Genomic DNA, 288,358 nt, shown 5'->3' on the forward strand with positions numbered 1-288,358 from the left:
AAACAAAAAACAAAAAAAAAAACAATTATCCAGGCACATGCCTATAGTCCCAGCTACTTGGTAGGCTGAAGCAGAAGGATTGCTTGAGCCCAGTAGCTCAAGACTGCAGTGAGCTATAATCACGCCACTGTACTTCAAGCTGGGTGACAGAGGGGAGATCTCATCTCTTGAAAAAGACAAAAAAAAAAAAAAAAGAAATACGTTTCATAAGGTTATCATTGACATAGTGACTCCTTTAATGAATCTGAGCTAAGTACATTGAAAATCTTTTGGAAATGATTCACCATTCTAGATGCCATTAAGAATGCCCATAATTCATGGAAGAAAGTCAAATATCAATATGAACAGGTGTTTGAAAAAGCTGATTCCAGCTCTCACGGATAACTTTGAGGGATTCATGACTTGAGTAGAGGAAGTAACTGCAGATGTGGAGGAAAGAATAAGAGAATTAGAATTAGAAGTGGAGCCTGAAGATGCAACTGAATTGCTGCAAAAACTGGAATGGATGAGGAGTTGCTACTCATATATGAGTGAAAAAAGTGATTTCTTGAGAAGGAAACTACTTCTAGGGAAGATGTTGTGAACATGGTTGAAAAGACAACATAGGATTTACAGTGTTACATAAACTTAGTTGATAAAGCAGTGGCAGAGTTTAAGATTGACTTCAATTTTGAAAGAAGTTCTACTATGAGTAAAATGCTATCAAACACCATCACAGGCTGCAGGGAAATCTTTCATGAAAGCAAGAGTGAATCAATGCAACAAACTTTACTGTTGTCTTATTTTAAGAAATGTCACAGTCACCCCAACCTTCAGCAACCACCATCCTGATCATTTAGCAGCCATCAACATTGAGATAAAACCCTCCACCAGCATAGACTATGATTTGCTGAAAGCTCAAATAATCATTAGCATTTTTTACCCAGGAAGAATTTTTTAAATTAAGGGATGTACACTGCCTTTTAAGAAAAAATACTGTTGCATACTTAATAGACTCGAGTGTTGTGTAAACATAACTTTTAAATGCACTGGGAAGCCAAAAAGTTTTGTGACTCACTTTATTGTGATATTCTTTTTGTTGTTGTTGTTGTTGTTGTTGCTTTTTGCTGTGATCTGGAACTGAACCCAGAATATCTTCAAGGTATGCCTGTATTTTTATCTTATTATTATTTAAACCTTTAAAACAATTTTTTATTGACAAATGGGATCTAATTAAACTAAAGAGCTACTTCACAGCAAATGAAACTATCATAAACAGGCAAGCTACAGAATGGGAGGAAATTTTTGCAATCTACCCATCTGACAAAGGTCTAATATCCAGAATCTGCAAGGAATTTAAACAAATTTACAAGAAAAAAACAACCCCATAAAAATTGGGTGAAGGATATGAACAGACACTTCTCAAAAGAAGACATTTGTGCAGCCAACAAACATATGAAAAAAAGCTCATCATCACTGGTCATTAGAGAAATGCAAATCAAAACTGCAATGAGATACCATCTCATGCCAGTTAGAATGACAATTATTAAAAAGTCAGGAAACAACAGATGCTGGAGAGGATGTGGAGAAATAGGAACACTTTTACAGTGTTGGTGGGAGTGTAAATTAGTTCAGCCATTGTGGAAGACAGTGTGGCTATTCCTCAAGGATCTAGAATAAAGAATACCATTTGACCCAGCAATCCCATTACTGGGTGTATACCGAAAGGATTATAAATAATTTAACTATAAAGACACATGCACACATATGTTTATTGCAGCACTATTTAAAATAGCAAAGACTTGGAACCAACCCAAATGCCCATCAATGATAGACTGGATAAAGGAAATGTAGCATGTATACACCATGGAATACTATGCAGCCATAAAAAAGAATGAATTCATGTCCTTTGCAGGGACATGGATGAAGCTGGAAGCCATCATTCTCAGCAAACTAACACAGGAACAGAAAACCAAACACCGCATGTTCTCACTCATAATTGGGAGCCGAACAATGAGAACACATGGACACAAGGAGGGGAACATCACACACCAGGGCCTGTCAGGGGGTTAGGGGAAAGGAGAGGGAGAGCATTAGGACAAATACCTAATTCATTTGAGGCTTAAAATCTAGGTGATGGGTTGATAGGTGCAGCAGACCACCATGGCACATGTATACCTATGTGACAAACCTGCATGTTCTGCACATGTATCCCAGAAAGTAAAGTAAAATTCAAAAAAATATTAGTAGTTGCCATAAGGTTTAAAATATAACTCTTTAATCATAGTCTAGCTTAAAATAATATTATAATACTTTGCTTGTAGTGTAATAAACTTACAACAGTATACTACCGACTTCTCCCTTCCATTATTCATGCTAGTATTATCAGATATTTCACTTTTACATACACTGCATACCCAGAATAGATTGCCACTATTTTTGCTTTAAACCAACCATTATCTCTTAGTGATTAAAATAGTGAAAAATAATTTTTATATTAAAATTTAATTTTACTATTTTCAGAACTCCTCTTCTATATAGATCCAAGTTTCTATGTGGTGTTAAGACCATTCTATCTGAAAGACATTCTTTAACACTTTTTTTGTAAGGCAGTTATCATGGGAATTAATTCAGTTTTTGTTTGTCTGAAAAAGTCATTATTTATCCTTTGTTTTGGGAAAATATTTTGCTGGGTAAAAAATTCTGGATTAACCGAGTTTTTTTTTTTCTCCCTGCCAATTTAAAGATGTTACTCTACTGTCTCCTGGCTTGTATAGTTTCAAATGAGAAATCTATTGTAATTCTTAATCTTCAAGTTTTTCTTCTCTCTTTCTTCTCCTGAGATACCTATTATGTAGGTACTAGACTATTTGACATTGTCCTGCAGCTCTCAGATGTTCTTTTAAAAAATTTTATTATTTTTTAACTCATATCTCTTACTTTGAGTAATTTCTACTAACATATTGCCAAATTTGTGAATCCTTTTCTTGTCTATGTCTAGTCTACTGATAATCCTGTCAAAGGCAATCATCATCTTTGTTACCTTGGTTTTTCCTGTGATTTTTAGTTGATGAGTCAATCTAGTCTGAAGTTGAGCTGGGGTTGGGTTATGATGTTGCTCTGATTACCCTCAGTGCACCACCAGTTTCAAATTCCTTTCATATTACCTCGTGCTTAGAGTAGGGTTTCTCTCAATGTTCTAACCACTTTCAACCTCAGCTTTAGTTTTTTTTTTTTTTTTTTTTTTTCCAAGATGGAGTTTTGCTCTTGTTGCCCAGGCTGGAGTGCAATGGCATGATCTCGGCTCACTGCAACCTTCACCACCCGGGTTCAGGTGATTCTCCTGCCTCAACCTCCCGAGTAGCTGGGATTACAGGCACCCACCATCACGCCCAGCTAATTTTTTGTATTTTTAGTAGAGACTGGGTTTTACCATGTTGGCCAGGGCTGGTCTTGAACTCTTGACCTCAGGTGATCTGCCAGCCTCGGCCTCCCAAAGTGCTGGGATTACAGGCTTGAGCCACTGCGCCCAGCCCCTGAGCCACCACGTCCAGCCCCTGCTTTAGGCTTTCTTGAGACACTGTGCCCCTGCAAGGGTCTTTCTCTATGCTTTGCCGGGGCCGTGGTGGCACACTGTTGTGACATGTTATTTGACATTTGCTAACCTGATGTTTGAGTGATAGAGGGAAGTTTTCTCTTGTGCTGGTTCATCCTCTCTCTTAGGTGGGGCCTATGTCTCTGGGTCTTGGGTATAGGGCTTTTTCAGTGATCCTACGACTCTCCAACAAAAGGATATTTCTAATGATCTGGGTAGAGGGTGAGTTTCTGCTCTTCCCCCGGTGATGAAAAATTTCTTTTCTCTGGCATCTGATCAGCTGCAATAGATTTTAACTGTGCCATTGGAGCAATAGAGTTTTCTGTGCTTCCCCCCAAAGATGGAAGGTCTTTTTCCTGTAGGAAAGATATGAGGGAAGGATCACGACCAAGTGTCATGTGTTTTCCACATTGGTTGCTGCGCTCCACCCACTGCCAGCTTGGTATCAAAGAGAAAGTGTTTTTAAGCTCCTGCCCTGTTCTCCATCTTTCTCAAGGGTGCACCGTGTAGTCTATGGAGAAGAACATGTGCACAAACACAAACTCCTCTTGCATCTGCAGCCCACGTGGGTTCTATACACCCAGGAAGCCACCCTTGTCTTTTAATAATTCAATCAAAAATGTATCTGAATTTTTTTATTCACTTTTGTGACAACTCATTCCTCCCTCACTCTGCCCCAGGTAAACCAGTGCCCAGGTAAGTCAGTGCCCAGGTAAACCAGTACTCACATCCCCACTTCTCCTTGGAGGTGCCTGTCTTTCTTCAGATTTTTGGCTAATTAGTTTCCTTGTGTTATCAATTCTCTGATGAGGTCAAGAAAAATTATGATTTTGAAGATTATCTGGCTTTTTGTTATTGTTAAGGTGGAAGCAACATTCTAGCTTTCTACACTCTGACTAGAGCCAGGAAGTATTTCTGATCTAACTAAATATGCAATATTATTATTTATTTTCCTATCTATGCCTACTTATTATTTTTAAAAGTGTGAGAGAGTTCTTAGTAGGCACATGTGATGGTTAATTTTAGGTGTCAACTTGACTGAGTTAAGAGATACCCAGATAGCTGATGAAACATTAATTTTGAGTGTGTTGATGACAGCATTTCTGGAGATCGGCATTTCAATCAGTGGACTTAGTGAGCAAAACCCACACTCATTCAGTGTGGGCAGGAACCATGCAATCAGCTGAGGCCCTAGAAAGAACTAAAAGGTAGAGGAAAAGCAAATTCTCATTCATTCTCTCTTGTGAAACTGTGGCACCATTCTTCTCTTGCTCTTGAACATCAGAACTCCACAATCTCTGGCCTTTGGTCTCCAGAACTTGCATCAGCGGCCCCCAGTTTCTCAGGCCTTTACCTTTGACATAGTGTTACACCGTTGGCTTTCCTGGTCCCGAGTCTATTTAAAGTAGATGGGGAGAGGAAATGCAACACCTTGGCCAAAGAATCTAGACAAACTTTATGACAATCCCTCTACCTTCACGCAATATATTATGAAAATGGAAAACCAAATTTGAGAAAACTGATAATTACCTGAACAAAATCATGCAGTCAGGGGAATTAAAATGCACTTGGAGAATAGTAAGTAGGCCGCAAATAAGTACGTCTCTGCATCCAGGAACGTTAGAAACAAGGCCAGAGAAACAGACACATTAGACCATGTTGTGCAGTTGCTGATCAGATGTGAAAGTCTCCTATCAGCTAAAGGACTCAAATTGAGAGGCAATAAGAAAACAATAAAAATTCTGTGAAGGAGAGTGACATAGAGAAAGTGATCCTTTCAGAAAATGTGTCCAGTGGTCAGTTGGCAACAGATGGAAGGTTAGAGAATCCAGAAATAGGGAAATGGAATAATAAATTAGTATAATAGTCTAGGAGTAAAAGGGTCAAGGCCTGCATTGCAATGCTAGCAATGCAACTAGGAGGAAACGGGAACAACTTGGGAGACATTGTAGACAATTCCTAAGACTGGTTGACTGATTTGATAAGAGTGGTGGAGGGAAAGAGAAATCAAATGCACGAGGCTTCATGCTGGTATCATAGGGGCCCAATTTTCTCACTAGTATCTTCAATTCTTCCTTTTCCAAGACTTTTCTCCTTTCTGCTTTTAAATTTGCCCATGCTTAAATTAGCATAAATGTTTGGAAAAGGTAAAAAAACATTTATCCTCACAATGTTTTTGAGGTAAACCATCTCTGAAATAAGAACTTGTTTTCCAGCCAAAACTCAATTTGTATTCAAACTGTTGTTTAAACACTCTGTCCAAACATGACAGATGTTGGAATCAATTGGTTTGCAAGTCTTATTTTTTTCCCTCAGCTTCAATAAACAAAATCTTCTTATTTTCCATCAAATACATTTACTAAATCTTCAAAATGCATATAGACCTCTATAAAGTTAATTGAAAATCAAATTCTTGGCCTTGAAAAACTAAAAAGAAAGGTAACATGGACATAACTTTTTCGACATGCTTTAAAAGATATGAGTATATTTTTTAAAAGCCTAAAGACATAACAATAAAAGAATTTTCTTTTGTAGTTACCTCTCTAAATTTTTTACTAACTTTTTTCCTAAGGTTCCAAAGAAATTGTAGAATAATTTTCGTAATAAGATTTTGTATTTGCTATAGGTAATACTGAATAAGTCAAATGAGTTTGAGGCTGTTTCTATATATTACCATGAACAATAAATATTTATTGACACTCTCCTTGATGAAGATAATGAGAATAACAACAGGCTAAATTTAATCAATACAAAAGGAATTGAGAAGTAAAACTCAGCCCTAAGGCCCCCTGGCTCGTTTCTACCTATTTACTCATCTATAAACTAGGACTTATAATAGAATCTAGCTTTTAGGATTGTGGGAATTAAATGAAATAATATGTGTAAAGTACATAGTATGGTTCCTTGTACATAGTAAATATTCAATAAACATTGCCTAATATGATTATGTTATTAATCTGTTTCGTTTATTATCTACTTATATTTTATTAATTATCCTTCTATGTTTACTTATTAGGATCTTAATATTTTAATTTAAATGTAGTGTTCTTTGTGTACTAAAATATTAATGCTTGATTATATTTGTAGCAAATTCATTTCTAACTTTTTTGTCTTTCAAAAAATTTGATAGGCATTTGATAATATTGCATTTCTTCTTTTATTTTATTTTATTTTTTTTGAGATGGAGTCTCCCCTGTCGCCCAGGCTGGAGTGCAGTGGCGCATCTCGGCTCACTGTAAGCTTCGCCTCCCAAGTTCACGCCATTCTCCTGCCTCAGCCGCCTGAGTAGCTGGGACTACAGGCACCCGCCACCACACCCGGCTAATTTTTTGTATTTTTCTAGTAGAGATGGGGTTTCACCGTGTTAGCCAGGATGGTCTCGATCTCCTGACCTCGTGATCCGCCTGCCTGGGCCTCCCAAAGCGCTGGGATTACAGGTGTGAGCCACCGCACCCGGCCCTCTGAAGCATTTCTTCTTGAGATTTACCATTGCTTTTAAAGGTAGAAAATTTTTCTGTTCCAGAAATACATACAAGATGTTTATTTGAGCTTCTTCCCTCTTCCTTCTTCCTTCGTCGTCGTCTTCTTCTTCTTCTGTAGCTGGACATTTTACGTTTAACTCTTTGGTACAGATGGAATTGCAGGATGGGGTTGTGAAGTGGGGCTCAAATTTAATTTTCTAGCAAACATTGCTTGAAATAAAAGTCTCACATGTGGGATAACTCTTTCTGTCATTATTGGTTTATATTATATGTTCAGTCTGGCTCATTAACCTTATGTAAGATCCAGCTGCTCAAACCCCTACTACAAAATTCTAGGTTCTGCCTCCTGCTCTCCATTCTGATACTGCTCCCTCTGGTCTGAGCACTTGGTTGAATCCACTGCTTCATGCTTAAATTTCCTTCTCTCCCTACAACAAGCACTTTGGTTTACCTTTAGTTACATCTTGAGCATCTGACTTCACTTGGCTTCTATTGGCCAATCTGCCCTACATCACATGTTTTGGTACCCAAATCTGGTGCCCTAGGAAAGGGATCAGATAACTACCATGTTTATTACTACTTTGGCAACCTTTGACAGATGCTGAATTTTACTTCTGTTTTCCTCTACGCTATGAACCCTTCAAACTCACAGCTATATTTGATAGTTAATTTAAGTTAATTTATTTAATCTAAGTTTGCAAAGGTCCTCAAAGCCGAAGCAATGATCCGCTCACCTCTCTAAATTCTAGCTCTTAAATAATGTCTTATTATGTCATGTTAGATTTTTCAGTGGTTTTATGAAAGCATTTTGTATTTTATCTCATAATTTTAGTTGTTTTCAGCCTTACCTTAGCAGATATAGACTTGCCCTGCATTACATCTTTTCAAATACACGTGTTTTGATTCCCTATTTAAATTATGTTTCTTCATTACAGAATTATCCTAGGTACGTAGCACAGTGCTTAACCCACAGTAGACCCTCAAATAATATTTGATAATACAGACATGTGCCACATTAACAACATGTTGGTCAACAATGGACAACCTATAAGAAAGTGGTCCCATAAGATTATAATAACACATTTTTACTGTACCTTTTCTATTTTTAGATATACAAATACTAACTGCTGTGTTACAATTGCCCACTATATTCAGTGCGGTAACATGCTGTGCAGGTCTGTCGCCTAGGAGAAATAAGCTATACCATATAGCCTAGGTGTGTAGTAGACTATACCATCTAGGTTTGTAAAAGTACACTCTATGATATTCATATAATGATAAAATTGCCTAACAAGGTATTTCTCAGAATGTATCCCCATCATTAAATGATGCATGCCTGTAATTATAGAGATAGCAATGATAATGTCAGCCAATCAGAAAGCTTCGGATTGCAAAAATGGCCAAGTAACTCCAAAAACTCTAAAACATTGACTCTTAAATATGAGATTTCTTACCATAAAATACTTTGAAATAATTATAATTGGAACATGTTTGTAACAAGAGAGAATCTAGATTCTGTCTAGAACATGCCTCTGTTTATTTGATTACAAAATATTCATAAGGTACATGAGGAAGAAGTATGTATAAACACGGAAGTCAGGGAGAGGGAGGAAACACCATCATCGGTATGATTTTTCTGTTCTCCAGCAAAAGCTTGGGAACAAATTTGTTCTGCATCCTTGATTTTAGTAACTGTATGGAGAACTCCCTGATGTTTCAAGCGTTTGTAAAACCATGTCATCATTTGGATTTACCACATTTCTGTGTCCTCTGCTAAACCACAAGTCTGCTAAATCAAAGACAGTTGATTTGTTCATGACTGTATTCCTAGTACCAAGTGCACTGTTTAGTACATAATAGGTACCAAATAAATTTTTACTGAATGAATGAGAAGATGCAATATGTTCAGAGGCATAAGACACGGCTCTGTCTTGCAGAATTTAAAATTTTCATACATTTTGTCATTTGTTGCTGGCAAGAACCTTATGAGACAGCTTTGTCACCATAATTTGCGAGGACCACTATCTTTTTTTTTTTATAAAGGAATTGAGACCCATAGAATATATGAAACTTACCCAGAGTCACATTGTTTTTTAGTGGTAAAACCAATATTTCTCTGAATTCAATGTTTAATATTCTTCCTTTATGCCACAGTGCCTACGAGTGAAACACAGTGACAAAACAAAACAGAAAATTACATTTAAAATATCCAGGATGACTATAAATGATCTAGAAATTCAAAGAATAAAAACAGTGAAAATTAAATACAATAGGCTCATGGAGGAGTTAGACTTTAGGTTAACTCCTCAAGACTGTAAGTAAAGAGTAGAACAGAGGTTATCTCAGGGAAAAGAATTTCAGAACCCTCATCAGGATTTTTTAAAGTCAATTTATGTTCTTGTTTTTTTCTAATGGTAATGGTTGATTAGCACTATAAATATTCTGGAGGTAAGAAATAGTTCTCTCACAAGCCACATAACATAGCATGGGTATTATAGTGGCATGTGAGCCATGAGATTGGTACAGTCTTGACTTTTGCCTCAAAAGACTATACCAAAAAATAATTAAATGGGAAATGTTCGGGGTATTCACACAATACTTTACTAATCTAAATGATAATATTCAGCATCTGAGTCCGTGTTATGCCTAATGACGACTGCAGAGAAAAGCATGAAGAGACAGTAACAAGTTCAGATTCCTGCAAAAAGCTAGCATGGAAATTTCACCACTTGATGAGAAGAGGGATTGTTCAGTGCAAAATTGGCAATGACCTCTATGATGATTTCAAATGACTGGGCTCTGTAGATTCAGATAAAATGTCGACAAGATACCCTATTAGTTAAGCATTTCTTTTTTTTTTCAAAGCAATGCTTACTGGCATTATGCTGATTTAAGAAACCCCATTCTGACTGTTAATGAAAACTTAATGGAGCTGACATAAGTAAGATGATCTTAAGCTCTCCTCACTCTCTAAATTGCCTTTTTTGTTGCCTTCTGGAAAATTGCTGGGTCATTGAACACTGATGTCATTCCACGGTATGAAAGGAAAACTGATGAACAACACTGGGAAGGTGAAGTATATTCAGAATACACCCAGGCAGGTCCTAGGGTCATATAAAAAAATGAAGAAGTAGGAGCTAGGGTATCGGAGAGAGGGTCTAGAAATCAGTAATTTAGAAGTAATCCAGGCAGACCTGATTTTGCTTCCCAACTCTACCCGTTAATAGCTTTGTTAACTTGGGGGAGTTACTTAAGTTTTCTCAGCTTCAGTTTCTTTATCACTAAGACAGATTATATAAAAATAGTATCTACTGCAAATGCTTATGTGAAGATTAAAAGAGAAAAATCAGGTAAAATATTTAGCATTGTGCTTGACACATAGCTTTCTACTATCATCATCATTTTTCTTGACATTAACAGGAACAAGATAGAGGTACAGCAATTAAGATATTTGAAAGAAAAAAGAAAAATAATGAAGTGTAGCAGCTCAAGACAGACAAGAGTCAGAAATCCAACACAGCAGCAGGTCCTAGAGCCACAAGTCATTGAAAGAGAATTTTAGAGATCATCCAGTAAAATATCTCTGTTTTACAGATGAGCAACTCCACGCTAAGAGATGTCTCAATGGCAAAACTATTTTTGAAAACATTTTGGTGTTTTTTAATAAAGTTAAACGTGGACTTACCATGTTTACATGGGCAACCTAGTCATTCCCTTCTTAAGTATTCACCCAAGAGAAATAAAAACTTACATCCACACAAAGAATTGCATACAAATGTTCACGGCTGCTTTATTTGTAACAGCCTAAACTGAAAACAATCGAATGTCCATCAACAGGAGAATGGATAACTAAATTTCATATAATTGAATATATTCAGCAATAAAAAAGAATGAACGAGTGGTGCACACAACATGGATGTATCTTAAAAGCATTATGCTCAGCAGAAGAAACAGTATAAAGAGTATATACTGTCTGATTCAACTTATATGAAGTTCTAAAGAATGCAAGCTGTAGAGACTCAAAGCATAACAGTAGCTGCCTGGGTCCCAAGGGGATGAGGTGGCAAGAGTTTGTGAGGGAGCACAAGAGAACTTTTGGAGATGATGAAAAGATTTTATATCTTTTATGAAATGTTTTACTTCTTAGTTGTGCTGATGGTTACACAGCGCATAGATTGGTCAAAACTCTTTAAAATTGTACAGTTTAGTTGGGTATATTTTATTGTATATAAATGATACCACAACAAAGTCATTTTGTCTTGATCAGGTTGATCATATTCAAATAAGTTGATTTTAAAGACAGAACTACTTGATGCCTTATCCTTTTCTAGGGCAGAACTAGGATTCAAAGCCAGATCTTTGTTAACTAGTTAGCTAGTTAGCTAAATTCACAATTAGCTAGTGCTCACTAAGCTGAGCTTTGCTGAGTAATTAGTAAAGCATTCTATTCTTCTTGCTCTTATTCTGAGAGGTAGCCTGGTGAAGTGGAATAAATCTTGGCTTTGGAGTCACAAGGATGTGTCTTGGTGACATGGCTTCCCCTCTTACTAGCTGTGTGGCTTTGGCCACTTTGTTTAGACCTATCTGATCTACCTTTCGCTCATCTCTCAATTTGGCATAAAACTCCTATTTATAAGGTTTCTATAAAGATAAAATGATACAATACAAAAAGTAACCAGAAAACGGTAGGCTAAGCACTTGATAAATTGTAGCTATAAATACTATTAATTTCTTTAGCCACAGACCCAGAGCTGTGTCATAGATAAACCTTGACTTGTGAGCTGGTGAGACAATCCCTCAGGGTGCATTTAACCATTAGTGCAACAAATATTACTCAGTATCTATGATGGGCCAGGCAGTGTTTTAGACTCTTGGACTTTGGTAGAGAACAAAAGAGCTACATTCTAGTAGGAGGAGACTGAAATGGATAAGCCAATACATGCATAATATGGCAGGTGACAACCTACGCCAAGAAGAAACATTAACAGAGTAAGAGGAAAAGAAAATGATTAGGGATTATAGGAAGTTGCCATTTGACAAAAGCTGCTTAGAAGCAGCTGATCTACTAACGTTATATTCAAACAGAAACCTGAAAAAAAAAGAGAGAACTGGAAAAAAACAGAGAAGGGGCTATGCAGAGAAATAGTTGGGTGGAAAATATTCCAGGTAGGGGGAAGAGCAGTGAAAAGGCCCTGTTGCCGAAGTCTGCTCGGCACATTTTGGGATATGCAGGAAGCCTGGGGAGCTATGTGCATGGTTTTCAAGATTTAGAACAGTGCCAGTCATTTGCGCAGGGTATGATGACATACATAATTTACCGACTGTTCACAATGTTGAATTCCACCTCTCCTGTATTTGAAACTGAATTTTCCACTTAGAAGCAAATCTTCCTACAAAATTCCTATTGCTATTGTCTTGCATAGCTAATGGCTTTGGTACCAGGAGAAAGTAGTTACCTTTCTTTGTACACTTTGTAAATAGTAAACATTTATTAAAATACAATTAAAATAAGTAGATAGTAGTCCAAATAAGCTTCCTCTTTGCTTTACAGAGATGTAAATCTGCACACTCAGTGTGATGGGAAGCAGCTGAACTCTAAGGTGCCATTTGTCATTGACATGGGAAATAATGTTTTCCATTCTCATTATGGACCCAGGAGCAGGAAAGAAGCTGAATGTGGGGATGGAAAATGTAAGTGCTCAAACCCACCACTTCTCATTCTAATTTTCTCCTGTTCCTTCAGGATGAAAAGCACAAAATCAAAAAGCACTAAAGCACAGAAATAGTCCTTACATTATTTTAGCCACTATATGCTAATCTAGGTCCACAAAATAGGGTGCACTGAAACTAGGAGAGGAGAAGGCTAACCCATCCAAGCAAAGGTCAGCCGTGAACACTTAACTGCCTTTAACAAGTGACTGTGTGCCTTCAACACAGTCTAGATGGCAGCCAATGGCTTCTCTCACCACAGCTTGTCCCAGTTCATCTGAGTTTTACTTCTAGGAGAAATCTACAGAGGAAGACAAAAAGTAGAGATACTTTGTTATCTCTGGTACCGGCACAATTCGCTTGAACTTTTCAATATTCTGGCCACATACTGAGGCACAATAGAGTTCAACCCTAAAAAGCCCCAGGGGTCATTCCTGGGGAGCACTAATCTAAACCCAGTCATATAATGGCTCAATGTGGTTAAGAAGTGCAAGCAGGGTGTTAACTGGCACACCACAAAAATCATGAGAAACAAATGTGATGTCAGTGATAAATATGGGTAGAACTAGGATCTATCTGCAAAATAATGAAGATGTGCTTGGCAAAGGAAGAAGGCAGTCTCCTTCGTTCTCAGGGAGAGGATATTTTGGTGAGTTAATTAGTTCATTCTTGCCCTGAAATAAAGAAATACCCGAGACTGGGTAACTTATAAAGAAAATAAGTTTAGGTTGGGAGCGGTGGCTCACGCCTGTAATCCCAGCACTTTGGGAGGCCGAGGTGGGCGGATCATGAGGTCAGGAGATCGAGACCATTCTGGCTAACACAGTGAAACCCCGTCTCTACTAAAAATACAAAAAAATGTGCCAGGCGTAGTGGTGGGCGCCTGTCGTCCCAGCTACTTGGGAGGCTGAGGCAGGAGAATGGTGTGAACCTGGGAGGCGGAGCTTGCAGTGAGCTGAGATCGCATCACTTCACTCTAGCCTGGGCAAGAGCAAGACTCTGTCTCAAAAAAAAAAAAAGAAAGAAAGAAAATAAGTTTAATTGGCTCACAGTTCTTCAGGCTGTACAGGAAACATAGTGGCATCAGTTTCTGAGGAGGCCTCAGGAAACTTACCATCATGGCGGAAGGTGAAGGGCAAGCAGGGACATCTTACAAGGCCAGAGCAGGAGCAAGAGAAAGAGGGTACAGTTGCTACACGCTTTTAAACAGCCAGATCTCCCGAGAATTCACTATTGCAATGACAGCACTAAGGGGAATGGTGTTAAGCCGTGAGAAACCACCTCCATGATGCAATCACCTCCCATGAGGCCCCACCTCCAACAATGGTGATTGCAATTAAACATGAGATATGGGCAGGAACACAGATCCAAATCATGTCATTCTGTCCCTGGACCCTCCAAAATCTCATGTTCTTCTCACATTGCAAGATACAATCATGCCTTCCCAGTAATCCCCCAGTCTGAACTCATTTCAGCATCAACTCACAAGTCCAAAGTCCAAAATCCAAAGTCTCATCTGAAACAAGGCTAGTTCCTTCCACCTATGAGCCTGTAAATATAGAAAAACAAGTTAGTTACTTCCAAGATACAATGGGGGCACAGGCATTGGGTAAATATTCCCATTCCAAAAGAGACAAATCAGCCAAAAGAAAGTAGCTACAGGCACCATACAAGTCTGAGACTCAGTAGGGGAGTCATTAAGTCTCAAAGCTCCAAAATAGTCTCCTTTGACTCCATGTCTCACGTCCGCAGCACTCTGAGGCAAGGCCTTGGGTAGCTCCACCCTGGTGGCTTTGCAGGGGTCCCTTCCCATGGCTGCTCCCATAGGCTAGTGTTGAGTGTCTGCAGCTTTTCCAGGCACAGAGTGCAAGCTGCCAGTGGATCTACCATTCTATGATCTGGAGGACGGTAGCCCTTTTCTCACAGCTCCACTAAGCAGTGCCCCAGTGGGAACTCTATGTGGCTCCAACCCCACATTTCCCCTTTACACTACCTTAGTAGAGGTCTTCCACAAGGTCTCTGCCCCTGCAGCAGGCTTCTGCCTGGACATCCATGCTCTTCCACACAACCTCAGAAATCTAGGCAGAGGTTCCCAAGCCTCAACTCTTGTACTCTGCACATCCACAGGCTTAACACCATGTAGAAGCTGCCAAGACTTAGGGCTTGCACCCTCTGAAGCAGTGGCTTGTGCTTTACCTGGGTTCCTTTTAGCCACAACTGGAGCTGGATTGACTAGGATGCAGGGACCCTGGACCTAGCTCATGAAACCATTCTTCTCTCCTAGGCCTGTGGACCTGTGATGGGAGGGGTTGCCATGAAGGTCTCTGAGATGCCTTCAAATGTTTCTCCCCATTGTCTTGGCCATCAGCACTTGGCTCCTTTTTACTTATGCAAATTTTTGCCACCTGCTTTAATTTCCCCCCTGAATGAGCTTTTCTTTACTACCACATGGCCAGGCTGCAAGTTTTTCAACCTTTTATGCTCTGCTTCCCTTTTAAACATAACTTGCAGTTTTAGGTTATTTTTTTGCTCACATATATGAGCATAGGCAGTTAAAAACAGCCAGGTCACATCTTGAATGGTTTGCTGTTTAGAAATTTCTTCCACTAGATACCCTAAATCATCATTCTCAAGTTCAAAGTTCCACAAATCTGTAGGGCATGGGCATAATGCCGCCAAGTTCTTCACTGAAGCATAATAAAAGAGCCCTTTTCTCCAGTACCGAATAAGTTCCTCATTTCTGTCTGAGACTTCCTTAGCCTGGACTTCATTGTCCATATTACTATAATTTTGGTCAAAACCATTCAACAAGTCTCTAAGAAGTTCCAAATTTTCTCTCATCTTTCTGTCTTCTTCTGAGACCTCCAAACTCTTCCAACCTCTGCCCATTATCCAGTTCCAAAGTCACTTCCACATTTTCAGTGCCCCACCACTTGGTACCAATTTTCTGGATTAGTCCATTCTCACACTGCTATAAAGAACTATCTGAGACTGAGTAATTTATAAAGAAAAGGGATTTAATTGGCTCACAGTTCTGCAGGCTATATAGAAAGCATAGTGGCATCAGCTTCCGGGGATGCCTCAGGGAACTTATAATCATGGCAGAAGGTAAAGGGGGCATGAGGCACGTCTTACACGGCCAGAGCGGGAGCAAGAGAGCAGGGGAGGAGGTGCCACATACTCTTAAACAACCAGATCTCACGAGAGCTCACTATTGTGACAACATAATCAAAAGGAATGGTGTTAACCCATGAGAAACCATGCCCATGATCCAATCATCTCCTACCAGGCTCCACCTCCAACACTGAGGATTACTAATTGAACATGAGATTTGGACAGGGACACAGATCCTAACCACATTAGTGAGGACCCTTCTAAAAGGCTGACAAAGCTCTTTCTCAATTCTATCTCTATGTACCTCCAAGTAGCTTCTTGTGACCGATCGCATTCACTTTGGATAATCTGTACCTGAGCTCTGCTTTTATTAGTACAGGTGGTGAAAGTCAATTGTATTAACAAATATTCCAAGGAAAAAATAACTGAGAGAGAATTCAGTGAGGGACCTGGTTTTTCTGTGGGAGGATTCTGAGTGTTTAGTCAATTCAGCCCACTAGCCTGAACTAAATATTAAATAAACAGATTGTAGTTTATTTGATGACTGCTGGACCACAAAAGCACTGAGTGGAAATCCAAATTCAGTTTTAGACAAACCTGGAGATAAGGTACTGCACAGTTTCCTGAAGTTGATAGAATGTCACGTGTAACTGCCCCACACGTGGGCCAACCAGTAGTGACCACTGTGCTTCTCATACCTGTGGATAAAGGTCTAATAGAAGCTGCTGCTGAATCTACATTAATCAATATATAAAGTTATTAATACCCAGAAAAATTAGAGGAAATAGAAGTATTATAAAGTGTTATCTAAGTTCAACAATATTGCCTCTATTTAAAAACAGAAGATATAGAAATTTTGTATTTTAAAACTTTAACTGAATATTAAAAATGTATGTTCATAATAACACTGATGAATAACAATAGATACTGTGTTTTATATTTTTATAAGTTATCCACATATCATTTATCAAAAATAGCCCATATTTGTCAGCACTTTACTGATTTAAAGTGTTGTCAGAAAAGTTCAGTCATTTAGTGCTCATGAAATCTTGAAAGATAGGTATTATTACCATCTCAGCCATTTTCCTGAGGAAACCAAGATGCCATGATGGTTCATTATTTTCTCTTATTCCTACAGGCAAGTGTTAATGGCAGCACCAAGATTCACACAAAAGGTCTTTGATTCCCAAATCCTTTGAAACTTTCCAATTCTGCCTTTTTCTGTAAAACCTCAAAACATAATTTTACACAAATGAAACTGATGATTGAAGAGTCTCCCCATATGCAAAGCATATTTCATTCATTCATATTTCATTTCATTCATTATCATAGATAATTCATTATCTATGATAATGAATGCAATTGTCTTATTTTGTATGTATGAGCGAGTGAGAAAGAGACAGACAGATAGAGAGAGAGAAACACACAGAGAAGCCATTTAAAGGAGAAAAGAATGACCTTATTTCATTCTTCATGCCTTTCTCTGCAATGCCTCCTGCCCTGTCCACTTTTTTAAAACCACTTTTCTGTCTTAAAACTACCCATTGCCCTTGCCAAACACCAAAGCTAATTAGTTAGCACTTTCTGAAATCCATAAAATGGTAGTCCTTGACATAAATAGTTTTTGCTGATAACTACTTTGATAAACAGGTTTCTGGTGTTAAAATAGTGCTTTATCTTGGTTTACCCAAGCACAGATAATTATGCAGACTTAATGTTTTTTATAATTTAAAATATTTTAAGGTATATCATATGCATAGGACAAAGTGTCAGAGTATCTTGCTGTTACTTACATACGCAGTAAGTTAAAACATGTAGTGCATATAGTGCAAAGATGGCAAGGAGTTTAAATTTCAAGCCTACTCCAACTAAGTGGTAGTTGCTACCTGTAGCACCATGTTGTAAACTACTCTGAGGCCAAGACCAGGGCCAATGACAGGGAGTCCAGAGATGGATTAGCAATGCCTGTCATGGCTTCAGGAGTGGGGAGTGGCACTTACTTCCCATCCTAAAGTTATTATATCTTGCCGGACTTAGAAATAAAATATTAAAATGTCTTTCATTAAAAGGCAAGTTCATAATTTACATGTCAGTCTATAAAGAGAATCACATACTTATTTCTAACTCCCTGAGTTAGATTTCTTGGATGGGAAGTGAGGGTTTTAATCAATGGCATGTTGGGTAATTTTAGAGCCTGAGACAGCCTAGTCTGACATCTGACTGGGTGTGTTTCAGTGTTTCAGTATGTGGGCAGTAAAGCAGAGATATTGGGAACAGAAAAAGGAAAGGAAAAAAGTGTACTTCAAGGCTGGCCAAGATATTCAAAAGTTTGCTAAACGCTGAGAATATCTGACCTGGGTTTTGTCACATCAAAGTTCAATACATCTGGCCAGACCAAGTGTATAGTGTCACTTCTCCACTCCCACCTCCATCCCTGCCGTCTCTCTCAAATTCACTTGTGGCCCTGTTTGAAGACAGGAGAATTCAGCCTAAAGTTCTTGCGTTAATATTGAAATGCAGAAAAGCTTACTTAATTAAACAAAAACTGCAAATAACTTTTATTATTTTCCTACTGTCATTTCATTAGGTCCATTCAATTTTGGTCTACTTTTCTGAAACTGCCTACATTTGCGGAGTTAATCTTTAGCATTCTTATTGGTTTGGACAGAGTTGGTTATTTGTTTGTAGTATCTTAACACCTAGAAGACAAACAACATAAATGAAAAGCTGAACGAATATCAACCCCTGCCACCCACACACCTCCACTGTATAGATAAAGAAGCTGTGGCACATCAGGTTAAAGCAACTTGTCCCAGATCCCACTGTTAGCAAAAGGTAAGCAGAGATGTAAGCCCAGACAATCTAACGGCAGAGCCTGAGCTCTGAACACTCCGCTTACTATGCTGCCTCTCTAAATAGGGGATAGAGTATTGCCCTTATAAAGTTAAGCTATGAAATCAGCACAGAAATTTGCAAAACCTCCCCAAGGAGGCAACATGACCATCTGGCCAGAGTAGACCTTCCCTGTAAACTCATTAGAGTTATTAATGTGATAATCTTAAAAGGGTAGTTGGTCAACCGTGGAACACAGAAAGATGAGAGTCCCAGAGACAAAGACTAACAGTGCATGTGCAGTGCTAATCAGGGGAGAGAAGCCTTTGGTTACCAGGCAAAAACATTAGGACAGGCTTCGCTGGTACCCCTATAGTGGAGAAAAGAGCCTCTAGTTATTTTGGTTGAGGTGTATTTCTTTAGATCAACCAACTCTCTTTACTCTAATTTGTGCTTACCAGGTGAATGTCTGATTAGTTTGCCTATAGGAAGGCTCTGGGCATTCAAGTATTTTGGTAACGTACTAATGTAGGATTCTCTGAATAAAGTATGGACTTTAATTAACGTTAAGTGTCAGTATTGGTTCATTGATTGTAACAAATGTGCCACCCTAAAGTAAGATGTTAATAATAGGGGGAGCCGGGTGTGAAGTATGTGGGAATTCTCTGTACCATCTTTAATTTTTCTGTAAATCAGACTGTTGTAAAAAATAAAGGCCATTACATAATAATAATAAAGTAGGATTCTGCTTACCAGTCTGTTTGTTTGTTTAGTGTGCTATTTCCCTGAACATTCACTCTACTTTCAGGAAACACAGCGTCAGAAGTGGAGGGCCAGCATATAACAGAACCCGATAAAGTAAAGGCTGTGTCATAAGGGCTATAACATTGTCAGCTGGTCAACCTTCCCTGGTGAAATGCCTTCACTTTCATAAGCTACCTTTGTAACTTTAATATTGGCTCAAGAAAGGGCCAAGGCAGGCAGGTGCAAGATCCCTGATGCTTCATCTTGCGGTTAAACTGGAGCATTGTAAATCCTTAATCAATTCATCCTAAAATTAGGAGTGATGAGGCTGAGCTTACATATGGGTACTTGTGACTTGAAAAGTTAGTTGTAGAACAAGAGGAAAAATTGAAAACAGGGGAAACCTAGTCCCTAGTAACCCGGTGGTATTGGACAAGTCATTTACTGCTCTGAGCCTAAATTTTTTCATATAAAGAATTGTAGATTACTTAATTCACTCATCTATAGAGCCTTTATAAGGATCAAAATCCATATGAAATTCTTTTCTAAAGTGTATGTAACTACACAAACCTGAGTGTTGCTACGATAGATCTTGAGTATAGTGACAGCTCTCTTGTACGCAGTACTTACCACAGCCGTGTGCTGTTCCAAGCATATTTTGTATATTAACTCATTTCATGCTCACAATAATCCTGTAGCAAATTCTGTGATGTGTCACCCCAAAACTGACCACAGGATCAAGACCCTTATTTCCCCAGCTATTGAAGACAGTGTTGGCGAATGACCACTCAGAGCTGAGTTGCTTTCCAGAAGTTGTTTTCAGCCAAAGGAACTGCCTCATTCAAGGTTATGAGCCCTCGCTGCTGGTGGTCCACTTCCAATGCCTAGTTTTTGTGGGTGAGAGAGGGCAAAGCCTCAGCTTCCTTGCCTTATTATGAGACTGCTCTCTAAAGGGCCATCCAGCTCCCCAACTTCCATGGTGGGCTGAGGCCTCTGTTGCACCTGCATCTATTCCCTATCCTGCTCCTCTCCCCCGTTACAGTGCTGTTCCTCAGAAGCTTCCCCAGTGAGCCATCTACACACAATGGTCTGTCTCAGAGCCTGCTTTTGGGAGCATTGAACATAAGATGGATGCTATGGAGTACTGTCATTTCCTTTTTAAAAAACTTTCATTTTAAGGCCGGGGGCGGTGGCTCATGCTTGTAATTCCAGCACTTTGGGAAGCCGAGGTGGGTGGATCACCTGAGGTCAGGAGTTTGAGACTAGCCTGGCCAACATGGTGAAACCCCATCTCTACTAAAAATATAAAAATTAGCCAGGTGTGGTGGCAGGCGCCTGTAATCCCAGATACTTAGGAGGCTGAGGCAGGGAAATCGCTTGAACCTGGGAGGCAGAGGTTGCAGTGAGCCAAGATTATACCACTGCACTCCAGCCTGGGCCACAGAATGACACTCTGTCTCAAAACAACAACAACAACAAACTTTTCTTTTAGAATCAGGGGTACATGTGTCAGTTGTTAGAAAGGTATATTGCATGATACTGAGGTTTGGAGTACAAATGAATCCATCACCCAGGTAGGGAGCATAGTGCCCAAAGAATAGTTTTTCAACCCTTGGACCCCTCCTCTACTTCCCCGTCTAGTAATCTCCATTGTCTATTGTTATTATCTTTATGTTCATGCATATTCAGTTTTTAACTCTCACTTGTAAGTGAGAACATGTGATATTTGATTTTCTGTTTCTGTATTAGTTTTCTCAGGATAATGGCCTCCAGCTGTATCCATGTTGCTGCAAAGGACATGATTTTGTTCTTTTTTATGGCTGCATAGTATTCCGTGGTGAATATGTAGCACGTTTTCTTTATTCATTCCAGAGTTGATGGACACTTGGGTTAATTCCATGTCTTTGATATTGTGAATAGTGCTGCAGTGAACATACAAGTGCATCTGTCTTTTTGGTAGAACAATTTATTTTCCTTTGTATTATCCTGATTGTCAAGAGGTATAGTAACTTACCTGAGTTCATGTGGCTAGTAAACTGCAGAGCCAAGATCTGAGAGCAGGCTATCTAAAAAATGTTTTTACTGTGACATTTGGCACAGGCATCTCTCTCAGTGAATAGACTGTGTCAGATGTGTTGTTTGATTAATGTCTGTGCTAGAAGCAGAACCCAAGGACATGGGTATTGGTTGCAGCCACAACTCCAATGGAAGAGAAAAGCTACTCTGGAAAAACAGTGAGATAAATTTGAATATGAATATTTGGGGGTTAATCCAGGATGGAGGAGATGAGAAGAGAGAGTGAAGGGATATGTGGGGCAATTTAACTGAGGGAGTGCTGTGGGCTGTGTGATGTGTTTCTCCCTGTGACATGCCTTCCTGCAAATGCCTTCAGTAAAATCTACCCAACGTGGGAAAAGTTAGACATTGTATTTATTTGTTAGGGCTGCCATAGCAAAGTACCACAAACTGAATGGCTTCAATAACAGAAATGTATTGCCACAGTTCTGGAGGTTAGAAGTTCAAGATCAAAGTGTTGGCAGGGTGGGGTCCTTCTGAGGGTGGTGAAGGAAGGATGTGTTCCATGCCTGTCTTTTAGCATCTGATGGCTTCCCTGTATTCCTTGCTGTATAAACGCATCACTGATCTCTGCTTCATCTTCCCGTGGCGTTCTCCCTGTGTCTGTGTTCATATTTCCTCTTTGTATAAAGGCAACAGTCATACTGGTTTAGAGGCCCACATTATCCCAGTATGACCTCATCTTAACTATTTATATCTGCAACAACCCTGTTTCCAAATAGGGTCACATTCTGAGGTACTAGGGGTTAGGACCTCACCATTGAAATTTTTGTGGCACATAATCTAATTCATAATCAATGTAGATTAGATTTCTTGTGCAAATGTGTAAAAGGATTGTGTTCTACATCTGACTGAATGTGGTAACAAACAGAGACAACTTACCTACCATGAGAAGAGGACAGTAAGATTATGAGTCCTGGGAGATATGTAGAGGGGTCTACAGCTCTCTCAAGTTGAGAAATTGGAATTAGAAGCAAGCCTACACGTGTCTCAAGCAGTGACAGACTGCTATGATTTGAATGTTTGTCCCCTCCAAAACTCGTGTCGGAAACTTAATCCCCAATGCAACAGTGTTGGGAGGTAGGGCATAATGGAAGTTATGTCATGAGGGCTCTGCCCTAGTGAATAAATTCATTCTGTAATAAAAATGGCTTTTAGGAGTGGGTTCACCCGCTTCTGCTCTTCTGCCATGCAAAGAACAGCATTCCTCCCCCACCCACACACACATATGCACGCGCACACACACGCACACACACATGCACGTGCATACACACACACACACGCACGCACACACACACGCGCACACACACAGGATGCAGCATTCAAAGCGTCATCATGGTGGCCGGGTGTAGTGGCACACGCCTGTAATCCCAGCACTTTGGGAGGCTCAGGCAGGTGGATCACTTGAGCTCAGGAGTTTGAGACCAGCCTGGCCAACATGGTGAAACCCCGTCTCTACAAAAAAATAACAAACATTAGCCAGACATGGTGGCACCCGTGTGTTGTCCCAATTACTCAGGAGGCTGAGGCAGGAGAATCACTTGAGCTTGGGAGGTGAAGGCTGCAGTGAGCCCAGATCACACCACTGCACTCCAGCCTGGATGACAGAGTGAGACCTTGTCTCAAAAAAAAAAAAAAAAAATTTACTATCATGGAAATGAAGACCGAGCCCTTATCAGACATCCAACCTGCTGGCACCCTAATCATTTGAGACTTGCCAGCCTCCAGAACTATGAGAAATAAACGTCTGTTCTTTATAAATTACCCAACCTCCGATATTGTGTCATAATAGCACAAAACAAACTGAGATAAAGACCTAGCTAAAATCTGGATGATAATGGCTTAAAATGAAGTAAATTCAAGGGTTACTATCAATTGCCTCTCTAATATGACCTTAAGACCTTATAGAACCAACTCTATCCTTTTAACCTCCCCAAAAGATCATCTACTCTTGTAAATCTTGAGGTCCATTAAAAGGAATTACTTCTCCTATTTCTTTTACGTGCTTTGATATGTCTAATACACAAGGAAATAGCTTACTGGAGATTGATTATTAGATTACTAGATTTCTGTAAGAGAGGTCATAGTACCTAGACCACTTGTGAAAATATACAATTTTTTATGATGCAGCACTGCTATGGCAAGACAAATACAGATAATTTTTCTTGATATCTGACTTAAAGAGAGGCTGAGAGTACAAGTAAAATGGTGCTGTACAGTATAGAAATTTTCTACTCAAATTACCTGAGCTAAATCCACCTCTGGCATTTACTAGCTGTGTGACTTTGGGCAATTTATTTGATGTTTCTGTGACTTCGTTCCCTTGTCTGTTAAATGGGGATAATAATAATAGACCCCATCTCAATGGGCTGTTATGAGAATTAAAGAACTTAAGGGAGTAAGACACTTAGAATGCTGGCTTTCATGTAGTAAGCTCTTGATCAGTGGCAGCTATTATAATATTGTCAAAATAGCAACTATCTTTCACACCACCAAAATGTTTTGCCACTGGCGCAGTTATAAGATAGGCTCAAAATAAGCACAACTCTTAAAATTAAGTAGACCAGAGGAAATGTTCTGCTTGCAGACTTATTTTGACTGTGGGATGAAATTTAAATCACTGATCAGGTGCCAGACAATATTCACCAAATACTTAGGCCATTTTACATATTTCAGATAAAAATTGCCCAAGCCCAGTCTCTATATCATCAGCCAAGGCAACTGTATACTTATAAATAAAACTTCTTGGCTCAAGCCTCTGATGATAATAATTTAATTATATGTTTAGTCCATTAACATCATCAGACAAAAATTCTGATTGCTTAAGAATATAAATTATATGAAAAGCTGGCTCTCTGGAAACAAAACAAAACAAACAAACAAAAAAGAATATAAATACCAAGCCAACATTCAATTCCAGAGTAACCATTATCTTTCTCTCATTTTAAAAATGTTTTGATGGAATGATTTATTTTCTTTGGCTATAAACCCAGTAATGGGATTGCTGGGTCAAATGGTAGCTCTGCTTTAAGCACTTTGAGAAGACTCCAAACTGATTTCCATAATGGCTGAACTAACTTACATTCCCACCAACAGTGTATGAGCATCCCCTTTTCTCTGCAGCCTCGCCAGCATCTGTTGTTTTTTGACTTTTTAATAATAGCATTCTGACTGGTGTGAGATGGTACCTCAATGCAGTTTGATTTGCATTTCTCTGATGATTAGTAATGATTGGCTTTTTTTCATATATTCATGGGCTGCTTGTATGTCTTCTTTTGATAAATGTCTGTTCATGACATTTGCCCATTGTTTAATGGGGTTAATTTGTTTTTTGCTTGTTGATTTGTGTAAGTTCCCTATAGATTCTATGTATTAGTCCTTTGTCAGATGCATAGTTTGTGAATATCTTCTCCCACTCTATAGGTTGTCTGTTTACTCTGCTGATAGTTTATTTTGCTGTGCAGAAGCTCTTTAGTTTAACTAAGTCCCACTTGTCAATTTTTGTTTTTGTTGCAATTGCTTTTGAGAACTTAGCCAAAAATTATTTGCCAAGGCCAATATCAAGAAGAGTATTTCCTAAGTTGTCTTCTAGGATTTTTATATTTTGAGATCTTATGTTTAAATCTTTGGTCCATTTGAGTTAAATTTTGTACATGATAAAAGGTAGGGGTTCAGCTTCAATCTTCTGCATAGGGCTAGCCAATACCCCAGAACCATTTATTGATTAACGAGTCCTTTCCCCATTGTTTTTGTTGGTCTTGTCAAAGACAAATCGTTATAGGTGTGTGGCTTTATTTCTGAGTTTCCTATTCTGTTCTATTGGTCTGTACGTCTGTTTTTGTACCAGTACCATGCTGTTTTGATTACTGTATGTTCACTGCTGTGCTATTCACAATAGCAAAAACATGGAATCAACCCAGGTTCCCATCAATGGCAGACTGAATAAATAAAAGGTGGTACATATACACCAAGGAATACTCTGCAGCCAAAAAATTGAAATCATGCCCTTTGCTGCAACATGGATGCAACTGGAGGCCATAATCCTAAGCAAATTAACGAAGAGACAGAAAGCCGAATATTGCATGTTCTCACTTATAAGTGGGAGCCAAACAATGAGCACACATGAACACAAATATGAGAATAGACACCATGGACTTCTGAGGGAGTAGGAAAAAAGGAAAAAAGGGTGGAAAACTACCTGTTGGGTACTCAGCATCACACAAAATTCCCACGTAACAAACCTTTACATGTATCGCCTGTATCTAAAATAAAAGTAAAAATTAAAAATACATATATCTTGGGGGAGAAAATAATGACACCTCATAGACAATAACTGTTATGAGAAGAATTGGGATACATTTAAAAATTACAATGCTAGATTGAGTTTAAACAAGATTATAAATGACAGAGATCTGATTTATTCACCAAGTTTGACTATTAAAGAAAACCCCAACATGATGGGGCTCCTATCTCAGCAAAACCTGCCCATTATCTCAGCTTTATAAATCCCATCACATAGAAGACAGCAGAGGTTCTGCATCTGCAAAATGAGAAAATAAAAATATGTTTTTCAGGGCACCATTGAAGAATCAAAGAGAGATAATTTATATAAAAGCAACCTGAGAACTATAAAATGTATATGTCATAGCTATTATTATACTTATAAAGGGAGTTATGAGTTCTCAATAAGTACTAGATACTATTATGTGAAAACAAAATATAGTACAATGTTCGAAAGAAGTTATATTTGTGTACCACTTAAGAGTTTACAGGACATTTTTATATTTATTATATGTGTTCACTCTTATACCATCTTTGAAGGAAGGCAGGCAGCCATAGTTACATTTGTTTACCAAGAATAACTCTGAAGCTCAAGATAACATACATGGCAAAGCCAAGACTAAAGCATTCATTTTCTTTTGTGATCTCAGATCATGGCTCTTTTATGCTTCTTTTAAAAAAAGGGATATACATGTGTGTTACCTTGAGCTTTAATCTCTAAACTTAACTTCACTGGCCATATCTTTCTTTTATCAGTAAAGTAAAAATAGCATGAGCTAGCTCCCCTCCTTTTTAAGTGAAAAGCATCTCAGAAATATGGAAGAAGCAGCAAAGCCTGTGCCAGTCCCAAGACATCTCACCTACTATCTTCCAGGGAGAACTCAAACTAGAACCATTTATTTCAGATAAAGCTTTGCATCCAGAAGGCCATCATACCACTTAGCCATGCTGCAAAACAAAGCCTCCCAAAACTAAGTGGCTTCAAAAGTTTATTATTGCTCACAAGCTTATGGCTCAGCTGAGCAGTTCTGGCCTCATCTGAGCTCACTTGTGCATCGGTGGTCAGCTGTGGGTTGAGTAAGCAGCTCTGTTGCTCTTGGTTGGACTTCCACACATATTTGTAGATGGCTAGGTGTAGGCTGCTCTAAGTTGGCCTCCTCTGGGATGGTAGGTCACTTGTGAACGTTCATCCTCCAGGAGGCTACCCCAGGCTTGTTCTTATGGCAGCAGCAGGATCCTGAGAGAAGTAACAAAAGTGGGTATGGCCTCTTCAGACCGGGGTGTAGAGCTGGCATGTCGTTCCTTCCACTGCATTCTCTTGGTAAAAGCAAATCACAGACCATTCCAGAGTCAAGGGCTGGGGAAAGAAATTCCACTTTTTGATATGATAAGCTGCAAAATCACATAGAAAAGGGAATGGATGGATATGGGGAGAATTGGAGAATTCGGTCATTGTTGCAAACATTCTATTGTAGCCATTATTATACCATGGAAGGGGGAACCCTAATATCAGCACACATGTTACACATTTGCAGGGATTAGTTGTCATCTTCAGCATGTTACTCAAGCAAGGAATTTGATAATAAATTATAATAATGTATTTCTAATGCGTCTTCGTATTCCCAGCACCTAGCATAGCATCAGACAAATTCTAAGTATTCCACAAGAAATAATAATGACAAAAGAAATGGGAGTGGAAAAATTACTGTACTAGAAACCAGGGAATCAGCTGTAGCACAATTCACACAGGACAAATCCCCTGTGCAACTTTGGAAGGAAGTGATTTTGCCTCCCCAGGATTTCAAGACACAGAGTTAAACTGGGCATTCTCTAAGTCCTTTCTTTTCTTTTTAACTTTCAAAATATTAAGGCTGTAAGAACTCTAGAAATTTTGTAGATCCAACCAGTCATTAGCTACATGGGGAGACAGACTAGGAAAGCTAATCCTCTGGCTTAAAAGCACAGGTGGGTCATGTCAGAGATTAGAACTCAGAGCTCATGACCCCCAGCCCAGTACCCCATGCACTACTCTAACACATTGTTATTCAGAGCGTATTCCATGAGCCAGTAGCATCTGCATCCCTTGGGAGCTTCATAGAAATGCAGAATCTCTCAGCCTATCCCAGGCCTACTAAATCAGAATCTGGATTTTTTTACAAGGCTCTCAGGTAATTAATATGTGTATTAAAGTTGGAGAATCTCTACGTTTCCTAGTAAATGCTTAAGGGCTGAAAAACTAAAATAATGTATTTTGTTAGGGGAATATTCCTTTGCATATCTTAATACCAAAAGCTTTTTTTCTATGCCCCTCTCACTAATTCATTTAACAAATATCCCCTGAGTGCTTACTCTGTAGGAGGTGTTGTACAAACATAAAGGGAAGGCTCTTGCCCTCCTGGAGCTCATGCATCACAGGGGAGTCAAAGCTCCTTCCTCTTTTCCTGCATCCTCCTTTCTCCCTCCATGCCCTCCTTTTGCCCTTTACCTTCCCAACCTCGTCTCACTTCCCACTGTAATAATTCCTGAGTAGGATCTCATTTCTGAAGTCGTTGGTTTAAGAGCAAAGCATTTTATTCATTTGAAATTCCAGTTTCAGAATAGTGATTTAAAATGTTGGAAAAATTTGACTTGGCTCACTTCCAAGCAGCTTATATTATAATATCAGCATGACCCTAAAACCATGTATAAAGAAGACTAAAGCACTCAGAACACTTTGGGGGGAATTCTCTATGAATACACTACGGGTTAGTCATACACTTTAGTTTTAATTTTTTTCTAATGCAGTCTTTTCTCTGGGAAGATACAGGTTTGGAAAGCTGAGATACTGGAACAAAACGACAAACAGATTTTTTTTCCTGAAATATTTAGCTGGCACATCTGCATGTATAATAAAACATTTATTTTCTTATTGAGAAGGAAGGAAAAATGTTAAATATCAACAGATTATTTTCATTCAAGAAGCTTGTATGAAACACAGACAAACAGAAATCTAGTAAGTTAACGTTTTTTAAAATTCAAATAATGCCAGATACAAAGTTAACTATTTTCTGATGAGTAATGCAGGATGGAGTCTTTGCAATAAACAGCTGGACCACAAGTCATGGTGATGTGATGCTGCTCAATTTCACTGAGGCTTAGATGCCTGGCATTTTAACTTCCACTGTTTGAAAGTATTACACCTTTCTTTTTTCGCACTCCCTCACAGTTCTAAAAAGCTCTGAACTCATTTCATTCTTCTTTTCTTCCCTTGTCTTCTCTCTCTTCAAAGATATTTCATGATGATTCTGCTTTTCAAAATCAAGACTGCTTGAACTTTAGCTGAGAGTAATGAAATATCAATCTTTTGCACAATGGCAACTACATCCCTTTTCTACTCTCTTGGGATAGTCAGAATAGCAACTGCCCAGCGTGAACAATAGGACTACTTCTCAGTTCTGAGAGATTGGCTGTTGCTGAACAGCAGTGCATAGAAATAATCCTTGGCAATCCCATGGGTGACATTTCTCATTCCTTATCACCCATGCTGCACACAGCCGGAACTTGATAAGACACCCAGAAAGAAGATAATGGCTGCTATCAAGCTGTCTAGGTAGAAATAATAATAATAATCTGTTTATGGAAGAGCAGCTGTCCTATTGTTTTGCATTTCATGAAATCTCAGAGTCAGAACCCTCTCTTCCATGCCAGCCCCATCCCCATTCCTCATGCCAATCCAATCACTTTGGGCTTTTAATGATGGGCATTTTATTCCCTGATCTTTTGATACAATAGACAAGGATGCATGTAAATCTCCCATAATCATATCCAGTCACAGGATGTGCTTAAAGCACTAGAGAAGAGGCGTTGTATTGGAAGATTTGAAAGCTGGGAGGACTTTGTAATGAATATAGGCAAGCCTGGTATTCCTTTTCAAAATACGCACAAAGCCCAGAATTACTGCAAAGGAATAGTTCAGTTATCATTCCAGTTTGAAAGCTTAACCTCCCCCCAGGGTTAAAGTAGGTAGGTCTCAATTTCTCAAAGTGGAGCCCCAAAGAATTGTGATACTGTGGTTGCCAACAAGCCAGGTCACAGTTATGTTCACTGCTTTTTATGTGTACTGAACAGAATAGCCAAAGGCTTAGGAGCAGCCTGGCAGTAATGTCATTGTTCTCGTTTCTTTTGAGCCAGATTGCTCTCCTGGCTAGGGAAATATGCGGTCACTTTATTTACCGGTGTTCAGATCAACCATTCCCTTCATCACTGTCACCTTCACAGAGGGCAGTCTGTGGATGTTACTTTCTGTCTTTATCTGTCCACCTATCTCTGGAGAAAAAAATTAGGCAGCCATGCCCTTCAGGGTGAATCAAACAATTGAAAAGAAGCAAATATGTCAGTTTCTTTTTGCCTCCATCCAATACTTAACCACAGCCAAACTTGCATTTTCATTTCTAGAGAGGGTAGACACCTTCATTCCTAAAACAGTTATCCCACAAGGGTCCCACCATTGCAGAGAGCAGCAGGCCAGTGTTGTCTGTTTCTCTTTCCTGAGGCTTCCTAGAAGTCATCACAACCTCCAATTTACCCAGGCTGAGCTCACTTTCTCCCTGTGTCTCCTTTGAGTTAGGGATGGAAATAGCTAAAGGAGAACAAAGAGGAAAAATATATGGGCTTGGTCAGTGGAGAAACAGCCTTGAAGAACTTCCCACTAACTAGTTCCAGATGTCTCTTTGCACCTGAACAAGTCTACGTCTCGTCCTACAAAACAAAGTCACACCCAGCTGAAATCTCTCTCTCCCTCCTTCCCCCTCTCTCTCTCTTTCTCTCTCTCTCTCTCCTCTCCAGCCTCCACCTTTTCTCTCTCTGCTGCGTGAATATCCCACACCCCAGAGGCATAGCTCAAGCACCACTTGCCCTATGAGGCCTTCCTCTAGCCTCTCCCACCTTCTCCCACCCCGCAAGAGAATGAGTTAATCGTGGTATTTTGTACATAGCTGTATATAGCCTTTTATGTTCTGCATCATATGCCTTTCTTGCCAACCAGATTGTGAATTCCAAGAAAGCAGGTAAATGCCTTTGTATCATGTTATTCATCTTTGGGAAGGCAATTTAACAAAGTGATTAACGGAATGGGTTTTGCATCAAAGAGATCTGAATGTGAATCCTAGCTCTGACATTAACTAGCTGCATGCCCTTGAGTTTTCCGGAACTCGGTTTACTAATGTATAAAATGGGGCTATTTCATAAAGTTTTTTAAGTGACTAAATGCATTAAGGTATATGTATATGAAATATTTAGCATAATGTTGATATGCAATATGTTCTTGATAAATGGTAGCTATTATTATAATTAATTATAATTAACTTGGTATTCTCAGCCTCTCATAATAAATTGTCAATAAATACATATTGAAGGATAAGATAAAAGAACAAATGAAATACACATACGGTATATACATATGCATATATACACATACTGTATATACATACACATACATACACATGACAGTGCATATACATAATCATCCTTCCGTGACAATTGCATTGCTCTCTGCTTATCTGAGCTCTCAAAATGCAATTGGTAGACCTGCAGAGGGTATATGAGAGAAGGGAAGAAACTGATCACAAAAGAGTTTGCAGGGAATGTTCTTGGTAGCAGTTGTACTGTAAGCAATGACCTCACAAAGCACATAGGTTTCCCTCTGTGAGTGCCAAATTTGCCAGCCTCCTTCTGACACCTGGACAAAAACACAAAAACATCATCCAACCCTTGGATGATGATGTTGATAATGATGATAACGATGACGATGATAGCTAACATTTACTGACCAACTTCTATGTGTCAATCCCTCTCTACTCTCCCACTATAGCCATGGGTTAGGTAACATTGTTTTAATTTTACAAATAATGCAAATGTGACCTCAAGAAATTAAGAAATTATTTTAGTTTGTTCTGAAAATAGGTGGATGTTTCAGGACCCAAACCACCACACGAAGGTAGCAAGAGCAGCGTGCTTCTCATCCATGACCAGGCAGGCTAGCAAAGGGAAAAGCAGAGGTGATCAGGTCTATGTCCGCTTGCTGGAATTAGTCATGGCAGAATTCAGGAAGCAAGTAGACGTGGCCTTTGACTTGCACTTCCTTCTCCCAGTAGTCTTTTTTTTTGCACAAGTCATTATAAATCGCCTGGTCTCACACCATGAATGACTGTAAAATCCTGGAAATGTCTGGATTCAGACTTGGCATTTTCCCCTCTAAGACACCAAAGGGGTTAATGTCTGGCCAGTAATCAAAGTCTGGCAGCTTCTACTCCACACATAATGGGCATTGTTGTTCTTGAGAGTTTGTCTGTTTTTTCTGGCAGGCTTTACTGTTTGGAACCAATTCTAAAACAGAAAAGGAAAGAGTCAATCTGCATTTTTTATGCACACATGCAACAAAACATAAGGCTGGTCATAGAACTGTTGTTTTGCTAGATTTCCAGGAAAGTTGTTGGCTTACTATTGAGAGAAGATGACTTATTGACTTAAAATACATCTACCTCAAAAGGGAATTCATTTATGTATGTAAGTGAGACACACATAATATCCTAAGGTGCTGCCTTCTCTTAGATATGAAGCAACACATTACAACTGTATTCGCTGATAAGTGAACTGTGGCTGGCCCATCCATCTGCATATAAAATCCATTTGTGTGACGTTATTAATGTGCATGCTCATCAACCTTCCCAGGTCACTTGCAATCTCAGGACATGTTTGTCACTCCCACCTGATGGGACCCCAGATGTTTCCATCTGAAGCCATGTGAATATGTCTTACTAAGTCACCAATACAACAAAATCCCATTACAAAACACCCGACTCTATTCCAGTGGAAAAGGCCAGGTTTTCTTTTTCTTAAATTTCCAATCAGTCACAAATCAACACTTTTGTATAAATCAAAATCATGCACTTAGATGTTAAAATAATGCACTTAGATGTCAGTAGCATTCTTAAATTGTTATATAAGTTTCAAATAATTATTCATAGTTTCTGTACTCACCTGGTCATGAACCAATAACAAGCAGTTTGCAGATCAAACTCATCCATGGGCCACACTTTGCTAGACCACTTTCTAGATGAAGGTTTCCGAAATTTTTCTGTCAAGGATGAGAGGGCAAATATTTTAGGATTTGCAAGGCATGACTCAATTCTGTTGTTGTAATGTAAAAACAGCCAGAGACAATAAGAAAAGTAATACACTGTGTTCAATAAAACTTTATTTATAAAAGCAGACCACAGGAGAGATTTGGCCCACTAGCTATAGTTCACCAACCCTTGGATGATGATGTTGATGATGATGATGACGATTATAGCTAACATTTACTGACCAACTTCTATGTGTCAGTCCCTCTCTATTCTCCCATTATAGCCCTGGGTAAGGTAACATTGTTTTAATTTTACAAATAATGAAAATGTGACATCAAGAAATTAAGAAATTATTTAGTTTATTCTGAAAATAGGTGGATGTTTCAGGACCCAAACCACCGTCCCTAGGCTCACACTATACCACATATATAATGAGTGAGACAACTTTTTCACAATTAATAAAAAAATTTAAAAATATTAGTATAATCTTGGTCATCTTCTTCCCTTTATCTCCCCACCCATCATCCACCTCAACAGTACTAAGGTCTTAGTGAACAATCATTCCAAAGAGTCTGTATATAGAGCAAGAGCCAGGCATGAATACAGTCTAAAACAAACACACTCATTCAAACACACATTTATTCATTCAATAAATACGTATTGGGTGCTTACTCTATATCAGGCATGAATCCAAGCAATGAGGCTACAGTAGTGAACAAAACACACAAGATCCTGTCCTTAAATAGCTTACATTCTAGTATGGGGAAGTAGACAATAAGCAAATAAATATATTATGTTGGGTATTAGGATTCAGGGTTCAAAGAAAAATAAAGCAGAGTAAATAAGAGAATAGAGAGTGACAAGGTGCTTTTTTTTAATCTAACTCTTTTATTATCTCTTCTTCACCAACTAAGATATGTACACTCCCAGCAGAGCTGTACTTTCAAATGTATCTACTAGGTATAAGCACATATTTATAAGATGTTTTTGTACCATATTTGTACCAGTTATTTTCCCCATAATTGTATAGAAAAAGACACTGAGGAAGAAACTATTTCATTAATTCATGTTGCAAATATTTATTGAGCACCTACGCTGGGCCAGGTGATATTTTTAAAACAGGGAATCCAACAGTGAGCAAAATGGACGAAGATGCTTGCTCTCATGGACTTCCATCATGGCCAGGAGAGTGGGAAAATAAACAAAAAACATAATAAACACATGTTAGAAGGTGATATGTAAAATGGAGAAAAGAAACGCACAGCAAGATAAGGAGATCCGGAGTATAGAGGAGAAACAAACAGGTTAAAATTTAAAATAGTTGAACAACTTTCCCTTGATCAGGTAGTATGCAATTAAAATAACCCCCATTTGAAAATCAAGCCCTGGTTTTTAGTTCATTCATTCCTACAGTCGGTGTGTCATCAACTAAAAGAAAACACAGGATGTTTTGTGTTGAATGTTCTATTTAAGTCCATAGAAAGAAATGTTATTCTTTCTAAGTCATTTTTGCCCTTCCCTTTCCCTTGCTTCAGAGAAAAATATTAGGGAGCTGGCAGCTGAAACAATGTAGGGATGGGAGAGGGGAAAGGAAGGAAAAACTAAAGGCCAACATTCACGCCGGGTGACTGTTTTAATAAGGATATAGCTGTGGTCCAGCCCTCCCGGATCCCAGGACAGCCTTGCTAAGAAGCCCACAAAAGCAGTGAGACAGACAGTGAGCATTTTCCATTAAGTGTGGCTGGCATTCACTTTTTTCAAAACGTAATGAGATGTTAATATAGATTTGAATTTTAATCAGATTTAATATGGGAACAGAGTATTTTTCTGCAAATGTGAAATTTTTCTAGGCTTTTAGGAAAATGTCATCCATATAAAGGCTAACTACTGTTTTACATATAAAACTGCCATTCTTCATTGGTTTTTCAGGAAAGAAAAAATATGATGATACAACGAAATATTATTGCAAAGATTTCTTACTTCTTGTGAACATTATTGGTTTCTGAGGGTATTTTAAAAATCAAACTAAGAAGAATGCTTGTAAGCTTAAGGCAAGGATTACAGAATTTCAGTTAATAAATCATGAAAACAGACATAACAAATCTATTTCTTGATAATAATAGTAATAATTTAAGAGCTCTCAACAAATTCTTTAAAATATCATGTAGACTTAGTGCTAGAAATGCCAATAGCAGTAGTTCTGCCTCAAACCAAAAGGGGTTCAAAGTCAGGACTGCACGTCCAGAAAAAATATACTTAGTAACTACCACTCTCTGCTGCCAGCAATATCAATACTATTATCTCAGATGTATTGTGTTAACAGCTACTGTATATCAGGCATTTTTCTAAATCCTTTTACAGACTGTAAAATAAATACTTTAGCAAACCCTTACCATAGCCATGTGAGAGAGATACTGTTCCCATTTAACAGATGACAACATTGGCTTAGAAGTATGACATAACTACCCAAGGGCATACAACAACTAACACTGGAATCTAATCCACATGTGTCTGATTCTGAAAGCAGCACCTTGGCCCATATTTTCTCCCTTCTTTTTTTTCCTCTGCATTACTTTTTCCCCATAAACTCTTCCAAAAATATGTACTTATTTTACAATTTTTAAAAAATTTTTGCAGTATAATTTTTACATATTTACTACATCTAGTTGATTCACCAATCAATGTATTCTGTAAACCTCAGGAAAGAAGTCCTCTGGGTTGTTACGGGGCAGGCTGGATCCTGGGAGTCGCTATTATCTCTCTCAGATAAATTAAGCTGTTTTCTACGTGACTAGTTTATCTAACAATTCGTTGGTCAGACATCAGATAGGAACTCTTCCGCATCCTCAATCCACTTCCTACCCATCCCCAACCCCAACAATTCTCTAAAGACCACTAAAAATCAAAAAGACAACATCAGAATTAGCATTTGGTGGAAATTAGGAGACTAGCGACAGAATTCCCTAAAACTCCTTTTTTCAAATCTGACTTTTGTATTCCTTAGAGAAAACAAAGGCAAAACCCCTTAAAATTGTGTTTGGGGGATGGACCTTTCCTGCAAGCTTGATATTTTCCATCTGTGCATATATTGGATGTCTAAGCACGTGTTTATAACACATAATCCCATTATTAAATATACAGAATAATAAGAAAATATATTGGAGAGAGGGAAAACTACTTACTCAAAGGATTTTTTTACATTAAAATAGAAATTTCTACTGCATTCTTTTGCAAAATAAATTGCTAGGAACTGTGAGATGCCCGTTTTTCTTTCTAACTCAGACCAGACAGGCAGACTGAGAAACTAAGCAACCTATGGCAAAGGCAGAAGAAAGGTGTGCAATGAGGGAATGGGGTAGCCCAGCCGGTATTCTAATGGGCTCTCCTCAAAACCATTGGCCGAAAGTGTCTTAAATGGATTTCCATTTATAAAAATTAAATGTACCCGTTTTTAAACTCACATATATAACCTATAGAAAGATCTGCCTAGGTAGTAAACTTGAATACGTGTATCAATGAATGAGAACATTGGTCTATGGATGTCAAGTCTGGCATGAATCAGAAGCACTTAGAGTGGCTTTTAACTTAGGTAATTTGGGCACCACAGCTGACAATCCTGATTTAGTGGATCTGGGAGGAATTCAGGCATGGGCATCTTAACAAGTCCTTCCCAATCCACCCACATCCAACCACCATGTACATATATACACGTGATTCTGAAACACACCTAATTCTAGGCTATTTAATGGAAAATGGTGGATAGTTCCTCTATGTTGAGGGAGACAAGGAAGATATTCCACAGGACACCCTGGAGGAAAGGAATCATTCGTGACTTGTCCAAGATGGTAACTAAAAGGCATATGCAGTCTTTATAAGGAGAAACTGATGTCCACAGCTCCTTAACTAATGCATTTGGTTTATAGGGTGCATTTTATTTAAAAGGCTACTGAAACTCATCTCTTGAAACTCTCCCTCATTTACATAACCTTAGCCCTATTCTTACACTACCTAGCCCATTCTCTTTATTTCCATTATTGCAGTTTCTGATACATAATTTCAGATGAAGATCGATAGATGCTTCTAAGGGAAAAAATGAAAAATGTTAGCTCTTCTCAATGCTCATTAAATTCATATGCACTATCTTGGTCAGCTGGGGCTGCCATAACAAAATACCATAGACTGGGTGGCTTGAACAACAGACATTCATTTCTCATGGTTCTCGAGGCTGAGAAATCCAAGATCAAGATACTGGCCAATTTGGTTCCTCAGTGAGGGCTCTCTTCCTGTCTTGCGGACAGTCATCTTCCCACTGTATCTTCACATAGTCGGAGGTCTGGAGGCAGGGCACAGGAGAGACAGAAAGAGAGAAAAGGAGAGAGCAAGCACTCTGATGTTTTTTTCCTCTTCTTATAAGGACACTAATTCCGTCATGAGAGCTCCACCCTCAAGGCTCCTAAATCTAATTACCTAAAGGCTTGCATATCCAAATACCATTACACTGGGAATTAGGGCTTCAACATATAAATTTCAGAAGGACACAAACAGTCCATAACATGTACAAGGGTAAACATTATATTCTTCAGAGAAGAGGCCATAAGCACCAGCCTACACATTGATATGCCAGGGCCATTGTTCCCCCTCAAATGAGTCATTCCCAGTGAGAATGTTAACTTATTTATAAGAATGTGAATCAATCTTATTTGCAAAAGAAAAATGCCAATGTCAGTTTCCACTATATCAAGAATCAAGTATTTGTAGAAACAGAATGCTAACAAAGAATAAAATTCAAAAATCCAGCACCCAAGTTATTAACTTGGTGACAGTTGCTTAGTTAGTGACATCAACTGTTCAAAGGGAAGCAGGGAAAAATGACTAAAGTTATTCAACCATCTCTTAAATCTGTAATTCTGTCTATGAATTAGCCACTCTACTTCATGCTTCATTGCATATTTTTTGGAGATAGCTAATCTTTCTGATTTAATTTATTTCTCTGAGTTTAGATACTCTTCAGAACATATTTTATAGAAGTACTATAAAGGCTAGTAAACTTAAAAGATGTTTCCATTTATACATGCCAAGGGTAGAACAGTTTTCTTCTCCCCCTATATTTCCATTAGTTAATACTTTTAAAAGCCAGTGAAATAGCATATATTCTGTCATTTTATTATCTGCGTGCTCCCCTCCAGCCATCATGGGAAAGATTTTAAGCACAGACATGCTATCAGATCTTTACTCCTGGAAATAAGGAGTTTCTGCAGTGAATAACAGTTACATTCTAATTATATTAATTCAGGCTGCAATTTCTTTGAAATATAAAGGACCTGCTGTCAGGGTGGTGTGGACAATGGAGGCTGAACACGTCAATGACATGACAAATTCCTCGAGCAGAGTGCCAGATGTATTGTTGCCCAGGATTCTTTTTTGAGAGCAAATTCAGTAAGCACTATCAGTGTCAACTCTGGAGTAAGGAATTGGTTCATTTGTTATCTTTCCAAGTTGCAGGTACATCTGCCAGAAGAGTCTGCCAACAGATGAATTGGTAATTAAAATCATTTCCGTGGTTATAGGGAGTGATTCCGAAATCGTTTTGCTTTTATTTCTTTCTTTTCCTGTGTAGAGGAAAAAATACTTTGGTGAATATTGATATGAATTTACCATGGGCAATACTAGAATTATGTGCTTCATGAGTGCCTAACTATCCACATTCGTACATGATCACCTTTGCTGGGATTTTTCGTTTAAGCTTTTCTTATAGAATTTTAAATTTCCATTCTTTGCCAGTTCTGTATGTTAGAATAATACTTCATCTTATAAGTTCTTTGCAGATATAACAATACCTAATATAAGTCAAATACACTTAATAATACCACTCAATTTAACAAAAGGTATATTGTATCCCTTCCCTATTCAAGCTACTATGCTAAAATAAATAATAAATGATGTTGATAAATTTAAAATGTTGATAATTCAATTAAAATTAAAAATACATTATATAATATGAAGCAAGTGCTAGTGTAGTACCTGCTCATAGTAGTTACCTAACAAATATCATTTTTGCTCTTCTTTTTTGGCCAGAAAGATACTGCTTTGCCATCCACATATCTATACCACATCATCATCATCATCACAACAATGAAAACAAAATAAACTAACATTTATTGACCATTTCCTATGAGCAACCTAAGCATTTTATATGTATTCATTCATTTTATCCTTACAAAACTCTGCTTTGTATCCTTGTTGTACTATTGAGGAGGATCAGCCAAAGAGAAGTAACTTGCCCACACTGACACCACTAGGAAGTATCAGACCTGGAGATTTTACCCAAGTAGTCTGAATCTCAAGCACTCAAGCTTAACTACTTTCCAATAATGTCACATAAGACCATATACAATAATTTTCCCAAATTGTGCAGTAGCCCATTAATTGACTTATCTTTTATTACTCATTTGCTTACTCTTTTTTTCTTTCCTTCCTCTTTTCTTTCTCTCCTTCCTTCTTGTTCTTGTGTGTGTGTGTGTATATATATAAAGAACCATATATATATTATATACATAGATAATATATATGTAGAGAGAGAGAGAGAGCTGCTTCTCTTTTTTAGCAACAAAGCAAGGTTTTCTACCATGCTCAGAGACTCAGAGGAGTCTTTATGAGAACTACTAAATAGAAAATACTGTTCTAAAATTAAATTTTTAATTGTCTTATGGATTACTTTATTTAAAACTAGACAACAAAGTAGGTTTATAAATGTTGGTAACCTATGAGTTTACCATTAAGTTATTAGGATATGATGTGTGTATACATATATGGATATATGTATGTATGTACACATACATATATAGCTATATATATACACATATAAAAGAGCATTGGAACACTTCAAATATGTTTAAATATGTGAGGTCTTAGTGATCTTAACAGAAAAAACAATTCATGTTTACTTTAGAGGAGAGAACCAACTCATTATTCTGCAAACTGGTAGATGAGATAAAGAACAAAACATTTATCCTGGGTTTTGTTACTTTAGATACAAGTAGGGAATGGGGAGAGGGAGAAGTTTCTCCTCACAGAAATACCCTAGTCAATAAATGAAGAATGAATTGTTAGTGGATACATGTTATTTTATATTTGTCAAAACCTATAGAATGTATAACACCAAGAGTGAACCCAAAGAAAGGATGGACTTTGGGTGATAATAATGTGTCAGTGTACATCCATCAATTGTAAACAGCTTACCACTCTAGTGAGGAATATCAATAATGAAGGAAGCTATGCATGGGTGGGAGCTGGGGGTGTATGGGAATTTTGCATACTTTCCACTCAACTTTGCTGCAAACCTAAAACTGCTCTAAAAAATAAAGTCAATTTCTTAAAATCATAAAATTAAGATATCACCACTTTGCAATAGCTAAAGAATTGATTAATCCAGGCAAAAATCCTCAATAGTTGTTAACATTTCACACATACACATTTCCACTTATGGAAATATATACCACTATTTGTGAAGTAATCTTGCCAAAACCATGGAAGCAGAATCTAATCTCTAGCCGTAACTGTGAATTTAAAAGAAGTACCTTGTACAAGATGATGAATATGTTTGAGAACACATTAGGGATGGAATCAAGAAAATTCAAATTATTAGAAAATCTTCAGTTAAAACAATCTCATTTCTCCAGTGAGACCAAGAAAAAGGAAAAAAAAGGGACCAAGAAAAAAAAAGTAGAGATGAAGATAGAGCCTACAGGTTAAAAGAAACCCTAGAAATATAGCAAATAATAATAAATTATGAATCTTGTTTAGATCTGGATTTGATTGTTAAAAAAATAGATGGTAAGATAATTGGAGATATGTGTATACTGACTGAATATTTGATATTAGAAATTATTGTAATATTTTTAGGTGTAATAACGGTATTTTATTTTAAAGAATCCCTGTCTCTTAGAGACCCAAACTGAAAGACATATGGATAAAAAGAAATTAATGCTTGGAGCTTTGTCTCAAAATAATGGGAAAAAGACCCAACTACATGCTGCATGCAAGAAACTCATCTCACTTGTAAAGGGTTACACAGTTTGAAAGTGAATGAATAGAAAAAGATATTGCAAGTAAATGGAAACCAAAAGGGAGCAGGAGTAGCTATATTTACATCAGACAAAATAGACTTCAAGTCAAAAGCTGTAAAAAGAGACAAGCAAGAACATTACATAATAATAAAAGAATTAATTCAGCAAGACAATAAAACAATTGTAAATATATATGCACCCCACAGTGGAGCACCCAGACATATAAAGAAAATATTATTAGACCTGAACAAAGAAATCCCAGTACAATAGTTGGGGACTTCAACAATCCATTTAGCATTGGGCAGATCATCTAGACAGAAAATCAACAAAAAAAATCAGATTTAAATTGCACCATAAACCAGATGGACCTGACAGACACTTACAAAATGTTATCATCCAACAGCTACAGAATACGCATTCTTTTCATCAGCACATGGTATTCTCCTGTAGTCCCTATATATTAAGACTCAAAACAAGTCTCAAAAAATTTTTTAAAAATTAAATTATACCAAGTATCTTATCTGACCATAATAGAATGCAACTAGAAATCAGTAACAAGAGGAACACTTGAAACTATACGAATGCATGGAAATTAAACAACCTACTCTTAACTAATGGATGAAGGAAGAAATTAAAAATAAAATTAGAAAATTCCTTGAAACAAAAGAAAATCGAAATACAACATCCCAAAAACTTATGCAACACAGCAAAAGCAGTATTAAGTTTATAACAATAAATACCTACCTCAAAAAATTAGAAACATTTCAAATAAACAACCTAATGATGCATCTCAAGAAACTAGAAAAGCAAGGACAAGTCAAACCTAAAATTAGTAGAAGGAAATTATAAAGATCAGAACGGAAACTAATAAAATTGAGACTAAGAAAACACGATTTTAAAAATCAACCACAAAAAAAGTTGGCTTTTCAAAAAGGTAAACAAAAGTCTCCCATCAACAACAACAACAAAAACTCTAGGACTGGATGACTCCACCACTGAATTCTGCCAAAGTTTTACAGAAGAAGTAATACCAATTCTCTCAAACTTCTCAAAAAAAATTGATGCAAAGGGAGTTCTTTCTTACTCATTTCATGAGACCAGCACAACCCTAATACCAAAACCAGACAGGAACACATACACAAAATGAAAATTACAAGCCAATATCCCTGATGAACAGAGACATAAAAATCTTCAACAAAATACTGGTAAACAGAATCCAATAACAGATAAAAAAGATAATATACCATGATCAAATGGGATTAATCCCAGAAATGCAAGAATGGTTCAACATATGCAAATTAATAAAAGTGATACATCCTATCAACAGAATGAAGGACAAAAACCATATGATCATTGCAATAGATGCAGAAAAAACATTTGAAAAAACTCAACACCCCTTCATATAAAAATTCTCAATAATTAAGTATAGAAGGAAGGTACCTCCAAACAATAAAGACCACATGTGACAAACTCACAGCTAACATCATATTGAATGGGGAATAGCTGAAAGTAAGAACTGGAACAGGACAAGGAGGCCCATTTTCACTACTCTTTTGTGATATGGTACTGTAAATCCTAGCCAGAATAATTAGGGAAGAGAAAGAAATAAAGGGAATCCAAATTAGAAAGAAGGAATTCAAATTGTCCCTGTTTTCACAGGACGTGATCTTATATATAGAAAAACCTAGACTCTACCAAAAAACTCTTAGAACTGATACACAAATTCAGTAAAGTTACAGGATACAAAATCAATATGTGAAAATCAGTAGCATTTCTATACACAAACAATGAATTAGAAATCAAGAAGGCAATCCCATCTACAATAGTTACAAAATAAAATAAAATACTTATGAATAAATTTAACCAAGGAGGTGAAAACTCTGTACAAGGAAAACTGCAACACGCTAATGAAAGAAATTGAAGAGAATACAAACAAATTGAAAAACATCCCACGCTCATAGATCAGAAGAATTAATATTGTTGAAATGACCAAACTACTCAAAGCAATCTACATATTTAACACAATTCCTATCAAAATACCAATAACATTCTTCGTGAAAATAGAAAAACCAATCCCAAATATTGTATGGAACCACACAAGACCTCAACCAAAACAATCATGAGGAAAAAAAAGAAAAAAAAAAAAAAAGCAGGAGACATCACACTACCAGGCTTTAAAATATACAATATATTACAAAGCTGTAGTAACTAAAACAACATGATAATCACATACATAGACCAGTGGAGCAGAATAGAGAACTCCAAAATTAATCCATATATCTACAGTCAATTGATTCCTGACAAAGGTGTCAAGGACATACATTGGGGAAAGGACAGTCACTTCCACAAATGGTGATGGGAAAACCAGGTACCCATATACAAGATAATGAAGTTAGACCCCCACATATCATCCTATACAAAAAACAACTCAAAATGGATCAAAGAGCTAAATGTAAGACCTGAAATTATAAAACTACTAGAAGAAGACATAGGAGAAGCACTTCAAGATATTGTTCTGGGAAAATAATTTTTTTTTTTTTGGTAGAGATGAGGTTTCACCATGTTGCCCAAGCTGGCCTCAAACTCCTGGGCTCAAGTGCTGGAATTACAGACATGAACCACTGTGCCCAGCCTGGAAAAGATTTTATAAATAAGACCTCAAAAGCACACACAACAAAAGCAAAAACTAAATGGGATTGTAACTAAAAAGCTTCTGAATAGCAAAGTAAATAATCAATAGAGTGAAAAGATAACCCACAGAATAGTAGAAAATATTTGAAAACTACTCATCCAAAGGGTATTAATATCTAGAATATACAAGGATCTCAAACATCTCAACAGCAAAATAAAAAATCTGATTTTAAAATGGACAAATGATCTGAACAGACATTTCTCAAAAGAAGACACATAAATGGCCAAAAAATACATGAAAAAATGCCCAACATTGCTAACCACTAGGGAAATGCAAATCAAAACCACTATGATGTATCATCTCACCCCAATTAAGATGGCTATTATCAAAAAGACAAGAAATAACAAATGCTGGTGAAGCTGCAAAACTGAGGAAACTCTTATACACTGTTGGTGGGAATGTAAACTAGTACAGCCACTATAGAGAAATGCATGAAATTTCCTGAAAAATCTACAAATAGAACTATCATTTGATCCAGCTATCCCCCTACTGGGCAATTATCCAAAGGAAAGAAAATCAGTGTATCAAAGAGACATCTGCACCCCCAGCAGCACCATTCTCAATAGCCAAGATATGGAATCAATTTAAGCGTCTAACAACAGATGAATGGATGAAGAGAATGTGGTAGGCTGGGCTCAGTGGCTCAAGCCTATAATCCTAACACTTTGGGAGACTGAGGTGGAAGGATTACATGAGGCGAGGATTTCAAAACTAGCCTAGGCAGCATGGAAAGACCCCATCTGCACAGAAGGAAAAAAAAATTAGCCAGTCATGATGGTCCAGCATACTGTAGTCCCAGCTACTCAAGAGGCTGAGGAAGGAGGATTGCTTGAATCCAGAAGTTGGAGGCTTCAGAAAGCCATGATCATACCACTGCACTCCAGCAGTAATAGGGAAAGACCCTGTCTCAAAAAGTAAAAGAAAAGAAAGGAAATGTGGTATATATACATAATGGAATACTATTCAGCCTTTAAAAAGAATGAACTCTTTTTATTCATGGCAACATGGATGAAACTGAAAGACATTATTTTAAATGAAATTAGCCAGGAACAGGAAGTTAAACATCACATGTTCTCACTCAAATGTGAAAGCTAAAAAAAAGTTGATCTCATAGAAGTAAAAAGTAGAATAGAGGATGATAGAGGCTGGGAAAAGAAAGGGGAAGAAGGAGGATAGGGAGAAATTTGTTAAAAGACAGTACAGCTAAGTAGACAGAATAAGTTCTAGTGTTCTGTGGCACTGTAGGATGCCAATTGCCAACAATAACGTATTATATAGTTTTAAATACCTAGAACAAAGGCATTGAAGGTTTCCAGTGAAATGAAATGATAAATGTTTGAGATGATGAACATGCTAATTACTCCTGATAGGATCACTATACATTACACGTATCACAGCACCACTATGTACCCCACACATTATTATGTGCCAGTTTTTAAAATGTTTAAATAAAAAGTAAAAATAAATAAAAAATAATGGGGGGAGTAGATGGTGATTGACAAAATTGACCCTGAATTAGTGAAATAAGTGTGGAAGTTCACTATTTCATCTTCTCTTATATATATTTGAAATCTTTTCCAATAAATGTTTATATATAACTTCGCAATTTACTTAACCTACCAAAGCCTGTTTTCTCATTTATTAAACAGAAATAACGATATCTACAGCAGAGATAATATCTCCTTATAGATTTTTCTGAAATTTTAAATAGTATATTTAAATCACATGGCACACAGTGGCTGTTAGATAATTTGTGGGGACTCAGTTTGACCCACTTATTGCTGAATTGACTGGTCTGAAGTTAGGGAGTTTTTGCACTATTCCTACAGCATAGCAATGCTGGGAGGGTGAGCAAGGGACAAAGAGAACCAATGTCCATAGGAGTCACTCTTTCGGGCACCACAAAGATGCTGGTGGGAGATTTTGGCTTTTTTGGTTTTGTTTTGTTTTTTTTAAATTCAATCTTCAAATGAGTTACTATTTTTGGATTTGTGAGCCCTGGAATATGCTGGTGCTGGTAGACACGATGGTTTGGCTAAGTGTTTATTCCGTCCCAGGCAACTCCAGGGGCAGGTAGAGAAGGTGCAAATATATCTTATCTTCCAAAGCCATTTACCCTGGCTCCACCCTCACTTCCACAGGCAGTTTTCTTTTATGAAATACCAAAAATATCAGATTATCTTCAAAACTAAATAATTCTAAACCTCCCAGTTTCCCCAACTCATTCCAGTTCTCCCTGATGATTTTCTTTTTTGCTTTGCATTCCTGTACTACTTAGCCTTACCCTTGTTCGCAAAAGACCAAAGTGTAAAGCAAAACAATTAAAGAGTGAAGTACAGAGGCCCCAAGGCCGGAAAAGATTAGATTGCTTAGAGGCACAGTCTGCTCTCAGAGATGATAAGCCTTGAGTAGTTCTTCTGGTTAGTTTTTCAATGGCTGAGTTTTTTTGGCTCTCTGGGTACTGCTGGAGACTTCAGTTTGTTAAGAGCTAACCCTGGACTCTCTCCAGTTCCTGCCTGCATGCCAATTCATCTTATTTCTAATAAAGCCAATTCTTATTTTTCTAACTTGTTTCCAATTCTCAAATGTAGCTCCAAAGAAAACAGAAAGTAATTAAAATGTCAACACTTCCCTGAAAAAGAACATAAACTCTCTTTGGATTTTCTTCCCAATGGAAATGTTACTTTTCTCCAACGTGCCTGGCCCCCGTGCGTGGCAACCAGCTGTCACCCGCAGCAGACCCATCAGGCAATGCACATAAATCCCCTCTGTTCATTACTCTTGTTTGCATTTCTTCTTCTTCCTTACCATTTTCCAAATGGAGAGATCCTATAAATGAAGTACTTATGCCTGTCTCTTATAATGGACTAATATCTACGCCAATGTAATATATCCAAATTGTATGCAATATGAAATAAGCTCCAGCAGCAATAAGCTATTTAATCTAATGTGGAAAAAGCAATGTGGAGCCTAACAGCTTATCATTTAGTGCAGTGCAATAAATTAACTAAGCACCATTTTGCATAATAAGTGATGATTATTCCTTTTACCTTCATTTGGATTGGTTTGGATGGATTATGACTGTCTTCAGAGTTAATCGGGTTTACGTGAAACAACTTCTTTTTTAAATGTATTCCATTAAAGAATGAAATAAGGAAGAGCAAACATGTGCCATCATTTTGCGATTGGTGTTTTTGAGGTTAGTCTTTCAGAAGAAAATTCCCCATTAACAGGCAAACGTGTAACTATTGTCCCAGAACTCTTTAATTGGAAAGAAGCCAATATTTGTCTCCCATCTCACCCTTTTTCTACTTTTCCCTGTAGATTCCTGCCATTCCCTTGACTCGATTTTTCAAAGCACTTTTAGTAAAACACTTGGTTTCTTCTTTCCAATATCTCTCCAACCCTGGCCTCTCTCCTCCCCACACCCAATTACTTAGCTCTTTGGGGCACATATCAGACTGACCAGCACCACTGGTCAGTAAGTGCAGCCGTTCTATCTAGTGTTACAGCCAGACTTCCCACCAAAGGTCTCCAAAATGCATCAATAAGTATCAAAACACATGTCAACAGCAATGGCTGCAGCAAATCATCATAACTAGCATTTTAGAGAGCTGAACATGATGCAAGCACCTTAAAGAGGCATCTTAGAGTAACTCCATAAGGTAAACATCATCATCATCATCCCTATTTTACAAGTGGAAATTGTGTCTGATCAAGATTAAATATTTTGCCAAATTTGCATGGCAAATGAGGGCTTGATTCTGAATAACATCAAAATCTGTGTAACATGTTATATTATCTGCTGGGGGTAAAAAATAAAATATGTTAGCCAAAAAGTGTCTCTCTGTTTCCGCATTACTGTCCAGGGAAAAACAATTCAAAACAGGTGCCCTACTTGCAGTGAGGCCAAACCTTCATAATCACTTAGATGAGACTATTTTTACAGTACTTAGGATACATGTGGGGTCTGCCACCTCTGCCCTTTATAGAGATTTGCATTCCTTTTCTGGATTTATAAACTGCTTGAGGTTAGGACATGTATTTTCTACATAATAGGACATCAGTGTGGTATAATGTCTGAGTCAGAAAATCCTAGGTTTTTGGGTTTTCTTGTTTGTTTGCTTTAGAGACAGGGTCTCACTCTGTCCCTCAGGCTGGAGTGCAGTGGCACAATCAGTTCACTGCAGCTTTGACATCCTGGGGTCAAGCAATCCTCCCACCTCAGCCTCCTGAGTAGCTGGGACTACATGGATGCACCACCGCACACAGCTAATTTTCTAATTTTTTTGTAGAGTCAAGATCTAACTATGTTGCCCAGGCTGGTCTCAAACTTCTGGGATCAAGTAATCCACCCACCTTGGCCTCCCAAATTCCTGAGATTACAGGCATGAGCCACTGCACCTGACTGAAAACCCCAGGTTTTAATTTTGACTCTATTTACCACTAACTATAGCAAGCTCTAGTCTGCTTAAAATAAAAGTAGATAAATATACTTCATAGAGCTGTTAAAGAGAGTAAATGAAATAACATAAACATATAGCACAGGTGATAAAATCAATAAATTCTAGTTCTCTCTCTCTCTCCATACTCATTCCACCTCTAATATCTAAGCATCAGTTTTCCACACGTGGAAATATTCCATGGAAGTGTCAAGGACACTAAAGTGTGAATGAAAGCCTGACTGAAACTCTTTCCTCGCAATATTTTCTCTTAACAATAATTCATTGCCACATATTTACCCATCTCACCAAAATGATATTTTTAAAAAGTGATTTTAATTCTGCAACTTTTAATTCTACAACAATTCATAAAGTGAATAAAGGTAACTGTCATTCATAATCTAATATCCCTTTTCTTCTAACTTCTCCTTCTCTATTGCTTCATTTCTCTTCTCCAAGTTGTGGCAGTAAGTGCCACTGATTATCTAAGGAAGCTTTGGATCAAGGTCAAGGACATCTAATTGTAAACTTTTATATCCTCACTCTTCTGACATGAAACTTTCCTTTAACTTTAGGAGAAAAAAAAAAGAGCTAAGAAGAATAGCAAAAGAAAATCTGAAGTCTTTCAAAACTTTAAGGAGAAATTCAAGAAGAGGCCAAATTGTGATGTCATACACTCACACGAAAAATTATATGGCAAATTTTATTTAACATTATAAATGGCTTCAAGTTTTAAAGATGCATAAGGGGAAACATTATTCTTTGGACATATTTACACATTATTGGGTTCTGAATTAAATGGTTCATAACAAAAAAATTATGGACAGTCTTCTTCAATGAATGACAAGTTGTTTCATCTTTGGTTTATGACATCTTTTCCTTTAGAGAACTCGAACTGTTTAATATTTTTTTGAGTTAAAGGAAGAACATTATTTGATGGAATTTGAGTTGATAAAATGACAGATCAGAGAGATTAAGTAAAATATACAGAGCCACACAGCAAATTATTGTCCAATATTTTAAAATTTTGAATTGAGTGGGAAAGCTTTAAAAAGAAAAAAAAAAAGATAATATGCTGAGTAGAGCAGCTTACTTGAGAATTAAAATTTTGTTCTTGAGTCTCCCTCTCAAGGCCCTAAGGAATGCACAACCTAATTGAATGTGGGAGGCAGTGGGGGCATATATGAGATGAAACTTTGCCTAGAAATCTGGGAAGGGGAAGAAAAGTGATACTTAAGGTTGAGCCTTCCAGAATGAGTTGGACTTCCCAAGATCAACACTGTGAATTAAGAGTGATGGGTTGGGAAGGAGAAGGCATTCCAGGCAGATGGCAGGCTGTGCTTGGCATGAAAACATAACAAAACCTGTTATGTTGTGAACAATGAAGGGGCTAGAAGCTAGATCATGATTAGGGTTGCCTTTTGGAAGGATGAACATGACAAAATAAAGGGTAGAGCTAAAATTGGGACTAAAGAGACCAGCTAAGGAGCTCTTATCATTGTCAAGGGTGTTGGCAGGGGTGGGGGGGTCCACTCTGTAACACTTATTTAATTGAGTTGAGCAATGTGGATCACCCATCAAAGCTGGTCCTCATGCTGCACATCCTACTCTTCTCACATATAAATCACATTGCGTCTCAGCAAATTACAAAGAATGTCATGTATCTCTGGGATGGCTCTAAATGACAAATTTGTTCAAGCCATGGTTGAAAAGAAAGAAAGCTGAGGACAGGATCCTGGAGGACACGGGTCAATAAACTGCTGAAAGAGCAGAGAAATCCATGAAGGCTCCCTGGAGGAAGAAGGAAATCCCAGAGAGCTAAAAGGTGTAAGCCACCAGAGAAGTCAATCAGACGCAGGGAAAGGAAGAGCATGGGAGGAGGCCAAGTGAGAAAGGGCAGACCCACAGAACAAAGCCTGTAAAAGCAGAGTTTCAGGGCCATTGATGGCTCCTGACAGAACCATTTTTATGGAATAAGAGTACAGTGATCCTATATTACAAGTAAATTGAGTCAGGGGTAGAAATGGCTGGTATGGAGCATTTTTTTTTTTTTTTTTTTTTTTTTTTGGAGACCGAGTTTCACTCTTGTGGCCCAGGCTGGAGTGCAATGGCGTGATCTTGGCTCACCACAACCTCTGCCTTCTTCTGCCTCAGCCTCCCGAGTAGCTAGGATTACAGGCATGCACCACCACGCCCGGGTAATTTTTTGTATTTTTAGTAGAGATGGGGTTTCTCCATGTTGGTCCAGCTGGTCTCGAACTCCGGACCTCAGGTGATCTGCCCGCCTCAGCCTGCCAAAGTGCTGGAATTACAGGTGTGAGCCACCACGCCCCACCTGGAGCATCTTTTAAAGAAGTTTAGCTATGACAGGAAGGAAAGAGAGTGGCTATAGCCAGAGGGGCATGTGGAATGAAGGTGGGGACTTTTTTCATTTCTTTTTTTAAATGGTAGAGAGATTTGGGCATTTTTAACAATAGTAATGAAGATAGAAAAAGAATATAACCTGGGAATATTATGACCAGCAGAAACACAGATGTAAGAAATTAATGCTTTGGGTGGGGAGGGATACGGTTATCTGTGAGTTAAGAAAGGAGAATTTCATCAAAAGGAAGAAAGACAACCCTGGTTTCTGATGATCATATGTAAAATGGCACAGTGGAAACAACACTTTAGACTAGGAGTCTCCAGCCTCCAGTCCCAGTCTGTGGCCTGTTAGGAACCAGGCCACGCAGCAGGAGATGAGCAGCAGGTGAGCACAGGAAGCTCTGTTTGTATTTACAGCTGCTTTAAATTGCCACATTACCGCCTGAGCTCCTCCTCCTTTCAGTTCAGTAGCAGCATTAGATTCTAATAGGAGTGTGAACCCTATTGTGAGCTGCGCATGCGAGGGGTCTAGGTTGCGTGCTCCTTATGAGACGCGCTCCTTATGAGACGCACTCCTTATGAGAATCTAACGCCTGAGGATCTATCATTGTTTCCCATTACCTCCAGATGGGACTGTCTAGTTGCAGGAAAGCAAGGTGCCAGGGCTCCCACTGATTCTACATTATGGTAAGTTGTATAATTATTAATATTTTGTTATATATTACAATGTAATAATAATAGAAATAAAGTGCACAATAAATGTAATGTAATGTGCTTGAATCATCCCAAAACCATCTCCCACCCCGGTCCAGGGAAAAACTATCTCCCATGAAACGGGTCCCTGGTGCCAAAAAGGTTGGGGGCTGCTGCTTTAGACCCTAAAGAGTCACTCACATTCAAAGTCAAATCGCAGCCTTATCTCTAACTAGCAGCGTCCGCCTTGACCAACACTTGACCTCTCTAAAACTCAGATTTTTCATCCACGAATAGTGATAAATACACCTGCCTTAATGAATGATGGGAGGATTTCAATTTCGATGATTCCCTGCTGACATCTATTCTCTTCCCAGCTTGACTTTTCCCCCTAGCACCTATAACTTTCTAACATACTCAGTATTTTAGTGATTTATCTCGGTTATTATCTCTCTCTCCTAACAGAATGCAAACCAAACAAGAGTAAGAATGTTTTCCTATTTTGTTCACTGCTATATCCTCAGCATTACAGTGCTTAGCACCTGGTAGGTTATCAATTTTTAAAAAGTGAAATAAATAGATTAATGATTAGGATACTACAGAGCAGTTTCTCGACTTTGACACCACTGACATTTGGACCCAGATAATTAATTTGCTTGAGGGGGTAGGGGCTGTCCTGTACCCCGTGAGATGTTTAGCAACATCCCTGGCCTCTAACCACTAGAGGCCAATGGCACCCCACCCCCAGCGGTGATGAGCAAAATTGTGCACAGACGTTGCCAAACGTTCATGGAGGGGCAAAATCATTTGGACTTGAGAGCCTCTGCAGTGGGATAAGTGCTAAAGATGGTAGCTTTTAATATTATTTTAGTAAGGGAAGAAATGCAAAATCAAAGTAACACTTGATCATCAAATTCTCCCACAACCTGCTTAATTTGAGGTGGAGAAAAATACCGCTGCTGTGATGGTGTTGGCTTCACAGTAAACTGACATTTTACTTATTATTTTACCAAGAAACATGTTTAGAAGAAAATAGCTCCATAAATCAAAAAAGTGTCTCCTAAGCTTCTTGTGTGTTAATCGAATGTGAGAGATTTTCTTTTTTGTCACCTCTCTGAACAAACAATAATAGCAAAAGTAATCATTCCTATCCATACAGTCTTATAACATCAAAGCTAATAATGTATGGTAGATAATTCATCGGCCAACACTTTAAAAATACTAACATCTTAGCCCCTAAATTCTAATTAATGAAGTATTATAAGGTGCCAGAAGACACAGCTGCAGTCTTCCTTTTTAGGATTATCTTTCCCTTCAAATTTTCTGTTTTTACCAGTCCATTCCTTTGCTTTAATTGTCTTGTATTAAGATGGCTAATATTGATCTTTCAGAAACATGAGGATCTCATAAAATGGAGACTCTTCCAAAAATTGCTTTGGAGAGCATGGAAAAAAATACCAGCAATGACTTGGCTCCAGCTTCTCCCCTCAAATACAGACACCACTAACTAGGGAGTAGTCATTCGATCAACAGAGAGTTCATGGTTAGGACAACCATGGTTAGGACTGGGTTTGCCTGAAACATTCCCAGTTCACGCCAGCTGTCCCACTACACTAATTAATAGCAGCCCATTTTATTCTCAAAAATGTCTGGATTTGGACATTAAAAGTATATGGTCACCTTTTTCAGAGTTCATTAGCGTTTGACTGTCCACACAAAAGAGAGGTGAGCAGAGAGGGATTTGGTGCCAACTGGCTTTTTGCTTTCTCGTCTCTGAGCCTCGGGCACATCTCAGACTTTTCTCAGCACTCTATGGCAGACCTAGCTACAAGGATAGTCCTTTCTGTAGCACAAACTCAAAGGTAAACTATCTACAAGTCAATAAATGAATCAGTCTTCCACCTAGCTTGTTGATCAATATATCATTTCTCCTCCACTTTCAAAAAAAGTGAAATGGAAATTAGGTTATCATGTGACAGAGTCTGGCTTGCCTTGGCCTTCCAGAAGGCATTTGGATTCAGAGAGGCCAAGTAGTGTGAGATTTGCTTCTGGACGAGGCTGGCCTCTGATTGCTGCGCCTGCTGAAAAGGCCTTCCAGACTGCAAGGTGCTAACCAGAAGAACCCCCTGATAAAAGCCTCCTTGCCCCATAGCCTCATACTCCTCAAAGTAGAGTAGAGATGATATTTAAAGGCAGCCAACTGACCAAGAATATCCAGCCTTTTTATGAGTAAGATAAGCCTTTCTCTTTCAGGACCAAGAACACAGCTCAGGAGATTATACAAGAATCAGGAGTTAGCAACACAGCTGTATGCCAGCTCAGATCAGGAGTCCAGGGGGTCAGCAGTAGAAAAGGGCTCTTATTCCAAAGCTAGGCTGAGGAGGAGAGAGACCAAGAACTCTAAATAGCTGAAAGGTAGTAACCTGAGATTAGACAATCCTTACTCCTTGAGCCGCATACCTTTCATTATTCAGCAGTCCCATCTGTAATATAGCTAATATATTATTTATGATGTGATGATTTTACTGGGATTTAGCAGTCCCAACTAAGTAATATAATAACATTAGCTACTATTTATTAAGCACCAAATGTGTACATTATCTAATTTAATCTTTATAATAACTTTGCAGGCAAAGTGCATGATACATGGTTTTACCACATACAGGTAACATGGATAACAGGGTGCTAGAAATAGTTCATGCTCTATAAACAATAATAATAGCTACTGTTATTGTATTACTCAATTGTCACCATGTGTCTCTTAAATACCAGAATGTTTGGTAGTCCCTCTCATCTTAGTACCTTCACACGTGGTTTCTTAGAACACACTCCAACCTCAAATTCCCATTTATTTATCCCTCGGCTCTCAGCATAGATGTGATTTCTCGCAGGGAATCCTCCTTGAACCTCCAAATTGAAATGAAAGTCCCCTCCTAAAACATTCAGTCTCTATTTCCTGCTGTCAAAGGCCTCATTTTACTTGGTTATAGTTGTCAGTTTCTTTATCTGTAACTCCTCCTAAATTACAACCCCTTTGAAGTTAGGAACTGTGTCTCATTCCTCGTTCCCCATTTTTCCCCTTAGTAACACACACACAACACCTGATACATAGCAGGTACTCAAGAAACATTCGTTGGATGATGACATGAATAAATGACCCATTTCACTCTGGTGGTGGGAACTGTGGAGGCGAATGGCATGATTAATGACACCTTACAATTAATAAGTACACACTTCCTCAGAAGACATGTAACAGAGAGCACACACTATTTCCATCGCCCTGTTATTTACATTACCTGTATGTGGTAAAACCATGTACCATGCACTTTGCCTGCAAAGTTATTATAAAGATTAAATTAGGTAATGCACATATTTGGTGTTTAATAAATGGTAGTTAACATTATTACACGACTTAAGCCTCACTACAATCCTGTGATGTAAGTATTGTTATCTGCCTTTTACTATATGAGGAAACTGAGCCTTAGAGAGGCTAAAGTGATTTCATAGAAAATGGCAAAGTCAAGATTCTAAATGATAACTGCCTGACTCTAAAACCCAAGCCTTTTCCCTATAGCAGCCCGACTCGATGCAAAATGAACGGAAGAATGAAAGAAGGCAGGAAGGTATAAAGGCAGGAAGGAAAAAAGGAAAGAAAGAGGGAGGGCGGAAAAGAGGGAGGAATAAAAGGAAGGAGGAAATAAAACAGGAAGAAAGAAAGGAAGATCGTGATTTTTTTTTCAACTGTACCCAACTCTAATCCTTGCAAAATTCTTCAAACAAGTATCATTGTCTTGATTTTCGTATAGCATTCATGCTTCAACTGTTACAGGTGTGATTTGCAAGAAACCATTATGAAGACAATTGACTGCTCATTGTGGCCTAAGCCTGTAATACCAGCAGTTTGGGAGGCCAAGGCAAGAGGATCACTTGAGCCCAGGAGTTCAAGACCAGCTGGGGCAACATAGTGAAATCCTGCCTCTACAAAAAATACACATAAATTAGCCAGGTGTGGTGGCATGCACCTGTAGTCCCAGCTACCCAGGAGGCTGAGGTGGAAGGATCACCTGAGCTAGGGAGGTGAAGGCTGCAGTGAGCCGTGATCGCGTCACTGCACTCCAGCCTGGACGACAAAGTGAGACCCTGTCTCAAAAAATAAAAATAATCAAAGCCTCCCATCTAAACGAGCAGCCACATTATTTGGCCACGATACCTCAGCTTGTAGCAACAAAAGCTCTGTCCACACTGTCCCTTCTTGCCAGTATGGCCTCAAGTTGGCACATCAAGCATCCATGAGTTTTGTCCTGATTCTGGCCTTGCTCTGGATTGTTGATGTGAGTCCTTGTGCAGGATGATGAGTCAGGATGCTTGATCAAGGACTTCAGCAAAATGAGGTTAAGGATCAATATGGAGAGTCATAAAAGTTTGCAAGGAGGTGGTGAAGGTAGCATCCCAAATTAGCTGCTTGAGCCTGGTTTACAAACAACCTTTGTCTACAGATAACAAATAGCAAAACTTCTCCTGCAAAAATAGCTAAGAAAGTGCTTCCTCATCAGTGGTATGATTCAGATAACAGAAAGACTGCACATGAGTCACACATGTTCTTTATGGAAATTTTCTTGGATGATTTCAAGATGATACATGTCATCAGATGTAGAACCATCCCAGTCAGTCTACTCAACCAAATTTCCTTTCCTTTTTTATAATTCCAACTCTTGTTTTAGATTCAGGGGATACATGTGCAGATTTGTTGCCTGGGAATATTGTGTGATGCTGAGGTTTGGAGCACAATTGATCTCATCACCCAGGTAGTCAGCATAGTACCCAAAGGTAGTTTTTCAACTCCTGCCCACCTTCTTCCCTTCTTGTAGCTCCCAGTGTCCATTGTTGCCATCTTTATGTCCATAAGTACCTAATGTTTAGCTCTCACTTATAAGTGAGAATATGTGGTATTTGGTTTTCTGTTTCTGTGTTCATTAGCTTAGGATGACAGCCTCCAGCTGCATCTAAGTTGCTGCAAATGGCATGATTTTGTTTCTTTTTTATGGCTGCATAGTATTCCATGGTATATATGTGCCACATTTTCTTTATTCAATTCACTGTTGATGGGCACCTAGGTTGATTCCATGTCTTTGCTATTGTGAACAGTGCTGTGATGAACATATGGGTGCCTATGTCTTTTAGGTACAACTATTAATTTTCATTTGGATATGCATCTAGCAATGGATTACTGGGTTGAATGGCAGTTCTATTTTAAGTTCTTTGAGAAATCTCCAAACTGCTTTCCACAGTGGCTGAACTAATTTACATTCCCACTAACAGTGTATAAGTACTCCCTTTTTTCCACAGCCTCGCCAGCATCTGCTGTTTTTTGATTTTTTAGTAATAGCCATTCTGACTGGTGTGAGATGTTGTCTCATTGTGGTTTTAATTTGCATTTCTCTGATAATGAGTGTTGTTGAGCATTTTTTCATGTCTGTTGGCCACTTGTATGTCTTTTTTGAAAAGTGTCCATGTCTTTTGCCCATTTTGATAGGGCTATTTAATTTTTGCATATTGAGTTATATAAATTCCTTATAGATTCTGGATATTACACTTTAGTCAGATATGTAGTTTACAAATATTTTCTCTCATTCTGTAGGTTGCCTGTTAACTCTGTTTATAGTTTCTTCTGCTGTGCAAAAGTTATTTAGTTTAATTAGGTCCCACTTGCCAATTTTTGTTTTTGTTGCAATTGCTTTTGAGGACTTAGTCATGAATTCTTCCCCAAGGCCAATACCCATAATGGTGTTTCCTGGATTTGCTTCTATAATTCTTTTCTTATTTTATTTATTTAATTATTTATTTGAGATGGAGTCTTGCTCTGTCGCCCAGGCTGGGGTGCAGTGGTGTGATCTCGGCTCACTGCAAGCTCTGCCTCCCGGGTTCACTCCATTCTCCTGCCTCAGCCTCCCAAGTAGCTGGGACTACAGGCACGTGCCACCACGTCCAGCTAATTTTTAGAGACAGGGTTTCACTGTGTTAGCCACGATGGTCTTGATCTCCTGACCTCATGATCCACCCACCTCAGCCTCCCAAAGTGCTGGGATTACAGGCGTAAGTCACCATGCCTGGCCTAGAATTCTTATAGTTTGAGGTCTTATATTTTAATCTTTAACCTATCTTCAGTTAATTTTTGTATATGGTAAAAGATATGGGTCCAGTTTCATTATTTTCCACATGACTAGACAGCTATTCCAACACTATTTAATAAGGAGTCCTTTCCCCATTGTTTGTTTTTGTCAACTTTGTCAAAGATCAGATAGCTGTAGGTGTGTGGCTTTATTTCTATCAGTTTCATTGTTCTATGTGTCTGTTTTTATTCCAGTAACATGCTGTTTGGGTTACTGTGGCTTTTAGCATAGTTTGAAGCCAGATAATGTGATGCCTCTATTACCCCAGCTTTGTTTTGGTTTTTGTTGTTGTTGTTTGTTGTTTGTTTGTTTTGCCTAGGATTGCTTTGGCTTTTTGGTTCCATATGAATTTCAGAATAGTTTTTTCTAAGTCTGAAAAATTACATTGGTAGATGATAAGAATAGCACTGAATCTGTAGGTTACTTTAGGCAGTGTGTCTATCTTAATGACGCTGGTTCTTCCAATCCATGAGCATGGAATGTTTTTTCATTTGTATGTGTCACTTATAATTTCTTTCAACAGTGTTTTATAGTTCTCCTTATAGGGATCTTTCACCTCCTTGGTTAGATGTATTCCTAAGCATATGTTTAGCTATTGTAAATGGGATTGTGTTCTTGATTTGGCTCTCAGCCTGAATGTTATTGGTGTTTAGAAATGCTACTGATTTTGTACACTGATTTTGTTTCCTAAAACTTTTTTTAAACATTTTATTATTATACTTTAAGTTTTAGGGTACATGTGCACAATGTGCAGGTTTGTTACGTATGTATACATGTGCCATGTTGATGTGCTGCACCCATTAACTGGTCATTTAGCATTAGGTATATCTCCTAATGCTATCCCTCCCCTCTCCCCCCACCCCAAAACAGTCCCCAGTGTGTGATGTTCCCCTTCCTGTGTCCATGTGTTCTCACTGTTCAATTCCCACCTATGAGTGAGAACATGCGGTGTTTGGTTTTTTGTCCTTGCAATAGTTTGTGAGAATGATGGTTTCCAGCTTCATCCATGTCCCTACAAAGGACATGAACTCATCATTTTTTATGGCTGCATAGTATTCCATGGTGTATATGTGCCACATTTTCTTAATCCAGTCTATCATTGTTAGACATTTGGGTTGGTTCCAAGTCTTTGCTATTGTGAATAGTGCAGCAATAAACATACGTGTGTGTGTGTCTTTATAGCAGCATGATTTATAGTCCTTTGGGTATATACCCAGTAATGGGATAGCTGGGTCAAATGGTATTTCTAGTTCTAGATCCCTGAGGAATCGCCACACTGACTTCCACAATGGTTGAACTAGTTTACAGTCCCACCAACAGTGTAAAAGTGTTCCAATTTCTCCACATCCTCTCCAGCACCTGTTGTTTCCTGACGTTTTAATGATGGCCATTCTAACTGGTGTGAGATGGTATCTCATTGTGGTTTTGATTTGCATTTCTCTGATGGCCAGTGATGATGAGCATTTTTGCATGTGTTTTTTGGCTGCATAAATGTCTTCTTTTGAGAAGTGTCTGTTCATATCCTTCGCCCACTTTTTGATGGGGTTGTTTGGTTTTTTTTTGTAAATTTGTTTGAGTTCATTGTAGATTCTGGGTATTAGCCCTTTGTCAGATGAGTAGGTTGCAAAAATTTTCTCCCATTCTGTAGGTTGCCTGTTCACTCTGATGGTAGTTTCTTTTGCTGTGCAGAAGATCTTTAGTTTAATTAGATCCCATTTGTCAATTTTGGCTTTTATTGCCATTGCTTTTGGTGTTTTAGGCATGAAGTCCTTGCCCATGCCTATGTCCTGAATGGTATTGCCTAGGTTTTCTTCTAGGGTTTTTATGGTTTTAGGTCTAACATGTAAGTCTTTAATCCATCTTGAATTAATTTTTGTATAAGGTGTAAGGAAGGGATCCAGTTTCAGCTTTCTACATATGGCTAGGCAGTTTTCCCAGCCCCATTTATTAAATAGGGAATCCTTTCCCCATTGCTTGTTTTTGTCAGGTTTGTCAAAGATCAGATAGTTGTAGATATGTGGCATTATTTCTGAGGGCTCTGTTCTGTTCCATTGGTCTATATCTCTGTTTTGGTACAAGTACTATGCTGTTTTGGTTACTGTAGCCTTGTAGTATAGTTTGAAGTCAGGTAGCGTGATGCCTCCAGCTTTGTTCTTTCGGCTTAGGATTGACTTGGCGATGCGCTCTTTTTTGGTTCCATATGAATTTTAAAGTAGTTTTTTCCAATTCTGTGAAGAAAGTAATTGGTAGCTTGATGGGGATGGCATTGAATCTATAAATTACCTTGGGCAGTATGGCCATTTTCACCATATTGATTCTTCCAACCCATGAGCATGGAATGTTCTTCCATTTGTTTGTATCCTCTTTTATTTCATTGAGCAGTGGTTTGTAGCTCTCCTTGAAGAGGTCCTTCACATCCCTTGTAAGTTGGATTCCTAGGTATTTTATTCTCTTTGAAGCAATTGCGAATGGGAGTTCACTCATGATTTGGCTCTCTGTTTGTCTGTTATTGGTGTATAAGAGTGCTTGTGATTTTTGCACATTGATTTTGTATCCTGAGACTTTGCTGAATTTGCTTATCAGCTTAAGGAGATTTTGGGCTGAGACAATGGGGTTTTCTAGATATACAATCATGTCATCTGCAAACAGGGACAATTTGACTTCCTCTTTTCCTAATTGAATGCCCTTTATTTCCTTCTCCTGCCTGATTGCCCTGGCCAGAACTTCCAACATTATGTTGAACAGGAGTGGTGAGAGAGGGCATCCCTCTCTTGTGCCAGTTTTCAAAGGAAATGATTCCAGTTTTTGTCCATTCAGTATGATATTGGCTGTGGGTTTGTCATAGATAGCTCTTATTATTTTGAGATACGTCCCATCAATACCTAATTTATTGAGAGTTTTTAGCATAAAGGGTTGTTGAATTTTGCCAAAGGCCTTTTCTGCATCTATTGAGATAATCATGTGGTTTTTGTCTTTGGTTCTGTTTATATGCTGGATTACGTTTATTGATTTTCGTATGTTGAACCAGCCTTGCATCCCAGGGATGAAGCCCACTTGATCATGGTGGATAAGCTTTTTGATGTGCTGCTGGATTCGGGTTGCCAGTATTTTACTGAGGATTTTTGCATCAATGTTCATCAAGGATATTAGTCTAAAATTCTCTTTTTTTGTTGTGTGTCTGCCAGGCTTTGGTATCAGGATGATGCTGGCCTCATAAAATGAGTTAGGGAGAATTCCCTCTTTTTCTATTGATTGGAATAGTTTCAGAAGGAATGGTACCAGCTGAAGTTGTTTTCCATTTCCAGGAGCCCTTTAGCAGAGTCTTCAGGGTTCTTTAAGTGTAGAATCATATTGTTAGCAAAGAGAGTTTGACCTTTTCTTTTCCTATTTAGAAGCCTTTTATTTCTTCCTCTTGCTTGATTGCTCTGGATAGGACTTCTAGTACTATGTTGAATAGGAATGTTGAGAGTAGGCATCCTTATCTTGTTCCAGTTCTCAAGGGGAACGCTTCCAGCTTTTGCCCATCCAATATGAAGTGCACTGTGGGTTTTTCATAAATGGCTCTTATTATTTTGAGGTATGTTCCCTTGATGCCTGGTTTCTTGAGAGTTTTTATCATGAAAGAGTATTGGATTTTATTAAAGGCTGTCTCTTTACCTATTGAGATGATCATATGGTTTTGGTTTCTAATTCTGTTTATATGGTAAATCATGTTTAATGATTTGTGTATGTTGAACCAACCTTGCATCCCAGCAATAAAGCCTACCTGATCATGGTCAATTAACTTTTTGGTGTGCAGCTGGATTCAGTTTGCTGTATTTTGTAGAGGACTTTGTGTCTGTGTTCATCAGGATATAGGCCTGTAGTTTTCTTTATTTGTTGTATCTTTGCCAGGTTTTGGTATCAGAGTGATGCTAGCTTTGTAGAATGAGTTAGGGAGGAGTCTCTCCTCCTTGATTTTTTGGAAAAGTTTCAGTGTAATTGGTATGCACTCTTCTTTGTACATCTGGTAGAATTTGGCTTGACTGCATTTGGTCTGGAGCTTTTTGTTGGTTGGTAGGTATTTTATTACTGGTTCAATTCCAGAACTTGATATTGGTCTGTGCAAGGTCTTGATTTTTTTCCTGATTCAATCCTGGGAGGTTGTATGTTTCCAGGAATTTACCCATTTCATCTAGATTTTCTATTTCCCTCTAAACTATTATAAACACCTTCTTCTTTTGTATTTCTGTGGGGTAGATTCAACCAAATGTCTTTCTTCATTGAACACATACCAGATGCAGTGCTCTATGCTAAACTCTAGGGTTAAATTGTGAACTAAGCAGAAATAATCCCTGCTTCATGGGACCTATTACAGGAATATATAGGGGAGTATGAACTATTATATTCATCTTGGAGAAAAAGTCAATTAAAAATCTTTATTATATAGTGTACTGATTTTGGTAAAGAGGTCTAATTGAAATTTTAGTTATAATAACCAAAAAGTTGCCAATAATCCCCAAGAAGATAAAGCTTGCTAGGTTGATGAAGAAAAAATATTTCTAAATATAGGCTGTGTCCTGTAAGACAGAATACTTTCTCATGCATTTCTTTCCAAGAAGAAAATGTGGTAACAAATCATTCTGACACTTATTGTTACTAAATAATATCTAGGATCAGCAAAGTAAGAATACTTACTTCATTGAAGAGAATTATGAAACTTCAGGGCTGGGAAGCAGTTTTGAAATGGAATGTCATTCTCTTTCCTTTTACAGATGAGGAAACCAAGATTTTGAGAAGGCAAATGGCTTTCTTAGCATCACACAAGTAGGAACGTGAGAGTTAGAAGGGGAACTCAAGTTTTCTAATTCAGTGCTCTTTCCTCCAAACCAAGCTGCAATGAGACCCTTTACTTTTTTTATGAGTACTAATTTACCAAAGAGGTAGTGATTTGCTTGTAAACTCTCTCTTTCACACACATACACACACACACACACACAAGAATAAAATAATATGCTTTAGGCAACATATCAACTATATAGTAATCTAGCTTTCCATTACAAGTGTTATATGACAAACAAAAAAAAATCTGTTCTTCATTAATTGAACCTCTAGAAATGGCTTTTACACAAAGCACAGTTGATTACTTAAGTTACTTCACTGTGTACTTGTGGGATTGTTTGATTTTACCCAGAAAACAGTTTAGCTTTTAAACATAAATACCGAAGTTTAACAGACCAGAACTCTTTCAAGGACTCATGATAAATATTATATTACTGTATTTGTTCTTTGGCAAGAAATGTTTTTATCCAATTCAGGTACTCTCCATACTGTGGTTATTAAAGATTTATCAGAGCAACTTAATTTATTTTATATACTCACATAGTATAAGCTCAGCTATAGTTAATTAAGAAAAAAAGAGGAGAAAAATAAATTTTAAGTGTAAATTTCTTCAAAAGTACAGCAGATATTTAATATGTATTATCCACATTCTAGAGCTGAGAATATTTTTAGATGTCTTGAAATTTGGCATCAGCTTAACTTGAATCATCTGGCTTGAGGCAGGAACAGGAGTGACAGATGCTGAAAAACCTACTCCACCTACCAGTGAGGTACACTTCTGTGGTCGATGGCTAGTGCTAGCCAGTTGTGAGATATTAAGGCATTTAATTTTAAGGGATTTCTTTTCCTAGGCCTAAGTTTTCTCATGTAAACAATGAAAAACATGGAATAACTTGCCTGGTAAATCTCTTGCAGCAGCAGAATTCTCTGTGCCTTTTAGTTCTCATTTTTATTATTTACCCCAGAATCTAGATAAGACTCAACATATGTTCCAAGGACAGAGACATCTGTCATGACTATAATATGCACAGCAAAAGAGGCCCCAAATAACGTCCAAAAGTACACATAAATCACACCTGTATCAGAACATGAGTCGTGATTAAGAGAAAAATGGTCTAGCTGAGAACCCAAAAGTCAGATATACAGACTTCAAGTTGTTAAAAACATTAAATATGTAAATATTTCTTTTTATTTATTTTTTTACAAAATACTGTTGTCTATATAGTGATCAGATTTCCTGAATTTACATAAACAATGACATTGCAACTATGAATATGTTTCCTTACAGGGTGTGAAAGAAGAGGCATCATTCCTTCAATCTAAAAGGATTACATCAATTCAGGTAAACCATATTTTATTATATGCATTTATTACACACAATGCGATAATACTAACTCTACCCTTAACTCTAATGTGGGAAATCCCTGAAATAAAATGTCGTAAGTTAACTTATATTCTTAGGCTTTACATTTTAACTTCAGAGATGGAATTCATGGTGGAAGCAATAATTGTTGCCCATAAATGAGAACAATTTACCTGAATGAGTATGAAAACACCTCTTTTAAAATCATATACTTTATAGAAAACATAACTTTCTAATAAAGTGCTAATTTTTCTTCGTACTGATTAAAGTATTGAACAACAAGTTTCATAATGCAGTTCCAGAAAATGGAGTGACTGCCAATTAAAAATGTGGGAAGAGAAAGTCTCCATCTCCCTGAAGGAACATACAGAGTCCTTTTAAGATAAGTACATTTAAAGAAAATTGTTATGCACAACACTAACTTCATTGTAGGTTTTTGGCTCTCTTTCATATGACTATGTCTCTGCAGATGCCTTTAGTACCAGTGGGGAATCTATACTTGAAATGCATTCTTCGCCACTTGGCAGAGTATTCACAGTAAATGAATATCAGAGCTAGGATTTTGTTGTTGGTTTTTTATCTGTGGCTGGCTAAAAAGACAGACTTTTACCTACAAGTTGGATTATACTAAACAAAAAGAAGGATAAGCGATTTTCTTTTAAGGCAAAATCAAAGGAAAGAAGGAAGACCAAATCAAATTTTCGTTTTGAAACAATAAACAATAGCAGACAAGTTGGTTAGCAGGGACACTACGTTTAAATATTTGTGTGTGTTTGCATGTGGGGGGCGTGTGTGTCTCAAAATAGGAGCAGAATGGCAGACTGAACACGTGTTCTTTCCCACCCCAATTACCCTGATATGATCAAATAAATAAATACATTCATAACAGCACTAGAAAACAAGAAAGGGTGGTGTCAACATCAAAGATGTTGAGATATTTATAAAAGATATAGAGCAGATAGGATTGAATTCTTCATACAAAGAAGACCAGAAAAAAAACCCATAGGAGAGAGAGAGTGCAGAGATGAGAGTGCTTATGGGAGCTTCAGGCAGCCTTAGGAGGTCAAGGAGCAATTGTCACAGTGATTAACTGGGGCAGTGCATTTAGAGGGACTAGGCTGGTCAGCCAGCCCCCCTACCTCCTGACTAAGCTGAGCAAAAGAGAGCAGCAATTGCCCTCAGGCTAAAACAGATGAGCATGGGCTCTGAGACCAAAGAGATGGGACAATTCATTGTCACAGGTAGCTAGTGATACCCTTGAGACCAGCTGAAACCTCCTCCTAGCAGAATGCCCTGTCCTGTCCCCACAATCACTACAGATAAGCTCCTATAATCTGAATCAATTTCTACTAAAATGTGAACAAGTTATTCAAATATGTACGCCAACAAAACTAAGATTCCAAGTTAAAGAAAAATGTGGGATATAAGAAAGCATGATAAGAAAAAAAAATAAAATATATTGTTAAGTTTAAATCTTTTTTCTTTAATTTCAGCTTTTATTTTAGATATGAGGACGGGAGCTACATGCGTAGGATGTGTACACATAAATGTGTATATTATATGTGTACATATAAACGCTGATGAACTCTAACTGTAGTCAAAAACTAATTATAGTTGGAGGCATATTTTAAGAATTTAAAAGTAAGGCCGGGCGCGGTGGCTCAAGCCTGTAATCCCAGCACTTTGGGAGGCCGAGGCGGGCGGATCACGAGGTCAGGAGATCGAGACCATCCTGGCTAACACAGTGAAACCTCGTCTCTACTAAAAATACAAAAAATTAGCCGGGCGTGTTGGTGGGTGCCTGTAGTCCCAGCTACTTGGGAGGCTGAGGCCGGAGAATGGCGTGAACCCGGGAGGCGGAGCTTGCAGTGACCCGAGATCGCGCCACTGCACTCCAGCCTAGGGAACAGAGAAAGACTCCGTCTCAAAAAAAAAAAAAAAAAAAAAAAAGAAAAGAAAAAGAAAAGAATTTAAAAGTAAAACTTCTGGTTAAACTTAATGGATTAAGTCTACATATTTATTTTATTTTAGAGTGCTACTAAAAACTTAAACAGACCGGGCGTGGTGGCTCACGCCTGTAATCCCAGCACTTTGGGAGGCCAAGGCGGGCGGATCACGAGGTCAGGAGATCGAGACCATCCTGGCTAACATGGTGAAGCCCCGTGTCTACTAAAAATACAAAAAATTTGCGGGGCATGGTGGCGGGTGCCTGTAGTCCCAGCTACTCCAGAGGCTGAGGCAGGAGAATGGCGTGAACTCGGGAGGCGGAGCTTGCAGTGAGCTGAGATTGCACCACTGCACTCCAGCCTGGGCGACAGAGTGAGATTCCATCTCAAAAAACAAACAAACAAACAAAAAGTAAATTAAACATGTACACAGGTATGCACGCACATACAAAGAGACATTTTAAACCAATAAAAGCTAAAAGCATGGGAAAGGAAATGGCTGCAAATGAGGTGTGTTAAAAAGAAAAGAAAAGAAAAGGAAATAGAAATGAAAGAATAAAGAAAGCAGCTGGGTAAGTGGTAACTGATTTGCTAAATCTGAAAAGGCTAAATTTTATGCCTGAAGAGAGGCATGCCAACAGGAAGCAAGACAATTTGTGCAAAAGAAACCCAGAATGACTTAGGAATTGGAGGCTCTGAGTATCTCTGAAGGTGAGGGTAAAGGGTGGAACTGAAGAATGAACTCTTAGAAGGAAGTTTGACTACTGTAATCCCAACACTTTGGGAGGCTGAAGTGGGTGGATCACTTGAACTCAGGAGTTCGAGATCAGCATGGGCAACATGGCGAACCTCCGCCTCTACCAAAAATACAAAAATTAGCCAGGCATGGTGGCATGCGCTTGAGGTCCCAGCTACTTGGGGGGCTGAGGTAGGAGGGTCACTTGAACCAGGGAGGCAGAGGTTGCAGTGAGCCAAGCTCTCCTCACTGACTGTACTCCAGCCTGGGCAACGGAGCCAGATCCTGTCTCAAAAAAAAAAAAAAGGAAGTCTGACTAAATAAAAGGCAATTAGAGCCCCAAGTGTCCTCCCTTATTCCAATATCTAGGTGATTACCTCTAACTAAGCTGAGAAGACAGAAAAGTAATGATTCTGGAGAAATTAAATCTGAGAAGCTCTGAGCTCCAGGAACAGGAAGCGCAGCTAATAGATTAAATGAAATCCTATGGAAAGAACTCCCGCTAGCCAGGCATGGTGGCTCATGCCTGTAACCCCAACACTTCGGGAGGCTGAGATGGGAAGACGTCTTGAGCCAGGAGTTACAGGTGAGTCTAGGCAACATGGTGAGACCCCATCTCTACTAAAAATTAAAACAAAAACAAAAACAAAACCAGCCAAGTATGATTGTATGCATCTGTAGTCTCGGCTACTTGGGAGGCTGAGGTGGGAGTATTGCTTGAGCCCAAAAGGTTGAGGCTGCAGTAAGCCATGTTCATACCACTGCATTCCAGCCTGGGCAACAGATGCATGGACACATAAAAAAAAATAGCCTCCCAGACCCCTCCAAATTTGACAGTGGGATTATTATTCCTATTTCACCCAAGACTGTCTTCTTGAGTGACTTTATGACCAGGGCATTCTGAGAGTCCTGGTACCTCTCTGAATGAATGATACCTATGCCATATCATCCTTGGAGGTCCCCAGTAAATAACTTTCTACTGTTAGTTACTAGAAAACTCAGCAGTCAATAAGACTCACCCTCATACACAGAGCATTTGATCAGCTATTTACAGTATCACTCTTATTGTGAAGAGTCAACCAAAGATTACCAGATATTAAAGGACGCCACCAACATGAAAAGCAAAGACATAAATAAATAAATAAATAATATAACTTGGAGGGAAAAGAGGTAATTCAAAGGGCAGAAGAAAACTCTTAGAAAGTTACACTTTCAGGGAATGCTTATACACTATTGGTGGGAATGTAAATGAGTACAACCTTCATGAAAAACGTTATAGCGATTACTCAAAGAAGTAAAAATAGTACTTTCATTCAATCCAGCAATTTCACTATTTGATATCTACCCAAAGGGAAAAAATCATTATATAAAAAACATACCTACACTCGTATGTTTATCATAGCACTATTCACAACAGCAAAAATATGGAATCAACATAAGTGTCCACCAATGGAAGATTAAATGAAGTTATATATATACACATTTTATATAAATATAAAAAGTACTTTTTATATGCATATATAAAGTATGTATTTATATGTTTTATATATATATATATATATATGGCATGGAATACTACTCAGCCATAAAAAAAGAATAAAATCATGTCTTTTGCAGCAACATGGATGGAACTGAAGGCCATTATCCTCAGTGAATAACTCAGAAAGTTAAATACTGCATGTTGTCACTTATAAGTGGGAGCTAAACAATGGGTACACATGGACATACAGAGGGAAATAATAGACATTGGAGACTCCAAAAAGTGGGAGGGTAGGAGGGGGTGAGGGTTGCAAAACTACATATTGAGTACAATGTTCACTATTCGGGTGATGGGTACACTGAAAGCCCAGACTTCACCACTTCACATGCAATATATGCATGTGAGAAACTTGTACTCCCTAAGTATAAATAAATAAATAAATATTATAATCTCAGAGAAATATAAAAAGATATTATATCCACCAAACAAATCAAACAAGAATAAGATGCGATTTTTTAAAAAGACCATGAGAAAGATATGAAAGGATTCTTTCTGATGGAACAGAATTTTTTAAGTAGATAGAATTAGAAACATAAAGTTGTAGAAATTGCCCGGAGATTAGATCGAAATAGTAGAGATGGAAAATACGACAAATGGGGGGAAAAAACACAATTATAGTATTATACACAGGAGATCAGAGATCTGAATTATTGTTTCAGAAAAAATAAATTGAGAGGGAAAATATCAATAATACAAGAAAAGGTACCATATAAATGAAAGATTATACACATTAAAACCTTCAGAATGACAGCAAATATCTCAGAGTAACTTAATGCGATGCATTGAAGCATGGAGTTTGCTGGTAAAGAATTACAAATACTTACTGACCAAAGATAGTCATGAGCTCAACTGCTTTATGGTAAAATAGTTAGCAATTGAGTCTTCCTGCAGTTGAGGATGTAATCAGTCATGAGACCACATCATGCCAATTTTCATGACCAGTTGAGTTAAGAAACTTTGTTTCTTTGTGGTTCATAGAAGTATTACTCCTAGATAAGAAGACTACTATCTTTCACTTTGAGACTGGAGTCCCTTTTAGAACTCCAAACATCAAATGTTTAAGTCTGAAAGCTCGTAACTGTCCAAAAAGAGTTACCCACTAAGTGACTTGAATAACGCCTAGAATTCATTTCTCTGTCTGTTCAATTTTCATCTCCCATGAGAATCTTCAGTAATGCTAGAGAAGTATCTTCCACAACAGCAGCGTGATTACTTGCAAACATTTACTGAGTAGTTCCCATGGAGGCATGAAAATACACTGGAAAGCAGGCTCATCAGATTACAGGGAGAGGTGAGCAAAGCAATTTATTTATTTAAACTTTTTATATGAAAAATTTCAAATATATTTTGAAATTTCAAAATTCAAAAAAGAAAAAAGAATATAATAAACTCTGTGTACTCTGCTTCAATAATTATCAACTCAGGGTCAAACTTGTTTTATTTACACCCCCATCTAATTCCATTCCCCTCCACACCACTGGATTATTTTGAAGCAAAACCAAGCCATCACATCATTTCATCTTCATGTATATCTTCATATGTATATGTATATATGAAGATATACATGAATTTATACATGAAGATGAAATGAATATATATATGAGTGAATATATATGAAGATGAATATATTTGATATATATATATATTATCAGAAATAAGAACTTTTCCTTAAGTCTAAGGACAATTCATTATCGTAATTAGAGGTGATTAACAATAACTATACAATATTTCCAACTATTCAATCACATGTGCGTGTGTGTGTATGTGTGTGTATGTTTTGGAAACACTATAGTTTAAAACATGGTTGATTGTTTTAATTCTTGTAGTTGTTACTTTATTGAGGCTCACATCATCTCATCTTTGCCTAGAAAAAGTCTTCCCTAGCTGGCTCCAGTGTATTTTAGACATAGCCCCAAAAGTCACTGCTAGCTATCTTGCCCTTCAGTATGATAAATTATTCCAGGTTCACGTTACACAATTCCTGCCCCAGATCTGTGATCAGTTCTCACCCAAAGATCCCAGGTTCCTTTTAGTGCTCACAGTCTGAGCACTAGATTTTGAACCTAGTAAATGAACCCAGAGATATTCATTTTACCTACCTTGTCATTATTTCTAAGTCTTTTCAGTCAATAGAGCCAGGGAATTTATATTTTTACATTAAAATACATCACAATTTCAATTAATAATTACAATATAATTTAAAGACTAGAAGATTTCTTTTTGTCTTTGTTTTTGTTTTCTGAGACAGGTTCTGGCCATCACCTAGGCTGGAGTGCAGTGGCCCAATTACAGCTCACTGCAACCTTGAAATCCTGGGCTCAAGAGATCTTTCTGCCTTGGCCTTCTGAGTAGCTGGAACTACAGGCATGCACTACCATGCCCAGCCATTTAAAAAAAAATCTCTTTTGTAGAAATGGGGTCTTGCTGTGTTGCCTAGGCTAGTCCCAAACTCCTGGGCTCAAGCAATCCTCCCAACTTGGCCTCCCCAAAGTATTGGGATTATAGATGTGAGCCACCACAGCTGGCCGAGACTACAAGGTTTTTACTTAAACGTTTTTTCTCTTAAATCTAAATTACCTTTCTTCCATACCAAAAATCCTAGTTCCTGATACCAACATAATTTCACTTACTTTATCCCATAATGCACAGAACAGTCTCAAAAAGAATGAGAGAGAGAGAGAGAGAGAGAAAAGAGAAAGAGAGGGAGGGAGGGAGGAAGGGAGGGAAGGAAGGAAGAAAAGAAGGAAAGCAGGAAGGCAGCCTGGCAGATTTAAACAGTAACAACACTATCATCAATAATAATTTTAAAAAACAATGTAAAATTGTTTCACAATTCTTTTTCTTAGGCGATATCTACATGCTGTATCATGTGAAATCATTCCTCTCTGTGAATATGCCACTAATTTGAGACTCAGGTTCATTCATGTCATTTTGCTTTCAAATTTCAGAGATTGCTTTGTTTCTTGATTATTTTTTATAGTCGTGTTAAACATTTATATGCTTTTGAATTCAAAACAAAAACAAAATAGATTCAGACACATCTAGCTGTGAATCCTGTCCCCCACCACCTGGTTTCCACCCTCCTCCATAAATAATTTTTTCCTGCAATTGTTTTTAGCATAAGCAAATTTGTATTCAGATTCCTAGATAAATAGTAGCATGGTAGGCACATTTTTTTCACCATGACTTTTTCTTACTTAGCGGTAAGCCCTAGGGATTATTCCATAAACTTACCGATTTTTTTTTAAAAAGTGTGTTACTTACTAGCCCAGGTGAAAAATTTTGTCTATAAAATGGGACCATTAGTAGGCAGCTGCTGGGAAAAAGAAGATTTAATCCAAGAGTATTATTTTTAAAAATATGCAGATTGGAGCTTTATAGTAAACCTTCATAAAATGACTCACCAAATTCACAGCATCGAGCTGGGAAAAATTAGAGTAGGTGGCTTTGCTTCTTAGAGGCATACACAGTGTACAATTTTACCATGCAAAATGCTTTTGCTACTACAATTTTCCTTTGCTTTGCCTTTTTGAAAAGTAATGTTCCTTCCTATTTTAGTAGTACCATTTGCATTCCTATTATTCACACTGAACTGTGATTTCCATTTTTATCTTCCCTTTTTTACTTGCTTTCATTCCAGCATTTCTCCTCTTGGTCTTTACCTTTCCTTTATCTTGCCCTTAAATGGAGGCCTCGTGTGCTATGGGAACAGTGCCATGAATTTTCTAACCATCATGCCAGGCCTCATCCCAATTTAATGATATAAGTTCCCTTGAACCATTGCCAACAAAGCTAGGACATCCCACACACATTTGCTATGGAAACACCTTCATGACTAATGGTCTCTCAAATTAAGGCATCTTAAAATTGAAGCTGGAAATGGTATTCATTTTTTCCAAACATATTCTGCAGTCAAGGAAAAACATATAGCAGTTCTCTAAAAGTTACGAGTTGCTGTATTATTATAATACCCAGTTTTTCTGAGAGGTAGACTCCTACAAACCCAATCTCAAGGTGTGTGCAAAATGAAAGCAAGAATTAGTTGATACTCCTCTGTGTCTTTAACTGAGCAGCCTCTGTTCTCTGCTGTGTGTTTACGAGCTCAGGTCTTTCGATTGTGCCAAGTTCTTTACCTTAGAACAGAAGCAGAAACATTCAAGACCCTGCATGATTTGGATGCTGCCAACTCAGCAGATCACATCCCACCACTTTTCCCTCTCACACTGTCATAGCGAATTACACAGACTTCTCCAGGCCCACCAGGCCACTTTGTGCCTTTGTCCAAGCTATTGCCTCTGTCTAAGAAGACTGTGCTCATTTTCCAGGTGAATCTCTGTTTTATTCTTAAACACCTTGTTCAGGCATCACCTTCTCTAGCACACCTTCTCCTCCCCAGTGAGAGCCGACCCTTCTCTTTCTTCCGTCATTTCTTATGTGTCCATGGATCTGTGACTATCTAGAGGGCAAAAATGATGTTTATTTGTTCCCCACTATGTGGCACCATGCCTGATTAGTACTGGTTCTGCTCAACCATAAATGATGGTTAATTAAATGATGGAATGAGTCAATGGGCATGTGATGTGCTCTCTTAGGTGTAAAAGGGAGACTACACTACCACCTATATACATGTTGCATTGAAATATCTGATTTAGATTTCCTCTGTTTCACATCTCTGTTTGGAAGGAATGGGGTTTTAACACACATCTCTGATGCTGACCATGATGATTGCCATAAAAATGGTGAGCATTATGGCCAGATGGAAATGATATATTTTGATTAACTTGAATGAAACAAAGTGGGCTTTGCCACTCTCTGTTCTTTTAACAACCCAGTCTTTAAAATCCACGCAGACAAACATCCCAGGAATCCTTTTCACCTTATATTGGGCTTTCCTATATGATGCCTCAATGCTCCTCACATTGGCTCAGCCTTGGCATATCCTTCTAATCGTCACCTTCCATTCCCTACCCACTGCTCCTAGTTGAAGACCGGCCTGCGCTGGAGTCATGTCTACACATCCTAATGAATGCGTGGCAAGAGTTGCTAATTTGATGGATTATCCAGCCCAATGAGGCAAGACAAGAGTAGTGACTCCCTGGTTAATTACAGTAGGAATAACCTGTGTAAAATTATAGATGGCGAGGCCTTATTCTTATGTGTTTCTTTTCAATCGGTCTGGGTTTGACAAAGGATCTCACCATTCTTATTAAAGCATTTTCATTATTCTAATGCTAAGGCAAGTTTTGGAACTGCCCAATGAGAAGCAGAGTCACAGGACATACCTTATGCTGTCTAACAGATGCCATCCAAAAAACAGACACCACTGTTGTCCATCTCCTGGATGACAAAGAAGACACTTTGCAACACAGCAGAGGAGGCAGAAGGGAAACATCTTCCTTTGCTGGTGACCAGCAGAAGTCATCCCTATTCCACTTATGCCTTTATACTTTCCAAATGCAATGGAATAATTTTGCATCAGCTTCCTCACCACAGAAATGAAACTTTTTTCCTTATTACATTTATGTGTTTGTGATAGATGTGATTACTAAACACAGGTTTATCCGGAAGTTAACAAATCTATTGCACAAAAAGCCACTTCTCCAGCCCTTACTGAAGGGGTCAATGAGAAGTCAGAAATCCCAGTTCCTAAAAAGCTGGATGACTTTACTAAGGTTGTCTTTTCTCAGTATCAGGCTTTATTACACCTTTTCCCAGAAGCCACTCTTCCTTTCCTAACTCCATCACAGCAGGGCTCAACAGAGTAGCTTTCTCCTATGCCAAACAAATGATTTTTTGAGACTTCTCTTCCACTCACTAAGCTTCCAGTAATATCTAAGTTTGCCAAATATCTCAAAGGAATTAAAGACCTAATTTAAGAGAAGATGGCAAGGGCCTTCTCAAAGAATCCGGGAGTACCCATCCTTAACGGTAAGAGTGACAAAGGAGGAAGCAGCAGTGGCCCATTTCCTCAGCCTCACTGAGCAGCATCTATGAAAAATGAGCTCAGCTGTTAACAGCCTGGGAGGGACTGCTATCTACCACATCACAGTCAGTTGAGAAGAACAGGATGTTCTGAGTACAGCATGAACCTCAAAGCTAGAGTCAAAAACCATATTTCCCAGGCAAGTGTTTACCTTTGTCTTCAATCTTCAAGAGAGAACGTTTCTGTTCTATGAAGAGTTAAGAAAACCCTGCCTGAGAAAGGAGCAGTGCAGAACTGATAAACCTCTTTATTTTCATCTTATTAATGAAAAGAAAGCTCACTCTGGGTTGATAACAACATACCAATATAGGAAGAGTGCCAAAGTAACCCTGGCACTCTTCCTAAATTCTTTTTTTTAATTATTGTTCTTTAAGTTCTGGGATACCTGTGCAGAACGTGCAGGTTTGTTACATAGGTATACAAGTGCCATGGTGGTTTGTTGCACCCATCAACCTGTCATCTACATTAGGTATTTCTCCTAATGCTATCCCTGCCCTGGAACCCCCACCCACTGGCAGGCCCCAGTGTGTGATGTTCCCCTCCCTGTGTCCATGTGTTCTCATTGTTCAACTCCCAATTATGAGTGAGAACATGCGGTGTTTGGTTTTCTGTTCCTGTATTAGTTGGCTGAGAATGATGGTTTCCAGCTTCATCCATGTCCCTGCAAAGAACATGAACTCATCCTTTTCGTGGCTACATACTATTCCATGGTGTATATGTGCCACATTTTCTTTATCCAGTCTGTCACTGATGGGCATTTGGGTTGGTTCCAAGTCTTTGCTATTGTGAATAGTGCTGCAATAAACATATGCGTGCATGTGTCTTTATAGTAGAATGATTTCTAATCCTTTGGGTATATACCCAGTAATGGGATTGCTGGGTCAAATGGTATTTCTGGTTCTAGATCCTTGAGGAATCGTCACACAGTTTTCTACAATGGTTGAACAGGCAACCTACAGAATGGGAGAAAATTTTTGCAATCCAATCTATCCATCTGACAAAGAGCTAATATCCAAACTCTACAAGGAATTTAAGCAGATTTACAAGAGAAAAACAACCCCATCAAAAAGCAGGTGAAGGATATGAACAGACACTTCTCAAAAGAGGACATTTATGCAGCCAATAAGCCTATGAAAAAAAGCTCGTCATCACTGGTCATTAGAGAAATGTAAATCAAAACCACAGTGAGATACCATTTCATGCCAGTTATAATGGTGATCATTAAAAAGTCAGGAAACAACAGATGCTGGAGAGGATGTGGAGAAATAGGAATGCTTTTACACTGTTGGTGGGAGTGTACATTAGTTCTTCCTTGATTCTAAAGGAACCATGCTTAATCTCCAGGTCTACTTGTTTACAACTGAAGTGAGCCCCCAAGCAGTTATAGATTAAATTAGTTTACATCAGGTAAATTGGTTCCCACCAAACTGAATAAAGGCACAGAAGTTGGTTGGGATTCCTCTGTTAAACATTGTCTAGTCTCAGAAAGCAAAAAATAATAATAATGAAAGGAGGCACTAACAAGGAAATGAAGTAAGTTTAATGCCTAAAAATAGCCATGCTTAGTAAATACTCATTTCTTGTCTTCAGTGAGTCCCTTTGTAAATTGCAGTTAAAAATGAAGGCTTAAGATGTGCAATCCAGGAGCTGTCAGGCCTAACTTCTATCAAGTATCACTGCTTAGTTGATAGCTGGTTGAGCACAGAGTTTTAGAATCAGATATATCTGGTTTTCATCTGGGTCTACTTCTACTCACCAAGGGATCTTATGAAAGTGAATTAACCTTTCTAAACCTGTTTCCTTTCTTAAAAAGAACTGTTGTGATAATTAAATAAGAGAATGCATATAAAGGATGTATATAAGGTTTGTCACTTAAGACATAGTAAGTGTTATTATTAGTAGTAAATCAGTATATTAATCAGGACTCAATTGATTGTAAGTAAAACCAATCTCAGTCGAACTGTCTTAAACATAAAAGGAAAATTGTTGCCCCACATGATTGAAAACTTCAACAGCAAGTTGGATTCAGGCACATATGGACCTGGGCACTGAAATGAAGCCCCAGGTCTTGATGCTTACCCGAATCTTTTTCCCCACCTTCTTCCATCTTGTGCCTGTGTTTTGCTGTTTTGCCTTCATTCTTCTGCGGCCTTTTTTCAGAACAATTCTACACTTATATTTTCCCGCCTGAGAAACATTGGCCATATCAAAAGCTCGCTCTCTATACCTCATTTATTGGATCATATGCCCTTCCATCTCTGATCAATCACTGTGGCAGAGAGATAGAGAGGAAGAGAGAGGGAGAACTCAAACTGACCAAGCTTGAGTCATGTGCTCAACCTGGAGCTGGAGGGTGATGCCAGCCACACTAAACCCACAGAATTGAAAAAGGGAGAAGGGAGTGACCCGAAGAAGATGATGGGGGCCTGTTACTCAAGAAAGAGAGCATGAATGCCAAGCAGATATACTTGCAGTCCAAAACTTAACTTTTGTTTTCTTAAAGATACTTGCCAAGAAATAGATGAAATGCAAACTTCACCTTCAAACTGAGAGAACAAGGTCTGCAAAGATGGAACAACTTCTCCCTTCTAAGGTGAAAGAAATAGGAATATTGGATTCATAATCCCTTAAGATGTTGACTTGCCATAGGTATCACCAAAGGACGTTCCAAGAATAGAAATGTTGTTCTTGACGTCAAGCTAAAGTTTACATGTAGCTGGCCCTTTTTGGTCACCACATGTGGTTTGGGCGTATATTTGTTTTGATTCATTTTGACTCTTTTAAATATGTTTTATCTGTATTTTATGTTGAAAAGATATCTAACTGCTTTCTTTTTAGATGGCCCTAACCACATCTCACTCAGAAATAGTGTCCCTTCATTCTAATGTGACTTCTTCCTAGTGTTTCACCATGCGGTGAATGAAGAGGGATGCTGGAAATGTCCCCAGATGTTCTAACATACTTGCCAAAGCTGATTACAGCATTTTTGTTTAATTAAAACAAACTTATGTGACATATTTCTTCTCATAAAGGCAGTTTTTGTTTAATTGTAGAAAAGTTAGAAGATGCAAATAAGGGAAAACAAGGAGAAGAAGGGAGAGAGGGAGACATGAATGAAGAAAGAGAAGAAGAAAGGAGGGAGGAAGGGAAAGAGAAAAGAAGACTTGCAGAGAAAACATATCATCCCCCAGAGAAGCCATCATTAGCATCTAAATGTTCAGCCTTTCAAAGCCCCCCCCCCCCGGCCCTTTTTTTTTTAACTATATATGGTGGGGTTATTTTTACAAAAATGTGATCATAGTCTTTTTTTTTTTTTTTTTTGAGGCACGGGACTGGCTCTGTTTCTCAGACTGGAGTGCACTGGCTTCCTGCAGCCTTGACCTTCTGGGCTCAAGCAATCCTCCCGCTTCAGCCTCCAGAGTATGTGGGACTACAGGTGCGTGCTGCCACCTCACCTAGTTCTTTTTTTTTTTTAATAGAGACAGAGTCTGCCCAGGCTGTTATCAAACTCCTGGGCTCAAGTGATCCTCTCGCCTTGGCCAACCAAAGTGCTGGGATTACAGGTATGAACCACTGCACCTGGCTGAATCATACTTTTATAACTTGCTTGTTCCACTACTCCATATATGCAAATTATTAAATATTATTTCTACTAAATTCTTAATACTAGGAGTTCTTAACCTTTGAGTGATAGACAGGTTCCTGTTTAAATCTCTTTATATTACATGAAAATGTTGAGCATATGGAGATTTTTCTAGGGAGATGGTTCACAGCTTTTATTAAGCTCCCCAAGGGTGCCTACAATCAAAAATTTTTAAAACCATTGTTTTACACTCTCATTTTAAATGGTAAAAATAGATGTATCTGGAGGAGATATAAACAGACACATATCATGATTTTTTTAACCAAATTCTTGTTACACATTTAATTCCATTCCACTTTTGAACTATTATAAACAATATGCAGTGAAGTTAGCTTTTAAAGCTTTAACCACATAACTATTTCCCCGTGATACTGGCAGAAATGACATTGCTGGGAATTTTTTCAGTGTGAAGTAGCACAGATTGACAAATTGTCACAGCACTTAACAAGTGACTTTTTACACCATAGAACCCACCTTGTTCAGATACCACAGCTAGAACTGTATCATGAGAAAGCCACCATCCTGCACATACTGCGGGGAGGAGCGACATTTCCTGCATTTGTTTGGTTTTGTTACCGACTTGACGCCCTGCCTGCCACTTTGAGGCACAGTTGCAGGGCCTCTGTTTACATTTTTGGAGGACACGTGGACAAGCCCAGGCAAAGCCGAACAGCACACGGTACATCAATCACACAAGGAACATCTGGTGATTCCCTTGGGGGAAACAGAATGATTCTGAGAGTTGGGGCACTGCCAACGGGAAATTCACACAGATGAAAGCAACAGAGCTCATGCTTGCAGTTTCAAGGGGGTGGAGGAAGGAGGAGAAAGAGAGTGGGTAAGCAGCAAGGTGAAATACAGGGTTCCCCCCTCGAGTCTCACTTGTTATCTATGAAAAGGTTTAAAACAGTGTTTTAAAATATCGGAACTGGAAGTTGTGAAAGCAAAACTATTCTTTGGTTTCAGATGTATTTTCATCTAGAGACCTTATTAAGGAATTTGCTAGAATAGTTTTAGTGACCCAAAAATATATATTGATTGGTTCTGTGTGTATTTATAAAAGTATACCTGGTCTGGGGGATCTGAGGCTACTGGATCATAAGAGAGTACAATGAAACCAGAGTGTGCTAACCTGCACATCTTTAAGGACTAACATCTTCCAGGTTTGCTGTTGTTTACATGCTGCCTGTGAAAAGCAGAGTTTTGAGTGTTTTCAGCACCAAAGTCCCCTCAAAGCAAAAGAGCAAAACCATTAAGATGTTATTGGTAATTCATAATCTGAAGCTGAGCAAAAAAAGAATTTGTCTTTTTTAATTGTGGATACATTGAATTTGGGCTCCCAAATGGTGTTCTTATGATTTCAGTTTTTCCCTCAGAGAAACTACTGTACCAACAGGCCCTGTCAGAAGTCACCTCCAAATGCATGGAATATCAGGAATGACCCCTCCCTTCCTTCAGATCTGATATTTCCTTGGCAAGCACTTTTTCTCAGACTGTCTTGCCATCGAATTTCTATACCGCCTCAAGATGAGACTTTGTCTAGCAAAAAGTGACGCAAAGCTCTTTTGCAAAAGCCCCTCAAATTAATACACCTTACATATTTTCACTAATAACACTTTCCTTGGAAGCCCCATATGTGTAATTATGCTTTCACAGATGTAAACAACTAAAACACAAGAAGTTTAAACGGTCTCTCTGAGATGACCTAGCAAATCATCCACCAAATGCATGATGTCTGACAACTTATGACATACAAATGCTTACACTGACAATTCGCCCTCATGCTTGTTTCTGTGCAGAAAAATAAGGGAAATCGTTTACTGGCCCAGAAGACCTCACGATGGCAAATTCAATCAGATCCTCATTAACTAGATCAAAATGAGGCCTGACAGAGTCTTCATTAGATCTACAAAATCCTCTTCGTTTTAGCTCTGAGTCTCCTGACTTGTCTGTGTCATCATAAATTGGTTGTCTTGAAGTCAGAGAGGACAAAGTGCTTGCAGATGATGGTCATCCTGTCTGACCTATAAGGACAAGGTTCTGTTAGAAAAAATAAAACAGTGCAGCAGTGGCAAGGCCTGGCCAAAGAAATAGGTTTGCTAACTGGCAAGAAACAGACAAAAGAAAAACCCAGTTATTTAAAAATACTGACCAAAATAATAACAACTACAAAGACATTGTCCCAATCCCATCACAGAAACCAATGTAAACTTCTCTTGTGAAGCTGAATTACAGGTCACTTAAGTTCTATTACATACATTTTATATTCCCAGTCAGAAAAATGGCATCCTCTATCTCTGAAAAAATTCATCTAACCCCAGATGAACAGTCTTCTTTTTTTTATGTAATGGAATTAAATTCTGTCACTTTTTTTAGCAGTGGTGCCAGCGAGACCAGCCATTGAAATAAGCAGAGTCAATGGCCATTGAGTTAATGGACTTGAGAGGGGCCAAAAAGCCGGCTTGCCAATGTGCCCGTCGCTTCCACCATAAAGTCACTCCCATGAATGGGGCACTGCATTTCCAAAATGCTCCTGTCACAAATGCTAATGTTGACCTAGCACAGTGCCCAGGCCATCACAGTCACTCAATGTTTACTGAATGAATAAAAGAATGATTGTTGCCTGTGAATGATAATAAGTTGTGATTATATTGGTTAGATTCTATTCCAAAAATATGTAAGTATCTGGAACATATTAACTCACTTGCTCTTACTATACGTGGTTATGAAATAGGTTCTCAGACTGGCCCTTTGCCAACAAGCCCAGGCCAGCTCTTAAAGAAATGGAACACTGGAAAGGAAAGCGTGGGATGGAGGCAATGAGATATGAGAAGGAGGGACTGGGAAGATCCTGAGGTTTGGCAGAGAAAGAAGCAACTTGATAGGTTAGTTCATATCCGTGGCTTCCAGCACACCGTGGAGACCCGTACTAATCTCCCAGAGGCCTAGACGAAGAGTTTTACCATCCAAAGGAACTACTGATTAGTGGCTAAGCACACAAATTCAGGAGTTCAAATTCCTGCTCTCCTACTTCCTAGATATATGACTCGGTGCAAAGTATTTAACTTCTGTCTGCCTTAGATATTGTTGCCCTGAAATGAGCTTCAGAATAACTCTCTCCTTGGGCCTTGTGAGGAATAAGATAATACACATAAAGCCCACAGAAGAGTGCTGGCCTGGCCTAGGAAGCACTCAGTTAATGCTAATTTTTATTCTTATCATTAATATCTCCACCTTATACTATCTCTAAGTAAGACAGTAGGGGTGGGCAATTTATCTCATACCATCACAGCTTCTACAAATACATAATAGAGAAGTTGGCTAACTGCCTCAACAGCGGTTGCCTCCTGTTAGTATATATATCTCCGCATGAAGGAGATAGATATGTGCTTTTCTCATTTATGCTCCTGCTATGGGTAAATTACTGGACCTTTCCTTGCCTTAGATGATGAACAGAAAAATTAGATAATAATAGTATGTGCCTCATTGTATTGCTGGAGAAGAGAGTTATATGATTTAGGCCAGGGGCAGTGGCTCACACCTGTAATCCCAGCACTTTGGGAGGCTGAGACAGGTGGATTGCTTGAGCTCAGGAGTTCGAGATCAGCCTGGCCAACATGGCAAAACCCCATCTCTACTAAAAATACAAAAATTAGCCAAACGTGATGATGCACACCTGTAGTCCTAGCTACCCCAGTGGCTGAGGCAAAACAGTCATTTGAACTCAGGAGGCAGAGATTGCAGTGAGCCAAGATCACGCCACTGCACTCCAGCCTAGGCAAGAAAGTGAGACTCTATCCAAAGAGAGAGAGAGAGTTAGATGATTTAATTCCTAGATATAATCTAGAACAGTACCAAGTAGATAACAAGCATGGTCAATATTATTTCATATGGATGCGGGGGGGTAGAGGTATGAGTGTGTGTTCCTCACAGTTTTTCTAAGGATGAGTACGATCTTGATAACTAATTTTCAATTTAAAAAAATCTGGGAACACATAGGTATTTACCCAAATCAGTTCTTTCACAGTATGGAGGACGGCTGCCACTGACATGATAAGGTGACAGAGACTGTTTCCTCAGCTTTGTATGCCCCCTGAACTGGTCTGAGTAAAAAATCCATGCCCAAATCCAGGCTCTGGGGCGAAACCACTGTTTAATTCAGCAGCGGCGATTAAGGTCACCTAAAAAGATTATTGAAAGCATGATGCTAGCACTCATTACAGAGGGCTAGAGTTGATCCCTGGGTTAGCAGTCCTCACTTCCTGTGCTGCCTTGGGCATCAGTCTAGAATCACACACTCTGCATCCAACCTCAATTCCCTCAGTGGCCCCTAAGGGAGAGACTAATCTGCCATTTATTTCCAAGTCGGTGAAATGGAAGGGCTATTTCTAATTCTGGGAAAATGCATTTGTGGGAATGAGGCAATAAGCAGAGGAAACAAGTTTTGGGGGCTCTTTCCTCTGAATTTTAAAGTCAGAATTTCCTGTGTAAGCAAAGCTGGGATTCTTTTTTTCTCATTTAAGCCTACGCATCTACTGCACACAACTTTGAAACTCAGAATGATTGTTCTTAGCATAGTTCTGTAAAATAAATATACACATATAGATCCATAAGATTCTGGAGGTGGGCAATGTATTACTTACTCTTCCAACTTCTACAGATACACAATAGATAAGTTGTGTAACTGCCTCAGCAGCTGTTGCCTATGCTTGGAATATGCGTGTCTGGATGAAAGAAAAAGACATGTGCATTTCACATAGAAACTCAGCACAGTCCCCAAGTTAGGGAAATGGCAGTGCTGTGTAATAGCAATGAGCAGAGAAATGTCTGCTCATTGATATGTAAATGACAATAGCAGGCATTCTGCTGTGTTGAAGGAATCCCATGACTGGTTTGACCACAAGCAGGTTATTAAAGTGAAACAAGGCTATTTTGTCCATTATGAAAAGCACTGTCCTTTCCCAGTGAGTGGCACATTCAGGGCTATTTACATTTCAACAACCAACAATACATCAATATAAATACTCCTTTAAATCCACTTTCTTTTTCGAAGAACAGTAGCTGTTCAAAATCATGCGGTTACACAAGAATCTGAATCAAGCAGAAATAATTAAAAATCCAACATTCAGTCAATTCTATATATATTAAATCATTCATAAGTAAAGTCTTTCAAAGCCCTGGAGTAGAATTAAGATAAATCTCATTTTGTAATCCTGGAAACTGAGGTTCAACTGTTATAGCCGGTAGCTATGTGTATTAAGTATTATTACGTAATCTATTTATTATTGTATTTACTATATGATAAAAATACTGTATGTGAGCAGTTTTTATTGAGATAGGCATATTCCATGTATGATATTATTTAATCTTCACCATGAACCCGTGAGGCAAATACCATTATAATCTGCACTTTAAAAATAAAGAAACTGAGGCTTGAAGAAGTTCAGTAACTTGCCCCAAACCAGACACCCAGTATATGGAAGATTCAGGTTTCTTAACCAGGATTCTGATCTGCACTGCAATGGTGTTCTTAACTGTCACCCACACCTCCTCTCCACAGAGATTCAATAATAGAAAGTGGATTTCAGCTAGTAAACTATCTTCGGCACTCAGGATATTCTGCTTGCGTTAGACCAAAGACTACAAAACCATAGTTCAGGCTGGATGCAGTGGCTCATGCCTGTAATCCCAGAACTTTGAGAGGCCGAGGCAGGCAGATTGCTTGAGCCCAGGAGTTCAAGACCAGCCTGGGCAACATGGTGAAACCCTGTCTCTACCAAAACAAAACAAAACAAAACAAAATAATGAAAATCTATAGTTCAATCTACAGGAACATTTTTAACTTTTATTTACAAATCATTGTGAAAAATCAAGTTATCCATACTAAATTCTACCATTCATTCATTTTTGCATCCAACAAATATTTATTGAGCAGCTAATAAGTGTGAGGCACATGCCAGAACCTGGGGTTAGAGCAGTGAACCAGACAGACATGGCCCCAACTCCACTTAATTTACAGTCTACTGGGGGAGAAAAACATTAAAAAATAATCACTCAATGCAATTGTGACAAGTATGTAGGAGAAAAAGACCTCAAGGCAAGGAAAACCAATGAAAGAAAGACCAACTTAGTCTAAGAAAGCCAGAGAAAGCCACTATGAGAAAGTTTTATACATATATATATATATATATATTTTTTTTTTTTTTTTTTTTTTTTTTTGAGACGGAGTCTTGCTCTGTCACCCAGGCTGGAGTGCAGTGGCACAATCTCGGCTCACTGCAACCTCCGCCTTCCGGGTTCACACCATACTCCTGCCTCAGCCTCCCGAGTAGCTGGGACTACAGGCGCTCACACCATAGGCTTGGAGACTGGGTAAGAGTTAGCCAAATACAAGAAAGGAGAGGTATATCAGGATGCTTTAACAATGCAAATATGATTTAAAAACACTAAAAGGTATTTATTGGTAACTAAGAACAGTGTCAGATGCAGTTTGATCAAAGCTCTGGCTTTGTTTCTTAGAGACTCTAACTGTCCTTCCAAATTATACGTTGGTTTCAGTCCTTTGGTTTCTATCATGCTATGTCTACCAACAACAACTAGAGCTTTTTTGTTCACATTCAGACAGAGTTCCCTTTTTATGCTGATTAAGACACCCCCAAACCAATCCTTCTAACCAGTGGTTGCCTAAACCAATCAATGTGGTAAGGAAAATGAAATTTGTATACTTTTGTATCCTAGGGTGGATCCGTTTCGTCCAAACATATGGCTGCTAGGCGTAGATGTGATGTATGTTGAAGAGGCAACCACACTTTCCATGTCAAAGAGAAAACTACTCTGGTCAAACAGAAGAACGTGTGCAAAGAGTCTTAGGCGGTAAGATTAAAAGTTTGAGTATCTAATATAAGCCCAGTGTGAAAAACAGAAAATAAAGAGGAGAATGATTTGAGATTAGTTTGCACGGTCAGAGAGGGGTCAGATTATGCAGTAGTTTGAAGCCCATGTTAAGAATTTTGGACATTTGGCCGGGCGTGGTGGCTCACACTTGTAATCCCAGCACTTTGGGAGGCCGAGGCGGGTGGATCACGAGGTCAGGAGATCGAGACCACGGTGAAACCCCGTCTCTACTAAAAATACAAAAAATTAGCCAGGCATGGTGGCGGGCGCCTGTAGTCCCAGCTACTCAGAGAGGCTGAGGCAGGAGAATGGCGTGAACCCAGGAGGCGGAGCTTGCAGTGAGCCGAGATCGTGCCACTGCACTCCAGCCCGGGCGACAGAGCGAGACTCCGTCTCAAAAAAAAAAAAAAAAAAAAAATTTTGGACATTTGTCTCAGGTTAATGGAGAGCTTTTGTTGTATGTTATGATCAAGTCTACATATTAAAAGCATTCCTATATAGAAGAAATGAATTATCAAAAATGCATATTATATGTCTTATACATATATGTATATAAACTATTTCTGAAAAATATACAATCAACTGGTAAATGTGGTTGCTTATAGGAAGAGATCCCTGAGGAATAAAGGGCTGACTTAGTAGCGAGACCTACTTATCAGTGTGTTCACTTTTGAATTTGGCTTTATTTTTTAACTGTATTCATGCATTGTTTTTAAATTTTAAAAAGTAGTAAATTGTTTGAAGTGATTATCCTGTCCATGGAGAGAAAAATTAGAGGTGGGAAAGAGTGCAGGGAAGCCAGTTAGGAGACTACTGCAGCTGGCCATGTAGGAGATGGTGGTGGCTTGGCTTTGTATGGTACAGAAACAGGATTTGAGCCCGGGTCATCTGAAGCTGAAGTTCCTGCCTTTCACCATCACTATAGCTAACAAACGTTGTTTTTACTTCCATAGAAATACAAACGTTGTATTTCTATGGAAGGCACACACAGGTGGGGCAGGAAATGACTACAGAGCCAGTTATTTCTGAGCATGAGATGCAATATGGTGAGGAGGCCTGAGAAAAAGCCAGAGCCAAAGGAATGGTTATAACAGGATGATGGGAGCCTGGGGAAAGGGAGCAAATTTTCATTTGTGCAGAGGTGCAAACTTATTTGATTTACCTGAGCTACTGATATCCCCAGTTGTGACATTATGCAAATGTAACACCTCTAAAAATGAGACACTGCATCTGAATTGAACTCTTGAGATTCAAGATTGTCAAATGGAATGAGAGCCTTGAAACCCGTTTAGCAGCCAGACCACACTGGGCAAGAAAATGGAAAGTCGCAGTCTCCTCTCACTCTGCAGGCTGACGTCATGAGCTTCACTCAGTCTGTGCTGGGTATAGGTGAGCTGAATAGCATACAATAAGCGGGCACTAGTAAGTAAGGAGAGGATTACCAAAGAAATGAATCAACATCAGGGGAAGTTTGAGTGATGACTATACACAATTAACAAAATATAAAATGCAAAGTTCTGGAAAATTCTAGCAACTGCGTTAACTAGCTAACACACGAGAACAGCTGGTAACATACCAGCTCCATCGAGTTGAGGTGTACCTTTGTAGAATCATTGAGTGACCATTTGGGAAATTCCCAATTGTTTAAAATATGAGAATTGACTACCTTGATGGGATATCAGGTGGGTATTCATATGCCCAGAAATCATATTTTTATACTCTATTTGGAAGCCTGGGTATTTTTCTGTTTTATCTGTTGCCTTCCAAGGGCTATAGGAAAGGGGACATTAGATGAAGTGGTGGGTCTCACCTTGAAGAGACAATGGAATTAATATAAGATAGAATTAGAACACAGAGAATAGAAGACATGAATTCAAGACTTAGGAGAAGAAGCATAAGGGATAAGCAAGGACCAGTGAGATGACAACTTCACTTAAATACTGCTCTCCCACTAGTAAGACCTTCCTGACTAATTTGGCCTCAGGATAATTATGCCATTCTGTATCCCGTTCCTCCTGGGCTTGGCTACACTAATGGACAGAGTAATGTGACTAACAGATTGCATGACGACCTATTTCAATCACATGCTTATTTTTCCTTCCTCTGGGCTTTCTCTGTGATCCCCTCAACAGGGAACTCTATTTATGATGTTATTTCCATTTCACTAAGCTTAATTCTCCCTATCTGCAATTCACCTCCTTTATAAGGTTCTGTTCTTATCTGTCAAACTGGATGCAATCACTCCTTTTGAACCTCTTATCATTTCATGATACTTTCCTTGTCTCATTTACGGGTACAGTGCAACTTAGTGGTAACAAACATTTAGAGCTGGATAGGATCTGGCCCAATGTTCTCATTGAATAAATAAGGAACTTGAGTCCCAGAGCAGACAACCGAATTGTCCTAAGCTACACAGTAGCATAGCTCATACCAGGACATGTATCTCCTGATTTGGGGCTCTCTTGTCCTCTGATGGAAATGTTGGGGTTCTTTGCCACATTGTTCTGTGCAACCAGCCCCCTCATTTTTACTTCTAAGAATAGAAACTGGGAAAGTAGGTTTAAATTTTTAATCAAATGTCAAACATTTACTACCTACTACTACCTACTACCTACTACTACATTTACTACCTACTACTAAAGTATGACTTTACTCTTTCTGCAACTCTATTTCTTCATCTGTAAAATGGTGATAGTCATGTCATGTACCTCACAGTGTTATTGTGAGGAATAAATTGATATATATAGAGAGAGATGGATATAGATATCTATCAGCTTGGGGTAAACCATAAGCTCTCTGTAGAAACTGATAATTATGACTACTACAACTGCACATAATAGGTATTATGTACAACTGTACATAATAGTTTTTTTGTTTTTTGGGTGTTTTTTGTTTTTTATGTTTGTTTTTTGAGATGGAGTCTCGCTCTGTCACCCAGGCTGGAGTGCAGTGGCGCGATCTTGGCTCACTGCAAGCTCTGCCTCCTGGGTTCATGCCATTCTCCTGCCTCAGCTTCCCGAGTAGCTGGGACTACAGGCATCTGCCACCAACCCCGGCTAATTTTTTGTATTTTTAGTAGAGATGGGGTTTCACCATGTTAACTAGGATGGTCTCAATCTCCTGACCTTGTAATCTGCCCGCCTCAGCCTCCCAAAGTGTTGGGATTTTACAAGCGTGAGCCACTGCGCCTGGCCAGTTATTGGTATATTTGTTGTATATCTTATTTAGATTATATGCATTTTAAATTGTCTGTCTAACTCAGCTTGTTGTACATATTTATCATCTATTGCTGTGCAGCAAATTATCCTCATAATTTTTCAGTTTAAAACAACAAACATTGATTATCTCACAGTTTCTATGGGTCAGAAAACTGGGCATGGCTTAGAGTTTCTGCAAAGACTGTAATCAGTGTGTCTACCTAGGCTGTGGTCATCTCAAAGCTCAACTACAGAAGGATCCACTTCCAGGCTCACTCATGTAACTGTTGGCTGACTTCAGTCCTTGCTGGATGTTTTCTGGAGACATCAGTTCTCTGCCATGTATGTCTCTCCTTAGCCACAACCAGCTGGCAGCTGGCTTTCCCCAGAACAAATGTTGAGAGAGAGAGAAAGGCAAAGAGAGAGAGAGAGAGAACAAATCAGAAGTCTCAATCTTTTTGTAACCTAATCTCAGAAGTGAAAAACCTATCACTTCTGCTGTATTCTATTTGTTAGAAGTGAGTCATTATATCCAGCCTACTCCTGAGAGAAGGGGATTAAACAAGGATATGAATCCCAGGATGTGGTGGTCGCTTGAGCCCATCTTAGAAGCTATCTTCCACATATAGCAAGGAGTGGGTAAAAGGTACAGTTATTAAATGTGTTATCCTTACCAAACAGTCCTTATAATTCTGAAAGATCATACATCTAATGGACTGAACCTGTTACCTGAACAAGTAAATGATGTCTAAGTGAAACACTCATTTGTTTGTTTATTAAACACTGGGGCTTTTCGTTGTGTATTTGTTTTGTTTTGTTTTTGAGACAGGGTCTTGCTCTGTTACCCAGGCCGGAGGGAAGTAGCTTGATCATGGCTTACTACAGCCTCAACCTCCTGAGCTCAAGCAATTCTTCCACCTCAGACTCCCAAGTAGCTGGGACTACAAGCATGCACCACCACACCAGTTTAATTTTTGTATTTTTTGTAAAGACGAGGTTTCACCATGTTGTCTAGGCTTGTCTCAAACGCCTGAGCTCATGTGATCTGCCCACCTCTGCCTTCCAAAGTGCTGGGATAACAGACATAAGCCATGACTCCTGGCCTTTATCCCCAATTTTATGTCAGACACTGTGTGGCGAATTAGGGATGCTAAGAATTTTTTAAGTGAACTTTTGAAAAATGAGTTCATTTAGAGCTGGATAGGATCTGGCCCAATGTTCTCATTTAATAAATAAGGAAATTGAGTTTCAGAACAGACACACAAGTTGTTCCAAGTCACAGCAGCACAGTGGGTACCAGGATATATATCTCGTGATTTGAGTCTCCCTCATCCGCTTACAGAAATGTAAGGGTTCTCTGCCATGTTCTCCTGTGCAACCGTTTCTCTCATTTTCATTTTTTTTTTTTTTTTGAGACAGAGTCTCGTTCTATCGTCTAGGGTGGAGTGCAGTGGCACAATCTTGGCTCACTGCAACCTCCACCTCCCAGGTTCAAGCAATTCTCTGCCTCAGCCTCCTGAGTAGCCGGGACTACAGGCGCGCACCACCACGCCTGGCTAATTTTTCTTTTTCTTTTTTTTTTTTTTTTTTTGTATTTTTCAGTAGAGACGGAATTTCACCATGTTCGCCAGGCTGGTCTCGAACTCCTGACCTCAGGTGATCTGCCTGCCTCGGCCTCCCAAAGTGCTGGGATTACAGGCATAAGCCACTGCACCCAGCCCTCATTTTCATTTCTGTGAATTAAGTCATAGAGAAGGACTAAACCAATGGGACATCCATGCTTTTTAGATGCTTGTGGTTTTATTAAATTAAGCCTTTAATATTAGGACAGTCTTTAAATGAAGACAAATTATCATCTCTGAAGTTTCTATATTACTAACATAGATTTTCACTGACTCATTTTTCCCAACTGCCTTGTTCCCTGTACTGATATTTCATTTAAACTTTAAGACATCATCTGACAGAAAAACTGAGTTAGACATAACCTATGTTAGACAACTTAAGAGAGGGAAACAAATGCATTCTGCTGGAAACACAAACACAACTTGCCCCCAAACCATCCAAGCTTCCATTATCTTCTTTTGCTTGTCTATTGAGGCTGGTTTTTGTTGTTGTTGTTGTTTTGGTTTGGTTTTGACACAGAATTTTGCTCTGCTGCCCAGACTGGAGTGCAGTGGCACGATCATAGCTCACTGTAATGCCTGTACTCAAGCAATTCCTCTGCCTCAGTCTTCCAAGTAGCTGGGACTACAAGTGTGTGCCACCATGCCCAGTTAATTATTATTATTTTTTTTAGAGATAGGGTCTTGCTATGTTGCCCAGGCTGGTCTCAAACTCCTATACTCAGGCAATACTTCTCTCTCAGTCTCCCAAAGTGCTGGGATTACAGGCATGAGCCATTGTATCTAGCCAGGCTGATGTTTATTTGTTGTTTCGTTTTGCCTCCCTTCCACCAGAAAGCAATGTGTACATTGTGTACATGTATCAAATTCAACAATACCACTTTCCCCTCCTAGAAAAATAAAATAACCCTAACCCTATTCATGCCTGGGAATAGAATGTACTTGAAGAGGCAAATACAAGAATTTCATATGATATAAATAGACTCCATCAATTCAAGGAGAGGGTGTTAAAACTGAAACATTGACAGGTAATTATCAAAAGTACCTTAGAAAAGCAAGTTTCTGTGGACGATAGCTGCAATTTATTATTATTATTGTTGCTAGCCTCCCTGATGCTCTCCATTTATGATTCCAGTAATCTTGTCTCTTTTGATGAATTTACCTTTTGTTTTTCATTAAGGTGTCAATGCTCTAGACAAAAGGCCTGCTGAGTACAACAAAACCCAAAACTTGACAGAGGAAAGACAGACCTTTATATCTACAAGCCCAAACACAATTGTCCCTGCAGGATGAAAATGTGTATGTAAGAAAACATAGGTACACACACACACACGTGCACACACACACACATAAATTGTTCTTGACAGCCCTGGAAATTACGTTAGAAATCTTTTAGCCAGGTTAAAGTGGAATATGTCAAGAGTTGGCAGTTCTAGATCACAGAGAATGAAACCAGCAACCTTCTGTTCTTACTGACATCTTTATGTCTACTTTGTGGGGATCCTGCTGAATCTCTAGACAGATCTGAAAGGAGAAAAAAAAAATCTTTCTCCTTCAAAAATTTTCAAACCCCTCTAGAGATTCTAAGCTACACATGGTGTGCCTCCAGCATTGTTTATTCCTAGGCAGTCTGCTCCAAAGCTTGGGCAGCTACGTTTCAGAATTGTCTCAGCCCCTGTGTGGTAAAGGGATGGGCAAAGCGTTCATCAGTCAGAGTCTATAGAGGTACGAGATAGACACACCGTGTGAGCAACCAGCCCCAGCACTGGGTGTTTATGTAAGCATTTCCATAGGTTGTTCTTCAGAATCAACCCACTCCTTCTGAGATGCGTGGGTTTTTATCAGCCTAATATCCCAAGCCAGTGACAAAATCTTGGAGAGTTGTCAAGACTAATAACTTTTCACCATCATATTCTCAACAGGGAATGGGAAATGGAATTTTCCCAGTGCTCAAGGCTGAATGTCTGTAGAAAATTAAAAAATAATAACGATTCAAAAAAACACTTAAAGTTTGAAGAAAAGATCAATGTAAATTAAACTCCCTCCATTCCCAACGCTGAAAAAGTTTATTCTATGTGTCCCAGGGAAAAAAAAAAAAAGAAACTTTTGGAAGAAAAGCTCAAATTTAAAAACATATCCTGAGCATTGATTTTCAGATAATTAGAAAAAGCTATTTTCTAAGTATCTCAAATCAAACGTATGTGTATTCTGTATTAAGGTTTTGCTACCAAGCCATAAATAGCCATGGAATATGAAATATGCTGTCCATATTACTTGGCATTTGAAACCAGGCCAGTCCTAAGAGAAAATGTAAAAACAAAAATAATTGTTTAAAAGAAGTTGTTTTCCCCTTTTGCAACCTCAACTCCCATTGCCTATGTACTCATTCAAGAAAAGAAAATATTGGCTGGGAACAGTGGCCCATGCTTATAATCCCAGCGACTCCGCAGGCTGCAGCAGGAAGACCCCATAAGCCCAGGAGTTCGAGGCTGTAGTATGCTATAATCATGCCTGTGACTAGCCACTGCACTCCAGCCTGAGCAATATAGAGACTTTTGCCTCTTAAAAAAAAGAAAACATATTTTAAAACAAAGAACAAAACTAGAAATTGCATCTATTGTAATATTCTAGCTTTGTTTCTTCAAAGGCTATGCATTCATTTATTTATTAATTCACTCCACAAGCATTCATAGAGTTCTTTTTTGACTATACACTGTAATAGGAAATAATAGATAAGTTACACATAGCCCCTACTCAGAGGAGTTCACTTCTCAGTAAGAGTGGCACACATATAAACAAATAATTATGTTCTAAGTGCTACATAAATACTACAGATACAGCATCATTAGAGCCCAAAATGCTGAGTGGCTAACACCAGCTGACTCGAAACCGTCTTTACAGAGGAGGTGATATTTTAGCTGAGTCTTAAAATACAGGTGAAGGTTGGCTAGGTAGGCAAGGTGGAAGAAAGCTTCACACATCTTAGGCAGGATGAGGGGATGGAGAAAGAGGTAGTAGGAGATAAGGAAAAGTAGGGGCCAGCCTTTAACTGACACATTCTTCATGCGAAGATGTTTGAACTTTACTCCACATGCAATAGAAAGCCATCAAGGATTCTTAAGGAGGAAAGATTTGATTTTTATTCAAATAATTCAGGTGGTATCACAGAGCAAAGATGAGAAGGTCCAGCTATAATCAGTATTTCGCATGGCTACCCAGAATGCCCCCAACCTAGACCAACCATAATTGCTGCATAAGTTGGATCCTGTTCATTACTACATCTCCCCTTTTTATAATCTTTTCCCTATTTGCCTTTATTTATTCCTGCTAATCACCTCCCTATTTGCCTTTATTTATTCCTGCTAATCGTCTATTCATTCATTCAACCATTTCATCATTCAACAAATATTTATTGAGCCTTTACTAAATGTAAGTAGGGCCTGGCAATCCAGAGGCACACAGCAGCCAGATGATCCTTTTGAAACATGAATATAATCATATTATTTCCTTTCAATAGCTTCTAATCCTATTTAAAATAAAACCATGGAGGACAGTGTCTGGACCTTGGAAAAGCTGATAGTCTAGCAGGACAAACATTTGTTTAAAAACAATTGCAAGGCTGTGTAATGAACAAGAGGATGGCAAGCTATAGAAGGGAGGTGGTTACAGAGGCTTCCCTAAGAAAGTGATAGTTAGCCTGTGACTTTAAGGATGAGTAAAACTGCGCCAAAATGCGTGTGTTGGAAGTAGTAGGGGAGGAGGCAGACACTGCCTAGCAAGTGGGAAATAACCAGAGGCAGGAGAAAACATGGCAACTTGGAGGAAGTGAAAGTGTCTTGCACGCCTGAAGAGTCAGACAAGCTAGAGAGATGGGCTGGAGTTTGAGCCTGCAGGGCTGTGTTAGACATGTGCATTAGCCAGGTAGGCTGGGTTGTGCTGCAGGAACGAAACCTTAAAGTTTGCTGGCTCAACAAACACAAGTTTATTTCTCTGTCAAATAAATTCTAATGCAGGTCAGGTGATATTCCAGGGCAGTTCTTCTCCATGACGTAACTGAGACACCCAGGATCCCACTATGTTTTGATATTGCCATCTCAACATGTGGCTTTCAAGATCCCCACAGCAGGTGAATACAGGGTGTGGAAGTGGCACACCACCTCTTATATGCATAGGTCCAAAAGTAACACATTCATTTCATCCCCTGATTGCCAGAAATAGCCACAAAGTCCTCGCTAACTACAAGAAAGGCTGGAAAATGTATAGAGCACACGTGGGGCCCTTCAGAGATTGTCAATGTTTCTGCTAAGGCATGCAGGTCTTAGCAGGCTGTATCCTAGGTAATGGAGAACCACAAGCAGAAGACTAGCCAGGATCAAGTTCATGTTGTAGAGATTACCCCAGCTATACTGTGGAGAATGAAACAAACTGGACAAAGAGAACCCAGTTAGGAGGTTTTTGAAAGATTCAAGTAAGAAAAGATGGTGTCTTAGAATATGAAGGTGTCAGCATACCAGCTTAAGGAACACCTTAATGCAGATATTTTTATTAAAAACCCTAACAAGGAATTAGTATAAATTGATACTTATAACAAAGGAGGATGTAAAGAATAACAATAATCACAGAATGTGTAAACTATTGTCTGAATCTACCCAGTAGTTTAACAGAGTATAAATAGCTGAATTCTCCTCCCATTGGTTAAGAAGGAAGGGGTACTGAAAAGCAATGGTTTTTAGGATCTGGGTCTATGGAATGGTCAAACAGAATAAAAAACACCCGGTGATATCTGATGGAGCAGTGGTCACCAACCTTTTTGGCACCAGGGACCTGTTCTATGGAAGAGAATTTTTCCATGGACTGGGGATAGGTTGGGGGATGGTTTGGGGATGATTCAAGCACAGTATATTTATTGTGCACTTTATGTCTATTATTATTACGTTGTAATATATAATGAAATATCAATAATTAAACAACTCACCATAATGTAGAATCAGTGGGAGTCCTGAGCTTGTTTTCCTGCAACTAGATGGTCCCATCTGAGGGTGATAGGAGATAGGGACAGATCATCAGGCATTAGATTCTCATAAGAAGTGTTCAACTGAGATCTCTCACATGCACAGTTCACAATAGTGTTCACGCTTCTGTGAGAATCTAATGCTGCCACTGACCTGATAGGAGGCAGAGCTCAGGCGGTAACGTTAGCAATGAGGAGCAGCTGTAAATACAGCTGAAGCTTCACTCGCTCACCTGCCATTTACCTCCTGCTGTGTAGCCCAGTTTCTAACAGGCCACAGACCAGTAACTGTCCATGACCTGTGGGTTGGGGACCCCTGTGATAGAGTATCTTGAAGCCAAGGCTAAAGCTGAGATAAAAGGAGTATGCAGAGCTGATACTCAGATAAGGACCTGAGTAACAAATCAGAAAAAGGATAGGCTGGTTACTGTGGCTCACACAGTACTGTAGGAGGCCCAGGCAGGAGGATTGCTTGAGCCCAGAAGTTTGAGACCAGCTTTGGCAATGTAGTGAGACCCAGTCTCTACAAAAAATTAAAAAATTAGCTGCATGTGGTAGCGTAGACCTGTTGTCCCAGCTTCTCAGGAGGCTGAAGTGGGAGGGTCACTTGAGCCCAAGGAAGTTGAGACTGCAGTGAGCCAAGATTGCATAACTGCACGTCTGCCAGGGCAACAAAGGGAGACCCTATCTCAAAAAATATATATATATTTAAGAAAGAAAAAGGATAAACAATTTTCTGGAACCAGGCAGCTGAGTCAGAAGCTGGAGTATGAAACCAGAGAGCAGAGGGATGGGCAAATAAGCACAGGAAAGTGGGTGAGGTCACAAGGTAGATATTCTGAATTGTTTTTACATGCTTTCAATAACCCAGAGACTTGTAGGTACAACTGCAAAAGAGATAAGACTGGCAGTAAATACGTTTCTGCAGTCATTTAGCCATTAATTATCCCCCTTACTATGTGCAGGATAGAACTCCTGATTTTCACATCCCTCCTGCCAACTCTTCCCCATCTCAAGAAAATCATCTGCCATCCACTCAAGTCCCCTGCAATGAGTCCTTCTTGATTCCTCTTTTCTCTCAGGTGCTGCATCTTCACATCCAATCCGTAAGCATGTCCTTTGACTCTGCTCTGAAATAGGGCCTGATTTCTCATCATTCCCACTCTACTCCAAGCCACATCATTGCTTGTTTTGACTACAGTGATACCTTCTTAACTGGCCCCCATCTTCTGCTCCTGCCTCCTACTATATCTTCTTACCACAGCCAGAATGCTCCTTTTAAAACATAAATGTAATCATATTACTTTCTTCTAATGGCTTCTAATCCCATTCAGAATAAACCATGGCCTACAAATCCCTTAGGATCTGGCAGCTTCCTTCCTTTCCAATCACATCTCCAACTCTTTTCTTTATCTGTTACCCTCTCCAGGCATGCCAAGCTCATCTTCGAGTCATTGCACTATCCCCTCCCATCACTTGGAGTCTCTTCCTACTGATCTTTGCAGGACTGTCTCTGTCTTGTCATATAGTCCTCAGTGCAAATATGGACCCCTCAGATAGGCCATCCTTGAACATCCAATCTAAAGAAGCCATTCATTACAAAACTGTGAATCTATGTTGATGCCCTGTGTACACCTTTTATTTTTTCATTATTTTTTTCTCAGTTACCTTCATGGTGTCATTATCGTGTTTTTGTTATTTTTGTGGTTATTGTTTGTTTTCTCCTGCTAGAACCTCCAATGAAAGCAGCACCCAGCCAGGCATGGTGGCTCACGCCTGTAACCTAGCTCTTTGGGAGACCAAGTCAGGTGGATCGCTTGAGCTCAGAAGTTCAAGACCAGCCTGGGCAACATAGTGAAACCCCAACTCTACAAAAAAATATGAAAATTAGCCATACATGGTAGTGCACACCTCTAGTCCCAGCTACTCAAGAGGCTGAGGTGGGAGGATTGCTTGAGCGCAGGAGGTTGAGGCTGCAGTGAGCCGAGATTGTGCCACTGCACTCCAGTGTGGGTGACAAAGTGAGACCCTGTTTCCAAAAAAGAAAAATGAGAAAAAAGAAAGAAAGAAAGGAAAAAAGCAGCACCGTAACTTGCCTTTATCATTACTATATATACACGGTGTGTACAACAGTTCTTAATGAACGGTAAGCACTTTCTTCTACTTTGTAGAATAAATAAACGGAGAAATGAACAAATGAGTGAATTCCTCCCTCTTTTCTCACGTCTGTAATCTCTTCCTCTTCACTGTCTTCTTATTCACCGCCTCCCACCACCCAGCCTAAAACTTTGTTGAAATCTCTTACATCATTCAAAAATAAAAATTTTCTTTAATCATCTCTAACTTCTCTCCATCCTTTCTTCTCCCTTGTTTATATAAACTTTTCAAAAGCATACTCTACAATTAGAGTATGTTCTTCTCTAGCTTCTGACCCTCCACCCTGGGGAAGCTGTCCCAGTTGAGGAAACAAAAGGCCTTTTAAATGCCAAATCAAATGGCCATTTTCAGCCCTTGCATTACTGTACCTCACTGTTGTATCAGATGGTGTCTCTTCTTCCTCCAATCTTGACCCCCTTACCATTTCTTCTTCCTATCTGTACCTCTCTGACTATTGCCTCTCTGTTCTCTTCTTAAAGCAACATCCTTGACTTCGTCATACAATTTTCATAATTCCCCTTTCAGTCCTCTACCATTTGTTCATTGTCCTATGGCTCAGGTCACTTTGAATCCATGGTTCATGGCCCTTCTGTCTTTACTGTCTCTTCTTACCTGATTTCATCCTCTCTTAGGAATTCAAATGTCCCCTAAAATCAGATTTTTAAAAAAGCTGGCCGGGCGCGGTGGCTCACGCTTGTAATCCTAGCACTTGGGGAGGCCGAGGCGGGCGGATCACGAGGTCAGGAGATCGAGACCACGGTGAAACCCCGTCTCTACTAAAAATACAAAAAAATTAGCCAGGAGTGGTGGCGGGCGCCTGTAGTCCCAGCTACTCAGAGAGGCTGAGGCAGGAGAATGGCGTGAACCCGGGAGGCGGAGCTTGCGAGCTTGCAGTGAGCCGAGATTGCGCCACTGCACTCCAGCCTGGGCGACAGAGTGAGACTCCGTCTCAAAAAAAATAATAAATAAATAAATAAAAAATAAAGCTGTACCTCCAGTCTAGAACTCTTGCCCAAATCTGTATATACTCAGATATCCTATAATCACTTCAAACTCAGCATGTCCAACTCCGTAAGGTCTGAGTTAGTACCCCCATTTTATAATAAGAAAACTGAGACTTAGCAGTTAGACATTTCACCTAAGAGCACTTAACTGGGGAACGGTAAAGCTGGAATTTAAATACAATTCTCCCAGTCACCGAAGCCCATCTTGTTCCACTATGTTACCATGTCCTTGTGTTACAAGAGTAGAAAGCTGACAATAGCCAAAATATCTTGCTAGAGAGTAGTTCCATGTACGATGAAATGCCAAAAGATGAAATTTTACACTGCTAATGGGGTAATTTTGATGTATGTTTAATAGGACAAATGCTCACGACATATATTGAAATTTTTTAAGTGAGACATGAAACTATGTATATTAAAATCCTAATCTGGTTCTTATGATTAGAATAAAGTCTGGAAAGAAAACAAAAAAACACTAAATGTTATCATTATGTGATATCATAATTATAGTTTAAATAATTGTCTTTTTCCCTCTACCAGCTCATTTCTGCTCTCTGCTAATACCCCCAATTTCCTTTTAGAGAATCACTTCTTCCTCACTTATGGATCTTGATGATAATAATTGAGGTTCTTTGCTCCCCGTAAGGGAAGTTGAAGAGGATCTCTGGCAGTTCCTTAGCCAAATCTTTTTGCTTATTAGTGCAGTATAAGCCAAAGAGCTTGCTGCATCCTAACATGAGCTAATAAGACTTTTTAGCTGAGCTACACTGGGACACACACACACAAATGATAGATTTCATTCAATCCTATTGCACCTGAACTAGGCAGTCAAGTTTTTACTACATTGATGCCTAGAGCTGCCCTTCTTTTTGTCCTATTTCTAAACTGATTCTCTGGTTTCCTGTTCATTCTGGATAGGAAACACTCTTACATCCTTTTAACATATTTTCTTTTTTGAGCTGGACACAGTTGCTCCTGTCTGTAATCCTAACACTTTGGGAGGCTGAGGTGGGAGAATTGCTTGAGGCCAGCAGTTTGAGAACAGCCTGGTCAACATAGCGAGACTCCATCTCTACAAAAATGAATTTTTTTTTTAATTAGCCAGTTGTGGTGGTACACACCTGTAGTCAGTCCTAGCTATTCATGAGACAGAGATGGGAGGATAGCTTATGACCAGGAGTTCAAGGTTATAGGGAGCTGTGATTGTGCCACTGCACTGGGTGACAGAGCAAGACCATTTATCTAAAAAGTAAAGACATAAATTTTTTCTTTTGACTAAATTAGCTCTTAATTGGTTTCTGTTACTTATAGCCAAAGAACTCTGACTGATAGATGTCTTCATTTTCGATCTTTCTACAATAAACATGTTTTGTCTTTATATTCAAAATAAATAAAGAAATGAAAAATTAAAGATCCAGTCCTAAAATAGTAAAAGATATGGTCAGAAATGCATGTGACTATAAGAAACCTGGATTAGATATGTAGCTTAATCTCTACTAATCCATGACTGCTCCTGGTAAGTCATCCCACTCTGAGTTGTCATTCCATACTAACAGCAGATCAATGGCATTACCTTCATATACAGACAGGAAATATTTTGATTTGTGTTTCCAATAAGTTTGTGGCCAACAAGACCCTATCAAAGCAAGGCCTGGCTTATACTGGAAAATAAATGCATTCATTTGGTCAAGTGACCCATTTGTTGAATGCTTTCTTCACTCCATTCAGTGGGTATACAAAAATAAATGGTACCCAGTTTCTGTTCCTGAGAAATTCCTCACCATATTTTGAAGCAAATGCACAGCAGATAAATTGCAATAAGATATGGTAAGTGCTATTACACAGATATGAACATAAAGCAGAAAGGAATGAACTGTCAGTTTAAAGATTCTAAATACAAGAAAGAAAATAACAAAAGCCTCAGCATTAACCGTTTTAACTAAAAAGTATGTTATAGCCAACATTGAATACATGCTTATTTGCAAAAAGGAAGATCAAGCTGATGAGAAAGCATGTGAAGTTTGCTATTATCCTTTCAGTGGCAAAACCATATTAAAGGCTGTGATTTTCATTTCTTTTAAAAAGTGCATCTAATAAGTTAGAGATAAAACTGTAATTTTTAGTATTAAATCCCTTTAAAACATATCGTAATGACCTTGCCATCAACCTATTTTAATAAAAGAAATTCACCATCAGCATCTCCTTCTAATCAACTTCTTTAGTATTTATTTATTTCCAAAATCCGATCCCCATTTTCTCAGTACCAAGAGTACTGAAGTACTGAAGTCCCACTGAAGGACCCACCTAGATTCTGTCTCTTCACCAAGTGTTGGGTAAAATGGGTGGAGTTCTCCTAAATGTATCTTTACATCATTCTATGCCTATTATGGGTTTCTTTCTCACAAGACATGATCTGATACCTGCCTACACCAGAATATTGACAGAGGCGGTGACTCACTGTGCCACCACTTCCAGGTAACATGTTTACATTTAGACTGAAGCCTTCTAGAGAAAATATCTTAACTGACAGAAAGAATAATGACCCTGTTAGTGGAAGTTTTGAATATGATAGACCAAAAACAAAATAAAACATCAAAAAATCTAGACCCAGAGAGTCTAACTCAGTAATTCTGATGAGAGGTCTTAGAAAAATAAATCCATCTATATAAAAAATTTTAATATTCTCCTTTCTTAGAAGATACTAATATTAGGAAAGAAGTTTGGATATTTAAGGAATGATTAAATAAATAAACATTTCATCTTACCCCGAAATAGCCAAATAAGCTCCAAGCAAAAATCAAGCCCAGGAACATACACACAGAGATGCTTTGGGGACAGGCCACATGTGAAACTGTTTATGTCTTATGATCTCTACTTTCCCTGTCTCTTCCCTTCCAGGGTCAACTCCAATCCTCACAAGAACAATTTAGAAATAATGACAGAGAATGAGCTTTTTTTTTTTTTCTGAACTAGTTTTTATTTTTTTTGTTGTTTATTTCTTTAAAAAAAAATGGGATACATGTGCAGAACTTGCAGGTCTTTTACACAGGTATACATGTGTCATAGTGGTTTGCTGCACCTATTGACCCGTCCTCTAAGTTCCCACCCCTCATCCTTCATCCCTCAACAGACCCTGGTGTGTGTTGTTCCTTTCTCATGTGTCCTCATCATTCAGCTCCCACTTATGTGTGTGCACATGCAGTGTTTGGTTTTCTGTTCCTATGTTGGTTTGCTGAGGATGACAGCTTCCAGCTTCATCCATGTCCTGCAAAGAACATGATCTCATTCCTTCTTATGGCTGCATAGTATTCCATGGTGTACATGAACCACATTTTCTTTATCCAGTCTGTCATTGATGGGCATTTGGGTGGGTTCCATGTCTTTACTATTTTAAATAGTGCTGCAATAAACATACGTGTGCATGTGTCTTTACAGTCGAATTATTTATATTCTTTTGGGTATAAACCCAGTAATGGGATTGCTGGGTCAAATGGTATTTCTGGTTCTAGATCCTTGAGAAATCGCCATACTGTCTTCTACAGTGGTTGAATTAATTTACATTCCCACGAACAGTGTACAGTGTTCCTATTTCTCCACAGCCTCGCCAGCATCTATTATTTCCTGACTTTTTAATAATCACCATTCTAACTTGCAATGAGATGGTATCTCATTGTGGTTTTGATTTGGATTTCAAAATGATCAGTGATGTTGAGCTTTTTCTCATATGTTTGTTGGCCGTGTAAATGTCTTCTTATGAGAAGTGTCTGTTAATATCCTTTGCCCACTTTTACATGGGGTGGCTGGCTGTATTACCTGAAGTAATTTATAGATTCAATGCTATTCTCATCAAACTACCACTGACATTCTTCACAGAATTAGAAAAAAACTATTTTAAATTTCATATGGAATTAGAGAAGATCCCACATAGCCAAGACAATCTTAAGCAAAAGAACAAAGCTGGAGGCATCATGCTACCTTACTTCAAACTATAGTACAAGGCTACAGTAACCAAAACAGCATGGTACTGGTACCAGAACAGACATATAGACCAATGGAGCAGAACAGAGACCTCGGAAATAACACCAAACATCTGCAACCATCTGATCTTCAACAAACCTGACAAAAACAAGCAATGGGGAAAGGGTCTCCTATTCAGTAAATGGTGCTGGGAAAACTGGCTAGTCACATGCAAAAAATTGAAACTGTATCCCTTCCTTATACCTTACACAAAAATTAATTCAAGATGGATTAAAGATTTAAATGTAAAACCCAAAACTATAAAAACTCTAGAAGAAAACCTAGGCAATACCATTCAGGACATAGGCATGGGCAAAGACTTCATGACAAGAATGCCAAAAGCAATTGCAATGGAAGCCAAAACTGACAAACGGGATCTAATTAAACTAAAGAGCTTCTGCACAGCAAAAGAAATTATCATCAGAGTGAACAGGCAACCTACAGAATGGGAGAAAATTTTTGCAATCTATCCATCTGACAAAGGTCTAATATCCAGAATTTATAAGGAACTTAAACATATTTACGAGAGGATGAGCTTTGGAATCAAACAGACCTGGGTTAATAAGTAGACTCTGACACGTATTCATAGTATGATCTTGGGCAAGTTACTAAATCTCTCTGAACCTTAGTCTTTTCATCTGGAAAGTGAAAAATTAATTTATTTCTTGCAGGTCTCTATGAAATTTAAGTGATGCTATATAAGCACCTCATCTGACACATAGAATATGTTCAATTCAGTGGCTATTAGTACCCATGGAGTCATGCTTTTGCTGGCAGTAGCAATACACCCAACCTTGCCCTTCCCCAAAGATGACATACAGTTCAAAAAGATTCCTTCTTTTCCTTTCCAAATCCCATAAGTAACAAACAATCAAACATGTCTATGCTTTATTTGATAATGTCTGTAAAGCAGCCAATCCAAACCTGAAAATGCCAGCTGATGGCTTTACATTACAAGGTACCTCTGCTGAAATGAAGATGCTTGGAGAGCTGAGATTTGAATTTAAAGGAGTGTCAGTTGTGTCCCACTGTTTTATCACATGAGGTGTTCCAGAATAACTGGTGTCTACAGAATTATTCATACAAGATGTCAGTGGGCTCATGGACTTCAAAGGAAGGTCAGAAAGAACTGGCCTCCAGTCTCAGCACATGAATCCCTGGCCACTCTGTGTGGGCCCCAGAGAGTGGAGGTATAGGTGTGTGTGAGAGCCTAAAGAGGATTATCATTTCCTATTTATATATTCATACTGTGTTCAGGCAGGAACTCTAAGTACATTTCTTACCCATCAGCATTTTCAGAATTAGAAAATGAGAGGGCTGAGAAGGAAGTTAGAAACCATCAGTGTATGTAGCATTTCTCAAAGTGTGTGGACTCTGCCTCCCATCTACGGAATCTCTAAAGATGGGGTCAGTAATCTTTTTTTTTTTTTTTTTTTTTTGAGACAGAGCCTCATTTTGTCACCCAGGCTGGAGTTCAGTGCCATGATCTCGGCTCACTGCAACCTCCACCTCCTGGATTCAAGTGATCCTACTGCCTCAGCCTCCCTAGTAGCTGGGATTACAGGTTTGTGCCACCATGCCTGGCTAATATTTGCATGTTTAGTAGATACAGGATTTCACCATGTTGGCCAGGCAGGTCTCGAACTACTGACCTCAAGTGATCCACCCACCTCAGCCTCCCAAAGTGCTGGGACTACAGGCGTGAGCCACCGTGTCTGGCTGTAACCTGCATTTTTTTAAACAAGCATCCCAGGAGATTCTAAAGCACGCTCAAGATTGAAAACCACCGAGCCAACCCAAATGTTCCCATTTCAAAGTGAGGGTATTAAAGCCTGAAGAAAATGAATGGTTTGTATAAAGCAGTATCTTAATCTCAGTGCTATTGATAGTTTGGACTGTATAATCCTTCAGGGTGGGGAGCCGTCCTGTGTACTGTAGGATCTTTAGCAGCATCCCTGGCTTCTACCAAGTAGATGACACTAGCAGTCCTTCTGGTGTGACAACCTAGTGTTTTCAGAAATGGCCAAGGCAAAATGGCCCCGGGTGAGACTCACTGTCTAAAGTCACAGGGATCATCGGGAGTGGAGACAGATCAGCGTACAGTGTCCTGATTCACAGCTCAGCCATATCCCTGCTTCTGCTGGCTCCTCTTCTCTTTCAGTGGGAAGCAAAATGAGAGGGAGGGGGACCCAGGCCATAAAGGTCAAGGGGTGAGAACGTGGAAGTCAGAGCAAGTAACAGGGCTGCTTTTTGGGGGGCAACCTGGAACATTCCACCTGGCTTTTTCGATGACTTGTGCTTTTAGTCATTCCTACTTCTATTTGTTCCCCTGTTTAAACCTTGATCTCCCAGGAGAACTGGCAGGATTTGAATTGCCAGCATCTTGGAAATCCATGCAGAAAGGCGCCATATAAAATGTCTTTTAAACTGAGACTGAGTTAAAGGTTCTGCTGTGTAGAAACCAAGAGTGTCATATTCTAAATTTAGTGCCATGCCGGAAGAGGAGGATAGTGAAGAGCAATGCAAAAGGAATCAGGAAATGTGGTTTCTGGTCCCAGCTCTTTCCAAACTTTAGCAAATCACTTCAGCTTTCTGGTCTAGAGCAGTTTCTCATTAAATGGAGGGATTAAAGTAGGTCCCTGTATCTGTGCCTGGAATCATCCTGTGTCCTCCACCCAAGAGGCATTTAACACTGTTATCAAAAATCCAAACTCTACCTTTCTTCCAAAATCTAACTCTGGTTGTGGTTCCTCAATTTTCTTTGGTGATTATGATAATGATGTTGTGGTTGCATAGGAGAAAGTCATTGTTCACTAAAAAAAAAAAAATGCACTCTGAAGTATTTAGAAACAAAGTGTCATGATGTCTGCAACTTACTCCCAAATGGTGCCAAAAATTATAAAATTTGTATCTCATATATATACAAATATATATATTTGTATAATGAGAGGGAACACAAATATACCAAGAGATTACTAAATGTTGAATCTCACTGAAGGGTATATGGGTGTTCATTTTATGATTTGTTTTCATTTTTCCGTATGTTTTAAATTTTTCAAAGTCAAGTGTTGAAGAGAAAAACAGCTCCAGTTTTGTTTCCTCCAAAAAGCCTTTCCTGAATTAGCTGAAATAATTCCTCTGGATTCCCATGGCATTTATGTACTCTGTGTTTATCACTTTCTACTTTGTATTATAGTTATTGAAATACTCACATGGTGGGTCATAAAATAGCTAAGGCAATACTCAACTATGCAGAGAACACTTGTTCTAAAACTGTTCTTTCTTTAGTCTACAACTTCTCTGTTCCTCCTCACGAGACCTGCTACCAACAGGAAAAATATCCAAATAAATTTTAGTCCAATCTTGTAATCTCAAATGGATCACATAATTTAGTTACTTTAGTAACTGAGACACATTTGGATAAAGGCCAGGCCCTACCTGTTCCTACTCCCATTTTTATCCATAGGATGGCAGCTGGGTGCAAAAGAGAAGCCAATGTCTTGGGAGATGTCATGGGAAGGGACCCCCAAGATCAACTTATGAAACTGGCTATTAATAGTACATCCACTGCGCAGACTTTAACTCTACACCTGGCAATAAGGTCCTTGAGGGACACCTTGGTGTTACAAGAAGCAGAAGGAGGAAGTTTTATTTCTGTGTCCTCTGGAGGGCCTGGACAGTACTTTATACCTATAGGTTCTTGATAAATATCAGTATCCACTCTGTTTTTGGTCTGTTTCTCCTATCTCCACAATGTACCTTCTGCTCACATCACTTACCAAAATGTCATCATAAGTAATAAATAATAAATTGATATTAGTAAAAAAACCTAATTCTCTGAGTGCCTGCCATGTGCCAGGCTCTGTGCCAGGCTTTTCACATGTAATATTTAATTCCCACAATAAGTAGATGAGTTAGTACTATAATTAACTTATAATAAGGACAACCATTGGTCTCTGCATTGATGGATTATTGAGTTAGGCTTCCTTCACACACTTGGCAGGCTGTATTTGAAACTCCCATTTTCCATGACCCCCCAATTTACTTATACAACCGTATCTTTTCTCCAGCCCTACTGTTTCACTTTTGTCTCCTATAAATGCTATGTTTTCTGACCACCTGTATTAGTCCATTTTCACGCTGCTGATAAAGACATACCCAAGACTGGGCGATTTACAAAATAAAGAGGTTTAAAGTACTTACTGTTCCACATCTCTGGGAAGGCCCCACAATCATGGTGGAAGGTGAAAGGCACATCTCATACGGCAGCGAACAAAATAAGAGAGGTTGTGCAGGGAAACTCCCCTTTATAAAACCATCGGATCTCATGAGACTTATTCACTATCATGAGAACAGCACAGGAAAGACCTGCCCCCATGATTAAATTACCTCCCACTGGGTACCTCCCACAACACATGGGAATTCAAGATGAGATTTGGGTGGTGACATGGCCAAACCATATCACCACCCTACCTTTTTAAGTCACCTTTTGCATTCCTTCAGCCTCCTTTATACTCCTTCAAAATCCATCTTTTAAGAGCAAACTTCCCTTTATTCAATCAACACAGCTTATTGAACACCCATTTTGTGCTTGCTACCCATTGTCCTAGGTCCTAAAAAGACAATGCTAAGAAAAAGAAATGCAGGCCCAATCTCTGCCCTGGTGGACTTTACAGTGTCTAGTGATTAAGTTTCAGTCTTGTCCCAGTTACTTTAACAAGAAAACAATCTCCCTGCTTTCACCTCCTTTCAAATACTCATATCTGTTTCACCCATTGGACACTTATTAGGTACAGCTATGTAGAATTCGTCATCCTATTCAGGGATTCATTTATTAAGGGTAACAATAATAATAATATCAGTAACTTCCATTAATTGAATGTCTCCCCATGCCAGGCACTCTATGTATACTGTCTCTCGTTCTCACAATGACATTGCCTTGAAAGAGGTAATTTTTCTCTTTTTACTAATGAAGCACTTGCAGCTCAGAGATGATAAGTAACCTGCCCAAGGCCACATAGTTAGTAAACGACATTATCAGTGCAAGAACCCAGGTCCCCTGGCTCTGAAGGCTCTCTCCACAACACAGCAAGCTGTCAGACGTCTTTGCTGCATCATGCATTGAGGTAGTGAATAGTCGGTAAACAGTGAGGAAGGGTAATGTGAGGAAAAGAACATGGTTTTGGAAAAAAACAGACTGGCATTCAACTCCCAGCTATGCCACTTACTAGTTATGTGACCTTGAACAAGTTCCTAAACTTCTTTGTATTTTGTTATCCTCATTTTAAAATCACCACAGCAAAAATAAATAAATAAAGTCATGTATCTCACAGAGCTGCTGTGAGGATTAAATGAAATGATAAATATCTGGAAAAGCAGCATGTATATAATAGGCTTCCGGCCAATGCTTCTTCTCTTCTTCCTTTGTTGATGCAGATCAGTTAAAAGTTTGCCATCTACCTTTTCGTTGCTCATATAAATTCCTAAGTTTGATACTAAGAAACACCTGCAGAAGAGTCTTTCAAGCACCTGCAAGTATATTAAAGAGGCAGATACAGGAACTGAGAGATAAAGGCAGTACGGTTGAGAGGGGATGGAAAACCAATCTAGAAACCAGGCCATGGGAGGCTGTGTGGTTCCTTTTGTTAGGAAAGCTTTTCAAAGGCAGAGTCCTTGAAGCTTTTGTGTATCAAAAGCATTTGAAATGCTTTCCTTGGGTGCACTTATGTAGTATTGCTTCTGTGGCAAAGAAGGTATAGTCTTGTCAAAATGTTATTGATTTTTTCGGAAGGAATCTAGAGACTTCATTCACCAATGAAGCCCTGCAAACAAGCCCTAAAGCCCACTCTTTTTTTCTATAAATTGGTCACCCACTCCAGAAAAGAACATGGCTAATTAACTAAAGGTTCACATTTATTCAATCTATACTAGGTACTTTGATAGACCTTGTACATCTACCATTTCCTTAATCTTTAAAGAAAAAAAGCTTTTTGAGGTAGGAATTATAAGAAAATTGACACTCAAAGAGGTTAAATATCTTGCACAAGACCACACAGTTAGAAATCATTGGTGAGATTTGAACTGATTTGTTTATTTATTCAACAAATACTATGTGCTGAGTCTGCCTGTTTCTAAAGCTAATGCTCTTTTCACTATCTAATTCTTCCTGGTAAAATAAATAATATAACAGTATTCTCTGTCTGTTACAATGTTCTTTCAGAATGCAAAAGCAGTTTGGCCAGAACATGATATGCTCATGGCTCAGAAAAGATAGTCGGGCAGATTGGCCTGGCCAGGCAAGTGTCCATATATCCCATATGTCTCAGCAGCAATCCACGTGTATCCATTCATCTCAAAGCTGGATTTTTAAAAAAGAATGGCCCACTATAGTCAGGAGTGCCATTCTCAGGAAAGTATGACTACCTGTGTTTGATTACTTCTAAAACTTTATAATGAGGATACACTTCAGAACATGTATTTACTAGAAAGTTGAAAAGAGGTGAAGATCAGTGCGTGCAACTCACTAAAAGAGCAAATTATAATTGTAGTGCCTTACTTTTATATAGGCAATAGTTCTTTCCAGTGTACTATTTATAACATAAATGATGTGATTTTAGCCCCATACCGTTCTGTACGATCAGGAAGGGAATGGTTATTATGTCCATTTCTCACAAGAGGAAACTGAGGTTCAAGTTGTCAAAGTCATTGGTACTTTCCAAACGTCCAAGTTCGCATCATTATTTAATGACAGATCCAGGATTTATCTTAGGATCTTTCTGCTCTTTCCAATGTACAATCTTCATTGGTCAGAATGAGCTAGGTTGTATTGCAGTAATAGATGAACTTCAGATCTCTGGAGCTCACTATAATAAAGCTGGATTTCTTGTTCATGTTCCTTGTCTGCTGTGGGTTTGGTCTGCTTTGTGTTTACTCCAGGACTTAGCTGACAGAACAGCCTCTATCTGGATTATTGCCAGTAATGTGGCAGTGTGAAAAGTGCAATTGATGGACTTCACACTGGCTTCTAGGGCTTCTGATAGAAAGTGGCTTTCACCCTTATTTCATTGGCCAAAGCAAGTCACAGCATTGCCCACATGCAATATGGCAGGTGTGTATCATCCTTTCACAGGGAGGGGCCCCAAATAGGCATAAAATTATTTGAGTTCTATCAGGGTAGTAATGTATAAAGTGGTTGTCAGCCTCCCTTCCTTGTAGCATAAAGTTATTCTTTAATAAATGCAGTACTGACTAAGAATTATTTTAGGTATAATGAGCCAAGCAGTCCACTTAAATCACGTAAAAATTAAATAATTCAATAAATTTAATATTTAAAAATCAACAATTCTCAACTATGACTATTGAGCACTGAACCCTCTGCATTTGCAAAGAGAGCAACTTTCACTCTGGGAATAAACTTCCTGTTTCTGGCAAGAGAATCGGCTAGCAACATTGAAGTTCTACTGTGAATGGGCGTCAGGGTGTCATATTTGAATGTGTAATGAGTAAACATTGGCAGAAACCCCCTTTGCCACGTGACTTCAAAGCAAACACCAGTCAGTAGGGAACTACCAGCTGTGCCCAGTAGAAAAAAATGCACTCATATACTTTTCTTCCATGAGCAAAAAAATCCCTGCCGAGATCACCTCCCCTCAGAATGTAGGGCAAGAATGCGTTCTCACATGTGTTCAAGAACAAAACCCCACCTCTGGAAAGTCCTCCTGGCAAAGTCATTTAAACAAAGTGCAGAGGAAGACAGAAGTAGGACATGAAACACAGTTCAGGCATTCACAGAATCTTGCCTTCCCTTAAATCAATTCTCAGCTAAAGGAAAAAAAAAATGCAGCAGGGTTGGGGAGTAGGAGCATTTAGCAAGAGTTTAAAGCAGCTGATTTCTAATGTTGGCTACATCATAATGTCCCTTACAATCCTAAGATTCTATGATTCCATAAGTTCATGTGATGACAAAAAGCAAATCTGCTTTCCTCAAGTACAGAAAAAAAAAGAGAAAAGGCTGTGTTTCATAAAATAATAAAATTTAACAGTGAACCGCACCCTCCCATCTCCAAAAAAAGAGTCCTGGTGACTATAAAGTTGTCTTGGGCTAGGCAATCTGCATATAGAATTCTGTTCCTTAAAAATTTTTTTGGCACTGAGTCAGAACTTGATTTGTAGAAATGACACCTCCCCAGTACTTCTTTTAGAGCAGTGAGGGGGAGGTAGAATGAACTGAGTTGGAACTTTACCTTAGACTTTTTGTAAAGGTCACCAAAGGGAAAATCCATAAAGAGTCATTGCCCTTTAGTCACTTACACGTATGAAATGTGTTGTCCTAGGATGAAGGAGAATCATTACTGTACATCACATTTCAGATTAAATAATTGTTGTGTCTTGCTTTTTTTTCATGACTTTAAATAGAATTCAGGTTGAAATGAACCTGGATTAATAGGAGATGTTTCTAAATATGTCAGTTGTGCTTTTTTGATATGCATGGATGTAATTCTACTATTTTGTTGGCATAATTGCTAGCAAATCCCCATAACTGATATTCAAATTTTAGTATAGATATAGTAAAATTGTGTCCAGTTATCAAAATATAGATATAAGTAAAATTGTGTCTCAGTTATCAAAATACCAAATTTCATTTGAGCAAAAGAAATGAGGGGAGAGAAGATGGATATATTAACTTCTCTGATAAGCAACATGGTACCCTGCTGCTTTCTCTAGCTACTTACTACAGAAAGAGTACATGGTCATGAGATGCATAGAGTCTTTAGTATCTAACTGAACACAAAGAAACTTCTCTAATGGCTAGTCATATTAAGTGATACAAGAGGTGCATCCACTGGAAAAGACTGTGGCTCACTTTGAGGGTCAGTATAATGTCACAGGATCAAAATATTTAAAAGAGAGAATTTAGAAGCTAAGGTTAATTTAGAATCTATAATTGCTCATAGTTTTCTTCCCTTCCACAACTGATTCAAGTCTCTCTTAGACTCCTGAATCAAATAGCTGGTGGAGCCCATAAGTAGTAGCAGAAGTCAGTGAAACTAAATAGAGGATCAATAATTGTATATACACACATATATATATGAATGTATATATACACACACATATATATGAATGTATATATATATATATATATATATATACACACATACATGTATGTATGTGGAAGTGTATACATAGATATATATCTATACATTTCTTTTCTTTTTGAGACAGAGTCTCATTCTGTCGCCCAAGATGGAGTGCAGTGGCAGAATCTCGGCTCAATGCAACCTTTGCCTCCCGGGTTCAAGTGATTCTCATGCTTCAGCCTCTCAAGTAGCTGGGATTACAGTCATGTGCCATGATGTTCAGCTAATTTTTGTATTTTTAGTAAAGATGGGGTTTCACCATGTTGGCCAGGCTGGTCTTGAACTCTTGGCCTCAAGTGATCCACCCGCCTCAGCCTCCCAAAGTGCTGGGATTACAGGTGTGAGCCACCATGCCATGCCCGGACTATATGTATGTATTGAAAATAAACACATACATATATGGAGATTATAGATACACATATATATATCAAATATATCCATACATCCATACATATGGTGTGGGTGTGTATATATATATGTTTACTATATGTGTGCACACACAGACACCCCATATATATATTTCCATATGTAAGGTATGTATATCTCTGTACGTATATACCAGATATATATATATGAATATATATGTATATACCACATACATATAGAGATATATATGTATATATTTAATCTCTATGTGTATATATTTGATCTCTATGTGTGTATAATCTCCATATATGTGTATGTTTATTCTCTATATATGTATAATATATATACATGTATACATTTCCACATACATACATGTATTATATATACATATATTAACATATGTATGTGCATATACAATTATTGATCTTCTATTTAGTTTCACTGACTTCTACTACTACTTATGGGCTCCACCAGCCATTTGATTCAGGAGTCTGAGAGAATTGAATCTGTTGTGGAGGGGAAGAAAGCTACATACAATTATAGATTCCAAATTAACCTTAGCTTCCAAATTCTCTCTTTCAAATATTTTGGTCCTGTGACACCATACTCAACACCTTCTTCTCAAACTGAACCAGACATTTTCCAGTGAAAGTACATTCCATATCCATAATACGTGGATATACATATACACACACATATGGATATATCCATGTACATATATGGAAATACACATACATATATGAATACATATATACATACACATTTATATATGTATTTGATTGATTATGGCACAACTAGCTACTCAACTGATTTTTTTAACAAACCCCAATGTTATGCCATTTATAAAAAGAAACGCCTTCTGGATTAAAGACAACTGTAAAAAATAAATACTTCAAGAAAATCTAGCATATCATATATACATATATGTACAATCTATTAGGTGGAAGGAGGCTTTCTTATCCAAATGGAGAAGCTATAAAAGAAAAGACAGACTTACTTGATCGTATAAGAATTTAAAACATTTTGTTAAAAGAAAGATTCCACAACAAGTTCAGTAGACTAATGATAGGTTTGGAAATATTTGTGGCATCAACAACAGTTGGGTTTTTTGTGTTTTTTGTTTTGTTTTACAAATTGACAAAAACAAAGACAATAAACTAATGGAAAAAAAGGATAAAGAATTCAAATAGGAAATTTACATAGGGGCAATAACCAACAAGCAAATGAAAATATTCTCACATTAAATCATAGTTGGGGAAATGTAAATTAAAGTTACAATGATGTATATATTTTTATATCCATCAGACTGGCAAAAATTGAAATGATCAATAACCTCTATTAGTGGTAGGTATATGGAAAAATGGATGTTCATACATGCTGAGAAAAATTTAATTGTAAAAACTGTTTTGGAAAGCCATTTCGCAGCAGACATAAAAAAACTGAAGATACATGCACCATTTAACCCTGCAATCTCTCTCCTTGGCAACTCTCCCAGACCAACATTACATAGAGCATGTGTAAAAGGGCACCTAATGTCAGTGTTTATAACAGCAAGAAAAGGAGAAGGGACAGGGATCAAAGTAAATGCCAGTCAATAGGGGATGTCTGAATAGGTAACAGCTCATCCACACCATGGATTATTAGGCAGCAATTCCAAAGAGTTAGACTCATTAGAGCTAAATTTCTACTTATAAGAGATTTCTGTACAGTTACGCTTTACATGAAAAAAGAGAAGCAGAAAGTATACATTATGCAATGCTCATAAAAAAACAACAAAACTTCCCTTATACATGTGTGTAAGTGTAAAATGTGTATATATGATATGAGCAAGGGGAACAATGTAAAAGTACATATTAAGTCACAAACAAGAGTTACATGGCAGAGAGGGGTGCAAAGGAGGAAAGAGAGGGAAGTAGAAGCTAAGCAAAAGTTTTAATATACTTCTCTAAATAATATATAATTATATGTGTGAGATAACATGTATGCATTTATGCAAAAACTATATATATGCTTGTCTATATGAGAAATTAGAAAAAGATTGAAAAGCTAGCCTAAAAGCATGCTCAAACCATGACATTAAAATTAATAAAAAATATCTAACATTTACAGAGCCCTTTCTATTGGCAGACACTGTTCTAAACATGTACCAACTCATTAATCCTCACAACAACCCTACGATGGGAATATTAATATCTTTGTTTGCAACAAGAGGAGAGTCCAACTTACTTCTCTACAACTTTAGAATAGAATATTTAATTTCAATTGCAAAACTGAAATTAAGTCAATCATCTTATTTGTTTCTTCAGTAATTTTGGCTTGTTTTCTTGGATGTCTGGATTTAGAAGACAGACTCTAACAGGATATTGTAAATAAAGAATTTAACAGGATACCATAAATATATCTACTCAACTAGCCAAGGTTGGTGAAAGTCATCTAAATCAAGGGCAACTGTCTTCACAAGTAGCCTCTTCCATCACTCATTTGTTCAACCAGGAATCATGGAACACCTTCTGCACAATTCTGGGCCCAGGGGATTTGTTGCTGGCTATGACAGCCTCTGAATATTTGATGGCTTGGAAGGCTAACAACTCATGTTGCCCTAGCACATTTTGACCTCTTATTCTGAAACTAGGTGAGAAAAATTACTGGCTTTTTTGACAAAATGGTGGAGCAGAATTCTAATCCTTTCTGGGAAAGAGACAGCTTCCAACAACATGGCAGCTCTACCTAATCCAAACTCATGCATGGAAAATGACAGTGAAAGAGCCACAAAAGCAGCCCTCACTAGCTGCCTATGACTGGCACATAGCAAATAATTTCTTCATCACTAGCGTTTTAGAGAGAAGTTAGGGGTTGCTAGTTTTTCCTTCTATTTTCATATCTAATTTAAGTATTCTTTGATCTTCCACCTTTATGAAGAGATGCCAAGCACCAGATCATCAACAGTACAATGCTTGATGCTCAAACACCATGATTCCCCACTCCATTTCTCTCCATTCTCTTCCAAAATCCACTCTGTGAGACCCCCTACTAAGGTCACAGTGTTAAAACAGAGATTGTGATCCGGGTAAGGCTACAGAAAGTCACTAATGAATTTACTGAGCAAAAGATGCCACTGAGAAAACCCAGGGCACTGGTCTACCGCTCTGAGTTTGGGCCCTGATGAAGTCCCGAATCTGTAAATATACAAATGAAGAAAGCACTTCGATGTCTTGCAGCTCTGAGTGTCCAAGAGCCAAGATGTTCAATTGCACATGCGTGTTTTTGCAGGCTTCTGGCTTTTCCTTCTCTTTCTTAATCTGGCTGCCTCTCACGCCACTTCTGGCAAGGTACACTCTGGGGATGCCAGAACAAAGTTTCCATCCAGTCATTCCCTTCGGTTAATTATTAGCAGCTCTGGTAAAAGTTGTTGGTAGGGCTGTTGGTAACAACAAACTGAAAAGATGTTTTTAGTTTAACCATAAAGTTCATTCGTTTGAGGATTTCAGGAATCCTGTCCTACATACACCAAGATAACAGTAGGCAGAGGTGAGACAGTGAACTAAGAAATGACGGATTATCTTTTCTCTGTAACTAATTAGCTAGGTGAACCTGGTCAAAGGAGGGAAGGTAACTCACAAAGTGACAAGTTGGGAACTCTGTGTTCTCTCACTTAATCCTCATAAAAACGTATAACCTATGTATTTTTATCTCCATTATACAAAGAGACTTAAATCCAAAACTCTCTAAACTTTGCATTAAACCAGCTTCATGCCATTTAATTTACCCAAGTTCCTGTGTCCTTACCTAAGAAAACAAGCAGTTGGAATGAGTTGCTCTCTAAAAGGTCTTTCTAACTCTGTAAGACTGTGAATCATTTGACCTAGCTGGAAATAAACAATATTTCTTTAATAATTTCCACAAAGTTTTTCTCTTCTTGGCCTTTATTTCCCAATAAATTTGGGGGCAAGTAGATAAAATTGTATTCTTCACATAAACATGATAAAATAGCTGTTCACTCATTAGTTGTCTAATGACAACCCCTGAGGCTATTGCTTCACTCTTGTTTATATTGCTCAGTTCCGTCAGTTTAGAAGACATTAAAAAGCAGAACTGAGTTGGCTGTTTTACGTTAGTGGTGAACTTTGTGCCTCAACTGTGTTGCAACCCCACAGTTTACTCAACTCCACCTGGCAATTCAGCTGTTTGAGATAAAGTAGATTTTCTTTTGGGGAAACCAGTAGCAATTTATCTTGTTCTTGCTTTACTGCTGGCATACAGGTGGTTGGGCATTTAATAGACAGTCATCTGCCAGTAGGAGGTAATTATTTTTTAAATCAAAAACAAATGAAATATGAAGGGAGTTACTGCCATATAGGAGGAATTGGAGCCAATGCTCAGGTAGTCTTCTCTAGAGCCAGTGTAAGAACTTCTGTTGGAAAACTACACGTTTCGGTATATGTATGAGTTTCCGCACGTGCAGGCATGTGAGTGCTTTAGCGTCTTGTAGATGTGTGCATGACAGTGGGTAGGGAAACTCTGGAAAAATAGCCAGTGAAGACCCAAAGCAACTCCTATTTTCTACACTCATAAGTACTATAAGACTTGGATCAATTTCTTGTGCTTAAAATTGTGTTTTATCTTTTCCACATCCCATATGTAGCCATTTTCTGGGAAAAAATTACACTGATAGCAACAAAATAATTTTTTAAAATTTATATAAGAAACAATGCAATGTAAGACATGTAGAAGAGAGCAGAGTATGCCTTGGTGGATTGATGAGAATGCTAAGCAACGAAAGACATTCATGCTGCAATCTATACAACTAAGCAGCCTGAAACCTCCTCCATTATTCAAGTTTGAATTCAGAAAGAAGACAATGGCCTTATTCAGCTCCAGTCAATTCTAGTGTTATGCATTGAATTATTTCCCCCTAAAAGATGTTGACATGCTAACTCCCAATACCTGCAAATGTAACTTTACTTGGAAATAGGGTCTTTGCCAATGATCAGGTTAACATGGGGTCATTAAGGAGTGCCCTAATCCAATAGGACGATGGACTGTGTCCTTATTAAAAGGGGGAAATTTGCACACAGAAGAAGATACACACACACAGGGAGAATGCCATGTGGATATCAATGCAGAAATTGGGGTGACGCATCTAAAGCCAAAGAATCCCCAAAATCGACAGAAAATCCCCAGGAGCTAGGAAAGAGACATGAAACAGATTCTCCCTTACAGGCTTCAGAAGGAACCAAATCTGCCAATACTGTGCTCTTGGACTTCCAGCCACCAGAACTGTGAGTCAATACATTTCTGTTGTTTAAGCCACCCAGTTTATAGCACAGATGCCCCTCAACTTATGATGGGGTTATGTCACAATATTTTCAACCTATAAAGGATTTATCCAGATGTAGACACTTAATGTGTCACTTTTGCACCATCATAAAGTTGAAAAATTGTGAGTGGAACCATAATATGTTGGGAATTGTATTAATCCGTTTTCACACTGCTGATAAAGACATGCCCAAGACTGGGTAATTTATAAAGTAAAAGAAATTTAATGGACTCACAGTTCCACGTGGCTGGGGAGGCCTCACAATCATGGCGGATGGTGAAATGCACGTTTTACATGGAGGCAGCAAGACAGAATCAGAACCAAGTGAAAGGGGTTTTCCCTTACAAAACCATGAGATCTTGTGAGACTTATTCACTACCATGAGAACAATATGAGGGAAACTGCCCCCATGATTCAATTATCTCCCACTGGGTCCCTCCTACAACACGTGGGAATTATAGAAGCGACAAATCAAGATGAGATTTGGGTGGGTGGAGACACAGCCAAACTATGTCAAGAACCACATGTACTTTGTTACAGCAGCCCTAGGAAACTAATACACTTAGGTTTTCTCCCAGCCAGTTTCTACAACCGCGTGTCTTTCCTTTCTCATCTTTATTTGCACAGTGTCTCTAGAGAAGACAGAAATATCCAAGAAGAGTTGGATTTTTCCTCCATTTTCTTTTCCTTCAGTCTTGTCTTCTCTAATTTCCAAAGAGACTTTTTTTTTTTTTTTTACTTTTATTTTAGGTTCAGTGATACGTAATTGTGTATCACGGGGATTTGGTGAACAGTTTATTTCATCACCCAGGTAATAAGCTTAGTACCCAATAAGCAGTTTTCTGGATCCTCACCCTTCTCCCACCCCCCACCCTCAAGTAGGTCCCAGTGGCTGTTGCTTCATTCTTTGTGTCCAAATGTACTCAGTGTTTAGGTCCCACTTAGAAGTGAGAACATGTGGTATTTCGCTTTCTGTTCCTGCATTAATTCACTTAGGATAATGGCCTCCAACTCTGTCTGTGTTGCTGCAAAGGATATGATCTCATTCTTTTTTTTTGTGAGACAGAGTCTCGCTCTGTCACCCAGGCTGGAGTGCCGTGGCACGATCTCAGCTTACTGCAACCCCTGCCTCCCAGGCTCGAGCAATTCTCCTGCCTCAGTCTCCCAAGTAGCTGGGACTACAGGCACCCACCACCACGCTCAGCTAATTTTTATATTTTTTTAGTAGAGATGGGGTTTCGCCATGTTGGCCAGGCTGGTCTTGAACTCCTGACTTCAGGTGATCTGCCTGCCTCGGCCTCCCAAAGTGCTGGGATTACAAGCATGAGCCACCATGCCCGGCCTTAAAATAAAAGTCCCCACTAACTCATTCTATGAGGCCAGCATCATTCTGATACCAAAACCTGACAGAGACACAACATGAAAGAGATATATTTATAAGAAGCTCCTGACATTAAAAAAAAAAAAGTGGCTGTCAGGTGCAGTGGCTCACACCTATAATCCCAGCGCTTGGGAGGCCGAGGCAGACAGATCATGAGGTCAGGAGATCAAGACCATCCTGGCTAATGGTGAAACCCCATCTCTACTAAAAATACAAAAAAAAATTAGCTGGGCGTGGTGGCAGGTGCCTGTAGTCCCAGCTACTTGGGAGGCTGAGACAGAAGAATGGCATGAACCAGGGAGGCAGAGCTTGCAGTGAGCTGAGATTGCACCACTGCACTCCAGCCAGGATGACGCAGTGAGACTCTGTCTCAAAAAAAAAAAAAAAAATTAAGTGGCTAATTCTACCCAAAGGCCAAATAGAAAAGAAAAGAAAAAAAGAGCAGCTATTGAATTGATCTCGGAACTTATCTCCCCAAAAAGTTTGAGCTGAGAACTCTTGGGCCTGGATGGCCCAATAGTAGTTGAAGAAGAGAACAGAAAAACGATTTGCCTCTAAAGAGTCCTTTAGTTCAGGTCTGATATCAAATAATCTAATTGGATTCAGATATTCTGCTTGCAATACATGCTTTAAGATAGCTGCACTGTTTTTAAGAAGCTGATTGGGACATATATTTAGATAGGTTTGGTTTTCCAGTTTTGTTACTGTTGTGTCTTCTTAGAGAATTGTGGATGAATCCTGATACTTAGAATTAGATTGGAGTTAGCTGTTGCATAAAGGAGTAGCTGAAAGGACTGACATAGAGAAGATGCTTTCTCATATTAATTTAGGAAGGAAGGTGGTTTCAAACAGCTGAGAGGTGAACAGATGGCAGTGCATGCCGGGAGTTCCTGGCAAAAAGTCAGTCACTAGAAGGGGAGGTTGAATGGAATGCTTTTGTGTCCAGGTTGCAGGAGAAACAGGAAGCTGAGACTAGATTTGGCAGCTTCTAATACAAAATTTATTAAAGTGAATTGAATTTTATTATAAACAAATGACAATTTATTTTTCATATCTCTGCTCAATTTCCTCAGAGACTTTTCTTGTGAGAGTTGAGCCCCTTAAATCACTATTCTCAGAGAGTAGAAAATTCAAATATGACAATGGGGCTTAAACTGTCCATATCATTAAGCTTCGAAAAGATGGCAGGAATCTAAGAAAAAGATCCAAATATTGAGAAGACGTATTCCTTTCTTTCCATGATAAAAATCACAGAAAAAAAAATACTGCATAGGCATAGAGTTAATAAAAGATTAGGATCCTGATCTTTCAATGAGAAAATTCAAGCTTCTGGACAGTTCTAGAAAAAGCCACTGGAAGCTGTTGCTCTTTGTAATGAAGGGTTCTTCTGCCAGATAACATGTGCTGTTGAAAGGCAAGTCTTTGCTGCATGGCTGGTCACTCTAAGCATGCCTCTGAGAAGGACACTTTAGAGGTAGCCACTGTTTCTGAACCAAGCCAGTTTGAAATACTCTTCCTTGCTCAGCAATGGACTATACTTCTTTTTTCACTTTGAGGCCTGTCCCCAAAAGCTGTCTAATAAGCCTTATAGCAGATACCAAAGGCAATTCAAATTCACTTTGAATCATGCTTCAGGAATCAGCTGCAGCAGACAGTGGTGCAACAACACATGCAAATTTCAAATAGCTGAGATACTTTACTGAGGCTTTAAAACATCAGCTCTATTTTCAAGTCAAAGATAAATGTGTCTACTGCTTTTCTCTGGGGTCATCAGGTTGCTGCACTCAAGGGGAAACTTCCACCAGGTCTGTCCACTCCATATTTTTCATCCTTCTCCCTATCCAGCAGGATGCCTGGCAGGTTACTGGAACTGTGCTGGATATCAAAGATATAATTTCTGGGTGCACAAGAAGCCCTTTTTAGTCCTTCTAGAATAACATGGAAAGAAAATTCAACAAGTTATATGATGAAGTGTGATAACTATTTTGATAGAGGAAGTAGAATGCTGTGGGGATACATAAAAGCGTTTCTAATCTAGACAAGAAAAAAAAAAAAAAGAAAACCAGAGAATGTTTCCAAATGAGCAGAAGAGAGCCAAGGAAGGAAGAAAGGAGCATGTGCAATTAGTCAACAAAAATCACAGCCCATAACCTAATTCTGATTGGTTCACAAATCAGCCAATTGCTTCTATTAACTTCTTCCCCCAGATATCCACTTGGTTCACTCCTTAATTTCACTTGGGTCTTTACTCAGATGTCACCTTCTTACTGAGGTCTTTCCTCACCACCCTATTTAAATTACACTACACCTCCAACACTACCAATTTCTCTCCCCAGCATTCACCTAACTACATATTTTGACTGTTGTTTATTTTTTGTCTATTTTCTTTCATACAAATAGATGCTCCCTGAGAAAAATTTTTTCTGTTATTTTCACTGCTATATCTTAAGCATCTAAGACAGTATTTGCAACATAACAGGCTTTTCCTAAATACATTTGGGCAGTCCATAAATACTTGCTGCCACTAGCTGATAAAGGATCCAAAATGAATCTGTGGGACAGGGTATGCTCATATTGATGATCTCCACCCAAATCTGATAGTTGCCAGTCATGATCTCAGTAAGCAAGACTTGGCAGCAGGAAATAATAATAATATTTAATGTTTATTGAGTGATCGTGGTATGCTAGACCCTGTTAATAATCAAGTACATCACTTCACAGGTTCCTCAAAATAACTTTGAGAGGTAGGGACTATTATTATCTCCATTTTACAGATAAGGAAATGGAGACACAGAATGCTAACCAACTTGCTCAAGGCCTCACACACAGACATTTAGTCACATCTCTGATAAGTCAGGAGCCGGGATTTGAGCCCCAATAATGGATCCAGAAGGCTAATAATCTCCAGAAATGGAACCCATTCTGTAGTCTGACAACACCGGAGACTGATGTGAAAGATTAAATCTATGCTGGTAAGAAGAACTACAAGAGCTTTGATTCAACATTTTATGCAGGCCTAGATAATTCTTTGTCGTAGGGAGACTGTTCTGTGTGCTATCACATAGTTAGTGGTGTCTCTCTGGTCTCTACTCACTAGATGTCTCATGTCCCAAGTTGTGACAATCATAGGTGTCTTCAGACATTACCAATGTCTTCTTGGGGGAAGGAGACAGCGGAGCAAAATCACCCCCAGTTGAGAATCGGTTGCTTAATGTACTATAATAAAACTCATTATTCCACAGTGTAGCACTTTTTTCTAAGCCCAGTGAAATTATGGTATCATTTCTCAAAGTTATTTACAGAAGTTCCTCAAATACTTTTATTCAGCATTTCCATGGGGACTTGTTTGCAGCTACCTCTAAAGATGAGATTGTTCCAGAAGTGGGTAGAGACTGAGAGAGGAGGTAAAATAGCAAAAATGACAAAAGAAGACACAAGATGTTTAATCACTCTCTTTTTCTTAAGTTAGGGCTATGCTGCCTAGGGCCCTCGCGTTTCCCTAGATTTGAAACATCAACTGACTGCAGGGCCCTCTTGTTTCCCTAGATTTGAAACATCAACTGACTGCAGGGCCCTCTGGTTATCTCACAGCTTCTGCCATGGCTCCTAGAAGCCTTTGAAGCTGCCAAAAAAAAGGATGGAAGCCACTCTCATCTGCACATGCTATTTTTGCACATGATGCTCCCTCCGCCTGGAATGCTTCACTTCCACCTTCCCTTCATCACTTTCAGTGGTAACCCCCAGGCCTATTTCCTTGGTAAACATTACCTTCAGAAATAATCATGTTTGTTCATTGACTTATCTGCTGAATGTCTGACTTCTTCACCACTCCCCAGTTATCACTAGAATGGAAGCTCAATGGAGCAGGGACCCATAACTCTATTTCCAATTCCTAGAGAAAAACATGACTGACGCATAATATATGTTCAATAAATATGTGTTGAATTAGTTCACTAATCCTACACCCTACCGTATACTATTTAAGCTTTTTACATGTCTCTCTGTGAACCACAGACAAACCATTCATGAAATGATCTTTATGGGGAAGGCATGACATGAGTCAAAAGGAAGAGTCTTAAGAGTTGAATCGCTGAACATCATACTATTGTAAGCCTGAAGGGGTGGTTTGGTTTAGGCAGCCCAGTAACCCTGGAAAAGACTCGCAAACTGTTGTCTATGCACCCAGATCTTCCTATCCTAGTGTGGGAACATTAGTCTCTATGTGACTCAGCAACTTTTTGCTCCTACTGTGCACTCCACCCTTGTTATTCCTTCTTTACATATGGAAACACTTATCTCAAAATTCAATAGTTATGAAACTTGAAACCTGCTTCAATATTTTATTCAGAGTTATGTATTTGACCTTCAGGAATTCCATGTTAACTTTCTGCTCAAAGACCAAGGAAATATCTAATTGATTAATCAAAAGGCTCATAATTAAATTCATTTTTTTCCTGAATCCATATTGGAGAAACAAGAAATAGATGACCTAAAAAAAATCCTTGAGTGGATGTCTCACCAGCTAGGAAAATTCCAAATAAAGTTTGCTTTGTGTCCAAGGGCCGAAATGAGGTGACTATAATAGAAGTGATAGCAGGGAGCAGGTTGCTGTTCTGACCTTGGTCTGCCCAGTCTGCTGTAAGCATGGCCATCATTATACAGAAGGTCCAATCACATCATGTGGGCAGAAACTAGACATTAACTTCAAGTTTTCTTTCCAGTTTTTATTTCTAGTATGCCATTCTTCTCCTGGTATAATGACATAATAGCACATGAATGGACTTTACTTGGCAAACCAATGATTCCAAAAATTATTTTCAAAAGTTATACAGTAACCACAACCACAGTGGTCCATCACCAGGACAATACAACTTCAAGTCTCTTTCGCAACTCCATGAGGGGAGGGGAAGGGTGAAGGAGTAATCACCTTGTTCTGCAGTTTCCTAGTCAGGCACCTAATATTCTCATTCTACTCAGTCTGTCTCTCATTCTCTCTCTCTCTCTCTCTGTCTCCTCTCTCCTCTTTCTCTCTGATCAAATGAGTTACTCTAGCCTCCTCTAAGGTCTTTAGATTCTGTTGCAATCAGAAAACAGGCTTTGGAATCTCTGCTTCAGTACCTTCATCTGAATATTAAAAAAAGAAGCAAAGTACCAACTGTCACTATGTTTATAAAGCAAACTATCTGAGAAAATAATAGAAGTTTATTGACATAGACAAACAAGGCTACATATAGTGGCTCTGATATATTAAATATTTTTATAGTATACTCATATTTAAACATATATAGTCAACCAAATGCCAAAGGTCTTATTAATTAAGCAAAAATCAGAAAGCATATTATTAAATTTTAGTGTGACAAACACCATAACACAGGAAGGTACCACAGGGATGAGATTCAGAGGACTAATTGAGCAAAGAGATCTAGAAATAAACTTTATTTATTTATTTATTCTTTTTTTTGAGATGGAGGCTTGCTCTGTCACCCAGGCTGGAGTGCAGTGGCGTGATCTTGTCTCACTGTCAACCTCTGCCTCTCAGGTTCAAGCGTTTCTCCTACCTCAGCCTCCCGAGTAGCTGGGACTACAGGCGTGCACCACCACATCTGGCTAATTTTTGTATTTTTAATAGAGACGGGGTTTCACCATGTTGGCCAAGCTGGTCTCCAACTCCTGACCTTGTGATCCACCCCCCTCAGCCTCCCAAAGTGCTGGGATTACAGGCGTGAGCCACCGTGCCCAGCAGAAATAAACTTCTTTATGGAAATAAAATTGAAAAAAGAACATTGCCAAATAAAAAATTTTTGCACCACACACTTGTTACAAACAGCCAAGATGTTATTCAAGACTATTGCAAAAGAGGAGAGGGATTGAACTCAACTCCTAATTATTGCAAAGACAGCTGGAGATTTATACCCAATGAGGAGAGCGAGGAGGTCAGTGGATCAACAATTGGTAAGGATGAGAGATTCTTGAAGGACTTAGCAGGACTATTTGCAAAAATGGGGCTCAACAGGCCAAATTAGAAGCCTAGACTAGACGAGAAGAAGTTTCAAAGGACCCTGACTAAAGTTGGCACAGAAGAGAGTCTTTGTCACTGTGCAGGTGATGGATAGAAACAGAAACTAAAAGCCACTGTACTACACAAAGTTGGAGAAAATTCTCTTTGTGTTTAATTGAGTTTAGGGAGATAAAAAGCACCCTGGTGAAAGGGACCTGCCCACCACATAGCCTAGGGCCTCCCAGAGTATTTGGAATGGAGCATGACATTCTAAGGACATCGGGAAGTGTTTACTGAGAAACCTGAGTGAAAGTATGCCTGAGTCACATGCGACAGCAATCATGAAGTCAGGAATTTATGGAACTCTTAGTTCATCCACTCAACATTCACTCAGAAAGTAATTATGGAGAGCCCAAATGTATTTATGGACAGCCTATTATGTTGCAAGCACTGTCTTAGGTGCTTGAGATATAGCAATGAAAATAACAGAAAGAAAATTGTTCTCAGGGAGCACATACTCATATGGGAGGGAAGAGACAATTTAAAAAAACAACAAATAAATAAAATAGGCAGTTAAATGAATGCCATGGAGAGAAATTGGTAGCGTGGGGGTGTGGTGTAATTTAAATAGGGTGGTGAGATCTCAGTAAGAGGGTGACATCTGAATAAAGACCTAAATGAAATTAAGGAGTGAACCCAGTGGATATTGGGGGAAGAAGTTAATAGAAGCAGTTGGCTGCTTTGTGAACGAATCACTGAGTTAGGGTATAGGCTGTGACTAACTGCCCATCTTCCCTTCTTCCTTCCCTGGCTCTCTTCTAGTTATCCCTCAGGTTTTGACTTAAAAAGCTCTTTTGGAAGCATTCTCTGTTTTCTTCTTGTCTAGATTACGAACACTTTTCTGTATCCCCATAGCATTCTACTTCCTCTATCAAAATAGTTATTACACTTCATCATATACATTTCTTTCCATATTACTCTATAAGGACTAAGAAAACCTTCTTGTGCCACTCAAAATTATATCTCTGATATCCAGCACAAAGCGGAGGCAGAATTATGTTGGGAACCAGACTATTTGGGATTTATATAGTGGCTGTACCACTTTCTTAATACGTGCCTGTGGGCAAGTTACTTGGCCTTTCTGTGCCTCAGTTTCCTCATTTTTAACAATGGGAGTACAGATCTAGCAAGTGCCTGGCACAGAGTAGATGCTTGATATAGAAATCTAACAATTGCTACTTCCTCCAGAAACATTTCAGTCCACAGGGAGCATTGCATTGCCTTCTGTGAAGGTCAAAGAAAGTGTGGCCCAGTGAAATGAACATGAGTTTTAGATTCAGATAAAGCTGAGTCAGTTTGAATACTCATATCCAATATTTTGTAATTATATAAATGGGTATAAAAATCTTTATTTCAAAAGTTTGTTGAGGATTAAAAAGAGACAACACACACAGGGGCCTAGCATACAGCAGGTACCCAACAGACGCTTACTCTGCCATCTTCATTACTCATATCTATCTATTATTATCCTTCATTTGCACTTCACTGTCTGATATCTTATAAGCATCTCTTGTGGAGTCATTTAACTTTTCCTTACGCCCAAATTCTGGCTTCCCCAGTAGAGTGTAAGTTATTTGGGGTAGAACTATATGTTTCACTTCTCAGAGATTCTCATAATGCCTTGCACAAGACCATTCCCAGAGTAGGCACTCAATATGAATTGAATGAATAATAAATAGGAGAAAGAGAGCGAGAAAGAGAGGGAGAGAGGTTTTGATAAGTCAAGGGTTATATGAAGAATAGACCTAGGAATGGTTCATGGAAATCAATGTAAATGACTCTTGCAAATGAGCAGACTGAAATATATTTAGAGCTCCCTTAGGGGAAAAAAATTCATTTCCATTCCTAGGATAGATATTTATCTGTTCAGAATCCTTCAGATAGAGTCCTGCCTGAAGAAAGAGGTAACCTCTCAAATTCTTTCTTGACCTATTGTATATATTCTCTCTCTCTCTCTCTCCCTATTTCTGTGTGTGTATGAGTGTTTTTAAAATCAATGTATCAATAAATTTAGAGCGAAGACAACATGATTGTCTGAATGAGATGCATATTTTTCCACAGGGTACAAGTAAAATATTCCAAGATATAACACAGCTAGAGTTCAAAGTATTACTAAGAAAAACTAGCTATGTTTTTATTAGATGAAAGAATCTCACTGCAAATAAACCAATCTGCTACTTTAATACTAAACAGAAAAACTTTGAATTATGCAAAAAATGCACAGCTTCTGATGATTATAAAATGCATTACTAAAGGCTATGATGCATCATTTATAGGCTACTATTGGAAATCTGAGCTCTGAGAGATGATTAGTTTAAATAACTATAAGGGAAAGTGGCTTGGCATATGAGGAAAGATACCTATTTCATAAAATAAGCCCACCAAATTTGAGACAATGAATTAAATAATTTACAAATCTGCTCAACAAAAGCATAGGTAAAAAGAAAGATCTATGAATCCTTTTATCAATTGCTTCTTAAGTATTTGTTTATTTTTAATTAATTTAATTTTGTCACTCTGTCTTCCAGGCTGAGTGCAGTGGTGTGATCATAGCTCACTGCAGCCTCAACCTCCTGGGTTCAAGCGATCCTCCCACCTCAGCCTCCCGAGTAGAGGGACTACAGGCATGTACCACCACACCCAGCTAATTTTTTATTTTTTACAGGGGAGGTCTCGCTATGTTGCCCAGGTTGGTCTCCAACTCCTGGACTCAAGCAATTCCCCTGCCTAGGCCTCCCAAAATGCTGGGATTACAGGCGTAAGCCACCGTGCCTGGCATCCCCTTAAATATTTAAATACAGCAGTGTCTCTCACTCTCAGAACCAAGGACTGTTGGAATATCCAGAGACATCGTTTCAGAGGTAATGAATTTTGTAAATTTTATTTATTTTTTGCATGTTAACAATATATATTTTTAAATCTTGTACAGTTTTAACAACAAAACTGTATTAATTTTCTATTACTGCTCTAACAAAGTACCACAAACTTAGTGAGTTAAAACAACAAAAATTATTATCTTACAGTTCTGGAAGTCAGACACCTGACACAGGTTTCACTAGACTAAAATCAAGGTGTCAGCCAGCCTGGGCTTTTTCTGGAAGCTCTAGAGGAGAAACCACTTTCTTGCCTTTGCAGCTTCTAGAGGCTAGCTGCATTCCTTGGCCTGCAGCCTTCTTCTTCCTTCTTCAAAGCCAGTGATGAAGCACATGTCTGACTCTGCTACCATCGTCACATCTCTTTCTCTGACCAAAGCCTGGAAAGATTCTCCAAATATAAGAATTCAGATTATTAGATTGGGCCCACCTGAATAATCTCCCTGTTTCAAGATCCTTAAACGTAATCACATCTGCAAAGTTCCATTTGCCATATAAGGTAACATGTTTATAGATTAAAATATAGATGTCTTTGGGGAGCCATTATTGTGCAAAACGCGAGAACTCTCACCACTTACAATTGGAACAAAAAAAGAGTTTCTTGGAATAATACTTTAGCTTTATAAATCAGCATTTTTCAAACTGGAGTCAGTAGACATGCAATCTTGAATATCTATGATATTTTTAAGATGTTTCTTTATTTGAGGAACACAGACATTTAGTTTTTTCTATTAGTTCTAGACCTGTTGTCTATTCAGAGATAAGATTCCCATAGGAAACAGTTAATTTTTTCAGCTCTATCACCACAGACCTCATCTGATAGGGATGCCGTCTTGCAAATATATACTTTGGGTTCAAGAGGGTCTGTGGTAAAGGGTACATAGCATTATACACAATGTATTCTCATTTCTGGAAAACCAACTCAGTAATCATTTTTTACTCCAGTGTATCAGTATCATCACTACCTGGTAGAAAGATTCCATTAGACAACTCTTCATAGAATAACATAGGAGAAAGACTCTTACCAAGGGACTCTGAGCCTGAAAGAACTCACTTTTCCTGCTCTGTTCTTTTGCTTCTTTATCATACAGAAGAAACAGGACATCTTTGCTCAATCAACATTAGAAACAAGCAGTTTGCCAAGTAGCAAGTGAAAGGTGTTATAAGCAGGCAAGGAACAGTGGGGATTGAACTTCTGGGGAATCTCTGGACTTCCTGATATTCTGAGTCCTTGTGAATTTGCCTTTTTTCTTTTCTTTCTTTTTTTTTTTTTTTTTTTTTTGTTAAGATATAGGGTCTCCCTTTGTCATCCAGGCTGGAGTGTAGTGGCAAGACCATAGCTCACTGCAGCCTCGAGCTCCTGTATTCAAGTGATCCTCCTGCCTCAGCCAAGAAGCTGTGACCACAGGTGTGTGCCACCCCACCCAGCTATTTTATTTTATTTTTTTATTTTTTTAGACACAGGGTCTTTCTTTGCTGCCCAGGCTGATCTTGAACTCCTAGCTTCAAACAATCCTCCCACCTCAGCCTCCCAAAATGCTGAGATTACAGGTATGAGCCACCACACCCAGCCTATGAATTTTTCTTAAGAGAAAAATTCTACTATTCATGGGATTCTCAAAAGTATGTTACGCCCAAAAAAATTAAGAACCACTGTTCTCACATGAAAAAGAAAAAAAAACTAACCCAAGAATTCTTAGAGATATGATAATCAACCCATAAAGTGGAAAATGAGAATGATTGGCAGGGAAGTGGAGAGGGCAGAAGGCATATTTATATGTTCATATGAGTAAAAAAAGTTCACTAAATCATTGTTTCAAGAATGACTATGAGCAGGGAAAGCTCACAGAGACTTTTTTCATCACTAGTTGTCTTCTTCTTTTCTACCACATTGCACAGCCCAGCACAGCCACCGGATCCTCACAGCAACATGGAACTTGGCTTTTGCTTTTGATTCTTGACATCATTCATTATTGTGTCTTCAAGTGTGGGGTCACTGCATTTATAAAACATGAGGAGTGCAGATGTTCTAAAGACACATTTACACACACACAAACACACACATGCAGACTCACAGCCTGTTGTAAAATGAGTTATTGCTATTTACTCACATCTCCCCAAATGCACTCTTCCTGTCAAATTAACCCAAAATAGAAAAAAGAAAATACCACTCTGAGATACTTTTTTACAGCTCATTTTTAATGATTCAGTTTACCACCCCCAACAGCAGCAGTAGCCCCAGAAAAGAAGAAAGTGCATTACTGGCCAATGTAATGGAACTCTACCCCAGAAACAGAAAGGGTGTGAGACCAGTTTTCTGTAAACATTTACTCACATTAACCTATGTTTAACGTGTCGAATGCCAAATTCTACAACTGAGTCAACATATGCTGATCTCTCATTGTGTCTTTTTATCACTTTTTCTCACATAAATAGTTTGGGTTTCCAAATCTCTGCCATTCCATTATAAATACAGCTCATTCATGTTTTGTTAAAAACACTTCATGTTACTTCTCAGGTTCCAATTACCCAACAGAAGGTGCATTGAATTTGCCTGGGAAACAGGGACAATGTCTGATTGTAAAAGTTTATGGCATTCCCTCTCTCCCCTCAGAGTATTTTAGACATATAAGAAAGTTAAACCCTGGGGGGAAATATAAACAAGCTGCTTGGAATATACACACAATTATATAACCTATTTGTAAAAATCGCTACCACCATCTTGCTAGGCAGTAGAAAAAGCAAACATCTATCCCTACATAACTTACACAGCTATTCTTTTCTTCATCTCCACCAATGGCTAAGTGGCCTAAATGATAACTACATCACATCATTTGGCATAAACATACCAAGTTACTTACTTATTCTAATACATACTTATTCTAAGTATAAAATTGTGAGAGTGCATTTGGCTTTTATTAATAAGCAAGGCAGTAAATATTAGATAACATCAATAGCCTCACAGAAAATGACAATACCAAAATTCTAAGAATACCCCAGCAAAAATATATATTTAAACAATCTTTTTTGGTGATTGGAAAAGGCATTTAATTCCCTAGAAAGCAAGAGACTTCATCATATATACATACACATATACATATATATGCACACACACATATATATACACATACACACAAACACACACACACGTATCTCACACTGGATCTTGCACCTATAAGTACCTCATACATTCAACAAAATTGATTATATAATATGAGCGAGAGGAAAGAATAAAGGATTTGGACTCAAACGAACCCATAATCTGGATTAGAATTTTATATTTGCTACTCACCAGCTGTTTGTTTGATTTGGGACAAAAGATGTTACCTCTCTGAGCCTTGGTTGTTTTCCTCAAGTATAAATGGGAAAAAAATGCCTTCTTGTAAGAGTGTCAAGAAGACTTGCTTGTACCTAGCATATGGTAGGCAAGGGGTAAATGAAAACTGTTAGCATTAATCATGTAATTGATCAATTCATTCACCAGATGCTGAGATCCTACTCTCTCTCTCTCTGGTACTGTGCCTTGATGGAACCCTGAATATACTTTGATTTAATGCAATGGTATATATTTCAGCTCACATTTTTTTCTATTGTTCAATTTAATTTATATATATCTATCATCCATATGTAGATTTTACATATATGTAGATTTTATATATATATATTATTTTATATATATACAGTTTGTTTGTTTTTGAGCCACAGTTTCACTCCATCACCCAGGCTGGAGTGCAGTGGCACCATCTCAGATCACTGCAACCTCCACCTCCCAAGTTCAAACAATTCTCCTGCCTTAGCCTGCTGAGTACCTGGGATTACAGGCGTGCATCACACCTGGGTAATTTTCATGTTTTTAGTAAAGACGGAGTTTCACCATGTTGGCCAGGATGGTCTTGAACTCCTGACCTCAAGTGATCTACCCGCCTCGGCCTCCCAGAGTGTAGGATTACAGATGTGAACCACCGTGCCCGGCTTTATATTTTTAAATTTATCTTATTTTATTTAGAGACAGGCTGGACTGCAGTGGCATGACCTTAGGTCATTGTAACCTTGAACTCTTGGCCTCAAGCAATCCTCCCACCTTGCATCATGTGTGAGCCACCCCACCTGGCCTTAGTTTATATTCTGTACCCTCATTCTACCTATTGAAGGTACCTAATTCCAGTAAATCAAACTTTCCATCTTTTCTCTGGTGTTATTACATGATTTACAGAGTAATAAAAGGAAAGATGTAAGCTCATGGTCTGGGGAAGGAGAAAAATAAAAATTAAAAATAAACAATCTATATTAAAACAATATAATAAGTACTATTGCAGTGTGATGATATTTTGAAATATTGACACCATTTCTTATTTAGAACCCCATTCTTTTGCCCCATTTTAGTATTATGGGGTTTCGGCAAGACGGTATTATAGTAAAAAGCAGAGGAAAGGCTTTTGAGTTTCAAAAGCGTAGCCCCAAGGGAACTCAGAGACAACAAAATGGGGTTAGACAGAGACTTCCCATATGCCTCCTCCCACCCTGCACTTGTCTCACTCTCTACTAAGTAACACTGCTCAGAGTATGGGGAGGAGAAAGAGTCAGAAGAAACTGAGGAACTTAGATGCAGCTGGGTCTGTAAGGAGGGTCCGTATGCAGGGGAAGGGAGAATGACATGAACCCCCCAAAAAATGAAGAGCTCCCAGAATAGAAGAATGCAACCCCAGAAAAGAAATGTCAGCATGCTGTATCTGGGGGGCAGGGTGGGGCGGGGAGGCCTCAGACAGCCTCATTGAGTTAACAGAATGGCCTCTTGTTTCTGAGAGCAATCCAGAAAAGAGACAAGAGTCCTAGCACTCTGAACATTCCCATTTTCCAACACTGCCTGGAAATATACACTTCCATGTGCTCAGGAAGGGCACCAAAGTAGGGAGTTTGGCTGAATATGAAGGTCTTTCAAAGCTGAGAATAAGAGTGATGCTACATGGTGTCTCACGCCTGTAATCCCAGCACTTTGAGAGGCTGAGGTGGGCGGATCACGAGGTCAGGAGATCGAGACCATCCTGGCTAACACGGTGAAACCCCGTCTCTACTAAAAATACAAAAAAGTTAGCCGGGCATGGTGGCGGGCGCCTGTAGTCCCAGCTACTCGGGAGGCTGAGGCAGGAGAATGGTGTGAATCTGGGAGGTGGAGCTTGCAGTGAGCCAAGATTGCGCCACAGCACTCAAGCCTGGGCGACAGAGCGAGACTCCGTCTCAAAAAAAAAAAAAACAAAAAAAAAACTTATGCTATCGTCACCTGTCTGGACCAACAATCAAAAGAAGTGAGAAGGCAGAGAATGGGCATCAAGTGGAGGCTACCAAGAATAGGTGATGACTGAGAACACATTCCCTATCTCATTTGGGTCTGTATAAGCCCTTTAAGCTGCATGGGTTTAGACATAACTCCAGAGAAAAGATAGAAAAATACACCCTGATTTGTCTGAGCTTAGATAGCAAGAGGTAGAATGAGGGTTCCAACTGCAAATTCAATTGGGCAATAGAAAAAAATTGTGAGCTGAAATGTGTACCTATTGCAGTAAGGTCAAGGTGTGTCCAGGATCACAGAATTCCACAGAGGAGATGGAAGAATCGAAAAAGGGAGCTTAACTTTATGATTGAAGGATGAAAAGGAACTCTCTATGCAGGACCAGGAGTGCTCTGGAGAAAAGCTCTGTGCAGTGGTACAAAGGTGGGCGTGGTGAGTTTGAGGACTAGGAAGTAACTGGCTGTGCTTGGTCTTAGGGGACCAGATGCGGAGTGGGAGGAAGGGCAGCTAGAAAGGAAAACCTGGATTAGACCACGAAGACTATTATATTGAATGCCCTAGTACTGTGGGGGAAAATTCTAGCAATTACATATAGAGTGATTTAGGAGGGAGAGATGAGAGGCTTATACTAAAATTAGAGACCACAAGTCCAATCTAGCTCAGACAGAAAATGAAAACAGAACAGATGAAAAGAGAAAGCAAATGAAAATCAAGCAAAAGAAGGCATTTAATAAGTCTAGGAAGAATTAATATAAAAGAACAGGCAGAAATGGATTTAAATGACATTTGCGTCACTTACGGAAGTCCTAGTTGTGTGTCTAATTTTGATTTAGTTTTTCGAAATCTTATTAGAAAATCTTTTATAAAAGATAACAAATTCTAAAACAATGAAATAGCTACATTCCGATTTGGTATTTCTGGTTAGATAGATATCCCCATTTCTGTACATTTTTAAGGAATAGCTATGTGGCTAAGACACAATTGTGGTTAGCTTTGAAACAATGTTTACTTTTTCCATCAAAGTTCCATTTTCAATGAGATTTAGCTCACAAGGTAATGTTCTTTTAGGCAAGTACAAGATTTCTAAGGATTTCCTTCATTATTGCTGGGTAGATTTCTTTTTTGGTTAGGATTTTTCTTTTCTATTCTTGTTTAAAATTATTGCAATGTACTCTTCTTGTTGCACTATAGTTAGGGGTCATGTAATAAGAGGAATTCAGTGTTTCTAATGAAGATGGTGAAACATGCAGAAAGATGGATCAGAGAAGAACATCTTGTTTGCTAATTTTAATTTCTTTCCATTTTCCTACTTACATATTGCAGCTTCTCAGGTGCCTTTTAGTTTCCTGCTGTGGTACATAGCAAAATTGCTGGAATATAAAACGCTTTCCTTTGGACAGAGAAATAAACATTTAAAAAGCAAAGTTTAGTTCTTCAATGCCAGAAAACAAAGTTTAATGCATTTCATGTGTACTGCTATGTCCAGATGCACAATCAGCAAGTTCTTTCTTGCATAAACGCTGGGTTTAAACATTATATATCTCTTCATCATTATGTCAATGCTAAACCAAAGTAGAGAGAAGTGATGAAATGGCCTGACTCTCCTAATTCTAAGGCATACACATCTCAAGCAGTGTTTTCCCTAATGTTTTTCTTTATTATATTCATTTTTTTCTGTTATAAAAATAGTTTAATCATATGACCCAAAGTAAACTGGAAAAGAAAAAATGGCACTTAAAAGACTAGAATAGAGAAAGGCTGCCCGAGGCCAGCAAAACTGGGGTATAATTGATTAGAAGTATTACAACACACAGGAAAGAATATATTGTAGAAAATGGGGCTGGAACAACAGTAGAAGCATAGAAAAAAGAAAGTCAGAGGGATTAAAATAATCCCATACTAGTTGGGCGCAGTGGCACAACCTATAATCCCAGCTACTCAGGAGGCTGAGAGCTCAGGAGTTCAAAACCAGCACAGGTAACATAGCAAGACCCCATCTCAAAGAAAGAGAAAAATAATAATAATCCAATTTGATATGTAGCAATACTGCTAGGTGTCCCATGTCCTGCAAACAAGGGCAAATGGGGGAAGAGTTCACATTCAGACCTGCTGGAGGCACATTATGGGGAGAACCCACAGGAACGGCAATGGTAGCAGGTAGTGTAGAATTCTCTTGCTCATCAATTAGCAAATTGAAAAGACCGGATATCAGACTCCAGGAGAGAGACCCACAACTCTTGGGTGGGAGGCTTTTACATTACATGATTAATATTGAACCCTCTCCTTACCTGATCAGGGACCAGGAAAAAATAGCAATATGGAATAGAAGACCTGGGACTCTCAACTGATCAGAAGCTGGGGCACGAGCCTTGCAAGTGTTCTGTATAATGTAGCACAGTAGCAGCAGGGTTCACCACATCTATGTTCATGGATGGGGATGGACTCACCTCTCCCTGTAATGACGAGAACTGGGGTCTAAACCTTGGGAGATCAGTCTTGGACAATGATCCCATTCCCAACTTTGTCCATGCTGATAAAGACCCTGATTTTTGGCAGATTATTTGGCTATGCAAGATAGAGACTTCATTTCTCGAGTTTTCAATGGTGTTTCTAACAGCCCATTCCAGAGAAGCTAAGCCTCCCAGTGGACCGGCCAAATGAGGTTTCTGCAAACTTATAGGCCAGTTCCTGAACAGGGCAAACTTTTCAAGATTGTGGCAACTTATAAAGTCCCTTTGAATAACCACCTCACCTCTCCTTCCACTTCTTCAATCTTGCCTCGTGCTTTCTTTTTTCGTTTTGTTTTGTTTTTTGCTTTTTTTTTTTCTTTCTGAGACAGGGTCTCACTCTGTCACCCAGGGTGGAATGCAGTGGTGCGATCTCAGCTCACTACAACCTCCACCTCCTGGACTCCAGCGATTCTCCCACCTCAGCCTCCCAAGTTGCTGGGACCACAGGTGCACGCAACCATGCCCAGCTAATTTTTGTATTTTTTTGTAGAGATGGAGTTTCACCATGTTGCCCAGGCTGGTATCAGACTCTTGGACTCAAGCGATCCACCCACCTCGGTCTCTCAAAGTGCTGGGATTACAGGCATGAGCCACTGAGCCCGGCCATTGCCTCATGCTTTCTGTTCCAAACTTTTAACAATCACAATCATAATGGGATCCAGTCACCTGAATTGATTAGGAGTATATGATATTTCAATACAATCCATAAGTTCACAGAAGAAAAAAAGAGTGTAGGATAGCCTGTTGTGCCAGCTCTCATTAGCCAAGAACATATGGTATACAAAGAACATGGGGGCAAAATATATATACAGTGTCCTGTACAACAACTATGACTAAAAGACTATTCTGGAGTCATGCTGTCCTTGAGTGTAATTACTGGCTATACCACTTAGCAGCTGTGTGACAATGAGCAAGTTATTTGGTTTCTCTAAGCCTCAGTTTCCTCATCTGTAAAACAGGAAAAAGAACGGCACGGTCTCATTAGGTTGTTCTTGTGATTAGATCAATATAATGTATCTAACGCTCTGAGAACAGTGCCTGGCATACAGTCAGCGCTACTAGCTGTTATTCTTTTGCGAGTTGAGACAATCCCTGTAAAACACTTAGCATTCTGCCTGGCTCAATGTGTACGAACATTAGATGTTGGCCATTACCACAATTATTAGCCAGTCACTTAACATATCCTTCTCCTTGTTCAGCCAGCAAGGGGCAGGGCTGGCAGCAGCAGGCAGTAGACTCTTGCTGCAGCGGCCCTGCTGGTAAAGAGGGCTTCCACTGTTATCTAGCCGTCCTCCCGGAGAAGGCTGCCCTTGCTACTGCCCAACTCTGAAAAGGAAGGGGAATGATTTTCAACGAAGACCTTCTAGAAACTCAAATAAGAAGCATCCCTCTCCACTTTCTTTCCCTAGTCTTCAAGAAACAGACACAAGGAAGGGCCAGGAAAGCTTGTCTGAAAGGCTCTGAACAGGCTGAGACGGCACAGCACAGCCCTCATAGGCACCTCAACTGAACCACAAAACTTGCATTATTAAAATAGGCTTTCTTTTGAGAGCAGTTTTAGGATCACAGAGAAATTAAATGGAAAGTTTTCATAATCCCTCTGCCTCCACACATGCACGACTTCCCCACCGTCAACATCCCCCACCAAAGTGGCACTTTTGTTATAATGGATGAACCCACAAGACGCAGTATCACCCAAAGTCTATAGTTTACATTGGAGTTCACTTTACGTGTGCTTTCTGTGGGTTTTAACAAATATATGACATGTATCCACCTTTATAGTATCATACTGAGTTGTTTCACTGCCCAAGAAATCCTCTATACTCTGTATATTCATTCCTCCTTTCCACCTAACCTCTAGCAACCACTAATCTTTGACTGTTGATGTTTCCCTGGAATCACACAGTATCTATCCTCTTTAGATTGGTGTCTTTCACTTAGTAATATGCATCTAAGTCTTTTCTATGTCTTTTCACAACTTGGTAGTTCATTTGTTTTGTTTTTTGTTTGCTGGTTTGCTTGTTTTTGAGACAGGGTCTCACTCTATAGTCCAGCCCAGAGTGCAGTGGTGCAATCTTGGCTTACTGCCACCTCGACCTCCTGGGCTCAATGATCCTCCCACCTCAGCCTCCCTATCAGCTGAGACCACAGGTGCATGCCACCGTGCCCAGATAATTTTTGCATTTTCCTAGAGATGGGGTTTCACCATGTTGCCCAGGCTGGTCTCGAACTGCTGGACTCAAGCAATCCACCCACCTCAGCCTCCCAAATTGCTGGGATTACAGGTGTGAGCCACTGCAGCCAGCCAACTTCATTTGTTTTTATCCCTGAATATTAGTTCATTGTCTAGATATACCACAGTTTATTCATTCACCTACTGAAGGACACATTGGTTGCTTCCAAATTTTGGCAATTATGAATGAAGCTGCTATAAACACCCATCTGCAGGTTTTTGTGTGGACATAAGTTTTCAATTTCATTAAGTAAGTAAAGGAGTGTGATAGCTGGATCATATGAACCACATGCTAAGAGGATATTTAGTTGGGTAAGAACTGCCAAACTCTTCTAAAGTGACTGTACTATTTTGCATTCCCACTAGCAATGCATGAGAGTTGGTGTTGTTCCCCTTCTTACCAGTATTTCGTGTTGTCAGTGTTTTAGATTCTGTCTATTCTAATAGGTGTGTAGTGGTATTGAGAGGTGATAGCATGCTGGCAGTCCTCACAGCCCTCACTTGCTCTCGGTGCCTCCTCTGCCTGGGCTCCCACTTTGGCAGCACTTGAGGAGCCCTTCAGCCCATGGCTGCATTGTGGGAGCCCCTTTCTGGGCTGGCCAAGGCGGGAGCCAGCTCCCTTAGCTTGCAGGGAGGGGTGGAGGGAGAGGCGTGAGCGGGAACCGGGGCTGCACGAGGCGCTTGCGGGCCGGCTGGAGTTCCGGGTGGGCGTGGGCTTGGCGGGCCCCTCACTCGGAGCAGCCGGCCGGCCCTGCCAGCCCTGGGCAATGAGGGGCTTAGCACCCAGGCCAGCGACTGCGGAGGGTGTACTGGGTCCCCCAGCAGTGCCAGCCCACTGGCGCTGCACTCGATTTCTCACTGGGCCTTAGCTGCCTTCCCACGGGGCGGGGCTCGGGACCTGCAGCCCGCCATGCCTGAGCCTCCCACCCACTCCATGGGCTCCTATGTGGCCCAAGCCTCCCCGACGAGCGCCACCTCCTGCTCCACGGCGCCCAGTCCCATCGACCACCCAAGGGCTGAGGAGTGCGAGCGCACGGCGCGGGACTGGCAGGCAGCTCCACCTGCAGCCCTGGTGCAGGATCCACTGGGTGAAGCCAGCTGGGCTCCTGAGTCTGGTGGAGATGTGGAGAACCTTTATGTCCAGCTCAGGGATTGTAAATACACCAATCAGCACCCTGTGTCTAGCTCAGGGTCTGTGAATGCACCAATCGACACTCTATCTAGCTGCTCTGGTGGGGCCTTGGAGAACCTTTATGTCTAGCTCAAGGATTGTAAATACACCAATCGGCACTCTGTATCTAGCTCAGGGTTTGTAAACACACCAATCAGCACCCTGTGTCTAGCTCAAGGTTTGTGAGTGCACCAATCGACACTGTATCTAGCTGCTCTGGTGGGGCCTTAGAGAACCTTTGTGTCCATACTCTGTATCTAACTGATCTGATGGGGACGTGGAGAACTTTTATGTCTAGCTCAGAGATTGTAAAAGCACCAATCAGCGCCCTGTTAAAACAGACCACTCGGCTCTACCAATCAGCAGGACGTGGGTGGGGCCAGATAAGAGAATAAAAGCAGGCTGCCCGAGCCAGCAGTGGCAACCCGCTCGGGTCCCCTTCCACACTGTGGAAGCTTTGGTCTTTTGCTCTTTGCAATAAATCTTGCTACTGCTCACTCTGGGTCCACACTGCTTTTATGAGCTGTAACACTCACCACAAAGGTTTGCAGCTTGACTCCTGAAGCCGGCGAGACCACGAGCCCACCGGGAGGAATGAACAACTCCAGATGCACCACCTTAAGAGCTGTAACACTCACCGCGAAGGTCTGCAGCTTCACTCCTGAGCCAGCGAGACCACCAACCCACCAGAAGGAACTCCGAACACATCCGAACATCAGAAGGAACAAACTCCAGAGGCGCCACCTTAAGAGCTGCAACACTCACCGCGAGGGTCCGCGGCTTCATTCCTGAAGTCAGTGAGACCAAGAACCCACCAATTCCGGACACAGTATGTCATTATTACTCTAATTTGGAATCCCCTAATTACATAGGATGTTGAGCATATGAATATTTGCCATCTGTATATCTTCTTTGGCATGGCATCTGTTCAGGTCTTTTGCCTATTTCTTTATTGCATTGTTTTCTTGTCTGTCTTTCCCTTTGCTTTTCTTTCTTCTTCTTCTTTTTTTTTTTTTTTTTTTTAATTTTAGAGACAGGGTCTTGCTCTGTCACCCAGGCTGGAGGGCAAAGGTGCATTTCTATCTCACTGCAGCCTCGAATTCCTGGGCTCCAACAATCCTTATGCCTCAGCCCTGTGAGCAGCTGGGACTACAGGCATGCACCACCATGCCCGAGTAAGTTTATTTTTTCTTTGTTTGTTTGTTTTTGTAGAGATGGGTATGTTGTCCATCCTAACCTCAAAGGATCCTCAGCTTCCCAAAATGGTGGGATTACAGGCACGAGTCACCCTGCCTGGCCTTTTTCCCTATTGTTAATTTTAAGAATTCTTTGTATATTTTGGATAGCAGTCCTTTATCAGATATTCATTTTTCAGGCTGGATATGGTGGCTCACCCCCGTAATCCCAGCACTTTGGGAGGCTGAGATGGGAGGATTGCTTGAGCCCAGGAGTTCAAGATTAGCCTGGGCAACAAAGTGAGACACCCCACACCCCCACACCCCAGTATCTACAAATAACAAGAAAAATTAGCCAGACGTGATGGTGCATGCCTGTGGTCACAGCTATTCAGGAAGCTGAGACAGGAGGATGACCTGAGCCCATGAAGTCGAGGCTGCAGTGAGCTGTGATCATGCCAATGCACTCCAGCCTGGGTGACGGAGGGAGACCCCGTCTTCAAAAAAAAAAAGACACATATTTTGCAAATATTTTCTCCCAGTCTTGCCCTTCTCTTGATAGCATTTACATTATAATATCTATTATAACTGCTTTTCTTTTCTTTCTTTACAGCAAGCCTATTGCTATTGCTTTTGTGTCAGCCATGAAAAGAACACAAATAGATGGCAGAAAGAGAGACCACGGTGGAAGAAACAACACACACTGCAGACACACCAACTCAGGAAGGACAGAGTCACTCTCACTGGCTAAATGTGTCCAGTCCAGTTTGCTGAGCCAGTGCTTATTGGCTGACTGCCTGTGATAACAGAGCATAGGAACAATATTGATCACAGTGTAGTATGAGATTATTAAGTATAATTTATTTTAAGGAAATATTTCAGAGACAAATACCATTCTGATGAGTCAAGCACATAAAATCCATGATAAAGAGAATGTTTTGGATGGTTATGGGAGGGAGTTTCAAGGGACCCTGCCTCCTCCTGGAGGGCTGCAGTGTTGCCCTTCCAAGTTAAAACAAAAACTGCCTGGAGAAATGCAAGGGGTCTTTGTGGGGCCCTGAAGACTTCCTGAATCTGAATAAAAATGTATCTTTATTTGGTTAAGAAGACAAGAGTGCACAAATCCTTGAATCTGTCACAGAAGGAGGGTAGTCTGAGTCTGGCGTGGTCTTCGTGTACTGTGCTGAAGAACACGGAAATTTTTGAGATATTATGCACAAAAGTAGGTTTTGGGTTACCTAAGTGCACTGTTCCTGACACGTGAAATTGTACATGGAGGTAGCTTAGGTGTTGCCCAAATCATGCAGGAAGCTTGAAGAAGATACCTTACTCTCTTATGCAATGCCAAGTATCAGACACACACATCTCCAAATTTAATATAAAGTGCTGAGCTCTGATATCAATATAAAATATTAAACATATTTATAAAGGTCGCTTGCTGTTGGAAGTAACTACTTGAGGAGAGGCTAAGGCTCAAGACACTTCATGTGGGAGTGGCCATGTACTTCAGCCATTCTCCATCCAATCTACCATTAAGGAAGGGCTACACGATCTTGAAAGTGCAAGAAACAGGCCGGGCGCGGTGGCTCACGCCTGTAATCCCAGCACTTTGGGAGGCCAAGGCGGGCGGATCATGAGGTCAGGAGATCGAGATCATCCTGGCTGACACGGTGAAACCCCGTCTCTACTAAAAATACAAAAAATAGCCGGGTGTGGTGGCAGGCACCTGTAGTCCCAGCTGCTCGGGAGGCTGAGGCAGGAGAATGGCGTGAACCCAGGAGGCGGAACTTGCAGTGAGCCGAGATCGCACCACTGCACTCCAGCCTGGGCAACAGAGCAAGACTCCATCTCAAAAAAAACAAAAAAAAGAAAGAAAGAAAGAAAAAAAAGAAAGTCCAAGAAATGAATCCCCAGAGCTGCCTTCTAACTTCAGGACACTCTATGCTGACACTATTGTAATGTCACAGAGGCTAATACAAAAGAGTGAAGAGCTTCCATTCTCCCCTAAACACATAGAAGCTTTGCTACATGTGCTCCTGGAGCCGGCTTACAACTCAGTATCCCCACTGCGGGTGGCATATTGACCCAGCAGAGATCCTGAGGTGTACCCTTTCTTTGTCTCTCCTCCTATAGGTTATCAAGTAGAGGAAACAGTAAATTAGAAGCATCTGAGATCGATCACATCAGCTTTTAAGAAGCTTGCATTTTAATTCAATATAATCCATAGGTTCAGAAAAATGAAAAAAAGAAACTCGCATTTTAGGCCTATACTCAATGCTGGCCCTTATGCCAAGTATCAACAGCCATAATAAAGGCCAAATACTCCATTTTGACTTCACTTTAACAGACTGTATTTGTCATTCTGATTTTTTACCTTTAATACATCTTTAAAAATACCCTGAAAAATACACTGAGTCATAGCCCATAAATTAGAATGTAATCTTAAAAACCCTGAGTCTAATCTCTTCATTTTAGAGAAAAGTAAACTATATTCGATGGAGATGAAATGCTTTTCATAGGTTTTCTGTGATAGATCTCACTCTGCCAAGGATCTCATTTAAGCTAAAAGACATGATATGGTACAGTCTTGCTGTTTTTGCTATCCAAAAATCCATTTACCCTTCTATTGGGCCTCAGTTTTCTCAAGGGAACTCTTGCCTCCCTTCACCCCACTCCTCTGTAAACTATGCACCAAAATGGACACATAGATAGATACCCTCTCAGTCTGTGCCATTCTGGTATAGTAAGTGATGCAAACATAAAACAATCAGCACATGGCATTTGCTCTGACCATAGTGATTGGTGCAGAAGTGGGCAGTGACTCAATAAGAGGGAAAAGGAGAAAATGAGACTTTACTGGCAATGCTGAGACAAAGCCCTTCACTCTACCCACAGAGATGAAGTACAAAGATGTAAGAACCAGAGGTATTATAGCTATCCTACAGTCACAAAAGGCCAGCCTGTGTCAGAATAAAACAACACAGGGGAAAGCAAAGCAAAGGATGTTTTCTTAATCTTTTTATCAAGCCATGCCTGAAGCCAGCCTTGAGCCCTTGAATTTTCAGATACATTGAGTGAATAAATTCCTTTTCTAACCTAGTCTCAGAAGTTACCTTTGCACTTACTGTTCCTTTGGCTGGAACACCCTCCCTGCTAAATAACCACACAGTTAGCTCCATCCCTTCCTTCAGATCTTTATTTTAAATAAAATGCTTTTCAACAAAGCATTTCCTGACTACCATATTTAAATTTTTTTTTAATTTTAAAACCTTTAACTTTTTTTTTTAAGAGATAGGGTCTTGCTATGTTGCGTAGGCTGGTCTCAAACCCCTGGACTAAAGTGATGCTCCCATCTAGGCCTCCCAAACTGCTGGGATCACAGGCATGAGCCACCACTCCCAGCGTCATCTTTAACATTGTCTATACTCCTTCATTTTTCTTCCTCTGTAGCATTTACCAACATCCAATACTCTTTATATTTTATTAATTTCCTTCGTTGTCTCACACTAGAATGTCAGCTCAGTGAACTCACATGTCTTTGCAATGTTCATCGTTGTATTTCTAGTCTCTGGAAGAACCCCTGGCACAGAATAGGCACTCAATGAAAACTGGTTGAGTGGATGAATTAATTCACCATATCTACTTATCTATCACACTGTCCACAGTGATTTTCATTTTAGGACACTTCTTTTTTTTTTTTTTTTTGTGAGACAGAGTCTCTCTCTGTCAGTCAGGTTGGAGTGCAGTGGTGCAATCTCGATTCACCACAACCTCCACCACCCAGGTTCAAGCAATTCTCCTGCCTCAGCCTCTCAAGTAGCTGGGATTACAGGCGTGCACCACCACATCCGGCTAATTTTTGTATTTTTAGTAGAGACAGGGATTCACCATGTTAGCCAGGCTGGTCTCGAACTCCTGACCTCAAGTGATCCACCTACCTCAGCCTCCCAAACTGCTGGGATTACAGGCGTGAACCACCGTGCCCGGCCAAGATTTTCATTTTAAGCCTTTTGCTGGTACTCATCACAGGCACAAAGAATGACCACAATAACAAACATGGAAAAGTTATGAAAGTCCCAGAACCTGACAATAATCTTATTGTTTTTCTTTCTTATCTGTAGATTCTGAGTGCCCACTAAGAGGACTACCTGAAATCCCAAACACCTCAGCTGTTTCTTCTAAAGCATTGGAGTTTGCCTTTTTTCCTCTGCTGGCCCTTACCTTTAGGCAGAGAGGTATCCTCCTACCTTCAGGAAGGAACAATTCAATCAAAGAAACAATTAAGTCAGCCTGGGCAACATAATAAGATCCCATCTCTACAAAAAATAAAAAGTTAAAAAAAATAGCTAGGCATGGTGGCGCACCTGTCTTCCCAGCTACTCGGGGAGGCTGAGGCAGGAGAATCACTTGAGCCCAGGAGCTCAAGGCTGCAGTGAGCTATGATTGTACCACTGCTGATGGAGATCCTGTCTGTAAAAAATAAAAATAAAAAATAAATAAGAAACATACTAGGTACTGTTTTATCAAATTGAGTAATTTGCATCTCAGCACCTTTCCTGACTCTCAGAAGAATGATCTCTCTTAGGAGTTTTCTTACATTTTTCAATAGCAAGAAAGATAAATGAGTATATTTTCTGTTATTAAAACCTAACCCCAGCACCCTTCGAATGGCTAAGATAAGAAAATACCCATAATGCAGCCCTGCATGAGGCCATTATCATTAATATTAACCTCCCTGGCAGCTCTAGGATAGAGTATAACCACAGCTATTCTTGTTCCTTCCCAAGTTCTTTCCTGCGACTTTAAATTAACACATAGGCCCCAGGAAATTCTCCAAACTCTCTGTGGCAGTCCAAAGCTAATGGTGCCATATCACTTTTTGAGCACTATTTTTGAAATAGACCATCTATTAGTCCAAATGAAAACTTGGCAAAACAAGGCTGAAGGACAACTCATTTTGCACTGAGTAGAATAAAAAGCAATAAACCTGCAGCTCTTAGATTTCTATTGGAAGGGTGGGGGAGGTGGGGCAGGGAAAGAATAAAAAGCCCTGCAGCCTTGGCAAAACTCATACATTACCTTTCCTTTGTGGGAGCAGATTTAAATAAACAAAGGCCAAATTTTTCCATGAGGACTTATGTTCCCAGATAGCGTACAGTTGACAGGATAAACACAGACTAGTTAATCATTATTTCCTGCCATGTCCTGGTTATCATGATCTGCTAGAATTTATTAACAAGATTATAAAGGTAGGTGTGCAAAAGAAAACCAAAGGAGAATGTAAGAAGATGACATTATCTTCTTACACCAGTACTAGAGCCTGGATTTCTACTTATGGGTGTGGATTCCCACTGAATTCATCACAGATTCCTTCCCTGTCTCCCTAATTAACGCCCTCATGCATTCATACATTGACTGGCTAAGATTAAGGTACAATCACAGGACACTGTTTCACATGGACTTCTGACTCAAACATTCATGTCATTAGAAACATGACATAATACTTTGAACATTTGAAATTTAACCAAAATTTCAACTTTTACAAACCTTTGTTATTCACTCCTATGGCCAAAGCCTTGCACTAGTGTTCATCCTTAAACACAAACCTGACCATTTTCCTGACTTAACTACTCTCTGGAGCTACCGCCTACTAGAGAAGAGGTTAAGAATGATCAGACTGGAAAAAATCGAGAGATGAACTCAAAATGGGGGGTCTCAGACAGATTCTGAGAGGTGATGGGTTAAGGAGCATGGTCAGGGCTTTTAGAGTCATTGATGCATTCATTCATTCATTAGGTATGTAGTATGTACTGCTGAACTGGGTAGAAGGAATACAATGGTGAACAAAGTGGTCCAGATCTCTTTATCTGTAGAGTTTAGAGTACAGTGGGGAAACAATCCTTAATCAAATGGTCTCTCAAACGTGTATAATTAAGAACTGTGGACTATTTGGTACAGGAGCTGTGACAGTGACCTAGTATCTAACTGTATTAGTCTGTTCTCATGCTGCTATAAAGACATACCGAGACTGGGTAATTTATAAGGGAAATAAGTTTAATGGACTCACAGTTCCACATGGCTGGGGAGGCCTCACAATCATGCTGGAAGGTGAAGGAGGAGCAAGGGCACATCTTACATGGTGGCAGGCAAGAAAGCATGTGCAGGGGAACTGCCCTTTATGAAACCACCAGATCTCGTGAGACTTACTCACTGTCAGGAGAACAGCATGAGAAAAACCCACCCCTGTGATTCAATTACCTCCCACCGGGTCCCTCCCGTGACATGTGGAGATTATAGGAGCTACAATTCCCATAATCCCAAGATGGGATTAGGCTGGGGACATAGCCAAACCATATCACTGACCTAGTCTAAAAGTAGGAAATGGGGAGTGGCAGATCATGGACGGCTTCCCTGAGAAGTGATCGTGGAGTGAGATCTGGAGAATGAGTGACCATTATGCAGCTAAGTACTGCTGGAAGAAAAACCAGGGAGGGCCCTGTTGGCCATGACTATGTTGGGAGAAGGCAGGGAGGCAATCAACTGAGAGGAGGTCTGTGTGGCTGAAGCCCAAAGAGACAGGACAAAGAATAGCAGCAAATAAACTGTGGGGTGTGTCTAGGGAATGATGGCACACAGTCCTGGCTGGAAAATAACATGCATGGCAGGACACAAATTAAACTGGAAATCATGATCTGGGCCTTGCACATTCTGGAAGAATAGGCAAATTAGGCTCAAGAATTTGAATGGCATTCTCTAGGCAGTAAGAAATCATTACAGGCATATAGTGACAAGGTCAACCCTGTTTAAGGATGATTGTTCTAGAAGCAATATTGAAACAGACTTTGGCAAAGTGGGAGAGTAGGGAGAGCCCTGGAAGGAAAAGACAATAATTACAGTCAATTGTAATAGCCAAGTGAGAGAGAGCAAGATCCCCAACTAGGGCAGTGGGAACTGAAGGAAATGAACAGGTACAGAGACACTGTAAAGAAGAATCAGCAAATATGATGTTTAATTGGATATGGACATGAAGGTGATGGGGGATGTTGGGGGAGACAGAGAGAGAAGCTCATAAATGAATGAAAAGGTTTGAGCCTGAACATTACGAAGAGGAGGAGGAGGAGAAGGAGGAACATTATGAGGAGGAGGAGGAGGCCGCCAGTATCAGAGTTTGGGAATAAGAGGGCTTTGGGAAGACAAGGCAGGTGGATCACTTGAGCCCAGGAGTTTGAGACCAGCCTGGGCAACATGGCAAAACCCCATCAAAAAAAAAAAAAAAAAAAAAGAAGAAAGGAAGAAAGGAAGAAAGAAAGAAAAAGAGGAGTCAGAGGCTTTGTGTCAGATCTGTTTCAGATATGCTGTTAGTGGCATCTGGGGCAGCCAAATAGCTAATTCTGATTATCTGGCATCCTTCAAAAGTTGCATTTGGAAACATAGATATGCAAGTCAGTCAATCGACAACATTTACTGGGTGGCTACTATGTGCCAGGCATTTTTTAGCTTAATTTTACTTACGTTTATAGAAGTGGGGTCTCACTCTGTCCAGGCTGGAATGCAATGATGCGATCATAGCTCATGGCAGCCTCAAACTCCTAGGTTCAAGAGATTCTCCCACCTCAGCCTCCTGGATAGCTAGGACTACAGGCACGTGTCACTGTGTCCAGCCAGGCATTATTTTATACACTGAAGACAGAATTAGAAATTAGACCAAATTTCTGCCTTCGTGGAGTATTTCTTGTATATAAAAGGTAATTAAAAAAAAACAAAACCCATACGGAACCAACGGTTCTGTCGTTAATCCAAAAATAAGCCATAAACAAGTGATATATAAGCAAGACATCAGTTCAAAGAATTGGTCATTATCTCATATCAAATTCACAAAATACAACTTTGTGAAGGTTAAGTTTCTCCCCTTAGGAGACACATTAGAATGCAAATTCAAATCACCAATTCTCATCAAATAGCGAAGTAGACTCTACAAGCTCCTTGTGAATTTCATCCAGGAATTTAGAGGACACAGCAAAGGACAGGATAAATAATAGATTCCTATTCTCTAGAAAAGAGAAAGAGGACATACCGAAATGCCACTAGCAAGGCCACTTAGACATCTTGGCCCTTCATCAACACTCAGAGTATGTAATGAATTTCAGAAATATAAATAAACCTTCTTCACCATTTTTACTTCCACAGAGATGCCAAAATTATATAATATGGAGCAGCAGAAGTGCAAGGGCTTTCCGGCCTAATCATTTTTGAAAATGAACAGATAATGAACAAAATATAATATACTACTTAAAATTATCTTCAGAAGGAATGAATAACAAAAGATTATAAAGCCTCAAAATAAAAACAAGATCTGAAAGCAAAAATAAATTAAATAATTTTGATTAATTTAAAAGCTAAACATCAAACAGGGGGAATACACAAACATCTGTATATCTGTATCTACATATAAAATCAAGGCTAGAGGTTAAAATTTTAATGGTAGGAGATTAAAACTAAAATGCCTGATTTGCGCAGCTTGCCAATGGTTTATTAAAAATCTGGTTTATTTAACTAACTGGTGCTAAAGTTTCATGGCAGAGTAAATGTGAATGAACAGCCAACAAAATGTTGAAAAATAATTCAATTCCAACTGGGGGAAGAGGGAGCTTAGTCAACTAGTTATCAACACTACTTCATGTATTTTTTTATTTTTTATTTTATTTATTTATTTTTTTGAGATGGTGTCTTGTTCTGTTGCCCAGGCTGGAGAGCAGTGGCATGATCTCAGCTCACTGCAAACTCTGCCTCCCAGATTCAAGTGATTCTCCTGCCTCAGCCTCCTGAGTAGCTGAGATTGCAGGTGCCCGCCACCACACCTGGTTGATCTTTGCATTTTTAGTGGAGACAGGATTTCGCCATGATGGCCAAGTTGGTCTCGAACTCCTGACCTCAAGTGATCTGCCCACCTCAGCCTCCCAAAGTGCTGGGATGACAGGCGTGAGCCACCGTGCCCAGTCTCAACACTACTGTAAATCTATAATAATTGAAAACAGTGCACATTAGGCAAGCAGATCACAGAAATGAAGACTACAGACACAGACCCCAAGTATGGGAATTCAGTAAATGAAAAAGTTTCATTTCAATCCAGTTAAGAAAGAATTGATTGCAGCCTACATAACTGGTATCAGAATAATGAGCAACTTATTGAGAAAAATAAAATATATTCTCCACAGAAAAGGAACATCTTCACTGCACTGATTTGGCCCCAAGACTTTTTTGCTCTAGTTTTATTAATACAATTTTTTAAAATAATAATTTACCAACACTGATGAATTTTCCATGAGAATTTTTTTGGGGATTAAATCAATTTTATTTTTCCTTAATCAATTTGCCATATAGCATAATTAAAACATTTCTAATTATCACCATTTCTAATTTTTGTTTTTCTTTTTCCCCATTTCTATTTTTATCTTATTAAAATTATTTTCATTAAGACCAAAATTTATTTTCATTTAAATCTTCTAATGGCTTGCAGCAAATTGTGTTTTTCTGAACAAATCTTTCAGTTAAAACTTTTGCCGCTCTTAGGGAAAAACTAGTATTAGAAAAAAACAGAGGCCGAGTATGGTGGCTCATGCCTGTAATCCCAGCACTTTGGGAGGCCGAGGCGGGCGGATCACGAGGTCAGGAGATTGAGACCATCCTGGCTAATACAGTGAAACCCGATCTCTACTAAAACATACAAAAAATTAGCTGGGCGTGGTGGTGGGCGCCTGTAGTCCCAGCTACAGCTACTCTGGAGGCTGATATGGGAGAATGGTGTGAACCCAGGATGTGGAGCTTTCAGTGAGCCAAGATCATGCCACTGCACTCTAGCCTGGGTGACAGAGCAAGACTCCGTCCCAAAAAAAAAAAAAAAAAGATTTTTTATTTTTATAATCTTAGAGTAGAAAAAACCTTTCTATACATAACCCAAAGCCAAAGCCATAAAGGGAGTTTTCTTCTACTAGCATTGATTCTATGAAGTCAAATATTACAGATAAAAATTTGTCAAAAATATTTTATTCTGGATGTAACTAGTTAATAATTTATTTTTACCATGTGCATTTGTAAATGTCAACTTTAATTTGTGTTGATTACAGAATAGTAAGGTCAAAAATCCTGTATCTGATTATTACCTTACAGTTTATACACAAATAAATTCCAGGTGGATTAGAAATTGTACAATACAATAATCCTAAATAACAAAATATTCAAAACAAAATAAAAGCAGATTTTTTTCAAAATAACCTTGGAGATAGTTCCGGTGGCGACTGCAGCGCATGGCGGTGAGCGGTGTGGAGAAGCCGCGCGGGTGGCTGGGCCTTGTACTGTTGGCGGCTCTCGGTGACCCTCGTGGTACCCCCCTTTCTTCAGGCCCTAGGACATCTTGCTGGGGAGGCAGCGGCGGCCCCAGGCCCGGGTACTCCCTGCGCATCCCGCAGAGACCGGCTTCCTGGCCAGGTTTCCAGCGCCCGGAATCCTTCCACTGCCTGTTTCTGCCCAGGGAAACCTACGTGCAGTAACCCTGACTCCAGAGCTCACCCGTTAGGTGATGAAGGCGGCGCAGCGTCGAAAAAACAAAAGAATAAGAAGAAAACCCGGAACAGGGCCTCTGTGGCAAATGGAGGCGAGAAGGCCTCAGAGAAACCCGCCCCAGAAGAAGTTCCCCTAAGCGCTGAGGCCCAGGCACAACAGTTGGCCCAGGAATCGGCTTGGTGTGTGGAGCAACTGGAGCTGGGCCTCAAGAGGCAGAAACCCACCCCGAAACAGAAAGAGCAGGCTATTGGAGCAATTCGAACCGTGCGCAGCAAAAGAACGCCCCTGCCCTGGAAGAGGCAGCTGATGCACTCTTTGTTTGGAGACTATAGTGCTCAGATGGAAGCCGAATGGCGTGAGGCCCTGCAGGCTCTCAGAGCTGCTGCTTATTCAGCCCAGGTGCAGCCTGTAGATGGAGCCACCGGAAAGAAGAGCCGAAGGGTCTGCAGGCCTCGCCCTATGTGGAGAGCCAAAGCCACTCTGGACGTTCCTGATGAAGAGTTTAGGTTCAATTTCTTTTAGCTTCTCCCCCAACCTGAAACAATCCGCCTCCCTTGGGGTGGTGTAGGGGTTTGTTTTGAGTGCAGAGCGTTTCCAGGACTTCTGTTGTCAGAGAACCCTGGAGTTGGTCTGTCCCTGGCTGGTCCAGAGATTTGTAGCTGTTGTGAAGGTGTGAATTTCATCCAGGAATTTAGAGGACACAGCAAAGGACAGGATAAATAATTCCTATTCTCTAGAAAAGAGAAAGAGGACATACTGAAATGCCACTAGCAAGGCCACTTAAACATCCTGGCCCTTCATCAACACTCAGAGTAGGTAATGAATTTCAGAAATATAAATAAATCTTCTTTGCCAATTTTTTTCTCCTGCCTCTCTTCAATTCTCCTGCCTCAGATAGGCAAAAGACCCCATTCGTTTTCTGATGAAATGTTCTCTCTTTCAGAAGAGAGAGAGAGGTACATTTAGAAATTATGCTATAAATTGAAGTGAGTGTTCAAAGTATTGTAGAAAGAATATTGTACTCAGTCTTTAGGATTAGATTAAGTGGCTGTTGGTAACAAAGATTAGTGGAGAAGCTGTATAATCGTACACTGGTTTTCTCTTTTGAAAGGAATCCCTGTCAAATGGTTTGGTGCTTAATGCTGTTAGGTCACATTGCCCTAATCTCTATTTTGGATAAAATTGGATAAGGAGTGGAAGAGTGTGCTGACCACCTGTGTTAGAGGAAGTACAGAAGATGCAGGGGTCTGATATCCCTGGGTCCAGTCCCTCGCCTGGTACCTTTGTCCATGTTGCCTTCATTCCTGAGGAGGTGTCATCCTCAGGGAACCAGCATGGCACCTACCAGGCCAGGCTCTGTTCTTAGAAGCAAGGAGCTTCTTGCCGTTAACAGTTCTGGCCTGAGATCTGGATTGAGCCTTGGCAGACTTCTTGTCTAAATGTTTGCCATGTCAGTCTCATGGCATGTTTGTCATGTCTGTTCTATGGAATTGGGAATCTCCAGGTGACCTAATCCTCATTGGTGGCTTCATGTTTGTTGGTGTCTTCCAAACTCAGTTCCCAGACTAGATTGGTACCTGGAGCCCGGCTACCTACTCAGCATTTCCACTTGGGTGCTTCATAGGCATTTCAAACCTGACGTGTTTAAAACACTTGATTAGGCTCTGGTTTCCCTTTGGCTTCCGCTTTTCAGTGAATGGCATGACTGCCTGTGTGGGTGGCAAGCCACCCAGGTGCCGAGGCAAGAGACTGAGGGCACAAGCTGTTCCAGTATAATAAAATATATAAAATAAGAAGAGTTATACTAGATCTAGATCATAGACATGATTATATATGAGTATCATTAATCATTAGTTTGTAGCAATTGCTCTTTATTCCAATATTATAATAATACTCACTTTACAATCATAACCTAGGAAAAACCAGGACATACAGAGATAGGAGCTGAGGGGACATAGTGAGAAGTGGCCAGAAGACAAGAGTGTGAGCCTTCTCTTATGCCTAGACAGGGCCACCAGAGGGCTTATTGGTCTAGCAGTAACACCAGTGTCTGGGAAGATGCCTGTTGCCAAGTGGACCATGGTATAGCGGTAGCGTCACTGTCAAGGAAAAACACCCACTACGTAGCAGACTGGGAAAAGGAGTCTCCCTTTCCCTGGGGGAGTTTAGAGAAGACTACTCCTCCACCTCTTGTGGAGGGCCTGACATCAGTCAGGCCTGCCCACAGTTATCTGGAGGCCTAAGTGTCTCCCTGTGATGCTGTGCTTCAGTGGTCACACTCCTAGTCCACTTTCATGTTCCATCCTGTATACCTGCCAATGCCTTTTAGATAGCAGGAGCAAATTAGTGAAAGTACTAAAAGTCTCTGATATGCAGAAATAATGGCATAAGCTGTCTCTCTCTCTCCTCTCTCTGCCACAGCTGCCAGGCAGGGAAGGGCCCCCTGTCCAGTGGACACGTGACCCACGTGACCTTACCTATCATCGGAGATGGTTCACACTCCTTACCCTGCCCCTTTGTCTTATATCCAATAAATATCAGTGCAGCCTGGCATTCGGGGCCACTACTGGTCTCCACATCTTGGTGGTAGTGGTCCCCCGGGCCCAGGTGTCTTTTCTTTAAAAAAAAAAAAAAAAAAAAAAAAAACAAACCTTGGAGTAGAAAAAGCCTTTCTATGCATAACCAAAAAAGCAAAAGCCATAAAGAAAGTTTAACAGCTTTACCCAACCCAGATCAGCTCTCATACTAACATTTTCCAAATTTTCCATGGTAAGGAATATTAGGGCTGAGTGTCAGGGTTTCTTGCTGTAGGAGAGGGTGGAAGTAAGGGGCTAATTAATAACAGATGTAGGTGGGACCACTGGATATTCAAAGATCTTTGGAAATATATGTGAGATTGGGATTCTTAAATTATTTTCAAATATTTTTATCATTACAAATGTAACACATAATCACAATTAAAATTCAAAACAAACCAACAAGTTTAGCATAAAGTAAAAGTACTCATGACCCTAGAATCTACTTAGAGATAACTACTATTGACAATTCAATAAGTACCATTCCAGCTTTTTGGGTTTTTTGTTTTGTTAGTTTTTTGTTTGTTTGTTCAGCTTTTTTGTTTGTTTTCTTTTTTATTGAGACAGAGTCTCGCTCTGTCACCCAAGCAGTAGTGCGGTGGCGTGATCTTGGCTCACTGCAAACTCCACCTCCTAGGTTCAAGCAATTCTCCTGCCTCAGCCTCTCAAGTAACTGGGATTACAGGTATACACCACTATACACAGTTAATTTTTTGTATTTTTTGTAAAGATGGGATTTCACCATGCTGGCCTGGCTGGTTTTGAACCTCAAATGATCCACCCATCTTGGCCTCCCAAAGTGCTGGGATTATAGGTGTGAGCCACCGCGCCCAGCCATTGTTCAGCTTTTTACTTGTCCTTACATGCTGGACCACAAACCAGAAGTCCAGGTTTCTTTTAATGCAAATACAAAACACTCTTAGACACTTTCTCACATACACCTAATGTTTTTTAATAGGGTCTTATTAGACAGAATTGATCTATCTGGTTTCATTGATTGAAATACTATCTGCATATGTCTGGGCACTCTTCAATAAGAAAAGGAAAGAAGGAATGTAGACACTCATTAGTAAGTAGAGATTACTGCTACACCAGTACTTTTAGAACCTTTTTTTAAACTTTCTTCTCTTTGATATAAAAGAAATACATGTTTCCCTTAGAAGACATAGAAAAGTACAAAGAGAAAAACAGTCACCCACAATCCACTACACAGAGCCACTGCTGTTAACTTTTGATGAAGAAAGATTCCATACTTAATAGATGCAGAAAAGCTGTGGCCAACAATCTTGCAAAAGCTGGAGTTCAAAAAGAAGGTCCCAGCACCATAAGATACAGTGGAGTCAGTAGAAAGTCATAGGACCACACTCCCAGTAACCTCTGATAAATAGGATGAAGGGGAAGTAAAAACGTGGTCAGCAACTTCTTTTGAAAAATATGCTGTTGAAATTAACAAAGGCAGAGAGCTAAGGGTAGAAAACCGGGCACCTGCTTGGGGATGGACAGATTCATTTCTGTTGGCTCAGACAAGCTTGCAACCTTGGTCTGCAAACCCAACACTGTGGATTGGCAGAGAGAGTCTGGAATATGAAAATATCGTAATAAGAAGTTTTATCAGATCCCCTCCTTTCCCCTCAAATTTGCGCTCAGGGTGCACAGACATCCTTGGAACATTTTGAACCTGTAGTATTTGTTTGAAGGTCAGCATAGGATTTGACTGTGGAGAGGCCAAGTACAGAAAGGAAGCTTTAGAAAGAACTTCAAAAATTGGTTCCATTTTAAACTAAAAAGAGGGGAAAGTGTAGAGGAAATGGTAGCACTGACGTTTTTCAGACAAAGTGATGGAAACCCCGGGATTATGGACAGCTTCTCACCCATCGCAACTTATCGTCAGACTTTAGAAATGGTCAAAAAGGATGGTTTAAGCCAGGCAAAAAGCTCAAAGCAGGGATGGAACTTTTTCTATAAAGGGCCAGCGAATATTTACTTTTCAGGCTGTGAAGCAACTCCTCATCTCCACAGCTGTTGCACAAAAGTGGTCGTAGAGAATGCACAAATGACTTGGGGTTCCAATAATGTTGTACCCCTGGACACTGACCTTTGCATTTCACAGAATTACCATATGCCGCAAAATAGTCTTTTGATTTTTTTTCTGTCATTTAAAAATATTAAAACTCTCCTTAATTTTTGGCTGTACAAAAACAGGTGGCAGCTGGGCGCAGTGGCTCATGCCTGCAATCCCGGCATTTTGGAAGACCAAGGCGGAAGGATCGCTTGAGTCCAGGAGTTCTCAGACCAGCCTGGGCAACAAAGTGAGACCCTGTCTCTACAGAACATCAAATATATTAGCTGAGTGTGGTGGCCCAGACCTGTAGTCCCAGCTACTCGGAAGGCTGAAGCAGGAGGATTGCTTGAGCCTGGGAAGTCGAGGCTGCAGCGAGCCATGTTTGCACCACTGCACTCCAACCTGGGTGACAGAGGGAGACTGTAGCTCAAAAATAAAATAAAATATAAAATAAAATAAAATAAGAAGAAGAAAACAAAAACAAAACAGGTGGCAAGCTGGATTTAGTTCACAGGCTGGCCTGTAGTTTGCTGACCTCCTGTCTAAAAGCAGAGATCCTGACCCAAGTTAATATTCTAACATAGATAAGGGCAAACTGAGAACAAGGAAGCATTTTAAACACAGAATATTTCTGGTAAAATGGGGGGAGTAGGGTATCTAGATGGTGAACACACTTTTAGTGCCAGCAATTCAGCTGGGATTAGAGTGGAGTTGTGGGGGGAGAGAGGTACAGAAGACAGGACGACTCCCCAAAGGAGTCCACACCCAAGGTGTCTCTCCACGGAGTTGGCCCTTAGCAGCAAGGGAGAGAGGGGTGAGAAAACGCCTCCCTATCCAATTATGCATGCTCTACTTTCCCAGTGAATCAGGCCAGTGAAAAGATCAGCAGCAGCAAAGTCAAATTTAATTCAGACTTTTTTTTTTTTTTTTTTGCATAAGATGAGGCCCTACATAGTTCCCAGTTCTCAGATCACCTCCACGTTAGTAATTCCAGGAAGTCTTTGTTTACCTGTATGTACAAGGCTCTTATGCAAATTCTAGCAGCCAGCAAAATAAGCCTGAGCTTGGCCTTGATGGATTTATTTCTCATTTGCTGCAGGCACAGACCACTTCTATTGAAGGCAGAAAAATACCAGCCCCTCCACAGCCATTTGCCCAGGAGTCCCGGGCCTGCCTGGCAACGAGCCTGTTTGCCCCTTCTCCAGCTCGGGCCTGACATTACCTAGCCATTGAATAGTCTGATGGGAAGGGTTCAATGCAGGGTTTGCACTTTCCCAGCCATTAGCCAGCTGCAACGCATTTCATTATCTTAGGAGTGTTTTGTACATTAAAGAGAGCCCCAAACAGTGTGATCAAGTGGAAGTAACAGTGCCTGGTCAACATTATAACTTGCAGCTTTTTTTTTTTTCATGGATATAATGCCATCTGGCACCCAGGAACAGCAAAGGCCAGTGATGGAAAAACCCTGCCACACTGTTTTGCTTATTGGTGTAACAGTTAATCCTGATAAAGGACAATGCCACAGAGCAACTGCCCTGTTATTATCTTGTATGTCTATTGTCTTACGCAGGTCAAGCTGCCCTGAACTGGCAAAAGCAAAGGTTGCACGTGGAATTGCCTGGGGAAAAAATGTCTAGGAGACCTGGGAAAAAGAACGTTTTGTCTTTTTGTTTGTTTAATTGTTTAGCATGTGCATCCACAAGCACACGCACATGCACACACATACACATACACACACACGGGAAGAGAAAGGGACTTAAAGGCTTATTCTTTGCAGACTTTTTGGGGAAACATTAAGTAGCTGGCTTTGAAATATACTAACTAGAAGTCTCTTACAACATAACATCATATCTTCTCCTACATATCCCCTGCTTTCAATTATTTTGAAAAATCCTTTATCGTCTCAGATTTTAGATTACAGACCACCAAGCATCCTCCAAATAACAGACTTCTAAACTGGTTTCTGGTGGAAAATTTCTCACTGAAACCTTCAGTGTTCTTTTAAAATTAAGGAGAAAAAGAAATTCTGAAATGACAGGTAATAGAGATTCTGAATAAACTCATCTGTAGTGTTTTTTTGGGTAGTTTTCAACTGACAAATTAGGAAATAAAATGCTATGAATACGTTGTTTTTATTTTGACAATCTTTAAAACATAAAAGGACAAAAGCCAAATGGATAATCATCTCCCCCATAAAAGGAGGACAAATGATTAGGTTTATGGTATTTTTTCCCACAGTTTCAAATGTCATCTCCTCAGTGCAGAGACTGTTTATAAACTCCTCAATGATTTTTTTCTGCTCATTGCACAAACTCGTCCCCTCTTCCTATCTTTCTTACTAGCCCTCCCTTCCCCACTACCCGGCCCCCTCCTCTCTGCAGGAGAGAAAGACTGAAAGTTTGAGTAAGATACTTTCTTCTCTGGTGTAAATTTGCGTCAAGGGATGATTTTGCAATTGCCATATGAGCAATTATGTAAGCTTTTCAAAAGCATACAACATTTCTAGGGCAATTGTCATCTACACACAGTTACAACAATCTAGATGGTTTTAAAAATAAGTAGCTGTCACCTAATAACCAACCTGTGGTCTGAAATTTTCCCAGAAAATCCAACTGAATCTCTCTTCTCTCACTGTTTTTCTCTTCACTGTCATAAATCGTAGTAGAATTATAACATGCGTAAGAGAAGGTACTAAGTTGCTATTTTAGTTTGGCATGGAAATTGAATTCAAAGAAATAAAGCCCCTAGCAGCCAGTATTAAGAATAAAGTTCTCCAGCCTTAAGTATCCTCAATACAATGACTGTTTTCTTCATTCCTTTCCCTCCCTAAGAATCAGTGAAAAAGAGACAAAATAAGCCAGAATGGAGTGTAACTGAAATTTTTGGCAGTGTGAGAAAAAAAGAGTATATGATAGCCAGCTTTCCAACACGTGGCAATCAGATATTAAAACTTGAATTATTCATTTAAAACATGCTTAATGCTTCACATTTTACAGAATGCTGTGAATCTCTTGCTATAGAAATAAACATTTGCTGGAAGAAAATTTCAACTGCAGATCAAGAAGCATTAAATTGAGAAGAAACATTAAATCAACTGCTCAAAGTAACTTAATTAATGAAAGAGCATGAATTCAAATCCAGGACTGATTTATTTATTTATTTATTTATGTATTTATGTATGTATGTATTTATTTATTTATTTATTGAGACAGGGTTTCACTCTGTCACCCAGGCTGTAGTGCAGTGGCGTGATCTAGGTTCACCACAGCCTCTGCCTCCCAGGCTTAAATGATTCTCCAACCTCCATCCCCCAAGTAGGTGGGACCACAGGTGCATGACACCACGCCTGGCTAAAAATGCCCAGCTAATTTTTGTACTTTTTGTAGAGACAGAGTTTCACCATGTTGCCCAGGCTGATCTCAAACTCCTGAGCTCAAGCCATCGGCCCACCTCAGCCTCCCAAATTGCTGAGATTACAGGCATAAGCCACTGCACTCAGCCCAGGCCTTTTAACTACTAATGTATATTACTCTTGTTATGGCATACATTCACTCACTAAGCATTAGGTAACTGCCTACCATGGACCAGACACTGTGGCAAACATTTATAAATTTTACAAGTGTAAATAAGAAGAGATTCCTGTTCTCATGGAACTCAAAATCTAAGAGTGGAGGCAGGCATTTAAACTAAGAATTAGAACAGAGAGTGAAAGGTACTAAAATAAAGGAGGCAGTAAATGTCTTCACTCTTCCTGCTTTACATTAATGTTAAAATAATGATCCACTATTGTGTTAAGTCAAATAAGCCTTTGCCCTCAAATTATCCTAGAAAAAAAATCAATTACATGTGGCATGTTTTAAATTCCACATTAGGTCTAACTTAATCTGTTGAGTGCTTCCTCTGATTACTCTGGATTTGTTGGTGCATAATTTTAAAGTGGGGCTCTGTGGTTTCCCCATTCTCATTGTTCAAAAGAGATGTTCACTGCAGGATTTTGCTGACATGCTATTTTAGCTGAAATTTGGAAAGAAGTGGGCAAAAGGAGACTAGTTTAGATGAGAAAATTACACATAATTCCTTTCCTCTCATTTTGTGAAAATCTTAGACTCACAGTTGCTAGGGATTAGAAAGTACTTTAAGCAAACCCCTGTCTTCTGCAAGGTTTTTTTTTTTTTTTTCATTTTGGAATTTAAGTCCAAGTTTTTACTTTCTAAATTGACTATTCGGTCATCATTTCCCTGTGGAATTAATTCCAGTCTTGAGCTGTTCATTGACATCTTTCTGATAGTTGTTTCAACGTCTCAAATGTTCATTCTTTTTTCACTCACAACCAGGTTAAGTGTTCCTAAGGGAAAGTTAGTGACTACCTGGAGTTAGTACCTGGTTTGAGGCAAATGTGGTAGTGGGAGAGAGATGATCAACAAATACTATGGTGCTTACTTTGAGTCTGACCTGATAGATACAGGAGACAAATGCCCGGACTGTTTGAAATTCAGTACAACTTCCAGAATTTTTAATTCAGCACCCATCAGTTTCAAACTAAGTAAAATCAACAAGATAGAGTAATATTCTTATATGATAGAATTTGTCTTCTTTTCTCTCTAAATTAGTTTTAAAAAGGAAAACAAAACTCAAACTACAATCAGGCATAATAATTTCCTACAGATCTTCCTTTTTTCTCTCTCTCTCTCTCACTCTGTGTGTGTGTGTGTGTGTGTGTGTGTGTGTGTGTATTTCTTTCATCTTTGTCTGTCTCTCTAGATTGCAGTGTAAAACTGGAGAAAAGAGAGGCATAAAAGAAAAATAAGAAGCAGTTGAGTCCCATTGTACATACAAAGAACATAAAATACTCTACCATTATTATTGGTATATTGTTTTTACTGGTTTATACAATGTTTTCTGATATACATAATAATAACATCTGCCTCACAGAGGTATTGTGAGGACTAAATATGCAAGAGAAATTAAAATATTCTACAATAGTTCCTGGCACATAAAAAGCTGTCAATAAGTGTTAGATGGTATTACTATTATTACTCATGCTAATTATTTTTTATCACTGTTATTATTGTCATAGCTTGCTAACCATATACTGAAAACAGTTCAGCAAGTCCAAGTTCACATTTAGATGATCATAACATACTTAATTTAAAAATGAAAGATTCTATTTCTAAACCCTAAATTACTATCAATACTTACTTCACTAGTGTGGGAACATTCATACTGAATTTCTTCCACAAGGTTTGAAGGTTTACCATAATAGATTTGCCTTTAGTTAGGAGTTGTGGTGCAGGCCTATAGTCCCAGCTACTCAAGAGGCTGAGGTGGGAGGATGGCTTGAACCTAGGAAGTCGAGGCTGCAGTGAGCCATGAACACGCCACTGCACTGTAGCCTGGGTGACAGAGTGAGGCCCTGTCTCAAAAAAAAAAAAAAGATTGGCCATTAAAATTATTCTGAATGATTTTAAATTCCCCAAAAAAATAGTCACAACTTAATTCTGGTCTACTTCCCCAGCCTTCCTAAATGCTGCTTCCTATTCTGTACATTTGATGAACTGGACACAATGGACAATTTGCCAGTCCCCAAGCATGCCTGTACTTTCACATCATTCTACCTCTGCACTCGTGGTGTTCTTTAGCTCTACAGTATCCTCTCCTGCCTCTCCTTCTAAGGTTCAGCTCCTCTCCTATCCATTGTAAAGCCTTCCTTAGCCAGAAAATATCCTTCTCCCTTTTCTCTGCTTCCAAAGTTCATTCTTCATGCTATGTGCTGAGATATGTCCTTCCTCCATTTTGTTCTATCCCATTTCATGGGAATCCTTTATTCACAGGTTTGTGAGCTCCTTCAAGTGTACAACCTATGTCTTCCTGAAGAATATTCCCAGTGCCAACTGTAGTGCCTTAAAGACGGCTTTATTGTTTGCCAGATTTTAGCAAATTTATTTCAAGCGGGAAAGACCAGACCCATGACAAATTACTAAGCTCCTGGTTCATAATCAAGAGTTGAGAACACAGCAAGAAAAAAAAAAAAGCTGTTTTAGATTGTTCATTTGGTGTCCTTAGGCTTACTGAATCAGCATTTAACATAAATAACAAAACACTATCACTTGTAATAGTCATAATAATAATAAAAATAACCATTTATTGAGCCGGCCACTTTCTCATATTTCATGAATATTAACTTGATTTTTTTGTTTTTGATTTTGCTTTTTTTTTTTTGAAATGGAGTTTTACTGTTGTTGCCCAGGCTGGAGTGCAATGGCATGATCTTGGCTCACTGCAACCTCTGCCTCTCAGGTTCAAGCGATTCTCATGCCTCAGCCTCCAGAGTAGCTGGGATTACAGGCATGTGCCACTATGCCTGGCTAATTTTGTATTTTTAGTAGACACGGGGTTTCTCCATGTTGGTCAGGCTGATCTCGAACTCCCGACCTCAGGTGATCCTCCAGCCTCGGCCTCCCAAAGTGCTGGCATTACAGGCGTGAGCCACCGGGCTGGGCCATTAACTTGTTTAATCCTCACAACAACTCTGTTAGTTATGTTCTTCTATTATTCCCATTTTATGGATAAAGAAACAAAGACACATAGAGGTTAAGAGTTTCTGCCCATGGAATATAGCCAGGAAGAACTAGATGCACAATGAGAAGATAAAATTTGAACCCAGGCAAATCCCCAATTAACAACCACTACACTATTTGTGGTTGGTCAAGGAAACTATGGTGTTTTATTGAAGACTTCAACAGTAGATAAAAGAATAGAGTTTTTCTAATCATCTAAAGGCTGTTAATAGTGTTGACAATAACAAGTTTTAAATTCTGATTTTTCACTACTACTAAAGACAGATACACCAGATTCTCACTTATTAAATTCATGACCAAATCCAGAATTTGTAGGCTTTCCCTAATCTGGATCCATCTTTCCAATTCTACGTCATGTCCCACTAGTTTCTAGCACACGTGCTACACACTCACTGGCCCACTTACCCCCTATTCTACCCCAACCCCTCAACAGAGAACCAGGCTACCTCATAAGCATTACTTATACTATTTTCCTGCTCTTCTTCTTCTCCTCCTCCCACTAACTATTTCCTCTCCACTTTTCATAAACTTACTTTTAATAATACAGCCATCACAGCTTTCTTTTGGTTAGTTTTTGCATGATACAATTTTCCATCTTTTTATATTCAACCTCTTCAGTATATGTTAGGTATTTTTCTTATAAACAACATACAGTTAGTTCTTGTTTGTTTTTATTTTAATCTAGTCTGACAGTATTGGTGTTTTAGTTGCATTATTTAGCCCATTTACTTTAATATAATTATTATTAAAGCATTTAGGTCTATGACTTTGCTATTTGCTTTTTATCTATACTATCTGTCTATATTATTTTTTCTTTCTTTTATTTTTTCATGATTCCATTTTTTACCTTCTATTAACTTGGTAGCTATACATTATTTTATTTTATTTTATTTTATTGTTACCTTAGAGATTATTACACTCATTTATTTTAGACACATGGCTTACTGAAGTCTAAAATAAATACGATAGAACCAGTTCCATTAATATGATAAGCCACTTTTATATTACTTTGGTTTTTTTCTGAATTTCCTGTTCTGTTCTATTTATTTATTTTTGTACCAGTATTCCATTGTTTTTAATTACTATAGCTTTATATTATATTATGTTTTATATATACAGTCAGCAAAAGCTTCTTTCTTTCACACAGGCCCATGATGCCTGGGCTTGTCTGTTTGGTTTTTCCTGGCTAGCCTAGCATAATTAGTTTTATCATATAGACTTTAAAACCTTTTGTCCTGACTGCCAGATCTACCTCCCCCAGCCAGATCTACCTCCCCAAAAAAGAAAATCATTGTGATTTTGATTAGGATTGCAATAATTCTAGAAACGAATTTAAGGAGAACACATATCTTTATAATGTTGAGCTCTTTTAGCTAGAAACATCTTAGATCTCTCAGTGAAACTGCATGTGTTTTCATATAAATAGTGCATGTTTCTTAATAAATTTATTTCAGTATATTTTATATCTAATAAATGAAATAGTTCCTTTAATTATATTTTCTAATTGGTTATTTTTATATAAAAATGATTGAATTTTTTCCATTATTAATCTTGTAAAAACAATCTTAATTATTTCTGATATACTTTATGACTTGTTCCATTTGCTTTTGAAGATATAGAATTGTATGGTTATCCAGCAGTGAGAAATGTGCTAACTTCTTTCCAATATTTATAGTACTTACTCTGTTCCTTTGAATAATAGCACATTAACTTGAGTGGGAATGAATTTCAAGCTTCAGTTTTAGGCTTCAGCCTTAATTTACATAAACTAACCATTTATCATAATAACGATCCCCTCACCAAAGTGATTGGTTCAAGGATAAGTAGCACAGACCCAGACTCAGTGTGGTATGGCATGCCATCATAGTGATTTGTTGGGGGATTAGACAAGATTCAAGAGCTTTCAAGGTTTTCAGAAGAGGAGCTCTTTTCTTCTGCTGGACTGTAAGGTGCAAACACACGAAAGGCCTGGAACCAAAGCTCTGTGGCCATTTTGCTGCCACGAGAGAAGCTGTACAACACACCAGGAAATGAGAGCTGAAATCAAGTCACAACACACAAACCATGCCTGAAACCAGATCTCTCCTAGAACTTTCTAAAAGCAAACATATCTCACTTCATTTTTTAAACCCTTGTGTATTATTTGCAACCCAAATTATCCTAACGGATACACCAGCTTATTACTATATTCAAGAAACATGCCTAAAACCAAATGACAAAGAAAGTTTTAAAATAAAGGCACATGGAAAATTACACCACGTAAATATATGCAAACAGAAAGCAGAAATGTCAAAATCAGAATCAGATAAGAATTCAAGATCAAGATCATTAAGCAGGAAAAAGAGGCATATTATGAAATCTAAAAATATAATTCATGAATTCTTGTAGACGAAAATCTACAGCAGCAAAATACATGAAACAAAACTGTAACAAAGACAGGTATAACCTTTATAAAAATCAGTCATGATGGGGAATTTTATATCAGAATTTATGTTTTTTATTTGTTTTAATTATTGTTTTATTAAAACTTAATTCCTTTTATGGAGACGGGGTCTCACTATGTTGCCCAAGCTGGTCTTCAACTCCTGAGCTCAAGCAATCCTCTCCTCTTGGCCTCCCGAAGTGCTAGGATTACAAGTGTGAGCCACTGCACCCAGCCTGGGAATTTTATATCAGAATTTAGTAAGTCAAATAGATAAAAATAAATAAGAATATAGAGAACATAAGTAATACAATGTAAAGAAAAAGGGAAAAAATTCTACTCTTCCTCATCAAATTTCCACCCACTGCCTCTTTCTCATATGAACATGATGTTTCTCCTATCATTAAAAAAATGAAAAACTCTCCTAACTCCATGTCATTTTCAGCTACCATCTATTTTTCTTTATCTCTTTAGAGCAGAATTGTCCACACTCCCTACCCAAAATTGTTTCATTCTCACATGAACTAATTCCAAGCAGGCTTCTTCTGCCATCATTGGCAGAAACTGCTCTTGTCTCTATCACTAACGACCATATGTTGCTACACCTGAGCATTTCTCCAGCCTTACCCTACTTGACCTATTAGCATCACTTAATACATTCATTGATCATCCCTCCTCATGGAAACCCTTTCCCCACTTGACTTGTAGGATATACTTTGTTCAGGGATATATTCAAGATCCCTGTGACCTAAAATTTTCATAGTTTGAGAGTGGAAAGGACATCTTAAGGAACATATAAAACTATGTTTTTAAAACTAGGCTGAAAATTGTGTAATGAGTATTTATTTAGAATGACAAAAGACATCTCAAAAATTATAAATTTTAAAAAGTTGGCAAAATCACAAACATCACAAAATCAAAAGATGCATTGCTGTTAGGCATTAATTCAGTGCCTAATGTATCTTATTTAGTGCATTTTTTGACTGCATCTTTGATTGTCTTTTTATTTAACAACCATTTTGTTATATAAGTTTCTATAGAGACAAAAGGAATGTACATCAGTCTGTCCTTTAGTATGACTGATGAAAATTTGCTATTCCTGCTGCCTGAAGTGCTAGTTCCTCAATCTTAACTAAAAAGTCAATTTCTCAGACAGAGCTTCTCTGACCCAACCTAAATTTGAAATCACCTATCAGTATTTTCTATTCTACCTCTGAGTATTCTCATTTGCTGTTCCATCTGCCTGCAATTCCTTTTCTCTAGACACCTTCACAGCTCATTCTCTTACTTCCTTTAGGTCTTTACCCAAATGTCCATAAGACCCTCCCTGACGATCTCATTTAAAATTACAACTAATCACCTCTCCCTCTACAATATTACAACACTCCCATCTTCCTGACTGCTTAATTTTTCTCCATAGTATTTGTCACCAGACATTCCATTTTCGAAGATTTATTTTTATTTTTATTATTGCATTGCTATAAAGAAATGAAGATTAATTTTTGTTTGTTTATTGTCTATACACTTCCATGAAAATGTAAGCTCCATAAAAGAATAAGGCAAACTCAGTTGCCTGTTTTGTTTACTTCTGTATCCTCTGCACTGAGAACAGTTCTTTGAACATTGTAGGCCCTCAACAACTTGTATTGAATTAATAAATTTTTGTTTTATGCCCACCTTAATAAATTTTTAAAAGTAGAGATATTAATTAACCATTATCTAGTAAAATGAGGTAAGAAAATGACCAAAAAAGTTAAATACTTGAATATTGAGAACTAGTCTTCTAAAAAACTAGTTTATCTTAAGATAAAATCAAAACTGAGATTACAAATTATCTAGAAAATCTTCATATAAAGACTAACAAAATAAAATTTTTAAGTTGTATAAGAAGAAAATGATAGATTTAAATGTTATTAAAAATGTTTAATTTATGAAGTATATAACTTAGGATACTTAAAAATAACCATAATAACTGAAAAAAGTTGTCATTAGAAGAAAATTAATAAAGGCTGAAATTAATGAAGCAGCAAACAAAAATAATAGCAAAGTTAAATAAGTAAAGCTTAGATCCCTGAACTAAAAACAATGAAATAAAACTCCAGACATACTGATTTTTAGAATATGAAAAAATAGAGATGGAGAGAAAGAAAAAATAATTACAAATTGAAATTGGAAAAAGAAATATAACTACAGATACAGAATATATTAAAATAATTATAAAATAATTTCTGAAGAAAATTAAGTGCAAATTAATATCAATACATTTATAAGTCTAAAGGAATTGGATTATTTTTTAGAAAGTATTAATAATCAAAGTTGACCTTGGAATAAAAAGAAAACATGACGAAACCAAAGAAGAAGTTGGAACATCATGAAAGCCATAGACCAAGAAAGGATCTAGACCCAGAAAGTTTCATTGCAGAATTCAATTTAACCTTCAAAATAGCAAATAAAAGTTCAGGGAGTATTTCCCTTTATCTCAGTGCTCACTGTATGTACAACTTAAGAGCTGAATATATTCTGAAAATTTTAACAGATCCTTTGGTTTCTGTACTCTTGCTACTCACCATCCAAACCTCAAAAAATCAAATATGACCAGATACTGTATTGTGGTACCTATCTGAACTTTTTCTTTCTGAACTCCAGCACCAGTTAAATTTGAATGTTAAGAAAATATTTGTAATTCCTATTTTATCTATTTTATTCAAAATACATTGGACTCTCAAAGGTGATTAAAAACTATTAAGATGAACTAGTAAGTTAACACAAGAATATCCACACTTACTAATTTTAAAAAACACAAAAAAGGAAAATAATTTACTTACAAATATAAGTGCTAATGTTCTAAATAAAATATCAACATATTGAATACATACAGGCATTAAAAGAGTAACATAATGTGGTCAAGTAGAAATATTTCAGAAAACTATAATTATTATAGTAAATTTAAAAAAAAATATATCGCCGGGCACGGTGGCTCACGCTTGTAATCCCAGCACTTTGGGAGGCCGAGGCGGGCGGATCACGAGGTCAGGAGATCGAGACCACGGTGAAACCCCGTCTCTACTAAAAATACAAAAAATTAGCCGGGCGTGGTGGCGGGCACCTGTAGTCCCAGCTACTCGGAGAGGCTGAGGCAGGAGAATGGCGTGAACCCGGGAAGCAGAGCTTGCAGTGAGCCGAGACTGAGCCACTGCACTCCAGCCTGGGTGACAGAGCAAGACTCCGTCTCAGAAAAAAATAAAAAATAAAAAAATATATCTTGAGATGCCAGAATATAGATATATTTTAAGTAAATACATCACCAAAAATTCCAAATAAACACTCTGAATAAAATAAAAACTATTATCACACCATTTATCTAAATATTCTTAATCTTATTTCTGTTTTTTATTCTTATACTTTTTAAAAGAAATCTAAATACTAGGGGTCTCCAAAAAGTTCATGGAAAATGCAGATTATGAAAAAAAAAAACCCATGCATGGATTTCAAAATTTTGTTGCACCAAAATAAACTTGTACTAACTTGTTCTAACATGTCTGAACAGGATCTAGTTTGAGGCACTAAAAAGGACAACATCAGTTTGAAAAAAGCCCCTATAAGAGTGACATGAATTCTGCTAAAATTGAAGTAAGAACAAACATCAAATTTATGGTGAAGTTTGGGTAGAAGAGTGGTGAAATCACTGATGCTTTACAAAAAGCTATGGAAGCAATGCCCCAAAGAAATCAGCAGTTTACAAATGGATAATCCATTTTAAGAAGGCATGAGGCCAGGCATGATGGTGTGTGCCTGTAGTCCCACCTACTAAAGAGGCTGAGGTGGGAGGATTGCTTGACCCAGAAATTCAAGTCCCACTTGGGCACTACGGTGAAACTCTGTCTCTAAAAAAAAAAAAAAAAAAGGAGATGAGACAATGTTCACAATGAAACCCACAGCAGCAGACTATCCACATCAATTTGCCAGACAAAATTCATCTTGTTCATGCCCTAATTGAAGAGAACTAACGATTAACAGCAGAAAAAATACCCTACACTATTGACATCTCAGTTGGTTCAGCTTACAAAATTTTGACTGAAAACTTGAAGTTGAGCAACTTTCCATTCCATGAGTGCCAAAACCTTTGCACCCAGATCAGCTACAGACAAAAGCAGAGTTTTCAATGGAAATTTTGAACACATGGGATCAAGATTTTAAAGAATTTCTTAAAGAATTGTAACAGGAGAGAAAACATTGCTCTACCAGAATGATCCTGAAGACAAAGCACAATCAAAGCAATGGCTACCAGGAAGTGGAAGTGGTCCAGTGAAAGTCAACGTGGACCAGTCAAAAGCAAAGGTCATGGCAACAGTTTTTTTGGATGCTCAAGTCATTTTGCTTCACTTTCTGGAGGGCCAAAGAACAACAACATCTGCTTATTTTGAGAGTGTTTTGAGAAAGTTAGCCAGAGCTTTAGCAGAAAAACATCCAGGAAATCTTCACTAGAGAGTTCTTCTCCACCATGACAGAGTTCCTGCTCGTTTGTGTCATCAAACATGGGCAATTTTGTGAGTTTCAATGAGAAATCATTAGGCATCCACCTTACAGTCCTGATTTGGCTCCATTTGTTTGACTTCATTTTGTTTCCTAATCTTGAAAAATCTGTAAATGGCACCCATTTATCTTCAGTTAACAACATAAAAAAAGACTTCATTCACATGATTAAATTCCCAGGACCCTCAGTTCTCTACGGGTGGACTAAATGGCTGGCATCATCATTTACAAAATTGTCTTGAGTAAGCCGGGCGAGGTGGCTCACACCTGTAATCCCAGCACTTTGGGAGGCCGAGGCAGGCGGATCATGAGGTCAAGAGATCGAGACCATCCTGGCTAACACGGTGAAACCGTGTCTCCACTAAAAATACAAAAAATTAGCCGGGCATGGCTGCGGATGCCTTTAGTCCCAGCTACTCGGGAGGCTGAGGCAGGAGAATGGCATGAACCCGGGAGGTGGAGCTTGCAGTGATCCGAGATTGCGCCACTGCACTCCAGCCTAGGAGACAGAGCGAGACTCCATCTCAAAAACAAACAAACAAACAAAAAAAATTATCTTGAGTTTGATGGAGCTTACGTTAAGACGTAAAGTTTATGTTTTTTTTTACTTTTATCTTTTAACTCCATTTTTCAGAAACACTTTGAAGTCTCCTCGTATATTAAGTAACTTTTAATAAAAACAACAACAAACATGTTATAAAGGGTAAAATTTTAAAACCAATGCCACTAAAATCAGAATCAAATCAGAAATTCTTCTTACCACAATTTTTTTTTTTAATTATTTTGGAGGATATTAATAATGTAATAAGGTAAGAAAACTAAATAAACATTTTCTATAAAAAGATAAATTATGTTTATTTTATTTGTAGGTTTTAGACTGTGTGCTTAGAAAACCCAGGAGATACAACTACAAAACTATTAAGACTAATAGGAAAACCTGGCAAAGTATTGATATGTGAGAAAAATATAGACAAACTAATCACTTTCTTAATATTATAGATTTAGAAAAAGACATATGCAATTATCTTATTTACAATAGGGATATACTGTAAAAAGTATCTAGAAATATATTTAACAAGAAAAACCTACAAAAAATATTTTTTATGTAAATAAGATATGAATGAATGTAAACCTATACAGTTTTCCTAAATGAAATGACTTGGTATTATTAAAATGTTAATCCTACCAAGTAAGAACATAAGTTAATACAACTACAATTAGAATTTCAAAAGCTTTTTGTTAAACATTGTCATAGAAATTAAATATTTTATAATATATAAATTTAAGATATAATAGAAGAAAATTTTTCTGAATAAAGGAAGTCCTGAATATAAATTTTGAAAATGCTCACTAAGCCCCAGGAATAATTTAATCGAGCTCACAATGTCATTTGCAAAGTATGAGAAATCCTGTTCTCCCACATCCTCACCAGCACAAAACAAAAAGACGTAAATAATAATACCATGAACATCCATCTTCCCACTACCTTACCTTAAAATAATAAAACATAACCAATGAAGTTGAAGTTCACTGTGTACACATTTTAGATTCCATTCTCCAACCTCCTGAAATAGCCACTTTCTTGAATTTGGAGTTTATTATTCTCAACCATTGCTTTGTAGTCTCATGTTATACACATAGAAATGTTTAAATATTTTCAAACTTTACATAAAGGATAAAAACTTGCATTCCTTCTTCTGCTATTTGCTTTGTTTTGTTTTGGATAACAGTATATTTATAAAATATTGATGCATTATTTACCTCCAGCTCATTTTAGCTTTTCATCTCCCAGTACACAAATCATTCCCAACTTGTCTCTCCACATCTGAGTTCCTAGTTAATTTCTTCCATTGCCTTGTATTTTTCCACTGCCTTCTCTGTGGTTTCTTCTCATGCCTACCCTTTTTACCTCTGATCTGTTTTCAGTGTTGATTCTGCTCCTTCTAAAGCAGTGCAAAACTGTTTATATTTTCCCCTTCCATTTCTTAAGCATGCCAGCTCTCCTTTCCATTCACCATGGCTTTAATTCCTTTGAGAGGACAAAGGAAATTTAGTCTATTATTTTTATTTCCTTAAGTAATTCTCTTTTGAATATGTATTATTTGTCTTTCTTTTACACATCATTTTTTTCATTATATTTTTCTTTATGAATTTCAGGGAAGTCTCATTTTTCCTACTTCTTATTCATCTTTTATTAGACATAATTTCATCTGGTCCTGATATTTGCCAAACAGCATTGGTGGATTACCATCATATCTGTTCAATGTTTACCTAATCCCCTTAAATTACTGTTCCTTACAACTTATGCTGGAAAGCTGGACACTTAGTGGTTGCAATATTTTTTTCAGTCATTCGGGTAACTAAGGACGGAAGAGAAGGTAGAGATAGGTGGTGAGTAGCTAAAGCCCAGGTATGGTTATGTTACCTACAGGCACTTTCCCAATTAATTTATGGATTCTCATCCCTGCCAATTCCACGAGGAAATTGTAGTCTTTCTCCTCTTTAAGGTGACAAGTTAACTCTATAGAAAGCCAGGGCAGTGTGAGGGCTCTTGGCTCAAAGACCTTTTGTTAGTAGTTATTAGAGTTCTTACTTATCTCTATTTTAGTCAGCTTTTCTCAGGAGATATTTGACTCCTAGGTACTCCTAGCCCCACCCCTCTCCCAACCCAGTTTCCTTGTAGGCTGCTCGCTTTTTGAGAGCAAGGCAAATAAAAATGTGCCTGATTAGGTCTCTCTTCCCCTGCACTTCCCTTACTTTTGGGTATGCAAGTGTACTCAGAGTAAAGATGTGGCCCTCCAGTCTAATCTCTCTGAGAGTTCTTGAATGGGCCTTAAAATACTATCATTTATTTCCTAGTAACTTCATCATTTGAAATGAGGCTAGATCTATGTGAACTCTGTGTCTTTGCTGAAATGATCATTGTTTAACTGACAGACATTCCTCTTAATATGTAGTATGAGACTGTGGCTGTTCCCTAGTTGACGAAGCATCACTATAAACATGGAATTTTCACGGACAATAGGGGAATTGTGTGTTCTAATATGTATATGATTCATTTAGAGATCTTGTTTAAATTACAGGGGCAGGTCCTGAGAGTATGCATTCCTAATAAGCTCCCAGATTATGCCAATGCTACTGGCTGCAAACCACACATTAGTCAGGGTTCTCCAGAAAAACAGAACCAATAGAATATATATATACATATATATATACACATATATATATACACATATATATACATACATATATATGTATATGTGTATATATAGAGAGAGAGATTACATATAGATATAATGTACATACAATCTCTCTCACTATATATATAGAGAGAGATTTTTTGTTGTTGCTGTTTTTGTTTGTTTGTTCGTTTTTTTTTTTTAGTAGAGTGGGGATTATATTTCACTATGTTTCCCAGGCTGGTTGCAAACTTCTGGCCTCAAGTGATCCTCCTGCCTTGGCCTCCCAAAGTGTGTGAGCCACTGCACCCAGCCCATATATGTATAAAGAGAATTGTTATAAAGAATTAGATTACCCAGTGATAGAGGCTGAGAGAAGTCCCATGATCCAGTCCACAAGCTAGAGACCCAGAAAAGCTGGGGGTACAGTTTGAAGGCCTGAGAGGTGGAGAGGCAATGGTGTAGATTCCAGTCTGAGTGTAAAAGCATGAGAAACAGGAGCACCAAGGACAGGAGAAGATGGGTCCCAGCTCAGTCAGGCAGATCTAGAATTCGACTTTCCTCTGCCTTTTTGTTCTATTCAGGCCTCAACAGATTGGATGAAGGCCTGAAGAACAATGTGAGGTCTCCCCACACTGAGGAGGGCCATCTGCTTTACTCAGTCCACCAATTCAAATGTTAATCTCTTGCAGAAACAGCCTCACAGACACACCCAGAAGTAATGTTTAACTAAATATCTGGGCATCCCATGGCCCAGTTCTGGGTGACAAAATTAACTGCTATAGGTTATCCTCATGCAGCATCCAAAGGATGAAAGGGCTGAATAGCCTGGGCAAAAAATTAAAAATAATAGCTAATATTTATTACAATGTTGACTACATCCCAGCCACAGCACTAAGTGCTCTCTGTGGATTATCTCATTTAATTCTCACAATGGTCCTGTAAGGTACATTACAGTCATGCATCACTTAATGACAGGAATACATTCTAAGAAATGTATCAGTAGGAGATTTCTTGTTATGTGAACATCATAGAGTGTGCTTACACAAACCTAAATGGTATAGCCTACTACACTACACACCTAGGCTACATGGTATAGCCTAGTGCTCCAAGACTACACACCTGTACAGCAGCTTGCTGTATTGAATACTGTAGGCGATTGTCACACAATGGTAGGCATGTGCATCTGAACATATAAAAATATAGAAAAGGTATAGTAAAAATACAGTATTATAATCTTCTTGGACAACCATTGTATACACAGTTCATTGTTGGCCAAAACATCATTATGCAGCACATGACTGTATTTCCATTTTATAGAGGAAGAAATTGAGGCACAGGGAGATTGGGTAACTTGAGATTAAACATTTAGCAAGTGACAGAATTGAGCAATCAAACTGCAGAACCTCAACTTGAAACATCATTTCCTGATGCAAACATGAGGACATATTGCTCTACCATACAGAAAGCAGGGTGGCTGCCATGCTTGTATAACAACTATTTCTTTTTTTTTTTTTTTTGGCTTATTGAAACTGAAGGGATGTTGGGAAAGACAGACTGGGAGCTTTCTCTAAATTTTAATACAGTATCGATGCTTCCTATAACGTCCAGTTTAGGAGAGAAGCAAATGGAGCTTTACTAAGGAAGAGAAAGTGATCAATACCAGTGAGAAAGGTGAAAAAAACAAACAAACAAACAAAAACGAAAAAAAATAACCTAAGAGAATTCAGTGAGAAAAGAAAAAGCAGAACTTAGAGTCCTTACCCTTGAATTTAAGGAAGGAGAGTTATTGCCTAGCAGAATCTTGAAATAAAATTTCCTTAGAAAGCCCCAGAAAGTTTTGTGTGTATTGCAAGTGCAAAGGATAAGGAGAACTTCTATATGCTTTCTTCTTATTTCCGCTGGTCAAAGTACTGCTCCATCAAGACTCAGCCCACCATGAGGCTTTCCAATCAACTCTCGATCACTACAACAGTTAGGGCTTTTTCCTCTATGTTCCAAAGCACTTTCTGCATAACTCAGAATGCAAAATGTACTCATTCATTTGTTTATTTACATTTTTTCCCCACTAGACCAAATTTTTTTTTTTTAAGACAAGGCCTTACTTATACACATAACTCATGCTCTAGGTAAACTGGAATACTCTACTCACTAAACACAGCCTTAGCTTTACAGTCTTGACATCATTCCCTTTTCACTATTGGCATCCCTCAGTTCATCATGAGTTCTACTAAATGCCACTTTTACTACGAAGCCTTCCCCTGCTTCTTTCTCTAAACTCATTTCGCTGTACCTATATCATAACATAAAACACTGCCTTGTTATGCTTTGTAAATCTCTTTTCTGCATTAGATTATAGACTCCTATGACTAAGTCGTCATCACCTTTGAATTCTCGTTAGGGCTTACTTAGCTGAATTCTGCACAATGACAGACATTCATAAAATCAGATATTCATTACCTATTTAAAAAGAAAGGAAAGGAGTCAGGTGTGGTGGTTCACACCTATAATCTCAGCAATTTGGGAAGCCATGGCAGGAGGATTGCTTGAGTTCAGGAGTTCAAGAACAGCCTGGGCAACTGTCTCTACCAAAAATACATAAAATTAGCTGGGGCATGGTGGTGCACACCTGTAGTCCCAGCTATTCAAGAGGCTGAGGCTGGAGGATTGCTTGAGCCTGGGAGGCAGAGATTGCAGTGAGTGAAAATTGTGTCACTGCACTCCAGCCTGGGAGACAGAGTGAGACCCCACCTCAAAAAGAAAAAGAAGTAAGAATTAAAAAGGGAATTAAAACAAATTAAAAAAAAAAAAAAAGGAAAAGAGGTTTAGTTACAATGAATGTTCCTGGACTGGCTAACATGGGCTCACAACAGCTTAAAATAAAGTTTAAAAACCTCACAGCCTCCTTTAAAGAGATCCTCCAGATCCTTTCATGTATAGAATCTTTCCACGTCCAGACTTCTTTTTCTATTGAACACATCCCTCAACAAGGAGCATTTTTTTCCCATGTTCTTCAGAAAGTTATTATGTACATGTTTTGGGTATAAGAGAGAGGACACAGGAGCCACATTTACCTTCAAACTAAAATCAAAATTAAAACAACCAGATTGAAAAAAAGAAGGAATTCAAAATTCAGAAAGGAATTTAAGAGACAAAAATGTATTAAATTCAATTTTGTTTGAGAGGAAGCTCAGACTTTGCTTGTTGTTGCAGTGCCATACCTAGAGACTGAATAAATGCAGTGCTGATGATAGAGAATTACTGATTTATTCTCAAGTGTATTGTGTGGCCCAGGTGCATCTTAGAGAAGGACAGGAAAAATGTGGTTATTTGCACTCTTCCATTACAGAATAAGGAGAGATCTTTTGCAATTGCCTTCTTTTCCTTCAACTCCAAATGTAAGTGCTTTAATTTTCTACATATTCTCTATTTCTTTCTTGAGGCAACATGATTGGGGAGGGGGTGCTGTGTGCCATGTAGAACCAAGAAACCCATTACAATTAAAGAGGAAAGTGTGGATTCTATTAAAAAAACAAGGAATCATAGTAATTGTGGGCAAGACAAATTTATTTCTTCAGCCTTTGAAATCAATGTCAGCAAGAACTGACTAGTGGCTGAGTAGACAAGGTAAACATAAAATTGTATTAAAAGTAAGGTTCTTGGCCAGGCGCAGTGGCTCACGCCTGTAATCCCAGCACTTTGGGAGGCCAAGGCGAGCTGATCACAAGGACAGGGGATTGAGACCATCCTGGCTAACATAGGGAAACCCCGTCTCTACTAAAAATACAAAATTTAGCCAGGCGTGGTGGTGGGCACCTGTAGTTCCAGCTACTAGGGAGGCTGAGGCAGGAGAATGGCATGAACTCGGGAAGCTGAGCTTGCAGTGAGCCGAGATTGTGCCACTGCACCTCTAGCCTGGGCAACAGAGCAAGACCCTGTCTCAAACAAACAAACAAACAAAAAGTAAGGTTCTCAGTGCTCTGTTTACATCTCCTTTTTACTTACAATGGTTTATTCCATTCCATGTCTTTTCTTTTTTTTTTTTTTTTTTCATGAAGACAACACAGAAATCCAGATCTTAGGCTAAGGTCTGAGAACCCATCTTAACATCAAAATAAAACACAACAAAAACCAAAAACCAAGAATACTTCTAACAACTTAAAATATTTAATGGAGTGCATACTCAGAAGTAAAGTCTCCCTTCTGCCAGTTTGGATAACTAGCACAGACAGGCAAAATGAATTCACAACTTGCTGCCAGTTTGTTCTTTTTTTTTTTTTTACTAAACATCAAGATTTGTTTTTTTAATAATAGAAGGATGTTTTGATTATCACTATGGGACAAAAAGCCTTTAATTTTTTTATTTCAATCAGTCAAATTCTTCCAGCCTAGACCCATTTATTCTTCTCCATACTCAACTTCCTAAATTTATGTTTAGGAAAAAGAATTTTACCTTACCTCAGGCAACAGGACTTACAATGGAGAAAACACCAAACAAAATGCCATTTGCTCCCACCCCCCAAATCATCTTGTATTTATAGCCAAAGTTTTATATCGTGTGTATTCATTTTCCATTTCCCTCACTAAGTTGTCCCTGTTAAGAAGTTCTTAGCACCTGGCCCCTAAGAAATAACTGTTTCACATTTAGCATCTTTTAACTAGTAATCACTACTTTCAGAGAAAAGCCTGCAGCCTCCAAAGTAACCAGCTCTCTAGTTCCCTGAGATCAGAGGAAAAGGGCTTTTTTTTTTTTTTTTTTTTGAGATGGAGTCTTGCTCTGTCACCCAGGCTGGAGTGCAGTGGTGCAATCTCCGCTCACTGCAAGCTCCATCTCCCGGGTTCACGTCATTCTCCTGCCTCAGCCTCCTAGTAGCTGGGACTACAGACACCAGCCACAGCGCCCGACTAATTTTTTTTTTTTTTTTTTTTTTTTTGTATTTTTAGTAGAGACGAGGTTTCGCTATGTTAGTCAGGATTGTCTCGATCTCCTGACCTCGTGATCCGCCCACCTCGGCCTCCCAAAGTACTGGGATTACAGGCGTGAGCCACCACGCCCGGCCCGGAAAAGGGCTTTTGAGACACACACACACACACACACAGACACACACACACACACACACACGGTGGAGAGAGAGAGCGCTGGGGAGGAGGGAGGATGGAAGGAGACGAGCAGAGGAATAGTGAGGAAAAGGATACTATTTTTCCTTAGTTAACAAAATGGATTTAAGGCCAGACTTGGTGGCTCACACCTGTAATCCCAGCACTTTGGGAGGCCAAGGCGGGTGGACCACTTGAGGCCAGGAGTTTGAGACCAGCCTAGCCAACATGGCGAAAACCCATCTCTACTAAAAATACAAAAATTAGCCAGGGGTAGTGGTGCATGCCTGTAATCCCAGCTACTTGGGAGGCTGAGGCAAGAGAATCGCTGGAACCCGGGAGGCAGAAGTTGCAGTGAGCTGAGATCATGTCACTGCACTCCAGGTTGGGCAATAGAGCAAGACCTTGTCTCAAAAAAAATAAAAATAAAAAAGTGGAGTTAAGAGGGCAATGAGGAGACATCTAAAAAGAAAATCAGAACCAACTTCAATACTCAAGACAGATAAAAACCACAGATATAAAAGGAGCCTATGTGTAACTGACAGGGTATTGTGTGCTTCCTACAACTATCACAAAGTTTCATGGCTACTCCTGGAGATGGACATACTTGCACGTGTTCAAGACCACAGTACCATGATGGTCACAGCAGCCAACACTTACTAAGGGCCTCGTCCTACATCTATTACCCCATTCAGGATTCCAAATACCCTCTGAGGTGGATATCCTTATCCAAAGCCCTTAGGGCCAGTTGTATTTCTGGATTTGAGCATTTTTTGGATTTTAGAAAGACAATATGGAGCATGTTCCTATAGCATAAATCATCTCCCATGGGAGCTAGAATTCAAATGCATTAATCTTCCTGCAGTAAAATGTGTGGATAGACACAAAGTAGGTTGAAGACCACGTTAAATAGGGTCACATTGGGGGACCTCAAGTTTTACTGCCAAAAATGTTTTTGCAACCTTAGATTTTTTTAAATCTGTTTTCAGAGTTTGAAATCTGGAGTTGAAGAATGAACATATTATGACTCCATTCTAAAGGCAAAGGAACTGGGAGTCAAAATGGATGAAGTGCTTTGCCTCTTGGCACCACTACCAGTGTTTGAGCTGAGATCTAACCAGGAAATGTTTGATTCCAGAACCTGTGCCTGGAACTCCATTCTCCTGGCCCTCTGGCTCTCTCTCTCGGTGTCTAAGCAAATGCAGGGTTCTCTACAGTCTTTCTGCCTATCCTGAAGACTTCATCTGTCCTCTCTGTTCTTCATTATTTTATCTTTCTCTGCAACTTTACCTCCCAAAAAAAGGACTGCAGAAAGAAAGAAAAAACAGTTTTTCCTTCCCTAATAGCAGAGAGAGGCAACAACCGCTTTGGTCTCCTGAGACACAAAGAGAAGGGAAGGGAAAGGAGGGGAGGAGAGAGAAGACTGCATGGAGGGAAGGGGAAGGGAGAAGGAAGGGGCGATGGGGGAATAAAAAGGAGAGGGGAAGTTGGGAGGGTAGGGAATAAAGGACCTGAGCCTGGATCCACAAATCACCAAAGCATTAAAAAATCCTAACAATTCGGCTGGGCATGGTGGCTCACACCTGTAATCTCAGCACTTTGGGAGGCAGAGGTAGGCGGATCACAAGGTCAGGAGATGAAGACCATCCTGGCTAACACGGTGAAACCCTGTCTCTACTAAAAATACAAAAAATTAGCTGGGCGTGGTGGTGTGTGCCTGTAGTCTCAGCAACTCCGGAGGCTGAAGCAGAATTGCTTGAACCCAGGAGTTGGAGGTTGCAGTGAGCTGAGATCGCGCCACTGCACTCCAGCCTGGCGATAGAGTGAGACCCTGTCTTAAAAAAAAAAAAAAAAATCCTAACAATTCAAGACATCAATGTTGTTTCAGTGTAAGTCTCTGTTGTCATCTCACATCTTCCCCAGAGATGCCTTCTTTAAGTGAATGTTTGCAGTAGAAAGATGAGACGAAGCTTCACATCTACATAGTAGGCAAAAAGGACAGTCCAAGGAGGCTGATAAAATGGTCACCAAACTGACTTAATCCAGCAGCTGCTGGATTGGGTCCAAGGCCAGAGGTCAGAAGAGAGGATGTGCCACCTGGGAAGGTGCAAAAACTTGGGAAAGACATTGGACTTTATCAGGCCAGAAAAATGGGGGTTGATCAATGCATCTCTGGAGGTACAGGGCGACCCTGGCTGAAATGGAGGTAACCTTTTGCATGCATACATATAGAGCTCTCAGCACTCTTACCTTTACCCTCCCATATTCTAATGTGCTTTCCCCAAGGAAGAAAACGAGTAGTCACAATGAGTATACCTGGAATTACATGTAACCCTGAAATGTCCATGGGACTATGTGATTTGTGAATGTTTGCACAATGCCTATCAAATCAAGAAAAGGGCTGAGACTCATCGTTTGTGTTTTTCACTTGAAATCCTAATGGATAAACTTGAACCTGGTGGTCAAACTAACACCCCAAAGTATCAACCCCACATAAATCAGAGACCTGCAAGGGCACAGTAGATTCTGTATCTTCCGGCCTTCAAATTGGGGCAGCTTGTCTAATCATGAGTGCTCTACAGTATTACATTAACAGATGGGTATTTGATCTAGGTCTAAGGTCAAAGGTGGGATTTTAACATCACCCCTTCTTTCTGTAACCTGAGGCTCAACTTGCTATAATACTTCATCCTTTTTAAATGATGTGGCATGTGGCACTTTACCACTAATGCACTGCTGAGGCCTTGTCAATCTGCCTCGCTTGTATATTTCATGTTCCCGACATGAAGAGAGCACTCAATGCCAATGAGAGCCCCTGCACACAGTAGACACTCCCTAAATGTTGGTGATTTGAAAAGCTTATGAAAACTCTACCCTCTTGGTTCATAAATTTTGTAGGTGCTTTAGTTTAAATTAAAAAATTTAAAAAGGCTTTGCATGTCATGAACACAAGGGCATTCTTTTCTGGTCCATTGATAGATGGTAGTAAAAGAAGTATTTTTTTTTTTCCTTGTAACTTTATAAAAATCAGTGGCCAGACATCAAAATAAACCGTATCTTTTAAAAAACTAACCTAGGCCAGGTGCAGTGGCTCACGCCTGTAATCCTAGCACTTTGGGAGGCTGAGGAAGGCAGATTGCTTGAGCCCACGAGTTTGAGACCAGTCTGTACTAAAAATACAAAAACTGAGATGGGAGGATCACCTGAGGCTGGGGAAGTCGAGGCTGCAGTGAGCTGTGATTGCACTACCGCACTCGAGCCTGGGCGACAAAGTGAGACTCCGTCTCAAGTAAAATAAAATAAACAGCCAACCTTGGACTGTGAGTCTTGCAAGAAGAAAAAATTTAAAAACTGAAAAAAAAAAATAAAAACCAACGACATGAAAAAAAAAATTCAGCACATTACTTTCTCTACACTAATTTAAGAAGGGCAAAGGCATACACATATGACTCACAAATGTATGCAGAAATCTTCCTTTTGCACCATTTCTTGAATTTTACTTTCTTCCTTCCAGTGCTAACTCTGCCCGTCCTACTCTCGCAGCAAGCACATATGTAACACACCCACACACATACACACAAGACTCTATTTTGTTCCCTTGAAATAAATTTCTAGTGAAAGTTCCCACTGAAAAAACAAACTATATTAGACCAGAGATCTGTACTCAAGATACTGAAATATATTTTTACTCAACAATACCCTAAAAACCTTGAGCTATGAAATAGGCTACTAAGCAACCTCATTTCAATTACCTTTATCGTAACTTGATTGCCTAACATAAAGTGTTACACCAAATGACTAAGGTTAAAAATAACTTTGTCCAACTACACATTTGGATGTTTTAATTTCATTCTACACGGCAGAGTATTTTCCTATCTAAGTTGACAAGTTCAGTGTGAGTAGGTGGGAAGAATAAAAACAAAGGGATACTCATTAAGAAATGAAGGCAGGACTTTTCTCATGAAAAGAGAAGGGCAAAAATACCTTTCAGAGCCAAAGAATCATAGCCAGCATTTTGATAAAGGACAAACTTTGATCTGCATTGATGAATCTGAAGAGATCTTCTGGGAGAGATGCCACAGATTATTACAACAAATTATTAGCAGATCCACAAGGCTATAATCACTATCCGTATCCATGGTACCCAGTTTCAAATTAACATGGTTATTTCACTTGTGTTCCCAAATTTAACATTAGGGAATTTTTGGTTGTGGGTCTGTTATCACTAGGCAAATATATATATTGGTGCTGAAGATAATTTTGAGATAATTAGACACGATAGTTTGGCATTTACAAGAACAAGTGTGGCAGTTGACGAATCTATTTATATGACTTAAAAAGAAAAAAAAAAGATCTCATGGCACCTGTGGTAAATGTTTGCTTTGGATAAAATTTCCAGATCTGCATGAAACCTCACATAATATCACTATTGCTTTTCAAAGTATAGTTCCTTAGTTTTTTTTTCATCCATTCCATTCCTCTTTCCCCCGCAATCTTATCCCACCATTTTTAATCAAGTGGCCAGAATTAATCTGGTTATTTTTAATTGGGAGCTTTGACAGGGATTCTTTCTTAAACCCAGATATTTCTGCCTCCTTTTTAGCTTTGCTTAGACTCTCAAGAGTGGGAGAGAATCATATCTGATAGTGATATGGACCCAACGTTAACATGCCAAAAGTATTCAATTTTTATGCAGCAAAAGGAAGACAACTTAGACTAGATAGCTACAGCAAGTTTCAAAATGGAAGGAGACATTCTTACTTCTCAGGCTGGGGAGCATGGGTGGGGTAAAATTCATGGTGAAACATATTTGAGAAAGTACCTTTTCATCCATCTTTGATAAGGAAAGTGGAACCAGAGAAATATTCATTTTTATGTCTTAACACCAGGGACTTTCTGCAATGCAGGAATAGGCCAGATACTTGCCAGCACCTTAAAAAAAGTTAAGTGTTCCATGATGTTTAAGTGACTGTATGATAAAGTTAATGTACCCTTGCTTTTCTCTTCAGTCACATATACAAAAGACCAGGGGCTCTACATGATAACAAGTCTTTGTACTGTAATCTCAGATTTTGTAAGAAATAGGTGTTTGAGATAACTGAATTTCCCAGTTATTTATATATCAGCAAGAAAACTTTTTGTTTTCAACACTTGTCTGTTAGCTTGCCTAGCCATATGTCCTACCAAAACATTGAGCGCCTTGCTGAACCTGTTCATTATACTGAACATCAATTCTTATTCTATATTTATTGGTAAAGAGTTTTTTTTCAAAAATCGGACTTATATTTTGAAGTTCATTTCTTCTTATAAGCCTGCTTATTATGATTTGCAATTATCTCTAAAAGAGAGAAGGTGTGTGGGGGCAGGGCAGAAACCGTGCTGAATTTTCCAGAAATCAAAGTTGTGCTGACTCCTATGGCATGCAATAACCAGAAAACAAATAAAAAGTGGTCAGGAAAACAACTGCCAACAATTAGGTTGGTTGACATTATAATAGAGTACCCAAGAATGCCAAATTATAATTATATATTTGGGGAGAGATAAGTCTAGAAGGATTTTGGAATTCACTCAACTGTTTGAATGGAATGTTCTTTCCCCAGATATCTCCTGAGCTGTTTCTCTGGTCTCCAAGTTTCTGCTTAAATGTCACCTTATCAGTTGAGGCCTTCCCTGACTATTTTACTTAAAATAGTTCCACTCCAGCAACTAACTCCCTCCCTCTCTCCTTTTTCAGACAAGCTCATGCACAATTTTGCACAACTCCAGGAAGTAACACTCACAGAACTAACACAGCAGCTCTGATCCTCAGCACCTGTCACCATCTAATACCGCATACATATTCTTTGCTTGTTTACCTCTCTGAGGGCAGGGATTTTTGTTTGGTTCACTGCTGTATCTCCAAGTGCCCAGAACAATGCTGGGCGCATAGTAGGTGCCAAATAAATATTTATAAATGAACAATCTGTTAATCTAATTTTGGCATCTTCTAAAGCTCTGGTCTAAGAGTTGTCCCTGACTTTCGTATCTTCCTGTCTAATGGGAAAATCAGACATGAATGCAAACAATTACAATGCAACAGGATCAGAAAAGAAACCAATGCTTGGGGAGGTGATATGTATTGGTTAGAAGCTAGTGCTTGATCTTACACAAATCTGGATACTAGCCCCAAATCAGCCCATAGCTGTGTGACCTTGGGCAAGTGATATAACATCTCTGTATCATAATATTCTCAAATGACAGACGACTATAACAACAAATGTCTACATTTACAGGCTCGTGATGAGGAGTCAGTGAGGGGATGCACAAAGGTACTTAGCACAGTCCTGACACTCAAGAAGACTGCAGGAAGTGCCTGAGGCATCGGGACAGAATTTTACAGAAGCAGAGCAGCAGAACAGGGGGTCGAAAGCTGCCTAGTGGCACTGGGACGGCTTGCCAGGAAGAGGTACAAGTGAAGGAAAAATTGTCCTCAATATGCACAGAGTTAAATGTCACATTGACTCGTCCTGTGCTTAATGAGTGAAATTTCCTTTTTAAAATGAGGAACAAACCTACTAGTGAAATGAATGTGTAATCAGTAGGAGCTTCTCCAGTTGAAAATGGGTTATTAACAAGTCTTTCCACTGACCAAATCTGGCTTTAACCCACGTTATATCTTCGCTGATTTGCCATTCTTTCTAAAATGGAGTGTAGAGGGAAAAAAAAAAAGCAAAAAGCCCAACTGGGTACTGAAATATTATGTATTACTGTACTGAGAAAGAAATGCCTAAAAACCACCACCACAGCCCACCAGTGCTTTGACAGCAGAGGTTTTGCTAAGCAGAACACATTGACCCTCTCAGGAAAAAAAAACCGTTAATTCAAGATCTGGTCCCAGATCAGGTTCCAAACAAGAACCTGAAAACTACAGGGGAAGAAAGGAGTAAGCTCCCTTTTCAATCACTATCCCTCAGTAGATCCCAAACTCATTAAGAACAGTGTTTTTAGGACAAGTCTTTGTCTCTGATTCAAGAATCTTTCAAGACAGTGACACATAACCCTTAAATTGAATCAATTTCACAACGAATTGCACTGTAACTTAGGTCAATATTCTAAATGCTCTCTGGCAACTGATGTTGAGAATTTTGAGAGGAAAAGAAGTACTCAAGGCTAGGACTCAGCTATATAACACTGGCTTGACACTTGTCCCCTCTTATTTTCATAACTCACTACAGAGTGACATAAACAGGCTAAAACGAAAAATAGGGGAGGAGAGAAAGGTATTATGTAAATGTGACATTATCACAATCTTTTTTGATTGATCAAGATTCTAACGCTTAGGCCTAATAATAAACAGGCAACCCTTAGTAAGCTTATGAGTCAGTGATGGGGATATGACTCAGATTTTACTTTAAGGATGAAAAACCCATAGCAAATTGGGCAGGGATGTACTATATTACTAACCACTAAATCATAACTAGTCGAAAGGCAACGGTTTCTTCTGGAGACAATTTGCTTCATGTTTAAAGTAACCACTGCCGCATGTTTAGGAAGCAAAAATAAAGTTATAAACGGAGAGGGAAAACAACTTATTTCTAATTTGAGGCCCGGCTCCACAGCCGTATTTCTTAAGCAAACTTGAAGCATCCCAAAACGGAATTTTCTGGGGTGGCAAAAATGTTCTATCTCTTGATCAGGGTGTAGATTACATGGGTGTGCAAAATTCCCTGAACTCTTTGCATTTTATTATACAGATTTTTACATGAACTTAAAGAAAATAATTTAAGTGGCCCATACTTTGACAGTTATTGTCCAGGAGGTACATATACTCAAAATGTAAACCTAAAATGAAACTATTTTTTAAACCCTATTTAAGCCAGGTGCAGTGGCTCACGCTTGTGATCCCAGCACTTTGGGAGGCTGAGGCAGGTGGATCACTTGAGGTCAGGAGTTCGAGACCAGCCTGACCAACATGGTGAAACCCGTCTCTACTTAAAATACAAAAACTAACTGGGTGTGGTGGTGCATGTCTGTAATACCAGCTACTTGGGACATTGAGGCAGGACAATCACTTGAACTCGGAAGGTGGAAGTTGCAGTGAGCCGAGATCGCGACACTGCACTCCAGCCTGGCGCTCCAGCCTGGGCAACAGAGTGAGACTCCATCTCAAAAAAAAAAAAAAAGAAAAAAAAAAAAAAGAAATGCTGTTTAAATAAAAATCCTTTGCAAAAATGACAAGTGCTATAATTTAAAGATATAGAAAATATTCAAGATCTGTTTGAACTGTGCTGTTTCATACACCATGAAAGTGAGTCTAATCTAGTAGCTCACAATAAAATCCATCTTTTTATGCCAAACTTTTAAAATGTTAAAGGGTCACTAATATCTATATCAGAAAAAAAAAAATCAATCTAGCCATTTGGAAAAACCCAGCCTTTGAGTTCCATTTGGGTCCTTTTTGGACTAACTACCTGACACCTTCGTTAGGAAGTAAACACACTGCTGGTTGCCAAGCCTTTAAAAAGAGATAATACCGTTAACAAGGCCTATAAAAGCGAGGTGACCATATGTCCTGGCTGATGCTTATAGTCTGTGTTTAATAATTAATAGCACCCTCTTTTACTCTCAAGAATCACGGTTTGGTTGATAAAATTCTCAGATTTTATCAACCAAAATGGTCACTCAAATGGTTATCAATCAAATGGTCACTCTACCTGTAAAGCCCCACGATTTGGCCTCACTCCCATTAATTTCTCTCCATTCCAGTTTCACTGGTCTTTGTCCAACCCCTCCCGTTCACCGTCACTCTTGAGCCAGATTTTGTGCATATTCCTCTCTCTCTCTTGCCTGCCTTCTCCACTTAAACCCCTACTCATTCCTCAGATCTCAGCTCAAGTGTCCCTTCCTCTGGGAAACCTTTCTATGGCAGTCATATCTCTCTATTAGAGCTCTCAGGACACCACTTCACCACTTCCCTTTTCCTCAGCATGTCTCAGATCCAGCCCAACATTTGTTGGATAACCCTCTCTCTGCCACTAGGTTCCAAGCTCATTGAGGGCAAGCACAGTGACTATTTTTGCAACCCTAGTGCTTATCACAGTACTTGGCACATGGAGGGACTCAACGAGTATGTGTTTAATAAATGAATGTTAGAGATATAGGTGATAGACACAAGACAAAACACCACTTGTATATTAATGACCAGAAAATATCTCAAGAAAGTTAAAAAATAACTGACAGACTGAAAGGGTAGTGGAAAAAAATGCAAGAATCTGAGAGGGACAAAGAGCTTGTATCTAGTGATATTACGTAAAAGCTCCATCCTTAACTGTAACAATGACTACTGGCTTGAGAGAGATAACTATTCCTGACAACACTTGCCACCTAACCCTTGTTTTAATGGGTTCCAAACTCTTATTCTTATATCATAATCTTAAACATTATAGGGGCACACTGACTGATTTATAATGCTACACACAACTCCAAGCATGGCCTGAACCACACACGAGTTTTAAGATGCAAGACTTCTGAAAGGGTCAGAGGCTGATTTTCCCTATAAGTCTTTTGAGGTTCTTTTAAGAATGGGTCCTTTGTTTCCTATAGGATTGCAAAATAAATTAGCACAAAGCTTTGCTGGCTATCTACTTCCCTGCTGTAAACCATAATGCTATACAAGCCCAACAGCAAGCTATTCAATGAGGATATCTGCACACAGAAAAAGCAACTTGAGTATAAACTAAAAGAATCCATGATCACTGACTCATTTATGACTGGCTAGGGGAAATCAGTTACATTATTAGTGATTCAGGCAAACATTGCATCAGGTTACATCACAAGAAGAAACTCAAATCCAAAGTGACAATTTATAAAAAGGCTGCTTTTCTTTGCAGTAAAGGAAATACTCACACCACTCTAGATTAAGAAGAGATTGAGAACCACTGAGTTCTGTTTAAAAATCACTGTTTGAAAATCTCTTGCAAAAGCATGGCCAAATACAAATGGTTTGAAGGACTAAAAACCCTGGGAAAAGTCAACTTCATATAGCAAAGGGTTGTTGTGAGGATTAAAAAACATAATGGAAGCAAACATGCTTTGTACAGGGCTACATTGCTATATATGTTTGGTTGCACTACTCCGTCTCTCAACTTAAGGTGTCTTCAATATAGACAAAGGATCTGAAGGACCCTTTTTTACTGAGAAAATAGCTCTGAAAACCACCGTGTTAAGCACACAGCTCAGGAAAGCTCTATAAAATAAGATGCAAGGCCTGTGTTGTCTATTTCCATCCTTCACAATGGAAAAGCAGTTGATTTTCCTTCCTATATTACTGTATTTCAAAAACGCAAGTACATTTCTTGCAGCTATAGGCTAAAGCAATCTTTCCAGAAACTCCTAACAATCATACTATGATCAAATTGTGAAACACACACACACATACACACACACACACCCATGAAAACAATCAGCTATATTTTGTTGGCCTCCATTGATGGAGTATTCAAATTCCAAGAATCCAAACATTCACTAGCTATATGATTTCATGTTTACCTTGACAACAAATGACTTGTCTCCATTATTACACATGGAATGATGGGCTCAGAGAGGCTAAGCAACTGGTGCAAAGTCACAGGTTGGTACAAGTCAAGATTGCAACTTTTGGTCTGAGTCCCAGACTAGTATTCTTTATGCTAAATTCCAACTGCCTCTCAAAGAAAGGAGCCTAATTGTAGACTGCTATATGCCTCCTGAACATAGACAGTGAAAGAGTTTCAAGGCTGAAAATAACCAAAGATGGCCAACTCACAATGAGAAGTTAAAATACATGTTCCAACAGTGTGAAAGAAGGTAGATAAATCATGCATCACAATGTAACAATAGTTAAGAGTTTGGATTCCGTGATCAGAAAAGCCTGAATTCAAATTGTGAATTAGCTGTTTACTAGCTGTCTGGCTTTAGGGTAAATTACTTAAGCTCTCAAAGCCTCAGTTTTCTATCCATAAAATGAAGATAAAAAATACTGACCTACCTGCCAACCTCATCCAGTTGTTGGGAGATCAAATAAGAATATATATTGATAACTTGAAGACTCACAAGTACAATTTGTGGGAAATACAACTCCATTTAGTCTATTGACTTGAGGGGACAAAACTGCCATAAATCAAGACAACTGCTAGAAAGTGTACTCAAATCTGCTCATAAAGCAATTGTCAAGTCTAATCATTTTACGGCTTATGGTCATTCATGGAATCTTCTCAAATAAAGTCCAATTTCTTAGACATCTTTTCCTTCAAAAATTTAGGGATGGCTCAGAACAAGAAGGAAAAGATACAGGGCCTTTCTGGCTAAGCCATAACTACTAAAAATAATGAAATCACCCATCTACAACTTCGATAATTCAGTTCTCTTACAACCATGCATATCAATGTTACAAAGACCCTAAGATTTAAAAAAAACTTCTGAGAAACAAAAATGTGAATTTCAACACACAGCAACACATAGTTGAATATATGGGAACATATAGATTTCCTATTGGTGTAACACAATTTGGATATCTGTTGGCTATAAAGGATGACTTAATTTTATTATTATTAAGACTTATGCAGATAAGTTAAACTTACACAAGGCAATCCTCTTTGTATTGCTACAATAACTTGTCATTTTAAGACTTACCACTTAAAGAACATAATTATGAATTATTTTGGGGAAAGCAAATATTCATCTACTTTAGTGAAAACCTAAAGAAATAGTCTCTAAATGTTTCTGATCATGCATCCTATCAACAAAATGTTTAGTGTACGTCAAATATATGTATATTTGTTTAAAAAATGTGCCACATGCTTTTGCATGCACACATGAAAATACATACAAAAATATTCTAAAAGAATGACAAAATAACTTTGGAGATGACCATCTAGAGAATCACTAAAAGTAAATGCACTCATGGGTGAAGTATCTCCTATTAATGCTACAATTTGAAATTATACATAGTGTTTGATGTAATATTCTCCAAATACAGGGATCCAGTTAACTATAATGGTACTAATATGATGTTATATGTCTGGCCTACACTTGGTCATTTTTCTACCACCAGGAATGGGGTCACAAATGGCCTTCACAACTTAAAGGTACAAGAAAAGAGGCTATAATCAAGTGGTTTATAACAGATACCTTTAAAAATAGTCTCCCTTTAGAAAATACTGAGAGAAAATTGTGCTTCCCAACCACACCTCCCCCAAAACCAGTTCCCATGAAGTTCCACATGTACTACCACTTTCACCTGCATGTTCACAGAAACAAACTGAGTGCAGTCTCCCTGACAATTCATGAACTGCAGAATCCCTACAGTAGAGATTCCTAAACTCTGCCAAGAGACTGTGCTGTGCAAACCTATCTGCTATGACCATAGCAAATGAATTTTTATCACCAAACCTTGCAATTCCTTCTCAGTTTAGCTTCCCAGTTTTCATTTTCCCCATCCTTTCCCTTTTTATCCAACTCTAGATTCAAATCATTTCACCTTTGAGCATCAGTACTCTCTTCTAAGCATACGTAATTCCCAAAAGAACACTGCATCTTCAATACTAAAATTATAAATATCATGAAAAGGCTCATAAATAACAGTCAGAAGTTGAACTCTATTTTTTCATTCCTATCTTGGACATATTGAGCAATACGAAAAGTGATAAGCCAAGTTAAACCTGCAGTCAAAAAAAAAATGGTGTCAATCATACTCCACAAAGGAAATGGTATCAATCCTCAGGATTAATACAACCTAAGGCTTACTTGTTTAGGAGCATTTCAAAAATGTAACACTTAACATCAGAAGGAAATGATCTATAGGGATAAAGAAAATAAAGATCTATAGGCATAACCAGAAATCAGATCTCATAATGTACAGATTTCTCTATTTACAGTCCCATATATTAAATGATTTAAGGACTCAGTTAAGCAGCTGGGTCGGCTAGTAATACAAGCTATCTTACTGTAAAAGATTTTGATACTTTTATATTATGTTCCAAATATGAAAATAAACCAGTTATATTTTGATAGCAGCCATAGATAAAAGTTCAGTGGCAGAGACTGAGAGATGAGTCTAAAATGTTGGCAGTCTGTATACCTTCAGATAAATAAGATATCTATTCAGTTTTAGACAATCCAAGATACACTTTTTGAAGACTTCTATGCATAGATAAAACTATTGACAAATGTTCTCCACATAGCCTATCAAGAGCATTTTATCACATCATCTGAAATAGGGGTGAAGAGAGAGGAAATATCTTTAAACTTCAATATGCAAAATACAACTTCAGTTATCATACCTCTCTTCTGTAAAGAGGAAGAAGAGAGAGTATCAGAAATGTTAAAAGTCACGCAGGGAAAAGTCCAATAGTAGATTTATTTGCTCCCAAGATTAACAGGTTTAATGACTACAGGTCCTGGAAACCTGTAGTCATTAAACACTAGCCATCGGGAATACGGCTTCCTTCCTTTTAACTTGAAGGCCAATTTCATAAACTGCAACACCTATACAAAACAAAATTAATTACTTGCAATGTGTGAGTTATAATGACTTGAGGAAACTATTTGTGCAATGTACCTGAAAGCCACTTTCTGGTGGCCTTTCCAGTCTATTATTATAGAAATATTGCGAATAAGGGTGAGGACATGAGATTCCCATTCCAGATGACAAAGATAACAGCCACATTATCCTGCATGAACCAGGGTAACTCTTGCTATACAATCCACTTGAATCCTTGTTTCAACATTACAGAGGGAGGCACTACTTAAATTTGGAAAAACGGAAATAATTTCAAAACTACCTGTTAAAACTCATAAAGTAACACTCCTCAAACTTATTGCCAATCACAACTATGAATTCCTGGTGCCAACGGCAACAATAATTTTGAAAGTAGTCATCCTATCTTAAAAGGATTTATAATAAAATATTTCAAAACATTCCCCAGAAACCGTGAACAAGAAATACATCACAAACAGCTACTGTACTGCAGATACAGGTTCAGCTCAATTGTCTGGGGAAGGTAAGGTTAAAGTCACAGGAAACAGCTGGTCTCAGAGTGATGTGTGCAAGCCTTTCAAAGACATAAACGGCTCCTCACAAGCTAGACGTCACCTGAATTCTAAAATAAACATTTTTTTATTAACTGTTTCCATCATTTTCAAAGATTGAAAAAGTCTGATGTCAAGATCTTCAAAAACAACTTTCCATTTGAAAAAGGACTTTATGATAAAAAAAAAAAAAAAAATGGTTGAGGTACTTAAGTTTCAAAAGAGTTACCACCGGGTGAAATGTAGTTGGTAAACAATAGTAGTCAGCACTGGGGTGAGACCTATTTAAAAACTACCCTACCTGGTGTTTTTATTGTATTCAAGTTTGAAATACCGAGGAGCTTTTTCACAGAATAGGTTTAAAAATAAAACCGTAACAATTGGCAAGGGTGGTCCATGTGTTACGGGTCTACGAATTCAAACTCTCGAGAATGGCGTGCCAATAATATCCACAGACATTTGTACTCTAAATACCTGCATATTCAGTGGCCTATTCCTGTGTTGTCTACAAAATCAGAATAATTTATTCCTGAATGTAGAAATAACTTACTTGAGATGACTAATTTCAAGTAATCACTAATTTTAATTCAGACTGCGTATTTCCAGTGTCAACATGCTTACATATATACCAAAAAAAGGCCACCATATGTTAACTGTGTAGAGCAAAATTCAATTTTTCCACTTTCAATTTCCACTGAAAAACGCTGTTACCCTCTACAACTAAACAGCAAGTCCTTCTATTATATGGGGTAGTGGAGTAATCTACACTACAGCATTATCAAGGTTCACTTAGGTTCTTAGTATTTATCTGAAGTAAGTCTGAAAATGAGGAATCGAGAAAGTCGGCATTTCAACTTTTGAGAATAAAAGTTCATAAACATACCTTTTGTTGAATTCCAGCTTATGTGATTTTTATGTAAATCTTGCAGGTGATGAAAAGCGAAAAGCAACCAATCTCTCTGTGGTGTTTAGCCTGTTCTTTAAGACTATGGGTCACCTGCCCCCGGGAAATTTCTAATTGAACAAGGAATCCATGGGGCAAAGTAATTGTTTTTCAAAGGTGGGTCAGAATGAAACATTTATATCTTCACTTCAACAGGGAAGCAATGAAATGTAATCCTTTGAGTATCACATTTTTGGTAGATGCTACCGTGGTCTCTTATCCTTATTTCATGAGATCATTAGCCTGTGAATGTGTCCATGTTTTGACTTTAGAAGTTTTTAAAACATGTTACGCCTGTGTTTCCTCTAACACCTAAACATGTATATACAGAGCATCTTCATTCCTCATCAAATGTTTTTTCAGCATGACCAGTGTGCAACAGATATTCAGTTTATAGAACCTGTCTTCTAAGAAAAAATACTTTCAGCTAAACCTCTATAATCATGACAAGAGATTGATTAAAATGCCAAGATAAGAAACAATTTATTATAGAGAGAAGAAAAATTTCTCATCCAAAATATAGAAATCTGTACAACTTTGCCACAATCAATATACATGAACTGTACAAATTTACACCAGTTCATAATTTACCAAATAAAAGATGACTAACAAAGTTCACAAAATAGATGGTGGTTTGTGGAAAAGACTTTTACCCAATTAAGTACAAGGAAAGTTACAAACCAGACCTCCACTTTCTAAAAATAAGAAGTTTACTCAGTCTTAGAAAACTACAAGCTAGCAAATGTACAGAGAGCTGGCTGGTGCTAACACCACAGTTGAGACAGTGTCTTTTTAAGGGTCTTTTTTTTAAAGCCTGTTGCCATAGCAGATTCTGGTCACTTGCTACTTCCAAGGCCAAAAACACAATACAAGGTCTGACCATTTCCCCAGGTCATGCTTACTAGTTTGTCTTTATGTACATTTATACATATTTAAGTGCTAGGTAAAAGTCTTGTCGTAAAATTTCCAGTACTACCATGTTTAAAACAACGTTAGCTTTCCTATGGAGCTGCCGAAAAGGTTAACAATGAACAACTCTCAAGTGTAATAGTGCAAATTCCTCTGCGAGATTTACTGCAGAGAAAGATTCTTTGAAATACAGATTTTCTTTAAAGAGACTGATGTCAAAATTTAGGTGTGTCTGGGAGAAACTGAAACCACCCTAGGACTTCCCTCCCCAGCAAATAAAGTGATCATTCACTTGGACTCACAGGCTATTAAGATTAATTATTGAAAGGTACTGTCCGAACTATGGCACTGTCACTTAAAAATTTTTTTTTTTTTTACCATTCTATCTTGTGCCAGATCTTCACAGCTGTGACATGGTTTAAATTCCATAATCCATCCCCAAGAGGAGCCCACCCAAAGCAAAAATCAAATTTATCCATCATTATAAGATGATCCATCCACAGACTATATCTTAACCTGATACAGTCATCATATTGTAGTTTTTGGAAGGGCTCGTTCTGCCCAAGAGAAGTTCCTCCTTACAGCTGATTCGGCTGTCTACCATTTGCACGTTGGTGCTGTTCTGAGTGCTACCTCCTGCTGGTGAGGCTTCGTACAGCACACAGATGGAGCCATCCTCTCCAATTCTGTAAGACACTTCATAGGGGTCAACCCAGAGTGTGAGTTCACTTGGGAGAAGCCTGAACAGCTCCTGACTGCTCAGTCCAATCCGCTGTGCTGCCTGTCCAATCAGAGGATCCATTTTATGGTTGATGCGAATACAACGGTAACCCGATCCCTTGCATGGCTTTTCTGGGAACCAGTGATGTTTATAATGTTCTATAGAAGAAAAGAACAGAGAAACAACGCTTAGGATCGTTAGCTCCCACTGTGGATTCCTCCTACCCCAGGCTTCTTTGAGGGGCGAAAATGAAAACTATCAACTTTTTTAAATGTCCAGGATTGCATCCGTTGTTGTGCATGTGCGGGGATGGAAGAAAGCGGGCAGGGTTTTAGAAACAACACAGTAGTACGGGACAAAACAATCACCAGGAACCAACCGGCTGAGCCGCCAAAACAGGAATCAGGCGCGCAGCCTTGGCCAGCCGGGAAGCCACTGGCACCTACGGCCAGGCGAGAAACTGTTTACTTTCTCCACCCCACCCCAGATGCACACAATGGAGTTGATGGCTTTGGAGATGAGAAGCGCCACCGGACTGTTAACCCCGAAGGGAAGAAAAACAAGCAACCCTAAACCACGCTCTGGGCAGGGCTGTAATTGTGCCGGTGACAAATCCGATGATTAATGGGCAGGGGCAGGAGGCGCGGGGAAACGGCACGTCCGTTCTGAGCTGGCTCCGGGGCAGCGGCGCAGCTTCCCACCCCGGGGCTGGGCCGCCGACCACGCAACGGTTGGAGGGGGCTGAGGGAAGGGAACGTCGAACCCACCCCAGCCCCACGTCTCCTTTGTCCCCAAATCCGCCGACGGTCCTCGGACCGCAGCTCCCGCCTCGGTGGGCTTAAGTTTCTTTGTTGTGCGTGTTTCTTCTCCTCTCCGTTTTGCCGGCTGGGGGGAAGGGGGCGCCCTCCGTCCAGCCCCCAAAGCTTCGCGGGGAGCCGCTGTTAGCGGCCACCCAGCGCAACCACACCGGTCCCGCGGCGGGGCCCAAGCGCGACCGGCCCCGGGGCGCTGTCGAGGTTCTCGCAGCCCCGACGGCCGGACTCTGACCCAGGGATGTGGGGCCCGCGTCCCTCCGACGCCCTCGCCCTGCTCACCTGCCAGCAGCTCCTGCAGGCTCTGGCTGAAGGTCTGCAGCTGTCGCTCGCTCGTGAGCCCCTTGGTGCGGAGGAACTTGGAGATGAAGGACACGGCAGCGGCGATCTCGCCTATCATGGTGGCGGCCCGGGTGTAGAAGGGATGCATGGGGGCGGCGTGCGGGGGCGGCCCGGGGCGGCCGGGGCTCGGCGGCGCGGCCCCGACGGCAGAGCGGCCACCCCGGGCTTCCTCACCGGGCGGAAGGCTGAGAGGAAGGGAGGGCGTGAGGGGCGGACGGCTACTTTTTTCTTTCTTTCTTTAAACTAAAAAAGTTATTTTCGAGACAGGAGGCGGCAGGAGAGAGGTAGAGACCAGCGATGGCGGCCTGGTCACATCGCTCGGACCGCCCCAGCCGCCTCCGCCTCCAGCTCCGCAGCATCCGAAGATCCCAACAATTGCATTTCCAGCTCCTAGGGGCGAAGAAATGCAGGCGCCGTGCAGCACCCTTTATAGTGCCACGAAAAGGAAGTGGCGTAGCTGGAGCGTGATGGCTGACTCCAGCCAATCCGAATATCGCACCATTGTGACGTAAGCCGGTTCGGAGCTGAAAGGGGCGGGAAAAGAGGCCAGGAGGCGGGTCCAGAGATAGGGAAGAGAGGGAGGAGCTGACGTAATCCGCTTGTAAACAAATAAACCCGGAGTGGCGGCCGGAGATCCAGTTGCTGTGTCGAGGGAGGGAGGGAACCACGGGTGCGCGTGTGAAAGCTCCGCCCCCAGCCCTAGCTCCTCCTTCCCGCTTCAGCAGGTCCAGGCTCTGCGCCAGTGCATCCTCTTTCAAGAGTGCGTTGCCTGGGGCCGCTTTCCCTGGAGTGTAAGTGCTGGGTAAATAAGAACCGCCTGGCGCGGGCTGTGTCTACTCTCGCGCCGCCTTCTCAGTTCGGGCTACATGTCCCCACTTCGTGTTTACATCTCGTTCCCGCTCCGGGTCTCGGTGACGGGCTCCTCAAGCCGGAGGCTCGTGTGGTGTGGCGCGATGCGGGCGCCAGCTCTGTGTGTGCTGGCGGTGCGCTGCCATGAGTGCCAGGGAAAGTGGAGGGAACGGTCCCGCGGGGCGTTCTGTCCAAGAAAAAGGACTGCAACCTCGGGGAGCCAGGGTCCCCTCGCAGATGAGCTGCCAACGCCGCGGAGCCGTTTGTGTTCCACCCTAGGGGAGGAGTAGGGGGATATCTTTGTAAAAGTTTAATTGCAAAATAAGTAGGTTAGTAAGGCCATTTGTGGTTGCTGTTTCAGTAACTTCAGCAGTCAACGGAGAGAAGAGTGGAAACCTTACTGGATGCGGACAGGAGAGCCGGTTACTGAAGGCAAATATAACGCGGATCCTGTAAAGAGTGGTCTGTATCAAAAAAAAAAAAATCTGTACAATGTATTTTAAAACTTGTGTACACAAAACCAAAGATTTTCTTTTTTACCTAGTCCAAATGCCGTCCTAGCCTGAGTTCTGCTCTTAATAAAAATAAAATAAAAAGAATATGAAGCTTGTGAAAGTATGAAGTGTAGACATTTAAGTTTATTTGAAACCCTACCGAAAAAAAAAAAACAACAACCTTAGAAACCAGTGTTAACAGGAAGGTGGGAGCCTGCTGAAACGATTAGGCCTAAGACAGGGTTAACCCCAACTCCATTAAGGAGAAGGGGGAAAAGAAAAAAAGAAAGATGAAGGGAGGCAGGCAGATGGAGAAAGCAAACAGGAGGCAGAAGTTGAACTCTACCAGATGGAAATAAATATCCCGACCTTAGTTGGTCATCAGTATTGCAAAACACACCACTTTGAGTTTTTTTTTTTTTCTTTTTAATACTGAGCTAAAGGATATAGAAATGAAGCAAAAATAATGACATTATAAAACAGGAAAAAACGTTTTATTGTTTAAAAAATATGTAAAACTCGATTTGAAAAAATAACTTCTAGATTATTTTTTCATTAGTACACATAACTAAGTAGTTACATGTGAAAAAATTACTTTAAAGATAGTGTTTTTTTTTTTCTTATAGAACTTTTCAGATAGAACTGTGCTTAAAAATAGTAATTTCATTGGAGGCATGAAACCTCTTTTACTACTCAAAAAGAAGATAGAGAAGCAAAAGTAAATTCATGAAATTACCATAACACTAGAATAACAACTCCTGCTCTCCCACCTAACCTGACCCACCCTTGGTTCCCTGCTTTCACTTACATTGTCGTTAATGTGTCACTGAGTACAAATTAGGAGTCAAGTGAAAGTTTTTCTCTTCTAAACCTGGTCTCCAACTTGGCCTCTCGGTCATGTGCTTAAATTGACTCATCTAAAAAACAGAAATATTAAATCAACAAAACGCTAGGATTGGACTCAGACTTCCCCCAAGCCCTTGTTCTCCACACTGTTTTTAACTGCCTGCACTAGCAGCAGCAGGACCCCTTCTGAAGGCCTTATAAAACCAGTTGAACAGGGTTAACAGAAAGTTTAACCCACAGACTCAGGGAGAGTTACTTCCCGCACTGAGTTTTTTTTTTATTATGTATGTGTGTTTCCCATCTTAAATCATCCCATTAGGAGACAAACTGATTTGAGAAACTACAGTAATTTTTAACCTGGGAATCTAGAGAGTACTCAGAAAAAAACTGGAAATAAACATTAGTCTTAAACGTAAGCCTTAGATGGTACATAATGTTAATTGCTAATAGTTTTCAATTCCTGACATATATCTGTTTAGTCACATTTTCCGCAAGTTTACTCAGGCCCTTCCCATCTGGGAAACAAGCAGGTATTTCTTGACAGCTTTTGAATTACAAAGGTGCTTTCTGTGTTGTTATGCTAAGTTTACCAAGGCTCTCCCAAGTACTTTATTATTATTATGCAATTTGATAGTAATTTATGAAATTTTTTTTTTTTTTTTTTTTGAGACAGAGTCTCACTCAGTCACCCAGGCTGGAGTGCAGTGGCACGATCTTGGCTCACTGCTGCAGCCACCGACTCCCAGGTTCAAGTGATTCTCCTGCCTCAGCCTCCCGAGTAGCTGGGATTACAGGCATGCACCACCACGCCTGGCTAAATTTTGTATTTTTAGTAGAGATGGGGTTTCACCATGTTGGCCAGGCTGGTCTCAAACTCCTGACCTCAGGTGATCCACCTGCCTCGGCCTCCCAAAGTCCACGCCTGGCCTAATTAATTTCTAAAACTTAGAACATTTCTAATCAAAGTATTAAAAATCTTAGGAATGTTGTCAAAACAAATTCAAAAAATGAATCTGGGTTTTAAGTTGACAAATAAAAGCACAAATATCAGATATTGTTTACCCAGTTGGAACCGCCCTTTCCCTGAGGGCACATTCAGGGCCAGGGCCTTCCAGACTGAGCCAGAGGCAACCTGCCTGTTGCTAGTCAGCTAGCTGCAGTCACTAAAGTTGGGCTTATTACGCACCTACTTCCAGATAGAGTGCTAGGTGTCTAGAAAACTCACAACTTAACCAATAAGTATAGAGTCAAGTGAGAGAGTTCTTGAGAGAGTGTTAATGGCAGATAGAGACAGGGCATTTATTTATTTGTGTGTTTTGGGGCAGACGGAAAATAAGAAAACCCCAAAAGTGAACGATCTCAGCTAAGCCAATGAAAGTGATCCAAGATTAGTTCTCCTTGGAGGAAAGGAAAGGGCTTGATCTTGGAGTATCTTCAAGGCATAAACCAAGGAGGATAAGTATTGTTGAAAAAACTGGTAGATGGAGGCAGGCATAGGGTACTTGAGAGTATTTTTAGCAGGCAGATTGTATGATCAGATTTATCTTTATCTTTAAATAATTTAGCTTTTCTTGTGGGCTTATGTCTTCAACTAGATACCTATGCCTCTTATATATCTATTTTTTTGTTACCCACAGAAAGGAGGAGACCACTTTTAGTTGCCTCCTTGCTAGCACCCTGATTTGCTATGCTTGAGTAAGAATCCAAGGACACAAGCTAAGACATTTGCACTGGGTTTAGATCTACTGCGATTCAGAAAACACAAAAGAACTTGCAATCAGAGGGTGACACATAATGATTTTAGACAAAACTCAGTTTCTTCTTGTGGAAGCTATTCAGATTGTTTGGAGAATGGGAGGAAAAAAGGAGTGAAGCATCGCTTAACAACAAAAGTAATAATGCAGGTTATTATCATTTTATCATTAACAGTGCATCAGTGCTAAGTGTTTTACATGCTTTCTGTCCCTCTTTTTTTTTTTTTTTTGAGACTCACTGTGTTGCCCAGGCTGGAGTGTGGTGGTGCGATCACAGCTCACTGCAACCTCCGCCTCCTGGGCTCAAGCTTATCTTTCCACTCAGCTTCCTGAATAGCTGGGACTTCAGGCACGTTCCACCATGCCTGGCTAATTTTTGTAATTTTTGGTAGAGACAGGGTTTCGCCATGTTGCCCAGGCTGGTTTTGAACTCCTGGGCTCAAGCAATTCACTCACCTCAGCCTCCCAAAGTGCTAGAATTACAGGCATGAGCCACCGCACCCAGCCATGCTTTCTCATTTAATTCTCTAAGAAACCCAATCAAGTGAGTATAGTTGACAGCATTTAACATATAAGAATACAGTCTTAAAGAAAATAATTTATCCAAGGTTTTACAGCCAGATTTGAACTCTCAAGTCATGGACTACAAAATTTGAGCGCTAAATACCTAGTAGGATTTTCAAGGGAGCTCCTGATACTAGCTTTCCTAAAAAGGACCTTGAGAAATAAAACCTGATAAAGTTAGAAGACCATCTGGAGATGAGTAGAGATAGTAGAAGGAAAAAAAAAATCAAATCTCAAGGCAGCTGAGGGGACATCTCATAGCTGACCTAATCTGGAAGATACAGCTACATTTATTAAAAGGCCCACTGGAAAATGAAACAAAGAACATATTAAAATGTTAATCTGCCAAATAATTTAACTGGAATGAAAATTATCCCTGGGTACAGATAAGAGAAAGTAGCAAAAGTGCTTTCTATTTAAGACCATTTAAACTTTTCATTTCCCCTTTGGCCTAAATTGACAAAAGAAACCAGGGGCCTGATCAGTTCCACAATCTCTCTTGCCCAGCAACTGAGGGGAGCCCTGGAGGGTTCGGTGGGGGAGGTGGGGGGCAGCAAGGAGGGATGGTTTTGTGTCCAGGTCACTGTTGAATCTGATCAGTGGCCTCCAGGAATTCTCACTCAACTTTCTATTGCATAGCTGCAGGGCCATTTCTCAAAGCTGGGCTCCTCCCCAAACCTTTTTTTCCTTCCTGGTGCCAGAACCTCCTGGCCTGTCTCTTTTTAAAGCTCTCACTGTCTATATTGTCACCGGAGGCAATCCCTTGGTGGTCAGGGTTACTGAGTGTTTACCCGTACCTCCCCAGCTGCCAAAGACCTCTTCAATTTTAAGGTTTAACAGTAGACAGCTGGGCGCGGTGGCTCACGCCTGTAATCCCAGCACTTTGGGAGGCGGAGGCGGGCGGATCACGAGGTCAGGAGATTGAGACCATCCTGGCTAACACAGTGAAACCCCGTCTCTACTAAAGATATAAAAAAATTAGCCAGGCGTGGTGGCGGGCGCCTGTAGTCCCAGCTACTCGGGAGAGTGGCGTGAACCCGCAAGGTGGAGCTTGCAGTGAGCCGAGATCGAGTCACTGCACTCTAGCCTGGGTGACACAGCGAGACTCCGTCTCAGAAAAAAATGAAATAAAATCAAACAAACAAACCAAAAAAAAAAAAAAAAAAACCAGTAGACTGGGGAAAGAGTTAATAAGAATTAACTCTGGAACACTGGAAACTTTGAAAAATCGTACAAAGTTCTTACAAATTATGATCCTGGCGTATAGTATTTATAACTTTCTGAAGGGGGAAAGGGGGTACATGGACCTCCCCTTCCTTGTATTCATTTAGTTTTTGAAACAGGGTCTCTCACTCTGTCATCTAGGCTGGAGTGCAATGGCGCGATCACAGCTCACAGCAGCCTCTACCTCTCTGGCTCAAGTTATGCACGGCCCCTTCCCACACCCCTACCCCGCAGCCTTCCCCACCTCAGCCTCCTGAGTAGCTGGGACTACAGGTGCGTGCTACCATGCCCAGCTAATTTTTTTGGTTTTTGTAGAGACAGGGTTTCCCTATGTTGCCCAGGCTGGTCTTGAATTCCTGGGCTCAAGCGATCCTCCTCCCTCAGCCTCCCAAAGTGCTAGGATTACAGGTGTGAGCCACTATGTTCAGCCTCCCCTTTCCCTTAAACTAATGAAGCAAGGGATTGGGACTTCTCAGTGATTCTCCCAATGTGTTCCCCAAACCAGCAGCATCAGAGTCTTCCTGGGAACTTGATAGAAATGCAAAATTTTGGCTTCATTCTAAACCTATGAATTAAAAACTCTGGGGATAGGGTACTGTCTAGGTACTAATGTTGGAGAACCATTGCTCTGAAAAAGTAATGGCAAAATTCTGTAATTAAAAACAACGCTGGAGAGATACCTGCACTTCCATGGTTATTGCAGTACTATTCACAATAGCCAATATATGGAATCAACCTAAATGCCCATCAGTGGATGAATGGATAAAGAAAATGTGGCATATATACACAATGAAATATTCAGCCATTAATAAAAGCATGAAATCCTGTCATTTGCAGCAACTTGAATGGAACTGGAGGTCATTATGTTAAATAAAATAAGCCTCTCACTTTTTTCCTGTGCTGGAAAAACAAAATAATTTTAAAACAATTGAAGAAAAATAAGCCAAGCACAGAAAGACAAATATTGCATGTTCTCACTCATATTGGGAGCTTAAAAAGTGGATCTCATGGGGATGAGAGTAGATTGATGGCTATATGGCTACTAGATGCCGAGAAGGCTAGGGAGGAGAAGGGATGAAAAGAGATTCACTAACGGATACAAAAACACAATTAAATAGAAGACTTAAGATCTAGTATTTGATAAATCAATAGAGTGACTATATTAAATAGTAATCTACTTTATATTTCAAAATAGCTATTAGAGAATAATTTGAATGTTCTCAGTATAAAGAAAAGATAACTGTTTAAGGTGATGGATGCCCCAATTACCCCAGTTTGATTATTACCTATTATTTGAATGTGTCACAATATCACATGTACCCTGAAAATATGTACATCTATTAGGTGTCAATAAAAATAACCTGGCCAGGTGCGGTGGCTCACGCCTGTAATCCCAGCACTGTGGGAGGCCAAGGCAGGCAGATCACGAGGTCAGGAGATCGAGACCATCCTGGCTAACACTGTGAAACCCCATCTCTACTAAAAATACAAATAAAAAATTAGCTGGGCGTGGTGGCGGGCGCCTGTAGTCTCAGCTACTTTGGAGGCTGAGGCAGGAGAATGGCGTGAACCCAGGAGGCGGAGCTTGCAGTGAGCCAAGGTTGTGCCACTGCACTCCAGCCTGGGCGACAGAACAAGACTCTGTCTCAAAAAAAAAAAAAAAAAAAAACCTAAAAAAACTCACTGTTTTTCAGGTATATACCGTATCCAATAGAAATCTCTTTCCTTAAAAGAAAGTTAGCACATCAGTTGAATAGGTAAAAGCTGCCTTTAAAATGAACTAAGTTTTCAGTGAGTTATTTGCTTCCTTTAGGTTCTGTAGTCTGGGTAAACTCCATTCTTCCCAGTTTCTGAGACAATAAGCAAGCCACAGCTACTCTTGTCCAGTAATGGTGTTCACATTTTGCTCTTGAGAGAGGATAATACTCAGGAAGCTTGGTAGGATACCCATATAATCAAATGTTGGCATATTCTATACTTTATTTTTACTTTTTTTTTTTTTTTTGAGACGGAGTGTCGCTCTGTTGCCCAGGCTGGAGTGCAGTGGCGCAATCTCAGCTAACTGCAAGCTCCTCCTCCCGGGTTCATGCCATTCTCCTGCCTCAGCCTCCCGAGTAGCTGGGACTACAAGTGCCCGCCACCACGCCCAGCTAATTTTTGTATTTTTAGTAGAGACGACGTTTCACTGTGTTAGCCAGGATGGTCTCGATCTCCTGACCTTGTGATCTGCCTGCCTCGGCCTCCCAGAGTGCTGGGATTACAGGCGTGAGCCACTGCGCCTGGCCTATTTTTACTTTTTGTATACTTTATTTTTACTTTTTCTTTTACTTTCAAAGAAAAACAGCAGGGCTGGGCGTGGAGGCTCACACCTGTCATTCCAGCACTTTGAGAGGCCAAAGCAGGAGGATAGCTTGAGGCCAGGAATTCAAGACTACCCTGGGCAACGTATTGAGAACCCCCCGTTTACAAAAAATAAAAAATTTACCTGAGGTTGGTGGTGCGTGCCTGTAAGTCCTAGCTACATGGGCTACATGGGAGGCTGAGGCAGGAGGATTGCTTGAGTCCAGGAATTCGAGGCTACAGTAAGCTATGATGGTGCCACTGCACTCCAGCCTGGGCAACAAAGCAGGACGCTGTCTCTTAAAAAAAAAAAGAAGACGACAAAACAGCAACTTGGTTTTTTGTTTGTTTTTTTAATGGAAACTCAAATTTAAAATCTCAAAGTAGATTAGAATTTAAGTGCATGAAGATGAAGTCACAGCTGGGTGCGGTGGCTCACGCCTGTAATCCCAACACTTTGTGAGGCCAAGGCGGGCAGATCATGAGGTCAGGAGATCGAGACCATCTTGGCTAACATGGTGACAGAGACAGAGACTCCGTCATCATGGTGTCTCATGGCGTCTCTGTCTCATGGTGACAGAGGCAGAGACAGAGGAGCGAGACTCCCGTCTCTACTAAAAATACAAAAAATTAGCCGGGTGTGGTGGTGGGCCCCTGTAATCCCAGCTACTCAGGAGGCTGAGGCAGGAGAATGGTGTGAACCCGGGAGGCGGAGCTTGCGGCGAGCTGAGATTGAGCCACTGCACTCCACCCTGGGCCACAGCGCGAGACTCTGTCTCAAACAAACAAAACGATGAAGTCACAACATTCTCTTTAAACTAGGTAGTCAACTAAAACAAAAGAACATTCATGTTGCAAAAGTACTGTATAACAAAACAAATAAATATAAATAGAGAAGGCCTACATACAGATATCCAACATGATTGTGGAAAAGATGTGGACTCTCATGCATCTGAATATATGTCAGTGGGAATTCAAGGATTGAAATCCTACTAGTAAATACAATTTAGGATATATTCACTTAATGGGGCATAGCAAGTTAGATACTCAAATTCCTGAAAAGACTGTGTTCTAGCCATGGAAGAAAAGTTTTCTAAAGAAAAAAAATAGTTATGACTGGCATATCAAATAGCTTTTTTTTTTTTTGAGACCGAGTCTCACCCTGTTGCCCAGGCCGGAGTGCAACGGCGTGATCTCAGCTCACTGCAACCTCCACCTCCCAGGTTCAAGTGATTCTTGTGCCTCAGCCTCCTGAGTAGCTGGGATTACAGTCGTGAGCTACCATGTCCGGCTAATTTTTGTATTCTTAGTAGAGATGGGGTTTCACCCTGTTGGCCAGGCTGGTCTCTAACTCCTGACCTCAAGTGATCCACCTGCCTCGGCCTCCCAAAGTGCTGGGATTACAGGCATGAGCCACTGCACCCGGCCAAATTACATGTATTTTCTGATGAGGATGAGGGTGAGGATAAAGTGAGAGCCTCCCCACTATTTTGTGTTCTCTTACCCATTTACTTAATAAATACTTATTTTCCCTAAGTGAAGCAGAAGCAGTCTGCAGCTAGATAATATAGTGGGCCTTCTGAATCCTCAAGTTCTGCACTCATGAATTCAACCAACCATAGATTGAAAATATTTGGAAAAATCTCTGGCACAGTGGCTCACAGCTGTAATTCCCGCACTTTGGGAGGCTGAGGTGGGAGGATCACTTGAGCTCAGGAGTTCGAGACCAGCCTGGGCAACATGGCGATACCCCATCTCTACAAAAAATACAAACATTGGGCATGGTAGTCTCAGACACTTGGGAGGCTGATACAGGAGGATGGCTTGAGACTGGGAAGCAAAGTGAACAAAGATCACGCCACTGCACTCCAGCCTGGGCAACAGAGGGAGACCCTGTCTCAAAAACAAAGAAAAGAAAAGGAAAATATTCAGAAAAGAAAAAAAGAAAACAATAAAAAATAACAATACAACAATAAAAATAATACAAAATTTTAAAATACAGTATAAAAACTCTTTACATAGCATTTACATTTTATTAAGTATTATAAGCAATCTTGAGATGACTTAAATTACAGTCATGAGCTGCATAATGACATTTCAGTTAATTAGAGGCCACTTGTAAGAAGATACTCCCTCTAAAATTATAATACCATAATTTTACAGTTCCTCTTATAAATATAGTTATGTTTAGATACACAAATACCATTGTGTTACAATTGTCTACAATATTCAGTACCTTAACATGATGTATAGGTTTGTAGCCTAGGAGCAACAGGCCATATACCATATGCCTTAGGTGTGTGGCAGACTCTACCATCTAACTTTGTGTAAACACACTCTGTGATGTTTGCACGTGATGAAATTGCCTACTGACGCATTTCTTAGAACTTTCTTTAAGCAATGCATGACTGTATACAAGAGGATGTGCATAGGTTGTATGCACATACAATGCCATTTTATATTAAGGACTGGGGCATCTTTGAATTTTGGTATCGTTGGAGGTCAGGGACCCAATTCTTTGAGGATACCCAGGGAGAGCTGAATTCACAATCTGATGTGGTTGAATGTTGTTGAGTCAAAAAAAATAATTCCCCAAAATATGACACTTCGCCATACTGACTGCTTTGGAAATTGAAAGTCCTGAAAAATTAGCCTCAGAACCACGGTTTCCCTGTGACCTTTCTCCTTTCTCCCTGCCTCTCATATCCTCTTTCCCAAAGCACCAGGAGAGACTCCGGGATGTCCTTATCTGACTAAGAAAGCTTAAGTGCGGTTGTCTTAATACTCCCTCCCAAGAAATCTGGTCAAATAACCAGGAAAGATCAACCACCAGAGAAGAGCAGAGACTGGAGTTACTATGCTAAGACAGATTTTTCATCTATTCTTCTGAGCACAGCTCCAAGAGATTACCTGGGGGACTCTATCTGTGAAATATGATAATGGTTGTTCTTGCCCAGCTCCACTCCTCACCTTCCCATAATGCCTGCCTTCGGCCTCCCTAATCTATCCATTCTCCCTAATGACTTAATACCTAGCAGAACAATTATATACATTCCCCATCTCCCCTTGAAAAAGGGTATATAAGCGTCTGAATCTGTGATATTCTGAAATATACATTTGGTTTCCCTCCTGCTTCCTTGCATACAACCCCTAAAATCCTTGGAATCTCCAAAGTTCTTTCTTTTTGTATGCTAAAGTAGACTGATAGCTTCAGGGTAGGAATGGTCACCTGAAAGCCAAAAGCATGATTAGAGGGTTGGGACTTTCAGCCCTACCTTCCAACTTCCACCAAGAGGAAAGGGGCTGAAGGTCCGCTTGCTCACCAGCGGCCAATGGGTTAATCAATCATGCTTATGTAATGAAGCCGCCATAAAAACCCAAAAGGACAGGGTTCAAAGAGCTTCCAGATAGCTGAACATGTAGAGTTTCCTGGAGGGTGGTGGGCCAACGAGGGAATGGAAATTCCATGCGGGTATACCTCACCCGCCCAGAGAGGAGGTCTTGGGAATCCCAACCTGAAGCCAGTAGACCAGAAGTTCCAGAGGCCTGCTTCTTGATGCATAGATAATGAAGAGAAAAAAAAAGAAAGGAAGAAAGAAAAAGAAGTTCCAGAGGCCTGAGCTTGCTACTGGTGTTTGGGGTGGTGGGCAGTTTTGGGGTCTGAGCCCTCAACATGTGGGATCTGACACGATCTCCAGGTAGATAGTACTGGAATTGAATTGGAGGACACCCTTTTTTGTTCACTGCAGAAGTGATTGGTTGGTTGGTGGTGGAGAGAAATTCCCACATATTTTGGGGTCACAGAAGTCTTCTGTGTTGATTGTTATTGTGTTGGCTTAAGAGCAGAGAAAAAACATGGTTTTAGAATTTTTTCTGAAACAGCACCACACTGGGTATTAGGGCAATTACTCTGTGATTTCCTCCCCATGCATATTAATAAGTTTGCATACCTATTCTCCTGTTCTACCTGTTGCCAAATTTTCAGTGAACCTTCAGAGGGCAAAGTGAAAGTTTTCCCTCTGGCCCTAAAATATGAAAGCAAAGCATCCTTTTATTAGCATTAAAGCATGTGTTAAAAACATTCCATATTTGCATGGTTTTTATTTAAACCTTTCATCAAGCAAAATGTAGAAAATACTATCTTCTGAAAGCCAATTTGAATTTTAACTGTAATGCTGATCATCAAACTCAAAGAATGGTTGCCATGTGTTTTTTTGTTGTTGTTTGTTTTTAATGTCTGACCCTACTGCTTATTTCACAAGTAGATTTAAAAAATGAAACAGTAGTAAAAGATAAACCATTAGAGTACTCAAGGAATGGTTCTTTTCTTGGTTTTCTCCCTTGTAGAAACAAAGCTGTCTGTACACTATTTAGATGATGGGAGATTGTAATAGTTAAGAGAAGTTCTATCTTTATACTCAAAAAGTTCTATCCTTAGTCCCTTTGAACAGATGATGTTCTTGCCTTTTTTTAAGGAGCTTTATTGAGATATATTTTACATATTATAAAATCCTCCCATTTCAAGTGTGCAATTCAAGGATTTTTAGTTAATTTACTGAATTATGCACCATTACTATAATCAGTTTCAGAACATTTTCATAACCTCTGATACAGTTTCACCTTGCCCCCAGCCCCCACCGCTGCCCACCTCCTCCCCCACTCCACCCCAGGAAACTGCTAGTCTATTTTCTGTCTCTATAGATTTGCCTTTTCTGGTAATTTCATATAAATAAAGTCATATAATAAGTGGTCTCTTGTGTCTGACTTATTTTGCTTAGCACAATGTTTTTGAGATTCATCCATGTTTATCATATATCAATAATTCACTGTTTATTTACTTATCTATTTTGCAGTTGTATCTTCCCAGAATTTTCTCCTGAGAAAAATTATCTATCAGGAAAGCTTAATTTTATAGTTGCATGGCAGGCTGACCTCGACAGACCTTTGAAGAGTATTTCCACTTCTTTCCATGGCCTTTCCCTTTCAAACATTCTTCTCTCTTATCTAATGCCTTCAAGATGTCATTTCTCTATGGCTTAACCTAGGCAGTCCCCTCCTAGCCCCTTACCTGATGCAGAATTAATCATGCTCACTTGTGGTGCCTAGCATATTTCATACACCCACACCCCAACATCCAACTGCACAAGGAATAAGTTAACTGAATGAGAGGGAAAGCTTCCTCCTCAAGACACTCACTTCCTAGTAGTCCTCAGGAGAGGGAGAGACACACATTTCAGGTTGGAAAGAGACTAATGAGTGGACTGTGGTTACATCATCCAAGGACAAATATTCGCCAGATAATTTAGCCAAGAGGATTTAACTAAACAGTTAAGCTCTTAACAAAAGCTTTATTTAGGCTCATTCTAACAAACATGATCAGCAGACAAGTTCTTTTTAAAGAAAGTTCTCTTTCATCTGACTAAAAAGAAGGAACACATTTAAACCAAAACAGGAACTACTCTGGCAATATATGTGTGCAAAAATAAGCACCCTATGGGGCTCTTTTTAAATTAGCCAGAGTGCACAGAGAAGTCTTTGAAAAGAAAATTCTGGGGGGAAAAACATTTTTCTTGATTTCATAAACACTCATTGTTTAATCATCTGAAGAAAAGGCAAACTTATGATTAAATTCCCCCACCTCCTAAACTGATGAACTCTTAGTTCACCTCCTCTCCCCAGCCTGATGTACTTAAGGAGGCAGGAGAAGTAACTTGAAAACCAGCCTACCAGAGAAGCAAGAAGTGGCCTAGGAGGTCCTAGCCTCAGACTGGATGCACACACGTAAGGCTGTGCCCTGCAGGTCTGGCACAGAAAATAGTGTTGCCAAGTTGCAGCCATAGTATATTAATGTGCTATTTACATTTCATAAGCAGTGGATAACTGGCTTCAGTTTATTTTGCTAACTTAAAAAAAACCATTAACTTCTAGGACATCACACCTAACCCTTTCCTCTCCCCCATGAGCAAGACAGTCATAGAATTTCAATCAGGACCCTTGGAACCTCTGAGACCAGCTGTAGCTTCCATCCTTATCAATTGTTCAGATATGGCCAAAGAAGTGTGATTTATATGCTTTTCTGGACTTACTCTGATGAGAAGAATGAGTCTTAAACAGAATCAAGATACAATTATGTGGCTTATGTGGCCGGGTGCGGTGGCTCACCTCTGTAATCCCAGCACTTTGGGAGGCTGAGACAGGAGGATTGCTTGAGCCCAGGAATTCGAGACCAGCCTGGACAACATAGTGAGATCTTACCTCTAGAACAAAAACAAAAAACTTGAGGTGACTTGATATGAAGCAAATACTTTTTTGATCCTCCTACCTCAGCCCCCCAGCTAGCTGGCACTACAGGCATATGCCATCATGACCGGCTAATTTTTGTATTTTTAGTAGAAATGGGGTTTCACCATGTTACCTAGGCTATGAAGCAAATGCTTAACCGACTTAAAAATAAACAAAAAGGCTAATAAGCTGTGTAAATAAGACAGGAAGAAATTTTACCAGAAATGTGGGTTTGGAGAGCATTGCTATAAATAAACAATAAATTTATTTTTGAGCTTCCTGGTATCAACTAAGAAAAAAGAAATGCAATAAAGTATATTGCTTTCTCTCAAAAAAAAGAAAAAAGAGACTATCAAAAGAAAAACATATTAGCATTACACTCGAGTTAGTGGATCACTTCGTAATTAGATCTTGATAGAAGGAACAACTTCACATAATTTTGTAAGACATTCATGCTTCAGGTTGCTCAGTTTTTGTTGTTGTTGTTGTTGTTTTTTCGAGATGGAGTCTCACTCTGTCACCCAGGCTGGAGTGCAGTGGTGCAATCTCGGCTTACTGCAACCTCTGCCTCCCGGGTTCAATTCTCCTCTCTCAGCCTCCCAAGTAGCTGGGACTACAGGAGCACGCTACCATGCCCGGCTAATTTTTGTATTTTTAGTAGAGACGGGGTTTCACTATGTTGGTCAGGCTGGTCTCAAACTCCTGACCGTAGGTGATCTACCCCGCCTCGGCCTCCCAAAGTGCTGGGATTACAGGCGTGAGCCACCGTGCCCGGCCCAGGTCACTCACTCTTAATTTGACTCTCCCAATAACTACTGAGTACAAGTTTATTGCAAAATGTGTGATGTGTAAGTGTTCTAGTTGTTAATAAATACATTCCATGAATTTGACTGTCTGCTATGTATCAGGTACTGGCTAAGCACTGGAGCTACATCCGCTTACAGAAAAAATCTGTCCTACACTTTGTGGAATCTAGTAGAAAGACAAAACTAAGCAAATAGCATAAACAAGTACATATTTGCTATTCTGAAAACTGCTATGGAAGAAAAATAGAGCAGCTATGAAAGTGTAACCTAGATAGGGACAGGGCAGAGGGACCTCACAGAAGTCTTTCCTAAAAGAGTGATTTTTACTGAAGGGTGAGTTGGAATTAACCTGGATGGAGGGTGGCAGAATAAGAGCTGCTGTTCAGACTAAGAAAACAAGTCTTCAAAGGGGACAGAGGTATGTTCAGAGCAGAAGTTTTTGATCTCTTAGTGAAGAGAACAAAACTAGAGACACCAAAGATAAGGCTGGAAAACTATGTGAGATCAGAATCTGAGGCACCTTGTGATTGTATTTAAGATATTCATCATATCTAAAGAATGAGGAAGAAGTTATCCAAGAGTTTTAAACCAAGGAATGACATGATCAAATCTGCCTGTTAAAAGTTATACTCACTCGGCAGGGCATGGTGGCTCACGCCTGTAATCCCAGCACTTTGGGAGGCTGAGGCGGACTGATCACTTGAGGTCAGGAGTTTAAGACCAGCCTGGCCAATATGGTGAAACCCTGTCTCTAGTAAAAATAAAAAATTAGCGCACGCCTGTAATCCCAGCTACTCAGGAGGCTGAGGCAGGTGAATCGCTTCAACCCGGGGGGCAGAAGTTGCAGTGGGCCGAGATTGTGCCACTGCACTCCATCCTGGGTGACGGTGCAAGACTCTGTCTCAAAAACAAACAAACAAACAAAAACACTCATTAAGCACCAGGGGCAATGGGGACAAAGCATTCTAATACTATGAAAATTTGAAGGTAAAGATCTGTCCCTTATTTGCTTTTCAGGAGAGATATGAGAAGATCTGTAAGTAAGGCTGGATCCCTTAAGAATGCAAGGCTGCATCCCTTTAGATCTGCTAAAATATTCAATAACACTGTACTTGAAGCCCCAGAAATCTAGATCAGTAATGGTCAAAACTTGTTCTATAAAGGGCCAGGCAGTACATACTTTTTGACTTTGTGGACCAGAGGAGCTTTGCCAAAACTATTCAATTCTGCAGATTTTTTTACATTTACATTTTGTCAATGTTTATATATCTAGAGGGTACAAATACAGATTTCTTACATACAGATGTTGCCTAATGGTGAAGTCTGGGCTTCTAGTGTGCCCATCACCTGAATAGTGAACATTGTACCCAATAGGTAATTTTTCAGCCTTCCTACCTTTTGGAGTCTCCAATGTCTATTATTATTCCACTCTCTATGTCCATGTGTACCCCTTGTTCAGCTCCTACTGATAAACGAGAACATGTGGTATTTGAGTTCCTATTTCTGAGCAATTTCACTGAGGATAATGACCTCCAATTTCACCCACATTGCTGCAAAAGACATGATTTCATTCTTTTTATGGGTGAGTCATATTCCATAGTGTATATATGCCACATTTTTTTTATTCGTTCACTGATGGACATGTAGGTTGATTCCATATCTTTGCTGTTGTGAATGGTGCTACAATAAACATATGAGTGATGGTATCTTTTTGATGTAATACTTTCTTTCCTTTTGGCTGCATACTTAGTAGTAGGATTACCAAACCAAATGTTTTACTTTTAGCTATTTGAGAAATCCCCATGCTGTTTCCCATAAAGATTACACAAATTTACATTCCCACCAACAGTGTATAAGCACTCCCTTTCCGCCATGTCCTTGCCAACATCTGTTGTTTTTGACTTTTCAATAATAGCCATTCTGACTGGTGAAAGATGATACCTCATTGTGGTTTTAATTTGCATTTGTCTGATGATTAGTGATACTGAGCTTTTTTAAAATATGTTTCTTGGCCACTTGTTTGTCTTCTTTTGCAAATTGTCTGTTCATGTCTTTTTTTTTTTTTAATTTTATTTTATTTTAAGTTCCAGGATACATGTGCAGGATATGCAGGTTTGTTATATAGGTAAACGTGTACTATGGTGGTTTCCTGCACAGATCATCCTATCACCTAGGTATTAAGCCCAGCATGCATTAGCTATTTATCCTGATGTTCCCTGCTCATGTCTTTTTCTTTTGCCCACTTTTTTTTTTTTTTTTTGAGATGGCATCTCGCTCTGTCCCCCAGGCTGGAATGCAGTGGCACAATCTCGGCTCACTGCAACCTCCACCTCCCAGGTTCAAGCAATTCTCCTGCCTCTCAGCCTCCTGAACAGCTGGGACTACAAGTGCCCACCACCATGCCTGGCTAATTTTTGTATTTTTAGTAGAGACGGGATTTTGCCATGTTGGCCAGGCTGGTCTTGAACTCCTGACCTAAGATGATCCACTCACCTCAGCCTCCCAAAGTGCTGGGATTACAGGCGTGAGCTACTGTGCCCAGCACTATTTTTTTTTTCTTTTTTTTGAGACAGGATCTTGCTTTGTCACCCAGTGCACTGGCAAGATCTCAGCTCACTGCAGCCTCAACCTCCTAGGCTCAAGTGATCCTCCTTCCTCGGCCTCTCAAGTAGCTGGGAATACAGGTGCACGCCACCACACCTGGCTAATTTTCTGTATTTTTATTTTGTAGAGATGGGGTCTTCCTATGTTGCCCAGGCTGGTCTCAAACTCCTGGGCTCAAGGGATCCTCCCACCTAGGCTTCCCAAAGTGCTGTAACTACAGGCATGAGACACTGCACCCAACCTTTGCCGAGTTTTTAATGGAATTATTTGGTTTTTCCTTGTTGAGCTGTTTGAATACCTTGTAGATTCTGAATATTAGCTTTTTGTCAGATCCACAGTTTGCAAATAATTTTTCCCGTTCCAAAGATTGTCTCTTTACTCTGTTGATTATTTCTTTTAAGCTTTTTAGTTTAATTGAATCCCATTTGTCTATTTTTGTTTGTTGTATTTGCTTTCGAGGACTTGGTCATAAATTCTTTGCCTAGGCTAATGTCCAAAAGAGTTTTTCCTATATTTTCTTCTAGGATTTTTATAGTTTCAGGTATTATGTTTATGTCTTTAGTCCACCTTAAGTTAATTTTTGTATATGGTGAGAGGTATGAATCTAGTTTCATTCTGAATATGGCTATCCAATTTTCTCAGCACTATGGGGGTCCTTTCCCCAGTGTATATTGTTGCTGACTTTGTTGAAAATCAGTTGTTTGTAGGTATGTGGCCTTATTTCTGGGTTCTCTATTCTGTTCCACTGATCTATGTGTCTATTTTTATACCAATACCATGCTGTTTTAGTTACTATATAGTCCTTTGGTATAATTTAAAGTCAGGTGATGTGATGCCTCCAGCTTCATTCTTTTTTCTTAGGACTGCTTTGGCTATTCAGGCTCTTTTTTTTTTTTTTTTTTTTTTTTGAGACGGAGTCTCGCTCTGTCTCCCAGGCTGGAGTGCGGTGGCGCAATCTCGGCTCACTGCAAGCTCCGCCTCCCAGGTTCACGCCATTCTCTTGCCTCAGCCTCCCAAGTAGCTGGGACTACAGGCGCCCGTATTCAGGCTCTTTTTTGTTCCATATGAATTTTAGAAGTTTTTTTTTTTTTCTAATTCTCTGAAAAACAATGTTGGTAATTTGATGGGGATTGAACTGAATCTGTAGATTGCCTTGGGCAGCATGGTCACTTTAACAATGTTGATTGTTCCAATCCATGAGCGTGGGATGTTTTTCCATTTGTTTGTGTCATCTATGATTTCTTTTATCAGTGTTTTATAGTTCCTCTTATAGAGATTTTTCACCTCTTTAGTTGAATGTATTCCTAGGTGTGTTATTTGTTTGTTATTTTTGTGGCTATTGTAAATAGGATTGCCTTCTTGATCTGGTCCTTGGCTAGATCGTTATTGGTGTACAGAAACACTACTGATTTCTGTAGGTTAATTTTGTATCCTGAAACTCTACTCAATTCATTTATCAAATCTAATAGTTTTTTGGTGAGGTCTTTAGGATTTCCTAGATAAAAGATCATATCTTCAGCAAACAGGGATAATTTGACTTCTTCTTTTCCAATATGGATGCCTTTTGTATTTTTCTCTTGCCTGATTACTCTGATAAGGACTTCCAGTACTATATTTAATAAGAATGGTGAAAGTGGTCATCCTGGTTCTGTGCATTTGCATTTGTATTTCTGTGGTATCATCAACTCTGCTATTATAGTGTGGAAGCAGCTATAGACAATACAAGTTTGGCTGTGTTCCAATAAAGGTTTATTTACAAAAACAGAAGAAAGCAGATTTAGCTCTTGGGCAATACTTTGTCTATCCCTCGTCTAGATCAACAAGCATCAAAGAGATGATCACTATTGTCCTCTAGGTATGGGGATTTAAAAAGGGGTGGGCAAAAAAACAGATGATCGTGATAGAAGATTTTGGAGGTCAGAGTAACCATCTAAGCAAAAACACTTTTAACAAGATAACTTTACTCCCTTAGGGCTTTAGTTTTGAGCAGTACTGCATTGTGATGGGATTGCCAGCATTAATAAAGGACAAAATGCACCTTTTGTGAGCTGAACAAATTGACCCCGTGAACAGAATTATCATCCATGTAGATTCTGAAGTGTATAAGCTCCTTAGAGCTTATAAGACACAAGGATTTGTGTCTGTTTTGTTCAATGTTTTTTGTTGTTGTTGTTGCTAGTTTCTTTTTTTGCTTTTTTGTGTTGTTTTGTTTTTACCCCAGCTGGATGCAAGGATACCCAAGTTTTGTGAATAGAATAAGATGTTAATGAGGTGTACCTCACAAGATGAATGTTTAATTAATGACCTTTCAGCAATACAGCTCTTGAAAAGTCGTATCACTATTGGTAAAACTCCTTTTTATTCCCAGCATAGAGACTTTTTTACCCAAACACATTAAATATACATACTAAAAGAAATTGTCTCAACATTATGATTCCAGGAATGAACACACTCACCAATTCACTCAACAGAGTTTCTAGTCAAAATATCACAGGAAAAAAAATTAAATGGAATCCCCTATTTGGATAATCCCAAACATGTTTGTCTTGCTTGTGAACACCAAGCAAGAAATGAAGATATAGCATCGTCATCTCTTATAACCCTTTGGTCTGTGTGTGCATGCACTCTTTCCATGTGGTGTATGTACATTGTTTGTGCTTTGCTTTTTTGTGCCGGAAAAATGATGTTTAAAGCTGATTTTAAGCAAAACTGACCTCAGTAATAATAAGATTCTTCAAAAGATTAAAAAATCCATAAGAAAAATAGTGCAAAAAGGAGCTTTCTAAATCCAGATTCTCTCACTTCTTCCCTGCACATCCATCACCCACTATCAAGTCATCTCTTTCTCCTTTGCTGAGTATAAAAATTACTCATTGGATTACTATGCTTGATTACTTTCAAATTCTTTATTATTACTTACACAGATGTGCTTTTATTATATACATATGTGTATGGAGACATACTAAATGTGTATATAATTTTTGAAAATTGTTTGGATGTCTTAGGTTAAGATGTACTACATAAAAACTTTCTCATTAAAATGAATGTACTTTGTTTTGTTTTGTTTAAAGAGGTCACTTAAAAGCAGGGCTTTAAGAAATTAACCTTATTAATCAAGGTATAGGTCAATCAGTTTCCTTTGTAATCCAATGTATTTTAATTAGTACAACATAAAAATATTGTTCAGAGAAAAAGTTTGTACTCCTCTTCACACTGCTAAAAAGCTCTATGGCACACACACACACACACACACACACACACACACAGCCCCTAGGCCTGGATCCTAGAACAGTATCTAACATACAATAGGGACTCAATAAATATTTCTTGAATACCAAATGACTTTTAACCCATAGAAACAATATTGGTTTTGTTAAAAAGATGCTAAGCTATTTAGACAAAAATTGTTTAAAAAGTGTCATGATGATGCCTACAGCATAAAAATCTTCTCTTTGAGATAAGGAACAGCATTGAACTTGTTGTTTTTTATGGCAGAAAAGCATAAGAAACACTAAAATCTCCATCATGTTAGTGTAAATGCTTCAAAGGAGAATTAAAGACAAAGAATGATTTCAATCACATTTAAGATTAGAATTTGCTCAAAGAAGTACATAACTACCCAGCACTGTGACTATTTTGTTCACCAGTACATTCACAGCACTTAATATGGTGCTTGGTAAATAGTGGCATCAATAAATATTTGAGGAATGAATGAACTCGGAAATTCTGTGGCAGTAAAAGCTCTGATGGAAGATTAAAAATCTAGACTCAATATCAAAATCATATGGCCTGGCGAAGTGGTACCTGTCTATGGGATCAAAGATTGATGAGAGATCTATAAATATTGCAGAAGGAGTCTTGGGTTATTTTTAACTGCATTTCCCCCTCATCCTCTATAGATTTAAAAGTACCAAAAAGGTCAGTAGTAGAATAGTGCTGTTCCAAATGTTCCTTCTTTTACAGGCAGAATATTAAATGGAGAAGCCAGACTTGCAACACATAGAAAAGAAAGCTAGTTCAGAATGTTGAGAGACTTGGGAGCTGATCGATTGAAGGTGGCACTTAGAAGGTTGCCCTTTTTAAAGATAAAGGCTGATACTGTGACTCTGTCCCAGGGGACCTGAGTAAAGAACTCCTCAGAGATGTGGCACCACTATTCAGAACAAGATTTGGAGAGCTGGGGCAGAGAAGATTTTACCTTGGGGATTTCTTTAGCTGTGAGTAGTAAATTGGTTATGCCTTAATGAGTGAAGTTTGTCAAATTTTAAGATAAGATGTTATTATGCCTTTTAAAAGAATGAGGTAGAGTATAACATCTGATTTGGAGTTCTTTCCAGCATTTTAAGGTCTTTAAAGAAAACAAATTGGAGAAAAATAAATAAATATAGATTATGCTGTACATATAGTATTTATTTGTGTATGTGTATATATATACAAACACACACACAAGTATCAAAGGATTATATATGCATAGAAAAAAGTTTAAGGCAACATATCGAGGGGGTACTCCTCTGAGGGGTATGTTTAGAGAGGTAGATAGTTATTTACTTTTTATAATCCTGGGTATTGGCTTTCTAGATGAAAGAAAGTTAGATTGCTACATTGTATATAGAACAAATTCTATTTGAATTACATTACTAGAATAAAAACCAATAAAAGAAAAATCAGGAAATGTGTAGATTTACAAGTGTGACTTTCTTAGTCTGTTTGTGGTGCTGTAACAGATACCATAAACTGGGTAACCTATAAACAACAAACACTTATTTCTCACAGTTCTGGAGACTGGGAAGTCCAAGATCAAAGCACCAGCAGATCTGGTGTCTGTGAAAGCCTGATTTCTGATTCACAGAGGGCCATCTTCTTGCTATAGCCTCACATAATGGAAAGGGCAAGGAAGCTCTCTGGGATCTCTTTTACAAGGGCATTAATTATATTCATGAAGGCTTCACTCTCATGACTTAATCACCTCCCAAAGGCCCCACCTAAAAATAGCAACACATTGGGGATTAGAGTTTCAAGACGTGAATTTGAATTTGGTGGGGAATACAAACATTCAGTCTATAGCAGTGAGGATGAGTGGAAAAACTTTCTAAGTAATTCAGGAAGACAAGAATTCATAAAGGAAAAGATTAAAACATCTGTGAAAAACAAAGCAAAGCTAGATGTTTGTGTATGATAAAAATCATCATTAAAAAAACAAGATAGAAATGCTAGGCAGTCCTTTGGGCAGGAACCATCATCGTCCAGTAATTTGCCAAAATGATGAACACAACAGGAAAGATGAGAGGCACCCCGTATGTGATTTTTAGGCCTTTTAGAAAACATGAAGTTGTTCCTTTGGCCACGTACATGCAAATCTGTAAGAAAGGTGATATCATAAACATCAAAGGAGTGGGTACTGTTCGAAAAGGAATGCCCCACAAGTGTTACCATGGGAAAGCTGAAAGAGTCTACCTTGTTCCCCAGCATGCTGCTGGCATTGTTGTAAACAAGTTAAGGGCAAGATTCCTGCCAAGAGAATTAATGTGGGTATTGAGAACATTCAGCGTTCTAAGAGCTGAGATTGTTTCCTGAAATGCTTGAAGGACGATGATCAGAAAAAGAAAGAAGCCAAAGAGAATGGTACCCGGGTTCACCTGAAGCGCCAGCCTGCTCCACCCAGAAAAGCAGACTTTGTGAGAACCAATGGGAAAAAGCCTGAGCTGCTGGAACCTCTTCCTTATGAATTCATGGCATAGTAGGTGTTTAAAAAAAAAAAAAAAAATCCAAGACCTCTGGACTGTAAAAAAAAAAAAAAAAAAAAAAAAAAAGAGCTAGGCAGAAAAAGGAACATTGGTGACACATGTGAGAAACAAGGAATTAATAGTAATATTAAATATATAGTAAATAAAAATTAAGGTATAATAATATCTTCACATAAAGAACTACAAATTGAAAATGATAATTAAACAAAAGAAAAATAGGCAAAATATAAGAATAGGCAATGTATTAGAGAAAAAAGTGGATAATAAATATAGTAAACATGCAATCTTAGTAGTAGTCAGGAAAATGCAAAACAATACAATATACCAGTTATTATCAGATTGATGGATAGTAAAAGATTAATGTCTGGTGCTAATATAGTTATAGGGCAATGGAAATATCATACTTTGTTTATGAAATTATAATTAGCTATAATCTTCTTGGAAAGTATTTGGTAGAATTTATCAATTAAAAATATGCTATGCTTTGACATCCCACTTTTGATAATTTCTTTAATATAAATTTTATAGAAAAAGTCAGTTTTTATAGAAAAACTGAATATATAAAAACATATAGATAAACACATATGTTCCCATACACATGTGTTAAGAGTATATGTTTATTGCAGCATTTAAAAATAATGGCCCCAAACTGGAAATAACCGAATGTCTATCAATAAGAGAATGATTATGTGAATGATGAATCATTCATACTATAGTAATTTCATATAGCTAATAAAAATTATTATATCTGTGTACATTGACCAAGTCTTAGAAGAATAAATATGATACATTTAAGTCAAAAAAGCAAATTGCAGAGAGATGAATATGATTTCTAAAATACTGTAATAAAAAGAAAAATCCTAGTGAGAATAGAGAGATATTAAAGGGCACATATTAAAGTATGAACACACTGTATGACAATTTATTGGTAAACCTCAGTGTAATTTTTTTTACTGCAAAGAACAGTGATTTGAAGGGAAAATTAGATCAAGAGGAATTTATGCCTCTATACCATTAGTAATGGGCCCCCAAACATGAATTATTGACCATAATTGCTAGGCTCAGGGCCTCTTTTAGTCATCTTGGTTTTTTTTCCCCTTAAATATTCTTTATAAAGGTACTTATTAGTAAATTTCTATGTTGCTTGAAAATAGTATTAAAAAGTACGGTTTTGAAGCAAGTAAAACCTTGTAGCAACTGACTGCTAAGCTTTTCACTGTTTCATAGCACTCCTTAGCAAATAAAAAACCAAATCAAAATCCTGTTTCCTGCTTGCTCAGATTATGGGCGGGCCTTTTCTAGATGAAGTAAATAAAGAGTTACGGACTGCACGGAACACAGAAGACAACATACAAACTGAGAAACTCTGTCTTGTAAATGTCATCTCTCTGAGCTCATCATCCAAGCTGAGTGTACAGTCATTGCAGAGTAGTGTTAAGTCAGAATAAGGGTTTTGTTTGTTTGTTTGTTTGTATTTTAGGCTAGCCAAGTGAAGCAGTGGAAGTGGAGGAGGAACAAAGAAATCTGTAACTAGTTGTGATCAATTAATTGTAGACACCATGCACTCAGACCAGCCAAGTCAGAATAAGTTTAAAGCAGGAGTGATCACCTTTATGCCCAAATTACCCATCTCAGAGATGGAGATAAACAGAGAAGGCCTAAGTAATAGGTAGTTACGACTTATCCACATAGTACCTCCCTTCTTGGAAATCTCTCAAATACTCTCTCATTTTCTTTCCTCCCACTTCCATCCATGGCTACAGGAGTAGTCATGATGGGTACCTAAGCATAGCCAGTGAATTTTTTCACTGGGCGTTTTAGATCTGGAAACACTGGAGACCAAGATGGTCTCTGTCCTGTAGTTGTATGCTCTGCAAGTAAAATCTTGACACCATTGGCGGCCATTTTTTCCTACTATGTAAATACACAGAGAGAGAGAGAACAAAGAGAAAAGGAGATAAAAGGTATAGAGAACACCTTGAGAATATTTAAGCTCCTGGCTCAAGTTGTTCCAGAGCATTATCCTGTCCTGTAGGCTGGCCCTTCTTGTGACTTGGTTATTCACCTTCTCCTTAGATTCTGAGACCCCAATAATCTGCCAATAAGTTCCTTTTATATTTTTTCTTAAGGTAGTGTTTTACTTATTATCCCTTGTAACCAATACAATCCTAAATAATTAAGGATTCTTATTAAATAATTAAGACATTTATAAGAATATTCCAGATGTAAGGACCTTGAGTTAACAATTACAAATATTAAGTGAAGGCAGATACATGTCCTTCTCCTTATACATGTCCTTCTCCTTCCACCTGGGCTCTGACATCCCCTCTGGAGCACTCCAACTCCTCTGTCACCCACAGCCTTCTTCTGAAGCTCATGCCTACCATGCTTAATTCTACTTAACTTCTTTAGGACTGACTTTTCAGGAAAGGAAAGGGAAGAGGACAGGGAATGTCAGTAGAGCATTCTACAGAGCATCAGGTCTGCATAGCTGGCATACGGTAGAGAGCAGACAGGCATGCTCCTAAACACCATGAAACTAATACAGATAAGTTTGCACTATTATAGTTATTTTAAACTGTTTTTATATTTAGTTGCTTACTTTTAAATTTATATTTAAAAACAGAATTGTTTTTAAAGCAGGAAGCACAAGAAACTGATGTGGAAATACACATTAATAAGGAGCACGGATTTAACTTCATTAAATTTGTAAACTTCTGACCACTAAAATATCAGAATAACAAGGAAAACATGAATGACAAACTAGGAAAATATATTTTTAGTAGTTGAAAACAGTTAATATCCTTAATTAGACAGAAGAGCTGGCATCTTTTGAATTTCTCATTCAGCTAAGAGTCAGTGTCCACAGAATACGTTACAAGTACATAATCACATCTCTTTTTTTTCTTTGAGACAGGGTCTCACTCTGTCACCCAGGCTGGAGTGGCGTGATCTCAATATTGGCTCACAGCAGCCTCGACCTCCCAGGCTCAAGCGATTCTCCTGCCTCAGCCCCCCAAGAAGCTTGGACTACAGGTGCATGCCACCACGACTGGCTAATTTTTGTTTTCGTTTTGTTTTTTTGATAGAGACAGGGTTTCACCGTGTTGTCTAGGCTAGTCTAGAACTCCTGTGCTCAAGCAATCTGCCCACCATGGTCTCCGAAAGTGTTGAGATCATAGGTGTAAGCCACCCCACCTGGCCAGACTATCATATTTTAGAAGACTCTTTTCAGAGTCTGTCCTCTGCCTGAAGAGATCAAATTGGGAGCTAGTGTTATACGCCAAAATGATAAACAAAGAAAAACCAATTTTAAACATACAACATGCATTCACATCCATGTACACCCAAGTAGAGAAACAGGCAGTGAATATGAAGAGGTAATTCCCAAATGAAATCCATTGATGAGGGAGGGGGGAACAGAAAGAGTATAGCAAGGGCAATAGCAATTGCTGGTCCTGGCCTTTGATACATTATGAGCAGCCTCTGGGGTTCTCTTTTCTGGCAATTTTGGGAGGCTTTAGGGCTATTTACATTTTTCCTCAGAAGAGTAATTTAGCCTGTGGTCTTCCTAAATTCTCTGGATGAATATTTTTAACCTGTGTCTTTAAGGCTGTCTACCAGGCCTTGCAAGAAGATACAATTTGAAGCACAGGAAGGAAGCCTGCAGAGCTACCTCTGGGATGGACACTATTCTCTGAGGTGCTGCTTCCTCTTCCCCGCTGCTAAAAGTGAATTATTAAAGGGAGATTAAAATAAGCTAAAAATTTAATTAACAAAGTAATGAGATCATCAGAACCAGCAGACATAATAAAAACAGGACAGATCCACCCACAGACAGTCCTAAGTCAGAAATAACTGAAGATAATAACTTGCTCTGAGCAGCAGATGTGACGTTGAGGGCAGGGACGTTTCTTAACCAGAATTACAAAGTTCTTGAGGCCTCAAGCCAAAGACTTGCGAATTTTCCACTGGACTACCCCGGAGGCTTATGTGCCCTGATGTGTCTATGGGCTTTTAGTCTCTCAGCTGTTTGCAAGTTCTCTGCACTCTGCTGACCTCAAAGAAGTCACATGCAAATTTCTTTCTTTCTTTTTTTTTTTTCTGTGAGACACAGTCTCGCTCTGTTGCCCAGGCTGGCGTGCCAATGGCACCATGTCGGCTCACTGCAACCTCTGCCTCCCGGGCTGAAGTGATTCTCCTTTCTCAGCTTCCCTAGTAGCTGGGATTACAGGCACCTGACACCACGCCTGGCTAATTTTTGTATTTTTAGTAGAGACAGGGTTTTACCATGCTGGCCAGGCTGGTCTTGAACTCCCAACTTCAGGCGATCCAACCGCCTTGGCCTCCCAAAGTGCTGGGATTACACGCATGAGCCACCACGCCCAGCCGCAAATTTCAAAACTGTAGAGTCGGAGTGTGTTTCCTTAAAAAGTGTCGTATGCATGGTACAAACAATGCTCCTATTTTAGATTCTGTTTTTGGCTGGGCATAGTGGCTCACACCTGTAATCCCAACACTTTGGAAGGCGGAGGCAGGAGGATTGCTTGAGGCTAGGAGTTTAACAGCAGCTTAGTCAACATAGCAAGACTCTCTCTTTATTTAAAAAAAAATAGATTCTGCTCTTGGGGAATGTTCGTCTGGTTTATAGCTCATTTCCCTACGCATTCCCATTCCAGTCCATAACTGATTTCTTTATAGACACCAGGGGTGGGTTTTATAGAATTTGCAATATCTATTACTTTAGCTTAGGAATTCCAGACTAGCCTGGGCAACATAGTCAGACCCCACCTCTACAAAAAAAAAAAAAAAGAAAAAAAGAATGCTATAGAAAACCAGTTTGCAACAGTGAGAGGTAATAATACTACTAAAGTTATAAGCAAGTATAAATTGTGTCCCAGAAGAAAGCCTTTGAAAGTAGGCTCTGACATTTTGCTAGTCTACAAGCACATTTTAAAGCAGTTGCAATATTAAACTACTTTAGAAATTGCTGATTTCGGATATTAGTGACAACATTTTAATTACAGTAGCATTTAGGATAAAAATGATATCAGTTGGCATGATAGTATATTTATAAGAGCATTTCATTAAAGCAATTACACTTTTGGTGTTCACCTCTCTTCCCATGAGAACTATGGTATCAGTTGAGCTCATAAGAGCTCCCTCCAGCCAGAGACGGGCGAATCTGAAATCCATTTTCCAGGCTTCACTTTACACATTCTAAATCTTATCAGATTTTAAGCAGGTGAAACAACAGAAATGACATGCAAATCAACCATTCCTCCTTTGGTTTTCTTCTTTGCTTTCTAGTGGAGAAGGTTGAAACTTAGGGTTTTAATGATTTGTAGACCAGTCTTTCATGCATTATTGCCATAGAACCTGAAGAGTCTGTGCCCGATAATTACCCATATTATCCTCATATAATTTCTTCACTGAAATACAAGGCAGACCTAGATTCAGAATAGGTGATGAACTAGACCTGTAGAATTTGTTTTATTGAAAGACAAAATCCAAAATTCAAATCAGCGAGAAAGGGGAAAAAACAAACATCCTTCAGATGTGACAAGTATTACATGGAGGTAGCAATGGTTGACATGTTCTATTCAGCTAAAAGGTTCAATGTCAGAGGGGAAATAAATAAATGCCACCCGGCAGGGAGTGGTTTCTATGGAGGATTTAGCATTTCCCCTCTTGACTAGGATTATAGAATAAAGAAGATGCTCTTTAAATTTGGGGACACCACTAAATTTAAGGGCTAACATATTTTATGAAGATGAATTAGGATGACAGTAGGGTTTGCCAGATAAAATACAGGATGCTCAGTTAAATTAGAATCTCAAACAAACAACAATTTTTTTTAGTATACAAACAATTATAATTTTTAAGTGTGTTTTAAGCAACATTTGGGACATACCTATATGAAAAAATTATTCACTGCTTATCTGGAATTCAAATTTACCTGGGTTCCCTGTGGTTTTTATTGCCAAACCTGGCACCCCTAGATGGGGGACTTGTTGGGAAAAACAGACTAAACAGTGATGGAAAAAAAGGTATAAGACTTAGAGCAGTGAGCAGCTTGTTTTGGAGCTCAAAATGATTCCATATATCTAAAGAAATTCTCAGACTGCAAAACAGTAAAATTGGTTGAGAGAAGAACCAATCCTCTAAGATGGTAAAGCTAAAAAAACAACAGTGAAAACCTTGGTTGTATGCTTCTAAATGGCAATTTTTCTAAAATATTCATTTTATGTTTATTTATTTATATTTAGAGATGGAGGTTTTGCTATGGTGCCCAAGCTGGACTCAAACTCCTGGACTCAAGGGGTCCTCCCTCCTCAGCCTCCAGAGTAGCAGGGACTACAGGCTCATACCACCTCTGCCAACTTGGGCAGCTTTCCTTTCTTTCTTTCTTTCTTTCTTTCTTTCTTTCTTTCTTTCTTTCTTTCTTTCTTTCTTTCTTTTTCTTTCTTTCTCTTTCTTTCTCTTTCTTTTCTTTCTCTCTCTTTCCTTCCTTCTTTCCTTCTCTTTCGCCTTCTCTCCTTCTCTTTCTCCTTCTCTTTCTCTTTCTTTTCTCTCTCCCTTTCTCCCTTTCTCTCTTTCTCTCTTTCTTTCTTTTGTTTCGAGACAGGGTCTAGCTCTGTCACCCAGGCAGAGTGCAGTGGCAAGATCACAGCTCACTGCAGCCTCGACCTCCCAGGCTCAAGTGATTCTCCCACTTCAGTCTCCCGAGTAGCTGGGACTATAGGTGTGCACCACCCCACGTGGCTAATTTCTTGCTTTTTTTGGTAGAGATAGGGGCTCATTATGTTGCCCAGACTAGTCTCGAACTCTTGGGCTCCAGCAATCCTACTGCCCTGGCCTCCCAAAGTGCTGGAATTACAGGCATGAGCCACTGTGCTCAACCTTTTCACTAATTCTTTTTGTTTTTCCAATCTGCAGGCTTTCACTTTAGGTAGATAAGCAATAAGTGTTTTTGAATGAAGCAATCCTTTCCTTAAACATAACCCCCTTTCCAGTGTGTTTACAAGGTTCTTAACAATTATTGGCTTTATTTTGTAAGAAAATCATGACACTTGCCTATTTCTTAAGAAAAAAATCAGGGATATTTGTGTAGCCATCAAAGTCAGAAAATATCCAAGTTTGAGTGAAACCAGAGTCATTAAATTAAATTGTGACTACCTAGTCCACAGGAGTTCACAGATGCAAATTACCTACTTGGATGAATCTGTCCCCAGGATAATTTTCAAAACACTGAGCTCAATTCAACCAACAAGCTAATCAGAAGAGATCCACCTTGAAAGAAAAAAGTCAGGCAGCAGCCTTCCAAGGACTTTTTTCTATAACCCTCTCAGCAAGGGAGTGAGGACCTTTTAAGAATTAAGCTTTGTAACTGCCCTATTGTTATTTGTGGACTCCCTCTGCTATTGTTTCCTCCATAGCGATTGACAGACAAACCCCTAAAATGAGAAGGATCAGTGGGTCTGTCTGTAGAGAGTGACAGCATTGAAGCAAGACATTCAGAAGCCAGTCTGACACAAAGAGGACAAGAACAACTGCCACCCCAGCCCCCATCTCATTCCAACCCAAGAGACGGTGAGTCTAAGTCTAAAGAGAGTATGAGGGTCCAGGTGTGGTGACTGATGCTAATAATCCCAGCACTTTGTAAGGCAGGAGGATTATTTGAGGCCAGGAGTTTGAGATTAACCTGGGCAACATAGTCAGACTCTGTCTCTACAGGAAAAAAAAAAAGAAAAAAAATTAGCCAGTGATATAGGAGTTAAGAAGAAATCATTTTGGCAGATAGTGAGAGTACGGGAGTCCTTGATAAGGTTTTCCTTTTAAAGAAAAGCAGCCCCCAAATCATTTCTTTTCTAACAAAGCAGCCTGTAAAATCGAGCTGCAGACATAGACAAGTAAGCTGATTGCACGGGTGAATGCCCTGGCAGTTGTGACAACAGGAAAAGGCTACCTGGGACTACGCATGATCAACATGGCGGCTCCATCTTTCCTTCTGTTTGCTAGCCACATGGTGCAGTAAGGAGCAGATGAGATGGTGCTGGCTAAGTGGAAAGCCCATTTACATAATAAGATTAGGGTAGGGCGACCAGCCTTCCCTCCGCTATGTAAGGGACACCCCTGGTCAAACCAATCCATGGGCCCTACGTAAATCCGATACTGCCTCCTCAAGCCTGCTTATAAAATGTGCTGTGGTCTGCCACAGGCCAGCTTTTCCCTTTCGGATGCCCCTCTGTTGAGAGAGAGAGAGGGAGAGAGGGAGAACCACAACGCTACTTTTCTCTCTCCTCTCTCCTTTCTTCTGTCTATTAAACTTTCCGCTCCTTAACCCACCCACGTGTGTCTATGTCCTTAATCTTCTTGGCAAACCGCAGGTACCTACCCCAGACTATGACGTCGCTTCATTAGGTGTGGTGAGAGGTGCCTGTAGTTCTAGCTACTCAGGAGGCTGAGGCAGGAAGATCCGAGCCCAGGAGTTTGAGGCTGCAGTGATCTATGATCACGTCAGTGCACCCCAACCTGGGTGACAGAGAGAGACCTTGTCCTTACAAACAAACAAACAAAAGGAATAAAGAGAATAGAGGAATAGATTTGGCTCTTGAGGGAAGGGAGGCTGAGGAAGGGAAATTTGAATCCATTTGTACATATACAAATCCATTTGTACATATGCAAATTCATTTGCATGTATACGTTCTTTGGGAAGTAGGGTACATATCTTCTATTGTATTTTTTAAATTTTAATTTTTTTGTACTTTTTTTCATTTTTATTTTACTTTGAACCCTGAGAAGCTGCATATTTTAAAGAATTTTAAAGATGGCTTTGGCTGAAAGTTGGACAGGTAAAATGACTTTGAAGAAACAGTTGGAGGCCCAGTACAGTGGGCACACCTATAATGTTCATATAGTATTTGTTGAGAAGCCAAGTCATGAGGATTGTTTGAGGCCAAGAGTTCAAGACCAGCCTGGGCAACATAGTAAGACCCTATCTCTATTTTTTTTTATTCGAGATGGGGGTCTCACTCTGTCACCCAGGCTGGAGTGCAGGGGCACTATCTCAGCTCACTGCAACCTCTGCCTCCTGGGTTCAAGCTATTCTCCTGTCTCAGCCTCCCGAGTAGCTAAGAATACAGGCGCCCACCACCACACATGGCTAATTTTTGTGTTTTTAGTAGAGATGGGGTTTCACCATGTTGGCCAGGCTGGTCTGCCCGCCTTGGCCTCCCAAAATGTTGGGATTACAGGTGTAAGCCACTGCACCCAGCTCCTATCTCTGTTTTAAAAAAGAAAAATAAATAGTTGGAAAAAACTTGCTTCTTTTCCTAAGCAATAAGATGTCATGGTAGCATATTTTTTTCATGACAGTCCTATTGGTTCCTTACCATTTCCTAATTCTTAAAGGAATAAAACATGAAATTTTAAATAAATAAACTTTTTGAAGCACATTGAAAATCCTTCTGTTCTCTTTGCTTATTGAGACTCATTTTATATAGCAAAGGGAAATAAGAAGATAATGAAAAATTTACCTACTTTACACTTTCACTCATGGTCAAGACCCCTCTGTTTACCTACATCAGATTAATAATTGCTCCTTAGTATATACCAAGGCCTTCTGAAAACAAAGACATCCTCAGTACAGCTTCAGAGCCTGGTTCTGGGGTGAAACAGCTTTAGAACACCTGCCAACAGTATTTGTTGTGGAAATATAATAGAATCCTTGTGACATACTTTGCTCATGTGCTTTTTCTGTCTGAGGACAAAACCTCTATCACAGAAAACATAACACCTACACTCACGAAGAATCTAGGTGGGATGGGAGGGGAGGTGGAGGTGAACTTCACAAAGTCTAGAGATCACACATTTCACACATTCCAAGAGCTGAAAATAAGTGTTCTTGCACCTCCAACGTTATTCTCACAAAACGAGGTGCAATGATAAGTTAACATCTAGGTTTCAGTTACCACTTAGCTGCAGGGGAGTTTTAAAAATTATTACATTTATGAAATTAGATTTAATAAAATATTTCTTTTAAAAGAAGCCTTAAAGAGAGCCTATATATTGCCATGTATCATGGCAAACTGTGATCAATTAAACAAATCACTTAGAGATCAGTGACCTTTTGTTCCAGTGAATTGGTAATCATAAATGTATACATTTTGCAATACAGTTTCCTCTTTTAAAATATATGCATTTTTTCATAAGCAGAAGACTCAAAATAAATGTTCTTTTTTTAATGCAATGCTACAGTGCAGGATTTTAATCTATTATACATTGATATCCATGTGTCTGGAATGTTGGATGCAACTCTATTTGAAGCAAGGGGTTGGGCACTCAAGAGACCATCTTCTGTTTAATCTAGAGGGTGAGAATGGCCTGTCCAACCAAGTCTGTGTCCTTCTTTCTCCCTTATACTTTCATTTTGCTCCTGTACTTTTGAATAGATGAGTAAAGAACTTGTGAGAACTATAGGTTTTATCTGCTTCAGCAAGTGCTCCCTACACAGGGCATGGTGGCTCACATCTGTAATCCCAAGACTTTGGGAGGCTAGGCTGGTGGATCCCTTGAGCTCAGGAGTTTGAGACTAGCCTGGACAACATGACAAAATCATGTTTCTACACAAAATACAAAAATTAGCAGTACATGGTGACGTGTGCCTGTAGTCCCAGCTACTCAGGAGGCTGAGGTGGGAGGATCAATTGAGCCCTGGAGGAAGAGGTTGCAGTGAGCCGAGATGTTGCCACTGTACTCCAGCCCAGGCAACAGTGCAAGATCCTGTCTCAATAAAAAGAAGGAAAGAAAGTGCTCCCTGACGACCCCAAGATAATGCACTCTTTTTCCCCCCTCATTGTTACTATAGCTCCAGAGGACCCATTTAATATGCACCTTTCTAAAAATATTGCAAACTCAAGTAATCTTCTTTGTGCCCCCATGACCTGGCTCTGTATGGGACACACAGTAGATACTCCCTAAATGTAGGTCGAGTGCATGGGTTAAAGTAAAAATAAAGTAAATGGCGAGAAGGAGTTACATATTGTTAGGGTTCAGAAAGCAAAATCCTGAAGACTAGCACTTCGGCATGCTGAGAGGCTTTAGAAGCTGCCTAAGAATCAAGACCCTTCTAACACCTCGTCCTGTCCCCGGCTCCCCAAGAAGAGGGTGAGTTTCTCTTTCAATTTTTCTTATCTGATCAGGAAAGCTTGTTTCCAAGAGAAATGCAATTGTCTTAAGACTCCCTCTTTAGAAATATCATCAAAGAACCAGAAATGATCAACCACCAGAGAAAAGTGGAGACTGGGGTCACCATGCCCAGAAGAACTTTTTATTTATTTATTTATTTTGAGAAAGGGTCTTTCTCTGTCATCTGGGCTGGAGTGCAATGGTGAAATCTGGGCCACTGCATCACTGCAGCCGCGACCTCCTGGGCTCAAGCCATCCTCCCATCTCGAACTCTCAAAGTGCTGGGGTTACAGGCATGAGCCACTGCACCCAGCCCCAGACAGACTTTTCATCTGTTCTTCTGAGGGCAGCTCCAAGAGATCACCTGGGGGACTTTATCTGCATAAAGCAAAGTGCGACACAGTTCCACTTCTCTGCTTCCCATAATGTCTGCCTTCCACCTCCCTGACCCATTCATTCTCCCCAGTGATTTACTGCCCTTCAAAAGAATCTGCATTCCTCGAATCCTCCTTCCCCTATGAAAAAGGGCACATAAGCTTTTGTACCACACTGGGTATTTGGGTAATTACTCTGTGATACCCCCCTCTGCCCTTGTGCACGTTAATAAATTTGTACACCTGTTCTATTAATCTGCCTTTTGTCAGTGGCTTTTCAGCAAAACTTCAGAAGCAGAGGAAGTTTTCTCTTTATCCCTCCAAGGCATTTGGAAAACCACTACTGTAGTGGATTGACTAGTGTCCCCTCAACATTTTTTATCTGCTCAGAATCTTGGAACGTGGCACTATTTGAAAACAGGATCTTTACAGATATGAGTTATGTATTTCAAGATGAAATAATCCTAGATTTGGAGTCTACCTTAAATATGACAACTAGTATCTTTATAAGTAAAAGGAGAGGCCAGGCACGGTGGCTTATGTTTGTAATCCACGCACTTTGGGAGGCCGGAGTGGGAGGATTGCTTGAGCCCATGAATTCAAGACCAGCCTGGGCAACATAGTGAGACCCCCATCTCTACAAAAAATAAAAAATAAAAAGATAGCTGAGTGTGGTGGTGCATGCCTGTAGTTCCAGCTACTGGAGAGGCTGAGGTGGGAGAATTGCTTGAGTCAAGGAGTTCAAGGCAGCAGCGAGCCATGATTGTACCACTGCACGGGAGCCTGAGTAAGAGTGAGACTCTTGAAAAAAAAAAGAGAGAGAGAAAACAAAAAAAGAGAGGGAGATTGGAGACAGATATCCATAGAGAAGATGACCATATGAAGATGAAAGTGGAGATTGGAATTATGCTGCCATAAACCAAGATACACAGGAACCATCAGAAACTAGAATAATCAAGGAAGGATTCTCTTCTAGAGTTCGTGACTTTAGACTTCTAGTCTCCAAAGCTATGAGAATAAATTTATGTTGTTTTAAGTCATCTAATTTGTGATAATTTGTTATAGCAGCCCTAGAAAACTAACACACCATGGTTGGGACTGCAACTGTGATCCTAGATGATTGCAAAAGGGCTGCAAACTTATTTTCTCTTCTCATTCCCAGAGAACTAAGAAAAAATATACAGGTATACCTCAGAGATAGTGCGGGTTTGGTTACAGATCCCATAGTAAAGATACTACCACAATAATAAAAAAAAAAATCATAAAATTTTTGGTTTCCCAATACATATAAAAGTTATGTTTAAACTGCTATGTCTGTTAAGTTGCGGTAATACCATGTCTAAAAAACTCAATGGACAAAACTTAATTTAAATTCTTTTTTTTTTTTTTTTTTTGAGACGGAATCTCGCTCTGTCACCCAGGCTAGAGTGCAGTGGCACGATCTCGGATCACTGCAACCTCCGCCTCCTGGGTTCAAGCGATTCTCCTGCCTCAGTTTCCCATGCAGCTGGAATTACAGGTGCATGCCACCATGCCCGGTTAATATTTGTATTTTTAGTAGAGACAGGTTTCACTATGTTGGCCAGGCTGGTCTCGAACTCCTGACCTCAGGTAATCCACCCACCTCAGCCTCCCAAAGAGCTGGGATTACAGGCATGAGCCACTGCACCCAACGTAAAAATATTTCTTGCTAAAAAAAATGCTAATGATCATCTGAGCCTCAGTGAGTTGTAATCTGTTTGCCGGTAGAGGGCCTTGTCTTGATGTTGTTGGCTGCTGACTGATCAGGGCGGTGGTTGCTGAAGGCCAGGTGACTGTAGCAATCCCTTAAGATGAAACAATAATAAAGTTTGCCACGTCAATGGACTCTTCCTTGCGTGAAAGATTTATCTGTGGCATGTGATCTGTTTGATAACATTTCACCCACAGAACTTCTTTCAAAATTGGAGTCGATCTTCTCAAACTCCGTCACTGCTTTATCAACTAAGTTCGTCATATTCTAAGTCCTTTGTTATTTTAATAACGTTCAGAGCGATCTTCCCAGAAGTAGATTCCATCTCATGAAACCACTTTCTTTGCTTAACCATGGAAAGCAACTCCCCATCTATTCAAGTTTTATCCCAGTATTGTAGTAATTCAGTCACATCATCAGACGCCATTTCTAATTCTAGGTCTCGCTGTTTCTATCACATCTGCCGTTCCTTCCTCCACCAAAGTCTTGAATCCCTCAAAGTCATCTATAAGGAAGGAGAATCAGCTTCTTCCAAACTCCTGCTAATGTTGATATTTTGACCTCCTCCAATGGCTCATAAGTGTTTTTAATAGCATCTAGAATGGTGAATCTTTTCCAGAAGGTGTTCAACTTTGCCCGGATTCATCAGATAAATCACTATCTATTAAAGCTGTATCTTCATGAAATGTATTCCTTAAGTAAGAAGATTTGAAAGTCAAAGTTACTCTTTGATCCATGGGCTACAGAATGAATGCTGTATTAGCAGCCATGAAAACATTAATCTCCTTGTACAACTCCCTCAGAGCTCCTGGGTGACCAAGTGCATTGTCAAAGAGCAGTAATATTTTGAAAGGAATCTTTTATTTATTTATTTATTTTCCTGAGCAGTAGGTCTCAATGGTGGACTTAAAATATTTAGTAAACCATGCTGTAAACATATTTCCTGTTTGAAATATCTGCAAGTTTGAATTATTGAGAGAATCACCAAAACTGAACATGAGACACGAAGTGAGCACGTGCTTTTAAAAAAAATAACACCAGTAGACTTGCTAGACACAGGGTTGCCACAAACCTTCAATTTGTAAAAAATGTACCAACTGCAAAGTGCAATAAAGCAAAGCACCATAAAACAAGGTATACCTGTATTTAGACTGAGTAAGTGTGTCACGTGATATCCGAGGACATACACATAACTTTACATATGTCATTGCTAAAATTATTTCCCCATTTGACAAATGAGCACATATGGGTTGAAAGAGTTTAAATAACTGGTGTCAAAAACTGTGTAACAATAAGACTAACATTTGAGTAATTACCGTGTGTTAGGCACCATGCCAGTCTCTTTATATAAATTATCTTAGCTCATCCTGATAGCAAAACTATACAGCTGGATACTTTTCAATATTTCTCTATTTTAAAAATGAAAGAACTGAGGCACAGAGTGTAAATGATGTGCCCAAAGTCTCTGGTACTTGGCAAAGGAAGAATTTGAACCCAAGGAGAATGATTCTAAAGCCCAGGTACTATGCTGTATGTGGACACTGTATCTTCACCAGCCCCTCCATCCCTGCCTCTGATTTCACAGGCACTCCACATACCCACTAACTGCCCTTTAGCATCCTGTAATTGTGATTCTATTATCTCGGCCATTTCCAACAGAATGCTTTCTTTAACTCTCTTACCAGTACTCTTATCAACTCAAAATAGCAATAAAGTATGCTTATTTTTCCTGATTTCAGAGCTAATCTTTACAAAATGCTTTGGATATATGAAGCAAGTCTAGCAGCCAAAATATAACATAGGTTTTTTATGATGTGTTCTGTTTGGGATTCCAGCAGCAAAGCCACTCTGTTTTGTCCACGTTGTTTGATCACAGTCAGTATTCTGCGTTTACAGGTGTAGGCAGTTCTGAAGGGACCTTCTTATTTGTCACAATTATACAGTTGTAGTTTGATAAATGTTCAGCACCCTGGTACAACAATTGATTCTTACTGCTAGGAAAATAAATCCTATGAAGATGAAAACTGCTGAAATTTTCAAGTAGATAGTGAAAATACGTGGTGGTTGTGGCATTTCTTCCTCTCCTCCCCTTCTTCGTCCTCCTCCTCCTCCTCATCCTCCTCCTCCTTCTTCTTTTAAAACCCTAAATACTATCATGGAGGACATTTATTTTTCCATGCTTTTAATTTTCTAAACATCTTAGTTTTCTCTCATCATCTTACACAGTGGAAAAAGTAAGCAAAAAAAAAAAAAAAACAAATAGGATAACACTCTGACAAATTTGAACGTTTCTTTGCTTCAGATTACAAGGTACATTTTTGCGGTAATTATAAAAATTGAAAAAAAAATGGTGAAAACCCCTTATCTTGGGTTACTGTGTCAAGTAGGAAGTTGAGCAGCATTTCAAAAAACACCTTTAGCAAAAGTCCCCTCCCTGGTTTTTCCTGCAAACATTAACCTCAAGCGTTTACTTCCTTCCATATTATTTATACATTTAACCTCAAAATTTTATTTAAGAAGTCACAAGAACATCTAAGAAAAGGCCCAAATGTCAGCCATCTGTGGACCAGACCTGAAAAGCTTCCTGGAGGAGATGAAAACTTCTCATTTCACAGAACTGGAAAAGGGCCATTGTATAGACCAGAAGCCGGGATGCAGCTCCTCCAGGTCTCACCGCTGAATCAGGAATCCTACAAATATGCACCTCAACCACATAAACAGTTTCTCTTCAGTTTCTGGATTGAAGTTTATCTTTGCTGTGCAGAATCAATTTAGCTTTGGACAGAAACATTTGCAAGAAATCAAAAAAGTGGGTTTAAAAAGCAAACAAAGAGACAGGATGGGCACGATCTCCTAAACATACCAGAACAGAGCCATGTGTTGGATGCTATATAAGAAAGCAAAGAAATTCCCAAAAGATTACCTCAAGTTGGTTTCTCATTTTGGTAAAGATTTCTTGTGTCTCTTGGTTCTATCAATTTAAATAGAGCCTGAAAGATACAATGACAGTATAAACCATGTCCAAAAGACCTCCGAATTGGAAAGGGAAGTTCGGTGCCTCCCAAAAGGAGGGTGAGGGGCAGGAGAATATGGTGAATATATATCACTTTTCGCAGGTGCCTCTTCTGGATTTTGACTGTTATAAAGCAGAACAAATAGATAAAGAAAGAAGACTCACAAATGGCTTTTTTTCATTAAGATGACACAGCTTTCATTTCTACTTTTTCTCAGTTGATAAGCCCCAAAATAACATACAGACACTGAAAAAACCTTCTTACAACCTTCTTACGGTTTTCTATATTGCCAGTTTCACCAGCCTTTTAAGTGTTGGTTGGAACTCTACTGGCCTATAATGCTGGTTTTTTCAGTAGTGTATCCACCAACTGGTTCTGATTGGCACTTTTCATCTTCAAATCTGCTATGTTCTGCCTCACTGACAATAGCAGATGGGCCAGTAAATCTCAATCTTGAACTCACATTAGGATCACCTGGGAAAGTGTTAGAAAAACAAAATCCCAATGTCCAGGCTTCTCCCTGGACCAATCAAATCTGAATCTCTAATGGTAGGTAGGATTCATGCACTGATATTTTTTGAAGCTTCCCAATGACTACCATGTGCGGCCAAAGCTGAAAACCCCTGTTAGATTCTATTTTGGTATATTAACTATGATCTTAACTAATGAAAGTTGCTGACTGCTGGGGAACTTGACTAAGCAATGGAATATCCCTTAGAAACACAATGAACACCCACTAATTTTAGGCAGTAACACAAAATGATTGGGGCCTTAATAGTCTCTTTAGGGAAACACATTCCACAGAATTCCACAAGTTGTAGAAGACACATTCTCTCTTATGAAAGAATATGCCACCAGGTTCATAGGAGAAAAAATACGGTGCTGCTTTTACTAAGCCACCAAAGAGAACAACACAAGAAAATCATCAATTCCTAACTAGGGTGAAGGTGCCTATAATATATCACAAACATGAGAAGCAACCTTTTCACCATTAAGTGGACTCTGACAAAGCAGTTAATAGAATCTTGAAGTCTAGAAGGAATCCTTTAAGATGTGTAACAATACTATTCTACACCTGAGGAACTTAGGGTCAGAGATTAGTGGCTAGTCTGATAATTTACTGCTCATGAGGGGTGTTATAAAAACTGGCCTTGTCCTCATTCCTAGTCCAGGGGTTGCATTTTTAATGTACACAGAAGCATTTAATTTCATGTATGGCCAATAGTAAATGCTCAATAAATTGTAGCTGTTGGGAGAAGTAATGATGGTAGTGTTAACGATCACATTGGTAATAATAATGTCTACAGGGTTTTTCAGTGTTATAAACACTGCCTTAAAATCCTTAGCAAATAAAAAACTATTTCTTGCTGGGCACAGTGGCTCATGCCTGTAATACCTGCTACTCAGGAGGCTGAGGTGGGAGGATTGCTTGAGGCCAGGAGTTCAAGGCCACCCTGGGCAACATAGCAAGACCCCATCTCTAAAAACAACCAATCAAACAAAAACCTATTTCTTTTGTTGATGACACCTTATTTATTTGAAACACAAGAAATTTAAAAAGCAAAATAATAAACAGGGGAAATAAAAAGCCTTTTATTTAGAGCTGCAATGAAAATTTAGCATAGCCTTTCACTATTGAATGACTCATCAGTTGAACATTTTATGTAATTAATTATAAAATATATGTAATTTGATCTGATTTTGTCTAGAAGATTCTAGAGTATCATTTTCCTGATGAAAATACTACACATATGTTTATATCTAAAGAGTTAAAGGTACTTTCACGTGTTATTTAATTCAATTCTCACATACAATCAGAAAACGGAGATATTATCCCTCCTTCTTTAAAATTAAAAAACATAAGCTCAGAGAATGAAAGGGAGCTGGCTAAAGTGCCTCCACTAATAAGTGGCATGGCCAGTACTTCATCACAGGTTTTCTGCCTTTGAGACCTTCCTTAGGTTATTTCTTTTGACTATGTCACTGGCCTTTTGAATAATTAACTTTACGGAGCAACAATGTAATGCTATGTCCCTGGCTTTCATCAGGCAAAATGTGAAACACATCCATTTGAAAACTTGCTTTTTGAAAACACAGGACCTCATTATGTTGTTCAGTGTTTCTCCTTTAAATTCTCGATGACAAATTATTCTCTGAGTTCAGAGTCAGGAAAGTATCTATATCATCCACCAAAGCTGGGAGCTTTCTTTTGTTAGATCCAGAGAGCTATATGATCCATTCAATGTCCCTCCTTGCCTTGGCTTCTAGGGCACTCAGAGCAAAGTTTTATACTTGGTCACTCTGGTTCTGGTTCTTCTCAGCCAAGTTTCTGTTGCATCCTCTCTCTCTTTCCCTTCACCTCCCAAACCACTACTACCTTTAATACATTACTTTTGCTTTTTGTATTTATCAATGATTCAATTTTATTTTACTGTGATTTTGGTAAACATCTGTAGTGTTCAACTACCTGGAGGATTTGTCCTCCTTTTTGTGATAATAGAACTCTAACACTTCTTGGTTATGTCACATTTTTTACTATCTGATGATTATGTTGGTCATCAACACTTCTTCTGCAAGGAACAAAATATAACAACATTACAATGCATCTTTCCTTATTTTTGCTGATTTGGGTAGAACATAGCAAAAATAAAAATATGTTCATTTTCTGTCATTTTAGCAATAAATCTGAAGCCATACTTAACAGAATAGTTTTAAATTTAAAATAAAATAATTTTATAAATTTTTACCCTTTTAAAACAAGGATGTCTCAATTCTTATGGCATCAAGATGCTCAAATTAAATTCACAAGGCTCTTCAGGACCAATTATATCAGTGTTTAACTCTCCCATTGTCTTTTTTGCATCTTAATATCATTGATTTCTTTACCGATAATGCCAAATACATAAACCACTCCTGCTTATATGTGTACTTTGTGTATATGTGTATATGTGTACTTTGAATGTTTCTCTAACTGGTGTTATTCAGATTCAGTGCCTCAAAATTGGCAATAATCTCACCCATGGTCCTCTTCTCAAAGGTTCAAAATGTGGCTTATTTTATGTGTGCATGTGTGGTTCACAGAATCACTTTTATATCTTTTAGTTATACCTCCTGTTACTGACTGTTTATGCCTCCTCAAAACTCATATGTTCTTTGGGCATTGTAGTTCATGCCTGTAATCCCAGCATCTTGGGAGGCCAAGGTGGGAGGATGGCTTGAGCCCAGGAGTTTGAGATCTGCCTGAGCAACTCCTCTCTACTAAAACTAAAAATAAAATAAAATTAGCTGGGCATATTGCCATGCACCTTTAGTCCCACCTACTCAGGAGGCTTAGGTGGGAGGATCACTTAGGCCTAGGAGTTGAGTCTGCAGTGAGCCATGGTTGAGCCACTGCACTCCAGCCTGGGCAACACAGCAAAACCCTGTCTAAAAAAAAAAAAAAATTTATATATATATATATATATATATATAAAATACATATTAAATATATAATAATATATAATATATAATAATATTAAATATATATAATTTAATATATAATATGTATTAAATATATATATAATATATAATAATATATAAATATATATTAAATATATAATAATGTAGAATACATATATAATACATACATAAATATATATTAAATATATGTGTGTGTGTGTATATATATGTATATGTTAAAGCTTTAACCCCCAATGTGATGATATTTGGAGATAAGACCTTTGTGTGGTAATTAGGGTTAAATTAAGACATGGTCATAAACCTTCAGGATGAGATTAGTGGTTTTATAAGAAGAGGAAGAGAAAGGGAGAGAGAGAGGAGAGAGAGCTCTCTAACATGTTGAGAACATAGCTAGATGGCAGCTGTCTGAAACCCAGAAAGAGAGCTCTCACCAGACACAGACTCTACCAGCACCTTGACTTTGGACTTCCCAGCATCCAGAACTGCGAGAAATAAATTTCCGTTGTTTAAGCCACCCAGTCTGTGCTACTTTGTTACGGCAGCTGAAAGTGACTGAGACAGCCTATGGATGCTTCCAGTCTGTTTTCAAGTAAGTTATAGTCTTTCCTTTTTATATGCTATAAATATAGCAATTTAGGTAAAATAAAGAATAAATAACCGGCTGGGCATAGTTGCTCATGCCTGTAATCCCAGCACTCTGGGGGAGGCTGAGGTGGGTGGATCACCTGAGGTCAGGAGTTCAAGACCAGCCTGGCCAACACAGTGAAACCCCGTCTCTACTAAATACAAAAAATTAGCCGGGCATGGTGGCTCATATCTGTTATCTCACCTACTTGGGAGGCTGACGCAGGAGAATCGCTTGAACCTAGGAGGCAGAGGTTTCAGTGAGCCAAGATTGCGCCATTGCACTCCAGCCCGGGCAACAAGAGCAAAACTCCTTCTCAAAATAGATAGATAAATAAATAAATAACCAACTTTGTAAAGTGGTAGTTTATCTCCATGACGAGAAGAAGATTTCCCATTAAAAGGCAAATCTTCCTTTTCGAAAGTTTGAAAGAGTTCCTTAAAAAGAATATCATCTGGTTAAATATAAGTTGCTGGAGATGCAAAACCCTAAGAAAAGTTTTTGGCTTTTATCCCATAACAGTTTTATTTGAGAGTGAACTGGATACATTTTCATTCATGCACAACTCTGACATTTCCTCCTTGTTTCTTTCCCCTTTATGGACAGGCAAACAAGCACATACAGTCAGTTTCATTCTGTTCTTTCGATTCTTTCACATTGTCTTTTTCCCCCCCTTGGAGCAGTATGGTATGGTGGAAGAATCCTGGTGTCAGAGAAAAACTACCATGTGCCATTCACCATTCACTGTGCAAGGTGCTTGGAATAGAATGATTAAAAAATACAAGTTAAAATTTTCTTAATTTTTTTTTTTTTTTTTTTTTGAGACAGGGTTTCACTCTGTTGCTCAGGCTGGAATGCAGTGGCACGATCTCAGATCACTGCAGCCTCAACCTCTCGGGCTTAGGTGATCCTCCCACCTTAGCTTCCCAAGTAGCTGCACGAAAGCCCCTTGCCACCACACCCAGCTAATTTTTGTGTGTTTTGTAGAGAGGCGGTTTCTCTATGTTGCCCAGGCTGGTCTCAAACTGCTAGGCTCAAACAATCTGCTCTCCTTGGCCTCCCAAAGTGCTGGGATTACAGGCATAAGCCACTGTGCCTGGCCCTAAAATAAAAAAATAAATAAATTAATTAAATGACACATTGCTTTGGTCAAGTGGCTCACGCTTGTAATCCCAGCACTTTGGGAGGCCGAGGCGGGCGGATCACGAGGTCAGGAGATCGAGACCACGGTGAAACCCCGTCTCTACTAAAAAAGACAAAAAATTAGCCGGGCGTGGTGGCGGGCGCCTGTAGTCCCAGCTACTCGGAGAGGCTGAGGCAGGAGAATGGCGTGAACCCGGGAGGCGGAGCTTGCAGTGAGCCGAGATTGCGCCACTGCACTCCAGCCTGGGCGACAGAGTGAGACTCCGTCTCAAAAAAAAAAAAAAAAAAAAAAAAAGAATCTCACATTCTGATAGAAAAAGTAGACAAATAAACACATAAATGTGGGTCCAATAGTGCTCTTTTGGAGCACTTTGTCCTACTCGTTTTATTATAGCTTAAAACTCTTATTATCTCTCCCCTTCCACTTCTTTTAATGCCTCTTTTCTTTACAAGGTTATGAACTCCATGAGGACAGTGTCTGTTTTGCACACTGCTCTGTCCACACTGCCCCCAGCATAATTATCTAGGAATTGGGAGAAAAAAAAAGTCTGGTAAGCCCCTTGAAAAATTCAGTGTGATATTATTTTTAAAGCCATTCAATGTTAAGTGACATATGCACTTTAATCTTAAGAAGAGGAGAAAACCTCAATCTTCCATTGTTACACAACCTGACAGCTTTTACTTATAATTCTTTACAAATCAGTTAACTACGTGTAATTCCTATCACTGGACATCATTTCTTCTCTGCCCTGATTTTGTATTAGTAAAGAATCAAGTCAGGTACCAGTTCTCATCCTCTCAGACTAAATACATTAAACTAACAGCAGTGAAAAAAGAAAATGAAATCGGCTTCATTTCCCATGTACACAAGGATGCTCAGTTTAAATAATAGCCTTCAGTGTTCCATGGTTAGACTCTTTCTACACATTTCTGCTATCAAGCTGCAACCTGGTTGTCCTTGCAGTAAATAAATCAACAGGGTGCATAATCTTGTTCTGTAACCTCCTGCAAATCCCAGGGATGTGCAGATTTCATCAGCTTCAAGGTATGTGAGGCTGGAATTTGAAAAGAAAATCCTCTCACTCTTAAAGAAATGCCCTTAACAAGGATTTATACTGATAAGTCACCTTCACCTTTAGTGATGTGAATGTGTGTTTAATTCTTTTACCAAGAAGAGTTTATGGAAACTGGGATCCTGAAGGAATGCTGGGTTTTTGCTGCTGTTTGCCATTAATTTATTTTGTTTTCTAAAATCTGATTCCTCAGAAAAAGGATGCAGTTGAAATTATAATTAAAAACAGTTAATTCTTATTCAGTTGATATTATATTTCAAAAGATATGCATTTATAATTTATATTGTGTCCTACAAATTAGAAAACCAAATCAGTATAATGTTCACAATTTGGAGAAATTTTAGAGATTCTCTAAGTTATTTTTCTACTTTCAAAAATGATGGGAGACTGGTGGAGCCAAGATGGCTGAATAGGAACAGCTCTGGTCTACAGCTCCCAGTGTGAGCGACGCAGAAGATGGGTGATTTCTGCATTTCCATCTAAGGTACCGGGTTCATCTCACTAGGGAGTGTCAGACATTGGGCACAGGACAGTGGGTGCAGTGCACCGTGCGTGAGCCAAAGCAGGGCGAGGCATTGCCTCACTCAGGAAGTGCAAGGGGTCATGGAGTTCCCTTTCCTAGTCAAAGAAAGGGGTGACAGACGGCACCTGGAAAATCAGGTCACTCCCACCCTAATACTGCGCTTTTCCGATGGGCTTAAAAAACGGCACACCAGGAGATTATATCCCGCACCTGGCTTGGAGGGTCCTACACCCACGGAGTCTCGCTGATTGCTAGCACAGCAGTCTGAGATCAAACTGCAAGGCAGCAGCGAGGCTGGGGGAGGGGCGCCCGCCATTGCCCAGGCTTGCTTAGGTAAACAAAGCAGCCAGGAAGCTCGAACTGGGTGGAGCCCACCACAGCTCAAGGATGCCTGCCTGCCTCTGTAAGCTCCACCTCTGGGGGCAGGGCACAGACAAACAAAAAGACAATTGTAACCTCTGCAGACTTAAATGTCCCTGTCTGACAGCTTTGAAGAGAGAAGTGGTTCTCCCAGCATGCAGCTGGAGATCTGAGAACGGGCAGACTGCCTCCTCAGGTGGGTCCCTGACCCCTGACCCCCGAGCAGCCTAACTGGAAGGCACCCACCAGTAGGGGCAGACTGACACCTCATTCGGCCGGGTACTCCTCTGAGACAAAACTTCCAGAGGAACGATCAGACAGCAGCATTCGCAGTTCACGAAAATCCGCTGTTCTGCAGCCACCACTGCTGATATCCAGCCAAACAGGGTCTGGAGTGGGCCTCTAGCAAACTCCAACAGACCTGCAGCTGAAGGTCCTGTCTGTTAGAAGGAAAACTAACAAACAGAAAGGACAACCACACCAAAAACCCATCTGTACATCACCATCATCAAAGACCAAAAGTAGATAAAACCACAAAGATGGGGAAAAAACAGAGAAGAAAAACTGGAAACTCTAAAAAGCAGAGTGCCTCTCCTCCTCCAAGGGAATGCAGTTCCTCACCAGCAGCGGAACAAAGCTGGACGGAGAATGACTTTGACGAGTTGAGAGAAGAAGGCTTTAATCAAACTACTCCAAGCTACAGGAGGAAATTCAAACCAAAGGCAAAGAAGTTAAAAACTTTTAAAAAAATTTAGACAAATGTATAGCTAGAATAACCAATACAGAGAAGTGCTTAAAGGAGCTGATGGAGCTGAAAGCCAAGGCTCGAGAACTACATGAAGAATGCAGAAGCCTCAGGAGCCGATGTGATCAGCTGGAAGAAAGGGTATCAGTGATGGAAGATCAAATGAATGAAATGAAGCAAGAAGGGAAGTTTAGAGAAAAAAGAATAAAAAGAAACGAACAAAGCCTCCAAGGAACATGGGACTATGTGAAAAGACCAAATCTACGTCTGATTGGTGTACCTGAAAGTGATGGGGAGAATGGAACCAAGTTGGAAAACACTCTGCAGGATATTATCCAGGAGAACTTCCCCAATGTAGCAAGGCAGGCCAACATTCAGATTCAGGAAATACAGAGAATGCCACAAAAATACTTCTCGAGAAGAACAACTCCAAGACACATAATTATCAGATTCACCAAAGTTGAAACGAAGGAAAAAATGTTAAGGGCAGCCAGAGAGAGAGGTCGGGTTACCCACAAAGGAAAGCCCATCAGACTAACAGCGAATCTCTTGGCAGAAACTCTACAAGCCAGAAGAGAGTGGGGACCAATATTCAACATTCTTAAAGAAAAGAATTTTCAACCCAGAATTTCATATCCAGCCAAACTAAGCTTCATAAGTGAAGGAGAAATAAAATACTTTACAGACAAGCAAATGCTTAGAGATTTTGTCACCACCAGGCCTGCCCTAAAAGAGCTCCTGAAGGAAGCACTAAACATGGAAAGGAACAACTGGTACCAGCCACTGCAAAATCATACCAAATTGTAAAGACCATCGAGGCTAGGAAGAAACTGCATCAACTAACGAGCAAAATAACCAGCTAACATCATAATGAGAGAATCAAATTCACACATAACAATATTAACTTTAAATGTAAATGGACTAAATGCTCCAGTTAAAAGACACAGACTGGCAAATTGGATAAAGAGTCAAGACCCATCAGTGTGCTGTATTCAGGAAACCCATCTCACGTGCAGAGACACACATAGGCTCAAAATAAAAGGATGGAGAAAGATCTACCAAGCAAATGGAAAACAAAAAAAAGGCAGGGGTTGCAATCCTACTCTCTGATAAAAGAGACTTTAAACCAACAAAGATCAAAAGAGACAAAGAAGGCCATTACATAATGGTAAAGGGATCAATTCAACAAGAAGAGCTAACTATCCTAAATATATATGCACCCAATACAGGAGCACCCAGATTCATAAAGCAAGTCCTGAGTGACCTACAAAGAGACTTAGACTCCCACACAATAATAATGGGAGACTTTAACACCCTACTGTCAACATTAGACAGATCAATGAGACAGAAAGTTAACAAGGATACCCAGGAATTGAACTCAGCTCCGCACCAAGTGGACCTAATAGACATCTACAGAACTCTCCACCCCAAATCAACAGAATATACATTTTTTTCAGCACCGCACCACACCTATTCCAAAATTGACCACATAGTTGGAAGTAAAGCTTTCCTCAGCAAATGTAAAAGAACAGAAATTATAACAAACTGTCTTTCAGACCACAGTGCAATCAAACTAGAACTCAAGAAACTCACTCAAAACCGCTCAATTACATGGGCAAGGACTTCATGTCTAAAACACCAAAACCAATGGCAACCAAAGCCAAAATTGACAAATGGGATCTCATTAAACTAAAGAGCTTCTGCACAGCAAAAGAAACTACCATCAGAGTGAACAGGCAACCTACAGAATGGGAGAAAATTTTCACAACCTAGTCATCTGACAAAGGGCTAATATCCAGAATCTACAATGAACTCAAACAAATTTACAAGAAAAAAACAAACAACCCCATCAAAAAGTGGGCGAAGGACATGAACAGACACTTCTCAAAAGAAGACATTTACGCAGCCAAAAAACACATGCAAAAATGCTCATCATCACTGGCCATCAGAGAAATGCAAATCAGAACCACAATGAGATACCATCTCACACCAGTTAGAATGGCCATCATTAAAAAGTCAGGAAACAACAGGTGCTGGAGAGGATATGGAGAAATAGGAACATTTTTACACTGTTGGTGGGACTGTAAACTAGTTCAACCATTGTGGAAGTCAGTGTGGCGATTCCTCAGGGATCTAGAACTAGAAATACCATTTGACCCAGCCATCTCATTACTGGGTATATACCCAAAGGACTATAAATCATGCTGCTATAAAGACACATGCACACGTTTGTTTATTGCGGCACTATTCACAATAGCAAAGACTTGGAACCAACTCAAATGTCCAACAATGATAGACTGGATTAAGAAAATGTGGCACATATACACCATGGAATACTATGCAGCCATAAAAAATGATGAGTTCATGTCCTTTGTAGGGACATGGATGAAACTGGAAATCATTCTCAGTAAACTATCGCAAGGACGAAAAACCAAACACCGCATGTTCTCACTCATAGGTGGGAATTGAACAATGGGAACACATGGACACAGGAAGGGGAACATCACACTCTGGGGCCTGTTGTGGGGTGGGGGGAGGGTGGAGGGATAGCATTAGGAGATATACCTAATGCTAAATGACGAGTTAATGGGTGCAGCACACCAACATGGCACATGTATACATATGTAACAATCCTGCACATTGTGCACATGTACCCGAAAACTTAAAGTACAATAATAATAATAAAAATATTTTAAATAAAACATAGTAATTAGGTTGGGAAAAAAAAAGAATAATGCAATGGACTTTGGGGACTTGTGGGGAAGAGTAGGAGAGAGGGCAAGTGATACAAGACTACAAGTATGGTCCAGTGTATACTGCTCAGTTGATGAGTACACTAAAATCTCACAAATCACCACTAAAGAACTTACTCATGTAACCAAATACCACCTGTATCCTAATAACTTATGGAAATAAAAATAAAAATTAGATAAACAAAACTTAAAAAAAATGATGGGAAAGGAGAAGGGAATATATGGGTATAAAGTAAGCAGGCCCTCTGGCTCTGAAAATCAACTCAATGGTAAATGGCTGAGATTTTCTAGCCATTCTGACCCTATTTGAGAAGATCATATTGCTTTGTCAGATCATACCTCGTGTGAGAGAACCAAGTGTCAACTTTCTACTTAAAGGTTAAGCAGCAAGAGTCAGTACATCTGGTTACACAAAACACAATCTCTTCTTGACCTGTAGCATTACTCTTCCTCTTTGCCGCAGAAAGTTTTCCTAGAGATCTCAGAACAGTGCTGATGTGTAGGAAAGAAACTTTCACCTCCATATTTCTCCCCAAGCAGCAGATGCTACAATATAATAGGAAAATAAGAATTTTATTGAGTTTTCCTAATGGCATCGACTTACTACCCTCAAGTCTGGTTTTTTTTTTTTTTTTTCAAATCCCACTAAAGGCTAGAATCTACAGCTTTTTAAGAAACCCCGTCCTGGCCGGGCACAATGGCTCACTTTGGGAGGCCAAAGGGGTGGATGGCTTGAGGTCAGGAGTTCGAGATCAGCCTGGCCAACATGGTGAAACGCTGTCTCTACTAAAAATACAAAAGTTAGCCTGGTGTGATGGCCAGCACCTGTAATCCCATTTACTCCAGAGGCTGAGGCAGGAGGATCACTTGAACCCGGGAGGCAGAGATTGAGATCGCGCCACTGCGATCCAGCCTGGGTGACAGAGCCAGACTTCATCTTAAAAGAAACAAACAAACAAAAACCACAAAGGAGAAGATTTTGTTATTGTGTATACTAGAATATTACATCTTCAAAAGGTGTGAATAATAATTTATTACTGAAGAGTAATCTAGTTTCATCACGTTGTAACTTTCCTTAAGAGCAATTTACAGTATTTGAGAGAGAGAGAGGTGTGTGTGTGTGTGTGTGTGTGTGTGTGTGTGTGTGTTGGCGGGGGGATTACTAAAATCTCTTAACCTTCTAAGTTTGTCAGTGTAATTTGATCTTTCTGTCTGAGGTGCATAGGGAATAGCATTTACTGAGACTAATGTTACCAAGATGGTGAAAACTGGCCATTAACATATAGGCTTTCAAATGCTGAAGTAAATGTAAATAGGCAATGCTGTCCTTTGTTACTTAGTTACTTAGGAATACTATAGTTTCTGCCCCCTTCCCTACTAACTCTCCTTTCTCAGCACATACTCTCCACCACACAAAATCTGTTTCTAAATTTATAATCAAATTACAGGCATCTGGAGAACCCAGCCACTGAAGTGAATTGTTTTGCATAAGTCATGTTTGTGATTTGCAGATGTTGAAAAAGCAAATACTAAAATTGTAATTTTTAGATGATATATTACCATTGGAAACATTTCATTTAAAAACAACCATATAACCCCAAACCCTAAGCCTGGAATATTTGATTTGGCTCTTTTTGCAAAAATCCATCTTTTTTTCTTTTTTTTTTTAACCCAAGTCTTAATACATATGATGAAAATTAAGATAATTAAAACCTAATATGGAAAAGTTTTAAAAATACTTACAAGTTGATGTTATCCTTCCTTTAGTACACTTAAAAAATTGAATAGGCTCAGAAATGTTGGTATAAATTCAATTCACCATATGTCTGCTTAATAATTATTTGGAAACAACAAGGAACAGACCTCCCACAGACAACTCTGTGTTACTAGATTTCTTCAAAGCATGGACTCAGAGTACAATTTGTCTGGGTGACACAAAGGCTGATTGGGAAAAAAAAAAGAATACAATTTGTTTTGAGCTTAAGAATGGGTAAGAAGCAGGCCCCATGTAGACCAGCGAATGAATTTAACGGTTTGTTGGATGGTTACTCAGGATGACCTTTATTTAAATATATACAATGGGCCAGGCGAGGTGGCTCATGCTTGTAATCCTAGCACTTTGGGAGGCCGAGGTGAGCAGATCAACTTGGATCAGGAGTTTGATGGATCAGGCAACATGGCAAAACTCTGTCTCTACAATACAAAAATTAGCTGGGCGTGGTGACAGTGCACCTGTAGTCCCAGCTACTTGGTAGGATGAGGCAGGAGGATTGCTTGAACCTGGATGATCGAGGCTGTAGTGAGCCACAATCATGCCACTGCACTCCAGCGTGTGTGATAAACTGAGACCCTGTCTCAAAAAATAAATATATTTATGTATATATAAAAATATTTATATTTATATAAATATCTATTTATGCATTTATATTTATATTTATATAAATATCTATTTATGCATTTATATGAATATCTGTTTATTGTATTTATATTTATATAAATATCAATTTATGTGTATTTATATTTATATAAATATCTATTTATGTATTTATATTTATATAAATTTCTATTTATGTATTTATATTTATATAAATGTCTATTTATGTATTTATGTTTATACAGTAGTTGGTCCAAGGGTTGTGGGCATTGTTAAGCTTATTTAGCACCGTTTCTCCCTGCAACCATCACAACCATGCTTGACTAGCTAAAGTAATGATAATAATAATACTAAAAATAAAAATAAATATATACAATCAATTGTCCACTTTGATCCTTTCATATTAAAAGGCATTATGAATTCAATGTTAGAAAATGTGGAAGGAAAGAGGTTATAATGGCCTGTAGAAATGATGAAATCCAGAATTTAAAATGTGTGCAGTACCAAGGTATGTTGACGCTGGAGAGAAAACATTGGGGCTCAAGTTTGGCCAATTACCCATTTTTAGCATCTTTATTTCTAATATGGCAATGTAATAACTATTGCTCTTGGTTCTTGTAAAAATTAAAATAGATGAATATGGAAAATGTGAGTTATAAAGCAAAAGCACTACATAAGTAAGATACATTATTATTCTTTGAATTATACAACAGAAAAGGTCTAGGACATCTATATATAGTAAAGTAGGTTTTTGGTGGGGGGATAATGTCCATGTGTTAGATCTGGCTCATGCTGGTTTGCACTGGCTTGTGACAGCTGATACATTTTTAGGAATTATGTGAGCTGGTTGACATCATGTTGATAGCCTGAAATTGGCTGTGGCGAGAGGGTGGTGTTTATACCATGGTCATTGTCAAATAACTGCAGAGAGTTTTGTTGCCCTTCCTCACCTCTCTCCCAGGGACCAGTTGACCAGCACATCATTGGGTAACTTATTCTGTATGTTTGGATTGTGTTCTAATAATCTGTTACTGTGTAACAAAACCAGTCCAAAATTTAGCAGCTTAACACAACAGCTATGCTACCATCTATTATATCTCACATTCTGTGCGGTGACTGGTCTCAGCTCAGTGGTTATTCTGCTTCATGGACGGTCAGCTAGGGCTGCAGTCATCTAGAGGCTTGGCTAGACTGCATTGTCCAAGATGGCTTATTCTCAGGTCTTGCAGTTGGTACTAGCTGTTGATTGGGAGCATTCCTGAGACTGTCTGTAGGAGCATGTAAATCATCCTCTACCTGGTCCCTCATATGATTTGAGCTTCTTATAGTATTAAAGCTGGGTTTCTAAGTGGGAGCTACGGATCTCTTAAGGCCCAGTCATCAGAATTATACAGTATTACTTCCATCATAGTCTATTGATTAAAATAAGTTGCTGGTTAAGAATTTGCTACCATGTTTAATTCATCATGGATATTATGATATCCAAATTTATATAAACCCAAGAGTATTCATTAAGTTGTGGATGCCAACATTTTAAGTAATTCTCTCCTCTAACTTCTTACACTGGAGATAAGGTTTACTGCTTTATACTACATATTTTGTCAAGCTTAAAGTTTCCTCTAGTGAGGTTAGGCACAGTGGCTCATGCCTGTAATCCCAGAACTTTGGGAGGCCAAGGTGGAAGGACTGCTTGAGGCCAAGAGTTTCAGACCAGACTAGTCAACAAAGCAAGACCCCATCTCTACATAAAAATTTTAGAAAATTAGCTGGGTGTGGTGGGCACCTACACTGGTGGTGTGCACCTACAGTCCTGGCTACTCAGGAGGCTGAGGTGGGAGGATCTTTGAAGCCCAGGAGATCCACTGCACTCTAGCCTGGGTGACAGCATGAGACCCTGTCTCAAAAAAACAAAGTTTCCTTTAGTCTTGGTGTTCCACCTATGTAACTGGCCAAATATATCAAACTACTGAAGACTTTCTGAAAATAGAATTTTTAAAAAATTTACTACATATTCTTTAAAACAAAATGAGTGTTTAAAGGGGTGTACCAAATGTTTTGAAAAATGAAAGGAAGTCAATCATAAGCCTAATCAGAAATTGTTTGAGTGGCTGGATGATTCAAGTTTGTAAGGCTGCAAAAGCCAGTCTCACATTCATCTTGTTATAGAAACTATAGATATCTCTATCTGTCTATCTATCTATCATCTATCTATCTATCTATAGATCAATCGATCTATCTAGACAGCTAGGTTAGATGTAGACTGGAATGCTACAATACTTAAGTCTAGGGAGGTCTTGTGATTAATTAACATTATAGGGTATGGGATATGGTCAGTTAGAATGCTCCCAGCTTCAAGATATTGAAAACCTAATTAAAGGAGATCTATCGTCTCACATAATAAGCAGTCTTGAGTTTGGTGGTTGCAGGGTTGATTAATTTAATAGCTCATTCATATCAAGGTTTTTGCGTCTGCTTCTTTGTTTTTTCTGTGAGCAATGGCCCTCACAGTGGGTGGCACTATATTGTATTGCCCAGATCCAAACACGAAATCCTCATATAGAAATGTCTACAGACAGAACAGCCAATGGGAGCAGGTGAAGGGCAAAGGAGTGGTAGCTCCTCATCTCTCTCTCTCTCTCTGTCTTCATTTGGGAAGAGACATCTTCCCTAGATAATGCTTCTCAAATTCTTATTGCATCACTTTGGCCAGAACTGATGCCCATTCTTTAACCACTCACTAGCAAAGGGGGATGGATTAATCACGGTTCAGTTCAGCCAACCTTCTGGAACTCTATGGATAGCAGTCTAATCTTTCTTGAACACACGGTTATCTGATTTCTGGACAAAATTGGAAATGTACCAGCAAGGAAGAAGTGGGATATGGCTACTGGGGCAATCAACAGTGTCTTCCAGGTTTATCCTTAAAATCTCAATATGGTTCTGTGGCATCAATCCATTTAGTAGCACCATTTTTCAGGAGGTGGAAGCACAAAAACATGGTGAAAGACCCAAGAAGCAGGTGTAAGCTTCTAGACAAGTAGGGTGTGGTTCAGAGCAGTCTCAGCAGAGAACAGAACAATTACAGAAAGTAATTTAGATTTATTGGGCACTGACTATGGAACAACCACTACGTGAGGAGCCCCTCCAGCCCATCCAACATCATATTTAATACTCAAAAGGTAGATATTATTAGCTCCATTTTAGAAACAAGGCTCAGAGAGAAAACTGTTAGGAGTTAGTAGAGCTAGACAGTAAAATTCAAATCTTTTTAACTCCAAGGATAATCTAGCTCAACCCATGTTGATGAGCAGCTATTTCATGCTCCACCTGATAGTAATACTCCTCTTTCCCCATTTGATTCCCCAGCATTTTCACCTTCTCAACCATCCCCATACCAATGTTGAAACGGAGGAAGGCAGTGAATAATAAGAGCCAGAAGCCTCCAAACTTTCCAATACATCCCAATCCACCCTCTCAATGTTCTGTCCTGAGGAAATAATGAGAAAAGCAAAAAATAGTCATACAAACCATAGTGACAATATATTGCAATCCTTTATTTAATGTCACTGACCTCATCAATTTGACCAATTTAAGGTGGACTGATGATTGGATGCATCAATATCAAGGGTGAATACCCTGAATACTCAGATTAAAATTCAAATTGGTTTTGAGATTCAGAATTATTTCGATATTGGGTATTTTCACGGTTAATGGTACTAAAAGACCTCACTGCATAAATGCTTTGACCTCAGAAATTTGGTGAGATATAGAGGGAGATTGCCTGTATGTCCTTATTCCTTCTAACTGTTCTGATGGAGAAAGTGGATGATTGACCTCTGCTGTAGAGGACATTGCAGCAAGAAAACAGCCATTAGACTCTTCATTTAACTTTCCTTACTAGGCAGCCAAGTTTATCAAAGATTATTATGTTTTCCCCTGAATCTTCAGGAGGCCATTGTGTATAGGCTTTGGGAAATATTTTCAAGAGGAACATATTCTAGGAGGCTTTCTTGTTGGATGAAGGTAGCCAGGGCTCCATTTTGGCAGGATATTTTCAGCCCATAGATTTGGTTGATTACAGTCCTGCAAACACATTGCCCTATGTTAAACAGAGTGAAACAAAATTACATCACTAACCATAACATTTTCTAACATATAATGTTTCTTTTTTGTCATACAAGATACTTCGAAGGATGGCAAACATCCAGAGGGAATTGCAAAATTCAGGCAATTACTCAGATTCTCTAATCCCAAAATGTTTTCTTAAAATATTTTTGCAAATGGCCACATAATTGTCTATCTAGCTTTCATCCTAAATGCCATTTAGACTGTGCTTTAACTTTAGGTCTGAATAAGTGGTATCATGATTATAACTCTCCCTCTCTCTCTCTCTCTCTCTCTCTCTCTCTCTCTTAATAATGTCTTGTTTTCAGTAAAAGAGATCAATAACTTGGTGATAATGGAATGGGAAACAAAGGAACAGTAACAAGTAAACGGCCCAATAGGGCCTTTATCCTGGTTTCTCTTGGCTCAAAACACCCCCTGCAAGTGGCAAGCATTTCTCTAGGGAGATGATCCAACCAACAGTTTGAGAAAATAGTGCTTCTAGAAGCCTTTGGTTGTGAGAATGAATTGAGGTGATTAGAAGGGTGCTTGCCTGGCCAGATTCTTTGTTTCAGTACTAAATTGGCAGCAGTGAAAGATGGCAGAAAAACTGACTGGAAGAAAAGAAAAGCGATTCAAACAAAAACACGTTGCACTGGCTATCGTGGTCCTTAGGTTCTGGGGCAATTGTCCCCAGTGTCTCTGTGTGGGGTGTGTGTGGTACAGGCTTGTATTGGGGAGGGGAGGGAGCCATCCTGCCACTGGGCATCTGGAGGGAAAAATCCATCCAGCTGTTGCTAATGGATGGTCTAATTCATACATAATGCAAGCAGCCAATTCTGCATGCCCATGCATATTATCAGATATATATGTCACAGAGGGAACAAACAGTCATTTTCAACCTCAAGTCCTTCTAGGGAGGGAAGAATGAAAAACCCTTTTGTCTTTTTGTGTACCTTGAAGGTGGGTCTGAAGCTAGGTCTACAGGCAGGGCCTTGGGGGAATCCCTGGCACCCACTGGGAGCCCCTCTTTGACTTGTCTGGAGGAGAAATGTTCTGAAGCACATGTTAATGAAATATATATCTGATTATGAACTCACTTCGATGGGAAACATAAACTCTCTGCTTAGTTTCTCTTAGGATTTCACACACAATGCCATCAGAAAAATGTATCTTAAGCTTTTTCATCACCTACTCTTTCTATTTAGTCTCCTTCAGACATCATGATCAGGAAGAAATTAATTTCCTGCTTTGGTGAGGAAAGTTTTAGCTTCCAAAATTGACCAGACTTTCCTTCCTGCTCTCTGTTTTTTAATCCCTTTCTCTTTGGACCTTACAAAGAAGAAATCCTGTAATGACAAGGGTATACATTTAGAGCTTCTTTCCAACTAAACCCTGCCTGCCATCTTTTACTGAATTACTATGTTGTAGGGTGGTATGTTTGAAAGATATCTAAAGAAAATCAGAAAGCTGCACAATGTACAAATTTATGAAGCTGGTAAGTTATGAATACATATGATGAATCTATATGGTGAAGTTCATTAGACTCCCTCCCTCATGCATCCCTTTCCAGAACCTTCTGTCTCTCTTTGTCACCTCCATCCACAAGGTATAACAGAGAAAAACATGTTACATTGTAACTCAGATCTTAATTTGGGGTGATTATTTCAAGGTTAGCTAATGAAGTAGGAGTTTTTTTCCTTGGGACAAAGAAAAGAGGCCATTCTTACTATTCAGAGCTGTAAAATTCCAAGATGTTGGCTGTAATGTTTTCCACATTGTGGCAAAAGCTGGTCCGCAGTGATAGAAAAGGTTAATCCTGACAATTTTGTTGTGTGTGGTTGTAATTTCTTTTTTTCTGAGATCAAGTCATATTCCCTTCTTGATTTCCCTGAAACATCTCGGTGTCCTCATTAATAATAAATCATCGTCTTTGCTTAAACTAGTTTGAATTAGGTCTCTGTAACTTACTGGGAAGAGAGTCCCAAGTGATATAGCAGCTGTCGTTCAGAAGAAAGTCAAAACTTTGCTCCTGGTGTGGATCTGTGTTCCTTGCTGTGAAGAGGGGGCAACACATTGGCTTAGTGAAAAGACAACAGGGTTTATCACTGATGGTTGTTTTAAATTCCTGTTTTGTCATTTACTAGCTCTGTACCCTTGAGTAAATCACTTAGCTTCTCTGATATTATTATCTTCCCTGCAGTATTGTTCTTAGGTTTAGAAATAGCGCATGTAAAATAACAAGCGTAATAAGTACCCAATGAACAGTAACTCTACTCTAAAACTTCCTATTGCAATGACTTGAAAAGGACTCTCCAAAGTATAAAATGTCACAGCTGGGTGCAGTGCCTCATACCTGTAATCTCAGCACTTTGGGAGGTCAAGGCAAGAGGATTGCTTGAGCTAAGGAGTTCGAGACCAGCCTAGGCAACATCATGAGACCCTGTCTCTAAAAAAAATTTTTTTAGATTAGCCAGGCATGGTGAGACATTCCTGTGGTCCTAGCTACTGAGGAGGCTGAGTTGGGAAGATTGCTTGAGCCCAGGAGTTGGAGGCTGCAGTGAGCTATAATGGCGCCACTGTACTGCAGCCTGGGTAATAGAGCGAGACCCTGTCTAAAATTAAAAAAAAAAAAAAAAAGGACTAGATATGGTGGCTCATGCCTGTTATCTCACCACTTTGGAGGGCTGAGGTGGGAAGATTGCTTGAGCCCAGGAGCTCGAGACTGCAGTGAGCTATGATCGCACCACTGCATTCCAGCCTAGGCAACAGAGTGAGACTGTGTCTCTAATAAATAAATAAGTATAAAACTACAAAGCAGAGTAGGAATTTATTTGGCTCAGTTTTTCTTCTTTGCTCCCCTCTCTCTTCCCTCCTTTCCTCCTTCTATCCCTTTTCTCTCTTGTTTTATTTTCCTTTTAGAGAACAAGAGATAGCAGAGGAGTTCAAGTATTCACTCATATGATTGCTAGGGGTCAGCTCCAGGTGTAGTGAGAACTCATTATGAGCACACCTTCTTGCCAGAATTTTCTCAGTTGTTACAGATCCTACTGCTCTGGGTGCAGGATTCTCAATGCGACTCTCTGTCTTAGGTTGGAGGCCTCAGGCATTCAGAGGCAGATGTGCACACAGTGGTTGACTGGGGAGTGCTCTTGGGAGCAGCACCTGTAGGCTAGCCAGAGAGCCAGCAACAGAATGGGGCAGAGGGAGAAGTTGACCTGGGAGGCGGGTGCAACTGGGGCCTCAGCCCATCCATCCCACACACGAGGAGCTCTGGAATTGAGATGACCCTTCAGAGTTTTCCCTGCATCCAGGGTGGATCATGGAATGCAGGTAATTCCCAGGAGGAGGAATAACCTGGGTCAAGGCTGTTTTCATCCAACGGCAAATTCTAGAGATAGAACTCTCCACAGTCAGCAGTTAGCACGCCCAGCAGCTGGCAGAATGAAGGGTTCTGAAATGGGTATCTGACCTGTGCATCACAGCATCCACCACTCTCCAACTCAGGAGTAATCTATGTCTTTAAATCATCACTGTAGTAACTGAATATTGAGCAAAGGGCTCTTTATACAACACAGGAGTCAACCATATAAAACACCTTAAGAACATATTTTTATTCTTTTAGTTAAAAAAAATTTTTTTTGAGGCAGGATCTCACTCTGTTGCCCAGTACAGTGGCCCAGTCATGGCTCACTGCAGCCTCGACCTCCTGGGCTGAAGCAATCCTCTTGCCTTAGCCTCCCAAGTAGTTAGGACCATATGCATGTGCCACCACACCCAGCTAAACTTTTGAAAAATATTTTATAGAGATGGGGGTCTCCCTATGTTGCCCAGGCTGACCTCAACCTCCTGGGCTCAAGCAGTTCTCCTGCCTCCGCCTCCCAAAGTGTTGGGATTACAGGCAGAAGCCATCGTGGCCAGCCAAAAACATATTTTAAAAATACTACTTTTTTTTCCCTTAATCTTGGAGTATCTGTTGACTTCTGTGATTTGGGAAAAATATTCTTCAGTCACAGCCTACCACAAGAAAAAAAATCCTGTGGCAGAAAGTAATAATAAGACATTACCAATTATAGCGTCCTTTTTACTCTCTAAACGAGGCGCTGAATTCCCCGATTTGAGGCCATCACTTCCATTTTAAGATGGTGCATTTTAAATCCCTAGATGGGCTGATCCTAAGAAATGTATCCACTAATCTCTGTAATCCAATAGGGCACAGAGACAAAAGACCTGCATTGTCAGCACAGGCTGGGAAAGGGCCCGATGTACTAAAACTGATGAGGCATGAAATTCAGGGCCTTTAAGGGCTAGATAGAATGGATTAATAAAAAAGAGAGAATAAATAGAGGAGAATTTAAACTTTCACCCTGCCTCTTTATGTCTTTCATTCAAAAGAGGATGACAATATACTTGATTATTTTAATCAAGTTGAAAATCGTTCTCTCTGAGGATGTCTGAATGATTCATTATAAGCTTTATTTGAGTCTCAGAGCTGGGGCGTTTACCCTTAAACGATTCTGCTGTGAGAACTCCACATTTAGGATTTTGTTGAAGACTCAATTATTATTTTATTTATTGGGCCTCTACAATACTAAAAGTCATTGAGTAGCCCTATTTATGTTTTCCAGTAATTCTTTTTGCTACCAATGTGCCTATCTAAACTCTAGTCAAGCGATTAAGTTCATAGTGGGAGAAAATATTACCTATTGTTTGGCATGATGCTTTTGAAATAATGTATCGATAGGACAATATACTTTTAAGCTAATAATGTTGATTTATGTACCATAGTAGATATTCGTGGGTTTGCAATGAATGTCTAGAATTTTTTTCTTTCTTTCTCCTGGAAACGATTGGCTTTCTAATCCCACTCATATTATTGTATCAAGGAATACAAAGTTTTTATATGACCATGCCATGCGCCTGCCAGAGTTGATTGTTCTAAGGGGGAGCATTTGACCAAGACTGGGTCAATGTTTTCTGTTTCCAGAATTCTAAAGCCAGAATGAGGGCAGAGAAGTAAGACTATCATTGCCAGTGATATCCTCCAGATGTAGGCCTTGAAGACCAAAGGTGGCTTTAGTCCTCACCATGTAAAGCATGCCATTATATAGCAAGAAGGGAGAAAACTAACAGATGGAGAGATAAAAAGAAAGCAGACAATGTATAAGTACCTATTTCCAATTTTTTTTTTTTTTTTGATACAGATTCTTGCTGTCACCCAGGCTAGAGTGCAGTTGTGTGATCACGGTTCACAGTAGCCTTGACATCCTGGGCTCAAGCAATCCTCTCACCTCAGCCTCCTAAGTAGCTGCCACTACAGGCATGCACCACCATGCCTGGCTAATCTTGCCCAGGCTGGTCTCAAGCTTTTGCGCTCCAGCAATCCTCCCACCTTGTTCTCTCAAAGTGCTGAACTACAGGTGTGAGCCACTGAGCCTGCCTTCCAATGTTTTTTGAGAGCTTAAATGAATCCCTAACCTTCACAAAGTTTGACAGGTCGGCCCTTATTTGATTATTTCTAATACCCCAATATCCTTTCCATGAATACCCTTTTCTGCTAGCCCAAACTGTTTATATAATCTCTAATTAAATAACGATTGCCACTAAATATACATGCTGTAATATGGAATATCAGAACAATGGTGATTACTTTCTTAGGGCTACCATGGCAAATTACGGCAAACTTGGTGACTTAAAATCATAAATTTGTTCTCTTAAAGTCCAGAAGCCAGAAGTTGAAAATCAAGGCTTTGGGAGAGCCACATTGTCTCCAAAGCCTCCAGGAAAGAATCCTTCCTTGCCACCTCTTGCTTCTGGTGGCTGGAGGCTTTCTTTGACTTGGGGCAATTTCTCTCATTGTCTGACATTGCCCTTTTCCCTGCCTCTCTGTATCTCTCAAATCTTCTCTGCCTTTCTCTTATAAGGACATCAGTCATTGGATTTAGGCTGGACCCTAAATCCAGGATCGTCTCACCTTGAAATCCTTAACTATATCTGCAAAGACTCCTTTTCCAGATAAGTTCACATTTACAGGTCAGTTCCTGGTGGAAGCATCTTTTAAGGGGCCACTATTCAATGTACCTTTGATTCTCATGCAGAAGTGATTTTGCCCTCTAGAGTTTATCCAGATTGGAAACATTTTTGATTGTCACTATTTGGGTGGATGGTGGTAATGACATGTAGGGGACCAAGGTAGGGCTACTGCTCAGCATCCTACAATGCCACAGGACAGTCCCTCACGACAAAGGATTATCTGATTCATGATGTCACTGATGGTTGAGAAACTCTGCTTTAGACATATGACTATTGTGGTAATATACAATCTGACTAATGCACTGTGCACAACTAATACAAATGCAAACTAAATACTGAGAGTGATCTTATAGAATTGACTGTCACTTAGGGGAGTCATTATGACATAATTTAATAAATAACCTATTGAAATTAATAGAAGTGTCATGAAGCAGAATAATTACCTAATTATTTCACACTTGTAAAGTCTTATAGTCCCCCAAAAGCTTACATTGTTATTTCTATAAGCTTAAAAGTCATATTTTTCACATTTTAATCTTTGTGAAATCTGAAATGAATATAACGTATACATTTAATGTGTACATTCAATGTGGCATTGATTCTTACTTTGCTTTAAAAACTGGCCCAGGCACGGTGACTCATGCCTGTAATCCCAACACTAACTTTTCTTTGTTTCTTGACCTTGAAATTCTTGAAGATTGTGTGCCAGTTACTTTTTAGGGTTCCCTTCAGCTGGGGTTTGTCTGATGTCTCCTCATATTTAGTATAGGTTATGCATTTTGGCAGGAACGTCACTAAGTGGCATTGTGTTCTTGTTGCATCACCTCAAGAGGCATATGATGTCACTTTGTCCTTATGTTGGTGATATTAGCTTTGGTCAGTTACAGTGCTGTCTGCCAGGTTTATCTACTAAAGAGTTACTATATTTTACTTTGTAATCAATAATTAATTTGCAAGGAGATACTTTGAAACTATGTAAATATTCTGTTCCTCATTAAAGTTTTACCACTAGTTTTAGCATCCATTGATGATTTTCTAACTTTGTGGCTCCTTGTCTATGTAGTAGTTGATACTGTACTGTCAGGAAGAGCTGTCCTTTCTGCGTCATTTACTTACTCAACCCTTTGTTCATGGTATTATACAGTGGTGGATTCTCTGAGTGTTTGCAGTAGTCAAGATGATCCTAATGGACACTAAAGTTTGGAACCACCATTTGAATGAAGAAAGTGATGTCCAAAGAGGTCAATTAGCTTATTCAAGGTCATATAATTAGTGGAGGACTAAACCTCTCTCTCTAAAATTCATGTCTGTATGTTCTTCATGCGGTAATCCCCAGATCTGATGAGTGGGCACATATTGATTATCTAAATGTGAATCACCTGAGAAACTTGTTAAAATGCAGCTTCCAGGTCTCATCTCCAGAGATTCTGATTCAATGCCTCTGGTATAAGGCCTTCAAATTTGTACAGAAAAGGGAAAGAACTCATAAAGCATTTTTTATCTACTTACCTCAGTACTTTTTAGAAGGTAAATATAAATTATGATGTTACATCTTTGTTTTTAAGGTAGCATGTATAATAAGAAGCACTATAAATTTAATAAGTTATTTTTATATTTATTTATTTGTTTATTTATTCATTTTGAGACATTATCCCACTTTTTCACCCAGGCTAGAGTGCAGTGGCACAATCATGGCTCACTGTAGCCTCAACCTCCAGGCTCAAGCAATCCTCCCGCCTCAGCCTCCAGAGTAGCTGCAACTACAGGCACCCTCCACCACACCTGGCTAATTTCTGTATTTTTTGTAGAGATGGGGTTTTGCCATGTTTTCCAGGCAGGTCTTCAACCCTGAGATCAAGCACTCCCAAAATGCTGGGATTTTTATAGGCATGAGCCACCACACCCAGCTTTATTTACTTTTTAACTTTTGTGGAAGGCAATCAACACAGTTACTATCAGAAGATGAGTTCATGCACCTAAAAGCAGGGACAGCAAAGGCATTAAAGGCAGCTTTCAGGGAAGTCCTTTGTAAATGCCCTGGAGTAGAAGTCTCATACTTTAATGTGCATAAAAATTCCATCGAGACCTTGTTAAATGCAGATTCTGATTCAGCAAGTCTGGAATGAGTAAGACTGCATTTCTAAAAAGTTCCCAGGATCCTACTGTTCTGAGCATGACACTTTGAAAAGCAATGCTTAGGCAGGGCGTGGTGGCTCACACCTGTAATCCTAGCACTTTGGGAGACCGAGGCGGGTGGATCACGAGGTCAGGAGATCGAGACCATCCTGGCTAACATGGCAAAACCTCATCTGTACTAAAAATTAAAAAAAAAAAATAGCCGGGCGTGGTGGCAGGCGCCTGTAGTCCCAGCTACTTGGAAGGCTGAGACAAGAGAATGGCGTGAACCCGGGAGGCGGAGCTTGCAGTGAGCCAAGACCGCACCACTGGACTCCAGCCTGGGCGACAGAGCGAGACTCCATCTCAAAAAAAAAAAGAAAAGAAAAGAAAAGAAAAGCAATGCTTAGTCAACAGCAGGCATCTTCAGACCTGCTGCCCATTTTTGTAAAGTTTTATTGGAACACGTAATCATGTCCGTTTGTTTACATATTCTCTGTGGCAAAGTTAAGTAGTTGCAACAAAGGCTATTTAGTCCACACATCTTAAATGTTTATTAACTGACCCTTTTGTAGAAAAAGTCTGAAGACCTCTGGTCTAGAGTGATCACTGTCACAGAAATCTGCAATCAGAATGTCTTAAGTTTGCGTTTGGACTTTGCCACATTGTCTTTGTGCCTTGTCATTCAGCTTCTCTGAATCACAGTTTCCTATCTGTAGGGAGAGGATAAGAATAGCACATGCTTCATAGAGCTGTTGAAGGATTAAGCAAAACAATACCAGTAAAGAGCTTAGCACACAAATATAAGTGTGCTTCAGATACCTGGGGACCATGTATAAAGTTTATATCCTGGCCGGGTGCAGTGGCTCATGCCCATAATCTCAGCACTTTGGGAGGTTGAGGTGGGAGGATTACCTGAGCCCAGGAGTTTGAGGTCAGCCTGGGCAACAAGGCAAGATTCTGTCTCTACAAAATATAAAAAATTAACTGGGTGTGGTTGTGTGCACCTGTAGTCCCAGCTACTCGAGGGGCTGAGGTGGGGGGATCGCTTGTACTTGGGAGTTTAAGGGTGCAGTGGGCCATGATCACACCACTCACTACAGCATGGGTGACAGCAAGACACTGTCTCAATAAATAAATAAATAATACAAAATGCAATAAAAGCTGCCTCGAATGCATTTTTTTTTTTTTTAAAGTCTGCATTCCTAGACTTCACTTGCAAAGATTCAATTCAGGAGGTCTGGGGTGGGGCCTGAGAATCTGTTTTTGAAACATGTTTTCCAGAAAAATTTTTTTTTTTTTTTTTTTTTTTTTTTTGAGGCAGAGTCTCACTGTGTCACCCAGGCTCAAGTGCAGTGAGGTGATCTTGGCCCACTGCAACCTCTGCCTCCTGGGCTCAAGCGATCCTCCCACCTCAGCCTCCTGAGTAGCTAGGTCTATCCTTGCAGATAGGAGCAACCACACCTGGCTAATTTTTGTACTTTTTGTAGAGATAGGATTTTGCCATGTTAGCCAGGCTAGTCTTGAACTCCTGGCCTCAAGTGATCCACCCACCTTGGCTTCCCAAAGTGCTGGGATTACAGGTGTGAGCCACTGCACCCGGCCAGAAACATGCTTCCTAGAGGATTCAGATGCAAGTGATCCACAAGGCCACATATTGAGGCAAATATTTAGCAACTTCTCTTGCTCACGTCATGTTCACGCCCCCATCCCATTCTGCTTCCTTCCCTCCACCCTCTCTTCACTATCTGTATCATCCCCAGGAAGGGCTGCTGGGCCTTGCTGCTCTGTGTTTCTCTGGCTCCAGGTGCTCCACTCAACCAGCCCTATGCCTAAGTTTGTTTTCCAGCTTGTCCCCAGGACTCCAGTTTTAGACTTTGATCCTAAATTAACAATACCTCTGAGTGGACATATTACTTACTTCATGCTCAGAACTGCTTTTGAATGATTAGGTTTTCTCTCCTTTGCAGATCTGTTATTGCCCTCCCTCAATCCCATTTTAAGACAGTGTTCTGCAAGTCAACCTGGTATGGCCTAAACTCATGTTTTGGATGGAGCCCGACCATCATTTAGATGGTAGAAACTAGAATAGACCACTGAGTGTGGGTAAGTGGTTCTTACGGCTATTGTCAGAGGATAGTTGATGGAGCAAATGATATCTGGTGCACAGGTGCTCTGAGAAGGTTATTATGGTTTCTGAACATGTGGCTCTTTCCTTTGAAAGTACTGTGCCCTAGAAATAGTAAGTTCAAAGTTTTTTGAAAACCAGTGTGATTCATATCTTGCGTCACAATATATAGTCACTAAAATAACAGAGCACTTTGCAAAAGATTTCTCAACTGCCTACTTACTCCCCTATGTGCCTACACACACACATATACAACAACAACAAAACCTTACTAATTTGAGTGAATTTTATTTCTGAAGAAAGAAAACTATAAATAAGCCTGGGCAACATAGCAAGACCCCATCTCTGCAAAAAATATGAAAATGAGCTCTGAGTAGTGGTGTGCACCTGTAGTCCCAGCTACTCAGAAGGCTGAGGCAGGGGGATCACTTGAGCCCAGGAGTTCATGGGTGCAGGGTGCAGTGAGCTATGATTGTGTCACTGTACTCCAGCCTAGGTGACAAAGCAAGATCCTGCCTCAAAGAAATAAAAAAAAATAAAGCTACAAAATAAATATTGAAAGCCTGAATATCACCAGTTTAAACCCCAGGATTTCTTAAGAATGTTTTTTGGCCTGTCAAGAATTCAGTGGTGTCTAGTAATTTTCATTTTGTACCAGTAATTAGCTTAGTAGTTAACAAAACCAGACTCTAAATCTTTTTGAGTAGCCTCAAATTGCCCTTTGACACCTCAATTACTGGAGGAATAAAAGGTGTCATTTCTGAAGATGTGAAGAGTATTAGAGTTCGTTTCTGATCTAATTAAAAGTCACATTTTAATATTTACAGTTCAAAATTTCTAGTCTAGCGCTACCTATGATCCATGATTAACACTATTCTCAGAGTGTGATTTTTTCCTCAATATAAGCAAGAAATATCTAGCTTGATGAGAGTCTAAGATATTTTGCAAATGCTTTTAGTTTTTTTTCTATGTAAAGTAAAGGAAAAAGAAGAGTCATATTTATCTAATTTTCTTTCTTTTTTGGTAGAAACAGGGTCTTGCCATGTTGCCCAGGCTGGTCTGGAAGTCCTGAACCCAAGTGATCTGCTTGCCTCGGCCCTCCTGAAGTGCTGGGATTACAGGCGTGAGCCACTGCATCTGGTCCAATATTTGGCTTATTTTATATCTAGTCCTACACTCTGACATTTCTTTAGTTTAAGAAATTGAAGCCCTGACTATACATACAAACTATTTTGATTGAAATTCACTTAAGCTGAAATAGTTGCATTTGGTTGATTTTTATATTTTATTATTCCTTTTTGGCACAAAATGTAGTTGTTCAACATTTTTATTTTTTTCACTTCTTAGCAGCATGTTGAATTTTAAGTTACTCTCTTCCTTCGTTGCCTGTTTGTGCCCACTTTCTCACCTCATTCTACAGTTAGGGCATATTAATATATAGAAGCAGAGTTGTAATCATGAAAAGCTGAACGAATGGAGACAGTTATTACATCAAGCATGATAAGAACATGAGGAAGAAATTAGTCTTGTGCTATGGTTTTGATATTTGTCCTCTCTAAACCTCATGTTGAAATTTGATCACCAATGTTGGAGGTGGGGCCTAATGGAAGGTGTTTGGGTCATGCAGGTGGGTGCCCCACAAACAGATTAATGCTCTCCTTCAGGGATGAGTGAGTTCTCACTCGATCAGTTTTCAAGAGAGCCGGATGTCTCAAAAGAGCCTGGGACCTTCCCCTGCTCTCCCTTAATTCCATTCTTACCATATGATCTCTGCACACACCAGCTCCCCTTCACTTCCTACCATGAGTGGAAGCAGCCTGAGGTCTTCACCAGATGCAGATGTTGGCACCATGCTTCTTGTATGGTCTGCAGCACCATGAGCCAATAAACCTCTTTTACTTATAAATTGCCCTGCGTCAGGTATTCTTTTATAGCAACACAAAACAAAGACATTTGTATTCGTGCATCATTTTTGGGAAGAATCATGAAAACCCAAATATGAATAAAATAGAAAAAAAATCAACATTCTTTCTAATCTAAGAGAAAAACTCGGTATCATAGCAATGATGCCATTTATTGATTACTTTTTGCCAGGCTATGTGCCAAAAGATTCATTTATTTTTTCATTCATTAAAAAAAAAATTCATTGGCCAGGCACAATAGCTCATGCCTGTAATCCCAGCACTTTGGGAGGCTGAGGCGGGAGGATCACTTGGGGCCAGAAGTTCAAGACCAGCCTGGGCGAAATAGCAAGATCCTCATTGCTACAACAACAACAACAAAATTAAATTAGCTGGGTGTGGTGGCATGCGCTTGTAGTCCTAGCTACTTGGGAGGCTGAGGTGGGATGATCACTTGAGCCTAGGAGTTTCAGGTTACAATGAGCTATGATCACATCACTGCATTCAACATGGGTAACAGAGTGAAAGCCTGTCGCTTTAAAAATAATTATTGAGCTCCTACTTCTTGCACTGTTTTTAGTCCCATGGGGCTGAGGATAAAACATTTTTTATTCTTTTTTTAAATTTATTTTTTATTTTTTATTCTCAAACGGTGTCTTGCTCTTATTGCTCAGGCTGGAGTGCAGTGGCATGGTCTCAGCTCACTGCAACCTCCGCCTCTGGGTTCCAGTGATTCTCGTGCCTTAGCCTCCCAAGTAGTTGGGATTACAGGCACCTGCCACCACTCTCAGCTAATTTTTATATTTTTTAGTGAGGACTGGGTTTTACCATGTTGACCACGCTGGTCTCCAACTCCTGACCTCAGGTGATCCACCCACCTCAGCTTCCTAAAGTGCTGGGATTACAGGTGTGAGCCACCGCACCCAGCCACAGTATTTTTTCTGCCGTGAGAGGAGGCATTCTAATCTTGGAAGAGAGACACTAAACAAAGAAACAAATATATACGTTAAGCATAATAATAAAAAGAATGGAGAGACAGGTAATCGAGGGTACCATTTTCTATAGGCTATTCAAGGAAGACTTTAATAAGCTGGAGTTTGAACACAGACCTGAAGGAGGTAAAAGAGTGAGCTCTGAGACTATCTAGGGGACAGAGTGTTTCAGGCAAAAGGAAGAGTAAATGCAAAAGCTGTGTGGCAGAATGTGATCAGCAGTTTTGAGGGACAGTGTGGCCATCAGTGTGACTGCAGTGGAGTGAGCAAGGGGGAAAATGCTAGGAAACAAACCAAGGAAGTGAGTGGGAGGTAGATCATATAAAGCCTCGAGATCATGATAAGAACTTTGGAATAAACAAGGGAGATGGAAAGCTACTGGCAGGCTTTGAGCAAAGGAGGAACACAATCTGAATTAAGTTTTAAGTTTCATCAGGTTGATAGGTTGAACTGTAGAAGCCCACAGGTGAAAGCAAGAAAACCAATTAGAAATGCCTGTAACTTATGTCTAGGTTGAGAGTGACAGAGATTGGCTGGTTGTTTATCAAATCCATTTTCTTTCTCCTAGACACAGCTGGATTATTTCTCAGATGTCTTTGTAGTTAGATATGACTATCTGACTGAGCACTGGCTGATATTATATGAGTAGAAATAATGTATGCCACTTCCAGGCCTGGTCCACAAAACTTCTGATGTGCAACCCACCGTGCCCTTTTCTTTCTGCAGCTTTAGATGCTAACATTGAAGACGCACAACCATGAGGATGTAGGAGACTGGATCCCTGAATCACTTCTTGGATGATAGCAGCAAGCTTCTTTGATGTTAAACGACTTAGATATTCTGATAAAGCATCTACTGTTGCCTTAATGAAGGAGTGATGGATAATATTTTCTTGGATGAAAGTGATAGAGGTGAAGATGAAGAGAAGTGATCAGATTCTACATACAATTAGCAGAGAAACAGGAGTTCCTGAGAATGTGGATATATGAGAAGGTAAGAGAAGAGCACCAGATGATCTGAACGCTTTTGCCTTGCACATTTGGAGGAAGGAGCTGCCATTTATTGTGCTGGAAAGATTGGAGGATGAATAGTTCCACAAGCAGAAAACACAGAGTATAATTTTGGACATGCTACTATTAAGATGCCTGGTGTTATCTTCATAACTTTATATAAATATTATTACCTTAATTTTTTAGCTGAGGAAATAGAGTCCTGGCAAAACGATTTGCTTAAGGGAGTAAGTTTTAGGACAGGAATTGTTTTGTTTTGTTTTGTTTTGTTTGAGACAGGGTCTCACTGTCACCCAGGCCAGTGTGCAGTAGCATCATCGTGGCTCACTGCAGCCTCGACCTTTCTGGTTCAAGCAATCTACCTGCCTCAGCCTCCCAAGTAGTTTGGACTACAGGAACACACCACTATGCCTGGCTAATTTTTAAATGTTTTTTTTTTTTGTAGAGACAGGGTCTTGCTTTGTTGCCCAGTGTGGTCTCAAACTCTTGGGCTCAAGCTATCCTCCCACCTTGGCCTCCCAAAATGCTTGGATTACAGGTGTGAGTCACCATGGCTGGCGACATTTTATTTATTTATTTTCCGAATCTTTTTTAATGTCTAAAATTGACACATAATAATTGTACATATTTATGAGTACATAGTGATGTTGTAGTACATGTAATGTATAGCAATCAGATCAGAGTAATTAGCATATCCATCCTTTCAAATATTTATCATTTACCGTGCTAGGAAGATTCAGTATCCTCCTAGCTATTTGAAACTGTATATTATTGTTAACTATAGTCATCCTACAGTGCTATAGAACACTAGAACTTATTCTTCCTATCTAGCTGTAATTTTGTATCCTTTAACAAATCTCTCCCTATCCGTCCCTTCCCCCACCCTCCCCAGCCTCTTCTACTTTTTACTTCTATGAGATCAACTTGTTTTAGCTTCCACATATGAGCAAGCACATGTGGTGATTCACTTTCTGTTTACTTCACATAATGTCCCCCAGGTCCATTCATGTTACCATGAAAGGAGTCCATTCTTCTTTATGGCTGATTAGTATTCCATTGTGTATACATACCATGTTTTCTTTATCCATTCATCTGTTGTAGGATATGTAGGTTGATTCCATATCTTGGTTATTACGAAGAGTGCTACAATAAACATAGGGGTGCAGATGTTTCTTCCATATACTGATTTCCTTTCCTTTACATAAATGCTCAGTACTGAGATTGCTGGATCATATGGTAGTTCTATTTGTAGTTTTTAAAGGAATCTTCATACTTCTTTTCCATAGTGGGTATACTAGTTTATATTCCCAAAAAGAGCATAGAAGGTAGTTCTCTTTTGGCACTTCCTCACTGGCACTTGATTTTTTTTTATTTGTTGGTTTTGGTTTTGGGTTTTTTTTTTTTTTGGCTTGTTTTTTGTCTATTTGATTAATAACCAACCTAACTGGGGTGAGATGATACCTCATTGTGGTTTTGATTTGCATTTGTTTTGGTGATTAGTGATGTTGAGTTTTAAAATATATATTTGTTGGCTATTTGTATGTCTTTTTTTTTTTTTTTTTGACAGAGTTTTGCTCTGTTGCCCAGGCTGTAGTACAATGGCATGATCTCGGCTCACTGCAACCTCCATCTCCCAGGTTCAAGTGAGTCTCCTGCCTAAGCCTCCTGAGTAGCTGGGATTACAGGTGTGCACCACTGGCTAATTTTTGTATTTTTAGTAGAAACGGGGTTTCACCATGTCGATCAGGCTGGTCTCGAACTCCTGACCTCGTGATCCACCCACCTCAGCCTCCCAAAGTGCTGGGATTACAGGTGTGAGCCACCACGCCCAGCCTGTATGTTTTCTTTTGAGAAATGTTTGCTCAGATCATTTGCCTGTTTTTTAACTGGATTTTCTTTCTTTTTTTTTTTTTTTTTGCTTTTGCTGTTGAGATATTCGAGTTTCTTGTATATTCTGGATATAAAGCCCCTGTTGAATGAGTACTTTGCAAATATTTTCTCCCATTCTCTAGGTTGTCTCTTCACTCTGGACTGTTTCTTTTGCTTTGCAGAAGCTTTTTAGTTTTATGTAATCCCATTTATTTATTTTTTGTTTTTCTTGGCTGTGCTTCTGATATGTTCATAAATTGTTTTTGCAGACCAATGTCCTGAAGATTTCCCCTATATATTTTTTTTTCTAGTAGCTTTTATTGTTTTGGGTCTTATGTTTATGTCTGTGATCCATTTTGAGTTGATTTTTGCACAGCATGAGAAGTGGGGGTCTAGTTTCATTCTTCTGCGTATGGATATCCAGTGTTCTCAGTATCATTTATTCAAGAGACGAGACAGTTATTTCCCCAATGAGAGTTCTTGGCATCTTTGTCAAAAATCAGTTGGCTGTAAATATGTGGATTAATTTCTGGGCCCCCTATTCTGTTCGACTTGTCTATGTGTCTGTTTTTATGCCCCAGTACCACCTTGTTTTGGCTACTATAGCTTTGTAGTATATTTTTAAGTCTGGTAGTGTAATGCCTCCAGCTTTGTTCTTTTTGCTCGGGATTTCTTTGGCTATTTGAAATCTCTTGTAGTTCAATATAAATTTTAGGATTCTTTTTTTACTTTCTGTGAAGAATGTCTTTAATATTTCGATAGGGACTTGAGTTCTTAGCCACTCCAGCACACTGTCCTTTCCCAGAATGTATTAGGAGAGCAAATGTACCCAAATATATTAAACATATGTAGGAAATTAAAAACTTCAAAATTTAGATGGTACTCTCTGACTTAGTTAATTTAAAGAAGAGAAGGGGTGGACAGAGGAAAAAAAGGAGAAGAAGGAGAGTAAAATGCTATAAAAATGATTTTATTTTAGGAGAAGGAGAGTAAAATGCTATAAAGATGATTTTATTTTAGGAAAAGCATAATTGATGTGCATTTTTCATTTGTATCATGTAACGTGAAACCTTCCTTCTTATTCTGAAATGGGTGTCCTTTTGCTCTGGGGAAGATTAGAATCATTTCAGCAGGAATACTAATAGGAAGTTGGAATAAATATTGTCTCTAAGATTTAGAGTAGGGTATTTAAATTCCTCAGCAAGACAGAAGTTTTGAAAGCAGGACTTTGCAATGAGCAAAGAACTTACTTCTAAACTCTCGTAGTGACCCTTAATATTAAAAAGCAGGCCTAGCCTCCCAGATTGTGGAGTTTCTTCTAGAGCATAGTGAGGATGACTCTTACCATTTAGACTGAGCGGTGAGGTTTAGTGCCCTTAGGAAAAAGAACATCATGCCTTAAGGAAAGTCCATCCCAGAGATTTGAATACGGGGAAAACCTGCTCTTCCAACTCTAGTGACATATAAAAGAAAAATGAAAATTGTTCAGGCACGATGGCTCATGCCTGCAGTCCCAGCACTTTGGGAGACTGAGGCGGGTGGACAGCTTGAGTTCAGGAGTTCAAGACCAGCCTGGGTAACATGGTGAAACCCCATCTCTACAAAAAATACAAAAATTAGCCAGGCAGGGTGGTACACGCTTGTGGTCCCAGCTACTTGGGAGGCTGAGGTGGGAGGATTGCTTAAGCCCAGGAGGTAAAGGCTGCAGTGAGCTGAGATTGCACCACTGTACTCCAGCCTGGGCAACAGAACAAGTTCCTGTCTCAAAAACAAAACAAAACCAAAAAAAAAAAAAAAAAAAAAGAAAGAAAATGAAAAGAGAGAGACAGTAAAGGATTCTCTATCTAAGTCTACATTCTGGCATCAATTTCTTCCTCTTAGGCTAAAATTTTGACTAGGGGAGAACATAATAAATTCATTTTAATGCGTAAGGCCTTTCTTAAGGCAGCTGTGTTGGTGGACTACTTTCCCAGGCCAACCCAAGAGAGTGCTATAGACTGGATGTTAGCGCTTCCTCCCAACAATTCATATGTTGAAACCTAGTCCCCAGTGTAATGGTACTTGGAGGCAGGGCCTTTGGAAGGTAATTAGGTCATGAGAGCAGAGCCTTCAGAATTGGATTAATGCCCTTGGGAAAGAGTCCCAAGAGAGCTACCTTGTCCCTCTCACCAAGTGAGAACACAATGGAGAAGGTGCCATCTATGTACCAGGAAATAGACCCTCACCAGATACCTAATCTGTGGGTATCTTGACCTTGGACTTGCCAGTCTCCAGAGCTGGGAGAAATAAATTTTTGTTGCTTACAAGCTACCAAGTCTATGGTATTCTGTTATAGCAGCTCCAGCAGACTAACACAGGGAGGTTGTAGGTTTTTAGATAGAGCCCAGCTTGCAGCATGGGGCTGCCTGTGTCCAGTATGGTATAAAACAATAGTGCTATACTGATAAAGGGAGGCAACTCAATACATAAGCTTGAAAAAGTTTTTCTTCTTCCTGGTGGCTTAAGTAGTTGTTCACAGACTTTACATATCCCCATGTGCCCTGACGAAGCAATATAGGAAGTGCTGAGAGCATGGTAGATTAGCTAAGTCCTGAGGTTGGAACAATGAAGCTGTACAATGCAGTGAGTTTGCTTCTTGATGTTGCAAATACAATATTTGAATACAAGTTCTGGTAAGTTACAGGTCAGAAAGAACCAGCCATATCTCAGGTGATTATAATCTAGAAACCAGAAAGATGAGCAACTTCATGGCAGAAACCAGTGAAGACCTTCTGATAGTCTACAGATCAGAGGTCCCTCACAAAGTTACTACCAAATTGTGAGCTGTCACTCTCTCATACAAAGATGGCATCTTGAGGATGAGCAAGGAGAAGGAAAGCAAAACCTAGAAAGCTGAGCAGTCATCTGAAATATTGTGAGTCATTCAAAAGAGACTATTCAAATGGAAACATTGAGACACCATTATTTGGTAAATTTAAAATCTGTCACCTCATCTCTCACTAGAGTTAGGGTTCATGATGGAGATATGAAATCTGATCACAGCTATAGAAAAGCAAAAAGTTTCTCTTTTTTTTTCTTTGTCCAATTAACTCTCTATGTATGGTGAATGGATGACCCATTCCACCAGTGAGGGTTTTTATTATTTATTTATTTATTTATTTATTTTGACAGGGTCTCGCTTGGTTGCCCAGGCTAGAGTGCAGTGGGGTCATCTTGGCTCACTGCAGCCTCAACCTCCTGGGCTCAAGTGATACGCCCACCTCAGCCTTCCCAGTAGCTGGGACCACAGGTATGTACCACCACACCTGGCTAATTTTTTGTGTTTTTCTGTAGAGACAGGGTTTCACCATGTTGCCCACGCTGGCCTTGAACTCCTGGGCTCAAACGATCTGCCCACCTCGGTCTCCCAAAGTATTGGGATTACATATGTGAGCCACTGTACCTGGCCCCACCACTGAGTTTTTATTCAAATGTTACCCTTTCTCTGTTTCTCTCTCTTTCTCTCTCTCTCTCTCTCTTTTTAAAGAGTTGGGGCATGCACCACCATGCCTGGCTAAGTTTTTACTTATTATTATTTGAGACAGGGTTCTTGCTATGCTGCTCAGGCTGGTCTCAAACTCCTGGTCTCAAATGATCCTGCCACCTCAGCCTCCCAGAGTGTTGAGATTACAGGTGCTGGCTCCTATGCTGTTTTATAGGTCAGGTTGTTCCAGCTCCAGTTTTGTAAAAATGCTTTTTGTATTCTGGCCTTGATGGTAAAAATATAGACTAATTCACGAAATAGTTTTTGAGTGACTACTCAGTGCTGAGTAGTCTTTCACTGGGGAGACAAATGATGAATAAGAACAGCCTTTTACTCACATTTGTAAGAGAGAAGGTGGGGAGCAGGACAAATTAATAATTAAAGCAGAGTGCAAAACATGCTGTAATAGCCAGGCGTGGTGGCTCACGCCTGTAATCCCAGCACTTTGGGAGGCCTAGACGGGTGGATCACGAAGTCAGGAGATCGAGACCATCCTGGCTAACATGGTGAAACCCCGTCTCTACTAAAAATACAAAAAATTAGCCAGGCATGGTGGTGGGCGCCTGTAGTCCCAGCTACTCGGCAGGCTGAGGCAGGAGAATGGCATGAACCCGGGAGGCAGAGCTTGCAGTGAGCTGAGATCGTGCCACTGTACTCCAGCCTGGGTGACAGAGCAAGACTCTGTCGAAAAAAAATATGCTGTAATAAGAGGTATGTATGAAGCTGTAAAGCATTAGCAGGTGGGATACAATGGTCCCAGCACTTTGGAAACCTATCTCTACAGAAAATTAAAAATAAACCGTTAGGGTAGGTAGTACTAAGTAGAGAGGAAAGGGAAGAACGTGATCTACTCAAGAATTGAGGAATCAAGAAAGGATTGCTTGAGAGAGAAGGCAGAGGCTGTTATTTAATGGGAGAATAGTTGAATACAGATCAGAAGGAGGTAGGTGATGATAGGTGTATCATCAGTGGGAGGGACAGTCCAGGACCATCATGAAAAGACGTGGAAACCAAAGGATGGTGTGCTCAGGCAATCAGAATTGTTTGTTTGGGCTGGGACATTGCATTCAAAGTGAGGGGTGGTAGAAAAGGAAACTGGGAAGGTAAGAGAGGTCAGCATGTTCTTAGGAAGGGTGGTGAATAGCATTCTGATGGGTATGTGCTCTATGCTGTTGATCCTAATAAAGGATTTTAATGGAGTCAGTGCCATGATCTTTGATTTTAATAGCCGTAGGAGCAGTATCAACAGGGATTGTTGAGTGGAGAGAGACCAGTTATGCCAGGTGCGAAGTCTAGGCTTGACATAATTTTCAGCATTTACAGTACTAAAGATCACCTTTCATTTCAGTCCTGACAGCCTAGGGAATGCCATAAATCAGACTCATCTACTCAGGACCTAAAATATCACACACTTCTTTATTTTTTATTTTTTTATTTTTTGTAGAAAGGAGGTCTTGCCATGTTGTCCGGATTGGTCTCAAACTCCTGGGCTCAAGCGATCAGCCATCTCGGCCTCCCAAAGTATTGGGATTACAGGCATAAGCCACTGCCCTCAGCCAGCTTTTGGTATGTATTAACTAAAAATACAGATTTCATTAGGCATAAGAAAAGAGAATTGGGTAAGTTATTTTATGAGAAAAGTTGAAATAAAAGAATAAAACATGCATGAAGAGCTTTTTGCCAAACTATACCTTATTGCTAGTAACTCCATGAAGACAGTATCTCAGCCTATCAGCGATTATAATTTTAGTTTTATAGAACATCAAAATCATATAACAGCCTCAGAACGTGGATTAATACATGGTTCAACATTAAATCCTGTCTTCAATGATGACACTTACATGCCATCAGATGATATTAAACTATAAACTTTGAGAGCTCCTTTTTCATTTTTCTCTAAAGTTATTTACCTAGCTAAAGGGAACCACTATTTCCATTGCTAAAGAAAGAAAATAAATGAGATTTCCTCTAATAAAAAAGTCCATTCCTATTCTAAATCCTAGCCAAGGAGCCCCACGAATAATGCCAAAAGACAGTTTGCCATTTCATCTTTCACCTGCGTGCTAAGTTTTCATAGATTTAACTGTAACCATTAACTGTTTCCTATCACCAGCTTTTTATCAGAAAAATCCATAGTTAGAAACATTGGAAAATCATTTCAAGGAGTGGTTCTATGGGCAAGCAAGAAGTAAGTTTTTCTATTCTGAAATAGCTAAAATGTCTTTGTAGAAAATTACACAGAAATAATCATATATCATATAGCACACTAAGAGATGTAGTTATGCGCCAAGATGTGGAATTATGAAATCAGAGCTTGAAGAGAATAAAAATGGCCAAGACAACTGCGGTAAACAGCAACAGTGCATTTTACTTTTATATTTCCCACAATGCCTCCATAATGGAGTTTCCTGACAATAGAGCAAGGTTACCCTACAGGGACAAAGTAAGAAAGAAATAATTCACAACAAACAATTAAAAGGCCAGAGTATGCCATGGGTAGGTCTCCTTGAACAAGGGATTAAACAGAATGGAAGTGCAAATACATATTCAAATCCAGCACGACAGATGGTGAAACATTTGTGGGCAACATACAATGTGCACCCCTCTTCTAGAGATGCTGCCCAAGGTTAAATGAGAAGTTTTCTGGAGGCTGGTTAGCAAAGGATTTAGATTTAGATTCAAATTACACTAATGCACAAATCTGCTTGTTATTTCTTGTGAGACTTGAGAAAATGTTACCTGCACATTCATTCAATTGTCAAAGCTTTTTTGGGCACCCCTTCTGTGCCAGGCTTTGGGCTAAGTGCCTGAAATTTAGTGATAAACAAAGGAACAGGTCCCTGCTCTCAGGAAATTCACAGTAGAGATATTAATTATTATTAATTAATTATTGTGGTAAGTGATAAAGGAAAGATTCATGTGCTATGAGAATTGTAAAAGGGGACACCCACTAGCCTGGGGTACAGCACAGCTCTGTCCCTCAATTCCTTTATTGAAAATATGGAAAGTAGACCAGGCAGGATGGCTCACGCCTGTAATCCCAGCACTTTGGGAGGCTGAGGCAGGCAGATTGCTTGAGTCCAGGAGTTTGAGACCAGCCTGGCCAACATGGTGAAAACCCATCTCTACAAAAATACAAAAAAAAAGAAAATTAGCTGGGCATGGTGGCATATGCCTATAGTCCCAGCTACTTGGGGGGCTGAAGTGGGAAGATCACTTTAGCCTGGGAGGCAGAGGTTGCAGTGAGCCAAGATCACACCATTGCACTCCAGCCTGGACAACAGAGCAAGACCCTGTCTCAAAAAAAACAAAACAAACAAAACAGAGGAAGTGATATTTTTTGTTTCACATCATTGTAGGGATTGAAATTAGTGAATATATGAGAATATGTTATATAAAAGTTAAAAACGACATATATTTTAAAATATTGTCACAGTGATTTCTAGGATATGCTAATATCCCTGATAATTTGCTATAAATCAGTCTTTACTGCACACACCAGTAATCTGTACAGACTTCAGTTACTTAGTTACGTTCTAGATACTAAATCCTCAGTAGGTGGCTGGTAATGGCTGACAGGCTTTCCAACCAGATGGGAGACCCTACATAGAAATGAGTTGGGATTAAAAAAGCAAAAATAACATTTCCTTCACCATACCTGTAGGCATGATGCCTAAAAAAAACCCCAACCTGCAGTTTATAAGCTTCAGTATTTTCATATCATCTCACTATATTTCATGTCATCCAATAGCAGGCTTATATCATCCAACAATATTTTTAGCTTTTTAACAAGATAGTTTTGCTATCTGATTTGACCTTTTTATTGGATGTATACATATTTTTAAGAAACAACTGTCAGGTGAAATATTCTTGATTATACATTTTGAATCCATGATTTAAGTATGTCTGGCAGTCATAAACGTCCCAGAAGGCAATGAGATTCATGTCCCAAATTTTATAGCTTTATGTTTAAATTCTGCAGCCAAACTAAGTATTTCTTTTTTTCTTGAAGATAATTAAATATTATTATAGTGGCTGTTTCTGCCTGAAACAATTTCTTTGACTTGACATTTATTACTATGTTTTCAGCCAGGGAAACACAGCGTTCAACTTTCCAAAGTCTAGATTTCCACACATGTACTATATTCTTTTCATCTCAAAATAAAGGAAACTACTTGTACTTTTAAAAAGAAGAGGCTCAGTCAGGCACGGTGGCTCATGTCTGTAATCCTAGCACTTTGGGAGGCCAAGGCAGGAGGATTGCTTGAGCCCAGAAGATTGAGATCAGCCTCGGCAACAAAGCAAGACCCTATCTCTACAAATAATAAAAATAAAAAATTAGTTGGGCACAGTGGCACAAACCTATGATCCTAGCTACTCGAGAGGCCGAGGTGGGAGGATCATTTGAACCCCGGGGGCTGAGACTATAAGGAGCCATGGTTGTGCCACTATACTCCAGCCTGTGTGACAGAGAGAGACCCTGTCTCAAAAGAAAAATAAAGCAGAGGCTCAGCTTTTCAAATTGTAGGATCCTTTTTTTTTTTTTTTTTTCCCGACTATCATAAGGCGTTCTGATGAAATCTACCTTAGTTACAGGTTCTGGTTTATGGATGGAGACAATAGGTAGCATAGTAGCAGAAAAAGAGAGAGAGAGACAAAGTTTATATTAACATTTAGTGGGTTTATTGCAACAATCTTCCACTGAGTTTATAAAACAAAGCTCTTTCCCTAAGCTCCTTTACTTAACTATCTATAGTTATAGTTTTATCAAAGACTTCTTCTTTCTTGGGTTTGTATTGGGGCTTTTTGTTTATTTTGTTTGCCTGTTTATATATGTATATATATATGTTTTATTATACTTTAAGTTCTAGGGTAAATGTGCACAACGTGCAGGTTTGTTACATATGTATACATGTGCCATGTTGGTGTGCTGCACCCATTAACTCGTCATTTACGTTAGGTATATCTCCTAATTGCCTGTTATTTTTAATGCATATACCTAATCCCACATTTCTGGATGTCATTTTGCAAAGGGAAAGTTTGAATTTTCTGAGACTTTCTTTTTGAGAGAACACAGTAGCAACCTTTAATCTCATCTTTGGATCCCAACCCAGCCACTGGTATGCTTTGATACCAAGTAGGAAAAAGGAAGTGCTTAAAAATGTAAAAAGCTCTCCCTCCCTTGATTTATTTACTCCTTTTCTCTATTTTTATTCTGGCATGCTCTGTCTCAGTGACTCAGGGGAAGGATGATGTCAAGCTGTTGTCAAGCCAATTGCATGGAAAGAGAAGAATTAACGTGTTCTCCCTTCAAAATGATGGATTCCATGGCTCCACATTCATCATCTGGCTCATCATTACCAACCCTTTGCAGTCCATTGCAGGGTGACCTCGTTAGCACTGTCTGTGTGCTTTCTGTGATAGCAGGCTGCCTGGAGGCCCTGCATGTGTGGTGTGGGTTAATGAGGGTCTGAGCCATCAAGTTAGAAACTCATCTTTCCAGCCATCAGATCCAGAAATGCTGGAAAAAGGCACAGGGCTCATAATCAGACATGCCACGTTGACCAAAAAGTAATGTCTCATCCTGGTGAGATCGTCCACAGGACCTGTGCTGAATAATTGTCAGGCAGCCATGAGACCATGGTAAGCTCCCATACTATCTAGAGGTCAATTTATCATCCCAGATGGCCTGCTTTGCAGACTGCGGCATGCATACCCTCTGCAGCACCAGGTAGCAGGCAGCAGGAGAGGTAGCCCCACAATAACACAGCATGTGTCCCTAGAGCATCTTCTTATTGAAATGGGAGATTTAAAACCTTTTAAAGAAAACTAATGGTCCTGTTTGGTGTCTAAGGATAAAGACGAGTACATTTTAATGGTGAAATAAAGAAACTTCAAATAAATTTTGCACTTGAGGCTGGCCTTCTGAGTCCCTCTCTCAAACCTGCCCCCATCTCATAGTTTCCCACTCCCCTGCTGCTCAGGATACTTCAGTGGGAAAGTTTAAACAAAACACACTGAAACAGTGTTTTCCAAACAGTGGGTCATGACCCATTAGTGGGCTGTAAAAATAAATTTAGTGGATCACAACCAACATTAAAAAAAAAAAAAGAAGTAGGAGCTGGGTGCAGTGGCGTGTGCCTGTAGTCTCAGGTACTTGGGAGGCTGAGTGTGGAGGATTGCTTGAGTCTAGGAGTTCGAGGCTGCAATGATCTATGATGGTGCTTGTGAATAGCCACTGAGTCTAGCCTGGGCAACATAGCAAGACCCTATATCTAAAAAAAATTAAAAATAAGAAAAGAAATAGAACATCTGGATTGCAATGAAATGCATTCTTTATTGGATATAGTGATAAAAACTCTTTCAAAGCTGTTGCCCTAAGTGATAAATTTTGGTAACTTTTCCTATATAAAATAATTATTTAAAAAATCCTGAAAATGAATAAAACAAATGTTTTATGATGATTGATACTGGCCATATCTGGTGATTAACAGGAGTAATAAGGAATAACATGCTCACTCCAACCCTCATAAGCCTTATCACCTTGATATTTTTTCTTGAAGCAGTCTCCACATTCTCCGTAGTGGAGACTATAACTGATTCAGGGTATGGTGGTGTGTGTGTGTGTGTGTGTGTGTGTGTGTGTGTGTGTGTGTATGTTTGCATGTGACTATGTAATCTGGCTCCTGTGGAAAGAAAACACATTGCTGGAAAATGAAATCACTGGACATAGTTCTTTATTTCAAGCCTTTTCAGTTACACAGCTTCTTTTAAAAGTTCGACATGCAAAATTGTTAAATATCAAAATGCAAATCATGTAATTTCTCTTCCAGATGTCCTGCTTAGCTGCATATTTTTTCAGCCTGTGTATGTAACCCCAATGCTCAATAACATTGCTTTCTGTTCAAATCATCTGTTTCTATGACCTTTGCCTTTATTGATTCGTTTTCTTTTTCCCTATTTTTAATGTTGCCTTTGAGATTAAAGTCATTTTTCTTCTGCAATAGTAGGTGAACAGTGACTTTGCCACTAGGAAATAAAATTTTTGATAAGAAAAAAACGATTGGTAGCTCCATAAAGTGTTCTATTGTTGTTTTTGCTGTTGTTAATAAACCTACTCAGAGAGCAATGAGATGTAAACACTGTCTCCCTCTCTCATAAAAACAAAGGTTATATAGCTAGAACCCAAAATGATCTAAAGAATAGCTAAAATGTACTGAGCACTTACTATGTGCCTAGAAATCTGCTCAGCTCTTTAGAGGTTTACAGCGGTTTGGACTTCCTGCTCAAATCTCATGTTGAAAGGTAATTCCCAGTGTTGGAGGTGGGGTCTGGTGGGAGGTGATTGGATCATGGGGGCGGATTTCTTATGAATGGTTTAGCACCATCCCCCTGGTGTTGTCCTTGTGATAGTGAGTGAGCTCTCACCAGATCTGATCATTTTAGAGTGTGTGGCACCTCCCCTCTCTCTCTTGATCCTGCTTTCTTCATGGAGTGTCTGCTCCTGTTTTGCCTTCCACCATGAGTAAAAACTGCCTGAGGCCTCCTCAGAAGCAGGTGCAGCTGTGCTTCCTGTACAGCCTGCAGAACCATGAGCCAATTGAACTTCTTTTCTTATGAATCACCCAGTCTCAGGCATTTCTGTATATAGCAAAGTAAGAACAGCTAATACAGAGGTATTATCTCATTTAGTCCTCAAGGAGAAGCTTTATTATTATCCTCACTTTTCTGAAGCTAAAACTGACTCAGACAGGTTAAGCAGTTTGCCTAAAATGCCTTAAGTAGGCCAGGCGTGGTGGCTCACGCCTGTAATCCCAGCACTTTGGGAGGCCGAGGCAGGTGTATCACCTGAGGTCGGGAGTTCAAGACCAGCCTGACCAACATGGAGAAACCCCATGTCTAGTAAAAATAGAAAATTAGCCGGGCGCGGGGGCGCATGCCTGTAATCCCAGCTACTTGGGTGGCTGAGGCAGGAGAATCGCTTGAACCCGGGAGGCGGAGGTTGTGGTGAGCCAAGATCGCACCATTGCACTCCAGCCTGGGCAACAGGCTGGAATAAATAAATAAATAAATAAATAAATAAATAAATAAAATGCCTTAAGTAATGGATCAAGGATTCCAGGGAGGTGGTCTAACTCCCCTGGCCTTGTTTCCAAACACTGACTTCTTGCTAAGACTCTTAAATCACAACGCTCTGCTATTATACACTCTGCCTTCTTTACAAAATAAAAAAAAATTGCAAACAGCAGGTAATATTTCTCATATTTATCCACACATTTACTCACTCAATTCGACAAATATTTATTATCTGCCACATGTGAGGATCTAAGCTAGGTGCTAGGAATACACTGATCAATTGAGTCAGAGATAAGAAATCCATAGTACAAAGTAAAATATGTAAAAATGTATGTTTCCCAGGCTCAATTCCAATCATAGTTCTCTGTGAACTATGTAAGTGCTTGGGAAAGGAATGAGGAAAAGAGGAACATTCTGTGAAGTCAATTTTAGGAGCTTTAATAGCAGTACTTTGAGAATGTATCACAAATTAATTTTGCAGCCAGTATCCACTTATTTCTAAATATTGTTCCTAAAAAGAACGATGAATGCAATCAAATTTTAAAGACTATTTGCTTAGCTTCATTATTATACTAAAGTGGCTAATAAACTAGCTAGTTTTTAAATACTGTCCCATTCCAATGTTTGGGGAAGCTTGGAATGTAGTCGTAGCTACAGCTGTAGCAGCAGAAGAGTCCATGGTATTTAGGAGGAAAGGGACTTTGGTGAGCTTGCGTTATCATTCTTCTAAGTAGCATGGGTTCCTTCGCCATAAAACACACACCCATTTGGTTCTTCTTGGGTCTTCATCCCATCACCAACATTCAGTGGTGCACAGTCATAGAGGGATAACCCATCAACCCCTCTATTTCTATTTATTTATTTTATTTAGAGATATGAGGTCTCGCTGTATTGCCCAAGCTGGTCTTGACCTCCTGGGCTCAAGCAATCCTCCCACCTTGGCCTCCCAAAGTGCTGGGATTACAGGTGTGAGCCACCATGCCTGGCCTATACCCTTCATTCCTAGATAAACCATTAACACAAGAAGGCTTCAGCAAAGTTCATCTGGTGCAAGGTGTAAGGAGCAGAGAGTGTGTGGCCTCCAGTGTTAGCAGGCTTGGGGTCAAAGCCAGCCCTGTGTCCTCTTTAATGGCTATGTGACTTCCAGCAAGTTGTCAAACCTATTTTAAACTTTTAAGCTCTTTTAAAATATTTCAGCCACACAGAAATGATATAGGTGATATAGAGAATGATGTAATGATTACTCATATATTCAATTCCTAGCCTAAAAATCAAACACACAAATAGAGCAGAAGCCCCTATGTATATTTTGGTTTGACCTCATTTACCTCCATCAGAAAAGAACCATCCTGAATTTGACATTTGTCACTTCTTCCCATATCCATAAACATTTACTACATATGTATTTATGCCTAGGCAGTATGTACCACCATTTGGCATGTTTTGCAAAAAGTACGTGAATTGTATTATATTGTTAATATCCTCCGTCACTTACATTTTTCACTCAACATTCTGTTTGGGAGATTTATTTATCATATGATGCCTTTGAGTTTTAGTTTCTTCATCTGTAAAATGAATACAGTAGACACATTGCACAAGGTTGCTGTGAAGATCTTAAACAAAATAATAGAATGTGCATGGCACAGTATTTGGGACATTTGTAGATGCTTCAGAGAATGTCATCCCCTTTCCATACCTAGTGAAATAATGTTCTGCATCTGGCATCTGAGAGGCAGCAGCCACTTGGCTTGCTCAACTGTAATGCTCAAATTACGATTTGCCACTAAACATTCCCATTGGTATAAAAATGGCCCCACACAGCAAAGGCGAGCTGATTATAGGCATTAGCATCTAATGTTCCCTGAGAGGACTCCGCCTAAGTATGCTGCTTTACATAGCTATAGTCATAATTTCCCTCTGGTTCTTCAAAATCAGTGAAATTTCTGAATATGGAAAATATAAGAGTAATGCTCAAATGCATTCCACACATGGAATACTCTGAAAATTCTATGTTAATCATCTCTGAAGATACTACACAAGCATAAGCAAACGGCAGTGTAATTTAATATGCTCCACTTCTATTTTTTCCTCAGTCTATTCTTTCCACACACTTGTATATAATTCCCTATTTTTGTTATTTTGTATTTAATTGCCTCTGCTAAAGCAAACATATTGCAGAATTGCCAATTATCTTATAAATATGTATTGCTTTCATTGAGAGGGCTTTCGTTTTTCTGGAATTCCAACAAATTTCAATCAATCATTTACACGACAAAAATCTAGTAGTTTAGAAATCTTTTAAAAATTTGCCTGAGTTTTAGGTTTCTTATAACATTTGGTCTAATGTTGGCTGAAGGCATGTCTCTATAATATCAAAACACAGGGTAATTCAATCATTTCAGTAAAATTTACTGTCAATTTGTTAAAGGGGAAAAATCAAACTGAAGCTTTGTACAGGGTAAACAACTGATTTATCAATTAAATCTTTTACTTTTCTCTAGTTATTTATTTGTTGTATAAATATAGTCACAGTCGTAGAGAACACAAACATTTGCTTGCAGTAAAAACATGAAAAAAGGGAAATTCTCACTATCTTCATGCAGTAAAATGTGCGGAATCACATACTAACAGTAATCATTTGGTGGGAGGAATGGAGCTTATACTCCAAAGGTTTATTATTTTCCAACTGAACTTGACTTCCACATAAAAGCCAGCACCACGCCTTAAATGTGAAATACAGTGGATGGCAGTTGTGTATAAATCTGATTAAAAACGTTATTTGAAAATCCTAATTCCACCAGCTGATTTAAGAAGATGAGTTTGGTCATTTGATAAAAAAGAACTAGATTTCTAAACTATATATATATATATAATATATACCTACATATATATATAATATATACCTACATATATATACCTACATATATATACCTACATATATATATACCTACATATATATAATATATACCTACATATATACCTACATATATATAATATATACCTACATATATATACCTACATATATACCTACATATATAAATATACCTACATATATATATCTACATATATATATAACTACATATATATATATATATATATATATATACACCTACATATATATATACACACACATGCGCAGAGGACCTAATTGTTACAAAGGTAATAATGCCTAAAGGATCACTTGGTAGTGTTTTTTTTGTTTTGTTTTGAGGCGGAGTCTAGCTCTGTCACCCAGACTGGAGTGCATTGGCGCGATCTCGGCTCACTGCAAGCTCTGCCTCCCGGGTTCACGCCATTCTCCTGCCTCAGCCTTCCGAGTAGCTGGGACTACAGGCGCCCACCATCACGCCCAGCTAATTGTATTTTTAGTAGAGACGGGGTTTCACCATGTTAGCCAGGATGGTCTCGATCTCCTGATGTCGTGATCCACCTTCCTCGGACTCCCAAAGTGCTGGGATTACAGGCGTGAGCCACCCACCGTGCCCAGCCAGTAGTGCTTTTCTTGAAAGGAGCTCAGCCCAAGGTAGATTTAGTAGTGATTTTCAAAACATCCATAAAAGATTATTATTCCAGAGCTATTAGCTTGGCATAACTCTTGTTCCCCTTTTGTAATTATGATCTAGTATGCAATTGCTAAGGAGATGTTAAAAATGTCTATCTTATTTACATTGGACATTATTCTTCAGAGGTGGCAAGAGCTACCTGCAAGTCATACAATATGTTACCAAAATACTCAGTAGAAACTAAATATTTTTGTTTTAAAAATTTTTTTTATATTACTAGAGATGGGATTTTGCCATGTTGGCCAGGCTTGTCTAGAATTCCTGGCCTCAAGTGATCTGCCCACCTCAGCCTCCCAAAGTGCTGGGATTATAGGTATGAGCCATTGTACCTGGCCATAATTGAATTAAATATTTTAAACTGAAGATTCAGCTAACGTTGACTCACTTGGCTCCAAGACCTCCAACAACAGATAGGATGAAATTCTTTTCAATGCTTCTCAAAATAGAGGATTAAAATAATCCCCTATTTAGGGGATTAAAATAATAGTAATAACATGTCAATAACTGGACAGCTTCTTCATACTCCTGCTTTCCCCCTGCTCTGTCTCACCAAAATACTTGATTGCCTTAGAGGAATTCAAATGGGATCAGAATTCATGAATAATGGTTATCTCCGATATTGTCTGAACAAGTGATTATGTGTAATTTTGTGTTACTTCGTGCCAAGAAGTCACACAAAAATGATTTTGAGTGGCTTCTTGGCACGAAGCAACACAAAATTATCCCAGTTTTTTAAAAATTAACATCTATCACATTTATCATTACTATTGATAGTTTAGAGGTAACTGTAAATTCATATTTTCCATGGGTTATACAAGCAGTCCTCAATTCACAGTAGCATGCGTTGGTAAAAACAGCCACGCAAGCTGAAATGTGCAAAGCTATCTTAATAATCAAGGGGAAAATTACAATAGTTTTATGACCTTTAAAGTTGTTTTTGTGAAAACATTAACATTACTGTTAATATTACTGTTAATATAACATTAAACTCACTGTTAGATTGCTTCATCCTAGGAGTTTAAGATCAACCTAGACAACACAGTAAGATCCTGCCTCTACAAAAATAAAAAATTATCTGGGCATAGTGGCATGTCCCTCTGGTCCTACCTACTCATGTGGTTGAGGTGGGAGGATTGCTTGAGCTCAAGAAGTCGAGGCTCCAGTGAGCAGTGATTCCGCCATGTACTCCAGCCTGGGCAACAGAGCAAACTGTCTCAAAAACGACAACAACAACAACAACAACAACAAAAAACAGCGGTTTGAACAGTACTTGTCTTATTCTCATTACCTAACGTAATATGGAGCAAGTATCATTTCTATGTCTCAACTAATCGTCAAGCACTTTTCTAAGTTTTGGATTAGCTTCTAACATTTTATCCTTTGCACTGCCAATGTCATGAAATATCTGTGAGAAATCCTTTAACGTCAAGATTTTTGCTGGTGTCTTCCTCTGGGACATTTTCATCCATTTCATCACAACCATTTCCTCATTTATGCCGATAAGTTCCCTTTAGTTAAGTTCCTCTGTCTACAGACTGAGTCTTTCCAAAGGCAACATTGTCACCCTTCCCACAATCAGCTATTTCTTCTATATCTCCATTTACATGAAAGTCAAAATTCACTTTCAGTGTTATCATTTTTGCTTCTTTGCTGCACTTTCATTTTTGTTGGCCAATTCCCTCTCTCAATTATTCATTTTTGTAAAATGTCACAAAGGTTTATCCCTGGGAGACAAGGAGGCAATACAACTGCATGCTTTGCTGTCTATGTGTGAACTGAGTAACAGTTGCTCAGTGACCATTCACTGACAAACGCTGAGAGATGTGACGTGATTAGTTGCTGATCGTGATACGCATCTGTTACTCAGTGATTTGTGGACTGAAGAGCTAGCCGTGAAGTTTAGGCTTCATGCCATTACTCACAGCTAATATACCATAGTAGCTAAACTTGAACCATGTTGTTGGAACTGGTGTTACTTAACTCAACCATGGTAACTGAAATTTGTGCATTTTAGAACCATGAGAAACAAGAACTGTCTGCATTTGATTTCTTACAACAATTCTTGGGGAAAAGATTAAAACTGTCATAATCAGTGTCACAATAAGAGAACCTGAAGCATTTACTTTTGTGTACCAACAAAGCATGTGTCTCAATTTTAAATCATTAATAAAAAATGTAATTTTATCCTTAATTTTTTCCAGTGTAGAAGTTTTTTTCTTTTTTTAAAGCTAATCTTATTGCCACTCACTCCCTGGAATTAATAAATGTAACTATTGATAAAATTCACAATTGAAATATTTTGCGTTGACATGCAAAATAATTTCCTAGGATCATATTTGAGTAATGAACTATTAGTTCTTTTAGAATTTATCTTACATTAGCATAAACACACCACAATCTCTTACTCATCCATGCATACTTAATGATGTATATAAAACAATGACATTGAACCCATAGAATGTACAAAGATCAGAATACAGATGTAGAAATAGTGCTTAGATATAGAATTTCCACATTGAATTATAACATATGTACACAAAGTCAGTTCTGCTATAATGCTTGTTTGAGAATATGCATTTGTCCTATTAGGGAGCCATCTGAACACAACGCAAATTTTGCATTTGCGTATGCACAATTTCACACAAGAGAAACACTAGGTATCTGCAGAAAACTGCACCCAGATGAACGAAGCTGCACAGGGCTACACAAAATGCCCACACTTCAGACATCTACCAGCTACGTTATTTCACCATGCATATCCTGAGCCACATTTGTCCACACCCATTGTGACAACTGTCTGTTAAGTTTTAGATAACCCTTTACAATTTCATAACAAGTAAAAGCTATAACCCTTCAGATGCTTTCTTCCACAAGCAAATTTCAGGTCCCTTTCAAAGTAAAATTACATATTTATTACAGTATTTGTGCATTTTTTAACCATTTAAGATGGAAAAAATTGTTACTGTTTTTTTAAATTGGTGTCTATCTTTTTTAATGTGTCAGTGACAATGGTACACCCTAACCCCATAAGGCCTGTGGTTTTTATTGTGCAATTTTGCAAAGTGCAGTGATTTTTTTTGAAATGTACACATCATGTTGCATAGATTTATGTAGACTATAAAAACAATGTATATGACTTTTTCTCTCCAAAGATTAAAATTTACTAGTATAAAATTATTTAAAGTCTTGAGTGGTGGAGCCCATGGTGTGACATTGCTTTTCAGGGCTTTAAACATCTTCTATGTGAGAAAGCCAAGTTTAAAAAATACTCAAAAGGATGATTACCCAATCGAACCTCTAAAAACAAACCCATGACCGTGAAGGTTGTTTGCCTATTCTATCAGTAAATTCATAGTTGATAAGGAGAATTTTCAGCTTCTGCAGAGAGGTTCTATCTGTCTAGCTTTGAATTGTCTAAACCAGTTGTTCTCAAACTTGAGTGTGCCTTGGGATCACCTGAAGGGCTTGTCAAATGCACGTTGCTGAGTTTCTGGATCATTAAGTCTTGGGTAGGGCTCAAGAGTTTGCATTTTCAATAAGTTCCCAGACGGTGCCAGGGCAAACTTATCCATTAGGCACAGTAACATAGCACCTAAAAGTTGGACACTAAAAGTCCAATTTACTTTTAGTGAACCATGAAAATAGTTTGATTTTCATCTCTCTTCAAATCAGAATAAAATAATGAATATGATAATAACGAATGTATATGAGGAATCTAACCTAGAATATATTCATCTTTATATTAATGCAGTATAAAAATATTAATTCTATTTGTTTATTTATTTGTAATGAAGGAGGGGACATGTGAAGGCAAAAGGGCCCCTGGTCCATGGAAGTCATGATGTGGCCCTGGCTGATGCAACTGCTGCTGCAGGAAGCATATGTTGAGAAGCACTACTCTGAACTCACTGATCTTTTGAGATTTGTTAGTGTTCTGCTTTTCATTCTGAACTCTTTTGACTCTGTGCTGTTTTTACTCAGAAGAAATAAAGTTTTTAAGCCCCCTGCAATGCAAAGGAAGTCAATGGAACAACAAGTTAGTTTAAGCTCAGGAGATGTGAGGAACAACACATAGTCAGAAATGTGTCTCTGATGTGGTCTTTCTATTCCTCACTCTGATGTAAGTTTTAAATTACAACTACATGTGTCGTACCTCCATCATTGCAAAAGAAGCAGTTTAAAGATCCAACCAGTGAAGAATCTGGTCTACAAGACAATGCCTTAATAACACTCCAGACGCCATACTGTTCAAAAAACACTTACACTTTTCCATTTAGGATCCATCTGTTCCTCACAACCCCCTGTTCCATAGGTATTGCACTGTACTGAGCAGCAATATTCTTATATTTGGTAGCAATAAGAATAAACAAAAAACGTCCCCGCCCCACAAATCACTCACAGGATAAGCAGAGTTTAGACAAACAGCCCCTTATTACCATGGGGCAACTCTTATTTTTGTTACAGCTCCTGTGTTCCTTCTCTTTCCAAAATCATTGTTACAAAAACTCAATAAACAATGAAATAAATGCTCATATTGCACTATAACACCTTAAGCATTCTCAATACCCTTTCCTACTTAATATAATCACTAATGAAAAAGAGGTTATATATGAAAAAAGCAAAGCTTTTGTTGTATTTTTGAAATTTTAGACATTTTATACATTCATTTTGGAAACTATGAAACCTACTGACTGACAGGCAAAAAAGAGGAAAGTAAAAATAATTCATAAGCCCACTTCAGAGATAACCATTGGTAATATTTTGTTATTATTTACATATATTGTTGGTTTTCATGTATAGTATTTTTTAAAACAGATGATACAGTTTATATAATGTTTACAATTTTACTTTAAAGCTTAGCAATATATTACAAACCTAAAGAATAAATCATGGGGTTAAAATTTTTGCATGAAATTCCATATGAATGGAGTTTCTGTTCTTAAATAACCAATTCCTTATTATTAGAGATTTAGGTTGTCTCTTATTTTCTGTTACAAACAAGGCTCTGAGGAACATATTTTTGTGTGGATGGTCAAATATTTATTTCTTTAATTTACGGAAATGGAATCCCTAGGTTAAAAAGACTGGTATTTTTAAGGTTTCTGACTTATATTTTCAAATTGTGCTTTTAGCTCCAGGACTCCTCCGATTAACATCAACAAGGAGCTACTATGCAGTGAAATTGGTTCCACTATCTGATATAAAAAGACCAAATAACTCTGGAGGTACATTTAGCAATAATTGAGATCTGGGGCAAAACACATAAAATGTCGTCACGAATTGATAAGAATGCACCAAGGCAGGCTGTAGGGTGGGAGAGAGACCGAGGAGCAGACAGAAACGGGACCATGAGCAACATGCTCTTCACCTCCGGTCCCTGGTTCCTTTTCCACGCATCAGCTCCTGAGGGGTCTATGTGGAGACGGAGGAATATCTCCACTCCAGCCGAAGAGGCAGTGATGGCAGGAGAAAAATTACAGATTTTAATAATTATTAAAATTCTGCCCTTTAAATTTTGGTGCCTTGGGGTAAAGTTAGGACCAGCTCATCTAAGTTGTAGTTCTGAGGAACTTCCTGTCTTTACCTTGGTGGTCTTGGAGAAGTGGTATAGCCCAGCCCCAATGGCAGATGACTCTAGAAGAGACCCTTCCAAAGCAGGGTAAGTTTCACCCTTATGGGAAATCAGGATGGTAAGTTTCACCCTTATTGGAGTGGTAGGGCTCCCTGGAGTGTTGTGTTGAGAAGGATCCTGAGCTGCAACCAAAAGAGGTGGGCAGAGGGCTGTGATTGGTTGATAATGTCTGTTATGGACACAGGAATGGAGACTGACAGACTGACACCAGAGTATTCATTAGGCCTTTTTTTTTTTTTTTGAAACAGAGTCTGCTCTGTCGCCCAGGCTGGAGTGTACTGGTGTGATCTGGGCTCACTGCAACATCTGCCTCCTGGGTTCAAGCAGTTCTTATGTGTCAGCCTGCCCAAGGAGCTGCAATTACAGGCAAGCACCACACCCGGCTAATTTTTGTAGTTTTGGTAGAGACAGGGTTTCACCATGTTGGCCAGGTTGGTCTTGAACTTCTGACCTCAAGTGATCCACCCTTCTCGGCCTCCCAAAGTGCTGGGATTACAGGCGTGAGCCACCATGCCCTGCCTTTTAGGCCTCTTCTAAATTCCCTTTTAATTAATGCAACTGTTGATCACCAAAACAACAGTCCTCTGATTTACCTACAGCCAGTCCTTGTACAGTGCACACCTTCACCTCAATTACAGTAATAGGAATCCACCTGCTCAAGGCATTTTCTTTAAAAAAATTGTTTTTAATAGCGACAGGGTCTCATTAGGTTGCCAAGACTAGTCTCAAACTCCTGGGCTCATGTGATCCTCCTGCCTCAGCCTCCCAAAATGCTGGGATTACAAGTGTAAGCCACTGTGCTCCTCCCTTTTTATTAAGTGAAAAATATTTTAATGAATTTGTGTGTTTACAGTTTTTTTCCCATTTTTCCTGTTTTCTATTTTTTAAAAAAAAGGTGAAAAAGTATAAAGTCTATTACCATAAATTTCAGCTTCCTGTTTATATGAGCATTTAATATAAAGTAGAAAAAGGAAAA

The 288,358-nt window shown here is 39.3% G+C and overlaps 2 protein-coding genes, 1 long non-coding RNA gene and 1 other non-coding gene across 4 annotated transcripts; 2 read left to right on the forward strand and 2 right to left on the reverse strand.

Annotated features, from left to right (window-relative positions):
- Positions 1–26,060: 26,060 nt before the first annotated feature.
- LOC129460297 (uncharacterized) lies at positions 26,061–38,758 on the reverse strand. The gene is made up of 4 exons (XR_008650193.2): positions 38,237–38,758; positions 34,010–37,248; positions 32,830–32,926; positions 26,061–32,175 (listed from the first exon to the last, which is right to left on the reverse strand). It is a non-coding gene; the product is annotated as an uncharacterized protein (transcript).
- An 11,286-nt stretch (positions 38,759–50,044) lies between these two features.
- LOC129460299 (uncharacterized) lies at positions 50,045–141,511 on the forward strand. The gene is made up of 7 exons (XR_010114894.1): positions 50,045–51,166; positions 63,452–63,505; positions 84,113–84,247; positions 126,201–126,396; positions 127,867–127,959; positions 138,153–138,438; positions 139,398–141,511. It is a non-coding gene; the product is annotated as an uncharacterized lncRNA (long non-coding RNA).
- Positions 141,512–141,681: 170 nt separating this feature from the next.
- Positions 141,682–150,064, forward strand: LOC129460253 (UPF0488 protein C8orf33-like). Its single transcript, XM_055237873.2, has 3 exons — positions 141,682–141,709; positions 142,906–143,019; positions 149,100–150,064. The coding sequence occupies exons 1-3, from the start codon at positions 141,682–141,684 to the stop codon at positions 149,864–149,866; spliced, it is 909 nt and encodes a 302-aa protein (XP_055093848.1). The 3' UTR covers positions 149,867–150,064.
- A 41,174-nt stretch (positions 150,065–191,238) lies between these two features.
- BTG1 (BTG anti-proliferation factor 1) lies at positions 191,239–194,142 on the reverse strand. Its single transcript, XM_055237919.2, has 2 exons — positions 193,505–194,142; positions 191,239–192,568 (listed from the first exon to the last, which is right to left on the reverse strand). The coding sequence occupies exons 1-2, from the start codon at positions 193,650–193,652 to the stop codon at positions 192,201–192,203; spliced, it is 516 nt and encodes a 171-aa protein (XP_055093894.1). The 5' UTR covers positions 193,653–194,142; the 3' UTR covers positions 191,239–192,200.
- Positions 194,143–288,358: the final 94,216 nt, after the last annotated feature.

Source organism: Symphalangus syndactylus, chromosome 13 (genome assembly GCF_028878055.3).
Source record: "Symphalangus syndactylus isolate Jambi chromosome 13, NHGRI_mSymSyn1-v2.1_pri, whole genome shotgun sequence".
In the NCBI taxonomy this organism is placed as follows: domain Eukaryota; kingdom Metazoa; phylum Chordata; class Mammalia; order Primates; family Hylobatidae; genus Symphalangus; species Symphalangus syndactylus.

Excerpts from the sequence above, each read along its gene's own strand:
- BTG1 (XM_055237919.2), bottom strand. The coding sequence starts at position 193,652 with ATGCATCCCTTCTACACCCGGGCCGCCACCATGATAGGCGAGATCGCC. Across the intron at positions 192,569-193,504 it reads CCTGCAGGAGCTGCTGGCAG|AACATTATAAACATCACTGG; the intron begins GTGAGCAGGGCG and ends TTTCTTCTATAG.
- LOC129460253 (XM_055237873.2), top strand. The coding sequence starts at position 141,682 with ATGAAGTACAAAGATGTAAGAACCAGAG. Across the intron at positions 141,710-142,905 it reads CAAAGATGTAAGAACCAGAG|ATTCTGAGTGCCCACTAAGA; the intron begins GTATTATAGCTA and ends TCTTATCTGTAG. Across the intron at positions 143,020-149,099 it reads CCTTACCTTTAGGCAGAGAG|CGGTGTGGAGAAGCCGCGCG; the intron begins GTATCCTCCTAC and ends CATGGCGGTGAG.